Source organism: Leptosomus discolor, chromosome 10 (assembly GCF_034619465.1).
Source record: "Leptosomus discolor isolate bLepDis1 chromosome 10, bLepDis1.hap2, whole genome shotgun sequence".
In the NCBI taxonomy this organism is placed as follows: domain Eukaryota; kingdom Metazoa; phylum Chordata; class Aves; order Leptosomiformes; family Leptosomidae; genus Leptosomus; species Leptosomus discolor.
The window spans coordinates 21,120,437-21,381,782 of record NC_141400.1 but is presented as its reverse complement, the minus strand read 5'-3'; the positions used below and the strand labels follow the sequence as shown (position 1 = coordinate 21,381,782).

General features: G+C 50.7%; 6 protein-coding genes across 12 annotated transcripts; 3 read left to right on the top strand and 3 right to left on the bottom strand.

Moving 5' to 3' along the window:
- Positions 1 to 14,334: 14,334 nt before the first annotated feature.
- Positions 14,335 to 15,636, bottom strand: POU4F3 (POU class 4 homeobox 3). Its single transcript, XM_086471252.1, has 2 exons — positions 15,517 to 15,636; positions 14,335 to 15,234 (listed from the first exon to the last, which is right to left on the bottom strand). The coding sequence occupies exons 1-2, from the start codon at positions 15,634 to 15,636 to the stop codon at positions 14,335 to 14,337; spliced, it is 1,020 nt and encodes a 339-aa protein (XP_086327378.1).
- Positions 15,637 to 29,735: 14,099 nt separating this feature from the next.
- Positions 29,736 to 52,907, bottom strand: RBM27 (RNA binding motif protein 27). 6 transcript variants are annotated; one of them, XM_086471246.1, is made up of 22 exons: positions 52,836 to 52,907; positions 49,999 to 50,117; positions 49,023 to 49,147; positions 46,535 to 46,641; positions 45,775 to 45,968; positions 45,259 to 45,345; positions 44,682 to 44,939; positions 43,899 to 44,132; positions 42,570 to 42,704; positions 40,350 to 40,499; positions 38,366 to 38,513; positions 37,935 to 38,088; positions 36,476 to 36,733; positions 36,235 to 36,363; positions 35,252 to 35,374; positions 34,677 to 34,751; positions 34,402 to 34,566; positions 33,881 to 33,985; positions 33,587 to 33,778; positions 31,573 to 31,659; positions 31,010 to 31,120; positions 29,736 to 30,389 (listed from the first exon to the last, which is right to left on the bottom strand). In XM_086471246.1, exons 1-22 carry the CDS (start codon positions 52,892 to 52,894, stop codon positions 30,303 to 30,305), a joined length of 3,102 nt encoding a protein of 1,033 aa, XP_086327372.1. In that variant the 5' UTR covers positions 52,895 to 52,907; the 3' UTR covers positions 29,736 to 30,302. The 6 variants fall into 6 exon arrangements, with proteins under 6 accessions (XP_086327372.1, XP_086327373.1, XP_086327374.1 ...); XM_086471247.1 differs by lacking the exon at positions 45,259 to 45,345; XM_086471248.1 differs by lacking the exon at positions 45,259 to 45,345 and having other exon boundaries at positions 46,535 to 46,626.
- A 952-nt stretch (positions 52,908 to 53,859) lies between these two features.
- LARS1 (leucyl-tRNA synthetase 1) lies at positions 53,860 to 84,674 on the top strand. The gene is made up of 32 exons (XM_086470777.1): positions 53,860 to 53,877; positions 55,296 to 55,414; positions 58,567 to 58,654; positions 59,300 to 59,380; positions 59,823 to 59,963; positions 61,094 to 61,255; positions 61,921 to 62,033; positions 62,431 to 62,494; positions 63,031 to 63,098; positions 64,197 to 64,422; positions 65,522 to 65,609; positions 65,717 to 65,793; positions 66,458 to 66,511; positions 67,493 to 67,633; positions 68,311 to 68,388; positions 69,285 to 69,370; positions 69,451 to 69,516; positions 69,613 to 69,695; positions 70,324 to 70,462; positions 70,754 to 70,966; positions 72,358 to 72,415; positions 73,332 to 73,395; positions 73,984 to 74,167; positions 74,396 to 74,486; positions 75,328 to 75,468; positions 75,997 to 76,137; positions 76,236 to 76,346; positions 77,258 to 77,368; positions 79,480 to 79,584; positions 81,413 to 81,508; positions 82,487 to 82,619; positions 84,274 to 84,674. Exons 1-32 carry the CDS (start codon positions 53,872 to 53,874, stop codon positions 84,477 to 84,479), a joined length of 3,534 nt encoding a protein of 1,177 aa, XP_086326903.1. The 5' UTR covers positions 53,860 to 53,871; the 3' UTR covers positions 84,480 to 84,674.
- A 15,536-nt stretch (positions 84,675 to 100,210) lies between these two features.
- Positions 100,211 to 138,785, bottom strand: SH3RF2 (SH3 domain containing ring finger 2). The gene is made up of 8 exons (XM_086471107.1): positions 138,414 to 138,785; positions 121,567 to 121,836; positions 116,554 to 116,877; positions 108,638 to 108,732; positions 106,419 to 106,589; positions 104,070 to 104,287; positions 101,443 to 101,810; positions 100,211 to 100,504 (listed from the first exon to the last, which is right to left on the bottom strand). The coding sequence occupies exons 1-8, from the start codon at positions 138,783 to 138,785 to the stop codon at positions 100,211 to 100,213; spliced, it is 2,112 nt and encodes a 703-aa protein (XP_086327233.1).
- Positions 138,786 to 154,017: 15,232 nt separating this feature from the next.
- On the top strand, positions 154,018 to 159,191 carry GRXCR2 (glutaredoxin and cysteine rich domain containing 2). The gene is made up of 3 exons (XM_009950734.2): positions 154,018 to 154,362; positions 156,941 to 157,156; positions 159,012 to 159,191. Exons 1-3 carry the CDS (start codon positions 154,018 to 154,020, stop codon positions 159,189 to 159,191), a joined length of 741 nt encoding a protein of 246 aa, XP_009949036.2.
- A 2,457-nt stretch (positions 159,192 to 161,648) lies between these two features.
- Positions 161,649 to 184,917, top strand: PRELID2 (PRELI domain containing 2). Of its 2 annotated transcripts, XM_086470951.1 has the most exons (7): positions 161,649 to 161,729; positions 169,597 to 169,654; positions 171,781 to 171,854; positions 173,330 to 173,490; positions 178,045 to 178,150; positions 183,537 to 183,602; positions 184,058 to 184,917. In XM_086470951.1, the coding sequence occupies exons 1-6, from the start codon at positions 161,655 to 161,657 to the stop codon at positions 183,579 to 183,581; spliced, it is 519 nt and encodes a 172-aa protein (XP_086327077.1). In that variant the 5' UTR covers positions 161,649 to 161,654; the 3' UTR covers positions 183,582 to 183,602; positions 184,058 to 184,917. The 2 variants fall into 2 exon arrangements, with proteins under 2 accessions (XP_086327077.1, XP_086327079.1); XM_086470953.1 differs by lacking the exons at positions 178,045 to 178,150; positions 184,058 to 184,917 and having other exon boundaries at positions 183,537 to 183,581.
- The last annotated feature ends 76,429 nt before the right edge of the window (positions 184,918 to 261,346 follow it).

Here is a 261,346-nt window from a genome sequence, read left to right as displayed (position 1 = left end):
CAGAGGAGGCGGCTGTGCGCCCCCTCCCCGCAGCAGGGTCCCGTCCCCGGCCGTGCTGGGGTCCTCGGGGCCGGGCCCCGCAGCGCCGGCCGGGAGCGGGGCCGCAGCGGGGGGTGCGGGGCTGCCGCTGGGTCCCGCCGTCCCCCTTCGCCCCCGCTTGATCACGAGGCGCAGCGGCCGCAACCGCGCTCCGCCGCCCCCGAGTCCCCCCCCCCGAGCCCGCTGCTGGCGGGGATCACGGCACCGCCCGGCCGGAGCAGACCGCGGGGGTCACCGAGCCCAGCCGACAGCCCAGCTCCGCCGTCACCGCTAAACCGTGTCCCCAAGCACCACATCCTCCGGGGACGGTGACCCCACCGCTTCCCCGGGCAGCCTGTTCCAGCACCTAGCAGCCCTTGTGGTGAAGAAATTCTTCCCAACGCCCAACCCGGGACCCCCAACGTGGAGGCGGCGACGCCAGCAGCAACTCCTCAGAGATGGGGCTGCACCCGCGAGGCCGGGCTTTGGCCCGCGGGGCTTTTTTCTCCTGCTGGGGTCTGATCTACCGTGGTGGCCCTTGGCTGCATGTGCTGGCCTGGGCCACCTCCCCCCGGCAGCCGGGCGAGGTGCTGCCGAGGCTGTGGCGAAGCGAGCCGTGGGGGTTTGGCAGGGAACGTGGGCCGGGCGGGGATGGATCAGGAGCGGTGCGAAGCACACAGCTGGTCCTCGCTGGTGGAGCGCCCCGAGGTACCCCATGGGCTTGGCCACAGCGAGGTCTAGTGTGGGGCTCGTGGAGATACGAGTGGGTTCCTGCTGCCCTGGGGAGATGGGGAGGACCCCTGGGGGGGGTGGCAGCAGAGGGGCCAGGTCTGCAGCCCTCACTGGGAGCCTGGCAGGCAGGCGACAAGCTGAGGGCTCGTTACATCCACGCAATACCCATGAGCAGTGGTGCTGTTGGCCAAGGAAACGTACTTGCCATTTGGACGCCCAGCCCTGTGTTTGTTTTATGGCCCGTGTAACCGAAACACCCAACACACGTGGGAGAACAGTTACTCCTGTGAAACCCTTGCCAGCCCCAACCCATTAGGTGAGGACTGAGAGAACCCTAAGCTGATGGGTAAAGCCTGCCATACCCCGCTGCAGAAGCTGGGAGCTCAGCTGTGGCGCTGGCGTTACGTTTGGGACGTAACGAGACATAACAAATTCAGTTGAAAAGCCTCCTGCAGCTGAACTACACGTTTCAAATGAAAAAAAACAGAACAACAGGGAAGCAGATCTGTCCACCTGCAAAGCCACGTTTCGTGTACTGGGGGACATCCATTGCCACCCCTCCCGCTGCGGGGGGGACGCCAAGGCCTCACTGAGCCGTCACGTCTTTCCATCTCTAACTGCTTTGATTTTGTGATCCCGCTTTTCCCATTCCTCTCTTTCTGTCAAGAAAAAGAGCTGTCTTTTCTTAAATAATAAAAAGAACGGGAATTACTAAGGGACCTTTTGGTGGTGCTGTGCTAAAGAGGCTCTTACGTACTTTGATTTCGCTGCTCGGATTCTTTATTGATGTGTTTGGCTTGAAGTCGCTGCTGCCGTGAGGATTTTTGACAGCTCGGCGGGTGGCTGGAGGTCCCCGGGTGCCTGCGTGCCCCGCTCCATCCCAGCCCGATCCGAGGTGACAGCAGCTCGGGGGCTGGGGTCCTCCCCATTGCCTTGGCCCCTCCAAGGAGCTGCGGGAAGGAGCTGGGGATAACCTCCGCTGGCTTGGCCCGAACGGCGAGGAGCAGAGCGCGAGGGGAGAGGAGCCGGAGCCGGGAGTCCCCACCCCACGTCCCCCCTCGCCAGCACTGTGAGTGATAGTCGCTTTCTGACGGCAGGAGATTAAAACGGCTTTTGGACATGATAGCTTCGATCCTCCCCGAACAGCGGGGCTGTCTGTCTTCCACCAGCGTCTTTCATCCCCCTCCTCATCTGCTTGTTTCAGGATTGTCTCAATAATTCATTAATTACGGGCTGGCAGATCGGAGCATCTGCAAGGCCCTTTCCCGTGCTCAGGCAGAGCTGGCCCCGTTCCACGCAGAGCCCCGTGCTGCTGTGCCACGGCCTCCCCCCCCACTCAGCTTTATTTTCTCAAAACATTTCGGCTGGCCAGTCCTGGGCTGCAGCTCTTGCCAGAGCGATTCATCGTGAGCTGCAAAACCCCAGTCATTTTGGCAGGTTTGATGGCAGCTACCTGTGCAGCAGGGTGTGGTTTTTGGAAATGGTACGATTTATTGCACTTAATCCCCTAGATTTCGTTAAAAATCTGAATTCTAATAACGCAATTTGCTGTTTGCAGGACACCCTCACTAATTAACCAGCAGAGCAGGCTCCAGGAGCACAGCTAGGAGAAGGGACCCATGAGCTGCAGCCCCTGGACGTGCTCAGGCCGGTACCAAGGCTGCTGCAGACCGGGGCCTCGCCGGCACCAGCTCACTCCTCTCCCCAGAAAGCCTTGCCACTGCTCTCCGGGCTGGGAAGGCTCCGCTGGCTGTGCCCCTCGGGAGGAGCGGGGCTGCGGCGGGCTCTTGGGGTGGGGGGCTAGATCCCTCTGGGGGAAACCCAAACCTAAACCAACAGCAGCGCTTCTTCATCTGCCGGCGGGATGGTGCAAATGTGGCGTCTTTGTGGCCAGCTGGGTACCCAGTTTCGCAGAAAAGCCCATGGCAAGGGTGCCTGCAGCAGCCGGGGTCCCCTCTCCTCCTCACCGATCCGCCCCCAGGCTCATCGCTCCAGGGTGGCTCTGGAGCTGCTGCTGCTGCTCAGGGAAGAGTGTTCTCTGCCGGGATTTTTAAACTGTAAACCTTTTCAAATGTTTAGATTTCTGATTTTTAAAGGACAATTTCTTATGTGGTCCAACTTCTCTGCCAGATGTACAGGAAGGACGCCTGGGAATTTGCGTTCGGGATGCTCCCTCTCAAACCTGCCCAAGTTCTCAAGCTCCTGAAGTCCAACGAGCGGGGCCTTTTGCTTCCTCGTCGCAGCTGTGTGACACGAGCTGATTTCCAGCACTTGGGATTCCTCCAGCAGCGAGTGCCGCAGCCCTGGAGCCGTGGTGGGCTCCCACGCGGGCAGGCACCGCCGCTGGGCGCTGCCCCCGGCCCATGAGCTGCAATGAGCCCTTCGGTTCTGCGGGCTCGGAGACACTGACATCTTGTCATTCTTCTTAAAGTTTTTTTTCAGATTTCAGCTTGAAGTGTGATGCTGAATTAAAAATTTTGCCCTGGGCTGTCTGCAGGGCCTCTCGGCTGCTGCAGTGCCAGCATCTGCCGGGGAGACCCCCAAGTCCCGTGTCGGAGGGCGGCAGCCCCGAGCTGGCAGCGGGCGGCGGAGCGGGGGTGGCTCCCACCAGCTTGCTCACCCAGCTCCCCCCTCGCCCAGCTCCCCCCTTGCCCAGCTCCCCCCTTCCCACCTCCCCGCTCGCCCCCGCGTTTCCCCATGCAAGGGTGCGTGGGGTCCCGGGGAGGGAAGAGCCCTGCAGGGCCCTGGCCCAGGGATCAGCCTGGCTCCAGCCCGACCCGAGTGCCAGCCGTCAGCTTGCAGAACCACAGCTTTGGCCAAGGGGACGCCACAGCCGGGCCTGGGCATCCCTTGAAGACGTGTATCCCCGGCAAGGGCAGCTCTGGCAAGGCCGCGGGCGAGGCAGCTGCAGCACGACCCTTGGCTGGCACCATCGGCAAATGAGACCCTGTGCGTGTGCCCCTCCTCAGCGGGGCTGGGGGTCGGCGCGCTCACGGGGATGGAGAAGGCAGCAGCCCCCCGCACGCCCCCCAGCCGCCCCCGGGGCTTGTCCCGCAGCCCTGTGGAGGTCAGTGGGGGCTCCCCGGGGCGCCCGGCGCAGCAGGTGCTTGCTGCCACCGGGGAGATGAACAGTAAGGTCTTGGGCCGTGGTTCTGACTGGGTCCGGTCCTCGCTGTTCTGGTAACGGATCCACTTTTTCTCCTACGGTACTTTTTTAGGCAGAATAGTGATGATTAAAATGGGAATCGGCTTCGCTCTGGCTAATTGCATTTCATGGCCAACCTGTCTGTAGAACAGCCCTTTCGTATTTTCTGACCGCGAGGCCATTGAACTAAGGGCGGAAAAAGGAATTTATGGTTGTGCTTTTCTGTGAGGTTTAAATAATTATTGGTTTTGGAAACTGTACCTTGGAAATGCAGAGGAAGGAGCAGTCTGAAGGAAGCCTGGGGAGGCAGCGATGGGGAGTGCAGCCCCTCGGCGTGCGTGCCACAGCAGTGGTACCCACCATGCCATGCGGCACTGCATGGCACCGCACGGCACCACATGGCACCACACGGCACCACTCGCCACCCACCCCTGTTTCTGCAGCCCTGAAAGGGGATAACATTATTTAAACCCCTCAGTAACCCTGGATGGGGCTCCAGAGGTGGATTTTGGGGCTGAAATCATGGGGCTGGCCCACCCCTGCCCCATGCGCAGCACGTGCTCATTGCACCCCTCCACCGGCCATGGGCGCCGTGCATGTGCTGTGCTGGCGTGTGCCTGTGCCGGCCTGTGCCGACAGCCGCGGTGCCGTGGTGGGTCTGGTCTGGGTGGTGTTAAACCTCAGCAGCGCACATCCCCACCGGGCACATCAGCGGCCGCACAGCACACAGAGGCCCCGGGCACGGAGCTCCCTGATCTGGCCTAATGATTTCCCTGTATTTATTAGAAAAAATCCTGCTTTTTCTGTACATGGGGTGCCATAGATTCCCCCCTGACACAGGGGAAGGGGCTGTGGGGCTCAGCCATGGCGAGGGCTGCAGAGACAGGCATGAGGTCCATGGAGGTGCCCAGGGTCAGCCAGAGCAGAGGGTTTCGCTCAAAATCGAGCTCGTTTGGAGGTTATAGATGGAGAACAGCCAACAGAGCCGAGCCCAGCCTCTCTGCAGCACCACCATCTCTTGCAGCTCCTCGGACAGCAGGGACTGTTCTGGGCCGTGCCACCCCACCCTGTGAGTCCTTCTGGAAGCATGAGGGAGCTGCGACTGCCAAGGAGGGCACGCTTGGCCCTTGTCCCAAAATTCTGGGAGCGTCCAGGGAAACTTCTCAAGCTTGAAACACAGCTACCGAGCTGACACTAATAGAAAAAGACCATTAAAGAGCTCTGTGATATTCTGTTCTGCTGCTTCTGGTCCCTCTCTCCCTTTGTTGCTGCTGGCATTTTATGAATTATGGATGTGCCTAGGTGCTGCTGCTCTCCCGTTTCCTCCGCTGCTGCTCCTACTGCCGCAGCCGTGCCGGACCCACACTGTCCCAGGGACAGGCTGCCATCAGTCCCCCGTGTGTCCCCACGGCAGAGCTGAGCGCAGCCCCCGCCGCCAAGCAGCTCGGTCCCATGATGGGGGGCAAAGCCGGGCTCCTGGCTGACGTGGGCGGGGGCTTTGCACGGGCATGGGGGGCCTGTGTGCTTCCCCGCTCGTGCGAGGGTCTTCTCCTCCAGCTCCTGACCATGGCTTCTGCTCGCCCTTGTGTCCCTTCTCCAGCTCACGCTGTCGGGAGCTTCTCTGGGCTGTCTCGGCTTCCCCCCTCAGAGCACAGGGTGCGTGGTGCAGGGCCCATGGTGCAGGAGGAATGGGGCAGGGCAAATGGGGCAGAGCCCATGGTCCAGGGCACAAGGTGCAGGGTGTGTGGTGCAGACAGGATTCGGCAGAGAGCGCTGACCAGGGGCGTCCCCAGCCCAGAATTGCCCCCACGAGGCCCCGCAGCAACACTGCCCCAGGAGAGCGGGGTCGGGCATCGCAGCAGGGTCAGCTGAGGGGACAGCCCAGTGGTGGCTCTGCATCCCTTCCCGGTGGGAGATGTGGGCTGGGGCGGCCACGTGCCAGCCTTCTGCAAGTACGCGTGACAGGGTATCAGGGAAGGGAGGTCTTCCAGGGAGCATTGAAAACATGCCTGTCTCCCGGAGAGACCAGAAATGCTCCATCTCTGGGGTTAATATTTAATGAGGCAGTTTTAGGATAGAAACTGTCTGCTGAGGGACGGGACGGACGTGCTCTCCCGCTCATGCAGTGGCACAGGAGGGTCTCAGCACCACTGGGACAGTGTCCGTGGGGCTGCACCCGGGAGGACGTGGCCGGTGGAGGCAGCAGGGTGGGAGCTGCAGCGGCCGTGGGACCGAGGCATCTGCAGCCCCCCACAGCAGCCCCCACTCGGGCGCTGTGGTGCAGGGTTGTGGGGGCTGCAGCTGGGTGCCGGGGTGTGTTCGGATCGAGGGGTGCTCCTGATCCAGTGCTCGTTGGGCTGCCTGGGACTGCGGCGAACTGGAGCAAACCCGCTCCTCGGGCCCCACCGCCGCGGCATCCTGAAGAATGCATCGATGTTGAATCTCAGGACGCCGCGTCTCATGGCCAGTTCGCTCAGGTTTCCTCGGTGGGGGCTAATGTGTTTTCCATGTTACCGTGCCGGCACGTGGCACCCAGCCCGACTGCAACGTGGAGCCGCTCATGCTGCGTGACGGGCTCACGTGCCCGTTTGCAGGGGGACGGGGGCTGCGCGCGTCGCCCCCGCTCTGCTCCTCCAAACAACTCTGGCCTGGGCCGACCCCCGATTTACAATATTTCGTGTTTCCTCATTAAAGGAGGAAGCGAATGGCTCTTCCCACCCCAGTGTCTCTGACAAGAATAACACTTGCTCTACCCAAAATACTTCAGGTTCCTTCACTGCTGCCCCTGCCCCCCACCAAAAAGCTACTGAAAAAACCCACAAAACCTCTCTTCTGAAAGTCCAGTGTTTACAGAAATATCAAAATTATTCCTAACTATTTCATTCTCTTTTTAGACTAGAGTTCTTTTGGGTGGTAAGGCGTTTCAAACCTGTTGGCAGCATCAGTGCTTGGTCAAACCATCCCCCTGGTGCTCCCCATAGAGCTGGGCTCCGGCTCCCCCTCCATCTCCATCCCCTTTGCAAGTGCCTCTGAGGTTCCTCTCCCAGCAAAGGGCCCCAGGTAAGCCCATCCTTGTTGCCTACCCAAAATCACCGTCCCTAAGCCTCCTGTCCCTTTGTGATCCCAAGGAGACCCACAGGCTCGTTCCTCTGCTCACAGGAACACGAGGTCCATCAGTAGGAGAGCCCAGCCAGGCCAGGAACGGGCAGCACATGGCACAACGAAGGGCGGGGAGACGGGAGCAGGCCAGCAGCAGTCGCCCCAGCGGCAGGAAGGAGATCCTCCCTGCAGGCATGTTTCAGCCACAGCTGGAGCAGGCTGGACACGTGCTGCAAAAAACGCCCCTGGGTGCTGCCTGTCCCTTTGAGAGCCCCTGGAGCCACGGCCATCAGCCGGCTGGGGACTCGCTGAGCATAAAACCAACCAAGCAATAAATAGAGGTTCAGATGTTTTTTCAGATGCTTTTATATGTTCTCCCCGCATCACTTAAAGAAGGATCTCTGAGTTTTGCTTTTCTTTAATAGACAGAAAACCCACACTCAGGCCATAACGTGGCAATGGCTGTAGACTAATCTGTTCTGGCATTTGGGGAAAAACAGACACATTCTGAAACAACCGAGATATCAAACTTTAACCATCATCCCTGACTCAGATCCCTGACACGTTTGATCCTGCTCGGGGAGCTGCTGAAGGGACACGTAAGCACCAGGCTCTGTTGGAGCAGCGCGGCGCAGGGACCAGCTCAGCCCCAGGCTCGGGGTGGCACAGCTGGCACCCACAGGCGCAGGGGATGCTCTGGGGGAGATGAGCTGGCCACCTCCGTCCTGGGCTGCGACGTGTGGGGTCCTCCCAGCAGAAGCCAGCGCTGACCCCAGCAGACGCAGGGCGCAGGCTCCAGCCCCGGGGTGTGTTGGTGCCAGCCCCGGGGTGCTCTGGGGGAGCCCGTCTGGTGGCAGCAGGCTTGCGGGGAGCTGTAGGAGCACCGCGCGCAAAGGAGAGACCTGCCAGGTGACTTGCAAAAGTACCTCAGGCTCTGGCAAGTGACGGGTGGCCACGGGGTGCTCGGCTGAAGCTTCTTTTGCAGAGATCTTGAAAGTGTAATCCTTCTCCCAACGTAATGTGCTGATTTTTTAGCGGGTTTGTCTTCTAGGCCTAACGTCCTCTTACGGGTGTTTTGTGGGGTGAGTTCTACAGCATGTTCGGGCGTGCTCTGTGCAGTCCCCAGGCAGCTCTGGAGGAGGGTCTCAAAGAGGGGAGATGAAGGGGACGTTCTCTGCCTGCCATAAACACCGCAGCTTCCGTGCGCGGCCCTGCTCGCCGCGTGGCTGAAGAGCATGATCGGCTACGATCCCTCCGTGTACCTTCATCCCAGGACAGACAAGCCCGAAGGCATCGGAGCCTCTGCAGTGTCCAGCTGCCTTTCAGGCTGTGTGGGGCAGGGCAGCCCTGGGGAGCGGGCATTCGCTGGAAGGGCAGACCTGACCTGACCAGGCGCTCCCTGTGCCAGCCCTCTCCTTGGCTGCAGAACGGCTCTGGCTGCTGTTTGGAAGAGACCTCAAACGGGAAGGTGGCGGGACCCCTTGCTGCAAAGCCAAGGGGTCTGTACCAGAGGAGACCAAGGAGCGTCACCCCCAGGGGCACCAGACCTGGCTCCCCCAGAGCCCTCCTGCGGGCGCAGAGCATCACGCGATGGTTCGGTGCAGTAGGGCTGGGTGCCAGGTCTGTTTGTGGTGCTTGTGCCCCCGTCTTGTTCCAGGAAACACCTTATTCTCCATGCACACTGTTCAGCAGAAGCCTGTTTAGGGGGGTGCCAGCTCTCACTTTTGCACAGGCAAAGGCAGCCGGGAGGGTGATGGTGATGGGGGCCCTCCGAGGTGGCCACTGCTGTCACCCGCTGTGGCACCCCTCCGGTTTGGGGCTGCCAGGGCACGAGGGTGGCTCTCAATTGAGCCAAGCGGCAGCAGCCCTGGAGGGTGCTTCTGCCCCAGGCAGCCCAGGGCGCTGCCTCTCCCAGAGGGGCACCCGGGAGGGGTTAACCCCTGTGCCGCAGCCCTCCCTGGCAACGTCCCCAGTGCTCCAGGGATCCAGTGGCAGGGCTCACCCTGCATAAACAAGGGCCCCGGTGAGCTCTTGGAAGGCACGCGTGAGACACACCAGCCTCAGGAGGAGAAAAATCAAAGGTTTCCCTGCAAATCTGTCTGCCCTACATCTCCTCCGCATTTTGATCTCCAAACTCATGCAAGTTTAAAAAGCAAGTAAATGCTGACAGTGTGATTAACCTCCCCACCTGCTCCCTGCTTCTTTCTCTCCTGGAGAGAGAAGCTCGGCTCACCTGCGTGGTGGGAGCATCTCCTTCAAGTGCGAGGATGCAGGGAGTCAAAACAAGATGGTTCCACAAAACGCTACGCTCTTAAATAGCTGCTGAATTATTTAGTGCCCTCTCACTACCCAACCGCTGTGCTCTTTTGGCGGATGATGGCTTGGTTTCCCTCCCAGCTTTTCTGTTACAGCAGTGAGTAGATGGAGAGATACTGTGCTCCTCAAACATTCATAAACGATAACCCACGTCAGGATCCGGCTCTGCCCCTGTGAACCAGGCAGGGTGAGGCGGTGCGGGGGGTACCTGGTGCCCAGAGCAGTGCAGCCGGATGCCACCCCAGCGCTGGCCCCCCGCCCCCGCGGGGTCCCCCCGCAGCCACCGATGAGGCTGGGTGACACGGCTCCTGCAGGCAGCTGGGTCCCGGTTCCCCTCGCGGGCCTGGGGAGAACAAAAACACACCAATGCTTTAAACCTCAAGCGCACGGACTAAAGGCAAGGAGGAATGAAGGACCCAGATGGGGGGGGTCAGAGCCCAGGTGTCCCCACTGCAGCCCCGTCGCTGCCGGCGAGGGTTTGGCCCCTTCAGCCCTCGGCATCCAGTGACTCGGCATTTCCTTCGGCACACGCGGCTGCGGAGACCCTCGCTCATCCCGGTGTGACACACCAGGGCACGAGGTAACTGTCAGCTATTCCTGAAGGGACTGCTGTCACACTTGTGCCCCAGAACCATTTTGTTAATCCTCAGCAAGCCCCTGGCAGAAAAGGCAGCGAATCTGCAGATGAGGTGATTTTCCGCGCAGCCTGTTCCGTTTTGACAGCACGCTGCGGCCAGGAGTCCCCGCTCTGACCCCAGCACCGGCCTTCCCCATCCACCTACCGTGGAAACCAGCGTCAGGCACTGAGCCTACCCCGAGCTCCCACAAACTCCACTGCCTGCGAGGGGGATGTGGGGCTCAGTAGTCTTGAGACCACCTCTACTTCACACGCTGCATTTAGGAGCTTCACTTTCACCAGGCAGGTTGAAGACATTTACCATGTGTCAGTACTACTTTACAATAGCTGATCTAGGTTAATGTAGCATTATTGTACATTTTTAATTCTCTTTGGATTTTAAAACAGTCAAGGCCTTTCATTTTCCTCTGTGTATTGTTTTGTTCTTCCATATAAAATTCTATTGAAAATGTTGTGACATGTATCTCCACATACAGTGCTAAATTTTCTTCAAGAAACACAGTCTAAACCATGTCTTGGTGATGGAATAAATTTGTATCTAACATTTCCAAGCAAACTGCAAAGCACAGTTACTACAGACAAATTTGTTTAATTGCTTTTGAACACTCCGTTCTGAAAATAACTAGCGAAGCCGTACGGCTGCAGCGGATTCCTTCTGCTTTATGCTGGTGTAAAGCAGCGTTTTCTCTCGGTTCAGGGAGTCTCCACGGAGCTCCTGTCTCCTTGCCGCGAATGCCCACCTGTAGCCCACGGCCACTCGCTCTCAGCATCCCCGTGCTGGCCCGGCGGGGCCGGCGGGTGACGGAGGGCGCAGTCCCGTCTCTGTGCCGGGCCGAGCGCCGGGCTGGTTTGGGTGGCGAGGGGCCGGCCGTGGTACGGGCTGCTGGGGACCTGCCAGGCTGCCCCCGAGGGCTCAGGAGCAGCCAGGAGCCGAGCTGCCTCGCCCCCGCACACCCCAACCACCCACCCCAAACCCCTGCACCCCACAGCCCCAAACCCACCATCGGTGGGCGTCCCCGCGTGCCCCGTCCCAAAGTCCTGTCCCCCCTCTGCCCACTGTCCCCCCTTCTGTCCCCTCTGCCCCCTCTGCCCCCTCTCTCCCGCTGCCCCCTCCCCTCCCACACATGCTTCTGTACGTCTGGGGGCTGCCCCTCCCCCAGCTCCCGTGATATCAGATGTGCTTCTATTGATTTCCTCCCTGCATTTGTTTTTGTTATTCATTATTAATGGGATCATTTTTCCATCCTTCGTGCATGAAGGCAAATTTTGTGTAAAAATCAATTGAGTGAGCACCGCCAATGGCTTGTTTGGTTTTCTGTGCTTTCATCTCTGGTGCTCAGTCCCCGGGAGACAGAGAGCAGGATATTGAGGAACAAGCACGGAATGGGGAAAAAAATAATAAATCAATTGTTAGTGGTTCAGAAACCATAGACAGGGGTTTGCCTGCTGAGCCTTTGTCTCCTACATGGCCCTGCTGGGCAATTCCCTGCCGGGCATTTCCCTGCCGTCTCCAGTCCAGCAGGTTTCACTTTCCCCTTCAGCCGGGCTGTCAATAAAAGGGAATTCCTTTTCGCAGCAGGTCTGGCCTGCGGTTGTTGTTTTGCCTGTGGGAGGTGGGACTGGGGGTGGTGGTGTTGAGGAATTCAGTGTCCCAGGGTAGGTCCCACAGACCTGCTGACCAGGACGAGGAGCCCCAGCCCTCCAGGAACACTGAGCGCCCTGATCCCCGTTGCACCTGAGGAGACCCACAGGGCACAAGGGAGCAGGGGTTTGCGTTTTGGTGGCAGCTCTTCACAAAACCGATACCCTGGGAGGGGGAAGGTGACCCCGGCACAGCCCCTGCCCAGTCTGCCCACGGTTGGCAGAGCCGTCCAGGGGTCCTGGGGACGGCAGGCAGCCCCTGGCCCTGAGGCAGGAGTGGAGGCCCCGGTGTGCAGGGAGGGGTGGAGGCCAGGCGGCATGGAGGCCAGGCAGGCTGCCCCCCACTACCGGGCTTCTCCCAGTGGTGCTTCTCACTGGATTTGTTGGGCAGCTTGGCAGGACACAGCTTCCCATGGGGCCCAACTCTGCTCCGCTGAGCACTGACTCCTCTGGCCTCCTTGCTTCAGGCCACTGCGTGTTAGACCGAGAAGAAAGTGTAGGCTGCTGCTCTGAGCCCCCTCAGCAGTAAAAACCGGTTCTGAGCTATTTCCACGGAAGTGGAAGGAACTTAATCCCCAGCTCCAGGACGATCAGCTGAGTTTCCTGCATCACACTGGATTTACCTGGTGCCAGAGCTTCGGGAGCTGGACCCAGGCTGAAGCATCAACAGTGACTAAACCAGCATGTACCTGACCTCCAAAATAAAATTCCGAATGAAGTGATCAGGTCCTGTAGTTGGTACCTGGGCAGAGCAAGGCACAAACCTGCACGTGCAGAGTGAAAATAAACCCAGCATTTGCACAGAGTGCAACCTGAGGAAAGAGCCCCTGCAGCGCTGCCTCTGTGTAGAGAGGAACCGGGAATGAAGGCGGGCGAGCAAGAGGGACTGGGCACTTCAGATCTCCCTGGTCAGCATATCTGAGGGAGATAAGGAGCACACAAGAGCTCATTTCTGGGACAGTAACTGCAGGTTTGTGAAAGTTCGTTTAGGACTTGTTTTACACTTTTCAGCCTGGACCTACGCAAAAGGGCTGAATGCACAAAAACATAGCAGATCCAGGAAAAACCACAACAGCCACAAAAAGCAAAACTGCAGTGACGCCTTTGCCATCGCAAGAACGAGCACGGTCCGATTTCCCTTGCAGAAGAGAACAGGCAGAAGGTACGGCCACCGAGAAGATACGGCCACCGCAGCCGCAAGGTCGGCTTGCACTGGTCGGGATGAAGACACGGGCTCAGTGAGGCCCAGGCTGGGCGCAGTGGGGCTCCAGCCAGGTTTGACGGCAGTCGGTGGGGGACAGCGGTCCAGCCTGCTGACAGCTCTGGGACGTGGCGGTAGCTCCGCTCCGCTCTGGCGGACGGGCGGGTGGTGGAACGCCTTGAGCTGGCGGCGCCGCCCGCGGCCGCGCTGCGGGGTCTCGGCCGGGCTCCCCCGTCCCGTGCGGGGCTGCCCCTCGCCCGGCGGCCGGGCCCTTGGCCGGGCACCCCTGGGCCGAGCCCCCCCGGGCCGAGTCCCGCTCACGCCCTCGCCCCCGCCCCGCTCGCCCGGAGCCCCGACGGCCGCCGGGGCCGGTCCGAGCGGCGGCGGCCGCGACCCCCAGAGGAGGCGGAGGGGGATGCTCGGAGCCACGCACGGGGAAGAGGGAAGAGATGAAAACGCCTCTTACCTGCCCGGTTTGTGTAACCCCCCCGAGCCCCGCGGCACCGGGAGCCGTGCGGAGGAGAGCATCTGCCGGAGCCCGGCCGGGCAGCGGGGAAAGGATGTCGTCTGGGTCGCCTCCTGCCCCTTTTATATACTGTGGTGGGCGATTAATATTGCATCGCCCTTATTTTAAATTTTCAGAACCCACAATATAATGCAATGGCATGAAGGCATTCATTATTAAAGGACATTTGATTGGGGAGAAATCATCGGGGCCGATTGGAAGAAGGGGGAGCGGGGGAGCGTTCCGGCTTCCCGGCCACCTGCAATTCAAAGGGAGAATTTGTGAGGTCCTTCCCTGACGGAGGAGGGGGGTGAGACCCGGTTCTTGGGTCTGATGTTTGTCACTCATTGAAATGCTAAAGTGAAATATTCAGAGGAAGCTCGCGCTTCGATCATTAATTTTTAATCGTTAAGGTGCTTCTGGGAATCGTAAATAAAAGCCTTTTCGCCTTCCAAACAGCATTAGAAATGAATCCGCGACGGGTTTTGTTGGGGGTGGGGGGGGTTCGGTTTCCGCCTCACGGGCGGGACGCGCCCCGGGACCCGCGGCTGCCAGCTCAGCCTCCGCGGCGGTCCGCGGGCGCGGAGCTGGGCCGGGGCCGACGGCACTACGGGGGCCCGGCGGGGCGAAGCCCCGTCGCGTTCCCCCGGTGAGGACGCCCTGCCGAAGGGCGTTCGTTGGTTTTGCGCTCGCAAGTATTTTCTCCGGCGGTGGCGGCGCGGGGCGGCGAGGAAAGACGCGTCCCTTCGGGTTGAAAAATAGAGATTTATTCCTGGGGGGCGACGATACGGGGATGGCGCTGGCTCGCCGGGACGGGGCGGGGGAGCCCGGCGGAGCGGGGCGCGGCGGCTCTGCGGGGAGCGGCTCGTCCTTCCCGTCGCGGAACGGAGTCCGGGAATCCGCGGAAATCCCGCGGCCCGCCGCGCTGGGCTCCGGTGCTGGGGGCGTGGGCGGCGGGAGGGGTCATCCGGGGGGGGGGGGGGGAGGGCGGTGTCCGGGGCCGTCCCGTCCCGCCGGGGTCGCGCCGTCGGGGCGGCGGGTCAGTGCACGGCCGAGTACTTCATGCGCTTCTGCTTCTGGCGCTGGTTGCAGAACCAGACGCGCACCACGTTCTTCTTGAGGTCCAGCTTCTCGGCGATGGCGGCGATCTTCTCGGAGGAGGGCCGGGGCTGGAGCGCGAAGTACGCCTCCAGCGAGCGCTTCTCGGGGGCGGCGATCGAGGTCCGCTTGCGCTTCCGCTCCGCGCCGGCCAGCAGCAGCTCCGGCCCGGCGGCGCGGTCGCGGTGGGCGGCCTCGGCGCCCTCCAGCCAGGCCTGCAGCACCGGCCGCAGGGCCGTCATGTTGTTGTGCGACAGCGTCAGCGACTCGAAGCGGCAGATCGTGCTCTGGCTGAGCGAGCCCACCCCCGGCAGCTTCAGCGCCGCCAGCGCCGCCCCCACGTCGGCCTGGGTCACCCCCAGCCGCACCCGCCGCTGCTTGAACCGCTCGGCGAAGGCCTCCAGCTCCCGCGGGTCCGACTCGGCCTCGGGGGCGGCGGGCGGCGGCGGCGGCCCCCCCGGGGGACCCACGCCCACGGGCAGGGGGCCCGCGGCGGCCAGCGGGTGCGGCGGCAGCGGCGGGGCGGGCAGGGCGGGGGGCTCGGCCAGCCCTCCGACGGCCAGCGAGGGCGAGAGGTGCTCCAGCAGGTCACCGCCGTCCAGCGCCGGGTGCGGGAGCGGGTGCGGGTGGGCGGTGAGGGCGGCGGGGTGCGGGAGGACGGCGGCGGCGGCGCAGGGGACGCCGCTCATGGCGGGGTAGGCGGCGTCCGGCTTGAAGGGGTGGTGGTGGTGGTGGTGGTGGTGGTGGTGGCCCTTGGCGTGGGGGACGATGTCGACGGCGGCCAGAGCCTCGGCGCGGGCCAGCAGGCTCTCATCAAAGCTCCCGAATATATTGCCCTGCAGCTGCGGGCAAGAACGCGCATGGCGGAGTCAGTGGGGAATACTGTCATCGCCGGATGAAAAACCTGCCCCGGCACCGCGGTTCCTCCTCGGAGCTCAGGTCATAAAAATTAATATGACGGCAGCAGCCCCGCGCGCGCAGACGTGCGGATCAGAGACGGGAGCGGGAGAGGGGGGGAGAGAGGTTCCGAGGCGCGCCGGCGTTCTGGCGACATGAAAAAAACATGAAGCCGGTGCCTGTCAGAAAATGTGCCTTAAAGCGGTAATTAGGCTTCATCTACATACCTGCGGGGCCGGGAGGCAAACCCTGCGCATCGCCTCCGCGCTGGAGTGCAGGCTGGAGAACTTGGGCTCCTGGAGGGCGGCGTGCATGGCGAACGGCTGCTTGGCGTTCGTGGCCATCATCCTGGCGCACCTCGCAGGTAGGCAGCCCCTGCCACCGGCTCGGGGTTGTCTCTCTGCCTGGCCGCTGCCCAAGTGAGCGATGTTCGACGGCAGCGCTTCCCCTGCGCCCCCCCGCCCCGCACCCGCTTCTTCACTCATCTTACACGCTGCCTGCCAGGAGCGGGCCCCGCGCAGGCGTGCTGGGGGGGGGGGGGGGGGCGCGGGCAGCGGACGGGCAGCGGACGGGCAGCGGGACGGCCCAGCCCCCCCTCGGCCCCTCGGCCCCCGCGCCGCCCTCCAGCACCGCGCTCGGGGCGGCGGGACGCGCCGTCGGGGCCGGGCATCGCCTGGACAGGCCCGGGCAGCCCCGGCTGCGCCCCCCGCTCGCGTGTCCCTGGCCCTGCCCTGCCCGGCGGGGGGGCGTCGGGGGAGGCGAGGGCGGCAGGTCCCGGGGGGGGGGGGGGGGGGGGGGCGGAGGAGGGGACGTTTCTCCGTGGGTAAAGCCCACGGGCTGAAGTTTGGAGCAGAGGGACCGTCCTCGCCCAGGGGCGTCCGCTGTGGCTGCGCCCAGCCGCTGCCGGCACCGGCCGCTAGCCCGCCCCCAAATCCCCCCGCCGCCCGAGCACCCCGCGGCCCAGAGCCTGGATGCCCGCCGTCCATCACCCCTCCTCGGGCACCCGGACCCCCCAGGTGCCCACACTGGTCGTGGCTCGGGGGTCCATTCCGCACTGGGCGCTCAGGCGGACCCCCGCCGAGGGCGGAGCGGCGGGGCCAGGCCGGCAGCGCCCGGGGGGGGCGGGGGGTGTTTCCAGCGAGGAGTTTGTTTCGTGGGACACGGTGAGAAATCCGCCCGGGTGGCGCACGGGGCTTCTTCAGTGTCTGCGGCGCGGCCTCGGGTTCAGAGAGGCGCCGGGGTCCCTCGACGGGTGCAAACACCCGCACCCCCCCCCCCCCCCCCCCCAAACCCCGCACCCCCCCGGCTACGACCCTCCGTGAATCCGGTAGAACACATCCTCGGGCGCAGGAGAGCGAGGTGTCAGGAGCGCTGTGGGTGCGCTGCGCCGCGCTCCCGCGTGTCACGGGCTGGAAGCCCCTGGCCCTGGGCTCAGGACGAGACAACCGCCCCCCTACCCCCGCGAGAAAAACAGTCCCGAATTGGCAAAATTCTACCACTGAGCAGTCGTTTTATTTTTACTTTCTCCCGCTTTTCAGGCACCTTCAGACACCACCAGACTTTGACAGTCCGGGGACTTTAAGTGTTTTGCAAGTGTGAAATTTTAATTTCTTAAACTAAAATTTGCTCCTGGATTTAAAGTTTCCAAGAGTTTGATGAGCCTCAATAAAAACAGAGCAAGAGCCGGAGGAGTCGCTGCCTTCGTCTCTCGGTTCGGCCGGGATGCGGCTGTGCCAACGCGCCCGGCGCTCGGAAAACCCCCACGCACCGGAGACGCGACGTCCCGCCTCCGCACCGCACAGGGGGCGAAAATGCGGGAGGTGGCGAGCGGTGCCCGGGTCTGCAACGCCCTGCGGGCGTCCAGAGCTGTCCTCGCCCCGAAGAGATGCGGGAGCGCCGCGGGGCCGGTGGGACCGGGAGCTGCGGGGCGCTGCGGGGCGTGTCGGTGCGGCGAGCGGGGCCGAGCCGGGGGGGCTGCTGCCCCCGGCCCGGCGCGGCAGGTCGCGGCCTTTAGGCGGGGTTTCGCCCGCCGGTCCCGCACCCCGGCGCGGAGCCGGCACCCCCTGCCCGGGGCCTCCCCTGCATCGGGGCTGGGCCCGGCTCGAGGCGGCGGCGCCGGCGGGCACCGGGCGGGGTGGGGGGCGTCAGCACCGCGGACAGCGCCCGCCGCCGGGCGGGGCGGGGGGGGTGGGTGAGCAGGGGCGCAGGGGAGTGCGGGGGGTGCATTCGGTGGATGCGGGGGGCGTAGGGTGGGTCAGGGGGCGCAGGGTGCCCGGTGATCCGCGGCCGAGGGGCGCAGCTGGGGAAGGGGCGCAGGGGCCGGGCTGGCAGTGGCACGGGGCGAACTGGCCAAGCAGCTTCCTCCTGTCAGGGGGAGCCAGCGCATCGCCGCGAGCTCCATGCCCTGATTTACGATAAAAAATTTAAAGGAAATCATTTATATTTCAGAGGGCCTAAATAGGTGCATGAAAGTTTTATCTAAAGCAGCACCATATTTGTAGGCAGTCCTGCTGTGTTGGAAGTAATTAATAGAGGGATAAATTTCAGGCCTTTGTTTTGTTTTCACTCCTCCCATCATTTAGTGCCGTCTGGTTAATGCAAATAAACAAGGGGACACAAATGGGAAGCTGAGGACAAAGCCCACGGTGGTGCCTGTTATCAGAGCGCAGGTTCCCGGCCCCGAGAGCGCTTACACCGGGCTGGTGTTTCTTCCATCTCTCTCTGCTGTTGCTTCCTTCCTTCCCTCTCAGCCAGGGGCTTCACACACCTCCTGCCCCCCTGCCCCTGCGCACGCTGTTCGGGGGACGAGCTGCAGCCAAGAGTCACCGTTGGGGTGCGGAGTTGGGTGCGGGTCCTGTGTCCCAGCTCAGGCCTGTCCTCTGTCCCAGCCCGCCCCAGGAACGCCTTTCCTGGCCGCCTGCACTGAGCACTGTCTCTTCCTTCCCTCCCAAAGGCAGCTGCTTTGAAAGGAATTGGGCTGGGTAATGTAGCTGCTGTGCTCCCTTTAATTAAAGCTGTAAAATATTGATGTTCCTGGCCCTGTCTACTGATGTTACACCTTGCAAACAGAGGAGAGAAGTCCAAAGGATAAACAATAACGAGTTAAAAGAGCCCAGATGGTTTGCCACCAGAAACTATCTGCAGGCTCAAAGGTGTCACTGCAATAGATTTCAGAGATCATTCACCTACTGGTAAATAATTAATGGTATTTCTGGAAGAAAAAACCCCACCAAGCCCATACCCTGATGAAACATCACGAGTCACTCACTGAAAATCTGAAGGTAAAAGTCAGGTTAAAAGCATGTCCCATTTTATTCTTTGTCACAGTTCAGAGGTTGCTATCCATTTTCCTAGTGTATCAAAATATTCTGTTCTTATTTAGAATTTAATTCAAAGCCCATCGCAGTCAGGACGTTGTCGATAAGCTCTTGGTTCCACTGTATTAATTCAAATTAGTTTATACAGTAAATGCTGACCCAGGACTGATGGGAAGTTTGAAGTGTAAATGTGCAATCCAACAGACCCTCCATGCTAACACCCCCCTGCCGCGGCCGGTCGGCAGCACTGTCGCTTACGGGCACCAAGCTGACAGAACCCGCCCCGTTACACTTTCTTCAGTTGCTATTTAAAACCACCACATAAATCCCACAAATCCGGCTCTCCTGGCACTGACCACTACGGCACCTTCCTGCCGAGGCCCTCAGCAAGCTGCAGCACGCCTGGCTCGCCCCCGGCCGCTGCCCTGGTCCTCGCTGGGGACCGCAGCCGTGCGCCCTCCGCTCTGCCTCTGGCTGCGGGGCCTTTGCTCCCCTCCCCAGCCTACCCCGCGCCCAGGGGTTGCGCTGTTAGGCCCTCACGTTTGGCTTCACTGTGCGGCTGGGAAAGACATCGTGGTTTTCAGACCTGACTCAAGATTCGTGTGATGAAACAAGCCCTGCTGCTGAGACGGAGGCTGTCACCAGAGAACGCCTGACCCGGGGGAAGGTGGGGACCGGTGCCGACTTCGGGAGGTTCCTGCAGATCCCGGAGCGGCACAGCACGTTTCTAGTTCCTTCGAAGCACGAGCCAGGCTGCAGCCGGTATGATACGGCTGTTCCACTGCACAATCTGATCGAGGAAATATCTAGGGTTACCCAGACAGTCAATTATTCATCAGCTAAACGGCCCAGCATCAATTACCTGGCTTGATTCTCTTATTCATTAAGGAGATTGAAGAGCCGAACTTAACAAAGCCGAAAGAAAGTTGCTAAGTTACAGGAGCTGCCTGGCTCGGCGGCGGGGCCACACCGTGTCAGGCTGCCCAAGGGAAGGGGCCTGGCAGCGAGGAAGGCTCCAAGCCAGAGCACTCGGGTTTGAGAGAAGCCCGTTGCCCCGCAGGGCTGCGAGGAACAGGGAGAAACAGAGAGGCTGGGCTGCGGTGCGGTACGGGGAGAGGTCGGCTGGGCCCCGACAAGGAGGGAGGGCTGGAGAGTGACAGCACTGTAAGGGCGCCCGGAAGAAGAACTTGAAGGGTTAAAGCGAGGGGCCAGGGAAGGACCATCATCATTCTGGGAGGTTTTTAAGACAGATGGGGGTGGGATGGAAACTATTGCCACCAAGGAGCCGCTCGGCAGAGACCCTCGTCCAGGTCCTGCGCCAGGGAGGCCTTGAGGCGGCTCAAGGCAAGAGCACGTTCCCACCGCTCCTGGGCCACATCCCCGTGCCAAGGGGCCGGGTGCTGAGGGGCTGTCCCTGGGTGTCCCGGGCTGTCCCTGGGTGTCCTGGATCTCCCCGCCAGTCCCTGGAGGTGACCGTGCTGTTTCCGCACTGGTTGTGGATCTCGGCACCGACCCGTGAACCACAGCGTGAGCAGCTGGTTGGCTCCACACGCGGGTTTGGCAACGTGCGTTTTTGTCCCATGTCCTCCTCTTCCGTGGTTTGTCCTCCGCTGTCCCTGCCCGGTGCCCACCGGCGCGGCTGAGGCCTGGCACAGGCCTGGGAGGGCGACATGTGAGTGTGGGAGGGGTCGTGGGAAGCATGATAACCCCACGCAGGTCCTGTGGCTCACGGTGCTGCAAGCGGCAGCGGTGTTTTCCTACCGGGACTCCATCCCTCTCAGCTCTTCATCCCGGCGAGGACAGGCTACTCGGCGGGCAGGGAATGGCACGGGCCAGCCCACCCGAGCGTGCCCCCGCAGGGCTGGGTGGCCGGGCGGCTGCTGAACGTCCTTCCGAGGTGAAGAACCCGGGGTCTGGGTGTTGCTTCAGACCAAGTTACAGGCGCTTACTCCCATCTTCTGTAACGAACGAACAGAGCGGAGCTCTGCTGGCTGCGTGCAGAGGAGCCCTCGGGGAGGAAGGTCTTGAGCATGTCACTGGCCACAGGCTGTGGGCAGCTCCAGAGGGCTGAGCGGGGGTTTGTGAGTGCCAATCCCAGACCCAAACCCAGACCTGGCATCGTGGCTGTATCAGAAAATTGGAAGTGCCAAAGCTGCTCTGAAACGCTCATTTAACAGTGGCAGAGCAAACAGCCTGTCTTCCAGCAGCAGCATTTGGAGAGCTGATGCAATCTTGGTTTTGAATTTTTCAGTAAACAAGGTTTTGATTTGAGGTCCCAGGAATGCAAGATGCCAGAGAGTTCACGCTAACTGGGAGGTCTTCCTTGTCCTCATTTGTAATGGGCATGAATTATAGAACTTGTTTCCTGTATCATTCCCTGAAATTAAAATTGTAACAAAGGACACATCGGCGCTTGTTAAAAATAAACCCTCTCTGTTCCTGCTGGGGATAGCGGGAGCAACACAACAATATTTTCTGGGGTGTGGGGGGGGGGCATAGAGCACTTGTCTGTCAGGTGTCTCTTTCTTGTTGTATTTGCTCCTGATTCTAGAAATACATCTAAATGCAGCCTAACAGGACTCTGTTCCACAAGAAATTAATGAGGAACAGCCATTAATTATTCATGTCCTGAAACAGTAGGTCTGCTAATGTTTTTGCTAATCAACAAGTCGAACAGCTGTATCTTTGTCAGGGCAGTCCTGGGGAGAAGGAGAAAGAACAACCTTGACTTGTTTTACCCAACATTGGTCTGTTTTAGCCAACATTGGTCTGTTTAACCGATGGCCCCCAAAGTCTTGCCCTTAGTTTGCACTTTGCTCTGTCAGGAGTCCGGGATTCCTGCTGCTTTTTAACACCGCCCGCTGTCACCAGACTGACCTGAGAGACTCTCCATCACGAGCTGCAGCTGCACCAAACTCCAGTGAAGAAGCCCCGGGAGGTCGCCGGCTGCTTCCAGGGCAGGATTCAGCCCTTCGTGGGAAAATAAGGGAACGAGACAAGGAAAAGAAAAAGGAAGAAGCGGGATTCAGCTGCTCAGGCCTAAACCAGAGAACCAATATTTGAACAAAACCTGCATTTGGCACTTGTGGCCCTTTGTGCCGTGGCCAGAGGTGAGCAGGCCACGGCTGGGGCTGGGGACAGGGCCACGGCTGGGACATTGACAGCAGGACAAATGGAAACTGGAGATGGGTTTTAGGGCTCTCCTTTCATGCTGGGCCTTTATCTGTGTGACTGTCATGAACTGAACCTACAAAAACATTGCTGTCTAGGCATTTGCTTAGCAGAACATGAATGGCTTTGTCTAGAAAAAAAATATTTTAAAAAACCCCAGAACATAATTAGAGAACAAGTTGTTTTCAAACAAGAGCTTGAAATGTTGAAGGAAATGAAAAATGTATTTCCTTCAAAGGGGCAAAGATTACGTAGCCAAAAAAGGACTTAGAATCCTCTTGTTTTGCTAAAATTCAGTGGCCTGAAGCTATTTTTCCAGTTGCTGTGAAATAGCATATTGCCTGGGCAAGAGCAGAGTGAGGACGGCTCAGCCTTCATTTACAGGGGCCATTAAAGAACCTCTGGCTGATGCAGCCAGGGCCGTTTGTGGCCGCATGGACCGCAGGAGCGCAGAGCGTGGGGTGCAGGAGCAGCCGCGGCCCTGCACCCCCGCAGAGCCCAGCAGCGGTGCCAGAGAAACCCGGCCCGTGGCCTCGTGCACCGCTACCGGCACAGCTGGTGGTCTCACGTTCACCCTACTGCGGCCATCATCCAGGAACCAGTAAGAGTAAATACAGCTATTTTTCCACTTTCAAACTGGAAAAAAAAAATATTTTTTTTTGGACAAAGACTTTTCGAAAATTTTTTCCAAACCAAAGGAATTTTAAGACTCACCCATAGAACAAAATCTCCCCTTTACCTGTCCAACATGGTTCAAAAATCCCATTAGAGCTGCTGCGTCTTAAAACTAGCCCAGGAAGAAGGTCAAGCTGCTCAGGTCCTGGAGCTGCAGCAGATACAGTCCTTTCCCCCAGGATCCCCAGAGAAGCCGATCACCAGTTTAACAACCAAACCCAGGATTTTCCTCCTCCGGATGCTCTAACAAACACTTTTCCATTGCATCTGCTTTGGGATCCGTTTTGAATCTGTTCCAGTTCAACGAGGCACCGTGGGACCCCACACCGAGGGTCTGGGATCTCCCCAGGAGAGGAGCTCTGTGGGGTCTGCGCCCCTGGAGCGCCTCAGGGGCTGAGCGCTGCGGGGAGCCGGGAGCTGCTGGGCACCGCCAGCCCGGTGGCTCTGCAAGATTATCCAGCCTGGTGCTGCCTTCACCTCCCTGTTACGTTAACGCTACCTGAAATCCTCATTAAAATTTGAAATGAAAATGTAACGATCAAAGCAGGTGGGGAGGAGCCCTGTCGCCTGATGTTAAACTCATCTCTTCCACCGCCACGTTTCGTGGGGTTTGATCCAGAAGCCACACGGGCGGCTGCATCCAAGCTCGGGGAGAACAACCGGTCACCGGCCACAGCGCACGTGTGGCCAGTGACTGCCCCTGCCGAGGGGCTGCCGGTTGCTCCCGGTGCCACTGTACGGATGGGGCTGCAGGGCGCAGGGCCGGGTGTCCGCACATCTCCGAGTGCCCTTGGCACAGCAGGTGCTCGCCGGCTGCACGGCAGGAGGAGCATCAGCAGCTCGGCGTATCCCCAGTGTTGTTTCGGCAGCTCGGTGTGTCCCCAGTGCGATGTCTCTCTGCTGCTCGTGCAGTTTTTCAACTGCCAGACACACCAAGTCGCCTCGCTATGATCAGGAGAAGAAAATCTCAAGTTCCCAACCTGCTTTACATTTAGACACATCCCACCTAGAAAGTCCTGTAGGCAAGAAACGTTGCCAAAGTACCAAAAGTTTTCTGTATTCAAAGCATTACAGTTCCCTGAAGGAACGCCCCGCTTGGCTCCTAACCCTGCGGTCAGCCGCGTCCCAGGACCTGGTGGCAACGCGGTTCTACCCAGCACCAGCCGCTGTCCGTGGGACTTGGCACAGGCTCCCGCTGCGGTGGTGGCACCGCGCTGCTGCTGTGGAAGGGTTTCATCACCTGCACAAAACCGTGAGGCGTCCAGGGCTGCCGCTGGCTGGGTTTTGCTGGAGAGGGGAGACCCAGGGAGCTGCGGGGAAGGTGCTGCTGCTCCCAGAGCCGATGAGAGCGTGGACAATGGGGGGAACCGCCTAAAGTCAGTCCCCGAGCAGGAGCAGTGCGAGGAGCTGGCCTGGGGTGACGTGCAGCCGTGTTCGGATGCGGGCAGGGACAGGAGCTCGGCCCCCGCCTGAGAGCAGATTCAGCACAGCAACAGCAACAGCATCACCTGCCCGCGGCCCCGCCGCCAGCCCCGCTCCCCTGAGGGGCTGCCTGCCAAGGGCCACAGGGCCCTGCTCCTCACGGCCTCCCAAAAGTTGCCACGCCAAGAGCTACAGCGGAATTTGCGATGAAATGAGGCTTCCTCAGGAAGGGGCCTTGGAGGTTGCACCTTCATGCGTGGAGGCCACCGGCAGCGGTTCTGCCCGGGTCAGAGCGGTGCCCGTGGCTGATGCGTCCCAGGCGTTGCACGGGCTCTTTCGCCGGGGCAGAGGGGGGTCCCTCCCACCCGGAACTCTGCAGGCTTCGAGAGGAGCTGGAAAACGGCACAGCCATTTGTGAGGGTTTGCGGCAGGAGCATCGCCTGGCTGAGGAAGGGGGAGAGTCTCCGCTCCACAAGACGGCCTGTGGCGGTGCGAGGCTGCTTGGCTGCGGCAGGAGGGCTCGGGCTCGGACAGAGCAGGGCTCTGCGTGCAGCCCTGCACAGCTTTGCAGATTTTGCTGTTTGAAGTCACACGCCGAGTTCTGGAGGTCTTTCCTCCCCTGGTTTAGGAAAGCACAGTGCCCTAAAGCTCGTTGCATCAAGTTTTACGGCCCTTTATTAGGCTTCTACCCAAATGAGCAATCAAAGAGTTTTGGGACAGCGTAAACCTATATGACTCCATTCCTTCCACCACAGGCAAACCCCAGACATTAAAGTGTTCTGTCATTAGATTAACAAGTCTCATTACTTTTCTCCCTGTCACATCAACCTCTGCATGCTGATATTAAAGCATCCACTGTGTACAAATACAGCCTGAAAATACTTCCTTACAGGCCTAGGTACACCGGCAGTCGCGTGTACTTTTACCCTGATTTAGACTTAACCCTCCCTCACAGCAGAGATGGCAACAGTTGGAAGTGTGCTTGTCCGAGGAGCCCTCCCCACTCTTCTTTGACCCACAGATAACCCAAAGACACGGTAAAAAGTGAAAAGGAAGGGCGGGTGAAACTGTTGTCTGACATATCTTTAGCCACCAGAGAGCACACAGAGGTATGTTATGTTGAGTTGACTCCAAATAATTTTCACATGAATTACTAAAGTGCCAGAAATGTATAATTTACTAGCATTTGAATAAATCACGGAGCAGAAGTGTTTTAAGGTTATCGGTGCAAGATGCGCACGCTGGGCTATAAATAACTCAACAACGTCACTGGGTGCAGCGGGCTCAGCGGTGCCGCACCGACACCATTGAGGCGCAGCGAGACCAAGTACAAAAGGGGATCGACTCCTGAAAAATGGGATGAAAAACAACCCAGCAGTCAGACCCCTGGGCTGGGGGGTGCTGGGCTGGTGCCTCGCTGGACCTGGGGCTCCTCCCTGCACCTCCCCATTGCTGGTAGGGGTTTTCCCTGGGGTCCGGACACTCGCTGTCCCCTCTCGGGCACTTGCTGCCTGCGTGGGGGGAGGGCTGGTGCGGCGCCCCACGGACTCGACCTCTCCCGGAGGACACACAACCTCAATAGGCGCATGGGTCCCCGGATCGCCCGCTGCCCCGGGGCTGGCATGGGGGTCCCTGCTGTCGTCTGTGCTGGGGGGTTGGGCTGGGGGGTCCCCTCTGGCCTTTGTCACTTGCCTCCACCACAGCTGGATGCACCAAGAGCGGTGACACCAACTCTGCTACACAGAGTGACATCGGAAGCTTACAGACTTACCCAGCTGCGTTCTGTGGCTTTCGTGTGACCTGAAAATCGTGTAAACAGAAAAACCTGATGATGTGTGTTTTAGATTGCACAAACACTGCCCGCGTAAGGCAGGATCGTCTTGGCACCCTGCAAGGAAAGATCATTTCCACCCTGGCCGCGGCTTAAAAGCAGCATCCATTTACTGCGCCTGGGTCCCTCGCGTGGCGACAGGCAGGGCTGGGCTCGCTTCAGTTCAGCAACTTCTGCGCCGCAGGAGAAATTCCACGTGGGTACACCAGCCAGAGCTGGGTCCCCCACCTCCAAAAACAGGTTAAAACTGTATTTCCGTCCCTGGGAAACCCCTCTGTGTACAGTTGTTGTATTTCATACTGCTAGGGCTGCAGCTGCTGAAGAGATCCTTGGCCTAATAACAACAGCGACAGTTTAGCTTCATGTATTTGTTTAGCAAAACCAGTTACTTAACATATCTTGCATTCTTCGAAGCACCTTTTATCAAGATTCTCATCTATTGCCGTAGGAAGAGCTGTCACCCCACTAAACTTCTTTAATAGGGGAACTTTAGATGGTATTTGAAACAGCTGTGGGGAAATAAATCCAAAGGCACACACTCACAGAGAAAAATGCTAGCCCCCTTTACAGTTCTTTTCGTTCCCTTTTGTCATTAAAACAAATTTTGACCATCGAGGAAGAACAGAGTTTGGACGGAACGCCAAACGTTCCTACTCACTGCCAGACTCCGTCTCCTCAAAGGACTTTACTGCATCTCGCAGAATGAGGATTACTCGGTGGTCACTGCCAGGAAAGGGCACTGTGGAAAGGTTCTGAAGTCTGACTACCGTAAATGAGGGAATGCCCAGGAGTCCCAGGTTTGTCACAAAAAGCCAGCTCATGGTTCAAACCGCGTCTGGCGCAGGAGCACACAGGGGCGCGTGGGCCACGGTGACACGCACGGCTGTTAAACAGACCGGCAAGTGCCCCCGTCTCCTCCCCTCCCTCAGAACAAGAGCGTGGTGAAGAAAGGGAAAACCCCTCCTTGTGAAATTTCCTGTCCGTTTTCAGAAGAGCCCTACGGCCGAGGGCCAGTGGCGCAGGGAAGAATGGGGAGGGCGAGGGAAAAGGCTTCTAAAGAACTGGGGTCACAACCAAACGTCTGCGCTCACCACAGCAACACGGGCGCGAGCAGGGAGCGACGGGAGGCAGCGAAGGCAGCAAAGACCAGAACAAAGCGAGGAACAGCCTAAATAAACGAGTCCAGACCAAACTGCACAGGGGCGAGACTGCGCCCGTGGGGGACCCGGCCCTCTGCACCAACCTGGCAGCGCTGCAGAGCTGCAACCGCGACCACGCAGCCACCCCGTCTAGAAAACCTTTTCCCTTTTCTCTTAAATCGTGAACCGTCCCCAAAATGTGAACCAGCCTTTGCTGGAATCCCTCCCCCTGTACCCCCGGCAGCTCAGCTGTCTCCCTCAGTGCTGTTCTGGAGCACTGATACACATGGGGATTTTCCCCCTAGCTCGCCCTTAAGGAAAAGAAACATGCACCCACCTTCCGTACCAACGAACCCTGCTTTGCGCACACACTTCCCCCCCCAAAAGTGATAACGCTGTTCTTGTGACAGTTGTAATGTTTTTTGGAATGGTTCTGCTGTCCAATTTATTTAAGTTAGAGTTTTCTTTGTCTTTTCTAAGTCTTGAACCATTCCATAGCATCTCTTTATTGCAAAAAAGTCAACATGCATCTTAGAAATTCAGATTGTAATCAGTAAAACAAACATTACATATATGAATTTAAATGTATAAACAGTTAGAAATTCAACAATATCTCCTATTATACTATTACACAAGTTCACAATTTGTAAAAACTATAGTACAAGTTTACTATACACCAAGAGGAACTTTATTCCTTTCCACATGATTTTGTTAAAAAATCAAAAGAAGTGTTTTACATTAAGCGGGCAACTCTTATCAGATTTAGCTTTTCAGCTCTCGAGTTCGTTTCGTTCTTTTTGCTCGGGTCAGTTCCACAACGAGGGGGGGGTAAATCTTCGTAACCGTTCTCTCGTCTCTGGTCCTGCACTCTGCCCCACGGCATTAACTACACCTCACACCCGAGCAGTGCTGGCTGCACCCGTCGGTGCCGACCACAGGGCTTGTCTAAGGCATCTCCGAATCCCACACACAGCCTTGCCCTACATCAAGGGGGGCTGTGCTGTCCCCCACCTACCAGAACGAGCCAGCCAACCCCCCAACAGCCTAACGCAGCCCAGCCTGCCCTGAGCCGGGAGCCCTGGGGGCTTCGGCCAAACGAAGGTCACTCGCGCAGCTTTGCTCCTCCTGCCACCACGGCAGCGCCTGCCGCCCCACGCCAGCGAGGCCACTGCCTGCCGCCCGCCCCAGCCAGGCCCGAGACGCAGCCCCTCGGTGCCTCGGCGCTTGGGTGAGGGCTGCTGGAAGCCTGCCAATGCGGGCTGCCAAGGGGGAAGAAAGGAATCGTGCCAAGCCCTCCAAAAGGCTCCCAAACCGAGCCCCTGCGCTCGCCCCTCCTGCCTCACCCAGCTCCAACAGCCGGCCCGGCTGAGCCAGCCCGTGTCACTTCAGAGCTAAAACCATATGAAAAGGAATCCCATTCCACCGGTGTCAAAGGCTACTGCAATTTTTCTTACAGCTTCATTCATTCACTGTAATTTTCTTTTTCCAAATACAAAAATACAACAATTCTTATTGAAATCTATACGCTGGTAGTTTTAGTACACAAAAAAGCAAGGTATTTACAGAATTATACAGTTTAAGAAAAAACTCTGTACAAAAAATATATAAATCCTTTTGTTCCCTCTTATCATTTCTTTTAGACTGTCAGGACTCAAATGTTTGCTGCAATGGATTTCTCAAAATATACACTGACTGAGCCACAGACATCAGAAGAAACGTTAGAGATGATGGGAGAAAAGCAAGACATTCTTCTACGTACACAGGACTGGCCTCCCTTTGCGCCTGGAATTTAGCCTCAGTATTTGCAGGAAAGTCCTAATGGTACAAAGAGCCAGAACACTGAGAGACAAGGAGTTAGAAAATTAGACTGGTTTGACTTTTGATGCACGGCCAGGGGATAAGGGAGTCAGGGGAAGCGTTAGCCCGAAGGCACGCTCAGCTGCACGTCACTAGCCAAGTTCAGAGCCATCAGCACGTAAAGGTTTTCCTTCAGCCTGGAACTCGTTGGGAAATCCACTGGCAAGCTAACTCTGCAGCGGAGGTGAGCGTTTCCACACAAACACCCTGCTTCCTTCCAACAGGAGCGCACCCAAAAGGGACTCGAGCGCATGGCAGGGCGGCCCGAGCGGAGCGCGGACCTTGCCAGAGCGGGGGCATGGACCGCAGGGGCTGCCCCAGTCATGATACACGGCTCAAGCGTCTGGACTGGTTGTCCCCGTTTCTGTTGTAACACACACCGTGTCTGGGGGGCGGGGGCGGGTTTTTCATGGTATGACAATAAGGCAGCGGAGAAGGGGGTGGTGTTCACCTCACACGTGCCTGAGCAGAACCACGCCAGGAGATAAACTCCCCCAGCGGCTCCGACGCCCCTCTGCCCCGGTAAAGCGCTGGTTCATCGCCAGCCGTGGGGCAGGGCAGCGACACGCTGCGGGCTGAGAAGTGCTTTGCTCCGGACGCTCGATGGATGTGGCTGGCACATATGCCAATGGCCTGTGACGGGGAGAGGAGGAGGAGGAGGAGGAGGAGGAGGAGGAGGGAGGAGGGAGGAGGGAGGAGGGAGGAGGGAGGAGGGAGGAGGGAGGAGGGAGGAGGAGGAGTTCCTCCTGGCCGGCAGGCGGCTGCTGGCACAGCTGGCTTGCTTTCGGAGGAAGCACGACCCTCCCTGCGTTCACGCTCACAACTACTGAGGCGCAGGGAAGTGTCAGTCCGACTCCAACTGGAACTAGGGAAGGGGCTCCACAGCGAGTGGGAATTCACCCCAATGGGTGTCATCGCTGATGTTTCTGTGAAGCAGAATTTGAAGAAACGGAGGGAACTGGACCGTGTCATAACAATACCCTGTTAAATTGCTTCTTCCATCTCCTCTCACAAAAGCAGAACATGAAACCATGTGGCTTTCAAACATATCGAAAGAAATGCTTTATGAATCTAGCCACAAATAATTCCTACAGTAAGTGATTCCATATGAAATAAAATGCTACCCTTTTTCAATTAGCAAATGAGGCAATTTTTTCTTTCATAACATTTAATGAAAGGTCACGTCTTTCCCCTAACCCATAATATTGCTAAATAAAACCTGTAATATCTTTTCAATTATAAACTAACAAATCAACCACATTATAAAAAACCCAAAACAAGGTAATACAGGTGACACAAAAAGAGGACAAGAAAATACTAGGTTGTTGTTTTCTCCCTCTCTCTTTTTATCCTTCTTAAATAGAAAAAAAATCACCACCCTGGTGAGCTTGACAGCTATGTAAAAAGTTACCGGGCCTTTGGCTACCTTAGTATCTCAGCTCGAGATCCGAAATGTTTTCATGACAAACGTTGCTCACTTTAAATCTTGTGGTTTGAAAAGAAAGTAAAGCTATTTTTGGCTCATCAACTTCCTTAAATAAAGGTTTAAAAGGTGGAGCTTGAACTATATTCCTAAAATTATACATTTCCAACGTCAAGTTTCATCTTCTCCAGGAACGGGATTCATCCTCATCTTCGTCATCGTCATCATCATCCTCGTGCAAAAATAAATCTGAGGTTTCAGTCTCCTAGGTGAAGAAAAAACGCGTTTTTGAACACAGAAGCTCCAGGCTGCCTCCCAGGAGCCGCGTCCCGCGACAGCACCAGCTGCACTCCGCACCGGTTCTCCTTTCCTGCACGTCTCACTGAAACGCTCCCAGTTACCTCCACATGGCCCAGGGAACGAGCGGCAGCCGCGCACATCAGGAAAGGAAAAGCAACCCAAACTGCAGAGGGAGCAGGAATGAACCACCACCCACTCTCTCCGAGACAGCTGTTTTCTGTTCAATGCCCAGGCATTGATGTGCTTGATGTGCTCCTAATTACAGGGCAGCATACACCTAACTGGTCTGGTGGAGCCTTAATACTGGGAAGTGAAAAGACTGGCAGCCTGCCTACAGGAACGTCAGGTTTATTTTCACAGTTGATGAATCAATGGCCCATCCAGAAAGTGTTACTTTTTTTTTCCCCCCTTTTCCCCATTTTAAAATGTGGAAAACATACCTGACTACTCAAAACCAGTGCAGTTTCTGGTTTGCAAAATCATCTTTTATGACATTTCTCCAGTACACAGAAAACCATATCCTAAAGGAGCTCTCTGCTATCAGATTCCTAGAAGAGCCATTAGGTCATTAACATATTTCTGTACCTCTTCCTTAGACTCCTCTTCCTCGATTTCTGTGGACACGGAAGGTACCTTCGGTTTGTACCACGATATCTGTAGCCTCCGGTCCTTGAAGCGCGACCCCTGGTTAGCAGCCTGGGTGGTGTTCAAAGGGAAAGGTTTTCAGGAGGAGGATCAAGTACCGAATCTTGGAGATTGCCAGCCACGAGCTGGACCCGGTGACAGTCACACGGCCGCAGCCTGGAGATCTCAGGCACAGGAGCCACAGCCGCCCTCAGGCTGCCGAGAGCAGTGTCACCCCGACCCCCACCCGCCGCACCCCGTCACCCGCAGCAAGCTGGGGAGATCCCAGAGCTCCCAGCGACCGCGACAGCGAGCCGTTACCAGCAAAGGCCCTACGCTACGGCCCAGGTAACCAGGGGTGCTTCCCCTCCAGGGGCACTACAGGCAGTGGCCACAGACACCCCCACTGTCTATGGAAAACTAGTGGAAGCAAAGCCTGCTAAATCTTACAACAAAGGCAAACACAAGAAGTTACAAACTCTTATTTTAGAGCCACAAACCCCCACATCCGTTACTCTACTTACATTCTCAGCTTCTGAGCGAGATTTAAAAGTTACAACAACACTTAATGGGGAATCCTCTTCTTGAAGGTCTTCGATATCTCCAAATTTCTAGAAGAGAAAAATCAATCAACAGCGGTGGTAATATCCTCCAAAAACATGACCATCACGTGCTGCAACGTCGGGGTACTGAAGCACCATTTATTTTTTGGACAGAAAAGCGAAAGCCAGAGAAATCTCAGCCGCATCATTCAGCAATACTGCAGCTTTTGTACTGGCATTTTTGGGCAAAAGCTCAGATTTATTGTTATTCTACTGAGTGGAGCTTAGTTTTGCAGGCGGAAAGGAAGTAAGTATTAATTTATAGCCCAGCAGTGAATTATTTGAATTTGCTATTTCCCTTATTCTCTTCCACCCTTCATCGTTGTACTTCTTTAGACCTGCCAGGCAAGTCCTTCAGAGCTCATTAATCTGCAAAAGAGATTCCAGCAACAGGAATCAAACTTTGCTGTAGTGTTCCTGAACACGTTCTGTAAGGATACTGCTGGGAGGAGGGAAAAAATAATCTAGTATGTCCAGATTAAGAAGTTTGCATTTTTAGAATTTATATACTGCATAATGGCAAAAATTGGAATGACCACAGCAATGACAGTTTAATAGTAAAAAAAACCCTCCCCAAAATAAATAAATAAATAATAAAAAAGGGGATTTACGCACAGTGTACAAGAAGCACAAAAGGAAATTGGAGGCAACTCCAGATTTAATATGAGTAACAGAAGAAAAGTAGTTTAACAGGCAGCAAGACAGCAGCCTGAGTAACAGCACTAGTTGTCTGTAAAAACTTCTGCTGGTTTTAGCAGCTAAGGATGGCTAGAACTTCCAAAACCTGAAGTCTCTCAGAAGCAGAATCAAAACAAAGATCTCGGCACTCGGGTCCCCTCTCGGGACTTCTCCCGGGCCCACGGTGCTGCTGTCACCCTGGGAAGCAGGCTGGCTTTTGGTCAGACCACACCACCCATTTCACAGCGCTGCCCCAGCAGCAGTAGCAGCCTCTAACCCGCCGATGAGCAGGGCGGGAGTGGAGGGGAACAGCTCCCCGAACTGCAGGGTTCTCTGTTCCCACTCAAACCAGACACGAGCAGGCTTCGCTCACCAGCTCTTTCGAGAACTCTACTGCTTTTCTGTCCCCAGCTCTCCAGGCTGGGACGCTGCAGAATTAGGTTTCCCTGTCAGCCACGTGCCTTGCAAAGAGCAGCCAGAAATGCCAGGCTGACTGGGTCAAGCTCAGATTTCATGCTGGGCCTGTTTAAGAAGTACTACATGATCTGTCTGAGAAGTTCACCAGCTTTGCCCATGAAAACATCTCATTCTGCAAACAGTAACTGAGGGAAATGCAAAATCAGTTTTTCCTTTATTACATTAACTTAGTTATGATGTCAACACATCTGTTAACCTTGCTTGTGAACTAGCAAGCTGCTTGTTCTACCACGAGTTTGTAAACAAATTCAACTACTTCGACCTTGATGGCTCGTTTAGCACAACAGGGCTTTGCTGGTGGAGCTAGAGGGAAGCAAGACAACTGGTACGAACTGCTAATCTGAAAAATAACCTGTAAACAGAGAGAGGCTGACAGGTATTTTCCAGCCTTCCAGTGCCTGTTGCAACCCCCTTTACGCAGAACGAGTCACAGTGAGCTCTTTAGCTTTGCCCACTAACGGAATGCACTGGGCACTACCGTAAAGCAGCTCTAAGAGGCATCACATTTACACCCTTGGTAACTCTTGAAAAGGTTTGCTCACCCACAGCCCGCTCCATGAGTTGAGGATGAAGCCTTTGATTTGTTTGTGCTAACAGAAACAAAAAGACTGGCATCTTCGAGAATCTGACAATGAACCAGTCATTTACAAGGTTCCCAGCGTGACCCTCTGCAAGTGAGGACACACCCAGGGCACTGGTCACCTGCTTAATCTCAGGTTTACAGTTCGGCCACAGCTCCCCTCTGCAGGTCTGTCTTTCTTTAACGTGACCTCGTACTTACAGAGAAGTGCTGTAACAATTCATCCTTTTCCTCTTCAATAAAGCCTCCAACTGTGAGTGCTTTGGGACGATGATCCACCACCATATGGTTCAACATGCCCCTTCCTCTCCCACCACGACCCCGTCCTCGTCCTCGTCCTTGGGCGGGCACTGTCTTCCCTCGACCAACGGGCAGAATGCCCAAACGGGCAGCCTGTTCAGAGAAGACACGTGATGTACAGAGCCATCCTCCCTTTGAAAGGATTTAAAACACTCACGTCAAATACGTTAAAAGCGCCAACCCAGACAAACTCACCTCTACTTGCAACTGATTTAGCTTTTTTCGCAATTCAGTCGTGTCTTCCCCAGAAGAGAGTCTCTTGTGAAAGTCCAGCTCCGCATCTAGAAGTTCCTTTTGGGCCTTTGAGGAAAAGGTGCAGAAAGAGTAAGTGGAAGGGAAAAGCAGAACCGTAATGCCTGCTTTTAGTGCTTTATTCCATTTCTTCAGCAATACATTCATGTAAATGATACAGTACACAACATCCACACTTTCCTCTAAATTCAGTTTATTTCAGCTGCCTCCATGCCCCTTCCCTAACCCATTTTTTCAAGGACCCAGCATTCCCTGCTTTAGAACTGGAACAAGCCTGAATGAGCTACATGCAAAACTGGGTCACGCGAGTTCCTTAAAACCATAGCTTGCTCGTCCATGGCTGTCACTCTCAAATTCAAAACACTGCTTGAAAGTGTTTTGATCTCATGGTGCTGCATTTTTAGGACGTAATATCAGAAACAGTTACAAGAGACAGGCAGGCAGGTGTCTTGGGCAATAAATACCTCTGTCTTGGACTTTAATTTTGATGGTGTAGAGGTTGTAGATGACGTTTTTAATTCATCCTTTAACTGAGATATTTTCCCTGCTAGTTCTTTTAAGGTCTTCATTATTTCTGCTCTCTCTTCTGGTTTCATGGCCTTATTTTTCTCCAGCTTGGATATCAACATCTGTGTATTAACAAAAGAGTGGGAACATAAAATTCCAGGAAAAAACAACACTGAACAGACAGGTATCTACAAAATCAGAGTGTATTTACTAGAAGACATGCCAGACTTACCTTCTGGCATTCTATTTGTTTTTCTAACATCTCCTGTTTCTTTTTCCTCATGTCTTGTTGGAGTTTCATTGCCTCCTATATGAGAAGAAAATTATTTCAGTCAGTAAAAAGCAGTCTAGCAGTATATGTCCTCATATATAGCATATTTTCTTTTTCAAGCTACAGAAGCGAAGGCCACAATGAAAACTACTAGTCTGCAAAACGCACAAGTATAAAGCAATAAAAAGTTGATAACTTCCTGCTATGAAGTACTCTACTAAGTTTCTGCCCCCCTCAGACACCTCTTAAGAAACATCCTAGGTTGTCAGTTAAGCAACTCATACCTGCAGAGATTAAAATCAGAGAAATGCCTCAAGAACACTCAGAAAACCCACACGTGACCAAGTGTGCCAAGTGAGACACCCCAAAAGGAATACTCCCTTACCCATGATTAACCTCAATGGGCATTTCCAAGACAGCCTGATAATGACACAAACCCTAAAGCTACCCAGCAATATCTGAGGTTTCTCTGAGATCTTTCTTGATAAAGCACTTTGATGGCTTCATGGTCAGCCAGCCAACAAGCAGTGACGTACCTGCTTTTTTTTAAGGGCTTCTTGCACATCGTGAGGTTTAGACCCTGCACCAGGCTTCATAGATGTCTTTAAGTTCGAAGAACTGTAAACCATTTTTGAGTGGCTTGTAGAAGTAGGAAATGTCTGAAATAGTAAAAACACCACCCCCCCCAAATACGTAACAGCTCAAAAGGAGTGTGCTGCACCACCCGTGAGTGAGAAAGGAACGTACGCCGTGAAACAGGAACAAACTCCCGGGTTTGTGCAAGGAGACAAAAAGACCAAGGCAATTAACACACAAGCATGAAGGCATCAGTCTAACAGTCAGCATGCTGGGAAGCCATCAGCTGAAACGCTTGTCACAAGGATTTCTGCAAAAGACACTTTCTCTCTTTCTTCATCCCAAACTCCCTCTGTATTCCCATACCCACCAAAAGACCACTGAAGCTGATCTGCATCTGCATGACATTCAGCTTCACATTCATAGTCCACCATCACACTTTCTGATCAAAGTAGGCAGCAAAAGCCACCTGCATACCTCCCTTCTGAAAGGAGGACCTCTCTGTGGCCAAGAACACATGCTGCACTGTATCGGTGTGACTCAAACTGCATCAGCTTGACCTCTGCGCAGAAGCATTCTCTAAGCTTCCAGCACTACTGTTAAGCACAGCGTAAGCTCAAAAATCACTGTGAAAGCAATTAGATTCGCCAACAAAAAGCTGACGTCACAGATAGGCTGCCAGATTTGCTTACCATGAAGCACCGCCAAAAAGATTTTGTGCTACTTAAAATACCGGTACTTGGTTTCTGAAGCCACTGCCCCGACTGCACACAAACAGCTACTGCAGCTAGGAAGGAGCGACTGACCACGGTCACACGGAACATTGGTGGAAAGAAACAGCAGGAGCTGGGAACAACTCACAAGCTCTACTTGCTAGTTCCTTCTTAGCTAACGGGTCAAAGCTCTGAGCAGAAGCGCGAGCGGTCAGCCTCCAGAAACACACCTGGGGATCCTCGGCCACAGCCCCGGGCTGACCCAAGTCAGGCTGGCTGCCACCCGCTGCTCCAAGGCGACGCTTCACCGGGACTTTGTTAAGGACGTAGGCGCCAGATGCCAGTGGTTTATTCATCACCTGAGTGTCAACAGATACGAAAAAAATGAGAGATTATACCCCGCTTTTGTGAATTAGCAGGCATCCAGGAAGACCTTCGCTGCCCAAGCACCAGCCTGCAACAGCACAGTACCTTTGACAGGCTGCTGTGCACCGTCACGGCTGGAGCCGGGGCCAGGGCTTGCTGCTGGAGGTGAAGCTGGTGATGGAGAGACTGCGCGGGCGCCTGCTGCTGCTGCAGCAACGGGGGCTGCTGTTCGCTTTCTCTGTGCCACAGCACCCTTATAAATCGATTGTTCAGAACTGCCTCTGTGCTGGAAATCGCCTTCCTAGCCTCGTCGTTGGTCAAGTACTGAATCAGAGCAGCTTCCGGATCATTCTGGAAAGCGACCTAAATCACAAGTTCAATAGAACGCATTACTGCCCAAGGAAGAAAACATCTCAGCCAGCAGCAAACCAATCTACAAGTGACCTGCAATACCGAGGGGGATATCCAGCGATATTAACAGCTCAAAATACAGGTACAACATTCTGTGTAATTAAAGCCAATTTGGCAAATACTACACATACTTGCAGCAAAGCCTATATACAAGTGGAAAAAGAAAAAACAAAAAGGAAAAAAAAAAAAAAAAAAAAAGACTCCTCCCTCCTCCACCAAATAGCATCATATATTCAGAGCACTGTGAACTGCCACGGGGGCACGGCTGAAGAGACCCTAGTGCTGATGCAAAAGATCTTTATTCCAAACTCCTGAAAGAAGACTGCTCTCCAAGGATGTACAACGCAAAGGTCCACCACATTCTCAAAGCAGTGCTCTCTACCAGTCTTGAATAAGACTATTTTTCTGTAAAAATTAGTCACAGGAGAAAAACTGTATCTTGGGCTTTCTAGTCTAATGACTCGGACAGCGTGACAGACAGCACCGCAGTATCTTTTGGGCTAAGACATAAAATTATCAATTCAAGAAACACAGGGGCTTCCTGGGTATCTGGCTTTTATTTAGACCTCTAACTGAGGACTTAAGAAACAACTGTTTTGTCTAGAAAAATAAACGGAAATTTAAATGCTATTTTAACCATGTAATTACCTGTGTTTTGCTTATATAGTGCCTTTCCCCTTCCTACCGTGCAAGGCACAGCACTGAACTGGAGCCAGTTGTAGGATGCTGTAATAAACTGCAGTATAAAGCAATAATAAACTGATGCATATATAGACTTTCCTGCAGCGTCTTTGCCAAAATCCTGACTACGAAATACTGTAGGACTATCACGCAAGGACAAAATTGTTAGATCTCTTTCAAAAATTACATAGAAGTTGATCAAAAACCTGGGCTGGTTTAGATACTGTTAAACCTGCAAGCCTTCCCGATTCAGTAAGACCTCATGAAGGCAGAAGCCAACATCCTTTTATAGAATTAAGGTAATAATACAGAGGAGGCCAAGAAAAGGTTTCTTTGAATTTGTTTACCTACTCTCCCAGTCAGCCTCCATTAAGATGTCTCAAGGAATGAAGTTCAGCTGCAATACTCAACAAGGCTTCAGGGAAAATAAAATACTCACGCAGAGGCATAAACTTGAACTTTGTTTTTTTACCTGAATGTTTACAATAGTCCCAAATTTGCTGAAGTGTTCGTTGAGCTGTGTAATATTGTTCAATTCTGGTGGAATTTTTCGAACTTCTAATTTTGTATTCGTATACTGATTCTTTTTCAAAAATCCTGGCTTATTCTGGTTGTTATTTGCTTGCCTAGAGAAAACAAGAACAAGACAGTAATTTCAGCAAGTGTATGTAGAGTTAAGCAGGCCAGCAAACGTTCATTTAACTTTTATTTTTCTTATAACAAGTATACGCTCTAGGCATGAGCAAAACCGAGCTCCTCCCGCCACCAAATACTTCGTTTCCATGAGGTGGACACAGACTTTCTGACCCAATGGCTCCCGTCACAGGCACCGGGGAGCAGCACCACTCGCAGCAGAGCCACAATGGGTGCTCCAGGCGGGCAGCGGCAGTTGGCAGCTCTTACTTTCCCAGCCACGGTTTCTTTAACGGGGGACATTCCAGGCTGCTCGGAGATCTCTTCCTGCTGTCCGGTTCCAGGACAACTCTAGTCACGTTGCTGCTGTTGTTCGTAATGGGGATGGGAGGTTCAGTCTGGATGATGATATTGGCAGCTGGAGGAAAGGGAAACGGCCTCTCTTATTCACCGTACAGCAACGGAGACATCAGAAAAGCTTTCAGGTAAGCAGCAAAATAGGATTGGGTTTAAAAACGTAAACATCAGGAAGACTTTATCAAGTTGGTCAGTTTTGTTCAAGAAGTCACTTCAGAGATCACTTGCTAGCAGAACAATCTGAGAAACTAAACACTCAGTCCAGCCAGCAGGGATGAGATTTTGACCTTTAAGATCAGTATTAGCTTGAAGAAACAAAACTAAAACTCCATCTTTCAGGTACTGAAAATTCAGACTCTGCATGAAAAGGGGCGGGGAGCAGGAAAAGAAACCAGGCACAAGGCCAGGACAAGGCTAGGTTCCGGCCCGCAGGTTGGAGCTCTGCAAGGTGGTGTGGGCTGAACAACCCACCTGCCCTGTATTAACCCTCAACAGTGAAGAAGCAACGAAGAACCCCTTCCTCCCACCGCTCTCCCCTTGTCATCCCTCCATCCTGTTTTCAGCAACAAACTGTTAACCAAGCACAACTATGGCATGAAATTATGCTCTTGGAGACATGAAAGTTTGAAGCAACCTCTGCAAACACAAAGCCAAAGCACTAGATCACAGTTTGCCAAGTATTTATTTACAGCCTTTTTAAGATTATGCTATTGCTGTTAGTCTCCTGCGTATGCCAAATATTCAACTCCTAAAAAGAAGTCTGAGTTATAAGTCAATTTTCTACGGCTTTTATATATGCCAGAGCTCTGCTGATTACACTGGTGAGAACAAAGACTGGGCATTTTGGGGCACAGTTTTAATCTTACTTTGGAGGATGATTTTAGAGAAACCTTCCACACATGTAACAAAGACAGTAAAGCAAGTGGCCTGAAGCAGCGCTGCCGAACACTCACCATGCCTCACAAGCGGAATGGGTTCTTAGAGAGAATCTAAGGGCCAGCAATAAAGCCCCAACCCTGCTTTTATGATACTCACTAAGATGAAAACAGCAACAGCAATTTCTGCAACAATATTTAATCATTCTTTATAGGATGAGCCACTGGAAAGAACTCTCTTATCTGCTGAATCAGAAACACCGACGTGTAACAGTGAATGCTGAAATTTAACATCTTTTCTTGTAAGGATCGGGGCGTGGAAAGCAGGAGGGAAAAAGAAAGTTATGCTAAGAGAACAAAAATTTCTTTAGAGAGTCTTGACTTGTTCTCTCCCCTAAAAGATACTTCGTACATGTTACCACCAAGAGACTACGTCCACATCCATCCCGTTAAGGATTCAGAGTTACGTAAATGCAGACTGGGATTTCCGTGGGCTGGGAGAATCAGAATGCATCTGCACTGGTCATTTTGGAGAGAACACCTGGCTGCCAGAGTCAGAGTATCAAGTACAAAACCATGCCACGACAGTTCCCCTCCTCACTACCAGCACAACCGCCGAGGCAAGTATTGTAGATCATCACCTCTGTGCCCCGGGCCCTTGGCAAATCAAAAGCAGTTCTTCAGACTGTACTGCTTAAAGTCATCTTTCTGCACCCTTTTTCTTTCTAGAAGCACCCCAGCACCTGGGAAGTGCCTTCACAGGCTAAAGAGGAATAAAACCCCAACGAACCAACCAAAAAACCCTTGTAACATTCCCAAGCAAGAGGTTATTTTTAATCAAAAAGGCTGCTTTGACTTTAGTATGGTCGTATCAGCATTGTAAAAAAGGTAGATGTCTGAAAATTGCTCCGACATACTAGATCAGTGAGAACAACTACTGCTTTCAGGCTGAAAAGGGGGAAAATAAGCGTTGACAGTCTCGGACAAAAATAGCAACAGCAACGACTAGAAACCCTTCCTACCTCTTGGATTTGTATCCATCTCCCCAGATGTTAGGCCAATTAGATTTGGACGTTGCGTTTGTGCTCTTGTAAAGAACTGCCGATACTGAGATCTACCAGCACTGGTAATACTAGGAGCTTCAGGGTTATAGCCATCTGGCTCATATGTATCTATAAAAAAAGGAGAGAAATGAAAGAATTTTTCAAATGAGTTTAAGACTCAGGGTTAATTTTCCTTTAAGGAAATGCACGGACGTCCAAGAATCAGAAATGGTTTTGGACGAAGAGAGAAGAGAGGTTGTACAGCCAACGTGCACAGCCATCAAAACCCTCAACTGAACTTCATGCCCGTCTGTTTGGGCGTATTCTCTTCTGTTTCAATCCAACTGCTACTGTTTGTCGAAAGCACACAGGTCACAACCCCCGAGCACTGCTGATGAGCTGCCTGAAAAGGACCGAGGTGTCCGTCTGACAGCCTTCATAGGGTCTGACGGTGTTTCAAGGGGAGCAACAAGAGGTTTAGTTTGAGCATTTACTCTGCACGGTCTAAGATGCAAAGCGATTTTCAGTCTTTGCTGCCCAACAGTCTAGTTTACTTCAGAAACAGATTTTTGGGAAGAACATACTTAAATGTTTCTAATCAAAGAAAGCTCAGAAATCAGGTAATTTGACCAATACTTACCTATTAAATTCTCTTAACTTAGGTAAGAGTGAGACCAGTTGCCTAGCTCCAGTAAGGTACTGATGACTATTTTAATTAAAAAGGGTAACCACTAGAACACAAGATGACGGACTTGACTCCTATTGTTCCTCCAGCCCAAGGTCCAAATCAAGGATGTTGCATTTTTCCAACCGTGAAAAGGAAAAGCTACAAGAACTAGAATGAATAAAGTCCATGAAAAGCCTCCACAGAAACACAGTCCACCCTGGAACAGAAGCGAATGCCTACACAAGGGGACTCGACAGACTTGAAGCACTCTAAATTTCAGCCTCTTATTCCGCAGGCAACAGTGAAGACTCTACATCTTAAAACAGATGCCCCAGAATTTCAATACTGATGTTTCTAGTTTCAGGCTCTGCCAAGAGCCTTCATTAACCTTGCACGAGCTGGACCACAAGCTCCTCCTCCACAATCTGGCATAGGGTTGATTGCAAGAGGGCAACCAGCAGCTGTTACCGTAGCAGTCCAAGACCAGGACATGAGAATCTCCACGGATGTTCTGGAGAACAGAATCCTGCCATGCAGCTGAAGCCAGTGATGCTCCGCGAGCACAGACAGACAGAATCACCCAGCAGAAGAAGTTCTGAAGCTGAGAGAATCAGATGGCAAGACCGAATGCCTGACAGCACTTGGAGATGATTGAACAGGTTATTTAAGAAGACACTCGAGTGACTGAAGTTCTGAAAAGCATGGAAGTCACAAAGGACAGGACATGGAAGATGAACTAGAGCCCTCCTTTGAATAAAATTCAGAATGTTTATGTAAAAAAAAAAAAAACCTAGACAGGAATATGATAAAACATTGAGATTTAATTAACTTATTTTGCTCACGTAAACCATGGAAATGCCATTACTCTTCCTTATCAAAGAAATATAAGCTTTGTTGGATTTAAACTGGGCAACCTAGGGCTCTCCACATATGCTATTTCCTCTCATAAAAACCCACTTTTTAAAAATCCGAGCTCTGTTAAGGAAGACAGACATGTCCATTGAAAGTCATTCCTGTTTTTTTTTAAAGATAGAAAGCTAGAACGAAGTCGACTGGAAAAAAAGATAGGAAGTACTAACGTACATGAAGACGGTGGAGACTATTGTGATATACAGCTGGGACAAAAATCATAACAAAACTCTCTCTGATCTGTAGTAGCCCAGGCCGGACAGGAATAAAGAGCCAGTTAAACAGTAATTGCAGGTTGGCAGATCCACCTTCTGCCTGCCAACGTTCTGCTAAACAGCTTGAAGACGAAGGGATCCCTTTCCTATGCACCGACCTTACGGCTCTGAGCACGCGAAACCCAAGCGAAGGTCCCCACCACTGCTCCTCCCTCAGACAGCGACAGAGCACTACTGCTGTGTCACCCGGAGCAGCCGCCACGGACTGCCCCCAGGGAAAGCCATCAGACTTCTTTTTAGATTTGTATGCGCTGGAGGAAGACAGAGGTAATAATTCCTAATCAAACATCGACAGAGGAACTTTAAAATGTATATCTCAAGCAGATTTTAAAAAAGGTGTTTGCTTACGTTCCGATACTGTATACAGAAGGTTCTGGGGCAAAGGAGGAGGTAGCCTTGCTCCTACGGGCGCAAGACTGGGCACTGCACTTGTCCCAGGCTGGTCACGATTATTTATCAAACTTGACTGTGTTAAAGCTGGTCCTACAATGACACCACAGAACAGATCACTGAGACTTGTAACTCCACAGACAATGAGCAAACAATTCCATGCAATTTGTTTATGCCTTGCTTTGAGCCAGGCCAGGATCGTAAATATGGACAATCCCACTACAGTAAGCGTAAATTGAGAACCCCTCTTCAGGTAAGTTACTCTGATTCCAACACCTCTTCTCTTTCCCAGAAAGGACAAAGCTTTAAGAAAAAAAAACCCAAACCAAACCCCAAAACGAATGTGCCTTTTCTTCCCCAGAGGTTTATTGTTGTTAGAGCTTGCATCAACTAAAGCAGCTCCTCCCTCAGCTCTGCCGTGAAGAATCGAGGCTTGCTCAGAGCAAGAGATCATATCAGCAGCATTTACAGTTCTAAAACAAGTACTACAGGGCAAAACGCATCCACAGACAAGGAATTTACTCATTTCTCCTCGCTTTGCACCACACACGATACATACGTTTCTACTCGCTATATGCCTCAAAAGGACAAGGAGTAACAGCACACAGCCCATGGAGACTCAACTGCACTCAGAGCTGTCAGCTCACCAAATAGCAAGGCAATTCCACCCACTGAGAGGCTCATGCAAAGTTGAGGGTTAATCCTATATCAAATTATTTCTCGTCCCATAGCTGCTGCCATCTGATACAGCAGTCACAGCACGTGCTGCGTTACTGGAACAGAATCACCACCTATCTGATATTCTGTTCCTTCACAGAATTCGTATTATAAGATGCGGTAAGATAACAAAAAAGGCTAAAAGGTCACTGTGGAGCTAAAACAGGTCTTTGATGTATCAATTATATCTTGCATTTTAGTAGCAGATAATATACCACAAACGCAGAAATTTATTAGAACTTTTAGGAGATTAAATCTCAACATTGTTGCACGAGGAAGAAAAAAAGCCAGTAATCCAATTGTCAATGATCAATCAAACACCATCAGGGTTATGAGACGATCTGAAAGATCTACCTCCACTTCCCCACCCAATTTATCTCGTTCAGTCTGGAGTGCCAGGAACATCATCATTTGCAAGCTGATTTTTCAGAATTATTTTGGCAATATTTTGATCAGCACATGGCCAGCAAAGAACCTCGAACTCATTACGTCAAATACACACAGATCTTACAGCAAGAGCCATCACTTTCACTCGGTGACAAAGCAACCCAGAACAACGTTTTGACCTACTTGGTACGGGAAGCACAACAGGAGGCGGTGCCTGTGGATGCGCTTGCGGAACTGGCAGCCTCATGTTGCGAGCGGGACCTGGCAAAGGGGGCAGAAGCATACCAGGAGGAGGAGGAAGTCCCGGAGGTGGCGGAGGAAAAGGAATCATACTTGGCAAGGAAACTTCATCTACTACTAAAGGATCATTTCCATGATCAAACTGGCAAAGATCACCAAGTACACAAAATCCTCGCTCTGCAAAACAAGACATTTAATCATGGTTTTAGAAAAAAGAAATTCATTGTCAACGATTTGTAGCATCTCAGTTTTTGCTGGAATTTCTTACTAAAGAAAACACAGATCCAATGTTACATTACCAGATGAGGTTTCAAAATAATTCAAATCAGAATAATCTTCCATAAAAGCATACAAACATACATGAATCCATCACAAAAGCTGTGGAAAAACCCAAGTCAGAAGTGCCACCTGGTTTATATTAAACACATATACCAGAACCTTTATCAGAACTGCCAGAGGTTCAAACATTTGCCAGGCTTATACAGAATTGTGAACAAACTCTGTATGCTCTTATCCATCAACTGTCAGATTTTAAGTAAAGTGCTTCCAGTAAGACTAGTTATCTCCCCAGTCAAATACAGGTCATATACGCATCTTTTACACACAAGCTGTACTCCACAGGCTACTGCATTTTGAATTGCTGCCCACGTCTAGTGAACACCTAAAAAAAAGGGTCACAGAATAATTGAAACAAGGTATGAAACTGAAAACTACGAAACTGTTTACCATCATAATCTCGACATCTTCTTTTAGGAGGAGGGTTTCTGCCAAACGAGCTGGGATTGCTATGGTTGTTATAGTAATTTGACCAGCTCTCTGTTGTGTTTTCAAGATGGTGCGCAGGTGCAATCACAGTAACAGCACTGGGAATAGACTGTGCAGAGGAATACTGTTCAGAAGATTTACTGGGAGACACGGAGACCGGATTATACGAGCCTTCAACATCGTTTCTTTCACTCTTGAATTTCGATCTCTCTCGGTGCTCTGTTCAGAAAAAATAACAGTTAGGGAAACTCTTCATGCTTTGTTCTGTGTATCAGACCCTTGAGAAAAAGCTAACACAGAACAGTATAAACACTTCCTTAAACATGCAGTATTCTGCACGTTAAACTGTTCTTCAAGGAGCTTAGTTTTACCAATGGAATAAGAACTAAATATAATGCAGACAAGGTTTTAACTTCAGAAATCGAAACGTTTTCTTTGCAAAAGGCACGTTCATTCCTTTAGTCCTTATTCCATTCTGGATTACAGCTTTCTCTTTTAAAGTAGAAAGAGGGGGAAAAGCCTGAATGAACAAACCTACCCCCACCCTTAACTAATGTGGTCTCAACACATGTTGAAATCTGTTGTACTCTGCGCCTCTTATTTTTCCAACAGACCTGAATTAGCCCTAAAAGAACACTGGATCACATGGTAACCACCTTCAGTTACAAGAAACCTCTAAAAACCCACAGGAAAAAAGTGAAAAAAGAGGGAAACACTATTTTGCAAAAAGATCAATCTTTGAGGAAAAAAGAAAAAAAAAAAAGAAAAAAATCAAGAGCTGTGTCCTCGCACACAGCGCCAAAGTATCAGCTGCCAATACCCACTGGTGTACACCTGTGGATAAATAAAGAGGTGAGCGAAGGAGAAACAATCCCCTCAGTTGTTCTACTCTGAAGAACAGCATCTTAATTAATAATTTCAGGAACACAAAGCTCTCAAAATTCGTTCCAGCTACTCAAGGACACCTGCAGCCTGCCAGACCACGCAGTATGCAGGGGTCACCACACATCACTGGCGTTAGACGGTCTCCTACAGCAGCACCTCGGGTACTCACCGACACTTCTGCTTGTATCACGGTCTTTGCTTCTACCCCTACTGCGGCTACGACTTCGACTCAACCCTCTGCTTTTACTACGGCTTTTGCTCCTTCCCCGGCGCCAGCCAGACTTCTCTCTGTACAGGTCACTCCTGTCATAGTATCGGTCATAGTCCCTCCATTTCCCATCATCTCTCTTTTTTTCTCTGGTTCTAGAAAACACACATGCAGACGACGTTTATGAAAAGCGAACGCAAACGAAGACACAAGCTTGCAGCAAGTTACGACACTGTTCGTCCTTCCCAACCAATCTGGCAGCAGAACATTCAAGTCGGAATTCCCAGTACAGAATCTCGAAGCTGAATCGCTAATTCACAGAGACCAGCAAGGGGGGAACTAGGAAGAACCGGAAAGGTGAAAAAGTCAGACGAGCAAAACTGAACACGTTTTAAAAGCAACAATGATACTGTGAACAGCCCCCTGCAACCCCCAGAGACCCCCAACAACGCTTTTCATCCATACAACAAGGGAAAGAATGCAATCGCTGCCATTCCTAGGTACTAACATTTGAAAAACACTGTCAGGTCTTCAGGAGAGACCAACTTCTGTGAAGGGTTCTCACGCACGTGATTGACATACAGATAATACATTGCAGACAGAGAAACGTAGGGGGGAAATCACTATTTTTTATGAGAAATCACTACCTACAAGGTAAAAATCCACAGTTAAAGATTGCCAAATACAGAAGAATATATTAATATTTTGGTTCAAAACTAACCTTTGTTCACTGGAATCCGCACGGCTTCTCTGCGGACTGGAATACTTCTTCTTCCTGCTATCCCGCTCCTCTTCCACTGATTCTTGAAAATTCTGTTTAACAGACAACTACCAATCAAGAATGAGTATCACTTTTTTGTCCACGAAGAAAATAAGACCAAGATCTAGTTCAAGTTACAGTCAGCATCCTGGATAAAACCAATATTTATTCCTTGTACAGAATACTTCAGCACTACAAGTAATCAAGCACTACAGGTTGCTGGACTTGTTGTTTCAAATCTTTCGGGTTTTTCTGCAGAGGGAATGCCCCAAAATAAAACTTTGATATCTTGTTTTTAAACAGGATTCATGAAAGACAAGTTCTCAATCCAGTCTCTATCCTGTTAGGCAGAGTAAGCAATTCTACAAATGAGGTATCTTCTGAGTCTCCTAACTGGAACAACTCAGGAGAGTCACTGCTCCAAGCAGATACGTCACTAGTTTAGGCTTTGAAATAAATGCTTTAAAGCAAAACCCTGTTCACATGGTTGCAGCGGTCACACTTCTTGCTGGCCCTGTCAGAAGCAGTTTCAGAAGCACACCAGCCATCCCCCTACTGCAAATCCCTCTGAACCCAGTTTGTACTTTTGCCGCCTTTGCTGCCGTTTCACACTGCGTAGAAGCTACCGTAACCTTGGTGGTAATCATCTCTAAATTATGTTTTCCAACTAGAACAAATCGAAAAGGCAGGCTTCCTGCATCCTTGTTCAGGGCTGTCTGAGGAGAGTTGGCAGAAACATTCAAGGCTTGGCTCGGCAGGGCCCTGGACAGCCTAACCTAAGGCCCTGCTTCCAACCCAAGCCGCACCACAGGACTCCCAGGGTCCCTTCCAACCCAGACTCAGCTGCGATCCCACACCTGCTTTGTGTCCTCCATTTGCAGCAACCACATAATGCACCGAGCTGTACGACAAATCATCAAGGTCTTACCGATGCTGAAACAACTAATTAACGTCCTGATCCCGTAAAGTTGTCCCACAAAGCTGTCCTAGATATCTTCTTTTGCCTTATTCCTGCCCCCCACTCCCTAAACCCTCCCCCTTTCCCCTAGAAGAGCACTGGTTAAGTCAACTGAAGGTAGCTCTAAAACACTTTCTATAAGTTACGACAGGACTTTGAGAACTGATCAGAAAACTATTAAAGTGGAAGTCCTGTATAGCTGCAAATTATGAACTTCCATCACCAACGCTACTTCCGTAAGTTGTCATGATTCTGGGTCTCATCCTCAGGTGAAAAAAGGACAGCAGAAAAGAGGGGGAAAAAACCTAAAGAGCAACTTCAATTTAAATCAACTGATGAATCACGTTCTGTCAAATAAGGACCTGCATTCCACGTCATAATGCAATAGAGCTTTGGTTTGGCTGACTGACAGATTTCGATCTGCAATTACTTGTCACCTTCATGACCATTAGCCAGTTTTAACTCTGGAGACAGAACAAGCAACTCCAGCAAGGTCTTCCCTTCACCTTGGTTTAGGCTCACAACAAAAGCGCAAATCTGAACACCCATTCAGAGCACCGGTCAGAAAAAACCACTCCCCACGGTCCATTTATACCAACACTTACAACAGCAACAGTTTTTGCTCGTAACACTGCATGACAGGCACCCCGGGAGGGAGAAGGACTAAATTTCATATATAGTCTCTGACTGTATTTGTATCTTTCCTACAGTAATTAAAACACACGTTCAGCCTAAAGTACCTTTGCAAACTGGGATCAGAGTACATGGCAATAAAGAATGCTTACTTCTATAGCAACATTTTCCTCAGCTTTCTCTCCAAGTGTACACTAGACGAAGACGCTACAAACACAGAGAAGAGGTCTCTTCCCTTGGAAGACCACCAATTTAGAAGAAAAACTCATCTATCTTAGACAAGGGAGAGCAGAGGATTATACAATACAGAGAGATTTAGACAACTATGGAAATATTACTTTGCTTTTCTCAAAAACTTGATTGTTTTCAACTTTGTCAATAAAACATAAAAACAAGATAAAAAGAAATCACTGTTGGCAGATGAACACTACCTCACTTTTAAAGTAATTATCCCTCAGTATAGAGGCCACCATATCTCACTGATTTTTATGTACTACAGAAAATATTTAAAATCATTTCTATTTCTCACAGAATATATATAATTGAAAAAAGAAATGGTTTGGAATGTTTTTGCTTCTTCCCCCTTTCTTAAATCCTTCCAAATCATTACCAGCTTGTATTGCTAGGGACGTGTGAACAGCATTTCTGAACGCTCCTACTCTAGGTCAAGCGCAGACCCCATAAAAAGATTTTAAAATGCTCTTGTCTGAAGGGTCATTTCCCATTTTTCTTCAGAGGCACAGAGACCTGTGCATTAGTCACAAAAAAGTGGATTTTTCATCCACGTTTTGGCTCACAAATGTATGGGATGGCTAATTTGAAACTCAGAGGCACATAGACAGAACAAAATAATGTTACCTCCTCCTTGACGACTTCTTTTTCCTGACCTGCAGGCTTTGCTTCTACTTTCGTGGGTTCGAGGGAAGGAAGATAACTCTTTGTGTACAGACTTTCAAAAAGTTTATCTACAAAACCTGAAGTTTCTGAGAACACAGAACACAAGAAAACATTGTTATATATTGATTTAAGGGCACTGTTGGATTTACCAGAGAAGCCTCTGAAAAGAGTCATGCAGGTGGGCTGCTCGCAGCTGCACTGCCACCTTAGGTTAACAAACAGCAGTGCCACTGAAGGAGCTGGAATTACATTTGTGGAACTTGAGGGCGTTTACTTAGACAAAGAAGTCCATCAGGTATCTCCAAGACAGCAACTGAGATTTTTTCCTTCAGTCACATTTACAACTCTGAAACGTTCTAAGGGGCAAGTGTGAGCGAACTTATGTTCCAGGAGTAAGCCCACAGCTAGTCCACTAGCTGCAGTCATCTGCCTCTTCGTGGCAGTTTTTAATCAGTAAACCATTCCCAGGAGGCTAACGGGCAGTTTAACGTCAGATCCCAAAAAAATGCACAATACCTTCCCCGTGAGTGTCAGCATTTCAAGTGTTTAAAACGTGGAATTTGAACCAAATTGCTATGAGAAGCTCACCAGAAGCCTGAAAGATTAATACGGATCAGGTTTTCAAATGTTATCAAACATCTGTCAGAGATGCTTCTGGCAGCACAACAGAGACTTCAAAGTTAAATTGTTCACTTTTGTTTCACAGGATTTCCTCCCACCCACCATGAACAAGACCAAGCTACACAACTTCATCTTAGGACTTTTTTTTTTTTTTTTTTTTTAATCACAAGATATTTATTCCTTTTCACTCTGTAAGAAATACTCAATTCAGGGATAACAAGACCTATTTTGAAGGCAACAATGGTACGTCCTCCTCCCTCCTGCCCTCAGTGAAATGAAAACCATGGAACAGATGAAGCAGTGGAGAGCACAGTACCTTTTTGCAGAAAGACATCCAGCTGATCAGCACAGAAAGCTTTCAGCTCTTTCTCGGGTTTGTCTTTCTTGACTAATGCCACAACATAGTTGGCTAGGGCTGAAGGGTCTGCATCACATCTATGGAGAGAAAGAGCCACTCTTGATTCTGCTGAAGACGCCAAACCCCGCGTCGAGCGGTCGCGGGCACAGAGGAGCCACCAAAGAGACCTGGCAACATGTCAGGCGCTCGCTGACACCCACCACTGGCATGGCCGCACTGGGGCAGCGGCATCTGCAAAGGGCTGTTGGCTTCTTTTTTTTGTTTCCTTTCCAGCACAATATTTTAGTTGCCCTGTGACCATCCCCCTCCCTACCACATCTGACAACATTCTCACTCTTCTGCTCCCTCCTCAGCTTCGCTCAGGAAAAGCCACCTTTCTCCTTTTTTACAGAGGGTCCCAGTTCCAGGGCAAGCGAGCAGATGCCATCGTTTGTTAACCTCCTCTATGCACAGCAGCCACCACCAAGTATGGATCTGTACAACAGCAGAGCGAGCACCAGGGAAGTCACTGCGCAACCACTGTGAAGCGTTACAGTGGTTTTAAAGTATTAAAACATTCTTACCATGAAAAGCAGCTCAGAAAGACATCCCGCAAAAGCAATTTTAAACAGGCACAGCGATGCGTTCTGTACAGCTGAAGTCACTGTGCCCAGCACCCTGGGGTCTTCCTGCCCCAAGGACTATCTCCATGCCTACCAATGTTACCATAATCCTTTACCACTGGCAAAGGGTCCAAAGGGGTGCAATTATTGACACAGATTCACTGTCTGCACCACCTCCGCCCTTATCTAGCTTCATGAAGGCCAGCAACAGCCGACTTTGTACAGCCACACTCTGCCACTAATCTGTAAACTGGATATTGCTCTGGATGCCATTACTCAGCCACTAGAAAAACACTTGAAGTATGAACGAGATTGTTAGATGATTAAGCAACAGCTCATCATTCTGCCTCTCTAAAAAGATGCAGATGCAAGCCATCAGATGGCAGGTAGGAACCTAAAATGGTTTGATGATGTAAAGAGTTTTTTCTCCTTAAGAGAAATATTTAGAGAGGGCATTGTGTATTTTCTAAGTATTTTAACTACGAAAATAGAAGGAAATCGTATAGAGTATACAGACCTGAAAATAATCTCAAGTAAAAACAAAAATCCAGAAAACAAAAAACAAAAGGCAAAAGCTGTGCAGATGACAAGTAGTTAGAGAAAATAAAAATCCTTAACTAGCAGCCAACCAAGCAGCTCTACCCCAAATTAGTTTGCTCGCCGTTTCCACCATCCGATGAAAGCAGTGTTGAATGCAGCAATTAACAACAAAGAAACCACAAATTCACACTTTCTACAGATCCTACACCCAGGCACACTCACAGAAAGAAACAAACTGTACATCATGCATTCGGCACTAGTGCCCACGTGGAGCTGGCGACGAACCTTCGGTTCACAGCGAAGGAGACAGGCGGTCCGGCACTTCGTGGCCATTCCCGCTCCATCCCCCACCCGTCAGCTTCTCTTGGGCACTACATTACACTGTGTGTTACAGGAGCTGGCATGAGGTCCGTACGCCTCTCCAGGTTAAATATTTGGTATTTTCACCCCTGAATCCTCGACCACCAGGACCGACTGGCAAATTCTACGACTCTCTGCTACGAACCTTCGTCTCCAACTCACACCCCTACAGTGCAGCTCAGGCCCCAATGGAACGCTGGACAGCAAGGCAGAGGGTCGACTGGAACTGCAGCGAAGAAGGCGCAGGAGCAGCAGCTATGGTCCAGCCTAGACAGGCTGGCTGAGGGGTTTGACCAAGTCTCGGAGAGACCCATGATGTTAAAAAAGAAAGTTGGCAAGAATTTTCAAAGGCCTGCTGATTAACGACTACAATTGAGCAGCCCTAATGCCCACCTAAAATCCAGAAACAGAAGAACTACACGTTGTAAACGCACATCCCGCAGCTGCAAACGGGTCTTGGTTTCACTCTGCGGAGGCTGCAAGGCTGGTGGTTACTGACACGTCCGCGTCCTCCAGAAGACCCTTGCTGCAGCCAGAGCTCCGCTGCGCCCCCGGCAGCGGGCGAGCTGCTCCGCAAGCCTCGCGGCTCCTCTCCGGCGCGAAACCCCTCCAAGCAATCTCCTCCTGTCAGTCCCGAACCAGGACACGCCGCCCTCCCGGGCCCCTCTGTCCAGAGCCCGCCGGGGCTCCCGCGCCCCTCCCGCAGCCAGGCTGGACCGTGCACCCCAGTTAACGGGCTCACGGCTCGGTCCAGCGGCCGGACAACGCCTTGGCACCGCAGCAGCCCCCGCCGCGGAGCACCCGCGGGCCCGGCGGGCTCCGAGCGCCTTTCACACCGAGACCGAGCCCGACACGCAGACGTCGGGACAAAAGGCCACGCTCGGGCACCAGTGCTCAGTAAACCCCAACCCTTTCAAACCGGCGTCTGCCGCCAGCCGAGCGTGTCTCGGAAGCGCCAACCACCGCGCGAGCCACCGGCGCGGCGCCGGGCCCTGGCACCCCGCGGTCCCTCGGGGCTGCCCCGGGCCCGGGGAGCCACAGCGGCGGGGCTCGGGCGGACGGGCGAGCGGAGGGAGGCAAGGCCCGCCACCGCACCGCCTCTCCCGCGCCCCAGCCCCGCACACAGCCCCGTTCCGCGGGGAAAGCGCCGCCCGCCCCGGCCTCCGCATTCACCTTCGCCGTCCCGTCCCGTCCCGTCGGTGCCCACCCTCCGGCGCGGAGCCACCTCCCCTCACGGCGGGGACCAGCCCCTGCCCCGCCGGCCGGGCCGGCCCTGCCCCCGCCCGCACTCACATCGGCTCCAGCAACTTAGCCAGCCAGGACTTGAGGGCGTCCACGTTGTCTATGATCATGGTGGCCCCGCTGCTCCGCCCGGCTCCGCTCTACACCGCCGCCGCCGCCATCGCCGCCGCCCGGCCCGCTCCCCGCAGCAGCAGCTCGCCCCAGCCCCTTCCCCCCACCGAGGCCTAGTACAGGAACTAGCCGCCAGCCCGCAACGCAACCTGCTGCGCGTAGCCGGGGCGGGACCAGGCCACCGCTCACCAATCAGACGGCGGCGCTCGTAGGCTGCGAGCCAATAGCAACCACGAAGAGCCCGTCCCGAAGGTCAGCGCAGAACCAGCGGGCTAGGTCGCGCAAGCACATGAACCCCAGTACGACATCTTTGGGGGTGCTCTTAAAGGGGCAGCGCGCCTCGGCGCTCGGGCAGCCCGCCGAGGTGGCGCCCCCCAGCGACCCGGCGGGAGCTCCGCGGCGCAGGGCAGCGCGGCCCGGCCGGGGCCGGTGGGTTTATTTTGGTTTATTATTTTTCCATTTTTCAACGTTTCCGCAGGGGGAGCCCCGCCCGGCCGCACCCAGCCCTGCAGGCTCCGGCCCTTGCGCTTGCACACCCGGCCGCGGGTCGGTGCCGGCACCCGGCTCCCGTACCGGCGAGGCCCCGCCGCACCCCGCCCGCTTGCTGTGGGGCTGTGGCTGCGCACCAGGACGGTCCCGCTCCCGCCGGGCCCGGGAAGGGAGCGGGGCCGCGGGAGGCTGCCAGGCCGCGCTCCCTCCGCCCTGGCTGCCATAGGCGGCCTGAACACTATGAAAGGCCCGCGCCCGCAGCGCCCTCCCGGCCGCCTTAGTACGGCTCGGCTCGGCTCGGCTCGGCTCGGCCCGGCCCGGCCCGGCCCGCCCCTCCGCCTTGGTACGGCCCGGCCCCGCCCCGCCCCCCCGCCCCTCCGCCTTGGTACGGCCCGGCCCCGCCCCGCCCCCCGCCCCGCCGCCTTGTCACGGCGCGGCGGGCGCGGCGGCTCTGCCCCTCTCCCGTCAGGCGCGGCGGCCCAGCAGCATGGCGGTGAGTGCGGGCGGGCCGCGGCTCAGCCCCTCTGCTCTGCTCTGCGCGGCCGTGTGGGAGCGCCGGGCCCGCCTCGGCCGTCGGGGTCCCGCTCCGGGGCCGCGGTTGGCGGCGGGGCGTGCGCGGGGTGTCAGCGGCCCCTTGGCGCGGGGCCGGCCGCCTCCCGGGGCCACTGGCCGGACTGCCCGCGGCCCCCTCGGTGCCAGCGTGGCCGTCCCGTTCCGCAACGCGGCTCTGCGGTGTGCGGAGGTGCCGGAGCACGGTCTCGCGGGGCGGGTCTGCCCGCGGAGCGGTGCCGGTGGGAGCCGGGCGGCCTCTGCAACGGTCTGCAGAGGTGCCCGGATCCTTTCCGCCGCCGCGGTCGGGAGGCAGCCGCTGAGGGGGACCCGTAGGGGCGGTGGGCGCTTTGGCAGCCCGGACTGCTCTGTGCGGCCGTCGTGGGTTTGCAGGTGCCGTGATCGCGGGTGAAGCGGCAGAGCCGCGCTGAGGGGGTGACTCGGTACCGGGGGGAGCGAGGGGCAGGTAGTTAAAGGGCTTGGCGCGGGTTGGACCCTTGTGTTAAGCTGCTATAGCAGCTTTGCTTTGCGTTTTAACTTATTTCGGGGTTCGCTCTAGTACTTTTGTTGTTAATCGGGTCTCTGCTTGCTTGTACGAGCTGAGGTAGGCGCGACTCCTGCCCCAGGGTCTTGGGAGTGCCTTGACCTTGGGGGAGAAAACCCAAATCCTCAAACTTTGTGTTCGTCCTGGAGTGCTGGCGTCCTTTCACACTTGCAGCATGTTGTACGGTGACAGAATAAGGAGGAGGAATATTTAACACTTACTGGTTGTGTTTAAATGCTGATGGAATTTAAAAAAAAAAATGGTTTACCTGAAGAGCTCTTTTTGTGAGCTGCACTGGAGTGGACTTGTATGCCAGCCTCTTCTCCTGGCATAGGGAGTGCTGCTCCCACCTGATGCATAGTGAGATGAAGAAACGTTGCTTGAGGATCGTGAGCAGTCTGGAAGAACAACAGCAGGTTTTCATGTTGTTTTTTTTTGCTTACGGTTTATATCCCCTCCTGTCTCCTCACTTCAGACGCTTCTGAGTTTGTTAGTTACTGTTAAGATGATCAGTTTGTCAGGGAGTGTGTGTTCCCTTGGCTACTGTGGAGTCCTTTGCCTTGGGAAAAGGTTGTTAACTCTTTCCTTACAGGTTTTAGATCTTGTTTCATAAGGCTGCATCTCAGGGGTACAGCTTTACACGGTCTGATCATTGATCACGTTAGCGATGCTCTGTTTAAGGTTACACTGTGGTGTTATGGGGTCCAGAGAAATGCTTCTCCGTAAGGAAAGGAGTTCAGGAGTGGTCTGTAGTAGATTACAGTTCTGTGTGTGTTAACCCATTCAGCCAGGCTTTTCTTCCTCTTTCTGTTCAACAGGAACGTAAAGGGACAGCAAAAGTCGATTTCCTGAAGAAAATTGAAAAGGAGATCCAGCAGAAGTGGGATGATGAGCGAGTCTTCGAGATTAATGCTGCCGACAGGCAGAACGGAGAGAGGTATCGTAACCTTTTTTTACAGGTTTTGTCTTCAACTGCTTGAAATGTCTTTTCAAGGGAACTTTTTTCCTTCAAAATGCAGGGGAAAAAAACAGAAAAAAACATTTCTGAGTGAGTAGGGAGTGTTCTTGGATCATCCCAAGGTACTTACCTACGCATCAAGTTGGCCTTTGCGTGGCTGCCAACACAAGCAGGGGTGTGCGTGTGGGTGCACTCCAGCAGGATGAAGAAAGCCTTCTCCTCACTCCTTGGCAGGGTCAGAACTCTCTGGGGTTTCAAAATGGCTTCTCTGGTGGCTTCTCCTTGTGGATGTGGAGGACGCTTCTCAAGGTGGTGCCTGGAGTTCACCCTCCCAGTCAGAGGGACTGCCGCTTTCCCTGCAGGGAGGCGTGACCTGCTCTGCTTCGCTGGGAAGGGGAGTCGTGAAGCCAATCCCTCGGGTCCTGGGGCAGGCCAGCCTGCTCACTGTGCACGGGACGGGGCAGAGGCCTGGCCTGTGCTTGGTGCTGTCCCTCAGGCGAGGTGCTGTGACCTCTTTCAGTGCGGGAACTGTATCGCTGAGGTTGTATCACCGCCCTCGTAGTCGCAGAGCTTCAGTTTGCCCTTCTGTTGTCCTGTGCAGCGCCGGCGAAGTGACTCCCAGGGCTGAGTAAAGGTGAAGGACCCAAACGGGTCAGAAGGTTGGAATGCCAGGTTAGAGGTGTGGTGAACACTCTTGTCTGGGGGTGTGTTGCTCAGGCTGTAGAACGCTCTTACTTAAAATAAATGCAGCCTGTGCTTTAAGTATTCACTGTCTTACAGGTCAATGCTTAGTTTCTGACCAAAAATGAAAGCAGTAGGTCAGGTTTACAGTGTGGAGAAATTTAACGTGACGTTTCAGTGTTCGTTGTGGTAACGTGCAACCACCTTATAAATACAGAAAAAGCTGCTTTGCTAAACTGATGTTCATACACTGCTAGTTAAAGTGCCATGTATTGATTTCAGGGTTTTGTCTTAAACTTCTGTCTATTTTTGTGAAATAGCTGATACTACTAAAAGCTGCCCTAGAGGATAGAAGGGTGGTGCTGGCAGAACGTTTCTGTGGTCAGTCCTTACATGGTCACAGTGGGATTTTGTCCTGTGCCGGGAAAAGGCTTTGCTTACGTTGTTTTCTCTTGGGTTGGGCTAGTGAAGCTCTGCTGTGATGCAGGTGGGACTGCTGTAAGAGGTCTGTGGCTGTTCATGCAAATCTCAGTCCTGGGGAGTGAAGGCAGGAGTATCTGTGTCCTTATTAAAAGTCAGTCATAGAAAATGGACCAGGAGAGATGGCTTGTAATGGGGTTGGCCTTTTCCAAAGCTCAAACTTAATAAATCCTTTGATTTCAGCTAGAGGAGATTCCCTAGGAGCAAATCCAACCTCTATCTGAAAAGAATGGAATTCCTCCACAGATCTTCTTGGGTTGTTTCAATGGCTAGCAGTGTTCCTGGTTTATTTTATTATTATTATTTGAAGTTTTTTATTAACTATGAAGTTCTCTAACTTCAGTTCCAGTTGTGTTTCTAGAGAGTCCATGTCTGAACCATCACTTACTTTCTGCTCTCTCCATGTCACAATTCCATTGGTAGCATTACCTTTGTTCTTCCAGTTGTTAAAATAAAAGAGAAAGCTCTCTTGTTGATGTCATCACCGTGTGTAAATCTGTACTGAGGCTTATCTGGGTTTTTTCTTTCCTTTTTGGAATTTGCCTCTTCTAGTTCATTTGAACTGCCGTGAATTTTACCTCGTTTTTTCTTAGCTGTTAGTTAAGGTTGGTTTTTTGTTTTGTTTTTGGTTTTTTTTTTTTAATAGAGCATTTTACTTTTGATCTGTGCTGGTTTTGGTCACCATAACATTTGCTTTGGTAATGGCTTTTGGGTCCAGTGGTAGGATGCTGCTGAGCTGCTGTCTGTTGGCTGTGGAAGGAGCCTGTTGCTCTGTCTGAGTGTCCTCCCGCCCGGCTCCCTGGGCGGTGGCTCTCGGCTCCCTGGGGTGCTGTCCGAAACCGGCCAGCGCGGGCAGCGCCAGTTCAGGCTCTGCAGCCCACGCAGCAGATGCTCCATCCCCGTGCCTGTCCCGACGGGCTCCCTGGTGGCAGGGACGGCCACGCAGGGGCTTTGGCTCTCTCGGGAAGGGACGAGCCCGAGGGAGGGAGGGAGCGGAGCCGCTGGGAGGAGGCTGCTTCTGGCGAAGGGAGCGTGCTGGGGGTGGAGAAAGCCCGCTGACCTCTCGGTTCTGTGCCTGCCCCAGAGTAGCCCTGAGCAGCCTGTTTGAGAGACCCTCTGGAAACGCTCAGCGTGCGTGGGCGCGCCGTGCCCCGCGGATCCCTGGGGTCGAAGCTCCTGACAGTGCAGAGAGGGGCCTGCTGGTGGGACAGCGTTAGTTGCTTGGATGGGCCTGGGGCTGAAAAGCAGCGACCTCGGCGATGTGAGCGGGTTGTTCCTTGTGCAGGAAAGTCAGATTAAACCGAGGTGATAACTGAAGCGGTGTCACAGGTGGAAGCTGCTTCAATTGTAGTATTTTGCAAGCAAACAAGTGACTTGGCCTTTATTTATGCATGTTTGTACGTCGGTGGCAGTGTCTGAACGGAAAGACACAGCACGAAGTGGAGTGCAAAGGTGGAGGTGGAAAATCAGTGTCCTGAAGAGCTGGGAATTATCTTAGGTGCTCTGAGAGGTCAGGTTACAACAACAGAACATGTAGTCAAAACACCGTGCAACCACATATCCCTGTGAAACGAGTAATTATTTACAGTGTGCCACTGAAAAATCTGAACTCGGACAGTGGGAGATTAAATAAATTGCTTTAAGCCTTTGCAGTAATTAATTTACAGAGGCAGGATTAGAATTTGGTACCTTTGGGGAGACGTTATCTCTATTTCAAAGTTTCCTTGTGATGTCAGTCCTATGTGGGTTTTTTCTTTTGTCCTTTTTTTTTTTTTGTTTGAGATGATAAAACCTGTTGGCTTATCAGTTCTGTAAAATCAAAGACTCATGTTACTGGTAGGGAAAATACTATTTTACTGTCACTGTAGGCTGATAGTAGCTGAACCTGTCAGTTAACTGTTCTACTTGCATCTTCTGATGGTCATTTTAAAAGCTAATTATGTGTTCTAATTCTTTGAATTTCTTCTCAGCAAAGGGAAGTACTTCGTCACCTTTCCTTATCCCTACATGAACGGCCGCCTTCACCTGGGACACACATTTTCTTTATCTAAATGTGAGGTAAAAATTTTCCTTTGCTAATACCTTTAAATACTACTCTAGAACAAATGCTAATTTTGTAGTTAATCTTTGAGCTAACAGGATGACTTGTTAATTACTTTATAGAGTCAATAATGACCTGCTCAAACTTTCCTTTTTTTTCCCCCATATTTTCAGTGGAAATATTGCTGGCTGAAGAGAAATGCCACTGGTCACTCTTTAATTCTAGGAGACTAGGCTACAGGTGTTCCCTCTATCATTCTTTCAGATTTGCCGAGATTTTTGGGAGGCGCTAAATGGCGCAAAATTCACACGAAACCTTGTCTCTTGTTTGTGCCCACTGTGCTATTACCCGCGTGTGGAAGGTTCTGGGCACTAGTGGGTCGGATTCCATGCAGTCGGTCTCTCCTTTGTACCCACTCGTCTCTGCTCAGAAACAGCCCCTGAGGCTTGGGGCAGCTCGGAGTCACGCAGCCGGGTGTCGGCAGACCCGATGGCAAAGCCTGGCTTCGCCTTCTTTTCCGTTAAGAGCTTCCTAGGTGCTGGTGGCCATGCTCTCTGTCTGTCAGTGGTTTTGGGTGGAACAGGAGGTGCACTGATTTCTTGAGAAGGGTTTGGCCTTGTGCCCTTCTTGTTCCATCTGTTCCGTTTTTCCACTTCATGTAGTTCGCAGTTGGGTACCAGAGGCTGAAGGGGAAGAACTGCTTGTTTCCATTTGGTCTGCACTGCACTGGGATGCCCATAAAGGTAAGAAGTTTTGAGTTACTGAGGCTTCTTCTGATGTCTTTGTACTCAGGACTGCTTAAAGTACTGCTTGCTGCCCATCCTGAACAGCATGTTAATTTGTTCAAAAATGCGTCAGGACAGTGCGATTTGGAACCTGAATTTGTGATAAAGGTGGGTTGTGCTTGAACTATACGTAATCACTTTCTAGAGAATAAAATGCTTTAAAACTGAGTTTACCTATTATTTTTTTTTCATTTGTAAGAAAATTCTCACTGTAACGCTCTTCCTGCCACGGCAGGCATTCTGAAGTGGCCAGACCTCCTAGAAGTTATGTCCAGAATGTCCAGGAAAAGTTGAAAGCGTTGTAATGAAATGCAAGGTGTTGTCAGTAAAACACTCCTTAGCTTTGATGGAAGCAATTGCCACAGGGAAGTGCTGATGGACTGCCACTAACTCTCTTTAGGCTTGTGCAGATAAGCTAAAGAGAGAAATGGAATTATATGGCTGCCCACCTGAACTTCCTGACGAGGAGGAAGAAGAGGAAGAAAACTCTGCTAAAAAAGAAGATGAAATCATCATCAAAGACAAAGCGAAAGGCAAAAAGGTAAACTTTAAACAAAGACCTGGATTGGTGGCTGTGCTCTGCAAGCTGCAGAGTGCCTGTTGTGGGTTTGTCCTCCTTTGCACCCGGAGAAACCTGCGATATGAATGTGTTGGTTGGTCTTTCCAGGATAGCTGGGTACTTCTAAGGTAGACTTGAAAAAAAGGCATTAACTGCATGGTTCCAGAGATACCATTTTAATGCATGAAATCTTACTGACAAGCTGGTGCGCTGTTTAATGGCTTCCTGAGAAAAATGAGATCACCCAGAGTAATACTCTGACTTCTTTCTTTTTCTTTTTTTTTCTGCACAAAGCATTCACAAACAAGTTGTAGGAAATAACCCTGCTTTCTCAGAGGTAGGGGATATGTATACCTACTGTTCTGACTGTTCTTTTGTGAATTGGTGTCTCACCTGTTCTGGCTAGATACGCTAAGTGAAATCATCCGAACCGTTTTGGCTTATCAGATGTTTAAGTGAGACTGATGATGTGGGAGCATCATAAATCAAGGAAAAGAATCAACTCTAGGAAAAATTTAATGCTGTTCTTATGTATATTGTTTATGTTTGCTAAAGAGATCGTCACACTGGAAGCATTAAATTTGGGCTTCTGCCTGCTCTGCATCCACAGAAGCCGTGGCTTTGCCTGCTCCTACAGATAGTACGTTGCTGTTGGGTAGAGATGTGAGATACTCAAGGGACAATCGCTGGAAAAAGCGATCTGAGCCATGTGACAGCGGGAAAGGTTTTTGATAGAAGGATCTAGTGCAGGAGTGCTCCACCTTTTTGTGGAGAAAACACCCGTTTGTTTGACCAGGATCTCGGTGAGCTGACCCTTTCTTGCCAGTTTGTCGCGGCGCACCCTTTCTGCGGATGTGTCGGAGCCGAGCCTGCAGCCAGTGAAAAGAGCGGGGTGACGTACGTGCAGGTGAATACAAGCGAGGGAATAGTGTAGAGCAGAGGCTCTAAGTGTTAGTCTTCACTGCTAGAGGAAGGATGCCAGAACATCTGTATGAGCTTGTGTATCTGGAAATAGAGACCATGATGTTAGTGGAGAAGAACACTGCCGTGCGTATAAAGCTGTCGTGCGTACAGGGGCGTGAGCTTCTTCCCAACTGTGCTTGTCCCTCCAGAGCAAGGCTGCTGCCAAGACTGGCTCTTCCAAATACCAGTGGGGAATCATGAAGTCTCTGGGTCTTTCTGACGAAGAAGTAGTCAGTTTTTCTGAAGCTGAGCATTGGCTGGATTATTTCCCTCCCCTCGCTGTCCAGGACCTGAAGAGAATGGGATTGAAGGTAGCTGCTGAAATCCAGAGCTCAGTGACACGAGCAGCCCTGCTCGTAGGGTTGTTACGTTTATGAATGTGCTGTTTCTCCTTCGAGAAGATTTTCTGCATAATGCCCACATGACTCTAGAAATGTTCATTTAGCCTTTTAATAGTCTTGGTGATAATTAAGTGCTTTCTTGTCTAGTGCTGCTACTCTATGCGATGGCCATAACTGGAAACAAGTCGAATAAAGGCATCATGACTTTCACTTCTTGTTTCCACGTTAGATGGCTGTTCTGCAGTCAGTGTGGCGGCAGTTTTAGGAAGGGTAGTAATGTGATATTAAATAAAATACTTGTCCTACTGACCACAGATTTTTAAAAGCCTTTAGTCAGGTGGAGATTATGAAACAAGGTAGTGCTGAAGTTTAGCTTGAGTGGTTGGTTAAAACTACTACAAAATTCACAGTCAGCAGATGGGGCCTTGAGTCTTTGACAGCTCAGCTCTGAGAGGCCATGGATGTACAGACTGCATAGTTCTGTTTTTGAGCATGCACCCTTTGTGTGATAGGTACTTGCATTATCTTTTTGGAGAGAGACTTCTTTTTATTTTTAAAATAATAGTTTTGCTGTTGTGAGATTCCTTGAATTTCTTTATTGTGTTGACTTACTGGAGACTCTTACGTGTTTCCAGGTGGACTGGAGGCGTTCCTTCGTCACTACAGATGTTAATCCCTATTATGATTCCTTCGTACGGTGGCAGTTTCTTACGCTAAAGGAAAGAAATAAGATTAAGTTTGGGAAACGGTAAGCCTGCTGCTCAGCTCGGTGTGTTTTGTGTGTATGGGTGAGCTCAGCTTTACCAAAGACCGAACCCTGTGATGGGTCTCTAGAACATACTTGCGATGCACGTTAAACGAGAATCCTTTCATTTCAAATGCCCCACTAGACATGGTAAGTGCTGGATTTATTGGGGAGCAAAGTGCCTGAGACTGTTCTTGGTTTAGTTTTTCCGTGGGTACCAACTCGGAGCAGAATAGGGCCGATACTGAGAGCTGTTGTGAAAACCAAACATTTGACAATGGTGGAAACAGATTTATGCAAAATTCCATTAAGAGGGCTCTCCTTCATAAAGATCTTTTTTTTTCCTTTTGGTCTACACATTACTGTATTTCCTGCTAAATGAAAACGTACCTTTTTCTAGGTACACAATTTATTCTCCAAAAGATGGACAGCCTTGCTTGGATCATGACAGGCAAACGGGAGAGGTAATATTTTTAATTGACATTTTTATGTATTGCTCATGATCTTAAATACTGAATGGAAAGATGAGTGGTATCTTGGAGCAAAATGTATTTTGTATGCAGGGAGTTACCGGTTCTCAGTTGTCAGTACATGTGAAAATGGAATTAACTCCTCTGTTGAGAATATTTGTCTCGAACTATGGATTGTATTTTACATTGTAGCTGTTTGCTGTGATTATTTGGCGATTTGTGCCAGCAGCATCACTGCATCACGTCACTATCTATCTGTTAAAACAAGACAAATAAGCTGTTACCTTACCTGTTGCTGGGATAGTGGTTGTGATGAGTAGATGTTTGGACATAAGAATAAAGTATAACCTCTCTCCAGTCTGTGTTTTAGTAAACAGCCATTTGTATCAATGGGAATACGATCTACATTGAAGAAAGCATCGATACCTTAGATAGCGTTTGGGTTTGGTTACTACAGAAGAGGATTTATTTTCTTTACTGCTTGAGTCGATGTCATGTATCGATTGCCGCTTTGTTTATGTGAATTGTAGGGTGTCGGGCCTCAAGAATATACGATAATAAAAATGAAGGTGTTGGATCCCTATCCTGCAAAATTAAGGTAGGTCTTGAATTTGTAGTGGCAAATAGGTTCTATCTTATGGCCAGAAGTGACCATTAAGTTAGACAGTCTGTTTTGCCTAATGCAGAGTTGAATTTTGCCCCATTACTTCTGTCACGTCAAAGGCTTGGTCTCTGATTTGAGTGGCTGTATTCGCTAGTCTGTGCGGAACTCAAATTTGAGTTCAAAAAAAACAAGAAAGGAAAGGTCCTGCCCCTGGGTCAGGGCAATCCCCAGCACAGACACAGGCTGGGCGACGAGTGGATGGAGAGCAGCCCTGGGGAGAAGGACTTGGGGGTGCTGGGCAATGAAAACCCAAACATGAGCCAGCAACGTGCGCTCACAGCCCAGAAAGCCAATGGCACCCTGGGCTGCACCAGGAGCAGCGTGGCCAGCGGGTCGAGGGAGGGCGTTCTCCCGCTCTGGTGAGACCACCCCCTGCAGGGCTGCATCCAGCTCTGGGGCCCCCAGCACAAGACAGACACAGACCTGCTCGAGTGGGTCCAGAGGAGGCCACAAGGATGCTCAGGGGGCTGGAGCAGCTCCCTTGTGAGGACAGGCTGGGAGAGGTAGGGTTGTTCAGCCTGGGGAAGGGAAGGCTCTGGGGGGACCTTACAGCGGCCTTCCAGTACCTGAAGGGGGCCTGCAGGAGAGGTGGGGAGGGACTCTTCATTGGGGGGGATAGTGATAGGACGAGGGGTAGCTGTTTCAAGCTGAAAGAGGGGAGATTTAGATGAGATCTTAGGAAGAAACTCTTCCCTGTGAGGGCAGTGAGGCCCTGGCACAGTTTGCCCAGAGAAGCTGCCCCCTCCCTGGCAGTGCTCAAGGCCAGGCTGGATGGGGCTGGGAGCAACCTGGTCTGGTGGGAGGTGTCCCTGCCCAGGGCAGGGGGGTGGGACTGGATGATTCTTAACAACCCTTCCAAACCAAACCAGTCTGTGATTCTATGAAAACAAAAAACCCACAAAGAACTTAATGACCCACTTTCATCCTTTAGGAAATGTTACTTAAAAGTTCATATCAGGTTAAAAGCACATTCTGCATTACTCTGAACGTTTTTATTTTGGTGACTTACACAATACTTTTTTTGCCCCTCAGTGGCCTCAGAGGAAAAAATATCTTCTTGGTGGCTGCTACGCTCAGACCAGAGACCATGTTTGGACAGACTAACTGCTGGGTTTGCCCAGATATGAAGTACATCGGCTTTGAAACTGTGAATGGGGATATTTTCATCTGTACCCAAAGAGCTGCCAGGAATATGTCCTATCAGGGCTTTACGAAGGATAATGGTGTTGTACCTGTTGTCAAGGAGCTGATGGGAGAAGTAAGCATTCTGCAGCTTGCTGGTCAGGCTTAGCTGTTCCTGTGATGCTTATACTTACAAAGGTGGTGGTAGAATCTTACTTATAAAGAAAATGTAGGAACTAGTACAAAACTTTTAGTGTTTAGCGACTAAAAAAGCAAGCAGAAGACAGCTTACTTGGCAGCCAAGCTACACTACTTCTGGGAGATTAGCCTGATGTACTTACTTGTGGACAAATGCGTTATTTGATGGGTGAATGGTTTTAAGCAACACTTTTCTGTGTGCTGGGATGAGCAATGCCTTCTCTTTGAGGAATGACAAGGGGTGGACAAAAGTAATAGCTAGGAAAGGTTATGTGAAGAAGGCTTTTTGTTGGTGCTGAAATTTCCAGTACATCTTTGTGAATGACGCTTTCGTAGCTTAGTTAAATGTTAGTGGTTTTGGTTTACTGCCCTTAACTTCTGTGCTTTGAGTAGGTGTTGTTAGTGGGATTTGTTCATCCTGATACAAAGCACCTTCATGCTGTTCACATCACTCGATCTCCATTCACTAAAACATGTCACCTTCTCTCTTGATCCTCCTTGGAAGGATGAAGTAGAATATCCGGGTTTTGTTTCTTTGCTAGTAGACATGATGTGAATTCAAGCAAATTAGGTAGAAGGCAACTGCAGCGTCTAGGCTGCCTCCTGTCAGTGTGCAAAGGGTCTTGATGATACGCTTTTCCTGCCTTTGTTTAGTCTGGCATTTGACACCAGCTTCCTAATCCATTCCTGTCTTGATGCTGATGTGCTTCAGATATTTGGAGGCAAACTGTTCTCCTGCTTACTAACTTTTTCCAACTCTGCACTTCAGTAGTTTTGCTTTCCCTGAATTACTTTGTCTATATTATCTGGTATTTGACTCTTCTACCAGTAAATAGTCCATATACTGCCTCAAATAGTACACACTTGCTTTTCATGTGTACTTCCTCCTTTTCTGTCTGTCTCTAATTTGTTTTCAATTTATTTGTTTGCAATATGTAAGGAATGCCAGCAAATTTCAACAATGTCAGGCAGGAGAGCTTATCCAGCCAGGCTGGAAAAGTGCTGTTATTGTGATGCTATTCCTTTGTCCTGCGTAGGAGATCCTTGGCACTGCGCTTTCGGCACCTCTCAGCGTCTACAAGGTCATCTACACCCTTCCCATGCTCACGATCAGGGAAGACAAAGGTAACCTCGCACAGCCGCTGGCCAAAGCCCGTTGGATGCACGTGCCCACGTGCCTTCAGTATGTGTTGACTGGTCTTTTTATCTGATTTATCTTTTTGTTTGTCAAGGCACTGGAGTGGTAACAAGTGTTCCCTCTGATTCTCCGGATGACATTGCAGCCCTGAGAGATTTGAAAAAAAAACAGGTCAGTCTGTTAATTGAGTTGTTCCTGTTCCCTTTCCATGGTGTGGAGGGTCAAAAGTGGATATCCAGTGGGTAAAATGAAACTCCCTTTAATTGGAGTTTTGCCATCTCTTAACTTGAAATCAAAGTAGTTAAAAATAAATGAGATTACAACCAGATGGGCTGGGGCAGATGTTTATTCTCAGACTTCAAGAAGAGTTTTGGGTGAGAATCGTGTAACTTCTGCTGCCTGTTAAGGTAGAGAAGAGTACCTGTGAACTAGAGATGAATTCCTGTTGTGGAAATGACTTCCAGAGATGAGATGAAGACCTGTCAGTGAATTTCAAATGGGACTTAAAGTAGCTGTTGCTATTGCAGCTTCGAGAGTACTTTGGCATCTAAATAGCTGTCCCTGGCCATTGAATTTTTCTCCCACTTGTTTTCAGGGTAGAGCAATATTGGGTTTTCCACTCTTAAAAATGTAGACAGTTATGACAAAGAATCACCTGGAAACGAGATGGGGATGAAACTCAGGTATGACAGGTGGTGGGAAGTCAGGGAAGTGGCCTTGTCTGCTTTATAATAAAGTATGTACAAAAAAGACCCTATGAATGGATAAAAACCTTTAAACCTAGAAGATTTTGCTTCTATCCATATTGCATTGTTTTTTCTTTTAACTTTCAAAGGCTTTGAGAGTGAAGTACGGCATCAAAGATGAAATGGTCCTGCCGTTTGAACCGGTAAGTACACCCAAATGTGTTCTATCTGCAGCACGTGTGACTTTGTATTCAGTGATGAGAAACACACCAAGAACTGTGCCTGCTTTTCCAGAATTCCCATTTAAAGTCCTCCTCAGCTGAAAGAGCTGAAAAGTTTAGAGTGAAGTTCCAATGTTTTGCTGTAGTCGTAATATTTGGTCTGTCAGGTGTTGCAACCAAGAGTGGTTATTCTATGCTATACTGCAGAGAGGAAAGTATTAGTTTTTGTGGGAATTACTGTTCTGGAGAATGGGTTGCATCATTGTACTGATAACCTGTTGGTTGATTAAAACTTACAGCCTTAATGGCCAGATTATTCTTGTATCTCTTCTATGCCAAGACCTGAAGTCCCTTACTGCTAATGCAGACTCATAGGTGAGTCGGTTTTCGTTAGAAAACCCAGGTGACAGATAAAGCCATCCCAGTGTTCTGCATCACCCTTGCTTACACCCGCAAGCTCCAGTACTGGTGTCCTGTCAGGAGACAGAACTGGGTTATCGCTTGTAGGGGGACAGATCAGGAGTCACACTGGGGATGCCCGGAGCTTTTGATTCAATGAGGGTAATTGCACTAATACCCTGTGAGTCCCCTGTAACTTGTTAGTAGTAGATGCTCCAAAGTCACAGGCAGAGCAGCACAATACAGTAGAGGTTTGACGCAGCCCTAGCGCTGGCTTCTGCAGCCATGGGGATTCTCTGGTGAACGCTGCTTTTGGCCAAGATGCCATGCAGCACAGACTTCTCTGGGTAACCGGTAGTGGCTGCCTTTGCCCCTCCATGATCTCTGGTTCAGACTCCCATGTCAGCCTAGGGACTGCAAACCGAGCGAAATACACGTGTCTGTTTCATTCGATGCATCTCGTCTAGTGAAGCTTGTGAAATGTGGGAAACAAATCTTTGTGTAGATTTTATGACATTGAGAAAATTTGAACTGAGTATCTGACGCTGTTTTGTTAATTCTCAGGTGCCCATCATTGAAATCCCAGGCTATGGCAGCCTTTGTGCTCCGTTCATCTGTGATGAGCTCAAGATCCAGAGCCAGAATGACAGAGAGAAGCTTGCTGAGGCCAAGGAGAGAGTTTACCTGAAAGCATTTTATGAGGGAGTAAGTAATAAAAGGTTTTCTTAAGTGTTTTCTTGCTGAGTTTGATTAGGAGGAAAAAAAGTGGGTAAAGATAAAGAATAATAGAAAAAAAAACAAAGACTACAAGAAAGAAGGAGATTTTTCTTTTTTTCCCCAGATCACTTTTTGTCTGGACTTTTCCCACAGTCAGGTTCTGCAGCTGCAGGAGTTATGGAGAATGGAAGGGAGAGTGGAGGAATGTGTGACTGCAAACTGATATTTGTAATAGGGTTTCCTGGCAGGCGGTCACCTTCTGGAAAGTGGATCAGTTTTGTTACAAGTTTTGATTTGGAAACGGATAAGAAAAGGGAAATGCGTTAGTGTGGGGTTTTTTGTTGTTTGGTTGGTTTTATTGCCTTCTGCCTTTACTTGTGTAGTGGCTTGCTATGATGTGTTCCTCAGCTGTTTTCTTGTAAGCTGGCAATAATTTTTATTTCTGACTATCCGTGTTCGATTGCCTGTGCATGCTGACACGTGGGCAAACTCATTTTGGGTAAAGATGACTGTATTTAATGAAAAAAGACCCTTAGTGTGAAATCTTTGCCATGCAAAAAATAGAAACAAACTGCTACTTCTTTACGTTGATCTAAAGAGCTATTGCACCTATTTCTTGTGAAGTTTTGGAAAAAAAATTTACGCCTGTGATCCGTCTTTTACAGGTAATGTTGGTGGATGGATTCAAAGGACAAAAAGTTCAAGATGTCAAGAAACGTATTCAGAAGATGATGGTGGATAATGTACGTGGTAGTGCGCACACAGCTGCTTCTGAATGATCCATATTGTGCTTTTGGCAGTAGCTGAGTCGCTAAAGAAACCTCTGTTTTGATTCTGCCATCCCTTAGCGGTGCTTTGGGTCGCTGCAAAATGCTGCTGCAAGAAGGACCTTGTGTTCTGGGACTAAGTGGGATGAATGGCTTAGAGACCTCTTACACCCTGCTTCATCCTGTCACTTTGTCTAGGAAGTATTTTGGTGGTCTGGTCTAATCTTTGATACAGTTGGGAAGATACTGAAAGCATAGGATCCGGATTGTCAGTCTTTTCCAAGCCTGCCCATAAAGGAGACCCATTTCTGGGGTTCATCAAGCAGAGAAGGGAGAGTAGTAAATGACCAGTGATCATGTCATCTCTCTAAGATTTTCCTGATGAGGACTGGGAGAGGCGTTGGTTACTTAGTCAGTATTCCCTTGTTGCAGCGTTGTTATGTTCAGGTTGTAACATAACACTTCGTCCTGCATCAGAATACACAGTTTATGAGGGCAGAATTAAAGCTCACTGTTCTATTTCTCTTTGCCTTCCCCCCTCCCTCTGTCCCCCAGGGTTTTCTAGTAGCTGGTTTAATCAGCAGGGTCATAGTCAGTGAGTAATGTTTTGTGTTTCCGTCCTTCTTTTCGTCGTGCGTGGAAACATTCTTTACAAAACTATGTGGACTGATACCTCGAGAAGATGCCTCAGTCGAGTGTGGCCCTTGTTTGACTGAAGTGAATACTGAGGCAGAGAGCCTGTGCCGTGATGAAAGCCGTGCAATAAACACTGTAAACCAGATTAGAATGGAGAGGATGCTTTTCAGTAAGATGGGAGGATTTTGAGGACTTTGCTAAATACTCAAAGCTTTGATTGCCCTTTCGACTCTTAGGATGAAGCCATGATTTATATGGAACCTGAGAAACAAGTTATATCGAGGTCTGCTGATGAGTGTGTTGTGGCCCTTTGTGATCAGTGGTAAGTGAAGTAAAGCTGTAGTTATAAAGTATATCCTACTTGTGGATTGCTTTATTACCGTAACCTTTTCCTGACTGCAGGTATTTAGATTACGGTGAAGTGAACTGGAAGAAACAGACGTCAGAGTGCTTGAAACATCTAGAGACGTAAGTTGTGGAAGCAGGTGTAAAGGGGAATGATCGTTTGCTGCTGCTGCTGGGGGTCCGAGAGGGCAGAGAGGAGTAATAGCTTATTTCTTACAGGTTTTGTGAAGAGACTAGGAGAAATTTTGAAGCTACCTTAGCTTGGCTACAAGAACATGCATGCTCCAGGACGTATGGCTTAGGTAGGCAAAACACTCCTTTTCTCACTCAGTGCTTCATGAGGGTGGTACTCATCGCTTCAGGTGGCTAGAACCCAAAATGGCACAGGTAAGCATAGAACAGACTTACCCAGCTTCCATCTCAACCCAGCATCTCAGAGAAGGCCCTTTCTTGAAAACTCACGTGGCCAGGGGTAGTTTGATTTTTGCATTACCACAGTGATTCTGTGCAGCATCTCTGTAGCTTTTGGCTTGGGCCGTTGGTTTGGAAGGGACCTTATAAGAAGGAACTAGAACCATTTCTTGGGCTTTCTCCTTAAAGTCCGACTAGCCTTCATCTTGTGTAGCCTCTGGCATGGGACAGCTGTTAGAACTGCACTGTAATACACAGCAAATGGTCACGAGCTGAAGTTTGTTTGACAGTTGTGTTAAGCTGACTACAAAGTATTTTCTCTTCAGTAAAATTTTCAAATGCTAAGTTGAATTTATAAAAAAGGATTTTTTTAAAAGCACAAGCGTGAGCACTTGCATGTATGTACGTGTGAGAGATGTGTTCCACTGAAGGTCATGAACTCTCCTGCACGCCTGAGTGCCGTCCTGGTTAGCAGGGCTGGCGCTGCAGTGTGGGATAGCTGGCTACCCTCTCTTCCAGGGACCCGCTTGCCTTGGGATGAGCAGTGGCTGATAGAGTCTCTCTCTGACTCCACGATCTACATGGCCTATTACACGGTGGCTCACCTCTTACAGGGAGGCAACCTGCGGGGCCAAGGGGAGTCTCCTTTGGGCATCAGGTAAGGAGAGCGGGTCGTGGCGGTTCCTCGTTTAATTTGCTGTGCTTCTCTCCTGTGGTGTTCTTGCCAAAGGCTGGCCAGCAGTTCTGAGCTCTGATTTTGTTTCTGATGTTGGCCTCGCTGGCCTGATCTCAGACAAAGTACCTGTGCACTCTGTCCGTGTTTGCTCTGCTTATCCAAGGGAGTATGTTGTGAGAGTGAATCAACAGTTTTAAGGGGTCTTATACAAGATGCTGTGAGGTATAAGAGGAACTTTTACTGACATCTTAATATGGGACTAATTCTGTGCAGGGCACATCAAATGAGCAAAGAAGTTTGGGATTACATCTTCTTCAAGGCAGCTCCATTTCCTAAAACAGAGATTCCAAAAGAAAAGTTGGACAAGCTAAAGGAGGAGTTTGAATTTTGGTATCCTGTGGATCTCAGAGTTTCTGGCAAAGACCTTGTTCCCAATCATCTGTCGTACTACCTCTATAATCATGTGGCCATGTGGCCAGATCAAAGGTGAGTTCGGAGAGAATGCGAAACAGGTGTGCAGGAGATAAAGCTGGAGAGTTTGTGACTCAAATCTGTCACATTTGCTAAGGGCTTTTTTGGACTGTACGACTTTGGGAGTTGGGTTGAAAATGCATTATTTGATGTTGCAGCTTTGTTACAGTTGGTTGTAGTAGAAGTTACTGACTGAGGGCTCTTTACCATTATTTCCCCTGGTTTTTCTAGAATCCTTTAAAGATTTTAAGATGTGAGATTCTCACATACAAATTCTAAAACATTTAAACAAAACAAATCTAACTGCCTAGCATGTTGTTGACTTGCTGAAATCCTGCTGGTTCTAAACACTGGAATTCTAGCACGTAGCATGATTGCCTTGGCAGTTTCAGTCAGCTCTAGAGCAAACCTGAGGACTTGCATATCCTACCTAAAGTGTACCTGGCTTGGTGGTGCTTTGGAGGATATGTGCAAAAACGTACCGCAGCAGTGTTGCTGTATCTTCAGGGCTTTTTCCACCTTTGGGAGTGGAGGGAAACTAAGCAGCAGCAGCATCTAGAGCTAAATCCAAATGTAGCTGCTGCTGAAATTGTGGTGTTTGATGTTTTTTCTCGTTTGCTTTAGCTGTCTATGGAGGCATGAAATGCTCAGTTAGGTAGCCACCTGAAAAAGCAAATGTGTAAGAGTGAAGAACAAATTGTAAGTTTAGCTTTCATTAGCCTGTTTTATAAAAGTCAGATGTCTGCCGTAAGCATCTGCTGCTACGGATTTTCCAGTGTTGAATTGTATTCCTGCACTGGGATTTTAAGTGACTATTGTCATTAAGCTTTCTTAATTACTTCTCAAGGATCGTTAAAACGATGTACATGTGTTCCCATGGACTATGCATGGAGTTGAGAGTCTTTGCTGGTCACGTGGTGCTTTTGGAAGGACGCAGTTCTGTGCAGGGCAATGCTGTGTTTGCACCCGTGAGCCTCTATTTACGAGCTGTATAAAACTGCGTAGGAAAAGCTGTTTTCTGATGTATAGCAAAGATGCTCGCGGGGAACTTGATGTCTGCTTCCTCCATTGGTAGACAATACATGGGACTGAGCTCTGCTGTGGGGCGATGCCGATCACTGGCCTTTAAATTAAATGTAGCTGAATGGAGGAGGCGGGGTCAATGAGGTGTGGTTGTAGGGGCAGTGCTCCCTGCTTTGCATGGCAGCAGTGACGATCCCCAGCCCTCATACTGTAGTTCTTTTCATTTTCACAGACATGCCGTAATTTTTTTAAGACACACCCCCTAGGTATTTTTGAAGATTCCACTTAAGGTGTTCATCCCAAACTGGGAGATAAAATGTTTGTTCTTTTTTTAAAAGAGAAAATGTATTTACTTTGCCAAATGCTTTGTATCTTGTCTTCAGACAAAAATGGCCGGTAGCTGTGAGAGCGAATGGACATCTCCTCCTCAATTCTGAAAAGGTACAGTGAGGTGTCGTGTACGAGATAGCTTTTGTGGTTGTCAGACTGGGCACTTGCCAGCCAGACTGGAAAAGTCCTGCTTGGAATTCAGTGAAATAGTGAAAATTCTAGTTTCTTTATTGATGCCCTCTTTTTTTTTTTTTTTTATTCATCAGAGGTAAGGACCTGCTTTTCCTCCAGTTCTATCTAGCACTTTTTTTTAGTTAGCTCTTGTATAGTTTCACCAGTTTGGTAAAGATTTTGGTGTATTTCTGTTACGTTTTAGGGTAATATAGTATGTGGAATGATTTTTTTTTTTTGACTAACTTTTAGCTTTGTTAAGCATTGGAGTAAGTGCAGTGAGAGGAACAAGTTTGTGCCAGTAATTTGCTAATGTGTGCAAGTTCTGAAAGTGAACTTAATTAAAAGTGCCTGAACCTAGGAATTGGGCCTTGGAGACTGTCTAATATGAAGCAAAAAATCCCGCATCAGAGTCCTGCTGGAAAAATCAGTGCAGGATGAGCTGAGAACGCCAGGTTTGAAGTAGTATTTAAGTTTAACTTGGGTCATTTCTGGGATCAAGTTTTGGTACCGGCCGTCCCGTTTTTCAAAGCCTAACGAAGCCTGGGCTGGAACCTGAATGATGCGAGAGGCAGCTGCCGCCTCCCTTCCCTGCAGCGGTGGTGAAAGTGGACCTCAGCAGTAACAACCTGTGCAAGTCTCAAGACAAGCCCAATGTTCAGGAGTTAGACAAGTGCTTGCAGCATTTGGTCTGCTTTTGCCGTGAGACCTAGTTCGGGTTCACCAAATCGCTTTCACTATGATTCATGAGAAAATACTTTCTGGAGGGTTCGCCCAAACCCTGGTTGTGTCTATTTGGCTTATCCAACCACAAAACGGGTATGTGAGGAAACAAAGACTCTTCCATTCCTTTCAGATGTCTAAATCTACAGGCAACTTCCTTACCCTAACTCAGGCTGTTGACAAGTTTTCTGCAGATGGTGAGTGTGTTCTGACCTGCATCTGGTTTTCAATTATGCCAAAATTAGGACTAAAATGAGTGTTTTGCTCTCAAGGGAGCAGTAGGTTTGGTTTATTGGAGTATTGAATTGCAATAAATCCACTGTTTACCACCTGCTCCTGTTTAAGAAGTGAACTCTGTTTAGAAAATTGGACGCCTGTCAGCGCAAGACCTCCCTCAGCCAAGAGCTGCCGGTGGTGTTGGGACCTCCTAGAGGTCCCTGTTCCATTCTTAGATCCTTCAAACACAGGCATGTGCTGTTGATGCACACGGTGTGTGGATGTGCATGCCCATGCTCCTTCCTGCATGCCCTTGGTTTTTGGACAGTGGTTGTGCTGGTCTCCTGGTCCCGGGTGTCTGCCTGCTTTCCTTCCTGAGGAGGGCAGCATACCTCTGCCAAATAGAGTGTGTTCTCTGAGGCACCTCTCTCGAGTTGGCCAGTCAGGATGTAAAGTCACTTGGTGTTTTATTAACTCGTAGTGAAGAGTTAGTTGTGATTCGTTTTGGGTCCCGTGCTTCCTGCGTCTGATCGCATGCCGGCCGTGGCTGGTGGTCCCCTTTCTTTCAGCCATGCGTTTAGCCTTGGCTGATGCTGGAGACACTGTTGAAGATGCCAACTTTGTGGAAGCCGTGGCAGATGCTGGTATTCTTCGTCTCTACACATGGATGGAGTGGGTAAAGGAGATGATTGCGAACAGAGACAGTCTAAGAAGCGGTCCTGCCAACAGCTTCAATGACAGAGTCTTTGCCAGGTACTGTACAAAGGCTAAAAATACACTTTGGTCCATTTTTTTTCTTGCAGGGAGCATCTCTGTAGTTGTTTTTTTCCTACAAATTAATGAATTCCATAAACCAAAACACGTTACAGAACAGGTTCTGGGATTGTGCTGCACAGGTGGCCTCGATAGTGTTGTTTAACACAGCGTCACCATTGTGTGGGGCAGACTATGCAATATTGATATTTTCACTTCCCTCCCTAGTGAGATGAGTGCAGGCATAATGAAGACTGACCAAAATTATGAGAAGATGATGTTTAAGGAAGCGCTGAAAACTGGCTTCTTTGAATTTCAGGTAGGAGGGCTCTCTTTAGGTGTAAGAAACTAACACTTGGTTATTTGTTACTTTGTGGATTTCTTTTGATCCTGATGCCTCTGATCCTTAATTGTACATCTGAATTGGCATCAGAATTGTGCCAAGAAACAAGAGTGCTTTAATGGAGTGAAAAGATATACTTGTGTCATTTTACAAAGGTCCAGAGGAAGACAACTGTGATGCTGCAAATAGTCCTGATATCCAATACGAGCAAAAAGCTGCTTAAAAAAAGACACTGTTAAAAAGAGCGTTTCCTCCCTTTAGCTCCTTTGTAACAAGGAGCTCTGCTCAAGAAATCCAGTCGATGTGTCAACAAAATCATTTGGAAGTGGAGTGCTTTTTGATATACTCCAGAAGCCATGTCTCCAGAGTGTCTGCTTGAACCATGCCACTTCCCTTAATGAATTACAGAGAATCCTTTATGTGGCTCCTTTATGGTAGTCAGGGATGTGCCTAAGGCAGCTGAATTACACGTCTAACGATAGATCGTATTCATTGCCTTTTTCTTAGTGCTTACTAGTGTCTTTATGCACGCTGATCCAGGTGATAGTACCTGATACACAGTTGTGGGTATTTTTGTCTTTTATGTCTGTGCCAATAAACACTTATTAAAAATTAATGCAGAAATCAAGCGGCCAACCAACAGATTCACGCTCAGGTGCGGCAGGAAAATGCAGTTCTTGTAGTAATCCGTGATGGAGCTCTAAGGTGCTTACGTTCTGAAGGCATGTTAGTGCAAAGGGTTGTGTGCCTCTTCCTCGGAGCGTTTCTCTGTGGCAGTTGGAGTGTGCTAATGGTGCTTGCGCTGGCTGTGTTTCAGGCGGCAAAAGATAAATACCGTGAGCTGGCAATAGAAGGAATGCACAGAGAGCTGGTGTTCCAGTTTATTGAAGTTCAGACTCTGCTGCTGGCTCCTGTCTGTCCCCACTTATGTGAGCACATCTGGTCGCTGCTGGGAAAGGTACTAGTTGCAGTTTTGTCATGTGATTTGGATCTACGCTTTTACTGATTTTGATCAGGCTCATACCGGGCTTGTGGATGTCTTTCATGTGCCGGTAGAAGGCACTTAAGTCTTCTGAAGGGCCGTAATAGCTTATTGTCTATAGGGCAGTGAACAGAATTAGCCTCTTACTGTGACCGTCTACGCAGCTTTAATACAAGTCACTCTGGTTGTCTGCTCAAAAAGAGGTGATCTAAAGTTAACCCAAATAATGCAATACTCCTCCACTTAGGCATTAAACTTGGGGGTTTTTAGAAGTGCCTCGTGCTAGCAGATGAAGTCATGTAGCTGTGCATAGTCCTCAGCACACTTGCATATACACACGTGTTGGCTGAATGCTTGTTCCTTTACAACCTAGTCACGGGCGGGTGCTCATGGAGGGTCAGACCCTCTCAGCTCCAGCTCCCAGTCAAGCTATTGTGGGCTGAAAGACCACCAGATACTAATGGGTTTTCATCTCGGTGCCTGTCCTTCTTACTTTCTTTGAAGCCTGATTCCATCATGAGGGCCGCTTGGCCGACAGCGGGTCCTGTGGACGAGGTGTTAATTCGCTCTTCTCAGTACCTCATGGAAGCAGCTCATGACCTCCGCCTCCGTCTCAAGAGCTACATGGCGCCTGCGAAGGGAAAGGTGAAGCCTGCTGGGTCAGCTTCTTGAGCCTGTGCCTGCCTGGTAATTCTCTGTTGCCTCAGGACTCCTTCCTCATTTTTTTTGCTTTGTTTCCTTAGAAAAGTACTAAAGAACCTTCCCAGAAGCCTTCTCACTGTACCATCTACGTAGCAAAGAACTACCCACCATGGCAGCACACCACCTTGTCGTTTCTGCGCAAGCACTATCAGGTGGTCATCCTCTTGTGTTCCCTTGGGCTGCTTACCTGCTTTTTTGTGGGCTCTTCTTTCTGTCTGTAAAAAGCTTGTAAGCTGTAATTTGTGACCAGATTATTTAGATATAAGGCAAGATAGTTTTAATTTTCTTCATGCTTTTACAACTGTCAGATAAATTTTGATGCTTAATGAAAATGTCCCAAGGAACGTCATTGATTTGACAGTGTGATTTCATTGGGTTTTGACAATCTGAGTAAAAAGTGGCCCATCTTCTGTTATTTTTTCATTTGTAAGTGCTTTAACTTACATGGGGCGACTGCTGAGAGTGGCTTTTGGCATCTTGGTGAACTAGCCCCAGCTTGAACAAATGGGTATTGTAGCTGATAGGTTAGGGAGTCATGACCGTGTGGTGTTGGGGTAAACCAGTGGTCCTTGTGTGAAACTTGATTGGGGGTATTAAACTTTGGGCATTCTGTAGTCTTTTCTCTGCATCAGCGTTAAAATCTGCTGTTTGGTCTGATGCACTAAATAGGGTTGTTGCAATTATCTAAATTTTGAATGTGACCCCCAAGTCGTTCAGGAAGCTAGCACTTAAAATGTGGGTGTGATAAGGCTTAAGTGTGGATTTAAGTTGCATTCTGGTCAAAAATGTAATTATATTAATATATAGTCACCAGAAAGAACAAAGGAAATGCAGAATAATACTGAGTTGCCTGAATGGCAGTAGTTACCCCTTTTTTTGTCAAAGTTTTAAAATTTTAATTTTGAAATGTTTCAAAGGGATGAGAAAAATGATTATTTGTGGAATCAATGATGACAACAAACCTTGCTGGTGTTTATGGGAAAACATGAAGGGTGTAGGATGTTAGAGGGCAAGTTTTTTTAATTATACCTGGCCTTTTTAATGGCTATTCATCAATGTTTAGGTTGGTGGAGGTCAGCTGCCAGATAATAAAGTAATTGCCAGTGAGCTTAACACCTTGCCAGAGCTGAAGAAGTACATGAAGAAGGTCATGCCTTTTGTTGCCATGGTTAAGGTAAGTGTCAGAGGGACAGCCCTTGTATGGAACGGGCTTTTGTGCCTGAAAGGTCGGACAAAGGCAACGATAATCTGTAACTTGGTGCATGGGTATCGTTGTTCCTTTATTTTGTCCCTGGATCTCCTGCTTACATTTGACTTCAGTCTCTGTTCTGCCCCAAGCTTATTTGGCATCTTCATGTTTTTGTTCATAAACTGCTTTGACATCTCTGGGAGAAAGATAAAATACAAATGTCTCTACGTGAGCTCTGGGTGAGCTAATGGTCTAGTTGGGGCTTGGTGGTGTGTGTGTTTTGCAGGTGATGGCATCTGTGCTTCAAATACATGCAGATTCCTTGATATTTGAAATGCATCATATCTGACTTTTCCAGTTTTCCATGCTGAAATGAGAATAAGGGGTTGCTCTGGAGACATAAAAATGCTGAATGCTTGGAAGTTAAGAGCAAGGCTAGAGGTTACAGATGGCAGTATGTTTGAGGGAGGGGAAAAAGGGATGTTCCGAGCCCCAAATGGAATTTTGTGTATCGTTCTTGTGTTTTTATCACTAATATGCTGATATTTCATTAGGATTATTTTCCCAGAGTCCTGCAAACCTATGAAATCTTGGTTTGCATTTTTTTAAAATAAGCTTTTCCTTCTGCTTATTCTTTGCTTCTTGGACCTTCCTAGTTGCTAAATTGAATTTTTAGCTGCAAAGAATAGGCAAAATTTTAAATAAAAAAGGGAGGGCAGAGTAGGATTTAAAACCTTTTTGACTACTTCCTATGATCTGTAGAAGTTGAGAGGGATTAGTAATGGAAAAAATCTCCATGAGCGTAAAGCTCCTTCTGCTTCAGCTTTAGCTTGGTTTTTAAAATGCATGTAATGATGTCTTCTATCAGTGAGCTTTGTCGTGTCTTGTAAATGGAGGTGCTCTCTTGCCCTCTCTAGGGTTGTTCTAGCCATTCCTTTCCATGGCAGCTCAGGAGCCTTCAGAGGGACAGAGCATACAGAGCAGCTCCAGGGCGTCCCGTGTAGTTTGTAAAGAGCCGTAGTGATGTGTTAGATCAACTGGTGCGGCTGGGAAAAGCCAGGCAAGCTTTCCATCCTGCAAGTGTCAGGTCTGAAATGCCCTGGGTTTTGATGGCCTTAGTCTGGCGATAGGTAGCCATCCTGGTGTGCAGGGGGGTGGGTTGGCACGTGGGGGCTTGCCCGATCATTGATCCTTTCGCTTTTAAAGAGCAGCCAGCAGTTTCACATAGATGTGGAAAGATCTGAGCCCAGACTCCCTAGATCAGTATGTTTGTCTTTGAAAGCAGAGTACAAGGAGCGGTTCTGCTTGTGCTTCCTACTCGTCAAAGGAGGGCTTAAAAGTTGAAGAAACTTTGTGATTTACAAGGGGAAGCAATTGAGTGTTAATGTAGGGAATCTGTCCCATTAAACTGACAAGGAAACCACAGCCATGCTGAGTCTGACAAAGCAGAGCTTCAAAGGAGGCAGCTGGCTCAGCATATGAGAGCAAGAAAGGGACAGATTAAATTCCAAAGAGGAAGTTCTGTTTCAGTTAAAAAAAAAAAAATTCACTTGGTATTTGTATTGCCTTTAATACTTTGCCTCTTGTGACTGTTGCTGTTGGCTTTCTGGACTAATTAAGTTGCTTTTATGTTAACATATAAAGTAGTTGTTATTTCCCTGCAGAGAACTTGTTTTACAACTGCTGTGAACATGTCCAGTTGTTGTAGGCTTGTCCTTTATTTTAAACTAGGTCATCAGGCTGCATTTCCTGCTGTGAAATACCACTGAAATGCTGACTGACTTTGTGAATTCTCAACCTGCACATTAAGTAGGGATTATAAATAACTGTGAATGTCAAACACCTTTTCAATTCTATATTAAAAATGTGTTCTAATTGCTCTTACTCCTCCCATCAGTGTCACTAACTCCCTGTAGAAGAAGCCCTGTTACAAGAAAATTATTGCTCCTACGTTAGCATGTTGTGCCAGCAGAGAGCTCTCGTATTTAACAGCCTGTTCTTTTTATGACTAATGTAGATAGTGTGCCCGTTTGAAGCATCGTTCTGCTTGCAGCGTTCAGAGGGTTTTAATGCCTTTTTTTTTACCTCTCTGGCAGGAAAATCTGGAGAAGAATGGTTCACGTGTTCTTGATCTGGAGCTGGAATTTGATGAACGGGCAGTGCTCATGGAGAACATTGTCTATTTGACAAATTCCCTGGAGGTTGGTACATATTTGGCGTATTTATTGCTTGGTTTTTACTGGGGTGGCTGCAGGACCAGCCTTTCCTAAGGCGCTCTACGCCTGTTTACATCCACTTCTGGGTGGGCATTGCTCAAGTAATAGTTTATCAACATTCTGTATGTTGATCTTGCTGTTTAAATTTGTCTGATACAGGTGTATAAATCTGTTAAATATAGGCATGAGACACAGTGGTAGGTGTGTGGTATACAAACTGTGAACTGTTCCCACCAGACAGAGGTGGGTTTTACTGCGGTACTGCTTGTGTCTGCGACAGTGAAGTCCAGTGACACTTCTGAAGAGACATTTTTCTCTGAGCCAACCAGTATCTTACATTTTTTTCAGCTGAAAATTACAAAGAAGGTGTTTCAAGGCATTGGTAGCAGTAATGGTCAGAGTCTTTAGCCTTGTGTCCTTGGACTCCTACAGTGCCACGTTTACTGTAGCAGATTACCTTGCCCTCCTCATGGAGCAGGTTCTGGGCAGGCCTTTCCAAATCCTGCTGTGTAGTGAGATGGATGCCAGTCTAGTAGCAGTGATGCTGCTTCGTACGTTAACCAGGTTTAGTTCAACAGACTTTGTGTTAATGTGGGCACGGCTCGGGCAGGTTGCGTTTGAAAAAAAACAATGAACCAAAAATCCACAAACAAAAAACCCCTCCCAAACAAACCAAAACAAGACCAAAAGCAACTGTTTCAAGAATTAGAAAATATATATGTTGCAAAACTTCATTCTGTAACCTGTACAGCATGAAACAAATGTGGCTTTGTTGGGCTTGTCCCGTATCAGAGTGAAGACAAGAGCAAGCAACAGCTTTTATTTAAAATATCTGTAAAGCTGCAAAACCCACTGAACGGGGGGAGGGAGCAGTTAAACAGCAGATCTTTCATGTGGGAGAATCTGGAGAAACTCGGGAACTGGGCTGTCAAGTCTCCTGAAGTTTAAGAGGGGCTGTCAGATGCTGTACCAGGGCAGAGCTGTGTGAGGTGGGGCTGGCTGGCCGTCGCCTCTGCTGCGCAGGACGCTGGGGCTCCTGCGGGGCTGTCAGGATTAATGTCGGCTTCAGGGGATGGGCTGTCACTGCGAGCGAGCGGTGTTGGGTGCTGACCTGCCCGGAAGGAGTCGCCCATATGGGACGTGATTTGGCAAGCAGGGGGAAGCCGTCCCTCTCAGCTCAGCTCTGCTGCGTGTCGGTGTTGTCCCCCCTCGCATCCTCCCCCACGCTGCAGCCCCAGTTTAAAAGGCTTTGAGGACGGGTGGCTGCTGGGCAGAGGACCCTCGAGATGGCTGGGGGGAGCCTGGAGCGAGGGACCTGCGGCGGGAGGCTGAGGGGAAGGTCTTGAGGAAATCTTCCACTCCTTGGAGAGCTACGGGCGATAAAGCCAGTCTCTTCCTCGGGGCTGGGCTGGCGTCAGGCAGGGACAGGAACCGGGGGCTGCTGCCGTGAGGCTGGGGTGGGACGTGCCGGGAGGGCAGTGGTGTAGCCTTGGACCAGGCTGTCCACAGGGGCTGGGGCTCTCTGTCCTCGGAGCCTGGCTGGGGGGCACTAGTGACTGGTGGGCACTAGAGATGGGCAGTAGTGACAGGTGGGCACTACTCTGCTTCGAGCAGGGGGTAGGTGACCCTCAGAGGTCCCTTCCAAACAGCATTTTGTGGTTTTGGGTGTGCTGTTGTTGCCTTGTGTCAGTGCACGATTGCTTCCCGCTTTACTACGTAGACAGTTGTTTGACAGGTGTGTAACTGCTCTTGATCCCTCCAAAATGGTTCAACTCCTCTTTATTCCCCCCTCCCCCTGTTTTCTTTTTTACAGCTGGATCACATTGAAGTAAAGTTTGCTTCTGAAGCAGAAGATAAAATAAAAGACGACTGCTGTCCTGGAAAACCATTTTCCACATTCAGGACGGAGGTAAAATCAGAAATTCAGATATGGGAAGTCTGAAAACTTACTTTTAAAAAAACGCACACAGGAGCGAATATGCCACTTAAACTTTCGTCAGACATGAACATGGGATTTATTTTGCCTGTGACCCAACACCCCTTCAAAACAAGAAACATTTCCTGAAGCAACTGTGATTTTTTTTTTTCCTTCCTCTGTATAGAGCCCTGAATGTGACTCTGATTTTGCCTCAACTTAAAGGTTCTTCCAGTCAGCACAATTTAATGATTTGACCTGGAGACTGTTAAAAACAAGCGAGAATTTGCATACTCTGATTTGTTTCTTTCAGCCATCTGCCTGAGCTGCTGCTGTTTAGATAAAGTCGATTTTATCCTGGTTAAAACAGACCAAAACCAGAGAATTGGGACGGTCTCGTACAAGTATGGCTGAATCTCACTTCACCGCTGTTATTTAGAAACTGCGGTGCTGCTTATTGTACTTGTTTTAAAGCATCACAAACTTCCCAGTGAAACTTTGTGTTACGTGTTTGCTGAATCCTAAAGTGGTTTTTAATACTCTTGTTGTTTATCTGTTAGTTTATAGTGGGCTAATAATTTCCGTTCAGTTGCGTAAAAAGAAAACCTTTCAGGAGTATTGACAGCTGTCGTGGAATTGTGAAGAATTAGGCAGTAATATGTAGGAGATTAGTGAGACTACAACAGTGCTGTCACGTATGAATATTTCTAGCTCTAATGCTTTTCAACAGTAAAAAATGCATTGAATTCCCTAAATATGTCCTGAAAACTTGTGCACCCTCTGGCTTGTACTTTAAGGAGTTAAGGGCGTGCTTGCATCCCGCCGCGGGGAAGGCAGTATGTGTGAATGAAGTTTATTCCCCCAGAATCTTTGTTGATAGAAGATGTTTGTTTGGTTTAGTCTCCTGTTTCCTCTGAGGCTGGGATCATGAACACAGGTTCTCCTTTAACACTTGTGTTCACTGTCTTATAGCCCAGCGTGTCTGTGTTTTTGGTGAACCCTCAGCCATCAAACGGCCACTTCTCCACAAAAATTGAAATCCGGCAAGGAGACAACAGAGAGACGGTGATCAGACGCTTGATGAAGATGGACAGAGGGATCAAAGGTGAGGTGCCAGCGCAGGTGTACAGCTGTCATACACCGATCAGCTTCACGTTTCCAGGAGAGAAGGAAACAGAAAGCTGCTGAGGTTGGTGCTTACAAAGGAGCAAGAAGTTTTGTGTTTGAATCCACAAGAGAAGAGAGAACATGCGAATAAGCAGGCTTTTCTGGGGGTTTTCCTCACTAGTCTGCTCTGCCACTGGCACACGGAAACCTGGTTTCAGCCAGAGGTGGATCTCGGTGGTATTTCCCCTTGTGAGTTTCCAAGAAAAGGAGTTAGTCCTGTAGCCGGTCATGCACAGCTTCTGCCACTTCTTTTTTGGAGCCCAGGGCTGAAAAAAAAAAATTTACCAGATTTCTTTTTCTATTTAGCCTAAGGTAAATTAATGTAACAGCTGCTGTGTTGGCTTCTCATAATTTCAGTTTAAATGTTTGAGATGTCTTGGCAGTCTAAAGGTGGTCTTTGTAAGTAGCAGTATTTCGGGGCAGCTGCTTTTCCTTGATTGTTCTTGGAAATAAGCAATGTTTTTTTAGCCTCCTTGTTGATAATTTTAATATTCCTCACTTTTCCACCTGCTTGGAGAGGTGTTTCAGGAAAACACAGAACAGCATGATGAAATTCCATGTCGGGCATTGTGGAAAGAAGCATTAAGTTTCTGGGCAGTGCAATGAATGAAAATAGCTCTCTTAAAGCAGCAGCAGCTGTGTTTTTGTTGGAGAGTGCAGGAATTAAGAATCAAACAAATCTGAAGCACTGTGAGCTGGGAGTAAAAGGAAAACTGGACCTCATCCAGCAGCTTGTGACGGCAGAGTAGGTTTTTTCTTCCTGTATCTTTTGACAGCTTGTGTTTATATTAGTGTTTATCTGTGGAACGAAGGCAGCTACGCGCTGATGGTGGTGTGCGCAGGGGGGACATATCGCAGAGCACGTGGGACACTGTGGGCGGGGGAGATGTGCTGTGCACATAGCAGATGTGTGTGCCTTGGGCTGGGTGGGTAGTTTGAAATGCTTGAAAACAAGCAAGGTGAAACAGGGACTGACTTCCTGCTGTCGTTTCCAGAAGGTGTCACTGTTCCGTTGGTGCACCGGGGCTGGAAGGTTGTGCTGTGAGCAAGGCTTGGCCGAGCGATCCCAGGCTTCCTGGAGACTTTGCTTGGGCTGCTTCGCAGTCTTTCATCAGTGTGCATTTTAATAGGGAGCTGTATTTAAGGCAACCTTTACTTTCCACTTCCTCCCAGTCTCTGACATTCATTCCTCAGAAAATGGCTATTCTTGCTCCTTTCTAAGCACAGACTTCAGCAGCTTTCTGTCTCCACTTCTCTCCTGGAAACGTTAAGCTGATCAGCGTAAGTAACTGTTCAGTTACTCGTAGCTGTCCCAGAGCCAGATAAGGCAAATCCAGTGCTCAGAGTGTGGTTCTGGGAGTTGGTATTTCTCAGTGGTTTATCCCCATTTCTCCTGGTAGCTTGCTGTGTAACCACTGAACGACACCTTTGCAGTGGGTGTAAATCCTAACGTGAGTGTTATTCCCGAGAGCATGTATTTCCCTGGAGAGCTACAGACATACCAAGGATCGAGCGTTGCTTCAGTTAGTTCAGCTGATGCCGCAGCTTGCGCGTAGCTCCCGTAGCCTGACTGACCAGGCTCTTTACTGCAGATCTCTCTAAAGTGAAGCTGATGAGGTTTGATGATCCTGTGCTTGGGCCCCGCCGCGTTCCAGTCCTTGGCAAAGAAGAAGCAGAGAAAACCCCAATTCTGGAGCAAGCCACCTTCCACATCGACCTGGAGGAGAAACGTGTTTGCGTTACCGAGAATGGCCTGACGAAGGACGTTGGTGACACACTTGTTTATCTGGTTTATTGAACTGGCGCATACCTGGCTTGATCCCTGGCAGCGGGAAAGGTCATAGAGGGACTTTGAAAGCACCTGTAATGAACAGAGATGGGAATTGGTTCTTTTTTAAAAAAAAAAAAAGCCCACCCAAACCAACCTGATTTTGCATGCGAGCTCACCCCTCCTCGTCTAAATGCGGATATAATAAAATTATTTTCCTCTGGCCCTTTGGCTCTTCTTGAACAGAAACAGTTATCCTGAATGTTAACGTGGCAAATCTTCCTTTCCAGAAGCAAACTGGAGTACCACACTGAGCATTCCTCTCCCCGCTAAGTAGGCAAGGGTCTGGGTAGAGCAGCTGGTTGTCGATCTCCTGCTGTGGAGGGGAAGAAGTTACTTGCACACCTCTGTGTTTTACTGTCCAGTAGCCCAGGCGGCTCAACACCATCAGGGCACTTTTACACAGACTGGCCCCTCGGGAGTGACTCGGTGCCAGAGAACTCTTAGGCAAGAGTTAAACACGAAGGTTTCCGTGCTTCTTGGCTCGCAACGGGAGCGCCTGTAGTGATCGCTGTTCAGGACTGACTTTTCCTTCCTTTCTCTTTCATAAAACTATTCCTAAATCTATTTTAAATAGAAAGGTTAGGTGTTCTTTTCATAGATTTTAAAGTGTGATGTTTTTGGTAATGCCAGGGCTATTGCAGGCTGCTTTTGTCCTGTTTTGAGTGATGAATTGTCACGTACAGCTTCAGGACTTCTGCCTGTGAATTCGTGCAGGTGGCTGGTGACACACAGGGTACCTTGTTCTGCGCCATTGCTCTTCGGCAGTTTCGCGGTTCTCGGTGCTCCGTATGCCTTAACAGTTGAACTTGCTCTGATAACGTTATGGTGTGGGGGGAAGGAGCAGTGCAGGAGCCCAAGACTGCTGTTCCGAGAGCGCCAGGCACTGCTGAGGGTGCCGCTCTCTGCCCCTCCCTTTATCGGCCCTGTGGAAAGGCCGGTTTCGTGTGTGGTTATGCAGCTTCCCTTTGCTATTGCTGCTCCCCAGTCCCGCTGAGCAAATACTCGTGCGGGTCTCTCAAAAGGTTTGCTTGTCAAGAGAAAAAAACGTGATTCCGTAGTCAAAGTGAGTCCCTGGGCGCTGGGGATTGGCTGGTGGAGGGGTCAAAGCTGAATGCTCCTGCTGCTGCAGGGTCTGGGGAGAAAAACTTTGCCAGCCCTGACCCTGGTGGGTCCTTTACAGTGCTGGAATACCGATGGGCAAGAGGAGTGTCTGTGGTGGGCAGAGGTGTCTGCTTGCTGGCCCAGGTGAGCTTGTCCCTCGGTGCACCGGACCGCTGGGCAGCTGGTGGTGCCTCCTTGGTGTGGCTCTGGGGGAGCAGAGCCCTGGCCGCAGCACCGCGGGGGCAGCCGGAGCCACGGGGACCTGGCCGCAGCGGTGCGCTGGCCGCATCCCCTCCCCGCTGCTGCCAGGGCTCGGCTCTCTGCTGAAGGTTTGCTCTCGTGTAGTCTGAGCGAGTTCCCTTCCAAGCTGGAAAATCGAACCCCGCGCACGTATCCAGCGCTGCTCGTCATGTGTGGCTGTTGGCAGGGCGTGCGGTGAGGGGCCTGTGCTGGCGCTGCTCTGGTGCGTCCCCGAGAGCCCCGTGTCTCGGTGCAGTACGGGGCTGTTCCACACCCAGGTACCGTCTGGATTTCCTGCTCTAACAGCTGCTTTCCCGCGCAAGGGGTTGGAAGGGAGAGAAGTGCCCTCGTGCTTCCTCCAGAGCTGGGCCCCCTCTCCCTCCAGCCAGCCGGACTGCCCCAGCATCTCCCCAGCGGCGGCGGGGAGAGGAGGTATGTCCTGTGTCCGCGCTGCGACTGTTGTGCCAGGAACAGGAGCTGCTCTGAACCCTGCACTTGCTGGAGGAGGAATTGCGGCCACCAGGGTGGGAAGTTTAAATATCCTCTGTGCCTGGAGACTGCCGTACCCCACTGGGTGAGCTCCATGACAGCGTGGTGCTGCGCTCGGGTTGGCGCGGGGTGAGGGCTCTGAGGAAGCCTGACAGATTACAAGTGGTGAGGGGTCGCTGCACTCATGAAAACGGGGGTCTCGAGCATCGCCCTTGTTCGGCCAGCTCCTTTGGGCAAATTGGCTCGAAGGCTGCGGGCAGAAGTCCCTTAGGGGAGACAAGGAGGATTTGGGGGTTCCAAATAGGTGGAGGCGGATGTGAGATTTGCTCTGTTGTCTCCAGACAAGAAGGCTGACACTGGACACGTGAGGCAATGCCTTGTGGAACGGGAACCCCTGTGCTGCCCCTTGACACTGGTCAATGGATGTTCTTCCCATGTACGAGCGTTTCCATCACCACCAGTGCTCCACAGAGAGCAGCCGAGGGTCAGATGAAGTGAGCTGATCAGAAAGGTTTCCTTAATTTCCTTGCACAAAATCACCTTTATTTCCAAGCAGCAGGGATTACAGCAATAAAAATTGAATATATTAACAAAGAAGCAGCCAGATAATCTGAGTAGATAAACATTAGATCAGAGTTTTAGAACAATAAATATTGTTTCCTTACTCTTTCATAGTATGTTGGTTTTTTCCCTTTCAGCAGCTGCCCCGAGAGCAAAGACTTCCCCACAGACATTTGGGAGAGCTGGTTCGTACAGTGAGGGCGGGTGGGTGCTGTTCGGTTGCTTGGTTGGTGGTTGGTTTTGGTTTGGGTTTGGTTTTCCCCCCGCCCCCCCCCGCCATGAGGGGCAAGCTAAACAAAGGTGCTATTTCTTATAGTCTCAGTGTTCAAGTGAATCAGCCAAACTGATTGTTGATGAGCAAGATAGAGCTAAAAAGCTGGGATTTTTTTCTGTGATGGTTTGTTGGCTTCCAGGAGATGTCACTGCTATGCTGGTTCTTGTGCGTGTTTCCCCAGTAGAAACTAGTAACAGGGTAAAGAGGCTTCCTTGGTGTTAAATTTCCCACCTTATTAACAAAATTCTGGCCTTACTTAGTAGTTTTCATGTTATGATTTTACTTGGAGAAATCTGGAGAGGAAACCTTTTTTCTCCTTTTTGACTGAGCTGGTTTTTGAAGTAGGTCAATTCACAGCCATAAGGAACAGGGCTGTTGCTCTCATTTCCCAGCTGCTCCACTTCCCTGCTGCAGCACATGGGATGTTTCCGTGGCTTTCTGTGCCCTTCGGCCCTCCTCTCTTCAGGAGAGCGCACGGATGCTTTTCTCTGAAATGTTGTGAGGCATAAATAAGGATTCCTGCAGAGGGAAGTTAAAATAATTTGGAAAAGTTTGGAGGAACAGTGAGTGCCAGCAGCTGCACTGCCTGACGCCGGGCTGGACGGAGCCTGGCGCAGCACAGCGATGCCAGCGGTGGACAACCCGCTCAGGACAGCGCAGACTTATTTCTTCCCGCAGATGTTTTCCAGAGCAGCGGGAGCTCATCTCCGTGGTGCCGTTCTGCCCATCGGCACGTGCCGGAGCAGCGACAGGTTTGGGTCGAGCCGCCTCCTGCGTGTGTCCAGCCAGGAGCCGCTCACGCCATGGAGGCGGCAGCGACTGAGGTGCCATGAGGCCTGTTCCTTCCCTGGGCCTCTTCTGCGGGTACTTGATCAGTTCGCCTTGTTTTGAAGATGAAATGCAGCCCCTGGGTGAGTCAAATCTCTGCGGGCCCTAGCGAGGTGCTGGGCCTGGGTCGGGCTGTCCCAGCCAGGAAGGTGCCCTCAGCCGCCCCGCGGGCAGGCCGAGGCCGCGCTCCGCTTCCCCTCAGCCGGGCTTGGCTCCGGCCTTCGGGCGTCGAACGTGGGAGCCTCCCGCTGCCGGGGCGGGGGAAGAGGGGGGTGAGGAGCGGTCCTGGTGGTGGGGAGCTGGTGTGACGTCAGCGTGGTGATGTCAGCGTGGTGATGTCACCTGTCCGTGTGCAGGGGCTGCTCCTGGGCCTGGCTGGAGGCCGCTGCGCTGCGGGCAGGGTGGGTGTCACCGAGGTCCCGGTGCTGTTTATTCCTCATCACCTGAGGACGGGGCTTCTCCTCCCTGGTCTGTAGGAAGGAGCCGGGTCAGGAGCCCCATCCTCGGCTGACGTTATAAATAATCTGGCCCATAAAAAAAAATAAATCTACATGGCAACCATATAGCTGGTGAGGAATGGGTGCTCACTGGTGTGTATTGCACTGTAAAATACCTCTGTGGCGAGACTTGGGTAGGGCTCCTCTTACTCAGGAATTCAGTTCAAAGCAGTTTATTAATCTCTCCAGGCTTTGCAGGCAGAAGAGAGAGAATTATTGACTCTGTGGCACCAGCAAAGTGTCCAGAATCTATTATTTTGTTTAAAGCAGAAACAGTTATTCTTCAGCAGTGCCTTATTGTGTCAGAAGGATTGCGTGACCTCTGGTGAATTATTTTCCACTGAAGTGGGGAGCAGCAGAAATCATCATGCAAGAGCTGTAGATGCACGTGGCTGCCGAGCTGGGGAGAGCTGCCCGGGAACAGCGACCAGTCAGGTGGGTCGAAAATGGCCTCTTTTAGATATTTGCACCTTGCTGTTGAGGATCATCATTGCGATCGATCGGTTCTTGAACTGTCTGTGTCGGGTAAACCTGTCCTGTCACATGGGCAGTGCCCTGGACTGCTGGGGATGGGGAGCACAGCGAGAGACCAGAACCTTCCACCCCAGAAAATCCGCTATCAGCCCTTGAAGCCCTGTCCAGCGAAATCGTAGCTGGTGTGCTACGTTCCCAGAAGGACTGGGGAGCCGGAGACCTGACCGCCGCACTCCCTCTGGCATCCAGGAGGTAATTTGTGGTGACACGGCTGTGAGGTGCTGAAGGCCTTCTGGGTATCGTGATTTGCTCTGGAAGCCCTCGTGCCTCGCCATTGATGTGGAGGTCGGTGGTAGAGGTGAGCGTGGAGCTCAGTGGCGAGGAGGCGCAGGAGCAAGCAAATCCTTGAAAGGGAATGGGTATGAAGTAAAGCAAAACGGTAGCACTAATCCCATGAATCTTCTTTCCTCCTCCCCAAGGTCACTCCAAATACGTAGCGTGTGTGTGATTGAAAATAGGTGGGAGCTTTTAGTTTTACGTGTTAGTGTTCCTGTCCCCAACGCCCCGCAAAGCGCCAGGGGAGCCCGTGGTGAGCCGGTGCGGCTGCCGCTGCGGGGGCTAGATCACTGGCCTCTTTGCTGTCTGCACCAACAAGGCAGTTTGCGTGCGTTTGCGTGGCCACTGCTCACCCTGAACCCCTCCGTGCTTCCTGCAGCAAAGAAACGCTGAGGTAACAGCGAGCTTGCACCCGTTCCTGCTGCCTGTCCCACCCGTGGTGCCCTGTCACCAGCTGCTGTGACCCAGGAGGGCTGGGCAGTGTCCGCCGCAGCCTCTCCGCAAGCCATAGCGTGGCCCCATGTGCTCCAGGGGTCTGCAATGCCCCCGCCGTAGGCAGGCCTCCGTCAGCGAAGCCAAAACCCCCAGCACGGCCAAAAGCTGCCAGCAGGTAAATCTGCATTTATCTGTGGCGCAAAAGGGATTCGGTTGCTCCTCTGATCTTTAAGCAGCGGCTGCTGGAGTAATTTCTGATCCATTAAGTGGAGGTATGTGTCTGATAGGAAGAATTTTTATTTCTTTTGATGTTTTATTTCTTTAGTAGCAGATTGGGTTTTCACGTCCTTTTTCTCCTCTTTGGCGCGGGCGTCACATCACTTTCCTCCAGGTTTCTTTTCTGTCTTTCATAATGTGTGAGGAGGAGAAAGCCGTCGCCGCTAATTTGCATTGTGGACGCGAGTTGGATTCAAAGGCTCGGAGCACTTCGGCAGCGCTTTCCGAAAATAGTTCTTGGGGTTTTGTCCTGACACCACTCTAAAAGCCGGGCTGCTTATTAGATGTGTATAATGCTCCTTGGCTGAACACTGGGAGATGGGGTTTGCAGGCGCCTGTTGGACCTGAACCAACCGAGGGGGCGAGGCAGCCTGGGCTGGGGCGGTGGCAGTGCCGGGGCCGGAGGGTCTGCGGGAGCCTGGTGGTGCTGGGGGCCTCGGACCCGGCTCTGGGCAGCAGGTCCTGCCTCGCACCTTTCCCCGCTCCGGGACCTCGTGCGGAGGAGCAAACCTGGGCTTTTGATCCGCTTTCCCAGCTGATGCTGTTTTGTTTCTGTTTTGGCTGGGTCAGCTGCATGGTGAGAGCTGCTGTGGGTATGGGGGGCACAGCGCTGACCTCCAAACCTCCGCCCAGCCTGGAGTACCCTTGGACGGCCCCGAGGACCCTCCTTCGGGGGGTTTCGGTCCCCTTGCCATGCCAGCTGCTCTCGCAGCACAATCCAGATGGTCTCCTCGTCACAGCGGCGGGGGGCTGAGGGCCACTTATTTCCCAGCTTTGGCGTTTTTAAAGAACTCGCTGAAACGCTGCAGGGGTTTTGCAAACAGGGACTCACCGATGGGCTTAACAGAACGGGAAGCATCACGTTGTTATAACAGTACAGCGTTTAAAGCGCTGCTGCTGCTGTTGTAAAACAGATTTAAACCACATGATTCTGTTACAAAGATCCGACAGCTTTGGTTCTGCTGGAGACGGTGTATGTGCTGGATGGATTTGCCCCCAGCTGCAAAGAAAAGGCAATGCGGATGGATTGCAACAGACTGCGATGGCAAAGCGCCGCTGAATTTTCTTCAGGCGAGAGAGAGAAAGCTGAATGCCCCAGTGGGAGCCGCTGCCCTCCTGGGCGCTCCAGGCGGGATGTGGCTCGGACTTGTGCCTCCTTTCTTTCTGCTGGAACAGCGTTCCGCAGGCTTGGAAGTCTCGCTGCCGTTGGGGATACAGCTGGCAAAGGCTTTTCGTTCCTCCAGGTAACAGCACCAGTTCAGCTGGCGGAGGAGGTGACACCTGTCCCCACGTGTGGTGGGACTCAGTCCAGTGCTGGAGGGAGCGTTTGCCGTAAATACAGGGGATTTGTTGGAATCAAAGCGAGGTTTTGAAGTACAGACACGCAGAGCAGTTAGAAAACGTCCCTCTTTTCCTCAGGTGCGAATCTGCTGGGCATCTGAGAACTTCAGCTCAGTTTTTCCTCTCTAGCAGCCTTAAGAATTTTGGGACATGGTTTGTTGCCCAAACGCACTCACCCTGCTGCTGGAGCTTGGCTGGGGGTGCTGACGTGCCCTCGGTGGCCTGTGCCTGGGGTGCAGCTGGGCTGGGTGCTGTGGACAGTGCCGGTGCCTCCGCTGCGGGCTGAGCCGGGGAGAGGCGCCAAATGTGGGCTGGTCTCTGCGGGAGAGAGCTCTGCCCTCGTGGGGGACTTGGTTGGGCACCCCCTGCCCCAGCACGGAGCTGCAGCAGTGCCCAACCCCTGGGAGTGCGGCCCTGGGTCTTGTCAGGATGACGTGAAAAGTGCATTTGGGGCTCAGTCCTGGAGAAGGTGGATCCTACCCACCGCCCCCACACGCTGTTTGCACTAGCATGTGCAGGATCCTGCGGCCAAATTCCTTTTTGATCTGAAAATCAGTTTTGTTTCCTTGATCTGCTTTTAAAGCAGAACTAACGCGTTCTAGGTGAGGAGCTGCCCTGCGTGGATGCAAAAGCAGCGTTTGTTTTATAATGGAACGGCAACTCCAAGCACCAACTCGCGTTTTTAAAGTGCTTTGTAAGAGCAGGGCCGTGTGTGTCTGTGCAGCTGCAGTAGTCGCAGAGCCCGGAGCAGAAGCTGTACGAGGTACGTCGCCGTGTAATTGGGCGGCAGGGGACAGGGAGCCCTTTCCAGTCAAGGGGGAGACGCAGCCAAGGGCTTGAGCATCCTCACCTCCCGCTTCTAGTGAAACATGTGGCTGGCCAGCACCCCTCGGATTCTGCCTTCCCTGTGGAAGGTGTACCAGGCAGAGGATTCCTGGTCCCAGGCTGAAATGAGCTACCCCAGCACCCAGGCACAGGGTGATTTACTGGATCGGGTCTGGATCTGGCCCGTGGGTTCCCTCTTGCCGTGGAGCGATCTCGGCAGCACGTGCAGGGTGAGGTGGAGAGGCTGGACCTTGGTTGTGCTGCTTGTGTAAACCCTGCTCGCCGTTCCCAGGGGACCCTCGGCGGTGCCTGGGCAGCGTTCCCGGCTGCTGCCAGTCGAGTAGCCTGAGAGCCGGAGCCCTGGGCTGCCACCAGACCCTGCGGGAGCGCTGCTGCTTAGCTGAGGGTGTCCTAGTTAACAAACCTCCCAGCGAGGGGGCCTGAGTCATGATTCCTTCTACCCATCCAGCCCTTCTCCCTCACCACCCACTGTGCAAAATGCCTTGTTTTTAAAAATAAAATGCAGGAGTATTTTACAGCAGTCTGTCTCTGCTGCTTCTCGTCCCCCTCGGTATGTTAAACCTGGGTACGATGCGCCATAACCTGGTCAGTTCAACCTGGGTACGATGCGCCATAACCTGCTCCTTCTGCCGGGTGGTCATGCCAGAGCAGTTTCCCGATCCAGCAGTGGCTTTGAGAGAGTGAACCTCAATTGCCAGCTTCAGCTGGGACTTGTGACCTGGCAGCTGGAGAGCAAAGCCCTTGTCCCCAGTACCAGGCGACCCTCCCCTCCCTTGGTGTTTGCTCCTGACTGGCGAAACAGCCACCCGAAATGAGACAGTGAAACTAAACGTCCCTGGGTTTTTTCATGCAAAAAGTTTTAATGGTGACAGAGTAGCTTCCACGGAGGCGTCCCGCACGCATCGGGCGCTGGGAGCTCTGCCCAGCCCCGTGTCTCCCCTGGGCGACCCCCCGCGCGCTGGCCGGCCGGTCTGGTGGGGCCCGGGTGCTGCAGGCGTTCCACCACCCACGCCGCCAGCGTGCCAGGGGCCGTGGTCCGTTCAGCCCCAATTTAATTAATTAGTCTGCTGGCCTAAACATTAGTGCTATAAACTTAGATGAATAAAATTCTGAAAACTCAGTGTCTTTAAACCTTTGTTTTCCAGGTACAGAGATACAAAATAAATATCTTGAAGATTAATACAAAACAGAAAGCTAGTGTCTTTTTGTTTATTGACTTCTCTCTTCTCCCTAAGAGTATGTTAAATTGAAAAAACCCTTTTAAAAAATGAACTTCACGTCGTGGAAAAAATATTAAGCGTCACTGGATTTGTACAAACCTGAACAATAAGCTAAATGCATGTATTTTATTTATTCTTCCTACCCATCACCAAATAAGAGCAGATTATATATATCTTACTGTTTCTAAGCATATACATGTAAAAATAGTCATTTCTGTTTTCTCCTTTATAGTGACATGGCTGTAACATTTCATTACAACGTTTGTGGGCTCAGTGCAGAGAGAAGACGACAAAACCCCCTGGGCTGTTAACACCGGGGATCAAGGTGAGCCACCCATCAGTGGTCGCCACTGCCTTTAACATTTATTTTGGTTGGAACTTTGGTATAAATAGACCTTTTTTCCCCACTTCCATTACACGTGTGGTCTTTGCCAGCCTGACCCACGGGCGGGACCTCATGTGCCAGCCCGCAGGGTGGTGTCTGATCCCTTCACAAGGGATCAGCTTGCGCAGGCTCCCACCAACCTCACTGGTAAGTCCCCATTGCTTCACCTGGGTGGTTTTGGGTTCCAAACACCGATTTTTATGAATATTTTGAAATGTTACTTTTTAAATGGGGGAGATACTGAGACTTACGGCAAAACCCCTGAAAAACTTAAAGCCTTACAGCTATTGCTACACTCAAAACATGCAGTTGCACAAATGAACTGCAGTAACTATAGGGCGATGAATAAACCTGAAATGACAGTAAATGTGCACGTTCCTGGGCTGCTCTGGTGTTCCCAGCATAAGTGCTTTGGGGCCAATGTTTGTGTTCCTCTTCCCTAGAGCTCAGGACGGAGCTGAGACGGGGTGATGGGCTGTCCCTGGGCTGGGGGCGCAACGGTGGGCTCGGAGGCGGCGAAGCCGGCCGGCTGCAGGCAGGGGGAGCTGCAGGGGTGGGGGGCTCTCTGTAAAGGCTGCCTGTTCTCTCAGGGTTTTTTTCCTCAAGCTCATTTCTTGAGTTTTCGGGGTCTAGAGGAGATGCTCGATGTTTCAACAGTTCTTGTCTTGCTTTGGTGGCTTATGAAAAACTGAACGGGATGAAGTCAGGCGATGGAATGCTGGGAAGCAGGTGTTCCTTGAAACCCTTGGTGGCTGAGATGTAGCGTGGATTGGAAGTCTGAATGCACTGCAGCCTTAAAGGTGTTCTTCTAATGAGTTAGAAAATGGACCTTTACCGGGGGAGAGCAGGGCTGCTGGGAGAGTGAGAGAAACACACAGCTGGTGTCCTGCACACCGTGGGCTCTCAGTAGCCTGTCAGGACCGGGATACCCTTTTCTTCTTTTCCTAAAGCCCCAGGTTCTTGGAATCATGTGGTTGTGTTAAAAAAACCAAACAAAAACAAAAAAAAACCCACAAAAAACCAAAACCCAAATCTCCTTGACTTCCATGTAGAAAGAGGAACCCTCGTGGCTGTAGGAGAAACTCTTGAGAGTGACTGTCAAAGGCTCAGTGACTGGAAGACGAACAGGAGTCAGAGCCAGGCAGGGTCTCTCTCACAGTCACGGAGCTTCCCCTGGCACTGCTCCTCCCTGGAGCTGCCTGTGCCCGAATCCAGCCTATGAAGCCTCCAGGCCGGCCGTCCCCTGCTCGGGCAGTGCAGTTGCTGGCCATGCCCGACCAGACGTGATGCTAAACGCTTCGCGTGACCACGGCGTCCTCTTGCATGACTCGCGTTTTCCAACGCGGGGCAGTCAGATCCCCTTTGTCACAGCCAGGACTGATCCCAGGGGACTTTCCATGGACCCAGCCGCGCTGGGGGAGAGCAGTCCTGAGGAGACCAGTCTGCCAGCGATGCAGCAGCCTGTTGCCAGCTGGAACAGCCTTGCAGAATTCCCTCCAGAGACTGAACATCGTCACTTCGACCTTCCTTGGGGCAGGTGGCGGGAGAGTCCCTTTGGGCCCAGCGCTCTGGAGTGGACTGGAGTGGAGGTTGCTCTGCGGTGAGTCGCTTCTGGCTGGGGCAGGGAGGCGCCCTTGGCACCAGGGATGTGGAGAGGGTTAGTTAACGTTATGTTTTCTTACCTCTGCTGTCTCTGCTCGTAATTTATCAGGAAACACGACTGCAGTTCAAGCTCGGGGGGAAGGTTACTTACTGAAGCACTCCAAGGTTTCTGCCAGGCAAGGCAGGCAATTAAAGCTGAGCTGATGAATGATCTGATTCGGGCTCCAATTCATTAACTAATCATAAGAAACGAGCAGACAGAAAATAAGCCAAATTCAAGAACTTGTGAGAGGTTCATTAATGGTCCCTCTGTCCCCGTGTGCTGCCGTGTGTGCTTTTCCAGAGCTCCTTTCCTGCTGACGTGATGCTCGGGGTGACCAGGGCCCGGTCAGCCTGCCTGCATCTCCAGCCAGGTGGGCAGAACAGCCTGGTTTCCTTACAGAGCTGCATTACGCTGCAGTGTGCCGCAGTTGCCTTTTGCCTTTCCTAATGTTGTTTTCTTTGCACTCTGTGTTTCAGGTGATGGGTTGTGGTAAACCAGAAGAGTGCAGGCTTGGGAGTCAGCAGGGCCAGGGCTTGGACCAGCCTGTCCGTACTGCTGAGAGTGCAGAGGGCAGACGTCCCTGGGGGGGAAAGGGGTGGCCTTCCCCCATGGGCCCTCCTGGCCAACTCAGGAATGACAAAACAGGGTCCTAGTGCTGATGTCTAACCTCTCTCCACTGGAGAAATGGGCTGAAGAGAGTCTGGAGGGTGGGAAGACAGGAGGGAAGTTAAATATATATATATATATATATAAAAAGAACAGAAACCCTTGAAGAGCTCGCCCACCTCCATGTAAAGCTACCACCCTCCTGCCACCATGTGATGCCTCCCTTTTCATTGCTATGCAATTAAAAAAAATAAAAATGGGATGGCAGCAGCCAGAGAAGGTCAGGGGTTCGGAACAGATCCTCCTGGGAGATGTGGTGAGCTGCAGGTCAGCAGCCCAGAGCTGAAACACAAAACGCAAAGCTCGCTCGTGCTCCAAGAGCCCGGGGCGGCGATGCTGCCTGTGGGTACAGGGGGTTGGAGTGGTTGTTCCAGAACAGTCGTTCTTCGTCTGGCGCACTTGGAGAGGTGCTCCCAGACAGACCAGTCGATGTCTTCCCCACCGTGATTGGCTTCTCTGTGTAGACAGGGGCCACTTGTGGGCATTGCCTCGCTCGGGGCTTGTGACAAAGCTCCAGGTGGTTCTGCCTTAGCCTGGGCTTTGGAAGGAAAAGGTCTGAGCTCTTGTCCTTCCTCCTTGGGGTGTTCCTTGGTGAAATAACGCAGTCCAGATGCTTCCTCCCAGGTGTTGCCAGGGGAGGAGATGAGGAGGCCTTGGCAGTTTTGCTCAGTGGGCTGTACCATGAAGCCAGTGGGCAGGTATGTCTGTGGGAACAAGACGCTTATTAGAGCTGTTGCTTTAAAATAGGTCTTTTTTTCAGTTCTCTCTCCCTACATATTTTGCATATATTTAGGGCACTTATCACCATAGCATCAAAGCACTGAAATACCCTGTGCAAGAAACTGAGACATCTGTCCCAAAATAGCTGCCTGCTCTTTTACCAAAGCACCTATTTCGCTGTCAGTCCTCCCTTTCCCTGCCAGTGCCCGTGACTCCGCCTGCGTGTGCACGAGTGTCAGAGCTTTCTCTGTCCCCACCAGCCTGATGCTGTCACTTGTCATGAGGCGGTGGGTTAAGGACCAAGTCCATGAGAGATTAATGGTGCTTCTTGGTCTATTTTGTGTCTTAAGACTTCAGGATTGTGTAATGGGCTTGAACGGTTTTGCAGGCTTCCCTGTGTGCATGGGTGCTGTGAAACCTTATCCTCTCACACAAGAAACAGCAATAAGAGGGTGGTTTTGTCCCACGGAAGGCAATATTCTGAACTGATGATGTGAGCGGTAGCTGGCTGTTGTGAGCCCAGAAAGACTTTATGGCTTGTTAAGTCTTAAGGCATGTTGAGCACCTTTTGGCTTTTCCTGATGCTCCTGGTGTCCCCTGAAGCTCCGCTCACCTGGTAAATCGGGCCAAAGGAGGTCCCGTCTTTCCTTGTGTCTGGGCTTGGTGGCAGGACCGAGGTGTGAGGAATGAAGCTGCAGCCGCTTCTCTCTGTTGCCGCCCGAGCTTTTTACTTTGCAGCCCCAAATCAAGCTCCAAGTTCTGCCTTGCTGCCTGCCCTCGCACGCCTGCCTCTCGTGAGAAAACCTGCCCCACTTGGAGATCAAATTATCAAGGTAATTTATTCAACGTGCATCTGTCTGAAGCCCCTGGCAAGTTATGGTTTGTGGTTTTCCTTTTGCCCCTCATCTCCAACTGCCTCTCTGCACGCAGATTGCACCGAGCTCCCTCTGGGCATCAGCGGGTGCTGCCGTGCTCCCTGGTCTCAGGGAACGCTCCGTCGGCGCTCCTGATGAAGCGGGCACCGGGGCTTGCAGGGCAGGGGTCGGCAATGCCGCGGTGCCTGCGCAGGGATCGGCCCGTGCCCCTCCCCAGGGCACAGCCAGCCTGCTCCCGCTCATCGCCCTGCTCGGCAGGGTACAACCGAGGCAGCCCCGACAGACCTCGGCTCTGCTACATTGGCCTGAGATGAGGACACTGGGTTTTGGGGATGGTGAAACGCAGAAGTTCCCCTTCCTTCCCTACACAACAGTCCCTGCCAGGTGTTCAACTGGGCTTCGCGTTTGCTACTGCTCCCTCTTTGCCGGCGTTTCCATCTGAATAACTAATTCTCACGTAGCTCCACCACCGGTGCCGCCGCCCTCCGCCAGTCTCGTGGGAGGTCGCTGGAGAATGCCTTAGGTACCTCGTCCGTGGCTCGCGGCTGGGGCACCCCAAGCTGTTTGGCCTCTTGTTAGCGTGCAGTAAGTGATCACATCTGGAGCTGGGTGTCAGCAGGCAGCCCTTCCTTCCCCTCCCAACCAACGCAGTGAATTACTGCCCGAGCTCGTCCTGGACGTACCCACTGCAATTCTGTTTGTTTCTGAATGTGCTTGGGAGAAGCAGAGGCTCTTGGTTATAGAGCCAGCTTGTGAGGTTTTCTGGTGTCATTTGAAAGGGATGAGAGGAGTCTTGAGCAAAGCACCGACACATCCTCTTCGAGATGCTCAGCTGTCTTTGAGGTGGTATTGCTGAGTCATGTTCACCCTCTTATTTGCAGCTTGCGCCGCCCTTTATACCTGGGCAAATGGCACATGTTCAGTTTGTCAGGATTCTTCTGCAGGAGCTTAAACAGTGACAGAGAGCACAAGGCGAAGAACTCATCTGTGCCATTGCTGGTTTCTGTGCTACCAACAGTCCCTGCAGGCAGACTCCAGCTTCCTGCTCCGCAAACAGAAAAAGTCTGAAAGAGGAAAAGAACAGGGGCTGTAGACTAGTGAATTATTTTATCCATTCCCTTTTCTTAGTTCCGGAAGAAAACGTCCTTCTCTGAGGCTGTGCCAGTGCCTCAGAGTTTCTGTTGACCAGTGGGGTTAATTGCAGGGGGTTTGTAGGCAGTTAACCGAGGATGTGATTTTGCAGAGTTCTGGATGAAGCACAGCTACTGCTGTTAGGAGATCTAGTGGTTGGTGGTTGTAGCTGGGATGGGAATTGCTGGTCTATAAACTGGCAATAAAAACAAAGTCTGAAAACCAAAAGCTGTTGTGCACGGGTTTGCTGGAGAGCAGCCCGAGCTGGCGAGCTGGGCACAGCTCTGACTCTGCCAGGCTTCCCGCAGATTCACAGGAGGAAGCTTGAAATGGGGTCAGCTGGAAACCGGAGCTGGTGCTGCCAGGGCAGGGGGGCGGTCTGTGGCATGGCGAATGCTGAATTCTGCTTTCTGTTACGTAGACTGTTTCATGCGTCTCAATGTAAACTGAAACCCGTGAGTTCCACTGAGGATATTTACAAAGGCAGTATCTGAACAGGTGGGCGGTGGGAGGGAGTTGGAGTGAGCTCATGGACTGCTAGGAGGTAGCTGACAGGTAATTAGGGGAAACCAAGCAATGAGGAAAAGCAAGATTCAATACCCCTGTCTGCAGAGTGTAAGTGACTGTGGTAATGGCACGTCCCTTTCCATTGTCTCTTTCCTCTCCAAATCGCCTTTTAAATGAATTCTGTGCTTAAACTCCTGGACTAAAACCAAACTGAAAAGCAAGCAAGCAACCAACCTAACAAAGAATCTGAGTGAACCCCTCTCAAAAGGCAACGCAAGCTGTCAGCTCGGAACCGGCTGATTTTGATTTATAGTTTCTTTATCCTGCAGGAGCAGGAAGGTAATGAACCAGTGTTTTGATCTCCATGGGCTTTCCTGCAGCAGCCGGGAGATCAAAACAAGCTTAACTATTTCTGATACCTCCATGCTTTCTTCCCCCTCCAGCTCCTCCTCTGACACCTCACGGGCAGCCTTACACGACACCAGAGAACTTTGGTTTTGTGGATGCCCCAAACCCGCTTCAGGCCTCCCTGGCGCTTGCAGCAGCCCGGGGGCAGTGGGGCTCCCCGAGCTGCGCTCAGCACTGCAGGGGCCAGGCAAGGACTGTCCTGTGCAGGGACAGATGCTGCTGCCCTGTCCCGCTCCTGTGGGAGCTCCCCCAGTTCTCTGCAAGCCTCGGACTCGCAGGTCCTGCAGGTGCTGGAGGTGTGGGGACGGGGGGGCTACCCGCCCCTTGCCACAGGATGGGGAGCAGCGGAGGCGGCAGGCTGGCGCGGGGCCCGGGGTGCTCGCCCCTTGCAGGAGGGAGAAGGGGGGCAGGCGCAAGGGAAAGTGAGCAGAGGGGTTACCCCGTCAGTTTGCAGAAATGCTGCTGTAGCTCTTCTTGACGGGGAAGGTCAGCTGCCCGGAGAGGTCCAGTGACAGTGCCTTCGGGTGCAGCGCCCGGCGCTGGTGCAGGGGGCTGGAGCTGGTCCTGGGCGAGTAGAGCACGGCCAGCTCGGGGCCCAGCAGGCTGGCTTCTGGCAGGAGAGCCTCCGCCGCGGCCATCGGCTCTGTCCGGCCGCGCGGCAGGCTCGGGGAGGGCTGCAGGCTGTGCCGCTTGGGTGGCGGCGGGCTGTGGTTCTGGAACCTCACTGTCTTCACTTGCTGCAACGAGAGGGCGACCAGAGTCACGGCGGGGAAAGCAGCCACCCGCCCTCCTCGCTGTGACCTGCCCTGGAGAACCGCGGGGTGAGCTGAGGGAGCGGCTGGCTCCCTGCTGGGGGCAGAGGATGCCAGCGGAGAAGCCCGGTGGGGCTGGTGGCAGGTGGGAGAGAGCACCAGGGCACGGCGCAGCAGAGCCAGCGCTGCTGGGGGACCTGGGAGAGCCGCTCCAGAGCCATCACGCGAGTTGGGGGAGAGCGATTGGCAGCACGACACGAGGAGGGGGGGTGGCCTGGCCTGCCGTGCCCCTCAAGGAGAGGCCCCGGTTTCTCTCCAACTGATGATGTTCTTTCCGGGAGCTCCGAGGTCGGTTGGGCTTTTAGGGGCTTGTGGAGCTGTTTGCTCTTTGGGTGGCACGGTAAGGGAAAGCTGTCACTAGGGCAATTTACAAAATTATTTTTTTCTTTATGAAATTTCCCTCTGGCTGCCAGAAGGGAAAGAAATTTCTGTTCCAAATGGTTCAGCCAAAGTGACGGAGGGAGATAGGGGGAGCTCTGTAGAGACCAGCCTGACTTAAGGTCTAGCACCCACGTCTGTGGCGTTTGCTCATTCACTCCCAGACTCTCAGGGACCTCGGTGGGTTTCTTGCCCAATTTGAGACCTCAGAAAATTCTCAAGATTTGATTGTGACTGAACATTGGTTTATATGGAAAGAGACCCTGCAGCATCTTGCCTTACTAAAGAGCTTCATCTGAACAGCAGCGTCAGCAGCACAAACGCCTGATTTCTCAGTGCAGGTACCGAGCCCAGTGATTTCTATCAGAAGAAAACCAGGTGGGAATGGAGTGAAGCCCGTGAGGGATTTGGCCCTGGTCGGTACTGGCTGACACTGGATGCCAGTCCCAAGAAGACTGGGGGCCCTAGCCAGTTGCTGGCCATACCTTTTCGGCGCTGTTGCGGGAGGTGTCTGGCTTCACCAGGATGGACGGCGGGGCTGACGCAGGCGGCTTTGGAGCTGCCTCACTCTTTGCTGGAGGGTCTTTGGCATCCAGGATCACCGAGCTGCACACGGAGGGAGTTCTGCTTTCCCCTCCTCTGACCACAAGCGCCGGTGAAGCATCGTGGGAGAAGTTTGGTCTCGTTCCTGCCTCGGCCATGCCAGCTCCAGGAGGGATGCTGTGCGGCTGGGGGCTGACGTGCTGATAAAGCTGAAACTGCTGAGGCCGCACCGCAGCCGTGGGAGGACGCCTGAGGGAGCCGGCAAGCTGCACGGGGGTCGCTGCCTGCCCTGGCCTCTGCAGGGATCCGTCTGGGGAGCAAGAACCGTTAGAGAAGTCAGTCAGCAGGAACCCAAGATGGTACAGACAAAGCGAAGGGCAGAAGCGAGCAGCGGTTACAGCCCTGCGCCAACGGGCACCTACCCCCGAGCACCGGGACCGGTGTGCAGTAATGCCGTCTGCCTCCGCAGCCCCTCCTCGGCAGGCAGCTCAGCGCTGGCAAGGCCAACACACCGAAACCCTCAATCCCCCTGCATTTGACCACAGCTCATGCCACAGAAATTCTTCTGTCTTGAGCAGGGCCGCTCTGGTCCCAGAGAGCTTGCCCTGCCTTCTCCCGGGCTGCAGACGCCCTCGGTGCAAACGCTGGAACGCATCAACCCTGGACACTGGGTTGCACGGCCTCAGCACCACGGGGCTGGATGTTCCTGCCCGGCTCCTGAGCTGAGGCACCGCAGCTGCGTGGGGGAAGCGCCGTGATGAGCGCAACAGAAACAGCTCAATTGGTCTGAACCTAAACCTACTTTTCTTTTTGCAAGTGGCCCTTGCAAACGTGCGTCCCCCTGCCAGGGGCTCTGCCTGCCTCCAGCTCCGCCTGCAAGCGCTGGACAAGGAGCCACTTAGTTGCCCAAATACACTTGGAAATGTGTTGGGAAACAGCATGTATGGTCTGAGGAGAAACCTCGCCAGCCTCCTTGGAGAGAACATAACCAACTGAGCTCCGTGCCAGCCTTCGCAAAGAGGCTTTTGACTCGGCACAGAATTCCCAGGCTAACCCCAGCTGGGTGAGCAGGGGTGCGGGACCTCGGGCTCGACCACCGGCCTCGGAGGACAGCCCACGCAGGTCCCTCTCCTGCCCGCCGTCCTTGGGAGGGGCGTTTCCTACAGCCCCAGGCACATATTGAATCTTTGTGGAGGAGGAGAAGAAAAATAGAGCTGATATGGAGGTGTTTTCCCTCTGGCTTTCTGCTACATCAAGGCTTTTGGCTTCACAGTTTCACTGGGTAACTTTTCCTGTGAAGTACCCTTTCTCACCTTCAGGCTATTCATGATTTTATGTATCTTGGATATTTCCAAGCTGAAATTTTTTTTCTCCTGAAACAGAAGTTATTCTATTCTCTTGATCATCCTCCTGCATACTTTTCCTGATTTATTATATTATTTTTGAGCTGCCAGAAAAGCATGAAGTGTGCAGGATACGAGTTCACCAGAACTCCCCCAATGGCACATCTGAGTTTTACTCTTGTTCTGAGTTCCTTTCTTAATAATTCCTAACAATACTCTAAATTAACCTTTTTAAATATTGCTTCTGAGCGTGGAGTTGGAGCTTTCAAAGAGCTGTCCGTGGCAATTCCAAAACCTCTCCAGAGCAACAAAAGCTAATTTAGGGCCTAAGGTCATGTGTGTACAATTAGGGGTTATTTCTCCCCGTATCTGTGTAGTGACGTTTCAGCTGCTGTTTTAGTGCCCTGTGGCTGGATGGTCTGGATTTCAAAGGCTGGGTTTGCTGGGTTACATTTTCTAAGGTCGCCGCACAAGTCCCTTTGAGATGGATGATAGCGTCTTGGCGCAGCTCATGTTTACCTTGCTGGAGTTGGTATTTCATTTGCTTTGTTTGCCCCATAAGGCTATTTTATGTCTAATGGCCTCCCTCGCGCTGTTGTTGATCGCCTTTGGTTAACCAGAGCATTCTGAGCCAGGTTCCCGTGCCTCTTGAGGACACGGTCATCAGCTGCTCCCCCAGAAGCGAGCCGTGCCATGCTCCGGCACGGTGCTGGTCGGTATGGGGGAGCTGGCTGGCATCACCCCCCGCCCTGCATTTCTGCCTTTGCAGGGGACAACCCCCCCAGGCATGTCACCCCCCTCCCCTGCCAGCCTGGAGGGTTAACCCACAGAGCTTGGGGCAGGCCTTGCTGCGCTCAGCGTTTTCCTTCCCTGCAGCCCCAGGGTAACGCTGCCCGTCCTCGGCTCTGGGGCCCGGCTGCAGCCGGACCCCTTGGAAAGACCTTGCCCAAGAGCTGGTTTCACGAGGGGATGCAGCTGGGCGACAGCGTGTCACCCCGGGGGTGAGCGGAGATGCTGCGAGTGCCCGGGGAACAGCCGGTCCCTGTGGCGTCCTGCTCGGCCTGGCATAGGAGCCCAGTGCTGGCGGGGACTGCTTGGGAGAGCTGCTGCTCTCCTGGCAACGTTCCCTCCTTCTTTACGGCTCCGGTGCTAATTGCAGGCAGCCAGCGTGGTTTGGGGGCAGCGTGTTTGGCTTCTCACTCCCAGAGACCCGCCGAAGCACTTACTCTTCCTTGTGCTGCCGCGGCCGCGCCGCAGCGATGCTTGTCCCACAGCCGCGCTCCTCCCGGGCGAGGTGACGGGCACGGGCAGCAGCGCCGGTTTCAAGGGTCTGGTCTGCCTCGGGCCGTTTTCTGAGATGCTCCCTTGGGAGGAGAGCGAGGCGGTTGATAGTGTCCACGAGGCGTACAGGGAAGGCATCTTCGAGTCACAGGGATTAGATTTCCTGTTTGAAAAGGAAAAGAAAATAAGATGAGACTGGATTTGCAGTTTTGTAAGGAAAGCAGGAGTTTGCCCAAGAGGGGACTCGATGGTTTTGATGTGCCGGCACTGCTCCCAAGTCGAGGATCTGGAGGGAAATGCTATGAATGATACAGTTTTAGTTTCTGATTCCATTATGACAAGGGCTTTCATCTTTCTGCGCCTGATTTATAAGAAGTTCTTCCCAAATAGGGTTAGGATTCGTTACACTAACCCCATGGCTTTTCAAAAGGGACCCCCAGGCACCAGCCCTTCCTCCATCCTACCCCTTCCCCACACAGGAGCGTGCTGGACGGCGCCTTCAGCCGGAGCTGTAGGAGGCAGCTCTGGGGCTGGGCAGGTCCGTAAGGACCGGGCAGAGGCAGTTGTTGTGCTCCTGCCGTCTGGCTCTGGCTCCCCCTCCACTGTTTGGGTAGCTCTCCGGAGCACAGCAGCTATTTTGGATTATCCTCCTCCCCTGCCTTCCCTAGAGAGGTCACCTTCATGTTTTCACCTGAAGCCTCTAAATTGCCAAAACCCTGCCAACCTTCCCACTAGCACCAAATTCCTTCAGAGAGTGCAGTCCTTTAGCTAACTCCTTAAAGGAAGGAAAACCCACTCCTCTGATTCCTCTTTTCCTTTTTGGGAGGTGGAGGAATGATTTATGCTTTAATAACTGAGCAGTGATTCATCAAATAACTTGGGCATCAGTTTATGATGAAGATATTTCCTAAGGAGGATAGAATAGCAGTTCCAAAACAGGCCCTTATGGTTGAGGGGCTTTATGAGGCTGTTTAGGGTGACTGGGCTGCGCTCTCAGTTATTTGTTTGCTCTGTTTATCGGCGAGGTGGGGCCACAGTGTTATCAGAGGCAATACGGTGAAGAAATGAGCTGGAGAGATGAAGACTAATCACCAGTGCTCCTGAGTGTGGGGAGGTTGCAGGGGGGCCAGGCTGGGACTAAAGCAGCCCGGGGACCTCCAGCCTGAACCGAGCGATCTGGCAGGATAAAATAGAAGCAGGGAAAGAGGAGCAAGGGGGAGAGGGACTGAAAGGCGGCAGGGGGATGCAGGAGCACAAGGTGGATTTTGATGTGTCGCTAGAAGGCTTCCAGGGAGGCCGAGATGCCCTGCTGGTCCCTCGGTGCAGCCCTTTAACCCTCGCAGGGGCGGGGGGTGTGCGTGGAGGTGATCCCCTGCGAGCAGGGCTCCCTGTGCCCATCCGTCCCCTCTCCCGCAGACGGGGCTGCACCGTCGCAGCAAGTTCCAGACCTGGAAACCTGCTCCAAATAACGAAATCACTGTCCTGGGAAAGGTGTCCTGACTTGTCCCCACTTTCTCTTCGCAGAAGCTGGGCACTACATATCTAAGCTGTTCTTTGTCTCTCTGCCTGACCTGAGCGTATCTCAGGGGAACTGAGGGTATGGGCAGGTTTTTTTTCCCTCTCCTAAACTGTATATTTTAACTATTGCTCTTTCTAATGCATGTTTGTTCAGTTAGATCAATGGCATCCAGTGCTTAAATGCCTGCTTTAAAGGCAGTATTTTGACTCTAAAAGAGCCTTCAGCTTGTGGTTTCTCTTCTGGCAGGCAAAAAACCCCAGTCATCCAAAAGGAATACAGGCGAGTCCGAGCACAGACACACTGCCGTCCGTCCTGGCTCCCAGACTAACTCGTCAAAAAGTGCCGGGTGGGTCACCTCCCTGCCAGAGCTCCTGGACTGAATTAAACAGTCATGGGAGCACCGGCTGATGTCTCTGTCGACATCCCGGGTTTACAACAAGGGGACGAAGGCCGATGTCGTGCTGTTCGCTCATCCGGACCGTGAGCCCCCTCCGAGGGGAACACCGCCCGCTCCCTGACTTCTCCCTGCCACGGCACCTGGCTGCTGGAGGGAGATGCGATTCCCACGTGGTGCATGTGGCCAAGCCGGTACACGGAGAAATAAAAGGAGAGAGACCTGCCCGGCATCATCCCGCCGGAGCGAGGACTCCCTGGCCCTTGTTAGTGCTGCAGGAATCCCTTGCAGTGATTTCTCTGCGGGAACGAGACGACCCCAAATCCTACGTGTCACCCCCTGCCCTCTCCACGTGTTTGTTTCACGTAATTAAAACCAGACCTGAAGAGGGGAGCGACATAGTTGCTGGGGAAGATGCCCACTCTCCCCGTGACGAGGGACATGCCCCGCAGCCAGCCGTCGTGGTCCTTCCCGAAGACGCGGACCCCTTCTCCCTTCTGCAGCTCCAGCTCGTCTGGTCCGTGAGCGGCGTAGGAATGGAGAGCCACGCACCTGGGGAGAGCAGGGGTGAGGGGAGGGAAGGCAGGGGCTGACCCTGCGCATCCTGGAGCTCCTGGCTTTAACTCTGCCAAAGAACTGGTGCTGCTGGCTTTGGGGGAGCAGAGGCTGTTTGCCTGAAGCCTCTTCCACCAGCACTCGCATCAAACGTTTGGGTGCTGTTATTGTGGAGGGAACTTGCAGGGAATGAGCTGCCCATAACTTCAGGCCAAAGGGGATGCCAATAAAAGCAGAGCAAACAGGAGTGGAGAACAAAGCAGATCCTGCCAGTGGTTCCTGTCCTAGAAGGGCTAGCCAAGGGCAACCAGTGTTGGGGAGGAGAAAGCTGCTGTTCTGCACCTTGCACAGTGAGTGCTGTGCTGAAGGACCTGGCTGAGGGCTTATGGTTCCTGTCCTGAGGCAAAGCAGCATGAAAGAGGCAGGTACCAGGCTCTGTCCCAGCGATAGCATCAGGATTCCACTCTGCCTTTGAAGTACCTGGTGAGCCAGAGGCCTTGCATCTGCTTTCCTTGAGCATCATCTGGAGGTGCTGGTGGGGAGGAGCACTGCTTGTACAGCAGTGCGCGTTAACCACGTCCTCTCCCCTTTCCTCCTCCTCCTGCTGCGACCAGACCCCTGCAGAGACTAACACAGGGACTTCAGTCGCTGCCACGGGGGCCCTAGAGAATAAGGTGGGCAAAGCAGGAGGTACATGGCTCTGCTCTGGGCTAGCGAGGAACCCGGACGAGAAATTAATTTGTGATCCCCTCTAGACCTCTCTCTCATGATTCTGGGACTACAACTAGGTGAGGAAGATTTGTTCTCCGCAGTGAACCATGTGTGACCACACAGCACAACAGGAGAAAGAGAAAATGGCATATTTCTCAAAACTTTCCCCTATTTGTTCTTTAAAGAACTTTGTCCCCAGTGTAATGCTTTTAATTTAATTGCATTGTTGTTGTTTTTCAAGGGGAACGTGATCTATCTAATGTAACAAATATTAACAAGGTACAGACTAGTGCTGCAATTGTCAGATATTACTTAAAAAATAGAAACAACAGACTGGTTGTCTCAATAGTCAGGGACTATCACATAACTTTTAAAAAGGTTCCTCTCTCCCTGTGGTTCAGAACAATCACTCGAAAGTGTGACTTGAAACACTCGTCTCTATGCAGTGACTTCTGTCACTTGCATGGATCAGGCGAGGTTCAGCGTAAGGGCGTTGTGGTTCCGCAGCGCTTTATCACCTCACGCACAATGTGTCCTGAAGAGCAGGACGTGCAGATGCTGGTTTGATATTGTGGGGTGGAAAAAGGAGGTGTGCAAAATAGGCAGCTGATCCCACACTTTGCTACAATCCTCATTCTGTAAATTATTTTAATGTCTTAGGAGTTTTCTTGTGCTTGGGATTAAGTCTGTGCCATAGTCTTGGAAGACTTAATCCTGGCTAATGCAGGAAGATAGCAAACATCACGAGCGCAGTATGGATTTACAGATACTGCTCCTGTGTGCTCGTGTTTCCCCAGGTCTGGCTCGACACTGTGGAGGTGCTGACTGCCGTGTAGACAGCTCGTTGGTGTTAGGTAGGTTACTACAGTGCCAGGCTGGGGAATCTCATCTAGAGGAAAACAAATCATCCCAATGTATTGTCTGCAAATGTTAACTGGCAAAGTTTTAAAAGATTGGATGATTCAAAACACCAGTGACCTTTGCTGTTTTAAAATAAATAACTAGAGGCACTTAAGGAGCAATTAGTTTTTCTATATTTAAAAAAATGTAAAATGTACCATTGACAAATAGGCAGAACTATGCATCTATAAACACTGAAGGCAGGTAGTGAGGTGCAAGGACGGTTCACCTGCTGGGAATACAATAATTCACCTGTGATTCTAAGTCTCTGTGACCCCCTGCTCAGAGCAGCCAAGCACATCCCTGCGTGGATCTGCACGTGGATCCCAGCACCCGGGAGCTGCGCTCCGGTCTGCCTTTGGCTGGGTGAACCAAGGGCAACAGTACAGAAAATTACACCCCCCTCCCCACCGCATTGTGGTTTCCTTACGTACATGTAGGCTGATAGGTGGTGCTGCAGATGGGGAAGAGTGACAATGGCTGCCGAGTGCCCCACTGGTCCTGGCGCAGGATAGTAAGATGCACTGACCTACAGGGAGAAAGCAAGCAAAGAAAACAATATATTGATCTGAATGTAGGCTTATTTTAGCCACTGGAAGAGCAGCTGAAAACATTTGACAGGCTTCACCCACCTTTCAACAACAACAAAAAACCAAAACCAAAACAAAAACCAAACCAAACCAAAAAAAAAAACCCCACAAAAAAACAAACCCAAAGAGGTTTGAGGAGAAAGAAGAGTTTGGAGCATTTGACAAAAAAAAAAAAAAAAAGACCAGGCAGTAAGAGGAAGACTCATGGTCTTTCCACTTCCATGGCAAGAGACTTTCCAGGGTACAGCTCGGTTGGACTGATGGTGCTTATCCCGTCCTGTAAATAAGGAACTTGGGACAGCTAACGTGGTGTGTGAGGAGGTGCTCCAAACAATGGAACAGGATCAACTTAGCCTAACAGCCGTGTTCCAGGAGTTCAGCTTGAGCCCTAAACCTGTAATTGCTGCTAATCTCCTGCGTGTGAGGTGCCCTCCCTGGCCTCTCTCCTTGCGCTTGGTGTTTTCTCATCCCTTTCTGCCTGGCTCTGAACAAGTCGAGGCCCTTTGATGCGCTTGCTGTCTCTGGTGCCTGCTTCGGGAAGGAAAAGGAGTTTGGGAAAACAGCATTTTGAGCCCAGACTTTGCTAACCAGGAGGAGACCGTTGCGTCTGCCAGGTGAGGACTCCTGTAATCATTGCTGTTGCTCTTGTAATTTATTTAACTCCAGCTGGGAGTATTGGTATTGTCTAAACCCTAAATAATACAGTCCTTGCCCCAGTGATCTTCTAATAACTATTATTAAAGCTATTTACCATGGCTGTGGCGTCCCGGGGAGCAGCGCAGACTGTGCCGGGCACAGGGAGTCGCCGTCTGCCGCACCGCCGGCATGTGAGAGCACGGGCAGGAACACCTCGCTCGGGTTTGCTTTTGCTTGGGGTGGCCCTTTCCCCACTGTCATTTTGCATCTATGGAGAGGTACCAGCCACCCTAATGCCCCCTCTGTCCTCTTGTAGGGGTCTCTCATGTCCGGGGAGGAACCTCAGCCCAGTTTCTGCTGTCAAGGTAACGGCGTGCCTTGAACGCGCTGTGCCAGGCCTGCCGCAGTGGGCAAGTGCCTGTCCCTGCTGCTGCCCGCCGAAGGCAAGAAGATGAGGCCTTGGACCTCCGTGTCATCCCGGGGAGGACAGGGGCAGCGTGCTGGGCTGTTCCCCTTCCCCTGTCCCTGCATGTCTCGCAGGTCGGCTGACATCCACCCGGGTTTCTGAGGTGAGGCGTGTGCTGTTGGGCGTCCTCTGGCCAGTGTCCGGCTGAGCATCTGCCGTTACCACCAAACCTGCCTGCGGGGTGTTTCTGTTCTGAGTTTGGTTCCAGCTACATGTCCATGGTGCTCACTAGAGCCATTAGATATGGGAAACGTTAATCCTTTTCCAAAAACATCTGAAAAACATGCAGATGACCCCCCTTAAAGTATATTTGCCAATATACAAGGTACTTCCACTGAGAAATGCTACTGAAGTGCTTGGTGGGGAAATAGGTCTAAGTGCCTCCTCCGCTCTTTTCCCCTCTGCTGGGTCCACGTCTCCTGCACCATGTATTGGCATCTTCCCCCCCTGGTCAGGAGACCTGCAGTGCGGGAGGGTTGTCTGCTGAGGGAATGCTTGCCATGCCAGCGAAGGCCGGCGCTGGGCTCGATCCTGCTGGGAGCTGCACGACAGCAGGCCTTAAGGGAGATGCTTCCCTTGCTGGTCACAAACTTATGCAGCATTTAGGGGGCAAGGGCTTTCAATGAACGTTTTCTAGGCATTTTCTAGGGAAGGCAGACCCTTCCCTAGCTATTTTTCGAAGGTTGTTTACATGCCCAGCAGTGAGGCAGAGGATTAGCTGGAACAAGGACAATGACATCTCTCTGCTCCAGAGCAGGGAGCTGGGAGGGGGCCGGAGCCACAGCAGCAATGCCCTGCGCTGCTGTGCCGCCTTGCTCTGGAGGCTCTCCAGGGGCTCTGCAGGCATTAGCAGATTAGTGAGGGCTCTCTGGCCGCACGGAGGCGGGGGGGTTTGTTATCTCCACTACGCAGGCGGGAGGGCCGAGGTCCATCGTAGGGGATGGAGGGGGCAGCGCTGCCCCACCTGGTGCTGGGGGACGGTGGCCCCGGGGTACCCACCCACCACCTCTCACCAGCACCATTTGTTCCTGAAAATGGGGCGAACAAGCCGCGGTGCTGAGCCCGGCCCGGGGGCCGAGGGAGCGTGGTGGGCAGCGTGGTGGGGGCTGCGTGGCTGGGCCCGCGGGGTGGCAGGAGGGGAGGGCAGAGGGCAGCGTGGTGTCCCTAGGTCGATCCCTTTAAAGCACAGGACCGAACCCATCCCGGGGTGAAATGCACAGGCCGGCCGGCCCCGTTTGACACTCGGCACTGTGTGCGCTGGGAGGCGTTGGCCGTGCCGTGCCGTGCCATCGCCACAGCACAGCTGCTGCTGGGAGGGGAACACGATGTCCCCAGCGATGTCCCCAGCAAGGCGGGGTGGCTGCAGCAGCCTCCCTGGGGAATCTCAGGCCAGCGTAAAGTTGCCGGGCTGGGCAGCAGCTGGCAGTTACGCTCTCCAGCAAAGACCGCAGGATCTTTAGTGATGCAAGCTGTCAGGGCTTTAATCTCGTGTTCATTTAGAATCTAATTTCTAGTGGTCATGGCTGTAACATGGTGCTGGGGCACGGGCTTAGCAAGGACCTAGGGAAAAGAAAAAAGTGACTCACCAGCTCTGTTGCTCTTCAGTAAATTACGTTAATTAAAACCCCCAGCAACTATAGCTTCTGTCTCTGGACCTGGAGTGGCAGGTCAGCTTCAAACCATCTTTGCATTCCTCGTTTTCCAGTCCAGGTGGGGTCAGACCAGGCTCTCATATAAATAAATTTGATTGGAAATTATTCCTCTGTGACCTACCCTAGGTGGTCCTGCTCTGGCAGGGGGCTTGGACTAGATGATCTTTCAAGGTCCCTTCCAAGCCCTGACATTCTGTGATTCTGGGAAATTGTAATTCTGTTTTAATAATTTTCATAATCAAAACCTTTTAAAATTAAGGATTTGGAGTTTCATTTCTCCTGCATTAGAGCAATATGACAACCTTTTGCTGGTTTTCCTGATGGAACTGTGTTGAAATCTCTGCTTCTGGGTGGAAAGCTTAATGTTTTTCGTGCCTCTCTATTCCCCCTCTGCATGGAAGCAGCGATCCTTTCAGAGCCTGTGTCAAAGCTGGTTTTGTATTTTCAACAGAGAGGAAGAAAGATTGAATGAAATATTTTCCAGCCATGTATAATTGATTTCAGCATTCAGTTGTGCTGATCTCCTGTGAGAGCCTTGTAAGTACAGAGAGTTTAATTTCCTGCCTCTCCTGAAGCCCCCCTCTCCCTCCATCTCCCCATCGTGGTTTCTGGCCGGGCTCCTCTCTACGGTGCCCTGCTGGCACAGGCAGCTCCCTGGCCAGAGTGTTTGTGTGGGGAGGGAGATCTTCCCCGTTCCAGTGCGGGGAGCTCGTGCTACCGAAAGTTGTGTCCTGCGAGTCCCAGGCCGCTGATAACACAGAAAAGCCCATCGTGCGAGATGGCCGATGCCGGGTTTAATGAGCGGCACAGGGCGGCAGCAGCTCTTAGCCAGATGTTTGCCAACCCGGGTGCCGCCAGGCCCAGGGGAATAAGCTCAGGTGTGACTGGGAGGAGATGCCCGCCGCTGCTGGAGGCGGGGAAGGAGGGCTCTGCCTGGCTCCGCTCCGCTCGGCTGTGCTGCCCGCGCCCCGGCCGCCGGCCCGTTTGCACAACAGGCACATGCACAGACACGGCGCGCCACAAGCCCTGCAAACTGGTTCTGGCTCCCACCCGAGCCTGGCGTGGCACCGCAGAGGGGCAGGCAGAGCAGGAGAAGGGCCGGCAGCAGGGCCGGCTGCTGCCGGTTGTTCCCTTTTATGGGCCGAAAGGAGCCTGACCCGGTCCTCGCTGGTGGGAAGGCCAGGCAGGCACAGGGGTGTTGGAAAGCCCTACAGCCACCCAGCGCAGCCTCTTTGGCTTCGCTGCTCAGGCTGGGCTTTGCTGCTGCGCGTCCCCACGGTGCAACCCCTCCTGCACCCTCTCCCCCACAAGCACCAGCATCGCTGGGGCCGTGGCTCAGCTGGGGGACATGCTTTGCGGGGGGTGTGCTAATGATCTCCTTTGTCTCCCTCAAACATCTGTAGTCTCATAGCTTAGGGGAAGTGTCAGGGAGTTACAAGCTACTGGAGAATTCCCACTTTTTTTGACCAACGCCCCGAAGAATGCAACAAGTGTGTATTCAGCATCTGTCTGGAAGCTGTCCCTGCCGAGGAGATGGGTTTAAAGGCTTGGGTAAGTGGCAGAGTCACTTGGTTTCCAGTTTGATCAGTTAGGTTGCTCTGCTGCCCTCTCCCCAAGCGACGGCTGATGCCAGGGCCCCCTTCCTGTGATCCTAACCCTTGCTAGTGTCTTGACCCGAACCCGCTGGCAGCGCTGCTCCTTTCCTTTCAGTTGGTCTCACAGGGCCTTACAGTCTTATCTCGGACAGGGAACGGAACTGGGTTGCTGTCTGAAAGGACAGAAGCACCTTGAGGAGAGCGAGCGAGGGGCTGGGGTGCTGCTGATGGCCCGTTCCCTTCACAGGGGGAGAAAAGCTGGGGTGCCTGGGTGTGGAGCCTGGGGGCTGTGGCTGCTCTCGGGCCTCTCTGGGCGTCACGTGGAGCCCCGGCTGGGGCCGGGCTGTCCCTTGCTCCCAGGGAGGGCGGATGCTGCGGCGCATGTTCCTCCTGCCGGTGATTCACCCTCGCCTCGCGCGGCCACTGCGGCTTCGCTAGCCGCTCGCCATCTTAGGCAGAGCCCGTTCCCTCCCCGCACCATCCCTCTGCTTGGAGGAGGAGGGCATCAGCGCTGGTGGCCAGGGGCTGGGCAGGGGGGCACCTTCCGCCCACCACCCCCTTGCCCAGCCTGCCCCCCACACCTCCCTCGGGCTGGCCAGCTGAGGTTATCCATCACTGGGCTTGGTCTCCTGGGTCAGTTCCCACTTAACCAGTTACATCCTCGCCTGCTTCATTCTAAGAAATTTTCTGGTCTTGCCCACCAGGTCTCAGAAGCGCCTCTGGAGAGGCTGTGCTGCTTGGGGCAGCTCCCGGGGGGTGTCGAGAGCCGCTGTGGCCGCTCCGTAGGCAGCAGAGCCGTGCGTGAGTGCAGGCTCAGCACCCGGGCGAGCCCTGGTGGGGATTTCAGCCCGCAGTTGGGAAGGCTGAGCTGAGCTGTAGGCTCAGCTCCATCTGCTGCACCATATTTGTGACCACCCACAAAGATCCAGGCTACTCAACCCCTGCAGACTTACTAGGGAGCATGAAAACGCACAGAAGCAATTAAGGATGTGATTCAACCCACTCTTTTCTTTACTATATTGCTAATGGGGGAAGACCCCAGCTTGATACTTGTACTCCGGGGCTGAGTTTTCAGGGCTGACAGTAGGCACACGCCTGTTCATCGTTTCTGTTTTATCTGGAGTAGTTTAAACCCAAGAAACACGGATATTTGCCTTCCAGGTTATGTGGTGTATACAAAATTAATTGCTATGGAACAACTGCACTTTTGGAGAGGTGCTGCTGTTTTTCCAAAGTCTCAGCACTTGCTATTGAAGCTGGACTTCTACCAGAAGCTGCTGAGCAGGGTAGACCAACCCTTGGGATCAGCATCAGCTCTTATCTCTCCCATTACTCCTCAGTCCTGCAACTTGGTTCTGATCTGAGAGCTGCCTTGCCAACAGATTCGCCCCCGCAGCTTTTCCATCCTATTAATACTAGGAAGAAGGACGAGCAACCTCAGTGGGATAAGGCCAGCATGGTCCAGCTTGGCAGTGCGTATCTGGGCTTGCAAATGGGTCTCAGCTTTGCAGGTCAGTCACTGCATCCCAAACCCAGAGGTGGAAAAAGGAACAGCTGCAGCCTGCCTGGCCCTGTGAACATGGCAGATCCTCCTGCAAACCTCTGGGGCCAAGACTTGTGTAGAAGAAATGAGATTCCAACTCTTCTAAGGCAAAACGTTAACATGTTCGCTGTATTGCTTCTGCTGTTGACAATAGTTCATGCTGAGGCATTTTTGGTAAAATTATATTGGGTTTGCGAGACACGATACCATTTCAATTGAATTATGGTTCTATTGTAAGGCTTCATTTCCTCTCACATAAACCAGGATCTAGCATCCAAGGCTCTTTGCAGGCTATTGCGAAGTACAAAATGCCTGCTGGGTTTTATTGCACAGACACTGAACTACCAGGGGCTGGCTTATTGCTTTATAAAATGACAGAGCAACCTTGAATATGAAGCATGTCATATAAATCTAAACAAACCCTTTTTTCTCCCATTTCAGATGATCTGTGAAGATTCTGTATTGAGATCTTTAGTCAGAGCGTGAAGAAGGAATGAGACCTTTTTGCCTCCTAAAATAAAGAGTGGATATAGTCCAAAAGGTCAGTCTATGTTTATGATCTCAGCCCCAAATTCAGCTTCTCTCAGCATAGTCCCAGATTGAGACTGCAGACCGGCAAGGACTCCTGGTAATTGCCCTCCCCTGGCAGAAGCCATTCATCTGGACGTGGATGGGTGTGGGCAGAGGACTGATTTAGGGTAGGGCAAAGACCCCAATTGCTTTTCAGAAGGGCTGACAGCTCCAGTTAGAAGAAGCAGGAGGCTGCTTCGTTATCTCTGTAGACATTCTAACGTGGCTGAACTGGCGTTTGGTGAGGAAGCCTGCCCTGCAGGCAGCTGGCCTTCGGAGAAAACTTTGGGGATTGGGGTACAACGATGGAGCTCTACGCTTCCACGATACAGGCGTGTGCTCCGGTGGGCAGAGCAGAGGTGGTGGTTAGAGGTACCCAAACGTGCCATCTCCTGCGCTGAGACTTTGGGCTGAGTCAACTTTTTTCAATTAAGCCCGATGCTGATTACTGAGGGTGAGCGCTGGGGATGCCGGGGACTCCTTGTGTGCTGGAGGCTTACCAGGAAAACTGGAATACCCGTTAGTAAAAAGCACAGGGTTGGATGGGGAGGCCGTTAAAGCACTCACTGGCGGGGCAGACCTGCTCAGTACAATGCCGCTTCCTCGCTGATCTCACTGGCTTTTATCTGCTCGTAATTCAGGGCCTGATTCTGCAGGTCCTGCCATGTCAGTGCAACTTAATTCTGTGAGAGGAGCTCTGAAGGCTCATTGGCAAAGTAACGCAGGTGAATGTGGCCAAGGGCTGGTTTTAGCTTTAATTTTAAAATGCTGAGAACTGCCTGGTTTTGATCTACACCATTATATGGCTAACTGGGTGTTTGCTCAGAGTGTGAATCCAGGCACACACACACGTGTCTGTGAGCAAGCTGAGGCTCAGTCAGCCCCCTTGGGAATCCCCATTCCTGACTACTTTCTAAAATGAAAAATAGTTTATTTTGCAAGTTGAGCTCTCTGCTTTCTCCCACCCTGCACCTGGAGCTCATTGCAGTAGGGCAGAAATCAGAATGGGGACGTGCTTTGTCCACGTTTAGTTACTCTGATAATCGAATTTCTCTTTTTATGAATTCCCTGGGGCCCCTGGACTCTGAAGACAGGCCTTTCCCATTCAAAAAGAGCGGAACAATTCCCAGGCAGCCCGATGTGGATGACGTACCATAGCGCTGCTATTAGCACGGTTTGTCTTTGCACGTTTGCACTCCAGCTTTTCCAATGGCTGCCCGCGCATTGGGTGTTGCCGCCCAGGGTTTGCCTTTTGGACTTGGGCCGCTCCCGCAGCACCCCCACCGCCACCTCCTTACCTGGAGAGGGGTGCCATAGGGAAACTCCGCTTTCTCGCTGCTCTGGGTGGCCACGGTGGGGTTGCTGGAGCTGATGAGCACGGGGGAGCTGATCTCCAGTGCCTGCCGCTCGGCGGGCGCGTGGACCATCCGGTTGAGGGTGTTCAGGGCAGTGGTGATGGAGAACTGCCGCAGGCTCTTCCGCCTGGAGTCGGGCACCTTGGGGAAGGCTGGCGAGTCCGCGCCCTTCGCCTTGGGAGACGCCGTTCGCAGGGACGTGCACTTAAACTGGGGGGACCAGTGGCTTTTGCTGGTCTGTAGGAGTTGCCTTGCGGTCGTGTTTGGCTGGAAGAGACAAAGGGAGAGGTGATGGCGCATTTCGGAAGCCACGCCTGGCACAGTCTGGCACCTGCTCCCTTTTCCCTTTTCCCTCTCTTTTCCTAGCTGGCAGCAGGGCTGTGGGCAGACTTCAGAGGACATTACAGGTGACCTGTAAAAACTTGCGGCTCGGTCATTTCCCTGGTACGCTTTCAGTGACAAATCCCGGATGCAACGTCACTGATGCAAAGCTGACAGCAGGGTTAAAATTGGTTTGAAAAACGTGTTGCTCAGACAACACGTTACTGGGGCTGGGTGCTGCTGCCCAGTACTTACAGAAAGCTTCGTTCGTCAAAGCCTTTGGCTCGCAGAGGTGTGAGGAGAGCTGGCTGGCTCGCCAGTGGCGCTACAACAAATTTAACTCTAAATCAGAAGGGATGTTTGGGCACATCTTCCTTTCCCACTTTGTGCTGGCACACTTGGGTGCATCTCACAGTGGGACCTCAAAGCCCTGCAGCTGACTGCAAGGCGTGAGCTCGGAGAAGCCCCTAGTGATGGGGCTTTCCCAGCAGAATTAGATCCGCCCAGTTACATCTCTGTGGGCCCAGGCATTCATGGCTTGATCCTGCTTCCACTGAAAAAAGCTCGGCTTGTTCACGTCGGGCCTGACGGGGGAAGAATCAGGCCCTGAGTTTGCATACGGGCAGTGTTCAAACAGTCTTTCTTGGAAACTGCTGATCACACAGTGTTAATAGCAAAGGGCATGTGGTGACAGAGTTTTTCACCACGATGGCTGCCAGAGGAATTAATCATGATTTACTGCTGACATTAACGAATTGCAAAACTTTGAGATTCTCACCCACTCATGTGAGGCAACGTGCCTGACTCCCGGGATGAACAAGGATGACTCTAACTTAGGAGAGGCACAGGGGTGTCTCAAGCATTACCATTTTAAAGCAGGGATTGTTTTCACGTTTCCCTCCTCCTCACTCCTTAAAGCAAGGTTTAAAAGCCATGGTGTGTGCATAGGTACACAAGTAAGATGGCAATACCATCATTTCTGTATGTAATTAAACTTTAGCCTAAACTGGAAACATTTTTCTGCCTTTTCTAAACTTCAGGAGACGTGATAAAATGGGGCATGGACTGAAGCGTCACAGCCAAGACAAGCCTTGCATCTCCCAAAACAGACCTACCTTTGCCTTCTCCATAATTAATGTCTAATTCCTTGGTGGCTTTGTGTGGCCCTAACTAACTTATTCCTGTTAATGCCAGACTTAAGTAATTACTGAAGCTAAAATGATTTCATTAAATGAAAAGACACATTTTCAAAATGTATTAGAGCTTCAAATAAGCTGTTTTACTAGTGCCCTTTTATAAAACAGCCACAAAGAAGTGCTTGCTGTAATTATGATGATTACAAGTATTAATTTTATTTCTAGGAATTCTTGTTGGGGCCATATACACCCTGCATCTCAGCTAAACTGCAGGAATACAAATAACATCTAGACCAGGGCTAACCAAGTACTGTCAGGGAGCGGGCGGCTTGAAGGGCTCGGCAGCCCAGGAGCGCCGGGAACGCCAGGAATGCCGCCTGCAAGGCACTGAGCTGGCGCTGGGGGTGGCCGGGGGCCACCGTGACCAGCCAGCCCCAGGAAGGCAGCTGGAGGGCTCGCAGGGTAGATCCCCCGCAAACAGGGGCACGTGAGAGCCGATGGCAACGGAACCCATTAAAAATGCAATTTTGATATTTCGCCTGAATTTTGCATTTTTGGCCCCAATTTTTTTTCTGGTTGCGGAGGCTTCATTCTGGAGAGGGAGGGGGAAAGCTGCTCACTGTCTGCAGGGCTGAGAGGCAGCGGTGAGCTGGGAGGAAGGCTGTGCCCCGATGCCGGCACGCACTGCTGCCCGGTGTGGCGTTGGGTGGGCCCGGTGGCGAACGGGCTGGCCCCCGGCCACGCGCAGGGCGCGGAAGGTCCCCGCTTCCTCACCCAACTCGCCCCCTGTTCTCATCAGCCCTGCCGAGGAGGGCGATGCCGGGGGGGCCATAGGGGGAGGGTGGGCTCGCCCTGATGCTTCGGGGAGCAGCCTCGTTTGGCCGCTGGGGCGGCGCGGCCCCGCCGCGGCTCTGGGACAGCTTTGGTGCGTTTGTGTTCGAACCGCCAGCTCGCCTGGCCTCACTCGGCACAACGCTCAGACTTGTCTTTAATTTAAAGGTGCGAGCGTGGCTGAGCTGGGACCGTGGATGCGAGTCTGGCGGCCAGGACATGAAAAGCCTTTGCCTTGCTGGATGGTTTCCATCGCGTGGAAATGCCTCTGTAATTGCCATACACCCAACTAATAATGGAAATGGCATTTTAGTTACGGACCGAGAGGAAAAACCCTGATGGAAGTGTCGAGGCGATTGGTGTCACGCTGCCCAGAAGCTCAGCTTGCTATTTCAGGAGCTGAAATAACCTGGCGTTGCTGGAGTGCCGGTATTCGAAATACTCCAGAGGAAAAAAGCTAGTTTGTGTTGACTGACAGCTACATCTCTTTGGAAAGACCTACATTTCCGGCAGCCCAGCAGAATTAAATTTTGTTAACTTTTAAGGTGTTTTGACTTCATCTTGTTAAGGATATCTGCCTTGGGGGGGGGGGGGGGTAAAGAAACTTTTACAGGAACAAATTTATGTTTTTCTCCCTTCTGAACTAATGTGCAAAGTTTGGGGCTAAAATTTTGTTGACTCCAAGGCTGGAGGGACCTGAGAAGGCTGGTTCCCACTGGCCAAAACGTTTACACCTGTGCAGAATGCGTGCACAACTTTCCGTCTGAACTGGTGGAAATTTTGTATTAATCTGGCAGCGAGGTAAGTGACTCTTGAGCTTTCATCTGCGCGTCTGGACGTTATCTGCTGGCTACTGCCTTGAGGAGTAAGAGTAGCCTGCTGGGTGGTATCGCACTTGCACCTCTGCACAGCTTCCCAGGTGGGGTTGTTGCCAAATTGCCATCACCTTCTGCTGAGGGAGGGCGAGGGCACGGGGAGGTGGGGTGAGGCAGAAGGGTGGGGGTGTCCCGTCCCGATGGGAGGGCCGGCAGGGAGAGAAGCTGCTCATGAAGCCAGCTGCAGCGGGCAGCGCTACTGCGGGAGCGGGCAGCCGTGGGGTTTCGTTTGGTTGGTTTGTTGGTTTTTTTATGGCCAGCTCTTACTTTTGAAAAAACAAGATCAGGCTGCCTGCAGCAGAGCTCTGGTCTAAAGCCAGGCTGTGCTGGACAAATGCAGCTCCTGTGTCACCCGCCCAAGGCTCCAGCACCCCTGTATTGAGGTTCCCCTGCCTGCTGGGCTCCTGGAGGAACAGATCTTCTCTTTACAGTGGCTTGCAGAGAGATGGCACTCTCCGGTCACCCGCCTTGGCTGGCCCGTCACCCGTGCTGTGCCCAGCGGGGGAGGACACGGCCCTGGCACCACCTGGAAGTCACTGCAGAGGGGAGGCACTGAGGGACTGCTCCAGTCTTTGGCATTTCATCGGTAACAACCCACCGCTGTCAGGATGGTGAGGGCAGGAGCATCCTCCTGCTCTTTGCAGAAGCAGCTGCTTGTTTAGGTGTGTGCTGGCTCCCCGTGTGCGAACTTTGCTGTGGGAGCAGAGATGAGCGCAGCCTCCGAACACAAATAAACAGAATGAGGAAGCCGAGAAACAAAGGCAAACAGAGTGAAAGGACGCAAACAAGCGCAGGCAGATGGCAGAAACCCGAGGAAGGCACCTCCTGCTAATAAGGGAATCCGAATGACAAAGGGCGGCCGCTGGCTGCCTGGTTCTCTGTACCTGCCCCAGCGAGCTGAGCGCCCACGTTTTGTGGAGCTGCTGGTGGTGTGTGATGCTGCTCGGAACCCATTTTTCTCTTTGAGTTCCTCCCTTTAGAAGGTGCAGCTGCCTCTCGGCCGCTTGATTTCTCTTGCCCCCTGCTAGCCACCCCACATCCAGCTCTGACTCCCCGGAGACACCTGGCCTGGACCACAGCCTCCTCTCCTGCCTCCCCTTCCCGTCCCTAAGAGGGAGAAGTGTCGCAGCTGTGCTGCCAGCTGGACAGAGAAAGAGGTGACTTCTCTGCGAGGACACCGATGCCTCCGGGCAGCGCTTTCTGTTCCGCCCTGCCATGCCTCACCTCATTTTGACTCTACAGGGACAGTTGACTTTGCTGGGAGGTGCAGTTACCCAGAAGAGCATGTCCTCTAACAGAGTAAACGCAAGCCCTGGAGCCTTTGGGGAACAAAGGGAAATACAGTAAAAGTTCGTGTATTGCTCTGCAGCCCTCCAGTAGGTTGGGTGTGTTCAAGCTGCATAAACCACGTATCCCCAGACCCGGAAGCAATTCTCTTTACCACGTCAGATAGGTGTCTTTTAGAGATTGCCTTGGAGCGTTTTGGTCCTGAGAGCGATCTACCACCATCAGCCACTCTTTAACAGCAGCAGCACGGGCGAGAAGCTGAGCCGAGGGGCTGCAGTCGCCGCTGGGGCGGGCACTTGCCTCTCTCTCTGGATGCTCCTCGCCCTGCATGTACCCCTGTGTGCCCAGGGGGGAGTTGTGGGGGGTTTAGCTGCTGGCAGCAGGGTCTGAGGGGGCTTGGGAACCTTACCGGTTTCCAAAAGGGAGCTCCTGTGGAGCCGGGGAGTAGCAGGACACCGTACGGTCTAAAGAAGAAAACAGCCCCTGGTGCTGCGGGGTGGGGTTACCTTGTGGAACGTCAGGCAGTCCTTGTTGTCGGTCTTATCCCGGCTCCTCAGGTCGAAGCTGTAGAGTGCTCTGCTGAGGGGCACGGGCAGGGGCAGGTGCTTGATGACTTGCACGGAGCTGGCTGGGAAAACGCCGCTGATCCCATCGACCTCCCCCAGATACCAGTTCTCGTCCAGCTGTCGGAGCAGCACGATGATGTCCCCCTTATTGAATCTCAGCTCCCCGGGATTGTGCCCTCGGTAGGTGTACAGGGCCTTGGCTCGCGGGACCTGTGGGATGAGAAACAGCTCTTGCAGTTCACCTGTGACAGTGACACTTAACGTAGACAGAATTCCCCAAAATCGTTTGTAATTGCTGGGAAAAAATTTAGAGGTCTAAGGCTTAAGCATGCATTTATTTGGATTAACTACCCACATCCTTTCTTGATGTCCTTGTCTAATGAAGACAAGCTCCAAAATACTTATGCTAGATTTGTATCAAGACGTGAAGCAGGCTGAACTTGTTTAAGAATATTAAGAAACAATTAATGTCTTAAGCTAGTTTTCCCATGGGATCTTACTGCCTGCTCTAAGGTCTCTTCTAATACAATGTCTATTTTAATGAACCCAGGTATTTCTATTTCAGAATGACCAGAGGTCGCAGCCGTCATCCTGGTGACTGTCACCTGCAGTGGCCAGCTGTGCATATCTAGGAGAACACAAGAGCAAGGTGAGTGCAGGTTACTGCTCTCCTGTGGTTATCTCCCTGCTTTTACACCATGTGACCGTGACTTTATTTCAGTCTTTAATCTGGGTTACAGGAAGAGAGGCTTCTTAATGTTATTGTTGTTGCAGTATAATATGAGAAAGAGGAGATACGCCAAAAGCAGAAGAGATGAGGGAACTTTGCCATCTTGACTCCCATCAAAATGAAACTGCAAAATTCACTTAAAATAACCGCTTTACTGACCCTTATCTGTACTGGAAAACTCAATTTACCACACAATGCCGCAGATCATTTAGACGACTGAATAAACCCGGAGCCGTCCCTGGCCTCGGTGCTGTGAACCCATGAGGTACAACATGGGGGCAGCCCCAGAGGTGTTTTTCCTGGGAAGGGTGCAGAGACGCCGACGTTTTCTGCGCTCTGCATAGCTGTGCTGGGTGTGCGCTGGGGGTCCCCGTGCTGGACGTCAGCAGCACGGACAGGCTCGGTCCCTACGTGCTTGTGTTAAAGACAAGATGGAGATCCCTGCTGCACGTCCGCTGGACGGGAGCGCTGCCTCCCTGGATCAAATGAGCAACCTGTGTGTGTTTATGTTTATTGCCATTTGCAACACCAGAGTTGTGTGTGAACCTCAAAACACCAGGTGTTCAGCTCTGTCCTTCTGCTGGCCCTTTGGCTGGAAATGAACGCTGCTCCTTTAGCTTCTGGTCAGCCCTGATGTGGTCAGGCAGTTGAACCATGGGATCACTGTGGGGCCCTTCCAACAGAGCTGCTCCATTCTGTTCCCTGCGTCTGAACGCAGTGGGAAGGTCTGAACGCAGTGGGAAGGTGTGCTGCCTTCAGGACGGGCTGCCAGCAGACCCCTCATCCATCGTCTCTGCAGACAAGTTAGTAGTAAAAGTAAGAACAAATACCCTCACGTGTGTCTGTGAAGCCTCGGTCACTTGACCGAGCTCTTGTCAGCACACAGTGCTTCCATCCTGTGCCGGATGAGTGGTCCGTCCAGTCTCACATCCAACTGGAAACAGCGACCAAGACGAAGTGCTCAGCTCTGGTGCCACAGCGCGCCTCTGGGAGAGATTTCTTCTTTGCCTGATTGTTTTTGGCATGAAGACAGGTGGCTGTATATATTCTAAACTATTTTCTGAACTGTTAGAGCTGCAGATACTGCTCTGTCCTTGAATTGTACCAGATTCTCGGCTTCAATAGTATCTTGCATTGTGGTTCATTTTCTTTGATCCCTTTTGATTAACTGTTCTGCTGTTTCTTCACTGCACTTTGGTAGGGATCTGGAAATAAGGAACAGATCCATTTTCTGGTTTCTGTCTGCTTTCCAAGACATGGCAGTGCCTCCTTCAAAGGATTCCTCGGACCAAGAGAGGCATCTTTGATTTTGGGATGAGAAAGTAGTTTAAGGATCCTGCCTGCCCCTCCTGTGCTGGTAGATGAGATGAAACCCCAATGAGGGACTCCTGGGCACCTCCAATGGAGGCAGCCACAGCTCTGCACCTCTGCAGCATGGCAGCCTGTGCCCTGCTGTAGGGCTGCCTGTCCTCACCCGCCGTGATGTTTCCCAGACACAATGAAGCCCTAAATTTTAAGGGGAAAACCCCCAAATGCTGAGCTCTACTGCTAGCCTCTTAGCTGTTAGCACAGCTGCTGAGAAAAGGGGAAGCCAGGACTGTCCCCAGGTCTAGAGCCTTGATCAGTTTTAAGCAGAGGTGCCAGTGCCCAGGACAGCAAGGGACAGGAGGCTTTTCAGCACCTTCTGCAGATCTAGATTTTCCTTCTCCACCTTTTAGGGTTTGTACCATCATGTGTGAGGACTGCAGGGAAAGCCTTTGCGGCTGGCAGAGGAGCTTCATCCACCGCCAAGTGCTTTGAACCCAGCACGTCTTCAGCTCTGGTCAGCCGGCTGAGACACATGGACCACCACGGGGAGCAGGGTCCCATCGCACGGGAGCCCGGCTGCGCAGGGAAGCGCGCTGGTGGGGCAGCGGGGGTCAGGGCCGCTGGCTCTGCACCTCCCATGGACAAAATGTAGATTTTTGTCTGTTGGCTCCCAAGCTCTGTGGCCTTGTGAGCAGGACCCTGCACTGCAGTTTTTCCAAGCCATAGTCACCAACCCCCTGCTGACCTCATGGGAGGCGGCACTTCTGTACCACTGACCCATTCAGGCTTTTCCTGCCTTTTCCCATGGAAGGAGATAAACCCATTTCCCCAGATCCATCCGCATCAGCACCCAGGGCTTGGGCAGGATTTCTGCAGGGTTCACGCTCCATCAGCCACTTTTGGGAGGTCAGGAAGGTGGGAGAGAGAAACTCCACATTAGTTTCCTGAAGTGTGGAAAGATCAAATTTTCCATGGAAATGATTTAGGTTTTGGGAACAGAATGTCTTCCAGCACTCCCAAACACTGATGCTTGGTAGGAAAACGGAACCAAGAAGAGAAAAGTTTTACGTACTGTGTTTACTTCAAAGCATTTGAACCAAGACACAATTAGTTTAATGTTTAGTTCTAATTAACTCATTTTGTCTCTTAATTTGTGCTAATAGAAAACACATGCACTTGGCTTAGTGACACTGAAAGTACATTGCTGGAAAAAAAAGAAAATGCTGAAAGTGAGACTCAGGTCGGCTTCACTCTCCACCAGCTCCCGGAGCTCGTATGGGAAACAGGGACCATGCCAGTGCCAGCCCACAGAAACCCTCGCTGCAAAGGCGTGCCTGGACGGACGCGATTTCTCGCACAGAAAACCAGATTGTGGGAACAGAGGATTACAGGAGGGCCAGTTCTTCAGAAAGACTCTGTGACAGACTCTCTTGTGTTAAACGAGGACCAGGAGCACAGAATGAGACCTTGGATTGCCCCAGGAGCGACCAGAAAACAAACAGGATTCATGCAAACTGCAAAACCAGGGCTTGTGAAGGGGGAGCACAAACGTACGGGGACGATGAGAGAATGGTTGTAGAGCAAAATAAAGGGAAACATAAAAGGCATCGAGAATGAGTTATGGAAATATATTAAAAATAAGAGAAACTCAAATGAAATGCATGCCTGTTACTAGCTGGGAAAAGTGAACAAGCAGTGGGGTGCTGACAGTCTGGAATATTCTTTCTTCAGCAAGAAAACGGATGAGGCAGGAGGGCAGGCTGGAATAAATAAGTGGAAACTAGGTAGGATGGGGTGTTCGTGACATTAGGGCTGGATGAAATTCACCCCTCCGCGCTTGGATGGATGGGCTGTTTCTTCCTCTAACCCTGCTCACAACCTTCATTTCTTCACCTCCTCTTTAACCCTTTCCTCCTACTTCCAGGCTGGGGGTCAGCACAGGACCCCCATGGCTCCCGCCTGCCCCGGGAAGGGACGAGGGCAAGGGGAGCGGTCCTTGTTTTCCACGAGCCTCAACTAAAACCTCCTCAGGATTAAATGCTTCAAGGGGACGGGTTGTGTTAGGAAGAGATGTTGGACTGGATGCGCGTTTGTGGTTGTATAAAAAGGAAAAATGGGAATCACGCTGGGCTGTTCCAGCACTTGATGACTGACATTTTCAAAATCATATGTTCTTTGTAACTGCCAAAATATTTTTTCCAATATTTTAATACTTTGTTAGTAGCAAAAATCAATGTAATTTAAACAAAGAGGGATTTAAAAAAGCCATAGCAATACAAAGCAATTTGTTTTGGAACCAGCTGAAATGAACTTGAAATTGTTTTTCAAGATCTTCACTTCATCAGAAAAAATAATTCAATTCAAGTAACATTTTAAGGCCCAAGTCAGTTTTTTTCCAAAGTCTGTCCTTGTTGCTTTTTTAAAAATTTTGTTTGTCTGTTCAGATACTGAGCCAAAAATATCCCAGTGACTTCCCAACTTTATTTAGGACATAGACCAAACCTTTATCTACCCACAGGGAGCAATCACTGTGGTTTTTACTGTACAGGGGCTTTCCCGCTTCACAGGCCTTCCACAAAATAAATCTTTGAGCTGAAGTTTTCAGAGAGACGTACATCAGGGTCAGTGCTTTTTAATGTGTTCATAAGATGTAGGGAAGACAAAGAAAAGCCACTAAAGCACCCAGAGCAAAGCACCAGCTGAGGCAGGGAGGGCAGCAGAAACCCTCTGCGGGCAGCTGATCGCGTTGCTTATCGTTCCTCCTGGGGTGAGAACAGAGGTGGCTGCGGCCACGTCGCAAATCTGATTTCTTTCTTGGGCTTTGGCTGGTTTCTGTCCACTCTGGGATGCGTAAGATCCTCTGCAAGGCACCTGCTTCGCTTTATTTAAAGTAGGTTAATTGCAATGGCAGAAACTGGGCTGCTAATTAAACCTGGCGATAACAACGAGGTGTGCCTGGAGGTAGCTGGCTCTGGGCTGCGGGCAGAGGGAGAGGCTTTCCCAGGCAAGGACGTGGTCCCGGGTGCCGGGTGAGGAGGGACCTGGTTTGTTTGGATGGGTTTTCCTCCCGTTAGCGTGTCCAGTTGCTTTTTGATAATCCAAGGCAGCATTTTATTTTAGTGGGGTGGTAGTGGCAGCAAAATGTTCAGCCAAATACTGGCATGCTCCCTAGCTGCAGGGTTCAGCGTCTGTGTTTAAATTCAGTTGGGAAAACACTGTGAGAAGCTATGTGAAAATCTCAGCTAAAGGTTGTTGAAAATTTGTGTAGACTATTTGCTGCTACAGAGGGGCAGCGACTACAAAGAAGAAACATCACGGGTGAACGGAAAAGGCTTTTTTCCCCATGATGCCACCCAACACTGCAGCTACAGCAGTAATGCTAAATTAAATAAATAACAGAGAGAGGAGAGCCTTTCATGTTCTCCTGTGTGAAAGCCTCTCCACTCAGTGGGGAGGAAGGAGTGCCACAGCAAACCAAATTGCCCGCTGATAGTTCTCAGGCTGTCAAGCAGACAGGGACCGACGGGCTATTTTGCCCAGACCCTGGGGCCCAGGGCAGTCGGTGCTCGTGAACCCAAACTTGTGCTGAGGAAACGCTTTTCATCTGCCTGCAGCGCCTTTGACGGACGCGGGGAGCCTTGCCTCTCCCACAGAAGCCTTTACTTCTCTCTGTTTTCTGGGTGGTTGTAACGTTTTTTCAACACTGCCTCATTTTTTCTGACTTTTCCCCTCTGTTTTCTTCTCTGTCATGCCCGAGTGAGGCACGACCCTGCTATTTACTGTGCCCCCCAGGAGTAGTTTCAGGCTCTCCAAGCGGGTAGTGACCCACAGTGCCCCCTGGACGTGGGGCCACCTGCAGAGCTGCTGATAGAGCCCAGGTGAGAAAATGCAGCAGGAAAACTCCGGGGTGTGGAACCAGAAACTCCCTCTTGCCTCAGTGCGACCCGGTGCGCGGTCTCTAGGTAAGAGACTGTTCTCTCCTTCGCCACTCCGCCAACAGGGCTGGTCGTGGCAGATGCACCTCAATGCCTTGGCCCCATTCTCAGTGGATTTGAGGCTGATAAGGGAGAACAGATTTTTTTTCTTTTTACTATTTTTGGCATTTGGCATCAGCTGTGCTAGGGCAGCCATCCAATACATCTGAGCCTCCCTCCACACAACACAAAGCAGCAAATTAAAAATATGTATGTGTGTGTGAGGAAGCGATTCAAAGCAGCTCTTCATAGCTGGGAGAAATGCACACTATAATTATCTTAAATGAGCTAGTTATAACTTCCTCATTGGCAGTGAATTACTGTAAGACCACACACTCATAGCACTGGTATCAAACAACAAAAAAGAGAAAAAAAAAAAGCAGCATGTGAGGCCGGCTGGGGTGGGGGTCACCAGGGCGAGACATTAAAAGTTATCAGGAAAGATGACAGCGAAGCCAGGGAGCACAGCGGAGAGGAGAGATTTCTGACAGAGGCTGTGAACACCTGTAAACCTTGTCCCATTTGAAACCACCCCGAGCAGCAGCATGCCCCGTGGTGACACCATCTCTGCACGAGCAGACCTGTCATACCTGGGGGTGACTGTGAGGATGAGGCCATAAATGTCCCTGCACCTGGGATTCGTTTACTCCTTCACCCGTTCCCAAGCAAGGCTCACTGCCAACGGCTTCAGCGAGACACAGCTGACACATCAGATGGGATCCTCCTGTTTCCCAGGTGCTCTGACTTCACCAACCTCCACGACCGTGTAGATGAACACAGGGGATGAGTGATAAATTAATTCTTGGAATAACTTACTGCTGCTGATGTCCAGGGGTGCTTCCTCTGATTTACTGCATGCCAAAGGGCGGGCAGCGGGAGCTGTTTCGGCAGGAGCCAGCCCCAGGAGCGCTGCCTGCTGCAGGCATCCCCGTTCCTGCACTGCTGCCCAACAGCAGCATTGGACCTGGCCCCCCAAAACCTGAGCGGGCACCCTGCTGACTCTGGAGGTGGAGGCAGAGCCATGGGGCTGAGGAGGCTGCTGGCAGATGGACCAGGAATGGCCTCAGACGGGTTTGGACCTGCACCCAGGTGGTTTCCCAGCTCTGATTTTCATAACTCGGCACAGGGAATGCCCTGGAGTTGCTCTTCGCTGCGCCTCGTCCCTCGAAGGCAGCCAGCCACCGCAGGCATGTGCTCTCCTCCCCCACTGGCCGATGTCTTTACAGTAAATACCGAGGGCCTGATCCTGATCTGGGTTTCATGGGTGTTGCCCCACGTGCAGAGAGGCCGTCGCTCCCCTCGCGCAGGAGAACCGGCTCAGGCGCGGGACGTCTGGGGAGCCCCGGCCCCCCGAGCTGCAGCTGCCGCGGCACGGCCGGGGCTGGCCCACCCTGGAAGGAGCTGGCTGACCAGAAACAAACCCGGGACGCTGCAAATGAGCTGCGCCAAGCCAGGCCAGCCTCAGCGGTGTCCCCTGGAAAGTCAGAGGGGACGGAGATGCTGCGGAGGGGAGGTGCGGTCACTCTTGGTGCACGGTCCACAGGGCCCACGTGGGAGGCGGCGCAGCCCCGTGCTCTGCGCGAGCTCTGCCTTCCCCTCCTACCCCCGGCACTGTGTTATTTATGCAGAAGAGCCAAATCTCCGTGCTGTGCAGAGGCAGTTATATTCCTATAGATACATGATTTCTGTAACACCTAACAGCCTCCATGAGAAGAACAATTTATTTCTAGGATAGTGCCAGGAAGAAAAGAAATCCAGTCCTGGATGTCTTCCAGTTTGTTTTTTCTCCCATGAGGTACTGTAGGTTCAGTTTGCAAGTGTTTTTTGATTGCTTTATATTTTGGAGCTGTTTGGAGCAGGACTGGTGTTGGCTGGAGGGGACTGGCACACGACTCTGTTGCACGGGACAGCGCCAGGGGTGCTGGGGCCAGGGTTCATCAGGACTTGTTCTTCAGGAAACTGTGTTGAATTGGATCCTGTGAGCCCCTCAACTCCATCGTGCTGGCCCTACACCTGGGTAGCAGGAGTCCAGCCTATATATTAAACTATACTGAGGTGCTTGAAAGAACCTCCCACACAGAAAGCTGCCACTGAGGAGCAAAGAAGGTTCAAGGCCAGGCTGGATGGGGCTTTGAGCAACCTGATCCAATGGGAGGTGTCCATGCCCATGGCAGGGGGGTTAGAACCAGATGATCTTTAAGGTCCCTTCCAACCCAGACTATTCTGTGATTCTATGAAAAAAAGGGTCAATACCAAGGGATGGAGGAAGCTCTTCCTACCAATCCCGTCTCCTTTTCTTTAGAGAACTGCACGGTGTGAAGAGGTGGCATGCAATGGGTGAGGGCATGTTTCATTGCCCAAGGTCGACAAGTGAGCACTAGAGGTGTACCAGGATGGCTGAAGAAATGTCAGCGTATCTTGGCTCTTGACTGTGGCCCAGGGTGACCCATCCATCTCTGCACAGAGATGCCTGCATCTTCAGTGCAGGGACCCCTACAGCGCAGGGACAGGCTGTTCCACAGCACACATGGAAGTATCCAGAGTACCCAATTTCTGTAGGAAACGGAAAACTTGTGTCCTGACCCCACCATGCAGGTGGGGAGAGTGGTGAGTGCAGATGGCCAGCGAGACGGCCTCTCTCGGGGATGATACGTGTAGCCAGAGGCCACTGCTGTGCCGGGCACTGTACAAGCACAGCAGCGATTCCTGCGCTGGAGGGCGGGTGATCTGAGGAGACGGTGCAGATGAAGAGTGGGGCGACAGTGGCAGTACTGTCCCTGCTTTACCTGTGGGCATAGCACCAGGGGGAGTGTGAATGGCTCACCGGGAGGCTGACAGCGACTCCAGGACAGATCTGAAAGGAGCCAGGCCATGCTCCTAATGAGCAGTGATTTACACACCGTGACTGGAGAGCTGGTTATTATCTACATATTACGGATGCCAAAGGACACGCTGGCTTTTCACAGAGATAATCAATAACAACTGCTGTCCATTTTGATTACTGACTTTCTGCAAGCCGCCTTCAGCATCCTGCCGCTGACTGCCTGCATTTCGATGGGATGAATGAGCCCCACATCATCTCCTTTGTGTGCTCAGCTAGGGTGGTTTCAGGGCTCTTTAGGATCCAGTTGGATGAAAAGAGCTATTTGAATGTAAATTAATTGCCATTACAATTCTGTTTTTCTGCTTTTCGGCAGAGGAGATAACTTCAGCCTTGTCACAGAGAACAAAGCCATCAAAAGTGAACTTGTCAATTCAATCTCTTCATATAATTATATTCTGAGGATTCAGACAGTTGGGTGTTTCTGCATTATTTCTCCCCAAGGAGGACTGCTACCTCCCATCTTCCAAGCACAAGTGGGCTGTGTGCACCAAGGAGAAGCAAGTGAGTTCCCCCCCTGCACAGGTCAGCACTGGAGCTCACCAGATCTGCCCAATTCCCTGTTGGGTTCACAGGGATGGAAGGCCTGGTCGTGGCTAAAGCGGCACCGTGAGCCAGCAGGCCTTCACGGGGGGAGCTGTTGTTGTAAATTGTACAGATTTAGCCGGGTATGGAAAACATCGTCTTAAGTTACAGGTGTAAGTGGGTGTGATTTACAGAGAGAAGAGATGAAAAGCAACCGAAGGAACCTGCAGAAGCAGGTGTCGCAGCCTGTCACTGAGACTGCTGGGTCTCCTTTCTGTGCTGCTGTGTTTGTGCGTCCGTGGCTGCCAGAGGGGCAATGGCAGCGGTGAACGGGAGCGCTTACACCGGCTGCTAACTAATGCCCTTTGGTACGCCCAGGCAGGGAGGCTTACGTCACTTCTGAACTTTGCCTGTTGTAATTCTGGCTTTGTACTGCAGAGGTGAGATGGAAAAGGGGGAAAATGATTAACGAAAACAGAGCAGCTCCTACCATGGAGGGGCTGAGCGGGTGCAGCACCAGCGATGGCTGAGGCACCACCGCAGGCGCCTGGTCCCGAGGGGAGCACCCGGCTGCGTGTCGGTAGTGGCCCCGTTGCTCAGAGAACCGCGCTGGATCAGGCCTTGCTTTCCCTGCGTGAAGCCACCAGCGAGATTTAGGCGGGCGGGAGGAGTGCCACGGCGCACGCAAGGCAGGGGCTGGAGCTGAGCATGGCTGCGCTTCGTAGGCGCCTGCTCCTCGGCGCAGGCAGAGCCGTGTGGGCACAGGCAGAGCAGGGATGGGCCTGGAAAGCTGTCCTGTGAGAGGGGAGGCTGGCAGCGGCTGGCCAGGCACAGCAGGGTGACGCCGGGGACTGGGGACCAGCACGTTCGAGCTGCGGTGTCTGCACGAAACCTTTTCACGGCTCTTCCACTCCAGGTTGCGGCTATCAGATGTTTTTGTCTCTGCTGCAGTCAGCAGTCTCGGGCAGTGGTTAGGTTGTGTGTCATGGTTTTAAGCCGCACGGAAAACAAACTGTGTCAGCCCTCGGCATGCCCGGTCATGATGCTCTGCCTCAGCACCACAGTTCTCAGAAGTGGCTGTTTACCGTGCAGGGAGGAAACCTGAGTCCTGCTCCCTCCTCCTGTGGCTCCTGAGCCCCCTCCCTGCCGATTTAGTGCCCTCCCTGTGCTGGGACAGGGAGTGTGCTGACACCGCCATCGCCCAGCGCTGCCAGGCCTGGGTGGGCAGCAGGGCCACCACCCCCCGGGCATGGGGGACGGGCACAGGCTGCGACAGCGCTGGTGGCAGAGTGGGGGTTGAGGGATGGCGCTGGTGGCAAGGAGGGGGTTGAGGGACGGCGCTGGCCACCCCCGCGGGCAGCAGGCCTGCAGAAGGCGGGTGTCTGTGCTGCGTCCCTGCCACCATTGAAAGCTGCCAGGGCCCTGCGCCTTCTGATTGCCCAACCACCCGGGGTTTGGTTTTCACATAATTTCAGGGAAGTGCTTAATTAACAACGGTACATCTCTCCATTAGCCTGCCACCTCCGCTTAGCAGCCATTTTGATGGTAAATTAATGACTGTCATGAAGTGATGGCCACCAGCTGGGCCTTGCCAAGATGGGGGAGGACACCGCCTGCCTGGCCTTGGGCGTCCTCATCCTGCCCAGACCTGGGGCTGGACAAAGGAGCTGCTCTCCCCTTTATTTCCATTTCCTAGGGGAGACCGACCAACTCCGCAGCCCAGTTACGCAAGGTGCAGGCCAATGCAGGCTGACATGGCTTCCCAACAGGTGAGGCTGGTTCTTCCCTCCCTGCAAAGCCAGGGAGGAATTCTGGGCCCATCAGTTGTTCATGGCCCAAAGGAAACCCTCTGAAAGGCGTCAGATTGCAAAGCACACATCTATCCCTTAAAAACAGCATCTTAAACTGTGTCTGTCCTGGCATTGAAACAAAATGGAGGTTCCCCAAATCAGAGTAAGCTCAAATATTCACGTACAAGCTCCTAGAGAAAGGGTGTTCTCAAAAAAAAAAAGGTGATGGTTCTTTATTCATTTGCCCAGTGCCTTGTACAGTGGGGTCCTGATGCTAAACAGAGTTTGAATACTTGAGAACTAACAAGAGCGGAACAAAGTCCAGAGTTTCAGTGCAAGCACTGCAGTCTTCCCACGGTGAAGGAAGGGAGAGCAAGACAAGGTTTAGATGGCAGCAGTGAACGGGTCTTCTCCCTGCCAAGGTCCAGCCTCACCTCTCTCAGGACACCTTGTAGATCCAGCCCTGGCACACCAGCAGAGCTGCACATGAACGTGCCTCCTCCTCTCCCTTCCCTCTGGAGGGGAAAATTACAAACTCGGGCCAATGACCAACTTCGTGGACCTGGGGACGGTGGCCAGCCACCAGTGGGAAAACTGTGAGGAGGACTTTCAGACTTTCAGCCTCCTTGCTGGCCACAGCAGTCAGCAGGTGAACACGCACGCTGCTGTTCTATTCCTGACTTGCCATCTGAGCCTGACTCATTGCCTTGGTAACAAATTAAAACACTTTTATGTGTTTGCAGCTCGGTACCTAATTTTGTAAAACCAGGGAAACTGGCTCCTGGTGCTGGCCATGGAGGTCCTTTGGCTTTCCCCCACCCCGCGGTATCACCCGGGAGCGGCCCTGTGCCCTGTCTCGAGCAGCGCCAGAGCTGCCGGTGCTCGGCATCACGGTTTGCAGGGGTGCTTTGGGCAAGTGGCCGGCGACAGGAGCCAGCACCGGTGCGGCCTGCTGGGAGACATCTGGGAGCCCCTCTGCGGCAACAGACCGGTAAGTATCACTTACCAACAACGGGGTCAGCCAGGAATTGCCATGCCCGTTGCCCTTCGCTGGGTTCCCTAGCAAGGAGCCTTGCTCTCCTGTTGAAGCGCAGAGGAGAGTTTGCCAGCGACCGAAACGGATTCGAACGTAAGCACCCACCCCAGCCCTCTGCAAAGCGCCCATCGCGCCATCCTGTCCTGACCTGAGTACACCACTGCCACCACCTCGCATTTCCAGTGCAACTGGGTGTTTTGTCCTTCATCCCATCAAAACGGTATCTTCGTTTTAACCTTTCCGTAGGGAACCCGACATAACCCTCATCCCCTAACTCCGAGGCTGTGGATCTGCCTTATGCCCCTCCCCAACAGAGAGGAATGCGTGGCTCCGGCTCCTGCTGGGGTAGCACCAACTCTGCCTCACGCCTGCAGCAACGTCTACAGCTACTGCAAAGCTTCCTGCTTCTGCGCTCTTGAACTCGTGGTCCCACATACGTCTTTTGGGGTGCGTACTGTCAGGCAACTGATATTGAGGTGACTTCACTCACTCTTCTGCGGTAAATACAAGTGCTAAAACTACATGCAAAGGAGCAAAAAGGCATACGAGGGTATCCTGTACAAGGTGCAAGCCAGCACTGCGGGAACAACTCCTCAGGCCACACTCAGCATTTTTTAAATGAGAGAAGCCCTGATGGGCTGTGGCTGTGGAGGAGAATTGGGGCAAGCCCCTTGTCCCAGAAGGTCATGAGGCCACATAGAATTTTTAGCCAAATACAGCAGCGGTTTCCAGCTGATGGACCCTGTGGCAAAAGCAGCCATCACCCACAGCAGCTGCTGGGTGAGAGGATGCTCGCCCTCTCTGGCAGAAGAGGAGCCATTGCCACCTCCTCTGGCAGAGCCGATGCGCCTGTGCAGAGACCCCAGGTTTGTAACGGCTGGTCAGTGCTTGTCCAGCCCAAGGTGATATGATGTGTGTTCTGAGGTCATTACTGCGACTGCACAGGAACTGTTGGGGGTTCTTTGGGGGGTGGGGAGGGTGGCTTGCACAGTGAGCGGGTCAGAAAACGTGTTCGCCTCCACTGGGTGCCAACATGAAGGTTCCTTTGAGTAAGGTTTCAAAAAGATCCAGCAATCCAAGCCCCGTCTGTCAAACCCAGCGTGGAGTTGGAAATGTTTCTGGAGGAGAAGAAAATACCAAGACAGAGGCACTATATATAGACGTCCGTGTGAAGGTGGCGACGTTGGAGTGCAGTGTATTTTTATCCCAATAGAGGTGTTATCTGTCTATCTCCCATGAAATGCTGGAGGGGGGTGTTACAGCACTCAGTTCATGTGAAGAGAAAGTAGCCGAAGTCACAGTCAAATTTGTGTGGTCTGTGCTTTCCAAAGGCAAGCTGTCATACTCGGAATTTTTCTCCTCTGGCTCACCGTCCTGTATTTGTTGCATGACAAAGTTCATCATCCAAGTAACTGTTTAGTGGCCTTCTAAATCAGTGGATTTCTGCTGTGTGTAGGGCATAGCTTAGGTCTGCTGCTCATCAGAGAATTACGGGAGTTTTGTGTGTACCTCAGCACACATGATCTTTCTGTTCTCTCACCAGCAGCAAAGCCGTGTTTAGCTTACGTTGGGGCTGAAGCCAGATAAGAGGGATGCTTCAGCACAAGATGTAACCACATCTGGCACATGCCAGGGGCGGCTCCTAAGAGTTCAAAGGCTTCAGCGTGGATTATTTACGCATTCACCTCCTAGCAAATCCTTTTATTCTTAAATTCCAGACAGTTTATTATGTGGAGATCCTGAAAATCCAAAGTCTTGTCCTCTCTGCATAGATGTTAAAGATCTTAAAACCTGGCCAGACGTCTCGGGAGCAGCTACTGGGCAGTGCCACGGCCTCAGTGCAGCACTGCCCGAGCGGCTGCTCCCACGGCCGCTGCTTGGGGCCTCTCCGCTCCCTGCAGAGGCACAGCCTGGGTCTGGATACACACTTAGGTGTCCATGGGCACAAACCCGGAATGTGCCCACCTTGAGTCAGCACGTAGGAAGTGGAGTCAAGAGTGATTTAACGCTAGCAAATAAGAAATAGTTTGGGGTAGGCTGTAACGAGAATATTCCCTGGTTTTTAAGGACTGGCTCTGTGAAATTCCTGACTGAAAACTGTGTAACGTCTTACTGCTAATTCAGCAGCTCTGCTGGGGCCTGCCCATGTCTCCCTCTTGGAATATATGAGTTCTTGGCTTGCTTGGTGGTGAGCGGATTTATTTTACTTTATTGTCTTCATGGATGCTCATGAGGACGAAGAGCAAAAAGCTGGCAAGGAAACACCTCGGCTGAGAAGAGAAACTTTGATCAAACTTGTGATTTTCTCCGCTCCATGGAGTAAAGGAAGTTTATTTATAGAACAGCTTCTTTGGTAAAACAAAACCTGTCCTGTATCCTGCTTTTGATGGCGCACCTGGCTGCAGTGCAGCATGGTGCACGTCAATTTTATTTGCTTTGTAGCATGAAGTGGTGCACAGGATCAGTGGTAATTAGCAGACAATGCAGATTGGGGCGGTCTTTCTTCGGAGAGCACACGACCTTCCACTGCAGTTGCAAATGAAGACTGCATTTGAGAGTACCCAACTGCGGTGGGACTAACTGTGGCGGAGCAGGTTGCACGGCAGCTGTTCTCACTGTGCTTCCTGACAAAAAGCATCTGCTCTGCGGCTCCAACCGTGGGAGGCCTCTGCTCACCCTGTGACTTCAGATGGAGACCCTGAAACTTGAGTGCTCCGTGCTGTGGGGAGACAATAAGTGACCCTTATTGCTGCCTCGTCTCTGCCCCGCACAGGCACTTCCAAACGAGTCCTGGCTACGGCCGGGTGAAGCGCTGCTATTGCCGGGTGCCAGGGCCGGGGAGGGTCCGCACGCACCAATGTCCCACCACAGCACCTAAAGTGACGTGTGGTCCTGTCTGCGTGTAACTAAAACCACCAAGCCCAAAATGCGACTGACACGTTGCATTCTTCACCTTGCAGCTGAGGATCCCAAAGTGTTTTGTAACAATTAACTAATTAAGTCTAAGAGCATTTCAGTGTAACGCATTTTTCTGTCCCTTTGTCAAGAGGCGCAGGAAGCCAGAGGGCTACCGCAGCGCTGTGGGGAGCCGGTCCGCAGCCACAGCCCTCTCGCCCAGCGCTCCCTGGCTCCGCTGATTCCCAGGGGCTTGGTCTTAAAATGCTTTTGGGACCCGCAAACTGACGGACGTGGCCATGATAGAGTAGCAACAGCAAGTTTCTGCCTGTCCTGAGAACTAGAAATGTGAAACGGGTGGGAGAGAAGGAGAACAGACGAGCGTATTTGTGGTTTTTTGTGGGGCTAGAGGAGTCCAGTTGGAGAAACTACAAAGCTGCTCATTTTCAGCAGGGTTTCTCACATTGCCCACCCAGCCCAGGCATTGCCTCCAGGCGCGGGCCTGCCTGCCTGTCTGCCTCCTGGTAAGCTGCCGGGCCAGGCACGGCGCCCAGGAAAGGGACCCAGTTGCAGGGCCACACTGCCACACTTCCTAGTGGGAAAACCTGAGAGAGGAGCTCCTGAGAGATGTCTGGTTTTGATGTGCGATCCATCCAAGACGACTTATCGATGCCACAAAGATTCCCTGCGATATGCACACCAGCTTGTACCCACAGGACACGGGGGTCCTCTGCAGCTCCACGGCAGTACCCACACATATGCACCTCTACAGCACGCAGGGGAGAAAACCTGCCCTGTGTCTGCCTGGAAGCTTACAGCTCTGCAGTTCTGAAAAATGCTCTGAGATTTAACAGCCGACTGAGCCAAGATTTTGAATGTTATGAAAAGGTTTGTAGACATTGTACACAAGAATAGTTCAGGTGGGAGAAATGGAAATCCAGGAACATAATGCAGGAAAGGTGAAGCCACAAGTCAGTCTCTACCCAAATTCAGTCTGAGCCAAGCTCCTTTAACAGGTCTAATATCATGTCCTCATTATTTAAGAAAAGCTTTTGTACTGTTAAACAAAATGACAGAAACAACTTAGAATTCTAAAATTAGGCTAGTAAACCATCCCTAGATAAAGTTAGTAAATCGAGTTTAATATTTTTCATTAGTGAACCTCCAAGTATGTTGCCAGGGACATAAGCACCCTGAGGCGCTCTCCTTCCTTTTCAATGGCTGGGGAAACTGAGGTGCAGCGATCGGAAATACCTTTCTCCACCTCTAACAGTTACAGAAATCACTGATTTAATTGCTATCCATCAAAAATCAGTATATCACCTGAAAGTCAAAAGAGCCTGAAATGCGCCCCAAAAGTCAGGAAGCACCTGAAAACTCCTGGAGAAACCAGCTGCTGTGAAGTTTTTGTAAGGAGAAGGGCAAGCTGTTTTGTTCTCAGCCTGAGAGTCAATGCAATTGCTGTTGTGATGAACTCGAAATAGTCAAATACCACAAGGAAACAGCAGCCAGATTTGCAAACAAAACGATCTCTCTTACTTCAAACAATTCTGCAGTACTGCTAACAGGAAAGTTTCACAGCTCTTGGCACACAAGAGGAAAGCTTTCTATGCTCACAGACAGAGTAAAGAACGTGGACCCTCCTTACCCCTTCCATGTGGATCCTGGGATTTGTCGCCAGCCGGTGCTGATGGAGTTGCAGCCCCCTGGGGACTCTCCTGATGGAGGCAGGGGAGGACAGGACCCCCGACCTCTGGATTGAGCCAAACTTGGTAACGTTTTGTCCACACCTGACTCCATCCAGGAGGCGAATGAGGAGCAGGTTGGAGGGCAGCTGCTCGATGCTGCAGAGGACGAGGGTCCTGCACTCGGGGCACCTGAGCTCCTTCTGGGATTTCAGGATCCTCTGCAGACAGGGCTTGCAGAAAGTGTGCTGGCACGGCAGCACCTTCGCTGTGGCATCGAGCTTTTCAAAGCACACAGGGCACTCCAACAGGTCAAGGAGAGCTAAATCATCCATCTTCAGCGCAGAGCTCCGTCACAATTGGAGCCAGAGCCATCCGCATGCCACATCCACTGGAGCGGGCTGAGACGCCTTCCTGCGCCCGCGGGAATCGCACCACGATCCTGGGCTCAGACAGCCATCCTGCACGGAGGGAGAGGGAGGAGGGAGAAAAGAGCAGAACTTGACTGCTGGAGTATGTAATACATCCCACCTACATTGCAAAGCAGTGCCTCACCAGCCAATTTGCAAATGTATACTTTGCGCTCGCATCCAAGTTTGGAGTGAGTCACTTGTGACTCAGTAGGGGCGAGGGGACGGGGACGGCGCTTGGGCTGATGCCAGCAGCAGGAGCCCCAGGTCCTGCTCGCGGGACAGACAGACCCGCAGCTGGGACGGGGCGAGCTGGCTCCAGGGCAGGCATGCTCAGCCCTGCTCGGCCGTACGCAGAGTCGTCTTTAATGCTCCCCCATCTGCGGATCATAACCGACACCACGGTAAAAAATTTACCAGCTCAGAAGGTGAGAGTCCCTGATAAACATCAGACCGGACCTGTTTACACTTGGCTCTGCCTGAAAGCAGCCGCTCGCTGCGCACATCCCTCGCACACCTACATGCCGCCTCGTTTTTCAGATCAGTCCCAATTACGCTCACTCTCTCCCCGTTTTGACAGCAGCTCTATAAAAAAGTCCTCCAAACACAAACAGTCTCTGGAGGTACCTGGCAGAGACGCGAGGCGCTCCGCAGTGCCATCCTTGCCCGGTGTGGCTGCCTCAGCTCTCTGAAGCAACCCAAGACGATTATTCCTCCCACAGCCTGAAGTCACTCAACCTGTTCAGCTCCCCTGGCGCTGCACGCTGGCTGAGGCTGAGGCGCACACCATGGCGGGATTCGAGTCTGGGCTTGTGGCAGCTGCGCGGCCCCGCAGCGCAGCCGGGACGCCCCGCGCCCGCCATGGGCCGGAGGGGCCGGAGGAGCCTTCATGCGGGGAGCTGGTGCAGTGGCTGCTGGGGCAGGCAGTGGGTGCCAGGCCCGACCCGGCCTCAGTTTTCCGCACCCAGCGCTCAACCCGGGGAGCAGCCGCTCCAGCCGCTCGTTCCTGCGGATGCTCAGCTCAATGGCAGCCGCTCCATGGGAACAAAAAAACGAGAAGCGCGTGTTCCTTAGCGGGGCCGGGGCTGACTCCCCGTGCGACCTTCAGCGCCGTCACCACAGGCTCCAGCAGCTCCCGGCTGTTCCCGCTCCCAGGCTGGTGGGGCGATGGGTTCTGGGCTGGGGTGAGATGGCCACCAGCACCCACCACTGCTCCCTGTGGGAAGCGTGCCTGTGCCGTGATGAGACCCAAGCCCAACAGCAGCAGCGTGGGGTTTGACATGGGCACCTTCTCACCCCAGTGAGGCACTGGACGTGGCACTGGAAGGCCAGGGGGCATTTCATGGTATCTGCAATTTGCATTCACGTTATCGGCTGAATTCCCATCTCAAGGTCTGCCTTGCTCACACATACCGATGTGTTGCCTAACGAGAGCAGTAGAAGTAGCAAAGATCCAAGATATTTTTCCTTAAAACCCCTGCCGCATCTCAGTCATGTGTTTACAACCTACAAGCAGTACAGATGTTGTAGAAGACCGTAAATCTGCTGAAACGATTTCTACTTGGTCCTCTTGCAGATAATGCCATCAGACTGCACGCATGTCCCTTCCCTTTTCTCAGGAGGACTTCTTCAGAAGTACAGAGGGGAAATGGTTAATGTGTTTTTTCAAAAGTTCTCCCCCTCAGATCATGATTTTGTCAAAACAAAGTTTTTTACTCTTTTTTTTTTTTTTTTTTAAAATGGTGGACATTTGGCTAAATTAAAATGTTGACAAACATCTTCAGGATAGTGCAAGAAACCAATGACCTCACTCTGTTTCATCTCAAGTTTCCTTTTGCTTTGGTATTTCTTTGTAGCCTGTCATATGTTGATTTGAGCTTGGCTGGCTGAGTGCACACTTTTAAATGAATGATGTTGCAAATAACATCATCTCATCTGCCGGTGTTTTTGAATGTGCTGCGTGACATAAAGTATATTGAAAACAAAGGGTTTGAAGGTTGTTTGTCTTTTTTACATATTCTTCCCTATTTGTGCTCTGTGATTAACACTCACGTTGTATTTTCTTCTGATTAGAAAGGAAACAGAATTATGAAGTGTCTTGCAGTGGGCAAGCGGTGGAAATGAAGCTGACCGGCTGGTTTTGTGCCCGCCAGTTAATACTTATCTCCGATCAAATCTGTTTTGTGACTACTTCTGCAGTTTTTCCTAAACTTTAAGGCCAGTCTTCAGTAGTACTATCAAAAAACCGGGTGAGACTGACACTCTGCCGGGGAGAAGTGCGAGCATTTTGCACGGTGAATTCCTGGTGAATTCCCAAGGGAATCATCAGCTGCTGCCCAAGCGCCCGGTTGCCCTGTGGGGCACCTCAGGAAAGCCCAGGATGGGGGATCCAGTTTTGCTGAACGCACTCAAGGGGTCCAGGGGTATCTGGGGGGAGCCGGTGGTCCAGAGAACACCGTGCCTGCAGGGCGGCTGGTCCAAGGCAGCAGTTTCCCTCTGGGCTCCAGGAGGGGCTGAGTCTTGCCCCCCTTCCATGGAACTCGTGCCTGCGGGAAGCATGCCGTGCCCGTTGTCTTCTGAGAAAGGCGCCAGGTGCTAAAGCTCTGGGCAACCCTTCTGCCTGAAGCTGACAGCGATTCCAGCCGGGAATGGGGCACGCAGGCTGCAGATCGCCGAGGCAGGGACAGGTGCTTTTTCCATCCAGGAGTTTCCAAATAGCCTGGCACAGCGAGACTCTGACCTTGATTGTAGTCCCTGGGTTCTGCTGCAATACCAAAGCTGATGATGCTACTCTTGGCATTTATATAACACTTTAAATCTTCAAAGCACTTTTCAAATGCTAATTCACCTGTGGAACGCCCCTCGGGCTAAGCATCACCCCCAATTTACATGGAGAAAACCAGGAGACAAGGCAACACAGCATATCAATGTCCGATTTGGGATCAGGGTGTGAGGCTTTCCTGGCTCTCCTCTTAACACTGAGACCATCCCATCGAACTTTATGATCTGCCACTGCCTCTCCCTTCCAACATGTCTCGTAATTGGCAGAGCTAGAAAGCTGCTAGTCCTTCCCTTTCATTTAAAAAGACTCTGTTTGATGCCAAAGTTGTAATTAACTCCAGGCTGGCTGCAGCGGGGGTGCCTGCTGTGGAGGCCACTGCTCCTTGGGCAGCAGGCAGCGCTGGCGCTGCAGAGGGCTCCTGCCTGGGCATGGCCACACGTCGCCTGCTGCCACCCTGGTCCCGCTACTCATCTGCAGGAGCCCTCCTCGGCTCACCAGCGGAGCGATGCCTCGTGCCGAAGGGGTGAAACTGCTGAAATACACATTGCGAGAGTCTTTTGATCAGAGTGGTTTATCAGGAAGCTGGAAGCTGGGAAACAACAGTGAGAGCGGAAATAGTTGTTCTGCTCCGATGAGCCCGTCCTCGCTTCAGCGCTGAGCGGCTGCGCGCATGTGTCTCCCCAGGGAGCTGCGTCCTTCGGCTGCCCCCATCTCTAAAGTCGACTCAGAAAAGAGCTCAAATGGATCCCAAGCCGAACAGCAAATACACGTTGGCCCCATTGTCCCGCAGGAGCTGTGCTGTCAAGTGAGTTCTTCTGTCCACCAGGACAACACCAACGCCGGGGACAGGCTGAGGGTGCCCAGCCTCGCAGGGACTCGTCCATGTGCTCCTTCCTCCAAGGAGAAGGCTTGCTGGTACAGCACACAACGCACCATCAGAAGTGAATGCTGTCACTCCTGAGAGCATGGGGGCTTTACGGCGGCGTTTCTTGCTGCCAACTCCTGGGGCTTGGTAAGATGTGCTATGTCGAGAGGCGTGAGGTTTGTTTTCTCCAGGCTGCCACGGAACGTGCCGTGTGAGAGCCTCAGTCTCTCCCACCACCTCACTCCAAACATTTTTCCACTTGGTTTCTCTGGGAGAGAGAAAATCGGGCAGATTTCTGTGTTTACCTGAGTGCGTGCAGCTCCTCCCGCTTTAACCACCAGCTCATGGCTGTGAGTTTACAACACGTAAAGACACTGGTGAAAAAAGTATTGCCTTTTACCAGCCTTGAATTTCACATATTTTGACATTGTTGGCGGTTGCCAGTTCTGGTGGTTATGAGACACTAGCATATAAACAACCTTTGCATTTCGTACCTATAGATCACAAAGATCTCCCTGAAGTTGGATATAATTACTCCTCTTTAAAGATGGGGAAAAACAGAGGTGGGGTGACTCTTCAAGGTCATAAAAGCGATCAGTGGCAGAGTAGGGGAGGGTGCCTACATCAAACAACCTCTGTGACCAGCTCTGCCTCGTGGCCTGACGTACTGGGACGCACCCTCACAATGTGAAAACCGATTGCCTCGCTCTTCCTATGGCTGCCTGGCCAGAAGACAAGGCATTGCTACAAGAAACAGGAAACTCCACTTGTTTCACACGTGTCGTACAGTTTCTCTACTGAAGGGCAATAAAACACGGGAAAACAGCTCGTGAAAACCCTGCTGTTGTGAAGAAAACAGTTGGTCCGTACAGCCAAGGTCATTTTTAAGCGTCTGCTCTGCCAAACCAAACAGGTTTTCTTTGGCCCACCAGAAGGACAACTCATGGAGCTCTGTGACCTCCAGGCTTCTGGCTGAAACCACGGAGACGTCAGAGCGTCAGTGTCTCCACTCTTTCCGGGGTCACTCCAGCGGGAGCATCGCACCTCCAGGACGTCATGTCCTCCTTCGCGCTGGCTGCCCGTGCGCAGCCCACGCGAGATGGCTCTCCTGCAGGACCGACATCCCGCGCTGGCCTTGCGACGGGCTCCGAGGAGTCCCCTTTGGCAGCGGTGGTGGGGTGGTTCTCATTTCTGGATCCCTCTGGGCTCTCCGCTCGAAATAACAATGGGGAATAGCGTGAGCAAGTGACGAGCTTCTCTCTGTTACCCTTCGCTTTGTGTGCTCTGGACCATCCTCCTTGGCCTGTCCTTCATCCCACCACGCAACCAGCGCCCGGGAGGCCAATCCCATGGGAGCCAGGGACCCTGTGCCCAACACGAGCGCCGCAGGGGCACGGGGCTGTGGTTAAACCAATGCTGCAGCACTGCTGCAGATGGGGAGTGTGTGCGCTAGGAGAGGGCACGGACACGGCAGTGCTTCCTGGGGGGGTTATTAAAAGCCTCTGCTACTCTGCATCTCGCGAGTGGATGCCACACGCCTCTTCCTCCAGGGAAGAGGGATCTTTCAGGCTGTTTTTAGCTCCTGGAGGGCAGGGAGAGGGGGTGCCACTTACAAGCTGCTACAAATTATAGATCTGGAGCTAACAGCTTGTCCTCCTACCCACCCACAAACACAACGCCCAGTGTTGCTGCTGAAGGGGAGGGGGGGGCGAATGGCAGGACCTGCCTGTGCCTCCGGACCCGAGGGCCAGGAGGGGGTGTGGTGCCCCCCCCCCCGATGGCACAGGGTCACTGGCTCTGCCGCCCAGCTCCCCGGGGACAGATGCCATCGGCCGCGGCAGGCGGCTGCGCGCAGCTGCAGCGGTGGGTTTTGTACACACGGCCTGATGCTAATTTGGAGAAGCCTGCACATTTAGTAAATACACTGCGTCTGCTTGAAGACATAATTAGGCCAGCGCGAATCTGCAGGGATGTGCACAGCACAGGGACCAGCAGCCAGCAGAGCAAAAGCCTCCCTAAAATTTTCCATCTCTGAAACCAATGCCTGGTCCCCTCCGCTACATCCCTGTTGGGTAGGCAGCCAGTGGCCACCACTTCCCTGCTCCCAACACCCCTCTCCTCAACCTCTGGAGGGGCACACAGCAGGGATGAACCTGCTGGCAGATGGATATTAAATCTTTCCCCTTTTCTGAGGTGGCTAAAAGCCAAACACTGAGAAGCCATCTACACTTATATAAGAAGAGTGGTTGAGAGAGCTGTTTATTAATCTTACGGAGAGCTGAATGTTGTATTTTGCCCATAACAGCCTTGTGCAGTCTTGCTGTTGGGTCACGTGAAGGCTTCAGCCGATTCTGAAGTAGCTGGAGCAGAGTGGTGCCTATCCAGAAATAGAGAAGTATTTTTAAATGAAATTTATTCACCGATTTTCCTTCAGACAGATTGTTATATGTTTGTTGAAGTGTCATTAGAAGTAGCTGGCGGTGGAGTCGGGCCAAGCAGCAGCGAGTGGATGGACACTGTCCTCTCTGCGCCCAGGGAGGTCACCCAGACCACCTCCTCCTCCTCCTCCTCCTTCTGCCGCCTGGTCTCTGCACCGAGGGCTGCGGCGGCACCTCACCAACCAAGGATTGTGAGATTTTGGGCCAGACCCAGAACAGACTTTGGCATCTCTGAGTTAGCACCTGCGAGGTCTGAGCTCAGGCACCGGGTCCCAAGTGGGTGCCACTGGCCGGCGACGGGGTGACGCTGCCAGACCTCCCCAGAACAGGCACCCTGAATGCCGCCTGCATGGGTGACGGGGCTTCAGCAGGAGGAGACCAGAGCCATTCGGCGGGCTGCTGCACGGCCTGGTGCGGGAGCTTCCTTCTGGGGAGGGAAGGGCACTGGGCAGCCCCTGCTCCAGTAACCCCAGTTTGGACCTTAGGCTGCGTGTGAGACCACAGCCACTCCAGCAGGCAGTGCCCCGGGTGCCCCAGCACCAAAGCCGGGCCGGGCTGGCATTCCTGCCGCGGCTTTGTCTCTCTCTGCTGCCTGGTACCTTCATCCTTTCTTCCCTTCAGCGCAGTGAAGAACCACAGATCACCAGGCACTAAATCCTGCTCCACTGGGATTTGCCTGATAAGGGCTGAATCTCCAGGGATGCAATTTTCATTTCGTAAAACAAGAATAAGGGTTTCCAAGTAGCGACAGACCTGAGCAGCACCTTGCAGGCCTTTGAAAGCTGCTTTGAGCACTTCTCAGCTGCTCTTTGCATGGTCCGACCACAGAAAATACCAGGTTTCTGTTACCTAATTAAGCACAGATGCAAATAACAACAGTGCTTGCAACGATGCATCACCTTTTAGTGTTCCCAGGTGTTCTGGCCAACAGTGAGTGCTGCAGCCCAGAGCAGGGCCCGCAGCTCAGTCAGCAAAGCCGACCAGGTTATAAATACTGCTGCTCGGAGAGCTCTGCTCTGGGTGTGGAGGGACAGTTGTGGTGGAGGAGGGGGAAGCATGGAGGGGTGAGCAATTAACTGGCTGCTGTGAATGTACCTCTGCTTTATGGAGCAGCTGAATTGGTTCAGCTCTTTGCCACTGCTCTGAGGACATGGCGATGCCTTTGAGGACGCAGCTTGTGTTTGCTTCTCCAACAGCTCCTGCTTGCAGAGCAGTGCTGCTCGTGGAGGGAGGTCTGGAGAGCAGGATCCAGAAGAGGCACGTAGCAGAATGGCACGGGGGGCCGGAGTCTTTGTGGCAGAGTCACTCCAGGCTGGCAGACGAGTCTTTGTGGCAGAGTCACTCCAGGCCGGCAGACCAGTTTCTGTGTCTGCAGGCATCTGGGAGCTGTGGCTCAGCCATGGCACAGACCAGCGTTCCTGATGCGCCTGCCTCTGACCAGGGGTGGTGTTTACCCACGAACTGTCCGTTGCCCTTCCTGGCTCCTGTTGGTCGCTGGGACCCCCGTGTTTCTGGAGGTGCTCGCTGGGTAGCGCCGCCCTCACGCCGTGCCCGTCCTTGCTCCCTGTTCGCTGCCCAGTGCACATGTGTTCTCTGCACTCCAGTTCCAGGCCGTGCTGCTGCTCTCGGGAGGAGCCCAGGGAGGTTTGCCTCCGCAGGTAAAACTCAGCCCTTGGGAATTTCCCTCTTTGAAGCGCTTTTTCCTGGTTTTTGTTTCTTTGTGACTTCAAGATTTTTATGCTTACTTAGGACTCTTACCTGCCCATGTAAGAGTCTCTAGGGCTAAGGTGGGTGCTAGGTAAGCTGGCTTTCATCAAGGAGCCTGCACGCCGCTCCTGGAGGTGCTGGGCGTCCTCCACTCCCACTGACCTCAGCCTCCAGGAATGCACAGCGGGCCCTGCCTTGTGTGTGAGATGAGACAGCAGCCAGCAAAAGGAGACCTTCTCAGCTTGGTTTCTTAGAAAAACGCAGTCTTACGGACTTGCAGTGTATGTGAAGGTGTGTACGTGTAGCTCTGTGTCTCTATGCTCCCTCACCACTTGTGAATCCCGTTCAGTGGAGAGTAAAAGCACCCAGAATTTTAAATATCCTGTGACTTTTGTGAAAACAAGAGGCAGAGCACAAAAGAAGGAAACCCTGTTAGCCCCTTAGTGAAGGGAGGTGATGCAATATGACTTCACACCTTATTTCAGATCTAGTTAGATGTTCACAGGAGGTGTTAAGTGTGCTCCACAAAAGAGAGGCTGTTTGCATCTTAACAGACATCAGAGAATCCAGCCATGAGCTAAATCCTTATGAAGCCAGGCTTTCTTTAGCTGCTACGGGTCTGCTTGTTTTTACCTTAATACCAATGGCTTCATTCCTGCTGTGTCCCAACCCCTTAGCCTACATGGGGTGTATTGACGAAAGATTTCAGCCCTCTTTGTAACAAGAAGTTTGGATGCAGGATGAGATGCTTAAACCCCATGGTGGGGGGTGCTCACCGAGGGCTGGTGGCGCAGGATAAGCATCCGATTGCCCATCGGTGGTCGTTAGCAAGCGGATGGATGCCTTTGGGGGAGCAGGCTGGCACTGAGCACCCCCAGCCCAGAGGGGAGTGGGAGCAGCACAGGTCCCTTGGCTGTGGGAGCCAGGGGTGTGCTCTGGCTGCGAGGGAAACCCCTGCTTCAGCCCCTTGGAATTTCAGCAGGATCAGTGCTTCCCCCTGTGCTTCACAGCAGGAACAAGCTGCCTACTCGCTGCTTCCAGGGTTTTTATGTAAAGCCCTGGCAGAGGATGAGGATGGCAGTGGACTTCAGCGATGCTCAGTGCAGGTCAGACTGCCTGCCACCACCAAATGGAGACAAAGCTTAGCGCCTCCTGATATGAACATTAGACCTTACACTCACGTCCAAGGCTGAGCAAATCTCGCAATGTTTTCCGTCATTTTGAAATCATGTTCTTAGGGTGATTAGTTTCAGTGCTGCTTGCAGTGGTACCACCCGTTTCAGTTCATGTGTGTTGCTCTTTTGTGCCTATTTTCTGCTAATGATAGTAAACAAATTCAGTGCTATGCATATCTGCAGGAACAGAGAATACTGAACAGACTGCTTTGGGCAGGAGGTTGGATGTGACACCTCTGGAGGTCGCTTCCACCCTGGAGACCCTCAAGTAAGGAATGCTGTATAGCTAGCACTGAGCCCCATGTGACCTGTGTGTTCAGTCAGATCTGGCTGGGGAACCTCATATTTAGAAAATTCTTCAGACTTTTAAAATTGGTCATTTAAAAAGTTGTGATGTTTAATGTCAGATAAGATTACAAATGTTTTGAGCTGCTTGCAGAGATAACTGGCAGACAGCTAGAAGCAGACCTTTGCCTGTGTTTTCTCGTGCAGACTGGTTTGTAAGGCCCCCAGCACAAAACAGTTTCAGCTAAGCCTTTCTTGATGCTGCTGAGTAGGGAAACATAGAGCAGCAATTTGTGGAATATTTTTATTTACTAAGGTATACTTCTAGCTGCGGATGCCAGTATCTCCTGATGCTGTGGGTAAGCAGAGGCATGAGGCTATAGTCTTGCAGACCTCGTCTCCATGCCCCCATCTGCCTGCATCCTTCTGCGGTGTATTTGCACTGCGTCACCGTCCCCTCCCCAGTGCAGAGGTGGCCACGCTGAACTGGTACACTCTGCTGCTGCCTGGGGACAAAACAATGCAGCCTGGTGTGCTGTGCTGCTGTCTGCATGATGGTGAGTCTTGTATCAACTGATCCGGAGGCAAAAACCTGGGTCTAAGGAGTGTTTTGGGCAACTCTTTCAAGTGCAAACCTTGTCTGATCAAGGTGGAGATCCAGCCCCAGCACTGGAAAGAAGTTCAGCACTTGAAGAGACGGCAACCTCCCTGCTCAACGGGCTGTGTATTGCGTTATTTCTCTTACATGGGAACATAGGACTTTATTTCTGGAACAGGTTTAAGGCATGGTGAATGGGAGCATTCTTTTGTGACACACAAAAAGACTGGTCCTGTCCTTTTTGCCACCTTTCCGGGGAACTGCTGTACTTCACTATTACTATAATTTTCTTCAATACAAATACATGTGTCCTGGTAGCACTTAATGGAACGAGGAGTGGTGAAATAGCTTCTTTAAATTGCTGGCACAGTCCCATTCACTGGAATGGGAGCCTGGCTGGGGCAGGCTGGCGTTTCACAGCTTCAGCTACAAGTACAGATGCGTGTCTGACACTCGGGTGCAGTCAGGGGAGCCAGCAACAGCGAAGGCCCCTGGCTTGAGAGCTTTGAGACTGTGCACCGGACAAATGCAGCACGTGCTCCTTCCAGGCCCCAGTCTCATCCCACACACTGTACTGGGAGGCTTTCTCTGCAGATAAAGAAACAAGGGCTGCATTCAGGCAACAGCCTTATTGGTGTCTTCTGCAGGCTGGTGGGTGAAGGAGTCTGGTCTCAGTCACTCCATCAGGCATCTGCTGTGGCACTACATAGGGTACAAGACTCCTGTAACCAGCATAACTTCCTAGGCAGCCTTACATCAGTGGGTAAAACATCTCACCCCATGCGCAGATCAAGTCACCTCTCCCTGCTCCAGGTGCTGTCAGCCTGGTCACCCATCCTGTCACACCTGGTCCTCCACAGCTGGCCCCACCATGAGGGAGTGTGGCTGCTGTATGAACGTCTGTGCTGGCAGCAAGCTTGTTCAAAAGGTAAGTCACTTTTTTTTTCTGCTTTACTTTGAGATCAGGAATATGGGGATTTTTTTCTTCTTGGTTTTCTGCTCTCACAGTGACTTGTCTCATCACCTGAGCCATTAGCTAACGGGCTTGCTAAACCCAGCAGGCTAAAGGCTGAGAGGGAATATGATTGCTCTCTCTAAATACATCAGGAGGTAAAAACTATGAGCAGAGAAGAGGTATTAAACTAAAGGACAGGACTGGCACAAGCACAAATGAGTACCAATTGGCTGTGAACAGATTTAGGTTGGAAACTAGAATATTTCTCATCATGCAAGGAACTAGCCCTTCAGATAAAGCAGCAAGGGCCAACACGTCAGGATACTCCTGACTGCCCAATTAGCTGGTGAAGCGGGTGATGCAGTATCGCAGCAGCACACAGCCGTGGCGAGCTTGGAGCCAGACCCCTGTGCTTCAGGGGTTCAGTTACTCACCCCAGAAGAGACGGCTGGTGCCAGCCCTGCCCATGCTGGGGGGTGCTCTGACTGTGCTCCTCGGGAGGGACACGTTGTCCCTGGCTGCAGGGAAACCCGGAAGAACAGTGGAAAAAGAGGGAAGTTTCCTCCTTTTGCCAATAGCCAGTTGTGGTTAATGTGGCATGCCTGAGAGTTCCTCGCATGCACCACCGCGCTGACCGCGGCAATGCCACTATCTTCCCCGCCATTAAGTCTCGCAACTAGCAAATGACTCCTTCCCTTCTCCATGCATCCAAGAGGTGTCTAAATGCTGCTGAGTTTTTCCTAGTATGTATCCAAAACGCAGCGTTAGCAGCAAGCAGCTCTGTCTGTGACTCCACACAGACTCTTTTATCTCCTGCTTTTACTTGCTGGCTTCTTCAGCACGCAGAGCCTGCTCCAACTCCTTTAAATTATCAGCTAAAATTATCTTCTTGACCTGCTGATCTGAAACTTTCTGCTTGCTACTCCCACACTGAAGCAAGTTTAACACTTGCTTCAAGTCTGTACCTTGCTCCTTTCCCACTTGCCCTCTTATCCATGACCTCTAGCCCTCCTTTGTGGCCCCTAAGGCGGCTCAGGCCCCTTTCCTCTCTCTTCTCCAGCAGTCAGCCACAGACCTTACTTTAAGAGACTGTGTGTGCTCAGAATAATGTGAGCCGTGGGGCAGGACTGAAGGGTTCGGGCACTGCTGCAGCTGAAACCATAATGCTCTTCCCCATCCCGATTCACTGCCTGCCCTGTGCGTTCATGAGAAGGAGGGTTGTTACTTGCTCTAAGGAAGTGAAACACACAAAAAAAAAAAAAACCCAAACATTTTTCAGCAAGACTTGCAGGTGGAAACATGCCTTCAAAGCGTTACAGTCCAGTTTGCTACGGCTCTTCTTTCTGTCCTTCTTTGTACGTATCCTTCTTTGTTGCAATAGATCTAAACCAACGTGTTACGCTCCTTAGGGCAAGGACTGTCTCTCTTTGTTCTCCTCCAGCGCACTTCCAACGATCGCTTCATGTTTCCTGATGTGGGGAGGAAGGTGAAGAGAGGCCCCATGCTAGAAAGGCAGGAGTCACTAAATTACAGAGGAACAGGGTCTGAAGTAAAACACAGTGCAGTGATGATCTAGACCATGGAACTTAATGATTTCACTGTGGAACACGAAATGATTACTGTATTTTTAGGAAGACTTGTGCTAGCTGCAGGAGACAAACCCGCGCTGACACTCGAGAGCGGCATGAGTGCAGCTGTGCTGGCAGGGCTGTAGCAGGCGGCATCAGGCTGCGTTACAGCCCGTCCATCCGTCACCCACCGCTCCCCAGCTCCCGCTCACAGCGGTGCCGCCGGCCCCAGCGTGCTGTAACGCTCCTCGGCCGGAGCGAGACAGGCACGGCTTTGGAGATGGCCTCGTAAAACACCACCGGGAAAATCCCTGCTGGGATATTTAATGTGGAAAGTTTGGCCCGAGCTGTTCAGAACAGTGAAGAAATGCAGAAAGGCTGTTCAGAAATCTTTTCTTTGCAAGATTTATCTGTACGGGGACAGCAAAAGAAGTGCATACAACAGTTGGACCTGATGATCTTGGAGGTCTATTCCAACCCAATGATTCGATGAATGATTCTGTATCCAAGTGAGCAATCCCTCTGCAGCCAGCCTGAACAGCAGCCTGTGTGTGCTGGCCTTGGGTTTACACGGGGAACGTGAGGCTGCAGGACTTGGCACCACTGCGGGAGGCTGGGTTTCACCCCGACCGTAGCCCCCGGGCAGCAGCCACGGGCTGTTCGCACGAACAGCAAATCCAGCCGATAGCACTGCAGAGGAGGGGCTGTGCTGATGGGAAAATTGCAGGGCCAGGGGAGAGCTGCTGTGTTCCGACAGCACCTGTAGGTGACTGTGAATCGCTTCCCTCGTCTCACCAGCATGGATCCTGGCACCGGCGCTCGCACTGTCCTCTCTCATTGCTGCTTTGAACTCCCCTTCATGTCTGATTGTCCCCTGAACCAAAAGAAAATGAACCCCAATTCAGGCATCTTACAAAGTATGATTTCTGTCAAATTCAGACTGCTGGGGTACCTTTGAAGAAGCAGGAGTGCTGAGGCCTGACTCACGCAGGGCTTAAACAGAAAGGAGTGGATCAAGCTCCTCAAGTAAATGCAGTAAGATCTGAGTTCGATTCATGCAAATCAGAGTTTTCATATAATGTGAGATCCCCCTGTGGAGATAGGATGGGAGATGGACACGGACAGTGTAATGGTGTTTTGGAAATGCAAAGGGTGTACCCATGGCTGTGTGTTTACCCAGGTGTGTTCACGTGTGTTCTCTGGGTGGGTTACACCTCTCTCACGTGTACTCACGATGGGGCTTCCAGCAGCCCAAGGAACCTGCAAGAGCAACGTCTGTCACAACAGAAACAGCTTTTGGCACGTGAAGGCTGCTCGGTTGGGCGGAAGGTCTGTTACTGTATGTTATTAGTACACAGCCTTCTAAGCTGCCACCCTAGTATTTCATGATCAAAGTTTTAATAAACATCATAAATTAATGTATTGAGAATATCAAACTTTAAAAGCACTGGTTTTGAATTAAAAGCAGATAGCCTTGGCAGGATGTAGGCAGAAAGCTTAGTTTAAGTCCCACTCAGTGAAACTGCAAGATCCAGTAATAGTGGAAATTTACTGGATCTTGGAACTTGAAAGAAGGGAGATTTTAACTCCTGTTGCGTGTACTTGACACAAGCAGGTATCAGGAGATGTCCAGTCAGACAGCAGTTACCCTGTCGATGCATTTTGCACTAAACATACTCTTCACTTTTTTCCCTCAAAAGGCAAGGCAAGCCCTGAGTGCCCAGCTGGGATGGGTGCGGTGAACAAAGCTCTGCTTTCACAGCCTGACAAAGCCCACGCTGGTAAGGTGCCCGGCAGGGATCTCCAATGACGGGCTGTCGTGGAATGGTGACTTGGGTCGTTGCTCGCTGCCATCGGGCTGGAGGTTTGTGTGAGCACTGAGGCATTAAAGCCCCTCAGCTCACAGAGCTGCTGCTGTGCAAAGCAGAGACCTGCCTAACCTGACGTCTCCTCCTTTCCAGGGTAACCCGGGGCCCCGTCCCCTTCTGCTCTGCACCTCTGCAAACCTCTGCTGTGCCCACTGGGAGGGAAAAGGACCACACTGGAATCGCTGCACTCTCTGTGCTCCTGGAGTGTGTGCCAGGGGCTGCAGCTGAGCAGGAGACTGGATCTCTGCTGGCTCTCAGTAGGTGACTGTCTCTTAAAAATGAAAACCAAACCCAGAATGGTCAAAGGGCTGTGAAAGGCAGCAAGAATTACAAATAGGGATAGAAAGCTAAAGAGAAAATCTTAATTAGATCTCCACCAACCTGTAGAGGAACATATTTGGATTAAAATGAAATGGAGCTTTGTACTCTCAGAGTTTCAGTGCAAGAATGGAAGAGGAATTATTCACATTTGCTATTTGTGAAGCTGGATTGCTTTTTCTGTGAACTTGTCTTTTTAACTTCTCACCTTGTCAGAAAATTGTGAAAAGCTGCCGGCATGGTGTATTTGGGGTAGTTCTTATCACAGCACATAGCAGAAACATTTCCATGGTTTCAGAACATGGGCAGAGTTTCCTATTTAATCCTATCCTCCCCAAGTTAACTCCTTTCCTCTTGCGGTAAGCCAGCCTGTCCACCATTCACCAACCTGCCTTATATTTCACTACCATCGATGTTTTCTCTTTGTGACTATCTATCAATATTTAATACAGTGGTGTCGGTTTTGCTGTAATATGAGAGGAACTACTAGAAACGTTGAATTATACATTGTGTGGCCAGGGGAAACTGGGGAGCGTTTTCTTTTGGACCCAAAGCTCTTGGAGTTGATCTCCAGGACCTGCAGCTGGAAATCCTAACAATGGACGAGCACCAGAAGAAACTCGGTCAGTGGCATGAGGGAAGGCCCCGCAAAGTGAGGTTCAAAATATCGTCAGCTTACAGTGGTCGAGTGCTAAAACAAGTCTATGAAGATGGGCAGGAACTCGAGCCCCCAGCCAAAGAGCACTCTCGGCGTTTTCTCCGCCACTGCTTCGAGCCAGGGGACCATTTCTGCGGGGCTGGGGAAACGCCAGAAAACAGGTTTTACTCGCCAGCCCAGCTGACTGCCCAGCGGATCAGCATATTCAAAGAGGACAAGAAATACAGTCTCACCAGTAGCTCGCCTCTCCTCAGCGACTCCCAGGCAAGCAACAGTCCTTGCAGGGTAAGTGATGTCCAGCCTGGGGCTGCCAAACTGTTTGGAAGCCAACTTCAGACTCAACCTTTTTTTACAGTAATATGGTAACAGGATTCTCAGACTGGAACCTCATTCAGCTAAAACTCAGTCCAGGATTTTAAAAGGGTAAATCTTCAGCTTTTATCCCACAAATTCTGTGCTCTGCTTACTCTGCACATGGCAGGATCCGCATGTTTTGCAGCAGCACAGTCAGCAAGTGAGCAGCATCTGCTAGCTGTGCTCCATCTTCTCACTGGGTTGATTTGCATCTGTCCTTTTTGTAGACTAAGATACAACATTTCCATATATATCAGTATCTGCGTGTAGGAATCAGAATGCATCTAAAGCAGTCAGATGTCAGGTGGATATTATCTTAATTAGTGATATTTAAAACACTAAAGTAGCATGACTTCAGCTGGCAAAAGGTTAGTGCCACCGGCGTCTACCAGCGAGCCTCTGAGCAAGGCATCTGCATCCTCTGGCAAGTCAGAACTCCCCTTCAGCTACTTTGGAAATCCCAGCTTAGTTTCACTGGGTATTTTATTAACATATAATTAATGCCATTGATGTAGAAGGGTCTCTTTAGTCCTAATAAAAGCCAGTACATATGTAATATATATGTTAAGTTGATTAACGTGCAGGGATTATGTTCATTTTCTTACCCTGCTGAATTAGATTTATGTATCTTTTGCTGCTATTTGGTTTTATCAAATCTAGATGCACAATTGCTGTAACAGTGATGGCATAGGGGCGCTATTGATAACAGCCACGTCACAGACAGGCAGGCTCTGAATGGAGTGCGTTACGCTGATACAATCAGCAGACTTGTAAAACTCGAGGTGAGTCTGCTCAGGGAAAAGATGATAAAAAGGAAGATGGTGTGAGGTGAGCTGGCTTGCTGAGTCACTATCAGGCCTGTCCCTGGGGGACGGCTCATTCCCACCCTGTTCAGGCCGAACAACGAGCGGTTAGTGTCAGCGAACGGGCCAGCCCGGTGTCTGGCCGCTTCGCACGCCGCCCCGGCCCGCCCTGGTGCTGCCCCAGCTGCTTGCAGAAGGGCCAAGGATTGAGCGTGTTCCCAGAGAGGTCACTCAAGTACACCCACCGCTGCCATGTGAAGAAAGTTGTTTTGTCATCTGTTGTGGTCTTTGGTCAGTAAGGAATGTCACGCTGCACTGACACAGCTGAAGAGACCGAAGTGCTTTAAAACGCATCAAATGCTTCATATGGCCTTGATTCGAGTACATTAAAGGTCTGTTAGTTCTTGGTGCTGATCAAAGTTGCATGTAGGAAACCCAGATGGCTGATATTTGAACTCTATTTAGGCGATAGACCGGACATCTATTTTAACTGAAAGTATCAAACCACAATGAATCTCTCCTGCCTGAAGACAGAGCACTAACGTGATCTTATCCATGCCATTAATTTGTTCTGCATTCTTGGGTAACGCTCATCTCTATTCCTCTGTTTCCCTCACCATAAATACCTTGAGTCATCACGCTATCCAGTACCAGCTTTGTTTTGTATCAACATGCATCTGGTGTTTGGAGGCACCGTGTCTGTGTAACACATACAAGGCTTCTAAAGCCCTCTGCAAATGGTGAGGGTTTGTGCTCCCCTGCCTCCCCCTCCACGCTTCTCCCCATGGAGAAGGAGATGCCTGATTGCCAGGAGAGCAGCCAGCCACCTCACGTCAGCTGATGAGACTCTGGCAGGGCGTTTTCTCAGGAGAACATCTCCTTTAGCATCACTTCTCGACACAGATTCAAACAGAGTGAAATATGAAAAGTGTGTAAAACAACAGGCTGTGGTGACTGCCGTGTGGTACCTAGTGCAGAGGGAAAAAGGGGCCAGGTAAGCGAAAAGCTCCTTTCAGAGGTGTTTCACCATACTGAGTTTAGCTCTAAAGTCATCAGAAAACAATACAAATTCAAGTGTGCCCAGACACAGTTATTTAGACGGGCTCCTTGCTGTTAGGAACAAAATTTAGCATTAGATAATGAGTTTTTTTAATCTGACCTTTTGCCAGCATTAATAATCTACAAAGAGCTTTCTTTCAAATCTGAAAAACCCCATCAAAGGCAACAGAACAGGTCACCATCATGGGGAATGTCTACTTCTGGCCAAACCCACAAAACCCCCCTCTTCACACCCCCCACCCTCCAACTACTCAACTTTCAGAGAAATGCAGGTCAGTCCCCAGTGCAGAAGTCGTTTTGCCATATATGTCCACACCACTGCTCTTAGAGTTGGGCCTTTGTTTTTCTTGCATGTGCGTTGGAAGGAGAATTTACATCCCAGAAAGCCTCCCCCATCCAGAACAGGACATCAAAGTGAGGCTGCTAAGATCTGACCCAAAGTCTTGGTCTGATCCCATGGCCCGTGAGGACCGTCCCTTCACTGCCGTTCTGCTCGGTGCTCGGGCGGTGGTGGGGGCCTGGCTTGTGCTGCAGAGCCAGCCGCGCGGATGACTGCTTGGAGGAGATGTTCTCCTGGGAGCCCAGGGATCACCAGTGTGTGTGGAGTGTGTTTATTTGGGTGAGACACTGATAAGATCCTTCTGCAGGCTTCCCCCATTCTAGATTTTGGCAAGATCATCATCTACACTAATAACCTGAAAATCATCCGTGCGCCAATGGACCAGAAAGAGCTCATGAGAAGAATCATCCAGACCGAGGGAATAAATGACTGGGCCTTCGTATACCGGGAAGGGAAGGAAAGATTTGGTGGTGAACATAAAAAAGATGTGGAAAAAAAGGCTGCCTGCAACCAGTATGTGCAGGTAAGAGAAAACTGAAAATGCTTTTATTTTTTCTGCTAAGGCTTTTGGGTCTTACAGCCCTGGTCAGACCACCGAGTATTCCTGCCCCAGCCCCACCTGTGTCTGTATCTGGCACTTCACTAAATTTGGGCAAAACGCATCGCTTTGTTCCTCTTCCCACTCGGGAAGTAACCGATCAATGTCGCACTGCAGTTTGCGCGATGGGGGCAGCTGTTCTGTTTCCAGATGCTCACGTCTCCCACTGGATTCCTCCCCTGGAGATCGCTGGCGTTCACGTAGCTTGGCGTAGGTCCATCCCTCGTCACTGTCTCCCACTGGAGTAAGAGCAGGCCAGAGTTTCTCCAGGCTGACAAGGCTAAACACAGCTGCTCTGCGGCTGAGACTGCCGGAGGCTAAAATTTTAATACTGGCTGAAATAAGATGGTGTCTTCCACTTGTTTTCTCACGGGTTAGCCTTTGTTTGTCAGAATCCCAATTAGTCTGACCACAGTTTGATCCCGCAAAACACAACGTTGTCATGCAGGGCAGATGACGACGCACGACAGTTTTGCAGATCTGAGACTGACCTGTTGAGTGCAGGTTACCTTGGTCCTCCTGCGACCACGAGCCTTGCTTACGGCTCACTGGCACAAGGACCCCATGAAAGCTGAGAACAGCCCTGAGAGACTAAGTAGGAGTTTTGGCCTTTGTCAGTTTTGAAATAAACTCGATTTTCAGAAAGTGGGCTTTAACATCAAAGCCAAGGTTCATCCCATCTACTGGCAGATACCTATCTGAGTCATCAAAAAATAATTTCTGGCCTTTGGGGGCATGTATGTCGAAAAGGACCTCCATAAGGTAATGGACTGCCTTCCTCCAGTCGCCCTCACTGGAGGAGCAGCTTTGGAGAAGGACAACAGCATTTGTTGGCTGTAAGGCATTGTTCCAGAGAAATTTTTTAACCTTGGAAGAACTCAGCAAAGCACTTCTGTTCTCCTTGATGTTTGGCAACAAAAAGTAAAACCTGAAGGTTCCAAACCTATGATTTTTATTTTTTTTAAGAATAATTTTGGACTTGCTATACACTGGTATTATGAACACGCAGTTAAAGATGACCAAACCATAGGAAGGTTATTTTTCTGATGAGTCAATTAATTTGGACTATCAAATTCATAAGCAGGCACCAATATGAAGCATATCTGGCACCAGCTCCCTCTATCTTAGTTAAAGCCTCATTCCACAGTGCCACGTAAAACAGAACCGCTGCACGGGAACGATGTGGGATTCAGAACCCGGCATCAAAAACCGATCCTGTGCCATGCTGCATTCTTCCTGATGCAGATATTCAATCACTGCTGGGCTCTGTGGAAGCACTGAATTTTAAGACTGGATATGAAAGAGGCTGTCTGGCACCCTGGGAGAGAGTTGCAGGCACAAGGGACAGCTTGAAAGATGCTGTGCCTGTCTGTGATGAGGGACTCGCTGGGGAGAGGGCGAGGAGAAATGCTTGAAGAAATGAAGCGTGGCTCAAAACCAAGGATACAGAGCTGAGAAGATGGATGTGTTAAGAAACGACAGGAAGATGGGTGGAGCTGTGCAGACCCTTGCAGGAGAAGAAAGACAAATTTGCAAGTATTGTGTTAGAAGCCAAATCACATTAACTTCTCATTTTCTAGAATTATCCACAAATTGTCCTCAAATATACATGAGCCTTTTTCTTGAAGATCTTGCCGTAGAGGACCGGCTATTATTGGCAGAGTGACACGTCAGGAGCAAGAATTGCTTAAAGGACCAGAAGACAGAATTTCCTCTTTCAAGTATGGCTTTGGTGTCTGATATCCCCTAATAGATTTTTTTCATGGTTTGTCTCTTTCAGGAAGGAGATGCTGAACGTGGCTGTTCCCAGTGCAAAGGTTCAGGCTCTGCTCCCTGCTCGCTGTGCCACGGAAGCAAGTTCTCAATGCTGGCAAACAGATTCAGAGAGTCCTACAGGGCTCTGCGGTGTCCGGCTTGCAACGAAAGCGGCCTGCAGCCCTGCCAGGTCTGTGCTGCCTGAGCAGGACCGACACCCCTGCAGCAGGCACTTCGAATCCTGTCACCGTCAGGCAGCCTCGCCGTCAGGACAAGTTTTGAACAGAGGGGAAAGGCACGTTGTGCACATCTCGCTGTAAATGTGAACACCACACCGCTGCTGCCAGCCGCTCCCCGCGCCTGCTGCCTTCACCCGCCTGACTCCGAATCAGCCCCGGAGTCTGCAGGGGGAACACATCCCCTGACGCTGGAGGAAATCACCAGCGTTCGGAAGCTAAGCGCCTGCCTAAATGTCTCTGGAACTCAGCCTGAATCTGCTGGCACGGTCCTTCTGTTCGGTAGGTGCTGCCCAGCACCGCCAGGTCCCGACCCACCAGGAACTCCAGGAGCACCATGAAAAGCAGCAGAAGCGGGTGCAGTCTGGGCACGTTGGTAACTGCAAAGTCTGTTTGTAGGGCTACAGCAGAGCGGTGCCTCCCCTCGGTTTTAACTTCCCGAACGCTTTAAAATGAACACAGTTTTTTGTAGTGAACTCTATACTTGCCCTGCAGCGTCACGAGCATTTCATGAAGATTTTGCCGATTCTGACACCTGCTTTATCTTTAGGGAATGCAATGATTCTTTTGGGGTCTGATTTATGGGAAGAAATTGAAAACCCTTCCCAAACCTGGAGCTATAAAACCCGTACAATAATTTATTATTATAAATAGAAGTTATTAAGTTTTTAGCCAACTTATGAGGAAGTGCTGAACTAAAATCCCCTGTACGATGCTCAGCACTTTTCAGGATCAGGCTGGTGGTGAGCAGGACTCCTGTTGCTTAATATTAAACCCATGTGGTAATCTGCAGAAGGTAAACTCTAATTAGCTGAGGTGAAGCAACGATGTGGGATACTTTGCAGGCTGCCACTGGCAGCACAGAACACGGGGGCTTCAAGAGGTCGAGGCAAACAGGGGAAATGGTATTTTTTCTCCAAAGCATTAACTTATTACATTTTATATTCACGAGTAATGTTAATGCAGCCTTAACTTGCATATTACCCCTGCGACTCTGATGAGTTAAGAGACTGCTCACACATACTTCATGCTGAGGTTGCAAGCCTAGACAGGGTAATTTATGGCCAAGTTTCTATTTTCCTATGGCAGGTTTTAAGATTTCTCTGCAACACTTGAATGATTAGAAATCATGCTGGTTTAGCTCTTTGACTTCCATATCTCCTGCCAAAATTGTTCAGTGGATGCTGAGGGTTTATTTTTCAAAAAAAGTGCGTTGATCTGTAGCAGACACTTGGCTGGCTTCATTTATCCTATCAGGATCTGCAATATGAAAAGACGTAGTCTTTGGGCTATTCACTGAGGGCAGGTGAGACCTCACAAGTCAGAAACTGTTGTCAAGAGCATCTCTTCCCTCCAATTTGACCCGTTTGATCTCATAGCTGGGCTCGTTTAAAAGTTTGCCAGCTTAAGATGAAAAAAGCAACCAGGCAAAATTATTGCCCGATAGTTTAATGTTTACAATAGAACTAGATGCGAATATGCATTTATAAAATCAGTATTTATTGTTCTTTGGTAATTAAGGTGTTTCTCAACCACTGTTCCTCCTCCTGGTTGCGTCAGCTATTCCCGTTCATCCCAACACGTCCCTGGGGCGATGCTGGCGGCAGAGCCGTGTTCTTCCCTGACTTAGTCCAGTCCCGCGGGCCCTGGCGGGGCCCAGCCCTGGAGCACTGGGGACCGCAGGGCTTGTCCGTGCACAGCGTCAGGGCCCGGCTGTGGGCGACACGGCCAGCGCCACGCTGGGTGCCTTCACTCCCCCCCCCGCCTCCTCGGATGGGCTCACTTTAGTTTTGGTAACACGCTGACTTGATTTACCCACTAACCGCTTTCTTATTTCACATGGAAAAGAGGTCTGAGCTTTCCTAAAACATCACAGTGAAGGTACCGGTGAGGCAATGCGTTCCTTTCAACACGTTGCTAGTTTTATTTCTCTGCCAGGCAGAGGCTCCTGCCTGTCCCTGCTAGGCCTGGGGTGCGAAGGCGTGAGGTGTGCAGCCAGCGCTGCCCCGTCCCCTCCCGTTATCAGCTTCGGGAGGAACAGACCTGCCCAGAGCCATCGCCCAGCGCCGGCGGCCGGGCCTAGCCCTGCCGTTCACCGGGCCCAGGGCTGCGGGGCTGGGGGCTGCGGGTGAACTGCTCCCTGCCTTCGCGTCCCTGGTGGTGCCGCACAACGGGGAACCCCCCCCCGAGCCTCCGCCCGGGGGCCCGGCCCGGCCCGGCCCGGCCCGGCCGCTCCCGCCGCCCGCAGCACCCCTCCTCCGCCCCGCGGCCTCCCCCAGCGGGTCTGGCCCCGGCCCAGCCCGGCTCTGCGGGCCCGCTGGGGCGGCGACCGCCGCCGCACACAAGATGGAGGCGGGGCGGGGCAGGCCCGCGGCGGGCCCGCGGGGCGGGGCGGGCAGGAAGCGGGGCCGGGCCGCGGGCCGGAGCCCGCCATGGGGGTGACGGTGGAGGTGCACCGCCTGTATCGGTACCCCTTCGAGCAGGTGGTGGCCAGCTACCTCCGCAAGGTAACCGGGCCGGCCCGCCCCTCTCCCCGCCTTCTCGGGGCGCCGCCGGCCGGGGCAGGGGCAGGAGCGCCTCGCGGCGGCGGCAGGGCCCGGCCGCGGGGTGTGCCCGCCCCGCAGCCGCTCTGCCGAACTCCGGTGCCTGCGTGAGCCGCTGGCTCTGCCCCCGTTCCCTCCGCAGCAGCCTTTCTCCGGGCCTGCTTGCGCGGGGGCTGCGTGGAAAACCACGAATTTTGTCTGTGGGAGAGAAAACCGGCGGCGGTAACGCGCCGGAGCGGGGCCCCGGAGCAGAACCCGCCCGGCTGCGGGAGGAGCGGGGCTGGCCGTGCCTCCGCGCTGGGGCGTGCGGGCCCCTCCCGCAGCGACAGCCTGGCTCTCCGCGGGACCGCGGCTTTTCTCATGCTTAGCTGAAACCTGGCGTTTCTGAGCGCCGCCCGAGGTGCTGGTTGCGGGTCGGTTGCGTGCGGTTCTGCGGGGCAGGGCGGTCTCCCTCGGGCTGCCCGGCACCCCGGTGTGCCGGGGCTGGGTCTGGCGGCCTCGCCCGTGGTGGCTTCCAGCAGCGATGGTGGCGGCCCCAGTGCGGAGGACCGGGTGGCCAGCGCTATGGCCGTGGTGGAAAGCAGGTGGTCGTTGTTCTTGGCCAGAACCAGCCCCACTGCCGCTCGCAGGTGTCATGGGAACGCGCGAGAGGGTCTTTGGTGCAGTAAACAAAGCCACCAAGTCGTGCCGGCTGCCACAGGCACGTTGTGTGCCGGTGCGTGAGCCGAGGTGGGCTCGGCGGGGGTATGGCACAGCTGCCCCGTGGCACAGGGGGTGCGTGCAGCCGGGATGGCAGCACCTGCCCGTCCAGGGGCTCTGCCGCGGTGGCTGGGAGCTGTTCGAAAGAAGGATCCGATCGGTAGACATGGATTCTGGTCCTTGCAGAATGCCAGCTCCCGTGTCGCTGCTTGGTGCAGTACGGCTTGTGGCCTAGTAGTGCGACGATCATTAGGCTTTTGAGTAGGCTTTGACATGGAAATGTTTTGCAGCGGCGGAAGGCTGTGTTAGCAGCAGGTAAACAGCACTTCTGTGTTGCATCTGCTCCTTGCAAAACAGCATCCTGCTAAATTCTCCTTCCGAGCACTGTTGTCTCTCAGACCCAAGCTCCAAGCTGTGCATCAAAACTGTCCTTTTTGTTGGTGTTTTCCTTTGAAACAGGGATGAATTCTAATCTTTATTACAAGCCGATGCCGGGCTTTTGCCCTCTAGCTGTGGCTGGGTTTTGTGAACACCGAGGTGAAGAACAGAGCAGGCTCCATTGTATTTGTTTTGGCCACGTGTATTTAAACATTAACGATAGCAGTGAGCAGCTGTATAGCGCAGGGCACTTCCTTGGCACAAAACCCCGTGGATTCAGGGATGTTCTCAGCAGGACAAAATGTTTAAACAAATGTTGACTTTGGGCTAGATTCATCCTTGATTCAGCCAACCTAAAACACAAGGAAAGATTTTTTTTTTTTTTTTTTTTTTTGCCTCAGCCAGCTGCTAGCTCTCCATCCCCCGTTAGCAGAGGTCTGACTGGGACAAAGGCAGTGCCAAGAGGAACCCCGAGCATCCCCGCAGGCAAGACGCGCAGCCAGCACTGGCACCTGGGCGCTCTGCGGCTGATGCGCAGCAGAACCGGGTCGAACGCAGGGCCCTGTCCCGTGGCTGAGCCTGCCCGGGGTTCTGCTGTGGTGTGGATGGCCAGGGCAGCCCAGGCCGGCATGGTGGCGGTGCAGAGCAGAGCCCTGCGTGCTCACTCGCAGCCCAGCAGCCCCAACTGCTGCGGTGGCATGAGGACCTGCGGTGTGCAGCCTTGCTGCCGTCCGGGGCGCTGGGAGGCAGAGAATGCCTCGTGCTAAGTAACCTTTTGTTAAAAATTGTCAGATCCTTAAAAACTGAGTTGGTTTTATGGGTTAGGGTAGGAGTGGAAGACGATATGTTGCGCTTCTACTGAGAAATAACGAGTTTTTCCTGTTTGCTGAAGCCTGTAAGTATGACATTGGGCTTGCTGAAGTCACCAGGCTTCTGCAGACAGTCTCGGCGGGGCCAGCTTCTTGTCTTCGGTGTCCATCTCCTGAGGAAATGCCTGATGAGATACATCAGTTTCTAAAAGATGTGGTGGTGTGTTCCTGTTTTAATTGACCACTTGTTTTTCTTCTGCTGTTTGATGGCTTAGCACAAAATGAAGTTGAATCCCTGTAGTGTGTCATGCCCTGTACTGAAAATCAAACTATCGTGTATGTGAAATTCTTCTACAAAGGAAAACCCCCAAATTTCCTCATAAGCCGAAGCACCAGAACTCTGAACAGTAAATACAGGCAAAGATGCTTGGTCTGGAGTCTTTCTGTTAACCATCTACAGGTATTTTTTTTTTTTTGTCCTGCAATAGCACTGTGCAAAGATGCATTTAAGGTTTTCATTAAAAAAAAAAAAAAGTCAAAAAAGCAAACATTTTTTTCTCGCCCTGCTGCAGAAACCCTGAGCTGTACCTTTGGCAAGCTCGGACAGTCAAATTCGCGAAGCACGTGGTTTAGACTGCCACACTATGGCTAACCGTGGATGTGCTCCGAAGCACTCACTGCAAAACTCTGCACAAACTTGGGAAAGAGAAGGCTGGGCCACCTTTTGCTGATTTCTTGAGTGTTTGGCAGTTAGAGGTGAGAGGAGAAGCATAGTTAGTGCTTTTCATTGTGAAAGATTTGAACCAGAGTAGAAATGCAAGTGGAAATTGTCTTCTCTAGTACACTTGCATGTGACTGGAGAAGGGCGGTTGGAGGTGAATAGCGAGGCTAATTACGACAGCCAGAAGCGCAGAGCAGAAAGGTTAAAATAATCCTCGTTTGTATGTGGCAGCAAAGTGCATCACATGCTTTTAACCAGGAATTTGATACGATTGAAAAAATAATTGCCATAGTTACTGGTAGCTGCCACAGTTCAGGTTGACTTCAGGGCTCCTGCTCTTGTTCTTTCTGTCGCGACTGTGCAGGCTGAACCTCGGAATGTTGTGACGTTGCCAGACAGGGTGGGGAGGTGCCACCAGACGTGCTCTCCGAGGAGACCAAAGCCAAAGTGGTCGGGGTTCTTTAAGGGCGCGTTTGTGTGAAGGCATCTCCTGGCTCACAGAAATCCCACGCATTGCCTCGACTGGGGCATCTTGAGTGTCGGCTGCAGTTCGTGATCTCTGGGTGGAGCACAGAAGTCCCTTGGACTGTGGAAGGCATCAGCGTGGGCTTTTTTTTGTTTTGTTGGCCCTCTCTCCTGTGCATCTCTCAGGTTAGGTTTCAAACCCCGCTGCCCTCTGCAGCAGAACTGTACCCAGCTTCTCTAGAAACGTACTCTTACCGCAGAGACATGTCCTCTGCTTTCGTTTTGCAGGATCAGTAAGGAATAGGTGGTCATCAGTGGACGGCCTGCCACCTCAGATGCTGGGGTGTACGTTCTTGTGTGTCGGTTCAGAGGTGTATCCTGCCTGTGCCCTGTGTTTCTAGGGAAAACGGCCCCTCCGTGACTGGGGCAGGAGGACAGGTGCTGGCACAGCACGATCTTGAGGGACCTGTTGGGTGGGTCCGATGGACGGTGGTCTGCAAGGGCTGTTCCTTTCCGCCAAGTGCACCTTTGAGACAGCTGCGATGCCGGTGAGGAAGAATCCTGCTGGAAGCAGGGCTGTTAGCTTCTGTCCTGCCCGTCTGATGTGCCTGGCTGGCGTGGCCGGTCCCCAGGCAGAGCTGTGGCCTTGCTGAGGCTGCAGGAAAGCCGGGCTTGTCCGGGCTTCGTGGGGTCGAGGGGAGTCTGGCCCTGTGCCTGGGGGCCCAAGCCTGCTAGAACAGAGCAGTTTCTGCTGGGCTGGCCTTCAGGTTAGTGCAGGTGCCGATTTAAAGTGAGCCCCTGAACTGTAAATCAGACGTTTGGTTCAAGTATGACAAATTGGTTTTACTTGAAATAGGTGTTATCTGTACGTGAAAGGCTTTTGTATTTATTGATCTTTATCACAGCAAGTAGTCTGTGCGCTGGGTTTGCTAGACTTTTTTAAAATCTACGTTTATTCGCAACCACCACCTTTCCAAACCAGTAACAAAGTGGAGGACTCTGGAAAGGTTTAGCTGATTTTGCAGCGTCGCTGCTTCATTGCCTTGCAGTTAAAAAAGAAAGAATATTTATGAATTTAAATATTTTTTTTTGCAAGTCTTTGAAGCTGTCATTTTGATTTATGTGGGCTCCATTTGATCTTGCATGTAAAACCAGCCCCTCATTACTTTGAAATATTTCATTTTTATAGAAATCGTTACGTGTAACCTGCAGTGATTTCTCTCTGCTGCTAAACACAGTGCCGCTTTTAGAGGCTGCTGTTTCTCTCCGGTAACTTCTGAGAAACATCGCTGTGGTCGGGAACGGCTGCTTTTGATAAATGGTCGTACACATTCCAGTTAGGAAAGGTGCGTGGGGTCTTAATTCCCTGGATTCGGAATCATGACTAATGCAACCAATTCTGCTTCTTGTTATTTGTGGAAAACAATCGATACAGTGCAGGAAGACCGAATGGGAGCGCAGGAATTCTGTATCTAGGTTTAATTCTTCTTGCAAGTGGAGAATGGAGTGCTTCAGTTGCAGTGGGTGTGCAGCGAGAGGTGACCCCATAACCCCTTGGGTCCCCCCATGCTGGGGTGCTGAGGGGTTTCTGGGTGTGGAGGTCTCAGGGCTTCCGAAGAGCTGTTTGGTGGTACCGCGCTTGCGGCTCGGCATCTGTCAGACGGGCTCTGACGCCTTCAGGAAATGCTCAGGACCAGCAGCCAGGGGAGAAAAAAGTCATCTCAAAGCTGTAGAGAGCTTAAAGGCGAAGTCAGCTTCATGGCTTCTGCTGTCGCTGATTTGTTTGGGGTCCTCTTGGTGTGATGGAGGAGAAGTGTCTTTAAAATAGGAAGGTTAATCTGTAAAGAAATTTACTACAGGAACTCACTGGAACTGTTTAATCTTGTAAAAAAAAGTGTGCCTACTTTGAATAACATTCTTTTTCATGAAAATACAGCATTCTGGTTACAGCTTTTGGAGTTTCCCTTCCCCGGGTGCAGTCTGGGATGCAGGGCGCGGGTCGGCTCTGCTCTGGAAAGGGTTTAACGAAGGCCAGCGTGTAGGTTGCGCCCAAGCAGGGAGCGGGATGGGATCTGCTCCTGCATCAAGTAAGTGGGTGAGCGCCGGGGCTCTCCTCCGCTCGGGTGTTGGCAGAAGGAGGAGAGGGTCGTGTTAGTCCCTTCCTGGTGGGACTCTTGGGCAGCGCGGCACACGCTGGGTCAGGGGCTGTGTCTGAGGAGCGGTGCCCATGCTCTGCTCTGCCTTGGCTGGGGGTCAGGCAGAGCGCCCCGCTGCCCGCCCCGCTGCCCACCCGAGGCCGGTGCCCTGCGCTTGCAGGCAGGACCACGAGGTGGCATTCCCTCCTTGCCAGGTGCCACCAGAACGGCCTTGGGCGCTCGGGGCACGTCGCTTCTGCCCCAGCAGCTCAGATGGAGGCTCCTCGGCCTGCCTGTCCTGCTGCCCTCCCAGCGAGCGGGAGAGCTGCCCCTTGACACCTTGTCCTTCCCGCTGGCAGCCTTGCGCTCCCGCCCAGCCCCAGCATCCTCGCTGCCCCCTTCAAGGGGGCGGTGGCCGTGCCTCGAGAGCTCCCAGGGCCGCATGGCGAGAGCAGGTCCCCGGCCCGTCCCTGTCTCGGCACCCCGAGTCCTCTCTCCTGGCGCAGGGTGCCCTTGGTGGCGCGGCCGGCAGTTGGCTTCTCGGGAACGGCGCGTGGGGGGAGCGGCGACGTTTGGGCACGACTGCGGGTTGGCAGCACAGTAGTAGCCACCTCTCACTCTTCAGGCCATTCCAAATTTTGGAAGCCCTTACTCTCTCCATGGGCCAACACAAGGAGTTGGGGATGAGGACGGTGGAGCCGGTGTCGTGGGTGCCTGCTGGCAGGGATGGCAGCGCCTGCCCCGTGCTCTTGCTGAGCAAGAGAGGTGTCCCAGGGTGGGTGGCTTTTGTGCCCCCGAGCCAGGGGACCGCAGGGCAGGGCTGAAGTCCTTGGACTAGTGGGAGCCCTTCAGACAGGGATGGGACTCCTGTGCCTCTGGTGCTGGGAGGAGGGTTCGGGGGTTGAGTTACTGCGGGGCTGAAATAACAGCCAGGCTGAGATCTCTTTGTTCTCTGCTGCTGTTGGCTTTGGCGTCCCTGGGGAATGGAAACCTGGCAGGGAGGCTGTGGCTGGCTGGAAACACTATTTTTTGTGGCTGTTAGACTCTCCTAGCTGTTACGTCTGCTTGCAGATTGGTAATGTTATTTTTTACTGTGCTGTGTAGGAAATCGAGTCTATTTCTGTTTAAATACTGGGGTAATAGAGCCTGCTATTTAGTAAAAGATTTATGTAAATGGCTCTTTGTTTCACACGATTGGGCCTTACAGAGAGTAAGTTACATCGATAATGTAATTATGCCACTACTGCTATTTCAAAGCAGCGCGTGGTGGAGAAGCCTCCAATTTCTGTATTGACAGGACTTGAAAACCTTGCACTTTTAAAATCAACTTTTATTCTGCAGTAGGAAATAATAGTAAAGCTGGATTATTGCACAGCCTGTTCTGGAGTTGCTGACTTTTTTTAGCTTAGAAACCAAGATTTCTTCTATGTCAGAACTGTGGAGCACCTATTACTGCACATCCTAATTGCATTACCTAAACTGAGTTAGCCTTAAAATGCAATTTCCCCACCTTTCCTAAAGCTTTGTGTTTTGTTTAATGTCAGTCTGGTGGTCAGTATTTCTTCAGCCTGGCGTTTGTGTTAGCTTGGAGGTTACGGTAACTTTTCAATGTTATTCGAGTTCGATGAATTATCTTGCACTTTACTGTTTAGACTTCGTGATTCAGGTGAATGTTGATTGCTTTTTGCAGTGGAGGGTGAGGTTCTTGTAGCCTTCTGTGTCTCATTTCTAGCCAGAGGAGTTTCCTAAGTTTCAAAATAGGCTCTTCATCCTTGAAAGTCCTGTTCTTGTGCACGTGTTTCTTACATAGGGTGTTGCCCTGCAGGCAACCTGTACACTTTTGGCATAATTCCTTTCCAGTGGGGGTCTTGGAGCGAGAGTCTTTTTCTCCCAGCCTTGAAGTGACTCCTCTGTACAGCCTAAGGAGAAGGAGGTGACCCTGAGCAGGAACAGGCAGTGACAATCGCTTGCCCTTGCTGCAGGCCAGCCCCTGAGCAGAAGAGCCTCTTGCCAGGGTGGACCCACGCTGCGATCCGAAGTGACGTCCCGCTGCCACGCTCTTCTAGCGGCTTTTGCAGGGCAGTGGAGTGTTATGTCCCAGAGCCCCCACTCGGGTGACGCTGTGCTGAACCTTCCCGGCCTTTGCTGGAAGAAGTGGATTGTGTGGCTGAATGGGCTTGGCAGCAGCGAGGAGGAGTGAGCTTGCTGCAGCAGCAGGGGATGCTGCTGTTCTCTGCAGGGGGCTTTGGCTCACGGAGCTGCCACGGGGCGAGGGCTCTGTGTAGCCCTCCTTTGAAAAGCGGCATGCGGGTCAAGAGCTCACGGCTTGGTTTCTGTGGCACGGAGGGTGCTGCAGCACAAGCTAGCATCTCCCCTTCAAGCCGTTTTTCCCATAGCAGTATTGTGGGTTGTCTGGTTGTTTTCTAGTCTCACTTACTAAGCTAATCTTACTAAACTCTTCCTTTTTGCTAACTTGAATGGAGACTGCAGATTGTTAGTGTCAGGCGGCTTGTACCTGTTGAGAGAAGCTGCGGAACCGCTTCTGACTTGACAAGTGACAGCTAGGGGTTTTCTTTCACCCGTGTGAGAAGTGGTAATCTTTACCCTATGCATTTTTATCCCAGTATCCCAGTCCCATGGAGAAACACGTCATGGCTGTAGAAACAGTGGAAGAGAAAACAGGTAAGCTCCCTGACTTTTCTTACAGAGCTAATTAAACTTTTTCATTACCTTTACAATTAATGATGTAATAGCTATATTTCCATAGAAGCTGGGCGCTGCACACATGCCTGGGCTTCCTGCATGCTGGCCGTTGTGTTAGCAAGGCCAGGAAAGTACTGCATCCCTGCCAAAGCCTGAGTTTTAACTGCATTAGGTATTTGAATTTTCAGCTTATTCTGGGGCCATGAGACACATTCCACCTGGTTTCTCTGCAGAAGGGTGTTCTGTTGTACGGTTCCTTGGCGTTTCTGAGAGGATTGCCACCTGCAGTGCTCTGCAGGTCAGGTGTGAGGCCACTGGAAGGAAGCACAGTGAGCTGTGTGGATCGAGCCTCGGGCGCTCCACAGGCATCGCCCTACTTGGCTTGCATGGTCCGTGCCTTCGGAGGGTCGCTGCTGTTTCACTTCCCGCATGAGGAGTGGTTCCAGGAGTCGGAGACCTGCGCGGTGGCCTAGTGGGATGCTGACAGTCAGAAAGCGGTCACAGATCCTCAGTCTCTCACTTTGTCACTCAGAATTCCTGAAACACCAAAAATCGGATGTTACCATTTCCCAGTCGTGTTGATGGGAAAATAAATCCGCAGTTGTTGAATCAGGTCTGCTGATACCAGGTGGATTTTTGTTCTCCAGTTGCTGAGCTGGCAGGACGTGCCTGCGATGAGGCACTTAAGGTAACGCGCCTGGGCGGCGGATGTGTGAAACAGTTGTGCCACCACATGGGAAACGAGTACGATAGGACTTTGCGTGGAAATAACCACCGTTCTTCCTAGTGTGGGAACTGGGATCAAACGCTCGTTTGGGATGAAATAAGATTATTTCATTTAAATCTTACAGATTTAAAACTTTTATTACCAAATACTGTTATCCCTAAAGTTATAGTCCCTAAAGCCTTTGTCAGACGTTTAGAGATGTCTTCTGTCTTGCAGCTCAGGTTTGACGGTGGATCTTAATTCCAGACTCATGCTCTCTTTCTAAGCAAGTTGTCAGTGAGGTTGCCCAGAGAGCCAGGAAAGCCGAGCAGTAGTGCTGCCATTGCTGTTTTCTCCGAGTGCAGTAAACCACTCTTTCTGGAGAATGCTTTTCTGCTCTACGTTGCATGGAGATGCTTCGTATTATTAGTGTGATGTGTTTGTTAGAGTTCTGAAAACCAAACCCCGTGAAGTTTTCATTTCGCCGATCCCACCAATGCAACTGTTCGAGAAGGTACTCTTTTATCCTGGAGAAGTCTTTAACCTGGGCCGCCTGCCAGTTGGCTTCTTGCTCGGTAGCGTTCTGTTCTTGATCTGGGTCATTAAATATTAAAAGGCAAAGGGATTCTAAAAGCCAGCCATTTTTTGGAGATGCTAAATAACTGTAATTTGTTTCCTAATAGATAGTTTTGCCCTTGTCACTGGGTCCAACTCAATACAAAAATAAATGTGTGATGAGACAGGACTGTTCTGTAAATCTCGTGCACAGTGTGTTTGCCCAGAGAATGAGCCTGAGAATATAAATTGGGGTGGGGACAGGAATAAACTAAAGCTTCACTCTGTATGCTGGTCTGGCAGCTCGGCTGCCCGAGCTTTTCTCTCCCCGCCAGGCATCGTCCAGCTCGCAGCAGGGCTCTCCGGTGGGTCCTGCCAGACCCTGCCCGGGCAGTGGGAGGGAGCCCTGGGCGCACCCACGCCTGGCACTGGCACTGCCTGCGGGGCTTTGCTGCCCAGGAGCACCGCGGTGAATGCCAGGAAAATGTTTGTCCCGCACGCTGGGTGCGGGGGGCTGGGTTGCAGTGGTGGGTGCAGGTGCCCCCCTCCTGAGGCAGGGCGCAGGATGCCCGTAGCAACCTTACGTACGGCCCTCTGCCTGGCAGAGCAGCACAAGTACTGAGTTATACTTTAAAAAACAAACAAACCACCACCACCACCAAAAAAAAACAAACCTGCAAAAAACCCTGAACGAAACCCACCCCTCCAGTGCTCTTGTTAGTTTGCTGGCATTTCTGCTCGCATATTTGCTGTGCTGTGAAGTCTTCCAACTACTTTGTTTTTATTAAAAAAATGGTAATATTTGCTGCTGTAACTCTTCCCTTTGATTTTCTTTCATCACCAGATTTGTCTACGGGGATTATTTACCGGAGGAGAATTGCAAGGTGCCAGAATGTAATTCCTGAAATTTTAAGAAAGGTAACGGCGTAGAGAAATGTAGTCAAGTTGTAAAACCTTAATGCTTCGCTGTGGTTTATCTTGTTTAAAAGGATGACATTTCCCAATGTTTTTTTTTTCTTTTTTAAATTAGTAAAGTTACTTTTAAAGAGAAGTTGAGAGAAAAAAATTCTCTAGGAACTGATTTTACTTTTAACTTGAATGGATGAAATTGTAGCATTGAGCACCCTAAGATGTAACTGGTGGTGGTGGTTGGGCTTTTAACTTTTGGACCTGGAAAAAACAAAGCTGTTTAAAATGTTGCGTGGGCCACAGTTAAAGTACAGCCATTCCCCACACCCCAATATAAACATCTTGTTGCTGACAATGCTCGTGATTTTTGTGTGGTAGATGATATTTTTAAAAAAGTCCAGTCTCAGAGGTCTCAGGAAGAAGGCAGCAGCTAGTAATGAACACTGGGTAATTACTTCTAAGCTGAGCTCAGGTATTTTGGATGTCTGATCCATGGCTCCTGCACACATGGGGTTGTAATCTCTCACAAAGCCATTTGGTAAGTGAATTCAGAGGGAATTAAAACAATGCTTAATGTGCCTGTAGCATGTTGCAAGTTAAACATGGCATCACAGGGTCCCTATAAAGAAGATAAGATGAGGCTGTAGACAGTGTAAGGTCCTGGGTTGTGCAGTCCCTTAGTGTTTCTCTCCTGTCTCTCTTTTAGTGACAGTCCTTTCTTCACGGAGTGTTCTGGGAGGAGAATTAGCCTTGGTTTTTTGCAGCGTATCTTGCAGCAGATAGTCTGTATGCAGAAAAGTCCACGTATATTCCTGCGTGAGGGCATAGCTGTGCTGTTTCACAGCCTGCGTGCTGAAAAGGGTGTGTGTCCTCTTTTGCTGGTGCTGACGTTTTTGCCTCTAAACGTGTGTTTGACTCCTCCAAGCCTCACCTGCCAAGGAGAACATGTCATTGCCCCATACAGGCAGAGTGTAAATAAACCAGTGGTGAGATTCTCATCCCTTCTTTGGCCCACGCTCGCTAGATCCAGGTCCCTCAGGTTGGCAGGTGGGCTCTCAGAGGAGGAGGCCTCCTGGGAGAAAGGAACTGGAGCAGAGCTGCCAGCCCTGCTCCTGCCCTCGTGTTTATCCGGCAGGTTTGGCTGCCTCACATGTGACTGTCTGGAAATGGCTTCTCTTGCCCTTCGTCGTCATGAATTAGCTGTCAGCAGTAAGACAGGGTGATGGAGGTGAGTTGGCCTGCAGTGGTCTTGGAAGTCTGGCTGGGGACCGGGCAACTTCCTTAAACCTTGGAGCACTTGCATGGCCTTTAGTAGCTGCTGAGGACGTTGGGTGTTCTCATTTGGGCTAACCACAGCTGTTGTGCCCTCCTCCTGAATCCTCAGTCTTATCTTCTGAGGCTAGTAATACTTTCAAAATACTGAGAAGTAATTCTACCCTTTGGTTTATTTTTTTTGAAAAAGCTATGATTCTTCTATTTCCCAGGTCAGCATCTTGAAAGTGCCTGACATCTACTTGGAAGAGGAATCTTGGCTTAATATGCAGAAAAGAAATATGGCGATGAGGACTCATTGTCTTACGTGGACACAGTATGCGTCTCTGAGCGAGGAGTCTGTCTTCAGAGAGAGCCTGGAGAATCCGAACTGGTGAGTGCTGGGCTCTGGGTGTAGCAGTGCCCCTGTGCCGGCTCAGGGCTGCTGCTGCCGGCCTGTGGCCCTGAAAATGGGTTTTCTGTTGCTTTGTGAATGCTTGGAATGAGAGGGGTCTGAATAATAATCTCTTTGGTATGTCTTGAATGCATTTGAAGCAGCAGCTGCAGATATCCTGTAGCTTTCCTCTGGCCTGTTCAGATGCGAGGTTAGCTTCTCTGGCCAGAGCACAAGTAATTGCTGAAAATTAATTTTCTGTGTGCTGCTCTGCAGCCGTAGAAGGCTGCCCCGCTGTTCCCGCACAGCAGGCATAGCCAGAGTGTTCGCTTTGCTCTCATGTCTACCAACAGATGCTTGGACAGCAGTTCAAAAATTATCAGCTCCCTCCTGCTTGCCAGCCGTTGGCGTGGAGCATACTTGTTCCCAAACAGTTTTCTTTCTCCGGTTTGGCCCGCGGTGCCCCAGCGATGTAAGCTGCCGTGGGACTTTGCCTGGGAGAGCCCACACTTGTGGTTGTGCAGAGTGGAGCCTAGGAACGTCTTAGGCGTGTTTACAGCAGGATCAGGGTGGAATTTCTAATTTCTGTAGCATTGAAATGAGCAGGTATGTGATACATGTCACTGTCTTTAAAAAAAGAGTTATTTTCAGCTGATGTCAGCCACATTAATTCTTTCTTTGTTCTGGTGTCACTTGTACTTAGTTTTTACTTTTGCCTGGGAGGCGTGGCAGGGTTGTCCGGTGACGTCCGTGGGACTTCGGAAAGCTCTAAGGATGTTTAAGGAAAAAACCCCACCAGCTTCAGATGAAATTAAATTCCTTGTGGCTCAGGCATTTTGAAAGCTCCTGTGCTGGGACGTTGCTGTCTGGGGACACGTTCCTCTGGGTTCTTAAGCTGTTTTGTTTCAAAATTTTGCTAGGACCCTCTGTCCTTACTGAGGCTTCCTCCGCATCGGAGTTGTGTTGCTACTGTAGGTGCTGGTCCTGTTGGTGTAGAAACTCTTAACTACTGCAACCGGTCACTCGTGCCCTTTTCAAGGCTTTTCAGTTCCAGTTTAGGAAGGACGCTCTCCTCAGCCCGCTGCCTCTGCTCCTGCAGGCGTGGGCAGGGGAGTTGTCCCAGCTCGGCGTCACCGCTGCTCACTCCTACCTCAGAGCGTCCTGTGGCGGTCGGTGCAGCACAGCGTAGCTGCGCTGCCGAGGTGAGGCTGCAGCCTCGGCAGGTTCACTTGCAGGGCCTCTGGGTGCCTGCCGGGGTGGGTCAGCAGCGGCAGGGGCCCGCGGGCCTCAGCTGTGCTGCCCTGGCCAGGCAGGTTCACGGATACCTGGGTGTGCCAGCGCACGCCTCTGTCACCCCTTCGGGAGTCGATGGAGGCAGCCGGATCTGACAAACGCTGGTGGCAAAATGGGCGTGAAATTTCAGCTGCACGTGGAATACGTACGGTGACATTTGTGTGTGAATAGGTGAAGGGATGACGCAAAGGGCAGAATGTTAGCAGCATTCTGTTGTGCTGGAGAGAAGTAAGAAAACACACAATGAGGAGACTCAAGCGATCCTGATTAGTGGGAAAATTGTACATTATGCCTCTAAAGAGAGAACGACATTACAAGAGCGATGGTGACCTGAGCACAGGCAGAAACTTGGCTTTCTCCCCTACTAAGCACCGCTGGGCAGATTTCAATAGCAACCTCCTGAAACTCTGCAGGGCACTAAAAAGGTGAAGAGAATGAGAAAATCCTGCACCTCAGCCAGGTGCTGTGCGTGCGTTGTAGCAGGCTGTTCGTTTGTTTAATCAGGGCGCAGGTCCACAAAAGCAGAGGCTGGTTTGCAGTCTGGCATCTCCATCAGCCGCCCGAGCAGGTCGACTGCCTTCATCCCTCCCCGCGCTCTTGGTGTGCAATGGGCTCCACGTCGGGCACTGCCCGCTCCTGGCCCGGCAGGGAGCCGGTGGCTCGGGAGGCGCCAGGGCAGTGGCCAAAGGCGATCACCGGGGTGCGTTACAGCCGTGGCACCCGCAGCCCTGCCCTGTGCCTCTGCCAGGAGATCTCCTGACAGGGGGTTGGTGACAGAGCTGCTGCCTGGTCCCAGGCACGCGTGGTGGGGTGATGCTGGTGGGAATTCAGAATATTTCTGCCCCTGTCAGATGAAGTGACAACTGTCTGTGCTGACTTCAGCCCAGGTGCTTTGAGACCAGTATGCTGTAGGAAATCAGATGACAAATCCAGTCCCTGCAGGGACCGGTGGCTTAGACGTTTAGCAGGATCTTGTCCATAGGATGTAGGTTAGTTTACCCAGTCTGAGATGGGCAGTTACGTCCTTTATTATTTTCAGCTAGAGAACCATGAGTCAGGGAAGGGAGGCTGTGACCTTCCCGATGTCCCTAATGGAACTGGGGGAATTGAAGCGGTGCTTGCTTAGTCCCAAACAGTCAATTGAACCACAGCGTAGTTCTTCCCCGTAATGTCAGGTAGTTTTGCTGTCCTAAATACACATGGATGCAGTGGTGCCAGCTGCTCCATGTTCTTGTGAAATTAATTGTTGTGGGCGCTTCTAAGCAGAGCGTATAAATGTCTGAAAAGGTGTAGTAGCAAACAAGCATTACCATAAATAAAGTATAAACTGCTGAAAGAGGCATGATGAGGCATATCTGTATATTCAGAGGCCAGAAAGCACCTGTGTTACCCTCTTGGCTGAACTCCTTCCTCGCACTTTTTATTTGGTTTCTGTGATTTAATTGCTGTTACAGACAAGCATCTCATCTTGGTGTCTAAAGTCCAGAGAGCCACTTAGTCCCCGCGGGCCAGGCCTGGCCGCAGGCACAGCTGCAGGCAGGGTGGGACCAGACCGAGCGGTGTTTGCCTGCAGGGGTGCGGGGCGGCTGGCCGGTGCTGCCCCAGCGTTCACCGGCACAGCTGTGGCTCTGGAGGGCTCCGGGGCTTTCACTGCTGCTGTATCAAACCAGCCCAAATCTTGTGAGCTGCTCCCCTCCACTCGCATGCATATGGGTTTGCGTTAGGGACAATTTCTAGAGTAATTCTCTCGTGCTTACCCTAAAAGTGTGCGTTCTGTACGGTGGGTACGAGCTTGCTTTCTGCCCGGCTGAGCTGGGCCGTGTCCATGTTGACAGGGAGGGCTCTGGGAAGAGCTGTCTGTGCACAGGGCCAAACCAAGGGGGAAAGTCAGTGGCAGAACTCCCCTGTAACTGCCTGGACTGATGTTGAAGTTGTGTACTGGCGAATGTCCATGTGTCTGGAAGGTTGTACTGTCTTTCCACAGTGGAGAGCCCCTGTGTAGCTTGAATTTTGTCTCCAGTGTCCTTCTGTGTTTTCGTTTGACTTCTTTCCCCCTCCCCAGCAGGAGCAGTTCTTTGCTTTTTCCTTTTGCATCCCTCAGTTGCCATCGGGTTCCCTTTATTACCCAGCATTATTCCCTGTATTACCTATCCCTCATTTCGTACAGCCCGAGGGAGCCGCAGTCTCTCGCGGCGCAGTGGGCGCAGGGTGAGAAGATGTCTCCCTGGTGTGGAGAGATGCACATGATGCACGAGCAGCGCTCGTCAGCTGCAGATGGGAATTGAAAAGATCTCCCGTACAAAAGCTTCCTCCTTTGAAGAGCCTTGTGTTTGATGTAACTTTTAATTTAGTTTTGAAAGCCATGCAGGCTTTGGAAACTCTCCCTGACACTATCTGAACAAGAATTGTTAGACTTTTTATGCTAAAGACACTTTAATTAAACTCCCATCGTGAAAACAATTAGACCAAATTTGCCGTACTGAACTAGTCAATAATTTAGTAGTTGGATCTCATTAATAGACTTCTCCCCGTGACAGTGTTGTAGCGATGCAGCATTGCCAGCTGCGTGCTACAGAAATCAGAGATCAATATTTATCTTGTGCCTCCCTTTTCTGTCCCCTGCAATGGTGAAGCTGCAAAATGAATAAAGAAATCCCCGACTTGGAGCAGCTGAGTTCAGCGGGAGATTTTCACTGCTGACGTCCATCCCGTGGTGGGGGATGCTCCTCATGTTCTCCAGCTCCTTCACTTGAACTCCACGTGTTTGTTGTCTTACTGAACTGCGCAGAAGTAGTAAATGGCTGTGGCCCATCGCTGCGGGGGTGGGAGCGGGGTCCTCTCCTCGCCGTTACCGCTGCCTCTGGCTCGCTTGGGCGGGATGATGTCCTGAGGACTCGACAGAGTCGTACACGCGGGTTTTTCTGTGTCTGCCGTTGACTTCCCTGATTCTGGAGGCGGCTGTTGTGTCCCCTCCAGACCTCTCTGTGTTGCTGCTCTTTGGGTTTCTCCGGGCAGCGCATGGGGCAGAGTCCAGCTGCACCTTCAGCAGCGCTGGCCGTGGGAGACGGCCGTGACAAACCTCTCGTTACACTGACGCTCCTGTGTCTCGTTCTGTTGGCCTTTGAGACTGACATGCAAAATAGGAGAATGTACGAGAGGAGTCCCTTGCTCGAGTGTCGACCCCGACTCTAACGCAGAGCTTGCACTGAGCCGTCTCGAAGCGCACAGAACAGTAAGAAGGTGTTCTGTTCTGTTCCTTAGGACAGACTTCACACAAAAAGGCAGAATTTCAGTTACGGGGGCAGGTTTGCTCAACTGGGTGTTGGAAGCTTTTGCTCAATCGTTTTTAAAACAAGGTGTGAAGAAGGTAAGTGATTTATTACTTGAATTTCTTCCCAAGTTACAGTCTAAATATTTTGAAATCACCAGATCATCTGAGCTCAAAATTAAATTGATGTTTTAAGTCTGGATTCTTTACATCTTTTAATTGTTGAAAAAATGTTTGACCTTTTCTTTTGTCTACAGAGAATGAGCAGAACAAAAATGGATTTAGTTTTATTGTGGTAATGGTTTTATTTCAAATACATTTTAAAACATGGCGTGTATGACTGTATCAGTTTCTGTAATTCATTCTTATTCCAGATTTCCCCCAGGCTTTGAAACAGTTCTTCCTAATGCCTCATTGTCCCACTGATACTGTAATAATAATTTGTGGTTCTATAGCACCTTTACACTGAAATAATCAAAAGTAGTCAACATGAATTTGTATCACGTCACGCATTTTTCTCCAGTAATGTTAGATTTTTATTTTTTTTTCTGGCAGCTTGATGTATTTACAATAGCCACAGTCAGTCTCCCTGTAGCAGTTCTGTACACTCCAATCGCTCTGTCTTTCAGTAAGAATTACGAAAGAGGGTAAAAGCTATCCGGCTATCCCGCAGAGCATCCCGAGGGAGCTGGTGTTCAAAGGCCTTTGGTTTTGGGGAGTCATGTCATATTGATAAACCAGGTTTAGCAGCAGCGTCTCCTGAAGTGTTCCCTGGGAAATGAAGTTCCATGGAAGTCTTGTTCTCTGGAAGTTTGTGCCTTGAAGAGATCTGGGGGTTCAGGTTGTGCTGTGCAGACTGTTTAATAAAAATATACCCCTGCTGAAAAAGGAGCAAGAAGGAGAAGGAAGGAATATTTAGTTAAACCTTTTTAAGGAGAAAATAAGAGAGGTTCTTTGCCTTTTTCTTTTCATTTCCTTTTTCCCCCTTCCAGTTTATATCTTGTTTCAGATGAGTGAAAGCGTGTGTATGTGCCTGAAAACCTGGCATTTTCATGGCTGAGCTAATGATGCACTACAAGACTATGATAAACCTGTGTTTACCATTATTTATCATTTTTTAGTTGTCTAATGGAGAAATTTCTTTTTCAGATGAACTTGGATGTCCACGGTTCAGATCATGCCTTATGCCATTCTGTAATTAATCTATGGGGACCAAGTGGTTGCTACTGTTGAAATTTTCTTTGGGTTTGGTTTGGTTTTTAAGTGGCCTTAGCAGTGTCCTGTCTCTTCTCCTGCTGAGGGCGGCGGGTGTTGGAGCGTGGAGCCTGGGCAGCACCTGTAGCCCCTTCGGACACTCCTCCCCGCTGGCGCCGGGGCCAACAGCCCTGACCTCTCCTTCGTGCTTCAGAAGCTGACTGGGGAATCAGGAGATGGAGATGGACGTGTATTTCGGATGGCACGGCCATTTATTGGTTTGCTTATTCTGGGTAGCTGTAAGATCTTTTTGTTGTGGCTTTAAAAGAAAGAAAAAAAAGAGAGAAGCTGACAGCTGTGCTCGTGTAAGCAGTGGCCGAGGGCAGTGAAACGCGTCCTGCCGGCTTAGGACAGTGCAGCGCCCGCGGGTAAAACAAACTGGCTCGCAGGATCTCTACAGTGCTGCAGTAGAAATCCTTTAGTGATTTTGGCCGCGTCTGCAGATCTGTGAGAAATAAAAATACAAGCGCACCAGATCTGGTATAAACATACAGTCTGGGTGGTTTTTCCTCCTGCCTCCGAAACGTCCGTCTCCCCAAGGCAGCAGCTGTATCTGTGCATCTCATTTCTGCTGAGCTGTTAGACAGGGATCCGGCTGTGGCTTGGCCATGGAGTAGTTTTGAGGGACATTTTACCCAACTGTAATAAATGGCAGTACAGAGGCGGTATTTAAACTTCTGAGTGTATGTGGCGTGAATGGCGATGCTTGATAAATGCTTCCTGGGCTTCTGTTTACTTCTTACCTTGCAGTACCTGATCTGCACCCTTCCTGTGGCCCGACCAAAGGGCATGGCTTTCCTGGCATCTGGTATAAGTGGCTGGGATACATAAGGATGGTGCTTTCAAAGCTAAAGTGCGATTCTGGCTTTATCTCCTCGATCCTGACAGTAGCGCTGCTCCGTCCGTCTGGTGGGAGAGGCTCAGACGAGACAGGGGAGCGAGGCAGCGGCGGGAGGGGGCAGAAGAGGTAGAGGAGGGGATGAGCCACATGGAGAGCAGGAGGAAATACTGCCTGAATATTAGATTTTGTGAATGGCTACAGTAAGGCTGATGTATTCACACAGTCAGTATTAAATATTTTATAGAAAGAGGGGGAAAAGTTACTGTTCACAAAACTGCTCACGGACACCAAGGGCACCGATCTTTTTAATCACTATTTTTGTAACTGTGATATGAGCCTTTTCTGTGGGCGGCTTTTTTAATGCCTAACAGAATGACAGTGACATTTTATGGCTCCTTGTATTTGTCACATTTCCCTTATTTTATTCCAGCTCTGAAGAAAAATATAAGAGATAAAGTTGTTCTGCCCTGCTTCTGTTTGTAGAAGTCATAGTGCATTTGGGTGGAAATTACAGCATTCATGATTATTTTTTTTCTTACCTCTTCAGAAAAGGTCTTAATGAAAGATGTATGCCCATGTTACTGCCAAGAAAACTTTCCTCCTGAATGACTCAAAGTCTGAGCAGGTGTGCTGGTAAATCCCAGCTCCCAGCACAGCCCATTCTGGGTCTGTTGGTGCGAACCTGGCATCCTTCGGAGAGGGGAGGGGGTGCTCCGTGGTCTGCAAGCAAAGCCTGACAGAAGTTCCAGCCTAGGAGGGGTAGTGATGGCCCTGACATTAGCCTTTGGGGGCGTGTGAGTTTTTCAAATTTGTTTAAAGAGGGGCCTAATGAGTTGTACGTGTCTAAGTTACGATGATCCCTGCCCGTGTGAAGCAGTGCTGGTGACGGAGTTCTGAGGAATTTTAAGGCTACATGATAAAGGAGCATTTGTAGAAACTTCTGTTGTGTTGGTAGAGGTTTTATCCGTTGCCTCTGAAATGTTGCAGCGTTTCTGTCCTTCTCACTCGTTGGCTTCTTTTCTAGATTCCTGTTGCTCGACTTGACTGTATAAGGAGATGGAAAGCGAAGGCACGATGTAGTGTTTGTTAAATGCTGGAGCTGAGCTCAAATAACAAGTATTTAACTGGAAAAGGTTTTGTCACGGTTACAAAAAGAATGAAAGGTGTCAGGTGCTCTTCCCAGAGACAGCATAACATTTTCTGCTGGTCTGTTAAAACGCTACCCTGCTCTTGCACTGGTGATGGAGGTGGGGTGTGCACAGCAGTGTGTGTTCCCGTTACCAAACAGGCCCTTTATACTCTCCTGTCCGTCACTTCTCTTCTCGTTTAAAACTGACAGTGTTGGCGAAGATGCGGAGCGCGTTACAGCGCGATGGGTCCCTGTCCCCGGCAGCCAGCCGGGCTCCTGGCAGGCACTCTGGCTGCAAACCTTGGCCGTCCAACAAGTCGATGGTGCTGGGAGCTCCTTGGACTCCTGTTTCGCTGTCACCCCGCGGCCGGGTCACTGTGCCCCCTGTGGCCTCAGCCTACAGGCTGCGGTGACAAAGCGGCGCTGGCTGGAGGAGTCGCCCGTGGCTGTTCTGAGCTGGGAACGTGCTGGGCTCCTGTCCCTTCGGGCGCCTTGGGTGTGGCACCGGTGAGGGCTGTGTGTGACATGGCGGGCAGGACGGCAGAGTCCCTCCACCGCTGAGAAATAAACGGTTCTGTGGCTTGTCCGTCAGAGGAGCTTTTGAGCTGCAGCTGTCGAGGTGCAGAGTTTAATGGGCAGCAGTGTTTGTTCTGCATTTCAAGTGCATCACTGCACTCGAGGCAGTGTAAATTTAGCTCCTTCAAGCCTGATCTCCTGGGGCTGAGATTTAAGTGTTTGAACTTTAGTTGAAAGGAATATATTGATTAGGCTTTGATTTAGTCGTTCCTTGCTGAAAAGATACTGGGTAATGACTTATACCTGCCCTTTTGTATTTTATTCACTTAATGGAGTCCCCTCGCATTCCCCTTTTCTTCCTCAGCACCACTTTGCCTAAAAGTCTGTAGTGCTCCAGGGAGGAGTACAAGAAAAAGCAGCAGTCACACTGTGCAAATAATTGGTTCAATAAGGAACGTTTTTCAATTCCCTAGGCGATCCTCTGAGTCTTCACTTATGTCAATTAGTGCTTCATTCTGTAAACAGTGGCATGTCCAATTTAGACAGATAGACTAAGGTAGACAGCTTATTGCCTCTACAGGGCAACGTAGGTGGCATGGAAGATGAACTGGTTTTTATAGATACTTTATATTTTGTTATTTTGTCTTTTTTTTTTTTTTTTTTTTTTAGAGATATGAAAAGCAATTCTCTTGACCTATTTGTTAATTGTCTTTTTTTACCTCCTCTCACAGTGACCCAAACTGAGAAATCCTTTTTCTTTTGTCTTGACAGACAGAGAGCACACCAGGGTAAGCCCTGGCCCCACGCAGGCTGTAGCTAAGCTCCAGGCTTGCCTCTGCCCAAGATCTGACCAAATGTTGGAGGCAGGGGTGGTGAATCACCAGTTTCAGTACACAGAGCCGAGAAGGGGGAGAGGGAGGGATGTGTGAGTCCTCCTGTCTGAAGCGAGTGGGTTTTGCCTTTCACCAAATAGGAACCTGCTTCTGTCTCGCTTTGTGCTGAACCTCGAGCTTCGTTGCAGAGTGCCTGGGGGTGGAGCAGTCTGTAGCCCTGACGTGGGAAGAGCGGCCGAAAGCTTCCCTCCATTTTCCCACTGGGTGCCCTGCTCTGGGTAGCTCAGTGGTTGGCGAGCCCCGCGGGCTCGGCTGCAGGGAGACCCCCGACAAATGGAACCCCTGGATTCAACCTACATTTTGCTTTAATGAATAGTTCATTGTTTGGTGCTTCCTGCTTCCTTCACAGATCAGTCCTGGAGAAGAAATACCGTCGTGCTCCTCTGAGGGCATTCTTTACTTCTTTTCAGCATTGCTTTTGTTCGTTACAGAAATAACTGGGCTGGCTTTTATGGGGAGGTTTCACCCTCGCACGCCCGGTTGCTTCTGAAGATCACAAGGGATGGTGTTCCCATTTGAAAGAGGGATATACCACGGTGCAGGGATGAGAAGTGGCTTTGTCCAAGCAGAGCAGTGGCAGAACTGGAATGAAATGTGTGACCTGATCAGGTGCCCTGGCTTCGTGCCGCCTTGACCTGGCGGAGCTTGCACGCTGCGGAGGGTCCTTTGTCCTGCCCAGGCCCCCCGAGCAGCCTCCTGGGCGGTGGGGAGAACCGCGCTGACTTAGTGCGGGATGTAAAATGCGATTGCTTTTTCTGAAAGCTTTACTGGTGTGTTGTGGGGTGCCCTTTCTGATGTGCGAAATCCTTAAGTTGTGTGTGAAACTGGCATTTTTTTGTGCTTTTTTTCCAGGGTATTAAAATAATGGAGACACTTCTTCAGGAGCAGCGTGGGTGATGGTGCTCTTACTGAGCAGTTGTAAGTGCAACCTCTGTCTACAGACAAGCAAGAGTTGTCCAGAGTTTGTGATACCTATTGCACATTGTGCTCCTTGTAGAGCTACAAATGAATGGGGGTTTTGTCCATTATAAATAGCATCTGACTTTTGAGGAATTTTTGAGAAGAATAATGGTCTACTGCAGTGTTAGGCTTAATACTGTTGCAGGGTTTCTGGATGGTATGTTGGTTAAGAGGGCTGCTGTGTCTTGTGTTTCATCCTCTCCTCTCTGTTAATGTATCACGAGTGCGATAGTCTTAGTAAAATAAGACATTGGCTCTATCTAAGGATTTTTACTCAAAAGTAGTATCTTCAAGGGTTGTCTGTGGAGGGAAGATTGGGTCAAGTCTTAAATTAGCTTCAGAACAAGAGCAAATGGCTATTGATTACTTCCTAATGAATGTTCTTCTAAAACGTCTTTTCTCTGCTTTTGCAGGAGAAGATGTATTTGTGCAGAGTTTCCTCGGCACCACGACCCTTTATTGCCTTTGGAATTCCGTGGCTGTTGGCTGAACCTCACTGGTACCATGGTATTGAGCAAAGACCATTTGATGTGCGCGGCTGGAAGAAAAGACCCCCACAGACTGCAGATCTTCTACAAAAGGTTAAGAAATTGTGTGACTTGCAGGAACGTTGATTGTGAAAATCACGGAGGATGAGTGTAAGCGTGGAAACAGGGTCTTCCTGTGGATCGGTGCTGTAGCCTCAAGAGGCTGAGAGCTCGGTAAGGGGACACAGAATAGCAAAACCAGACCAGCCCTTGTGGCCACGAGGAGCCCCTTGCCTAGCCGGGCCCTTGCTTTGTGCCTTGCCATGGGAGGCGCGAGCACGCCCTGCCTGCCCTTCGATCCGCGCCTTCATTCGGCAGGGTGGGGGCTTCGCTCTGCAGCGATGAAGCTCAGCGGGGTTGCTGCTCCCCCTTGGAGCCTCGCGTTACTTCAGTTCTGATTGCTGTGTTGGGAATATTTCGTTATTACACCCCTGAAAATGTGATTATTTTCAGCTGCCTCATGCCTCAGTAGAAGTTTTGCATATATTTGGTTTCTTTCAGTGAGTATTTCTCTCCTTCTGAATAGAAGAAGAAACCTGGAGGGGAATTACCTAGTGCAAGTAAAGTTCCCGACAAAGAGCATCTCATACTCTTGTCCTCCTTTCGTTCCACGCCCCCATCAGGATAGTTTTATTTTAAATTTTCATTTAAAATTCAGATAAGCACAAACCATCTTTGATACTGAGTTCGGGTAATACTGCGCTTTACAAATGGCCCCATTAAAGTTGGCGTTTGTTCTTTGTGGAGATTTGAACCCATTATTTGGTTGCCCTAAAGCGAAACAGTTGGCTTTGTGTAGGTTTTTCAGGGTGGGTTTTGTTTTATTGTCTCAAATGTGGTGTGAACTCTCGGTGGGCTCTTCCTTGTACTATGCCTGAGTGCTGCGGGCCTGCTTATTTCAGTATTGGGTGGTCTCAGCCAGCCTGCTCGAAGCTCAACAGCCCAGCTCAGCTGCGGCCACGCGCCAGCTCGCTGGCAGCGTGACCCCACGAGCCTTTGCTGCCGGGGCTGGTGCTGCCGGTGAGCGCTGTGGAGGTGCCAGCCCGGGCTCGGTGATGAACGAGCCGTGCCTCAGTCCTTAGGAGGTGGCTGTGTTGTGTGGGCACAGCGGAACAGAACAATTCCCTCCATCCTTCTTATTTCAGTTAGCTGACTCTTGTGAATTTGGGCTCTGAATACTGAGCAGAAAATGTTTATGAAATGTAATGGCCAAGACTAAAGACGCTCATTAGCGTATTTATTTATGTTGAGTTGCTGCTTTGGGTGCCTGAGGAAATTATCAAATTACTTCTCTTTGAACTGCTGTGTCAGTTTTAGGACCAGCATTTTTACTCTTACATCACTCTGGATTTAGGAATCGGAATGGAAAGTGTTTGCGTCCCCCCCACCCCCGAAGCAGAAGCAGTCCATGAACGATGAAAGTCCGATAGAACCCGGTCTCTTCTTCAAAGCCTGAGCTGCTGCTGACTGCTGGGTGCCAGAGAGAGATGGGTTAAGACTTCTCCTGGGCACATTTTGTGACCCAGGGCGGTGGGATGGCCTGGCTCTCACTGGAGGTGGCAGGACCCTCTGGGCTGGTCCCCAGGGCTGCTGGAGAACAGCCCCGCTGGGCAGGGCAGAGCCCTGCTCCGGCTGCAGACCGGTGCGAGCAGCTCTGGCTTTGGAGGCCTTCAGTGCCGTGTCCCGTGGGGGTCATTCCCTGGTTGTCCTGCTGCTAACGGGGGTCCCTGCCTTTCCCCTGGGAGCAGCCGCCGATCGCAGGGAGGTCCGAGTAACTGTGGTCCCTCAGGACGGCCTGAAGCGAGGGACTGGGACACGGGGATGGGATGGGACTGTTCCCCGGGCAGCGTGGGCAGTGTCACGGTACCGAACGTACGGGACAATCCCAGGGGCAATTAACTTCACCCATCGAGTTTTTTTCAGAAATAACTTGCCTTTTTTTTTCTCTCTGTGTCTGCATGTTTCTTCCTGATGTGTATTGACACACCAAGACAAACATTTTCAGATACAGACAATGAACTGACTGGGTCTGATGTCCCTTCTCAGACCACCTGTAAGACAGTGTGTCTGTTCACTGCTCTCCAGGCATAAAGACAATCCCCTAATCGCTCAAAAAAGTGAGAAAACTCCCTGTTCATAAGCTTTATGTAATTGTTCAAATGTTTAAACTTTCACTGACTGCAATCACAGTGGTTTGAATGATTTAACTTACTCGTAGTATTCTTCTTGAGACCTGGACAGGGGGAGCTTTGGCGGCGTTGGCCTTCAGAAAGGGCTGGGCAGGGGGAGATGCTGAAGAGGGGACACAGGGGCTTGGTCACCCCTCGGCCACTGGGCACGGCTGCACCTGCGACAGGAGTTGGCAAAACCCAGCAAGTGCAGTGTGTGGGAGCTGAAGGGAGAGGAGAGGGGCTGGGAGCCAGGCGCTGGCTTTAGGAGGCAGGGAGGTGTCTGAGGAGGTGATGGATGTACAGGACAAATCCCCGAGGGCAGCAGGGCTGAGCTGAGATGGTGCCCACGCACCTGAGCAGCGCGAAGGCACCTCCAGTCCCCTCTGCTTGAGGTGCTGGGGCACGTTCTCGGGGCTGAGCTGTCGTACGCTCAAAACTGACAAAGCTCTTCATCCCGTGCTGCCTTTTCTGTCGGCTGTCTGCTTCCCTCCTCCAGCAGCCGACGAGCTCTTGTTTCCCATCTATTTACTGTAAATCCCCACTGGTGTCTCAAACTCCCACCCTGGCTCCTGGCTGAGGTTGGGGTGTCTCGGCATAGATGCTGAAAAGGGTCTGTGAGCTCCCCCACCCCTCCTTGCCGTGATACGCACGGTGCTGCTCACCTGGCACCGTGGCACAGGTTCCACTGGAGCAGGAGCTCCCGCAGTTGGCGCCAAGGAAACGCATCTCGCTTGGAACAGGTTTCTGCCATAGGTGAGTAACTGCAACAAAACCGGCATCGGAATTTACCGAGACCTTCAGTTTGGGTTTGAGCCTGGAGCCCGGGGTGTGTGTGGCAGATGTGAGCCCAAGGGACCGGTGTGCCGTGGGGCCGGGCACCCAGCAGCCTCCCCACCGCCCCGGGGCGGCAGCAGGACGGAGCAAACGCCTTGGCGGCCGGGTGAGCACACGGACGGGCTGGGCTTGCTGTGCCTTCTGAGGGCGCGGCGTGCTGGGGGTGGTCGAACACCTATATCCATCTGTTTCTAAGAAGTGACTTTTTTTTTTGATAGCAGGGAGTTCGTTTTCTCCCTCCTGCCAATAAAAAAATAACATTCCTGAACAAAACCCTCACTTTATTTGGCCAAAAAGCGAAAAAGTCGCATGGTGAGCCATAAAGCAGTAACGCCGTGCGCCCTGCCTGCAGGGAAACTTGGTAAATGAAAAGCAAAAAAGGGAAAAATCCACCTGGTAAAACCTGAAAAAAAAATGGAGGCTGGGGCGTGCTGTGGGGTGACGCAGCCAGTGGGGGCTGAGCAGCTGGAGGGCTGGGGGCAGCAGCTGGGGGAAGCACTGGGACCCCGAGCTGCCTGGGCGGAGGTCTGGGGGCGGCAGCGGAGGGGAGCTGTGCCGGTGCGAAAGCAAAGCTTCACCCAGGATCGCCCCGCAAGGAGCCGGGTCATGCATTGGGGCCAGGAGTGGGGGGTAAACCCGGGAGGGAGGAACCAGCAGCAGGGGGCAAGGGCTGGGCGCGGTGAGGGTGAGGGGCTGCGGGGCGCTTGCCATGCCGAGCGAAGCGCTCCTGGAGCTCGGCTCTCCCTGGACCTGCTGCTCATTTCCATCCTGACAAGCTGATGGCTCCAACTACAATGTTCATTAAACTCATGATGGCTTTGCCATGATCGCAACCCACCGTTTGGAACTCTTTGTTCCCAGCGCTCAGGCCTGCGTTATTTTTTTGCTGTGTTTGTTTCTTTTTTGTGAATGCCGTTTTGCGTTTATCTCGCTAATAGCACACACGCTTCAGGAAGAGTGGCAAGATTTAGAGCACTTACCTGCTTTAATATTAATCAGCTGCCTCATTCGGAGCGATAACGGGGCCTTGGGGAAAACTGCATTTGCCGCTCCCTCTGCAGCTCCCCTACCTCCAGGGAGAGGAGCCAGAGCCCAGGCTGGCGGTTTGGGCCTTGCACAGCCCCTCTGCTCGCGGGCAGCGATGGAGGAACCCCCAGCGCCCTGTCGCAGCCCCTGCGCTGCTCCTGCCGGGCACGGCGCTCCCGTCGCTCCGCAGCACGAGGGACGTTCTCCTGGGCGAACTCTTGGTCCCGGCTGCAGGCCTGACCCCCTCCTGCTCTGCAGCTGAGCAGCGCCCGGGCGCACGGCGGGGCTCGGGAGGCGGTGGGTCGTTATGGCTCTTTTTGGGAACCCTGCTTAGGAGAAAAGGCAAAACGTGTGAGGAAAACAACGAGGGAATTTGGTCAGGGGAGGGAGAGCCTGCTCCGGGTCGGGGTGCGGGAGCCTGGCTGCAGCAGCGGTGCTGCCCGCGGTGGGAAGGGGCAGAGGAAGGGCTGTGGGGCGGTGCGGGGCACTCGCCCACGGGGCTGCAGGCCCTGCTCTGCACGGAGCAGCGCGGGTGCAGGAGGGCAGTGGGACGCCAAAGCGCCTGGGTGGTCATAGGGCACCCCAGGGCCGCCAGGTTTGGGTCAGACCCTCCTGCTCCCCCGAGCATGGAGCCGCGGGCACCTAGTGCATCTCCCGCTGCTCCAGGACACCTGCGGGTGGTCATCTGCGGTCACGCTCCCAGGTTTCTTAAACAACCCTGTATGCTCATCTGCTCTTCCTCAGTGCCTTGCCTTGTGGTTGTTTATGCAGTCAAAATCTTTTTGCTGAATCTGACTGAAGCTCTGGGTTTGTTTTTTTTGTGGGTTTTGTTTGTTTGTTCGTTTGTTTGGTTTTTTTCCCCAGTGAATACACTGCTCACCTCAGCGACCAGCTGGAAACCTGGTTTGGCCGAGAGCCTAAACCAGCTGACACTGGCAGGCAGGAGCCAGGCACAGCCAAGAGGCCAACTGGACCCAGAGCACCCTAAATCCATCTGATGCTGTTATGCTTTCCTTTGCATCAGCTGAAGAAACAAAGTGCCCAGGTAGTCGGGCTTGGCAGGCTGGCACTGATCTTTGGCACTCTTTAGAAATCACGTTTTACAAGTGCTGGGTATGTGCTGGACAGTATTTTCCTTCTAAAAAAAAAAGCCCCATTATATTTTTGGAGGAGATAAAGAATATCCACTTCAAAGAGAAAATAATTTCATTTGCTTCCACGATCAATTAGGAAAGGCTTGTGGAAAGGGACGTTGCCATCGGGAGGCAGGATGCAGTTCAGAGTGGAGCATTGAAAAAACTGCCACATTTGCTGCTGCCTTGTAAACAGAAAGTGCTGTAAATGTTTCTAACATTTGAAAGGACAGCACTGTAATCTGAGGTCACTAACACTGTCTTTGGGGGAAGAGACAGTACATTTCCACTGGTTGTGGTTGTAGGGTTTTTTTAAGTGCTAGACGACAGTCGTGTGAAATACAAATTGTTCCAAACGTCAGGAACCGGCTCTGCTTTGTGCAGGAACCAAGGGTTTCATTCTTCAAAGCCGCAGGCACGTTTCCAGGAGCTACTGGCTCTTCCCCAGGATCAGCCCCACTGCCCGGGTGCTCCGGGGTGCCCAGCGCAGGGAGGCCGGAGGAGTCGCCTTCCTCGCTTGGGCATCTCTGTCCACGCGCTGCTGCTGCTGCCCGAACACAGGTTTGAGAAGGTGCTTACGGACCTGAAGGCTGCAGCTGGGTTTCCAGGAGCAGGGGTTGGCTTTCAGTGAGGGAGGGTGGCACGTGGGAGGCCACCAGTGCTGGGAACCCACTGGGCTGCTGGCTCCCGGGACACCAGCAGCCTGCAGAGCATCCCCACCTCCTCCTCCTCCTCCTCCTGCCTGGGGTGGCAGTTCCTCGGGTGGGAAGCAGATGCTCGAGAGCATCCGTAAAGTTGCAGAGGTTTAGTTTTGGGGTTCTGTTACCAACTGAGCCCCAGGGACAGCAGGGCTCTGCATCACCCTGCCCTCGCCCCGGCAGGCGAACCGTCTGTCCCTGGCCCGTCCCTTGCCGGGGACCGTGGCCGGACCCGGCGCTCTGCCCGCTTCCGAGGCCGGAGGACACACGGCCGCCGCAGCCCCTCGCCCCTTGCCGCCCGCTCGCTGCAGCGAGGCTGCCCTGGGGCTTTCAGGCTCCCATCCCCGCAAAAGCTTTCCCAGCTTCTGCATCGGCCCTTGGCCACGGTTCCTGCCCAAGTCCCTCCTGCCCAAGTCCCTCCTGCTCCGTCCCGCGTGGCGGGAGGTCTGTGCCCGGCACAAACTTTCTATTTCGACAGCGTATCCTCTGATCCCTCTGTAGAATTCCTTCACACCTACTTTTCACTTACTTTTGCTTCAATTCTCGTTTGTTTTAAACACCAGCGAGTCTCCAGCCAGAGGAGCAGCCTGGGCTCCCTTTGGCAGCCTCGGTCTTTTGCAAACAAGGCAGAGAGGCCGTTAAAGTGCCAGAGTTTTATGTGCTTTTACCACCGATACCGCTCAGAAAGACCTTGCAATCCAATTGCTCTGCCTTGATTGATTCCTTCTCATTATCCGCCCTGAATTATTTGCAGAGGTAAATGACAAGGCTTGATTTTCTCATAGTGCTTTATCTTTTTACAAAATGCATCCAACAAAGTTGCTAATGGAAAAGCTTTTAACCTCCGGAGGCAGAGGGTGATCCTTGTCCGTTCGGGTGAGCGTGTGACACGTGGAGCTGACGAATGCCACAGGCTGCAGAAGACCACGCTGCCGCCGTTGCAGCCCTCCCCCGGGTTACTGGGAGATTTAATAGACATCCCAAGGTGACTGGCACAGCGGCAGGGATGAATTGTCTGCTTTGAAAATTAAAGAGAACAGAAAGGACAAATCTATTCCCCTGCTCCGGAGGCAGGGACGCTCAGCCCGCATGTCCTGGCTTCACTGTTGGCTTTCCAGGGAGCCCGGGCAGCTGGAAGGATGGTGCTGGTTGTGCTCCATGGTGAGATGGAAAACAAATGGATTCCCAGGGACACGGGAGTAAATATCGCTGCAGGGCACAGGCAAAGCGAGCTGCTGTGGGCTGGCACCCCCGGCGCGGTGTCACCCCGTCTGTCCCTGCACTGCGGCGTGACCGACGGCGGGGGCTGCAAGGGACCTGGGGGCCGGGGAGCACCAGCTGCCTCAGCGGGAGGAAAACCAGCCCGGTGTGTTGGAAGCAGGGTGGGCAGAGCAGCGTGTGTGCAAAGCAGAGACGATTGCCAGGCCTGTGGCATATGTACTTAAAATTAAAAATTTTAAAAAAGGCAAAGATCTCCCAAGTCTTGAAAAATACATTTTGCTCGTCCCCAGCTCTGGGCCTTGCGGCGGCCGCGGCCAAGGCAACAAAGCATGTGGGGGCATTGGGTCGCACCCTCCTGGTGCCACGGGCTGGCACCTCCCTGGGCGAGTCCCCGCTGCAAGGGCAGGCTGGGCTGGAGAGCAGATTTTTAGGAAAAATGTATGATTTAAAACGTCTGGAGATGAGGAAAGCACCCTGCTCACCCCGCTGCTCCGGCACCGAGTTCCCTCGCTGCTGTAAGGGCTTCACCTCCGCTTCTGGATCTCTGCCGCTGTCAGACCTTTGGGGGGCTCGGCGGCCCCAGGCTCACTATGGCCATGGCGCGGCTTCAGCCTCTTCTGGTCGTTAACCAGATCAATGGCCTTGAGTACGGGTGGCCTTTCCCAACTCTTCCCGAACGCTGCCAGCCCGTCCCAGCCCCGCAGCCCTCCCCGATGTGCCCACACCAGCCTGCCTGGGGACACGTCCCCCAGGGACTGCGGCCGCCCAGCTCACGTGATCTGCGAAAGAACTCCTCAATCCAGGCTGGTGGTGGAGCAGGTCTGTTTATTACAGCTCTGCAGCGCTGGGTGCAGCGAGGGTCCGGTGCCCTAAGGTTGCTGCACCCCGAGCCGCGGTAATTGCGTCCTATTTAAAGCAACAAAACTTACATATTTACATATTTATCACTCTGTCCCACTTCAGATGTAAATTAGATCTCCTCCCCCTTGTGCAGGCGCAGTCTCACCTTCGGGGGTCTTTTGGTGGTCTTGAGGAGGAAGTAAGAGTTCCTTGATAGTCTTCATCATGATTGTCCTTTTGAACCCATCCTCCAGGGTGCGCAGTTCAGGGGCAGCTGGGCAGTGTCTCCCTCTGCGACCACAGCTCAAGGCAACATCCCCCTCTGCGGTCGTGGTTTGTGGCACAAATACAATTCCTCCCCCATCCCCATCTCACCTAAAACAATGAAGCAGGCCTTCAAGTGATAAAGACCCTACTTAAGCCCTGCCAAGGGCAGGGGGTTACACTCTTGTTTACCAAAGACAAGGCTAGCTAGCCAATATTGCAGAGACTAAAGCATATCATATATTTCAAAAAGAATATTTTCAGATATTTTCTACTTTCCCATATCACCTGGACCAGCACGACGACGGCCAGTGGTGCAGTGGCCGTTCACCTCCCAGCTGCCCAAACACCCCTGGAGCGATTCCTGCTGCCTGATCTTCTCCAGGGACAGGACTGAACCGGAGCGGCCGTGGCTGCGGTGGAGCTGGGTCCCATGGCTGGACCCCCGCGCTGGGGGCAGGCAAAGTCCCTGGGTGTCCTCAGCCCCTGCGTGGGGCTGCCCTGGGGTTCCTCACCCACAGGGCTTCCGCGGTTCCAGAGCTGCTGCTGGTTCTTCCCCGCGCTCAGCCATCGCGCCGCTGGCCCTTCTGCTGGCCATTGCGTCCTGGGGCTGGCTGCTGCACTGAGGTACAAGATGAACTTTGAGTTTAAATTACAGTAATCTGGACCTGCGGCATTTCTTTTTGTGCTTCGCTCTCGGGGTGGGAATTTATCCTGAAGGGCTGGAACAGATGTGGGGGGGGAATATTGGGAAAATTAGACCAAATGATGGTGTAATGCCATGAGATGACTCAGTTCTATTGTAGCATAGTCTTACAACAACAGGGCATTGAACAAACTGTACGTTTATAGAAAAGGGTTTTTTTTTCATGTTGTTGTTTCTTTTTAAAAGCTGAACAAACACTCTTCCTGATTTGTATGTTTATGTGATGTTGGGTTTTTTTACTTGGGCTCCTGATGCTATCTGTAACGATCTGGCTGGCAGGATGCTGCCGGTGCCGGTGTCCTGGAGCACGGGTCTCCAGCAGCGCATCCAGGGTCCTGCCCCGGGGCTGTTTCAGCTGTCGCCAGGAGCATCCCTTGCGGGTACACGGCATCTTTCCCGGTTGAAGTGGTGTTATCCCCATATTACTCTACACCGTGCAGTCGGCTCCCTGCTACCCTTGTTTGTCCCAGGTGGGGGGAAGCACGTACGGGGACGTGGAGAGCCGTCTGACCTTCGTTTCTTCCTGTTGCCAACAGAAAGGGTTTTGAGGTTGAGGACAGGCAGCCGGGAGCTGGGTGCAGCCCAAACACCAGTAACGTGCATGGGGCGACGCTGGGGAGGCTTCTCGGCAGCAGCTCTGCTGCGTCCTCAGGCGAGCCGAGCACCGGGCAAGCTGGTGGGGGGGGAAGTCTACACATTCCTCAGGTTTTGCCCTGGAAATAGCACTCTTCCAGAAACCCTGCCTATTCCCAACTTAGTTCCCAGCAACGTGGCCGTGTGTTGCAGCTTTGAAGTGTTATGTTTGCTGCGAGCCCAAGCCCTGACACAAACGAAGGGTTTAATGACCCAGCTGCTGATTTCTCTGGGCCAAATGGAGCCGTAATGTGGCATCTCATGTGAAACTTTTCCTCCCCTGCCGGGCAGAGCACAGAGAGCCCTTAATGAGGCACTGCCAGGTGTGCCTGCAGTGCTAATAACACTTTGCACCTTGTTACACTTGGTTGGTTTTTTTTTTTTTTTTTATTTTTTAAGCCTACAGCGTTTTCTTCATGGTTAATATGAGAAGATCTGTCTGAGCATGTGGAGAGAAAGATGCAGCCTGAGAAAGAAGATAAAGAGCTTCTGCAAATATTTATGCACAAGAAATTGTTCACAGAAAACGATAACGAATCTCATTTACGAGAGAGTTGTCTGTACTTGTGTGGTTGCAGCCCCTGCAGCTGGGTCAAGAAGGGGCAGCTGTTTATCGCAGACAGAGTGGGTTTTGGGGTTACCCACCGATGCGCTCGTCCAGAGCCTGGAGGAGAGGATTTTGTGCCGTCCCCCCATCCCCCCGGTACGCAGCCCCGGGGAAGCTCTCGGTGCTGGGTGGGCTCAGGGCGGTGCTGGTGGCCACAACAGCAGCACCTGGGAGCATCGCCCCCGCCCACCCACTGCATTTGACCCTCTAAACTACCCGGTGGGCTGCTGCTGGCTCCTGGGGAGGGGGTGCCCCTTCTTGGGTGCTGTCGGTGGGGCTCGGCTGTCACCGGCTCAGGTAGGGGTCTCTGCTTTTAGGCTTTTTCAGCGGTGGGGATGGCTGAGCCCTGTGCTGGGAGCGGGGACATTGGACCTGGGGGTGGGAGGGCTGTGCCCCCTCCCCGTCCTGCTGACTCGATGGCAGAAGTCAGCGGCGCGGTGGAAGCAGACGATGCCGGTGCCGAGGGGTGACCCTTCGCGCCAGCCTGCGGGGGTGGCCGCGCTCCCTGCGTGCGTGCTCCAGTCCTGGAAGCCTTTCCTTAGGGGGTGGTTTGTAGCTGGGGGGACTGGCTTTAGGGAAGATGAACGTGTGTCCCCGGCGTGTTCGTGCTAATGCATGTTATAAAGGAGAGGGTTGCTCTGGAGGTGAGAAAACCTGAACAGCCTCATTCCTGTTTGAAAGAAAGTTGACTTAAACCAACTCTCTGTATGAGGCCTATAGGCAAACTTCACTTCCCTTCCCATGTGGTTTCTGCTGCCTTAACACATCTGAAAAGGGTTTTTAAATATTTAAAACTGGTCAGATAAAAACTGTTGCGTAAAGGCTGTCAAGGCTCTGAGTCAGTGCACTATAAAGAAAACAAAATACTAGAATAAATCTTGTTAACACATAGATGGTAGCCAGTACCTGCCCCTTGGCTTGCCTGGAGCGAGATACGCGCCCCCCAGCTCCGCTGGGAGAGCGAGAGGTGCCAGCTCGTTACCGAATGGTCCCCAAGTGCCGCCCCTGGGGAGCTGAGGAGGGTGGCTACGCCTGGGAGTGTTACAGGGGGCTGAGCCTCCCAGGATGTGCTGTGGTGGGATGCCCCAGGACCGGGAAGGGCTCCCCAAGCATGCTGGTACCTAGGAGCTGCATTTCATGTTTGAAGGCAGCCCTGAGCCCATTCTCCACCCACAGGGTGAATTCGTCCCTTCCAGTGTTTGGCTTTCTACTAGAAGGTGCCAATACCGGGGAAATTCCGTGCTGTACAGTGCTGTACTTTACAGCAGTGGGTTTTTTTTTAAATACTGGGAAAACTGCCAAAAAGTGAGGTCTTAATTTTTCTGAGGCTGGCCTGTTAGCTCCTGCCTGTCCTTACAAGAAAGGAAGCAGGTGGTGAGTTTGCAGCTGAAGCTTTTCTTCCCCAGGTGAGCTCAGACGGGCACTGGCTGGTGCCAGCGTGGTGCTGGGGGTGCTGGTGGAGGAAGTTTTGGTTAAGGAACTGCAATTTTAAAATTCACCTCTCTTTCCTGAGCTGGTCCAGCCTGGACTGACTGAGAGCTGGAGGTGAGGATATTGGGTCACTCTTTCTGCGAGGAGGTGATTCATAGGGACACGCTTTTATTTGGAAAGGATCCTGGGTTTGAAATTGGCTAAAAAATACCCAGGAGCGTACGTGAAATCCTTGTTTTCCTCTGCAAGAGCAGCTCCACGCATACATTCACACAGTGGATGTGATCATTGTAGCTACAGAGTCTGTCGCTTTATTCCCAACAGCTCTGGGGGAGAGCTGTGAGCCGAAGGCAGCGCAGGTACTGCCTTGTCTCAGGCAAAGCCCTTTGGGGAGGAGCTCAGACCTCTTTCACCTCCGAGGGTCTCTATTACAGTGGTCATGAGAGTGCAGGCCTGAAGGGAGATGGACTTCTCTGGGATCCCAGGCAGTGACTCTTGAAATCTGGAACTACTTTAATGAAGATGATGCGTCTTTTATATACTTATAAAAATGTATTTATTTTTTTCCCTCTCTGTGCCTGGCTGTCACAGTGTGCTTCAAACTTTCTCGGGCTCACTGGGATGCTGAGGTTTTCTGTGTCCCCAGTGGGAAGGTTTCAGTTAGAGACTAAAAAAAAAAAGAGGGCTTGAGTCCCTATTTTCTGGCTGATAGAAGTGATGCACTTTGGAAAATTTTCAGTCAGCCAAAGAAATGAAGAGTTCTTCTTGGTACATAAAAAACCTAGAAGCAAACTGAACACCAAACCTGTTATGACCTACTTCAGTATCCTCAGGGAGCCAAGTGTCCTGTAAGTGGCTTTTAGGAGTGAAACAGCAATGCTGATGACACTGGTTGGTCTGACATGAATTCCCAAGCGGGTAACAGATGCCTGGGGGAAAGAAGTTTGAGCGTTTTCACTGTTGCCTTTGTTTCGCTGTGGAAAATCGTATCCCAGCTTCTGCTGGAGGAGTTGGGAAACTTCCCATCACTTTTGGTGGGAATGGCCAGAAGAGATGCTGCAGTCTTTTACAACATGAAAATGCTGTGGGGCTCTACCAGGTTTTCCACCTGTTGGTTTTGACCAACTTCTGGTGACAGAAGTCTGAGCTCTCAACTAAGGGCTCCTTAAAATCACTGTTTGGCACCTGGGTGCCAGCGACCCTCTGGGCGCTGAGGAGGCTGCGGCAGAGCCCGGTGGGCCCCGCTGGATGTCTGCCCCGAAGGCGGCTGCTGGGCGCTGGCTGGCGGGTCCTGGCTGGTTTTCCTCGTGGTTTGCTCAAGCCTCTTTGACCATTTTAAAGTAGAAATGAGTTGGGCTTATCAGTCAAACTAATTTTTCCTAGGTGCGCTTCGTTATTTGGCTTTAAAAGGAAGGAAAAGGATTATACCGAACACTGTAGTTAATCTGAGTTGTTTTCTGTGGCCATCTTTGAATCCTGCTGGAAACATAAATGAGCAGTAGGCAAGAGGTTGCAGCACTGTAGTTCCAATTAGAGTGCCTTCTGTTCAAGTTCGTAGGCTGCAGGTAATTTATACAAAGTGCTTGTGGTGCTTTGGATGCTTTAGCTTGATGGGGAAGAAAAGGAGGTCAGCGTTCACCTGAAATATGCCTGTTATTAGCTGCACTTCTTGGTGTTTCTGCAAGGCATAATTTAAAAACAATTTTTCTGAATTGCACCATCTGGAGGAAGAAAAAAAATCGTTAATGTATTTACATGAGGTTCAGTAGCTCTGCCCACCTCGATGGCGTCAGTGGACACTGCTTCTGTTGCTTTGCCACTTTCGGATTAAGGCTCCAGATAATGCACCGCCGGGCACAGCCGCCAGAGCGGCGATCTCTGCCTGGGGAGGGATGCGTGGGGGGCGGCGATGCCCTGGGGTGAGGGGTGAGGTCCGCTCCCTTCTGCAGCAGCCCCGCGGGCTCGCAGGCGTTTCTCAGCCGGGAGGGCAGCGCGTTGGTCAGCGGGGTGAGGGCCTGGGGCTGGGGGTGACCTAGAAGCTCTCGTCCTGTGGGAGAAACGCTCCTTGCAAGCGCCGTGGCTGGCCGCCTCCGCTCTGCTCCCGCGTTATGTCTGGGGTTTGAGCCAGACTCGGAGCTGCCCCTTGCTGGAGAGACCGCGGGTGCAGGTGGCTCACTGCTCTGGGTCTCCCTGGACTCGCAAGGCGGTGCTCATGGCCCCCCCTGCAAGCTTTGCCTGACACCTGCCAAGTCCACCAAATTCTTTTCCTTCAACCACTTGATTTCTGGCTGGTTTTGTGCGCAGGCCAACGTATGTCTGCCGCAGAGAGCACGCTGATGACTGTACTGGACTCATGTAGCCATAGAACTGTGGGCATGTGTCACCGCTGGAGCTGGGACAATCCCCCCATCCATTCAGCTCATGCTTGCAGCGACAGCTCTCTGTTCCAGCCCCCCAGCACCGGCACGGGACCCCCGGTGTGGGGCTGCCCTGGCACCCACCTCCGGGGGCAGAAGTGCCATCGCCGCCTGGTTTGTGTCATGGGGTCTGTCCTACCGGTGCTTTATTGGGCATTAACCTCCTGGATGAGGCTTTTGCCCTGTGGGCTGTAATGAGGAGTTGCTCTTTCTTCACTTCCTAAGGCAGGTTCCACCGTCCTCCGTAACCAGGATCGCTGGGGCAGTCTGTGGGCGAAGGGACACTGACCTCCTGGGGGGGCTGGTTGTGCTCAGGGGCTCTTGGGCCGGGCTGAGGCTTCAGCTGCGCGTTGCTGGTTGGCATTTTGGAAAATACTGTGAAATTTGGAGCTGCATCCCCTTCTAAGCTAAGGCTGCAAGAAAGAAAATCCGGATTGCTGAGTCTTACCTGCCAGATCTCAGTTACACACGTTGGTGAAGAAGGCGTGGGTTGGATAAAGGCTTTGCCAGGCAAGTATCTACTGTAACTCAAGGCTGTTGCATCCCTGGTTTCTCATCAGTGTTTCATTCATAATCCAAGGTTCATTAACTCCCTAATATAAAAAGCATAAACAAAATATCGTGTTAATTAAAGCAGTAGTATTTCATGTGTCCTGGGTGCCTTTCCTGACCCTGGAGAAAGGTGTGATCGTACAGCTTGTGCTGGTGCCAATGCGGTAGTGATACTGTGATGTCCCAAGAGATCAAAAGAGGGTTTATCATTTTTATTGTCTTACTGCAGTGAGAGTCTTCTCTTGGAGTTTAAAACGGCACAAACAGAAAAACCCAGAGTGTAGTTGCCTGGTAATGAAATTCTGCTTCATTTACAGTGACGGTCGAAGTGGCAGGGTCCCTTCCTCTGCCATGGGGCTGCAGCTGCCTGGCTGCAGAGAGCAGGGCAGGGTTTTGACAAGTAGAGGAGAGCAGTGTCCAGTTCAAACTGGAAGGGTGAATTTGACAGGAAGGGTGTAAATCTGCAACAGGGAGTAATGCAACAGGACACTAAGCTGGTATTCCGCACTGACAGATAGGGAGGGGTATAAGTTGTGCAGCTGATGTTTTTAATATGTAAGTATCAATAAGATGGTGTCCCACATTTGTTTTAATGAAATTTAATTTTAAGGCAGAGGGAACTGTTGCTAACTCTGGGCAGGTGGCTCATGGCTGGTCCCCATGGTACTGACGCCTTCCTACAGCACAGGTTCTTGCAGGACTCTGTGTGGGTTGTACCATCCGAGCTGTTAAAAGTAAAGTGGTGCCTTTGGGTCAAAAATGACTTTGCAGAAAAGCTGTGTGTGGTGACGAGTGCTGGAGAGTTTTAAATTCAGTCTTGGAGTAGTCTGATACTGCTGACACTGAGACGTGGGGGTTTTGTTGGTGGTTTTTAATGGGAGAAGATCCAGACCTCTCAGGAGAGCCAGCGTTTGCCTCTGGCTGCCCGGCGCTGCTGGCAGGGGCTGCCTCTGCGGCTGGAGGCTGAGCCAGGGGAGCTGGGGGATCCATCTGACCCAGTGCAGAAGCAAAGGACCTTACAGGGGACATCAGGAAAAGAAGAAAAGAGGGGATAAAGTTGTTTAAAGCTGCACTCTTTTATTCCTGAGCAAGGATGTGCAAATGCTGGATTGACCTCGGGAAGCAGGATGCCCGTCCCAGGCTGAGGAATCAGTGATGGGGGGTGTAGTCTGAGAACTCGCGCAGAAATAAGGCTGATGAGTAAACGTGACCCGTGCTGGGCTTGGTTGTACCAACTGCTCTGAGCTTTGGTGCCGAGCAAGTCCCTGAGCGTCAGTGTCTTGGTTTCTTCCAGTTGTGCAACGGATAATTGCGTGCCCCCTTCTCAGCTTGCTGTGAGAAGTAATTAGTTAACGCCGTGACAGTGCTCGGAATGCAGCACTTGCTGTTTAGGGCTTTTTTTCCAGACAAATGAGGTTTGAGAACTTCCTCTTCTGATCACATTGATAGGAAGAAGAAGCACTCATCGCTTAATGAAATGAGGCCAAACCCCAGTCACATTAGTTGCTCAGACAGGGCTAAGCCTTGATTTGATGGCAATGGAGAGCACTTGTGCATGGGCTTTTTTCACCGAGAAATCAGGAGCCTGAGCAGCGCAGGTCTCCGATGGTCCCGATGGCAGCTCCCCAGTTACGTGGGAGCTATCGCCTTCGTTAGCTGGAGAAGGCTGTGGGATTTGCTGGGTGATTTGAAATGCCTTTTTCAGATGTCACCAAAATATCACTTTTGCTGTGTTGTTTGAGATTTCAGTTTTGCTGGAACTGTAGATAAACTAAAGGTGAACAAAGGAAGGATTTCAAAAAGGCCAAACCCAGCTTTACCTTTTGCTGCCTCCCAGCACGGTACCTAACACCCAGCTGGCAAACAGGTAAATATGAAACCTACAGCCATAATTATCCTCCTGAGAGCAAGTCTCTAAGCTGTTAAGTTGGTGGTGAATTGCGCCTTAAAAGCAAGCCAGGACAAAATAGCTTATTTTTCCTCCGCCATCCCCCCAACCTGAAAACAACAACAAACCTCTCCTGCAGTGCCAGTAAATTAATTCATTTTTTGTATGGTGCTCACATAAACGTATTATAAATTGCTGGTGTTTTGTACTGCCAGTGAGAAGGAGGAAAATGCAGCTGTTTTCCTTAGCAAGTGGATTCCTTCCTTTGGTTGAAAAAATAAAATATGCACGTTTCTTGAAGTTATTTGTTGCTGTGATTTCTGATCAGAATAAGCGTGTCCGGAGAAGGGTGACAGAGCTGGTGAAGGATCTGGAGAACAAGTCTGATGGGGAGTGGCTGAGGGAACTGGGGGTGTTCAGCCTGGAAAAGAGGAGGCTGAGGGGAGACCTCATCGCTCTTTGCAGCTGCCTGAGAGGAGGTGGTAGCGAGGTGGGGGTCAATCTCTTCTGCCAAGGAACAAGCGATGGGACGAGAGGAAATGGCCTCAGTTTGTGCCGGGGAGGTTTAGATGGACATGAGGAAAAATTTCTTCACCGAAAGGGTTGTCAAGGCCTGGAACGGGCTGCCCAGGGAAGCGGTGGAGTCACCATCCCTGGAGGGCTTTGAAAGACGTGTAGACGTGGTGCTGAGGGAAATGGTTGACTGGGGACTTGGCAGGGCTGGGTTAACGGTTGGACTCGATCTTAAAGGTCTTTTCCAGCCAAAATGATTCTGTGACGGATTATTTTGCTTTTTAATATAACTGTAACTGAGGGCCCAAAGACCATGAATTCTTCTATCTTCAGTTTACCTCCACAAAGTCTCTTGTTAATGACAAGTGACCACAGCTGGCCCTGTAAGAACAGGCTTTGCAAATGCAAGGCTGTGAGCTGGGGGTTATTTCCAGCAGTAGCGGGTGATCGTTCAAAATCCCATTAAGCATACAATTTCAGAGCGCTCCAAGTGCGTGAGCAAGGAATGAGTGTGGCATAAATGCTCCTTTGTTTCACTCACAGGAGAATGTCCCCGAGAAAGAATGACCCGTCCTGTTCGGTGTTACCTGTGATGATCAGCTGATTGAATTTCATTGACCGGGTTAATATTGAGCCCTTGTGCAATTACCAGGAAAGAACAGAATATGATTTCTTTTTGCCTTGCTTTTGTGATGTGCAAGAAAGGTTTATATTTCAAATGATCTTTTAATTCATGCAAGCAGTCTCTTGAAAAAGACCCTTTAATGTAGGGCAGGCTGGAAGAGTGCAATTCTTGAGGTTATTCTCGAAGTAAGACTTTGATTATTTTTTTAATTTTTCTTTTAAATGCTGAGTTATAACTAAAGAAGCCATTAATCTTCATTACAGAATAAGCTTGATTTAAATCTGTGTGGGCGTTCTGTGACCAAAGTGATCTACCTGCATAGCTCAGGGAGCAGGATCAGTGTAGCTGGTAGCAGTATAGGTCTGAGGTGTTGGTTTTGTGGTGGGTTTTTTTTTTTTTTTTTCATTCTTGGTTTTATGACTGTTCAAAATCTAACCCTACAGGTCCAGGTTTGCTTTTAAAATGGGACTAATCCCTGCCTTCAGGTCTCCGTTGCTACAAAATGGTCTACGGGCAGTCTTGGGGGGGTCTGGACTCTGCACAAGGCAAGGATTTGTCATGTGGGTCAGGTCGTGGCAAGGACAGATGGTACCGAGCAGGGAAGGGGGAAGGTGTTATTGAAAGTCCAGTTTCTGGTTACTTCTAGCTCATGTACACTTCCAAAAAGGGTCTCAAACAGGATCAGAATCCTGATTATTTTGGCATTAAATTTAAATGCTGAATTTAAATGAAATTTTGAAAATCTAAGATAAATCAAAATGTTTTCTGTGTTGAAACTGTGTCATTAAAAATAACAAATATGGAAACAGAAAACTAATACTAAAATGCCTTGTTTTGACACTTTTGACAGTGTTTAGTGAAATGTTGTCAATTGGTTATTTAAAAGTGGTTTTAATACAGTGACATTTTTCCAGTGGAAAACAGGTTTGGTGTCTGCGATTGTTTTCCCTCAGCCAGGCGGGCAGGGAGCTGGGGGTGCTGCGCTGGATCCTGGCAGCTGTGTCTGCATTGGCCCTGCCTGGGTGAAGAGGGAGCGTTTGTTTCCCTTGGAGATGAAGCAAAACAAGTTGATGACTTCTTTTGTGCTCATTAAGCAAACACAAAGTACTAATTAGAATATCCTATACAAATGAAATCGGGTTTTCATTCCTTTTTGCTGTCAGCTTCTGCCGTTTGGTCTATCCCTTTGCTCCTCCTGCCCACATTTCCAAGGGGCTCTGGTGTCCCTGGGCAGATTCTTCCCACTTTGGTCCCATCTCCAGATGGTCTCCTGCCCTTCTAGGAATGGATAAACCTCTACCCGTATCTCCTGCCATGGGGTCCGCCAATACCGATTTTCAAAGTCTTGGTTTTCTGCTCCAGTCCTCATTATGGTGTATCTGCAAGTGCCACGCTGCTGACACGGAGCCGCCTCCTGGCCCTTGGGGTGGACCAGGACCGAGCAGATGAGGCACAAGCCGGGGTTTCTGCACCGGCGTGGAGGTGCTCGCATCGGCTGGTCGGAGGTGCTGGAGCCGCCGTCCTGCCGTGCCATGGGGGATGTCTCAGGGACGGCTGGGCAAGGAGAGGGCAACATGACACTTTCTTCTGGCGTGGGAAATCTGTGGTTTCGGGAGCTCCTGAGCTGGAACCTCTCCCTGAGTTGTCGTGTTGGTTAGCCTTTCCTTAGGCATTATTTCCATACATTTATTTCATCGCTTCTGTGCAGTTTATCTATGTGCAGTGTTGAAAGGATCTTCACCTGGTGGTTCCTACTTGTCACTTCATTTCATGCCTCCTTATTCCTGTACATGAGAAACAGCAATCAGTGAACTCCCTGTTCGCTGCCTCTGACACTTGTGGTTTGATGTAGCTGCGTCGTATCTGTCCGTCTACAGTTCCCTGGGAGGGAAGCCCAGGGGATCCTGGGCTTCATTAAGCTCTGGCTGGAGCTCTGCTGCTGCTGTGCTCATGCTTGTCATCCCTGTCTGCATCTCTCCAGGTCCCCCTGGAACTTTATTCAGAAACAGCAGCCAAAAAAACCCAAAGCACCAAGCCCAGCTGTTAACAGTTTGGATTAATTTTCTTTTTTTAACTATATACAGGAATGTGGTGGTGGTGTGTTGGGGTGTTTAGGTTTATTTTTCCCTGTGGTCCATACCTGACACTTTAGAAGCAGGGCATGGGCTGGCTGTTTTATGCTGTAGTATGCAAGTGGCAGGAGCATGATTTTGACTTTCTTGTGCATGGATTAGTGCGTGCACAGGCTTTAGCTGAGCTTCTAATCTCTTGGTGTGCTGTGGTACATGGTTACTCTGAGTGGGGAGGGAAGATTGCTCAAGCGAGCTGGGCGTTTCCCTGTTGGACAGCTTAATACAAACTTCATCCCACTGACAAGCGAGCGTTTCTGGAGCTGGGTGCTGGACAGCACGCATGGCAGCAGCTGCTTGCTGTGTCTCTGACTGTGCCGTGGCTCCTGACGAGGCGTGGGGCGAGGGTTTGGGGAGCAGGGGGGAAGGAGCTGTGCCTGGGATCCGTATGGCGAGAGAGGAGGTGTCTTTGTTTGCAAAGTGTCACAATTGCTGAGGAGCTGTAGGGGGTCAAGATGCTGCTTTTGGCCCCATGTGTTCTGTGGTGTGTGTGTGTTTTGATGGAGCTTCCTCATTGTGTAGATTTAGAAACAAAAACTGTTTGTCGGGTGAGACTTCCATCCTGCCCCACAGCCCATAGTATGATCTCCCTGCAGTGTACTGCTAGGCTTGGTGTGTCTTGTAAAAGCAACAGCATGTGACAGCTGGTTTAGCTTAACTGGGTCTTTATGAGTGAGCGATGGGCTGGTGAAGAAGCAGGAGAGGCCCCAGAGCCTCCCGGAGCATGGGGGTGGTGAGCAGGACCGGCTCTGCCCCCACCTTCCTGTGCGCTGCTTTGGTCTTGCTCCTGTTTTTCAAACGGGACCTGGTGTAGAGAAGTGAAAAATACCCGTTGAGATATAATGCAGAACCCTGCCAGATCTGTGTGGGTATTAATTTCTTTTCACTCAAATCAAGAAACCTGAGCTTGAATTTTCCTATATGGTAGACAACACAGCCTTTGTGTGTATGGTATACACCACCACCGCCACAGACTGGCATATCATAGTTCCCCTGCAACGTATGGTACAAGCTGTGTTCTCCAGACAGTTTTGGTGTCAGCTTTGCTCTGTTGGTGTTTCTGGTCTGTTGCTTGCAGAAAAAGCCTTGTCTTGGGATGCCGTCCACACTGCACAAATTGATATACCTCTGAGAATATGTCAGCAGCTCTCCAGAATATGTGCTTTTGAGGCAAAATGCCAGTTGTTCAGATGGAGAACATCAGGAGGGTATCTCTTTGTTTCAACTAAGCAGCCCACATGAACATTTTCCCAGTAGAAATTGGGCTGGTTTCCTCCTTGGAAGCCAGTCTTGGTTCCTCTTGTTCTTGTGTACTGTTTTAGATGTGAATTTCTCCATGTCTGCAGGACCTGGTACAGCTATGGGCCTTCTCACATCTCTTCTTCTGGGGGCAAACAGGTGGAGGTCATGGGGGTGGGGTTCGTTGTGTAAATACTGTGTTTTGAGTACGAGCCAGCCTACCGTCTCTTGCTGAATGTGACCCAGTGCAGTCATGGCACAAAAGCACTCGCAGTGTTTACACAAGCAGTGAAAGAGTATCTCAGCCTGTTACTTGTCTGAGTTTCTCCAAATTGCTTCTGCTGGCTGTCCTTTGTGGCTATCTGTTGGTTACCTTCTTGTGGACTGAACTCCCAGTTTAATACGTCAGAGTCCTGACACTGTGCTCTTGAGCTGCTGGTGGCCACTTTAATCAGCTGCTCTGTTCCAGAAAGGGCGGTTCACCTCACCTTGGTTGAGTGACCCAGGATACTTCTGAACTGACTTCCCTGGTCTCTCTGCAAGCTGCTGGCTTGTTTGGCGCAGACGAAGCCAAGCAATCAGTCAATCGCATCTGAAATCACAACTGCATGTGTCAAGTAAGGATTAAACATGTGGTTTTGCTCTGCTTGGTGTTGCTCGGCAAGTGTCGTGACCCAACATTTTTGTTCTTGAAAGAATGTGAAGGACTTCAGAGAACAGATTCTTTCTAAAAATTTTTTTTCAAGTAGCTGCACTTACAAAATCTCTTACATTTTTGAGTAGCTGGCAGGCCATGAGCTCCTATTAGCATTTTTCTTGCAAGCATTTCTCTTCCTTGGGAACTTGAACACCAATATCATTAAGGCAGCTCCTGGTATAAGGCTTACCTGTCATCCAGTTGCCAGGCTTGAAGTAAGTTACACATCTGAGTAGGTGTAGAAGAATGATTCCCCAGGGATGGCCTTTCCCACTGGACAAAGAACCTGGATATCTAGTAATGCACTTGAAGTGTTTCAGGTCTGTTTTATGTTTGGAAATGCAGTCTCCAATTTAGGTGATTTTTTTTTTTTTTTTTTTGAATGAATGTGGCAGCATGGAAATTTCAAGACTATCTTGTAGAGCTTTACTGTTTTAATAGTATTGGGCCTGACAGTTTTAATGTGCAGCAATGATGATGAATCTAAAAATCTGTGATGCTTCTTGTTGCAGTGTGGTTGCTGCATCTTCTGTGGGCAGCGGTATCCTATCACCGCATGACTATCAGCAGTGAAGTTTCTCTGATGTAGGTGCAATGAAACACACCTTTAACTACTGACACAATTAGTTCTGCTGATGTTCATGGTACACTGTACAGTTCATTGAATGCTTCATGAATATTTATGCCATCATCCACAAACCAGAGGTATAAAACAATATTGTTGGAGTCCGTTATTTCATCTACCATAAACTTATGCCACTCTTCAGAGCACTCAAGGAAAAAAAAAACAACATACAAAACCCCATTTGACTTGAAGACCTGCAGTTTCTGTTCTTTCCATTTGGATGGATTTCTCTGGATTTGTGAATACGTCTGGACAATTTTTGAGTAATTTTGAAACATCAGGATAACACTCTGCCTTCAGACAAAGCAGTTGAATGAAGTTATGATCAGTCTTTCAGTTTAAGAGCACAGTTTCTGCTTTTCAGTATGATTGCCCTTCAGTACAAGCTTTTCTCTGGCAATGTAATCTCTTACAAGAAAACGGCTGCAAAAAGCAGCCTGGAAGCTCTGGGAGTAAACTGCATGGCATCACCGAGAACCGGCTGGGATATTGTGAGTGCAGGCTGAAGCACCCGGGTGGTAGGACAGGAAGACTGATTCCCACCTGGCTTTGTCCCCAAAGCAGGTCAGAGCCGACTGAGGTGATGGAGCTATGTCTGGGATGTGTGCTGCAGAAAGCCATGCAGTGTCACTAGGAAGGAAGAGAGCCGTTCTAGAGACAAGGGTGCAAAGGCTGTATGAAAGAGAACTGCCCAAAGTTTCCCTGAGGATATTGTAACTTTGCCAGGCAGAACTTGTGCTGTGGCCGTATAGCGATGGGCAATGCAGTGACTTTCAGAGGAAAAACCTGTGGTGGGGACCTCGGGGTTTGCAGACCCTGAGATAAGGCTGCTGTTCCCTCTTACACTATTCCTTACAGCTTTCATTTTCTTGGAAAGTGGCGATGTAGACCCAGTTACACAGGCAGGCTGTGAGTACGAGATGCACATGGCTCAAACCAGGTAGTCCACCAGTCAATGTACCACCCTGTTCAGGACTGCAGGACCCAGCCCTTGGCTGTGACTGCTGCATCCTCTGCTCCTGGAGATGGTTAGCATCCATTCAGTGCCAAATACGCTAAGCACCTGTTGGAAGGGGACTATCAGGCTGTGTATAGACAACCTGGAAGGCATCTTCCCTTGGACACTAATGGTCTTGTTAACCGGAAGCCCCTGAAAACTGATTTTGAAGGTAATCAAACCATGTGCTCAGAAGACTGAAAGCGCCTAAGTGCATCAATGAATAGTGCTAGAGACCCCAAGCCAGTCATTTGGAAGTGAAGACAATCAGTCCAATGGTACCACAGCTCCTTATAGCATGATGTTTTTGAAGGATTCTAGAAACAACATCAAACCAAAGCCACCAACCCTTGTCAGCCAGTAATGCCAGAAGGGGATCTGCCCACCCCAGGGACTGCAATGATGGTATCAGCTTGCCAAAAAACCGCGCAAACTCCAAATACCTTTTGCACTCACACTGCTTGTGGTGTATTTCCATTTGAGTAATGGAAAGAGCTGTCACACCTTACACACTGCGTCCTGCCAAGACTTTGCAGCGTGCTGCAGTACCCTTGCACACTCATGCATGCTTGGCACTGAGGGAACAAACAAATGAATTTGGCCTTTCTGTGGCAGCAACAGCCTCTTAATTCCGTTGTACAATGATCTGTCTCCATATGCAGCCTTCTGAAAGGAGGAAAGCTTGGTAGAGCTATTAAAATGGAAGCCCTTCCTTGGGACTGTCCATATTTCAGCAGAGACGGGTGCGCGAGGGTGGAAAACACATTAGTGTGATGTATGTCTCTCTCTTCCAGGCTCAAAACAGAGAAGAGGAAGCCCATTCAGCTGCATGGCTATTTACCCTAATGGTCGGTACAGCTTCCCTAGGGTACGGTTTTTCTTTTTGCTGTAATTAGTTCCTTATCGCTGGCTATTCGCTGTCTGTCTCCATGCAGCCTCCCCTGTAAGGTCTGAAATGGCGAATTAACCAAGTTAAACAAGAATCTCAATGCACTTTGTCATATATAATCACACTTCAGAGACTGAGCAAAAGCTCTGTGAATATCAAATGTTGGTTATTAGAGGGAAGCCAAAGCCCAGACAAATTTGAGGCCTTGTAACAGAAAAAGCAGGCTGCTTTGGCTGTAATTACCAGGTTTTGGCACTCTCCTTTTAAGTGCGTAAGTGTGTTTCTCTTCCGGGTGAGTGGGCTGGTTTGCAGGTGTTGGTGCAGGAGCTTAACATAGACCAATTCTTGATCGAAGGTTGTGTGCCTCTTTTACTCATACAGCTGTAGTTCTTCAGATGGTTGCTGTCATGGCTGAGTTTTAGAGACGAGCTGAAGCAGGAGGGATTTCTCCATCGCTGAGCTCCTGCAAGGCCCTTGGCTCCAGGGAGGTGGCGTCGATGCCAGGGCAGTGTCAGTCTGGGGGCTGCCCCCTGCCCCAGCTGCCTGGCCCGTGGTCCCTGGTCACTCTGGACGTGAGCAGATGAGGCTGTGCAACCCAGGCCTGCTTGTCCTCACAGGGCAGAAACCTTAAGCACTTAAAACCCCACAAACAAACAAAAAAAACCCCAAACCCAAACTGCACACAAGTGTTTCCAAACGGTAAACGGCAATTCCCTTTATTAACAAACTGCGATAAGACAGGTTGTAGGTGACGCAGCTTCGGGAAGCCAGCCTCGTCTGCAGCACAGGGCTTGGAACAGGGGCTGCCGCTGCTCTTCAGCAGCTTTGTGCTGTGGCGTCCCCCTCCTCCCCCCCATTACTCACCCGTGCTGTGATTCACAGCATGGAGCGATGCTGTTTGATGCCAGCCCAGCAGTGCAGCTTGCCTCCCCTGGAGAGAGCTTCTGCCCCACCGGACAAGCTGGCGAGGATCGGTGCCTGGGTGGTGTGGCACGTTGCCCCCCTGCTGTCCCATGGACCCTGGTGCCCCCTCGTAGTGATGGGCTTGTTTCGGTGCGCGCACAGCGACTGGTGCTGGAATCGTTCATAAATAAAACCAGCCGCCTGCTGCAGAAGTTGGTGTTCCCAAGGCTTCGTAATGATGTGTGAGTCAGAGCAGTGAGGCGAGCGCTCCGACGCAGAGGGTAGTAAACAGGATCCTATGCTCTCTGAGAACTGCTGACTTACAAAATGCAACACCTCCACCTCCCCCCAAAAGCCTCGCTAATACATTTATTTTCACACTGTTGTCTTTATATGGTTATGGAGGATAAATCACGGCATCGTTCAGCCCTTGCAAAATCTAGTCAAACCAATGTAGTCATCGCAATCTGGCAATTTTAGTTATTCTGTCTGCCTAAGTTTTGTTCCTTGTGTTTTAACAATAATTTGTGTTTGTCTGAGGGAGGCTTGGGTAGCCCAATAATTGAGTAAACAGGGGGGTTAAAATTCCATCGCTGTTAATATCACTGGTATTTGTAATTGCAAATACAAACGGTCAACAGCAGACCTTACCCGGGGAGTGCTGCCGCTTCAATTCGTGTTTCACGGAAGACCTTTCCTTTCTTTGTGATGCATGTCTTACTTCTGCTTCTGCAATATTTGTTTAATTTTAGCTGTCACTAGTTACATAACATTTCACTCTTGCCTGCAGTTTTCAAGGTCAGATTCAGGTTCTACTTGAACAAACAGTAAGTGCCTGCGTGGGGAATAGGAGAGCTACAGACAGAATGTGTGCACAGTCGAATGTGAAGATCTCAAACCTGGCTGCTAAAATGGGTTGCATAGTTGTCTGCCTTGCATTTTTTGGGAGGATTACTTCAGAGCTGGGTTTTTTGCTTATGAAAAGTATCTTAAAAAGCTTCCTTAATTCCGAGGTGCAATTCATTGATTTGTCTCTGGGTCTGTGTGCTTCCTTACGCAAGCGCATCTTTAGTTGCTTGATTTGCTCACTGGCCTCATGGACAGGACAATCGGTTTCCTTTACATGCAGGGAAACGAATGAAACCTGTGTTGCAGGTTATTTGCCTTGGCAACATTGACTTGTGAAACTGGGGTGGGGTTGAATTTACCAGCACCAAGTCATCTTCTGTGAGTTCTACATGACGCTTTGATGAACTGTGGAGTGGATCAAATCTGTCCCTGTTTTCCAGCTAATTCCTGCAATGTTTGAAAGCTATTGTGGCATGGAACGCTTTGGACACCAGAGCTCCAGCACCATTCCCATTTCTCTTTCCTGACTTAATGGTCCTGTTTGTTTGCCTCCTGTGCAAGGTCTTCCCAAAAGTAAAGTCAAAGCCAGAGAAGGCCAAGTTACTCAGAGCAATTTCTCGGTGTTTTCCAACCATGGTGGTGCAGGATGCTGTGCCAGGCTTAAGAGATGGTAAGCACAAAATGGTCAGTTTTGGTCCTGTCTCAGAAATGGGAATAGGGTGGAAAGTTGGGTTGGGCCAGCTAGGTGGGTAAGCTGGGCTCAACACAGACTGTAAATTAAGCGTGGACGTACCCCTAAAAACAATCAATTATTGCAAAATATGCCTGTAAATGCAGCTGTAGCAGGACCTTTGGTTGTCCTGGTCCCCTGCTGCACCAGAGGGGTCCTGGTGGTGAACACTGAGGGAGACCTTGTCCCGCGGATCTGTGAGACTGCGGCACAGCGAGGCTTTCCCCGGCGCTGGGGAGGAGGGTTTCGTATTAGTCATAATTGGCAGTGGGTATTTAAAAGGTGTATGTGAGTTCACATATCTGACAACATCACTTCATTTTTCCAGCTGCATGGCTACTTGGCCAGCTTGCTGGAAGCTGATTGACTGCCTAGCTTGAGGGAAGACGACGATAAGCCTGTCTCCCACCCGTCAGCCCTAAAGGAAGAGTGTGATAGATGGAAGCTGAGTTATTTCCAATAGTGAAATCTTGATTTCTCTGTGTGAGGAGCCTGCAAAATATCTTCCCTTACAAAGTGGGGTCCCTGTCACTAGAGCTGCTCCTTGCCTTTGGGAGCAGCAGGGCCTGAGTCCTGAAATGACTCGATGCAAGAGTTGTGATCAGAGGCGGGGTCAGGTCTCCGTGTTCACAGTTGTTTAAGGAGAACTAATACCACATGTTTTAAATCTATGTGAACTTCAGATAGCTTGGAAACATGACAAAATGTATTGCTGCCATCTCTACTTTCTGACAGATAATTTTGTTCTGTTATAGTTGACTGGGTAGAAGTAAGGACTTGATGTAGTATGGATGAATATTTTGAGTGTACTGGCAGTTTTGGAGGGAGAGGGAGAAGAGCCGCGGAAATGGAACGTGAGATGAAATATTATATAGTAATCAAATTGTGGCTGATTGACTTCTCTTCATATCTCAGATGAAAACTTGTCAACCACTTGTAATCTAAGTAACACAGCAAATGAGAGCTCTAGCCTTTTGTATTTAATTTGCTGTTTCTGTAGGTCCTTGCCCTGGCCTTCCTGGAGGCTCCCATAATATGCCCGGGGAGGGTGGATTTGTTATCTCCGTCTTATAGATGGAAAACTGAGGGGCAAAGTGACTTGCACAGGCTTGTGAAAGGCTGCGGGAGGGCTAAAACTTGACCACAGCTTTCCCAGATCCTAGGCTGATGCCTTAACATAGTCTCTTTTGGAGTTTGTGTTACAAAATATTGGTTATTTTTTTCACTACATTGTGACTAGTGATTTCCTAACTGAAATTAGTTGGAGGAACAAAAATCCATGCTGCAGCTGGAAACTTAAACAAATTTCACTTACACGTTTTCAGCTGTGGAAGCTCAGGCTCTCTGATTAGTCCTCAGGAACAAGACCAGGTTTGCACTGAAAGTACATTAAAATGAAGTTAATGAACAATGAGGCATTTTCAACTATAGGCAAAACCACATATTGAGGTTTGCAATCCTGGCTGTAAGGACAGAAAAAGTTCACAGGAAAATCAAATCCTTTAATTGAAGTTTGAAAGTGTTGGCTCTTTGTTATTAATGGTGTATGGCTTGGAGCGGGCAGGGAGTGGAGCTTTGAGGGTAACAAGAGGGGCAGTGAGTAGAGGTGGATGATGACACCAGTCAGAATTTTTTGTCTCATGTATAATGAATAGGCTTGGCAAGTACGATAACATCTGTAGGGCCTGAATGCCCCAGACGTCCATAGTTTCCCCTCCGTAGTTTTAATTTTGAAGAAAATCAAGTTGAAGTGAAATGCGGTGAGGTTGGTTCTGTTGGAGGGTGAGACAGCTCTGCAGGGATGGCTTTGTGTGTGTGTGCTCATGTGAGCTCTGTCCGTGGAACCACCTCCTGCATAAATATGAAGGGATAAAAATGCACAATAAATAATAGCAGGAGAATACTGCGCTCTAATATGTCCTGCCAGGGTACTGTGCTCTGTTCTGTACTATGCCACTGACAGCTTTCTGTTTTCAATAACCTAAAAAGTGGAGCCACAGAATTTCAATCACCTTCGATCTTACCAAGAGCCTGACTCCTCCAGAATAACTCAGAGGAATTGACTCAACCATATTTTTCATGTTTCCCAAATGAGCAGTGCAATGCCACAGACATCAGAACAGGACAGGAAATGGACAGCTGTGCCATCTTCATCCTTCTGAGAAGATGAAGGTCAAAGACACCTTCATTCTTCTCAACATTTTTCCTCCCAACTGGGTTGTAAATATAAGCACAGCCCAGTGCAATTAATTGTGAAGAAAAGCAGTTCTTAAAGGATGAAGAGCAAGTTCTTTGGATTGTATTAAGCAGCACCCTCTTCTTACCTTATCTTGGACCTTGAATTGATCTACATTAAGAGAGCAAAATCAAAATAGTTTCTTGTGTGCTTGACTCTAATTGTGTAACCTCCACTTTTTTCCCTCTGTTGTATATTCTGCATCATGCACAAACCCCCAGTGTTTCTTAGGTAGTCAGACTGGAAGAAACCCTTTGCTCCCATGGTATAGAGACCTGTCACAGATTCGTCTGTCTTCAGTTCCCAGTGCTATATGGCAAAGTTGGAAACCACCTGAACTATCTGTCATTCTCCCCTTTCCTTCTAGATATAACTGGCTTTCATTCTTTTGTACATGACTCAGGCAAACAATACTTAGATTGAAGAGAACTCTCAAACTTGAGTATGTACAACTTAAGATCAAGTGAGGGAATCGCTGCATGCGTCAGCCAGAGAAAACAGCTCCCTCTTTGTATTGAGGGCAAGTGCTATAAAGTCTTGACCTTGTCTACATTTGATAAGTCACTGATACGCTTTTTTTTTTTCCCCTGAAACCTTCATCTTCTGCTGGTTCCTTATATGGAACAGCCCCTTTGCTTCTGGTATCACTTTGCTTTCTACAGTCACTAACTAGAGAGGTTCTTATTTCACGTGTAGAATTTCATCCTTTTTTGTCTGAAAGAGTACGAATGGATTTCCCAGAAAACAAAATGAAAACCTACCTTCACCTCTTGTGTAACAACCTTCCAGTTTAGATCTAGACTATGACCGGTTTCTGTATCTTTAGTCAACGGTATTTTGTCTTTGCTTGGTTCTCCCCAACCCTTCAATACGTGCTAAATAACACACAGTGTCCCTGTTTCTTGGTGCTGAATCCCAAGGCTCAAGTCTGGTCCCCTGTTTTCAGTCCAAGTAATAATTATCATGAAAAACAATGAAAACCCATTACAAAAGATGTATGCTAGAGGCTATTTCCTAAATAAACTGGATTTTGAAGTTCTCATGAGTCAGCTTGCAGATCTCTGAAAGAATGGCCATGTTCCCTGTTGCAGTTCACGGTGCGTGAAGCCTTCAGACATCGCTGCCTCAAGTTTTCTTCATTTGCTTGAAAAGGGAGATCTGGTAACTGTACCCTAAATGTATTTGAAACATAAGCTATCAAGCACCTTTTGCTTAACGGTACGTTTGTGACTCTGGAAGTCACGTTAGCTCAGTGTACAAATTCAGACACCTACATAAATACCCTATATTGGTATTTTTAATGTGCAATGCTCACCTGTGTGCCATCGAGGACATCACAGTGACTGTACCCGTTGTCAGCAGTGAGAAGGTTAAGTCTGAGCTCACTAAAACCTTTTTTAAGCCTGTGCTTGTAAAGCAAAGGAGGATTTCTAAGTAATATACTACTTGAGCTCATTTTAGCCCTGAGCCTTTCTTAAGGCAAAACCCATCAGCTGCATTAGAAAGTGTACATACTGGTCATTATTGAAGGATTTTAGACTTCCCCAAGGAGATGTTTAACTAATAAGAAGGTTAACTGTGCATATATACTTGTCAGTCAAGCGAATAGTAGTCTACAAAATCCTCCCATAAAGGAGAACAAATAAGGAAAAAAAAATAGATGGAGCATGCAGTTTCCCACATCCGTAAGGCACAATTTCTTCTCTCGCTGGATCATTCTGTTTCGTGTCAAGTATTCCACGACTCTTATGAAAGAAATGGATGCCGTTAGTATGACCGTAACTGCTTAATGCAGCGTGATGTGATCTGCATTATTCCTATGCTCCTATGCCATAATAATGTAATAAGAATTTTGAGTTTAATTTAAGCGTGTTCCTAGTTACATGTTATACGTAACTGGAAGTTATTGAGAGGCAACCGGTCACCATGTTTGTTAGCCTGTAATCACGCACGATAGCATTTAATCATTTTTTTAAACCAAAGAAGCTGCATCTCTCTTAAAGGCCGCAGCACACAGAATGTGAAGTCAAAACACTCGCAATGAAATTTATGACTGAAGTCTCTTGAACTTAGTGTATACTAAAGCTTGGAAACAGTCCAAATAAGTATTTTGAAAGCATACACTTGTTTAACAGGAAAAATTGCAAGTGACTTTACAATATGACATTTCATCTGTATTAATTTTCTATGTATGAACACTTAATCAGAGCTCCAAACTCTTAATGTGGGCCAGCAGTTCGAGTGAAGAACATGTAACCGCCAGCACGTTTTTTTGTGTAGTTACTAGTGATATGCATGAGCTGCTGACACGGTTCAGCAAGGCTCACACTTAATGGGCTGTACAAAGCACCCGTGTATGCTTTGTGCTGCAAAACTTTGCTGCACGATGTGCGTTTTCTCTTTGTGTCTTTGGGAGAGAAGGAAAATGTAGAACTGCAGTGCCAGGATAACATTTTGGCTTCTAAAATTATCTGTGAATAAGCTTAGTTAAATACTGAAGTGCTGAGATTGCAGAATTCCTGGCCATATTTATACTTTAACTACCCCCAGTTTTGAGCCGTTTTCAATATTGTTTTGAATTCTTCAGACTTGATATCTCCCGGCCTTCAGCAATCTTGTCACGAAACGGAATGAGGGAGTCACAGAAAAAAGCCCCTTGGGCAGATCTCCTCACAGCCCAGTTCTTAATCTTTTAAACTGGAAATTTACTGTTGCAGAAAGCCCGGGGTCAATGGCACCACCTGATGAGCAGAGCTGCTCGAGTTGGTCCCCTGAGACGCTTCTCGGGGAGCTGGGCTTTCCTGGGTGCAGACTCTGCTCCTCCCGTGGCCGGACAGAGAGCCCCTGGGGTCCCTGCGGGGCGGGTGCTGGCAGGGTGTGCCGTGGGGGCGTCCTGCGTGAGCAGCTCAAACCGTGCCTTGGGCAATATAAAATCTTCCTTGTGGCACTGAAAGCTGGTTCTGTTTCATCACGGGCTGCAGGTGGAGCTGGCCCTTGGCTTGACAACCCTGGTTGAGAAGCGTGTCCAAGGAGGGGGTCCGGCCCTGAGGAATGACTGACCCTCTCTGCCCACGTGTGAAAAACCCTTCTGGACATGGGGTCTGTCCTCATCGGGCTATGCAAGCAGGAAAAATTTTGAAGAGAAAGGAAAAATACCTTGGTCCCCGCCTGTGGTACCGGATAGCTTTTACTTGTGCCGGAGTTTAGAGATGCTGAGCGTACAAGGCATTTTTCACAGAGACACAACAACCTTTCTTTCCTTGCTGACAGACCATTTGATATCGAAATGATATCATCCACCCTGCTGGGTATGCTGGAGTAACGGAGCCTGTGTGGCTCAAACAAAACACATCCCAATCACTGGAGCACTCAAAAGGCATTCGCTCCCCCAGATTGTTATCTCGATGTGACTTTGTCCATGGATATTGCTGAGTGATGGCATTCCTGGGGAAACAATTTGTCTGTGTGACAAAGAGAGCACAAAATGGAGATGCAGACCACTGCAGCTGGATCCTCTCTCAAAACAGAGTTAGAAAACCCTGAGCCCTGTCCTTTCAGCTGGGTGTGTAATGCGATAGACACAAAATGCAGCCTGTAGTGGGATGTACGTGATGAAACACCAGTGAGATTCAAGACTTCCTTATGCAAAGCTGTACCAGGAGGGAACAGGCACACAACCCTTCAATTTAACGAAGCCGTCGGGTTGGTGGATGCGCTTTTGGTTTCTTATTGCTGTATTTGTATAAAAGTTGCACTACTTCCTTTTAATCAAGCAATTTTAAGAAGATGCCTCACGGCGCTGTAACTGGTGCTCGCTGCTGGCCTGGAGCCCTGCGCATTTGTGAAGCGAAGGGGCGAACCCCTCCGCAAAGCATTCCCTGTCCCCGCTGCCGTGATGTATCGTCGGTGTAAAATCATCAGTTACACAGAGCGTTTTCGATCCCTGTAACGTCTTGTTGCCAAACTACTTAATAATGGCATTAGCAAACCGGAATTGAATTTCTCATAGATGGCTTGAGCCAAGTTGGTGACAGTTGATTTACAGTGTCTCTGATTCACTGCCATTCCCCGCTTCCTAGACCTTTGATAAATCAAACCCTTTACAGACATTTAGTTGTTTTTAATTTGCATCTGTGTTACGAAAAGTGGGAGGAATTCAGTTCCTCAAGGGATGGCAGCACTTCCCAAGAGATTGATTTGTCTATTTTTCAGAATTCAGCCTCCCATCCTTAGCTCTAACGCTTCCCCCCCTTTTTTTCCCCCCCTCAAATATCGCCTTGTGAGGAGCCCTGGTGCTACTTGAGTTGTGCCAGGGAGTTATTACACTGATGGCTTTTAAATTTTTTTTTTTCTTGTAACTCCTTAATGGTTCTGGTAGTTATTCCTTAAATGTTTCCCACTTCCCAGCCAGAAACCAGGCTCCAGATCCTTCCCTTTTGACCTCAGTGCCCCCGTCTAACGTTTTTAGTGGCACAGTTGGTATCGGCTTCCTCAGAGCATTAGCTGAGTTATACAGGCAGTTTTGGGGTAAAAGCCACTAGATTGTTTCTGCTGTTATTTTCTTAGCAAAACAAACAACTCCTAACTGATGTGAATCTCCTAATTCATCTGTAACATCACAGGCAGGTAAAATCCCAGCTGTTTTTGTGCCACGCTGCAGTAGTTTGGGAAAGTGGTGCTGGAGCCCAGGATTTTGAAAGGTACTGTTTTATCGGGCCTTAGGAACCTTTGTTTTTTGAGGGAGGAATTTGAATGAACAGTTCAATGGGATGCAACGACACACAACCAGTTTAGGACAGGTTCCCCTGCATGCCGTGTAGCCTCCTTAATTTACATTTTCTTCAGTTAGCGAGCCATGTAAGCAGGATCGCCTGTGAAATGATTTGTTTCTTTTGATGCATATTGGTTTGTTTTGCCTAATTTATCTTGGCAAAGTGAATCTGGAGAAGCAACTGGTCTTTGGGATGCTCCCGCTTCTCTTGCCCTGCGTCACCTCCACCCCCTCATTGTCACCTTCACAACCGAGGGCTTCTCTTAACCCAGGTCGTTGGCATTGGCTCATGTCGTGCCCATGGGGTTTATATCCCTGAGGGACTGCTTGTGGCCAGGGCGTGGGAAGGAAAACAGGAACGATCTTTGTGCTTGCAGGGCTGAGATCACTGCATGCTGGAGCAGGACACTGCTGCACACAGAGCTTCTGGTCCATCACTGGGGCAGGTTTCTCTCACCCTGGTGCTGGCATCCGAGTTTTTGAACAGCTGCTTGGACCGTGTTTGTGCAAAGGGAGTGCTGGAATCCTCTAGAAAAGATTGATGCTTTCCTTGCATGAGACTTTCTTGCTTATAGTTACTGAGGGGTATCTTAAGATGCTCAAATGACAGAAAAACATTACACGTGTTGATATCTAAACATAGAGTAAAAAGCTGCTGCTGGCTGGTAAATGTGTCAACCTTCAGGACCATGAAACAGCACAGCTTACTCTTGCATGTCTTGTAACTTTTGATATGGCTTTTTCCTGCCTGGCTACCGTGCTGAGGTTTGCTTTACTGCACAATAAGTCTAAATTCAGCAATTTACATTTCTCTTAGCTTGACCAACTCTTTCCACTGCTTGTTACTCTGCAGACACCACGTATCACTACATACAGACAGCTGTCGCTGAGGGAGCCTATTGTGATGGTATTTCCTTGATTACACTGTCCTCTGAACGTCCCAAAAAGCCCTTTGTGTGTCAAATGCAGCCAGGTCAGCCTCTTGCCTTTGGTACGGAAAGCACACTTAATGCTCGGAAGGAGAAGCTGCAGCAAAAAGGAGAGAGAAAAGAATAGCTTTTTGTTTTCACCTAATTCCAGAATAGATTTTCTCCACCTCCTGTGAGCCGGGACGTGGTGGGAAAGCCTCAGGCAGCCGATGGTGGGTGTGTTTTCGGCCCCTTTGCACCATCCATGTCTGTTTGCTCTGTAAATGTGCACCATGAGACAGCTGGTATTCGGTAAATCACAGCTCTCCTTTGAGGGGACCTTGGCAGCTGTTGAGCGAGGAGACAGAGCTGGTCCCTTCTCCCAGGCAGCACTGAGCGTGCCCCTCCTCACCATCATGGCTGGGCTGGGGCCAGCAGACGTTTCTGTTGGTCTTGGATGTCAGTTGAGCGTGGAGAGTCTTTGAGGCTTTAGGAGGCTTTGCCATGCTGTTGTGGTCTGAATTGCGGAAGGGCAACGAGGGAGCATAAAATCTAAACTAAATGAATAAGACTTTGAAGTGATCTTTGGTAAACGCAGATGCGTGGAAGATAAAGGATCCATCAGTCTCGGATGCAGGTACGAGGTGACCACATGAGGTTATGGAAAGGCCAAAGCAAGAATAAGACTTCTGAGAAAAGTGATTTGGCAATACCTGTGACCGAGTCAGGGCTGGAGGAAGGAAAACCTCAGTCAACAAATGTTTGGGGAGTTGTCTGATGACCTACAGATTCAGGTGCCATCACAGGAGTGGGGCCGATGTCCACTGCAGTGGTCTGAGCTGTGGGGGTGAAACGTCGCCCATTTTCTGCCTGGGTGCTGAGCACCGCTCGGTTGGGAAGCAGGGATGGGCACAGTGCTGGGCACGGCAGGAGGCAGCCAATGGGAGAGTTGTTTTTCAGGGCTAATGAAAAGTTCCTGAAGCTTGATGGCCTGGACAAAACCTGTCCAGATTTTCAAGGGAACAGAATTGCTTGTTTCCAGAGGGATATCTTTTAATTTCAGCTTTTTGGCCCCCAATGAAGTAACAGTAATGTTCTGTCTAAAGAACATATGGTGATGCTGTACAGAGATGCATGAGCTCATTCAAATGCTGAAAAGTTGGTAGCTTAATTAGCTGCTGAGATACCTCCGAGGGGATACAGCTGGAAGATGACCAAGGTCCCTGTTTCTCAGGGGCCCGTTTCCTGGCTGTGAAAATCCCTGCTATGCACTTTGGTGCCTGCCCATGGTGGAGCTGCCTACAAGCAGCATGGGACCTGGTGATATCGAAGAAAGGCCTCCTGGGAAGATTCCTCTTGATGAAAACTTCTAGGAAAATAACGGCCTTCAGCTACGTGAGCTGTGTTTCGTAAAGCAATGGCTAGGTACGGCCAGGTCCTTTCCCACCAGGATTTAACAGTGTCTCCTAGAGCAACTTGGTTAGACGTCAACGATGTACTTCCAAAAGCAGCATGATGGACCCTGCTCTTACAGTGGTTTTTATTCTTCCTTTTGGCTGCTTTCAACATGATGGGCACCTCCTTTGATCTTGTTCTATGGTTTATTAGTGTTTGCCATAATATTTCTACAGCTTTTAACTTCAGAGACCCTAATTACTTTATTGAATTTCTTTCAGTGGGTACCTGCCTCTCAATTACCTTTTTTCTCTGCTCTCTGTTCTCTGTTAATGCAGCAGTACAGGGCTCTGGGTGCAGATTAAAATACCCAAGCTCCGCTCAAGCTGAGTGGCCCAGGATAATGTTCAGTGATGTTTTGGCGCAACCTGAATTGTGTCTCAGGTTGCGTAAGTGGTACTGAACCATCTTGAAGAAATGGCCTGTATGAAAGGTTTTCTTTATCAAGAGCTTCAAAGAAGCTTTTTAGTTGAGGTTTCAGGTCAGATCTTCAGATTTATTATTCTGAGAGGTTAAAAACCAGATGATTTGTAATATTCTTTCTTCTCAGGTCATTATGCAGTACTGTCTCTGCTTGGTAAGGGGAGAGATGCTTTTTTATCTTTTCTGAGGCTAGAGCCGAAGGCCTTTTTTGTAGTAGAAAAATAGTCAGAATAGCATTGCAGTGAATTTTATTAAAGCCCATACAAATATATTTACATATGGTAAATATGTTCTACCTGCTCCACGTATTACCGTTTCTGCTGAGCTGCCCTTATTAAAAGTGGGCATAACTGTATAAGGTCTAATATGTTAGCTAGTTTAAAGCACGGCAAAAAGCAGCTTAAGTTTAATTTAAAGTTGGGTTTTTTTTAACTGTAGTTGGTGGAAACTGTTTACTGAGTTTTGTTTGAAAACATTTAACCTGCAAATTCCAATTTCATAGCTCATTTGTACGTGGGAACTTAATTTGAGATCTGAGCAGTTTTGATCTGATTAGCAGGTCTCTGCCATTTCTGGATGGAGAAGCCGAGATCTCTGTGCTGGGTTTCAGTATGTATGAAGGCTCAGGCGGCACCTGGCGCCGGTTTCTGTAGGTAATTCGTGGCAAATATTTTTCTTCAACAGGCAATGTGCTGTTCAATGGAGTATGCAGGGGAGGGAATGTACAAATGCACGGAAACATCCTAGGAGTGAACTGGACTCATTTAAAAGGATATTAACAAAAGCTTTCTTTTTGCTGCCATATCAAATACAGAACGTGGGGCAACAGCTCTGTGGTGGCGGCTGATGCAGCTGAGGTGATCACTCACCACGGCCTTATCTCTTCAGGGCCCTGCGTGGTCACCGCTGGGAATGCACCTCCAGCTCTGGCGGTGCTGGAGTTAAACGGCATCTTTCCAAATGCCACGAGTCTGCTGCGCTGCGCAACTTTCAGCCCCGTTCCTGCGAACGTCGGGCGAGCTGCCCTCACCCTTTCAGTCTGTCTTCCAGCGAGCCGTTCTGTGATGTGGAGGGTACAAATGTCTCCCACGCCTGCTGGACACGTCGTATGCGGTGCGAGGCCCCTCGGGCTGCCCCCTCTCCTCTCATATCTGAATCGGGGAAATCAGACCTTGGTTTTAGGGTTTCTGCCAGGAGCGCTCAGTTTGAGATTCTCTGCACCTCGTACAAAATGGAGAGCACCTTTTTGCATTTATTACCCAGACCATTGCCTGAGCACTCCCAAGATTTTATCCAATGTGACTTTTTCTAACCTTGTGGAAATTGCGGCGATGGAAGACGCATCAGCAATTTTCAGTCTTATTTCTTTTCCAGTGGTGCCCATCGACTTGCTTAACGGCATAATGAATGAGTTCACAGGTGCTTCTCTTTTACTGCCTTTCGGTTGTGTGAGACGAGCTGTGTTTTGGTCAGAGACAGATGGTAGAGAGGCAAGGTGAACTAAAGTTTAGCTTTTTTCATAGGTGTCTAACAGAATATGATTAAACATTAAAACTATGCAGTTAATTCTGCTGTATTTACCAAAAGAAAATTTTCTGAGGAGCGGTTGTTATGGAAACAGTAGCCCTCTGTCCTTCCAATTGGAAAAGATTTATTTCAAGGGAGCTAAAGACCTTTAAATATTCAGCAAGTATAAAAAGGTGAGATCGTAACATTCGTCTTGCATATCCTCTACGAAGCTTCAAAAACTTGCATGATGATGAGAAGAGAGCGCAGCGTGTCAAGCAGGACAGGCTGGAGAGCCCGTCTTTAACGGGGAAAAGTGAAGGGGCTTGTGAATAAGGGAAGTGGGACGTTCATGGAGGGAAATGAGTCTGCTCGAGGGGAAACACCCACCACGTGCAAATCCTGTCTAGGAGAACAAGCCTCCAGCCCCGGGAGCTGCCTGACCTGCAGGCGTCGACCTCCGCCCAGGGAGCCCAGGACGCCCCTTCTCGCGACGCCGCTGCCAGCGGGACGCAGGCGCGGGGCTGGTGCCAGGACGCCCTGCCTGGACGGTCTGATGGAGGGGCTCTGCAGGCCTGGTGGCTGCAAGTCATCTTAACCTCACAGCAGCATGTCACTTGGGCTGTAGGTGGCTCCAGAACAGGTCTCTGCGGTGTGTGAAAGGGATTTTAGACTCAGCGTGCCAGAAAGGCGCACACCGGCAGCTGCGGATGGCAACTTAAAATACTGCACTTTGCTGAACAATCATATGAGTAAAAAAAAAAAAAAAAAAGCAGTTCCTGGACTAATAACAAAATAACATGCCCAAAGCTGCAGTAGATAGCAGGAAAATTGTTCCCTGAAGTACTTTCAGACTGAAAACCAAGCTTCAGCTTCACTGTATTCCTGTTCCATTTGTGCTGTCTTTCAGAAAACACTTAGGGCTCAACTATAGATTAAAGAATTATTATTTTTTCCTATTGAAAATGAATGATAAATATATCTTGAATTGGAATTTTTTATTTTTTAATGTTTCTTTAGCTACAGCACACATTTAGGTATGCATTGTGTTTCTGATACTTTCCTGATAGGGGATTTCTTTCTACAGTACTTGCTTTCAGGTTGCAACTAAAATACGGCTGAATCTGGGCATTACGATGAGGTATAAACCTTAAATTCGTTTTTTATTTTGGAATGGATCTGTAATGATTAATTGCACTGATAAATCTTAAGGGCTTTTGGTGGTGACGTGGAGAGCGGGAGAAGGAAGCGAAGGAGCTGGCAGTGAGGGAGCGCGCACTGCCCTCTCAGGCCCACTGTTGTCAGCCCCTGACAGAAAAGGTGAAAACGGGGGAGTCTCAGATGAAAAGAGAGGCCTTGTCTTAGGAGGCAGCTGGTTAAACGCAGAACTTCACCTTTTTTATGGGCCCCGTGCAGTGATGGCATTTCCACACGAGTGCAGAATCACTGACAGGCGAGCAGGTTGGCAAACTTGTAGCCAGGGTGGCTGCTCTTACTTCCGCGAACTCTTCGCTAATGCTGAAATTATATGCTGAATCTAGGATTTTCCTATGTAATCATTTTGATCATAATTAAGAAGGAAACTGCTTGCAAACCCTCATCTGAATTTAACTCACAATATTTCATTTTATGCCAGAAATCGTTTATTAAGCTTTCAGATCATAAGGAGCTAACACAGGAAATGGAAAAATCAATGCTGCTTTAATTAATCTTTTGTTTTTGAGAAGGGGAGGAGGGGAATGTGACTTTCAATGGGAAAAAGTGAAATTAACCCCCTTCCAAACTCCTGCAAAAACACAGCTTTTGGTAAAAGTCCAAATATTGCAGGTGCGATGGAGGAAGAACGAATCATGGCACACCAATATCCAGGCTTTCAATGTCATGAACGCGTTTGCTCCCTGCAGACATAACTAATAGTTAGCAGATAATCATGTGGAGCCATTGTACCAACCTATGGCTGTGTTTTGTTTGCGATTTCTTTGCTGAGTGAAAATTAAGGGTCTGCAGAAATGATTAACGTTGCTCCATGCCACTTATCCTCTATTTTGCCGGTCCTTTGCAGAGTGTGAATGTCACCTTCTGTGAACAAACTTGCAGCTGTCTGGAGAAGAAAGTGAATTTCAGTTCTACCTGAAGTGCATCATGTTCTGTTCCTTGGGAGTTTTTATAATGATACGATATTTTCCTGTTAGATTTTACACTAGAGAAAATGGCATTTGCGTAACTTTGAGGATCTCTGTCCTGTCAAATCCATTCTCTACTTTACATCTGTTAAACCATCTTTAAACACTGTCTTTTACTTTCCAGGCTGTATTTTAAGAGTTCGGGTACAGGAAGCGTTAGCAGCGTGCGACCGCTGAGTCCCAGATTCTTCCACTTAGGACAATTCCCATGCTGGGGTAGGGAGGAGCGCCCCATCCCACTGGGTTTCCCGCCCCGCCGCTGGTGCCGGGGTTCAACCCTGATGCCATTTCCCCTCGAGGGCCAGGGCTGAGACTCTCCAGGCGGCTGCAGAGGGAGGTGGACTCCTCTAGGCACGAGGAAGACACCGGTGCCTTCCTGGGGGTGGCACCGGCTGCCCCATCCTCACCAGAGCTGTTTGTTTCCTTTTCTGTGCGTGCGTAAGCGAAAGGCTTTAGACGACAGCCATCCTTGGAGAATAGCGTGGTCTTGTTCATACACCTCCTTACCATCTGTTCTCGATGGATGCAGACCTTCAGCTGAAACCCATGGGTGGTGTTTCTCTTGTCACAATTTTAGCACTCTCGTTTACCCTTGGCCGTGGCTTGTGTATTGGTGACACCGTGGCAGTTAAGCTGCTTGAGAGCGGCTCTTGTTTCTTCCAGAGATGAGAGATGAACTCTCTTGTCGTAAACTCCACTGCTCCTCCTCTGCTGATGCGGGTACCCGAGATGCCCTGGCTGCTGTGGTCTCTGCAGCTGAGGGTCTATCCTGGCCCTCGAGTGCCCCCAGCTCCTGGCCAGCGGCTGCGGGGTGACAGTGATTTCCGACTGGTGCAGTGTGCCTGTAAAGGCTTTGTGGAAGGAGAGAGTGAAAAGCAGCCTTGCAATTAGCTTGGGTTGTTAGTCTGGACTGGGTCCAGAATAGATCCATCCAAGAGGGGAGCTGTGTGCTGTAAGAAGGAGAAAAATCATCCTTTGCAGAACTTCTCATGGATTTAATTGACAATTAGGCAAATAAATTTCCAAGGAGACTGTGAAGACCTCACAAATGATAAGGCCAGGCTTTTTTAAAGAAGCATGTGACTCTGAAACCCTAATAAACCTGGGGGCAGGGATGATCCCCCAGGGTACACCCAGCTTCGAGTGATGCGCAGGTCTGTTACGGGGGCTGTTGGAGGCACGTGGTCCATGCAGGCGGCTGGTCTGGATGTTAAACACCCGTGCACGTGGTGCCAATGCACGACAGCCCTGTGGGACGGGAATGCTCCAGGCTGGGGGGAAAGGATCTGGTGAGTGGCTGGTGGAGAGCGGAGGCGAGTGGGTGCCGAGCACCCTGACCTTGCTCCGGGGATGGTATCGCGGGCGCTGCCTCAGCATGTTGTATCACCTCTGATGGGGCAGCGGAAGGTGGAGACCTGGTCGGTGGGTTCCCTCTGATGGCTTGAGGTGGAGCATCAAAGGTGTTTGCACCCACTGCCACAGCGTGTCTACGTTGCGGGGCGTGTCTGCGTGCTCCCAGCCTCTCCTGGCCAGCTGCACATCCTACAGCTCATAGAATCACAGGGTACCAGGTTGTAAGGGGCCTCAAGGATCATCTAGCCCAACCTGTCAAGGTAAGAATACAGTTTAAACGACATGGCCCAGCACCCTGTCAAGATGAGTCTTAAAACTGTCCAACGTAGGGGAATCCACCACTTCCCTTGGGAGATTATTCCAGTGTCTAATTATCCTCATCCTGCCTGGAAAGCCTGACATCATCTTAAAAAAGACAAGGGGCATTTAACCTCTTTTGAGCTCGTCTGTTGAGTTCTGGCGGAAGGTAAATCACAATGAAAGGGGTCGCGGTGGGAAGCTCTGTCTCAAAGAGGTGGCAAATCACGTTTATGCCTTGGACCATGCTTAGCCTGAGGCTGTGTGATGCCTCCTGCAAGCTGAGTTTTGGGGTTTGGAGGCTTTTGATGATCCTACTGTCTTTGGGGAGGGAATTTGCCATCACAGACAAACCCAGAAGCCCTCCTGGTGCAGCTAAGCCCTGAAGCAGCAAAAGGCCCGCTTGCACACTTAGTCGTATGCATTCCGTAGTGCCCCAGACACTGTTCTGCCCCTCTGCTTGCCTGCCCTCCTCTCCCTGCCCAGGACTGCTCCTCTGGCAGTATTCCCTTCCAGTTTGCCCCAGGTTTTGCCTTTTGTTAGTGGTTGAGCCTTTCTGTAACGGAGCTGCAACAGTGCTCAGAGGTCAGTTCCTGAACTTCTCCCAGTGCTGGTGAGGAATGCAGAGCTGCTTGGGAGGGAGCAACAATAATATCCAGATCTTGACCTCTGAACCTTCTCCACTCTAATGAGTGTTTCTGGGGAATCGTGCCCTTAACAAACCAGCACTTTCCAAAGGGAAGCGATCCTGAACACATCAATGGATGCATGCGGGAGCCCTGGAGGAGAGTATTTGAGCAAAGGACTGAAAGTCTCTCTGCTCTTTTTTCTTTCCGTGTCTGAAACGCCGGTGCGGATATCTGAAGCACCTGCCCTCCCGCTGCTTGCTTTCTGTGTCGTTGAGCTGCATGCATAAGTGCCACATTTAAACGACCCTTGCAGTGCTACTTTCTAAAATGTTTGAAATACATGAAATCTCCTGAGTCCAGGAAAGAACACTAATGATACACAATGAAGCGTTTATGTAAGATGGGTCTTTAGTGGAATGTTTTGGATCAGGCAAAGGAGCTTCCGAATGAGCTAAAAAGGTGAATTTATTGCCTAGATGTTAGGGCCTGCTCTCTCTTCTGCTGTGGTCTGGTGACAAATGACTTGCTCTGAAAACAAAGATAACTGCATTGGCTACTGCTGGGCTAATCTTCACAGGGGGTCACCATTGAAAAACCAAATTCCACCTCTAGATGCTGATTCCGCAGCATACTGTGGAAGTTTTACAGTCCATTTGTTAAAGTCCATTTTAGAAACTCCAGAACAAATGTATTTTGCTTTTCTGCTTTGATTTATTTTCATGAGGAGTAACACCACCCCCCCACCCCCATAAAGAGGTGCTTAGAGAGAAGCTATTTTAACCAGGATAAAAAGTTTTAAATACAGCATTTTTAAAAAGAAAAGTTTTTTTTTGTGCTGCTCTTAAGAAGAATGCAGCAGAGAACAGAGAAGGCTGGCTATCACAAAGTAAATCAAACTCCTCCAGATCAGTACACCCAAACTTTTAATTGCTGCTGTCTGCATTCTTTTCAAAACTATTTCATGTTAAATTTTTAGGCGTGTGAGGTTGATAGTAAATGGTAAAAATAATTTCATTCCGTATGTTTTCAGAGTAATTTTTTTTTTTTTTTTTTAAATGTATGGCTAGGTCATTCCAGGCTGGTTGTTTTTATGTATATTTAAGTATGAAATGAATTCATCATGAAATGGTTCAGCACTTCCAATTAATTTTAATGGGATACTAGTTTCAACCTCATTGGATCAGAGCCTGGGAATTGAAAAGTAGCTGAGCTTTTTAATAAACCCTTACAAATCTTGTTCTAAGTGTTGCACGTGATTTATCAGACTCAGGCTAAAGAAGAGCTCACTGTATCAATTTGTCTTGACAGCATTTGTCTCTGATGTTTAATTTCATTAATAAAGAAACATTTGCACAGAGCATTCAGAATTGTATGGGGCTGCTGCCGTGGCAGGAAGTTAATCATCTTGAAATAAATGATTGCCTCAGGGCAACCGGGGAGAGTGACAGGAGGAGGAGGAGGGCGTTTGGATTTTGAGAACCTGCCTTCATCTAGCTCCTTGGTGCACCACGGGTGAACATTGGGCTGGGGCTGCGGTGCAGCGTTTCGTGTGGAAGTGGCAAGGGGCTGTAGGTTTTCCCTGAGCACACCAACATAAAGGAACGGGGCAAAGTCTATCAATTTTATCAAGCTTGGTGGTTGTCTTCTTTCTCTTTCTTTTGGTTTCCCTTCCCTATTCTGTCTACAAACGAAACAGAAGCTCATGGAGAGGCTGGATGCCTGGCCGTGTCTTGCATCTGCGCTACCTGCTGTGGGAGGGCTGGTGCGCAGCGCCTTTCTGAAGGGGACGGCTGCTGCTGGGGCATTGGGGAAAGGAGGGGAAAGATGCTGCTGGGTATTCTGGTTTGCATATGAATCCCTCTTTGGTAGTGTTCTTACTGGGGGCTGTACACAATAACCTGGAGTCATCATTAAGGCACTTCAGCTAGGAGGTTTTTGTATGAATTCTCTCTCCAACATACATAAAAAGCACAGAACAGTGTGTCTGCTACTGAAATCTGGCCGTTTCTGAGTGCAAAAGCATCTCGGGATGGGAATGTAGGTAGGAAGGATGAAACCAGCAGGGAATTGGAATTTTGGTAGACAGCAAAAATAAGCACCCCAATGGAAAAAAAAAATGAGGAAAAACCAACAGCCTTATTGTGGGATCTGTGAAGACAAGGAGTGGGCAGTATCAGAGGCAGACTCAGCTGAGAGCTCGCCGCTGTTCTGCCCGTTTAGAAGGAAGAGTTGCAACTGATTCCTTTATTTTAGCACAGGGTGTATCGTAAGGAGGCTTTTCATCCAAGCGTCTGATCCAGCCCTGTTTGGTTTATGAGATCTGACAGGAACCCTGCATAAAATCTGATGGCTTCAGGCAGGTGATTAGTGTGAGTACAGTGTATAATTAGTGAAGATGTTTATCGTGCAAATTAATGGAAATGAAAGCTTTACTTGTGCACATTAAATTGAAGTGTTCACGTGGGTAGCTATGTGCAATGAATTCCAGCGTGTTTTCATGCCTGCCCTTCAGCACAAATGCGCATCCTTCGCATGCTGCTGTGGCTTTGGATCTGGTCGTTGCTGCGCTGAAATGGCATTAGAATTTCCAGCATCTGTTTTCTGGTGATATTTTTATTACTACACCCCTGCTGTGCATCCCACGAGGCTTGTTCGCATCTCCCCCTGCTCCTCCCAGCTTCTGCTCTAACCTTACTTCCCGCCTGCCCCAGCGTTCCCCAGGAAAGGTGCATCCCAGCGGAGCAGACGACGGCACCGTGATAATGCGCCCACCAGCCAAGGAGGAGCGAGCTTCTCCTAATCTGTGCTGCAGCTGGCTAAAACGCGAGGAGAGCAGCACTCTTCAGCTCTCCCATTACTAGATTAAACTTTCAAGTATGCTTAGAGCTATTTTTGTATTTTCTTATTTGGTGTTAAAAAGTGGGTGGGGTGAGGGAAGGGAATCTGGAGAAACTTGATGCATGGTGTGTATTTATAATCCATTCAGGGGGTGACCCTTATCTTGCACATGCTTTGCCTTGGGGAGTCTAGAATATTTTATTAGTTCTTAGGGTTTTACACCCTTCCAAATAAAGTCCCTGTACTGGAAAGCTCTTGTCCAAGCACCCTGCTTATACCACCTCTGCAAATGGTTGCTCCAGAAAAAGAATGTATTGGAAAAAATTAAATTCAGAATGAAATATAAGAGAAACATCAATAAACTCCTTGAGCAGAAAAGAAGTTATTTTTTTTAATTGTATCGTTCCCTGGTGATAAAGTTGTACCCAAAATAACTGCTCCCAACAGAATTTTGTCTGAGACTCAGAATTGCAGGGAACTCTGTGAAAAGTTTTTCGGATGTAGCTGTTTCCGTTGATTTTAGGGGGAATGGATTTGGAAGAAAACATGATGGTAGAGTTAGACAAATAACTCTAAAAAAAAACATTGTGCAGAGTTAGGAATAGGATTCTAAAATTGTTAATCAAGTCTACTTCCTATGGATCTGTTTTCTTTCTTCCCTCTCCTCCCAAGATGCCTCAGTCATCCTCCATGTGCATCTTCATTTCCTTTCTTTTTCCACCTTCCTTTGTTTCACGGTAACTGCTGTGCTGAGCACCCAGCAGTCGCTCATAAATCTGAATTTGTAGACAGGGCCCCTCTTTCAAAACGATCTTAGTAAGCAGAACAAGGGCCGCTTAGTCTTGGTGCCACAGATTTGTTTCCTGAAGAGGCCGTGGAAGGCTCACGGCGCCGGTTGGTGAATTAACTCTCACGTGCTTTCCGCACACCTGAGGCTGGGGAATCTGAACTCATCCTGCGGAAAACTGACTGAAAATCGATCAGCTCAGATAGATGTAAAGAGCTCGCTGGGGAAATGCAGGCAGGCAACTCCATCCTGAGCTACTTACGGTATGACAACAGAGCCTTCATTTCCACTAACTCAGCTGTCTCCGGGGCATTCGTGGTAAGCAGGTCCAGGACAGACATTTTTGTGATACTGCAGCTGCACAAGTGACTGCTGTAGGAGGCACGGCACAAGGTGACAGCTAACTGTGTGCTGTAGGCACGTTGGTTCACTGGTGCCCATCCATGTGTTTTTTACAAAAACACTGAGTGGGGCTGTCGATGCCTTGCAGAAAACCGGGTCTATTTATCAGTTTTCCGGTCTAAGATGTCTTTCCTTGCATGATTCCCAAGGGAACGGAAATTTTTTTAATACAAAAATGGGAAGCAGCAGATCCAGTTGGGTCCATCCCTCATCTGCAGAAGGGGCTAATTTCAGCGGTGGGTTATGTGATCACACACACTCTCTCCCCTGCCCTGTGTTCTCTAAAACTATAAATATAGTTTCCCTGTCTTACAGGAGATGTTTTGTTACTATGTCTGCTCTACCCATCTACCCCTCAGCAGGCCCCCCCTCAGGGCCCTGCTTTCGTTCCTGTTTGTGTTGGCTCTTCACTACTGGAGTGTGTTGTCCACGTCGCGCTGCTTGGTTTTCTTTACCAGGAGAGTTTTCTATTAAGAAAATCAATGACCCAAGTTTATGAATACTGTGTGATCTACGACAGGGAAGATACTCTGCTGCCAAGTCAGAAGTGGGATGAGGTCTTGATCTGCTGAGTGCAGTTCTGAGGAAACTCCCCCTCCCTCCATCATCCCTGAGCCACCGCCCCGGCACAAAACCTAGGAACGAGGAAAGCGGCCTTGGGGCGCGTTGTGTGCTTGAGGGGTGCAACGCATGACATGGGAGGAAATGCAAGAAATACCCATGGAGTTGTCCTGAGTCTCCAACAACCTCACGAAAAGAACAATTTGGTGTTGCAAATTTCCTACTCTTTGGTAAAACAGCCAAACAACTCCCAAGAAGCACATTAACATCATCCAACAGCAAGTAGCTACTCAAGACATGGAGTCAATGGATTTCATCTCCTTCTGGTGACACCTCGTCCTCCGCGTGAGGAGCATCACTGCCTGGCTGCCGAGGGAAAGGCTGCAAGTGTGAATGAAGGCACCTTCCAGGTGCTGAAAGCCATCAAATACTGCCTCCCAAGTAGTGTCATTTTTTGGTGACTTGCACAATGGATTATTTTATATCGATTTTTCAGCAGAAAAAAAAGCACAACAAACCATAGTGAACGTGAGGGACTCTGCCCTTTTTGAGTGATTTTTCTGGCCACATTGAAGTGAAAAATATTGACTTGCAAGAGGGTTTTTGTTGTTTTGTTTTTATTGGCTTCTAGGTGGAGGTTTACGATGAGGACTGAAATTGCTGTCTGGAGAACCCGGGTCCAATAGCAAGCCCTCCTTACCCAGGGAACATGCTGGTGCTGTATACCCAGGAAGGCTTACTCACCCCAAGACAATCCTGAACTGACCCAGATTTCTCTCAAAAAATTAATGAATTTGGTGACCTGTGATCACTAATCAGACAAGGTGATTCTGTGCTCCAGGGAATCTGCTTCTGTTTCTTGGTCCCTCCCCAGCTATCCTCAAATTATTTTAAGCAGTGAGAGGTGAACGGTACAGGACTCTGGAGTTGCATTGGCAGCAGAAGGAAAAGTGTTGATTTTTTTTTTCTCTAAATATGTGGATGTCTGTACGTGCTTTCTCCCTGCTCCTCGCTGTGCCTTCAGGAGGGTAAAAGGTTTAAGTTGATCCCATTAGTGCAGTGTATGTAGATATAAACCCTTTCCACGCTGAGTGTTGAGCGATAGGAAGGAAAATATTACGGCAGGTCACTGGATCTGTAGGTAATGTGGGCATGGGTCTTAGCGAAATAACATGGGAACAACAGTTCTTCGCTTTCACCTTCCACATGTCACTGAGGAATGTTTCCTATGTGTCCGTTTTCCCCTGGGTTTGGCAGGGTCTCTAGCAGGATGGGGCAGATGCTGATGGCGGGGAGGTGCCTCTCCCTGTTAGGGGAACTGAGGGCTGCTCTTGTCACCGTTGGCGCATGGCTAATTAGCAGGGCTGAGGCACTGCAGGAAAAGGTGTTCAAGCCTGAGTGTTTGGAAGTGGAAAGGGTTTTAGCGAGATACTTTTGAAAGAGTACGTTCACTGAAAGCCTGCCTGAGAACCCCTGAGAACCACTCGGTGTGAAAGCTTTTGCCTCAAAGTCATCTTTAAAGGCTGGGCAAGCACTCAAGCTGGCTCTGCCATCCTTCAAAAGTTCTTCAGAAAGGCCATCAAAGTTTATAGCTCTGATATTTTATAGGTTGTCTTATCCTTTGTTCTTTAGTTTGTCCCTGGCTTCTGGCACGAGAGACAGGCCCAGCCAATGTTTTGCTCCAAAGACAGTGTTTCAGTTCCTATGTGGTTTTAAATGCTTTATATATTTCCTCTTTCCTGGTAACTCTCATAATTATGTATTATCACCTGAGTTCGTGAATGGCTTGGCTAGACCATAGGTAGTATATGGAAAACAAGCCATCTTTTCTTCTACTTTATGCTTTTCAAAGGAACGCTTTATAATAGCTTCTTAGTTTTTCTTACTTGACTTGGTTTTGTTTCCTGATTTTTTATTTATTTATTTAGGCTAATCTACCTTGAAATATGGAATAAGGATGCTTTGGGGTGAAAGAGCATAAAGGTGTCTTGTTGCACACTTCAAACGAACTCTACCATGAGTAAATCCATATCAAATTCACATAAAATTGGGTTGGCTAGCATGCTTTTGATGTTCTTGAATTTCTGCACAAAAAATGCTCAACAGAGTTTATTTATTAAGATTTTCAGTTCAGTCAGGCATTTCTTTAAACAAACAAAAATGTTTCATCTTCAGTGAGCCCTAGCTAATAGCAGTTATCTATTCCTTCTGACATAAAATGCATCGATGGGTGCCTTTCTTGTCAATAACATTCGGATCACCTTCAGCTTTCCGATAAAGCGTTGTCCTCAGGTCTTCCCAAATATTGGTGGGGAAAGTGGCTTGGCTTTTGTCAGGTTCACCACCTCTCATGGAGCCAAGGACACACAGATTCAGCAGATGGGGCTGCAAAAGTCGCTGAATTAGTTTTTTACTTTCCAGCAGGCAGGTGTGGAGGTGCTGCTGGAGAGGACTTCTTCATGGGGCGAGATGAAGGCACTATGCAGGTATTTGTATTCTGACCGCTTTTGCTTATCATTTTATTGAAGTAAAGAGGAGTAAGAGAGTGGGTTTGCTTTTCTTTTTCTGTATTTTGAAGGGAAAATTGAGTCAGTCTAGTATTTTGACCATTTTGCTGGTGTGTCATGGGGACCGTGGGTTTCCTGCTCCACTGGCTACTCCTGGTCCTACTGTCTTTGCTGTTGATAACACTGGGGAAGAGTCTAGTGAAAGCACACAGGGAACTGGGAATCCCTTGATTTTAAGAGCCTTTATGCCCATATTCAATATATAACGTCCACCACTGGGCATGGTCTCCTACATTAAGTATTGCCCTAACTGGGTGCATGCCAGCACAAAGCTGTGCTGAGCTCTTGGTATCTCTGACCACCGGGGAGCTTCAGCAGTGCCTCCACACCTCTGGGACCTGCACCTGCAGAAAGGAGATGCTCTGTACTGCGAACCACAGATGAAGCTGGCAGGAATTTAGTTTCCCAGGTCCTCAGTCCTGGTCAGCCAGCCCGCTGGGTGGTGCCCCTATGGCAACATGAGCTGTGCGTGACCGTGCTGGCTGGGGGCCTCTGAAACTCCAGTGACAGGGTGATGAACAGCTCCCCGCGCAGCAAACCTCAGCGGGGCTGTGCAGGAGATGTCCCTGGGGAGCTGGTGCCTGGCTGCTGCTGGTCTCCTGGCTCCCGCTGGTCTCCTGGCTCCCGCGGGCTCTGGGGTGGCTTGTTTTCCACTCGACTGTGCTGCTCTTGCTCTATTACATGGTCCCTTGCTTCTGAGCTTGAGTTATTGCCTACATGCATGGGTAGAGCCTTTGGAAAAAAACTAAGCATGTAATTAAGAGAGTCAGTATATTTTACGGGGATAGTGACTAAAGGAAACAGCTTTTCACTTTAGTAATTGTGAGTGTCTGTCAAAAGAGATTTGTGGCAAAGGGAGGTCAGTTGGGAAGAGAGCTGCTGCTAGAGGAACACTGTCGTCCTTCTCCAACGGATATGGTTGTGTTCATCAGAATTGCGACTTTTTACAGATGCCATGCATATGGATGGGCTTGGCGCTCTCAGGGCATGCACTGCCTGTGCTGCAATCCGAGACCAAAAAACCCCTAAAACCAAACCCTGCAGACCTTTCTGAAGAGAGTCAGAGCGTCAGCTGGTCATGCGGAGCCAGACGTTTCGCTACCAGCTCTCACACTTTGTAACCTCTTGGAAGCGCGGGCAGAGAAGCCTGTGGCCTGAAGGAAAGCAAGGTTTACCGCAGTATTAAGAGCCTGAGGCACGGCAGCATGGTCCACCCAGGTCAGAAAGAGCAAATGGGGACATCAAAGCATCTTTGGTGCTGTCTCAGTTAAGCTCATGGCTGACAGTAAACAGCAACACATGTGGAAAGCCCTACTCCATTCTCTGCTCCTCTCCTTGGATAAAGGGCTCCATCATTAGTCTTGCTTCAATGCTTGTGTTTCTGTTTCTGCTGCTATTTTTCTCTGAAGTGCCCCGAGGTGTATTTAGTAAGGCTGATTCTGGTGCTGTTTTCATAGGGGAATGTCGTGCCAAAGGATGGCTGGAGAGCAGAGCGCCTGGTATCTGCCAGCTGCTCTCAGTAGCCTGTCACAGTTTAAGATCTGGAACAACTCCTGGGTCTCAAGTTGGATTTTCGGTGTCCTGCAGTGTTTTTCTCTACTTCCATGTACATTAACAAGTGCTTTATAGTCATAAGGCCTTTGCATTTGTCTTTAAACAAACAAACAAACAAATGAGCTAATTTAGCAATGAAAGAGGTGAAGGTACTTTTAGGTCTTCTTGTGTAAGCCACGTGTAAATGAGCAGCAGTGATCTGCTTAAGCCAAAAAAGTGTTTGTTTTTGAGCTGGTTTGCTGACATCCATGTGCAATGGCAATGGTAGATACGCAGATAAATAAAGACAGAGTAAAATAAGGGGTTTACTGAAATATTTGCATTGCTATGCTCTGCAGATACTTAGAGAAGTGGCATATTAATGTATCTTACTTGTTTTCCAGTAAGTCATTAGTCGCTTAAGTGAAGTTGCTCATGCCAGTTTTCCCTTTCATTAAATATTCATGTTTACTAATGGAAATTGTCTTGACAAATTGGTCAAACTGAGCAACTTATGAATTTATGCCATAGACTAAAAAAAGTAGTTTTGGAACTCCCAGTGAGCTGAAGCAATGCTTAAAATCATTAACACTTCATTGATTCTATAATTAAAAAGTCCCTAGAATAAATAGAACATAGTTTTAAATGTAGCATAGCCGTTTATCTCAATGCTTAATATTAATATTCATAATTTTTCCCTGAAAATATCCATGAACTTCTAAAGATGCTTTTTGTTGCCCAGCCTTAGGATTCACTCCCTTCCCCGTTGGCTTTAACTGGTGCCAGTTACAGTCATTATCTTCAAGGGGCAATTCATTTTTGTATGTCGCCCACCCAAGCGCCAGGGAAATGCCGTTAATTTTGGCGGCAGACGGGGGTGCCCTCAGGCTGCCGGTACAGCCGTGCCCATCCCGGGGAACTTCTCTGGCACGGCATGAAGGAGATGATCGGGTGCCCAGGGAGGCAGGGGCTGACCTGGTGCTGTGAGCTGCTGGCTCGGGGCCGGGGGGCTTTCGTGGCAGGGTGAGGTGGGGAAGGGGGAAATGTGAACCCGTACACTCGTGTTGCTGTGCCTCGTCACTGCGTGAGGGGAGGGGGGACGGGGTAATGAGAGGCCGGGATGGGACCTGACAAGCCAAACTGATGGGAGAGGGGTGCGACTGGCACAGAGCCTGTGTGAGATGGGCAATGGGGCTGCGGGGAAAGGGAAGGATCCTGCCCTAAAAAGGCCCAAACTGGCCATTAATGACTATGGGGTGATGGCAGAAAATCTGCCTGGGGACGCAGGTGGCTCTGAGTGCCCCTGGGCGTGGGTGTGTGCCTGTTCCATGTGGAACAGTGACACTGGAAAGCCAACGCCTGAGCTCAGGCAAGATTAACGCCACCTGAGGCAACGATAGGAAGTATTAATTAATAGATCTGTATCTGCTCTAAGCATGCTTAGGTGGCCAAAGGCTTACGATAAAGTCAAATGGGGGTAATTTTTCATGGGGACTAATTTAGCCCATTAACCAATAACTAACAGCCCATAACTAGTTTAACGGACACTAATATTTCAATTCTCTGCCCCAAACATGGCTGTTAGAATGTCTCAAAGAAAGATAAGATCTTTTCAATGCAGACACCACTTTTTTTTTCTTATTTTCTTTCTCTCTAGCCTAAACTCATCTTGGTGATAACCACGCTGCTCCTTAAAACGAATCCAAAAAACCCCTTTAACCATAAGCACTATGGTGGGCTTGTGTGAACGCACAGGCAGACTTTACAGCTGTGCCCCCTGCGCCTTTCCCTTGCAGAAGGTGAGGACGTCCTGCTCCTGCGGAGGGCCTCTGTGGGAAGGGGAAGGAGAATGATGCAGGTGGTTTGTGCTGGGGGCTGAGGAGGGGGACGGGGGCTGCCAGCTCAGCTCCGCCGAGCAGCAGCTGCTGGAGCTCCTGTTGTATCAAGTCCTGAATGACAAATTATTTGTTTTCCAGCCATCCGGAGCAAGTGTGCTGCACTTGTCCGCCTTGCTTTCTGCCCCCTCGGCAGCTCGGACCCAGGAGCTCACACTAGTTGGTGAAGCACAAAGAGCGGGAGGACAGAACGTGTTTAACTCACCGACTTCAAATTTCTTGGGATAATGAGAGCCTTCTGTTGCCTCAATATCAATCTATTTTCTCTTCTAATTAGTTTTCATCTGCCTATAAAGTATATTCTAGTGGCAAAGAGCAGCAGCAAAGCCCAGCTTGCAGAAGGTTGTCACAAACCATCACAGAAGCTCTGGAACAGACCATCAGCTTTTAGGAGTCCGGGACTCGTTGGCCAATATCACACACATGAAAGCTGGCTGCACCTGCTACCACAGGACGACACGTAACTCCAGGCTCTCGGATAGAGAAGCGCTGTTTTTAGCATCCTCAGCCATCCCAGATGGGAGCAGAAGTGTCTGATTTAAAAAGTGAATGATGTAGCAGAGTGTTATCCACTTCCATGAGAAGAGCAGCTCTTTAGTTCTCTCCCCTGGCAAGCCGTGTGTGCAGCTCTGTGCACGGCGGTGCCACGGGCGGGTTGCAGGCTGCACGCCGTGTTTCGGGGATGACCCACCAGCCTGGAGCCCGCGTGTCTGTCAGCGGCATCACGCGTGGCTCTGCCGCTGCAAAATGAGACCGTTGGACAAGGGGGAGCCGTGGATCCAGACTCCATGCAGCACTTGGCAGTTTACTGTGGGTGATCTGCAACTTGCAATAGCAGTTCAAGGACTTCACGTATTCGCAGAAACGACAGGCACTGTGTTACAGCGGTAGCGGCTGGCTGCACGTCCACGAACCCCAGTTGCCCATGTGGCCACAAGATTAATATTCTAAACAGGCATGAAATTGGTTTTGGAAGAATTTACTTTGCTTCTATGTAACATATGATTAGAGGGCAAAGCATTTAGCAGTAGAGATGGATGAATATTGTTTAAAATGTGATCACAGTTATTTGATCAAATTGAAAACATAAATCTGTTTTACTGGCATATGGATCCTTTCTGGGTTTTTTCCCATGTGAATTATGTTTTCTTTCAAATACTTTGAAGCACAGCTGTCATGCTTTTGTAACATTGCTATTTTACTCCTTTTACTTGTAAAAGCTTGACTCCTCCAGTCCTGGAATAGAAATACTCTGAGGTGGTATTTTGAGTGGCCACACGCCACAAATAATTTACAGTTAAGGTGAATAGGCTGTGAACAACCTACCTGAGAAGAAATCTCATGAAATGATCACTAAAAAGTTAGCCACATGCACCCATAGCAATCAAATTCTATTGCTGAGTAATTAAAAAAGGAAAAGAGGTTAAAATTAGTTGAATAAATGGTTCGCCGAGTAATTTGCCTAAGATCTAATTGCCTCAGTAATCTCTTGTAACGGACAAAATTCACAGGATAATACGTCAGAAATACAAAGCTGGGTGGATAACGATTAAAATATCCACTTTACACTTCCACTGTGCTTCGTGGCTGCGGGTTGGCCCCGTGGGTGGGATGGGCAGAGGCGGCTGCCTTGCTGCTGTGCTCCCTTCCTTGCCTCACCCTGCGCCCACGCCCTGGGCGAGCACCAGCTCCTGCGGCTTGGGCTCTGGACTGCGCCAGCTGGCGGCAGCGGTTCTGCCGAGGGGAGGAGGTGGAGGGTCAGCGTACGTAGGTGTTCTCTGTTAAACAAGTAGTATTGCTCAAGAAACCCAAGGAAGTTGTTTGGAATGATTTGTTCAGAGGCCTCAATTTCGACTGAGTCCCCTCTGCACCAGGCAGGTATTGCCACGAATCTGCCAACATCGGGGTATTGCTCCAGCAAACAACTCAAGGTTTAGTATCTTCTGTAACATGATTGATGTCCGTAGCTTTGATTTCTCATGGGTGTGCAGATTAGCTCATGTATTTCTTTATTATTTTGAATAACGGGGAGGGGTAGAAATTGTAAAATATGCTATTTGTTGAAAAATGTGAGTTTTTAGGGGAAAAACCTTCTGCAAACATTCACTCATTTGTTTTTCTTTTACATCTGAGATCTCCAGAAACTCGTCAGCGGTGCAGTTCTCTGAGGACAAACATTGGCTGAAAACCTGTTTTAAAGGGTATGTGCGTGTATTCATAGAAACAGAACTTCACATCCGAACAGGGAGCAGCTGTGGTGGGGGTTGTCCTCCCTGCAGCTACCCAGCAGAAACTGGGCCTTGCTTCTTATTTTATCAGTTGCGAATAAGCAAGGTAACGTGGAATTCACAGCCTATGGCATGGGAAAAAAATAGTTAGAGAGGTTTCTTTTTAGTTGAAAATCATCAAGGAGATACAACCAACCGGCATGTATCTGCAGAGAGAAAGCGAGGAGTTAGTTATCCTACCGCAGAGCGGTACTTAAAACACCCATAAAGAATTTTTCTTCCATTCCCTCTAATGATTTGAGAGACTTCTCCGTCTAGATTTGTTGACAAAGGTCTAATGGAGATTCACAACTTCTCTGAGGCTGTTGGCTCTGGCTATGCAATGTGTGTGGGAAGATTTCCAAGATAAAAATGTCAAAATTAAGCACAGCATTAAGCTTTCATTTCTGATACTGTATAACTGGGTTCATCAGGATTTAGTCTTTTTGATCAAGCCAGGAGGCTCAAGGTCCCACAAGACTCAATACGATATCACTAACTGAATACTTGTCTGTGTCCTATTCCTACACATCATGCTTGACCCCATGATTTGTCTGCTTCTGTCTTTCTACAGCTTCTGTCAATTTTTAGAGAAGGTACTTGGCTAAGCTTAGTTTAAGTAGAACAGTTTTTAAATAATATTTGTTCTGGGTAGAAGTGTGTCCTGGTCAAAATTTCCAAGAAGATTTTATCCAGATTTTCTCCTCTTTGATGATTTTTTCCTTTCAAAAGGTGGAAATCTTTCCTGGGAAGAGGCTGGCTAATCAGAGCAGAGATTCCACACCTTGGAGGAGTCTGTGGTAGGAAGCTGATGAGGTTAAAGCAGATGGCTGCTTAAAGCTGGGTGATGTGACCAAGTTAGAGTGCTAATTGTCTGGGGTGTCCTATTGAGGTTCTCTAACTTATGGTGATTTCCATTACCTAAATTAGGCATCTGCTCCCTCTCTACTGACCCTACTGATACCCACCTCCTACTTTAAGCAATTAAGGGTAAAATCTTGACCCTAGTGATGCTGAGTTTTACCATTTGTGTTATCTAAAGCAAGGAGCTGGAGAGCTGCCAGATTGGTAGAGAATAAATCAGGGCTATTCAGAGATAATGACGGTGGGAGATACTTGCCTGCTAAAACTCACCTCACTGAGGGCTGTGTTAACTCTCTCACAAAGCCCTGTTGGGAAGGGGCTGGGGGCCGGGCTCTGCTGGCACAGCTGTAGGCCAGCAGTGAGGCTTCCGAGGGCACGGAGGTTCCTGGGCTTGCACACTCAGTTTTGAACAGCGTCCCAAGAAACGTCACTTTTCGTGCTTCACTCTAAGCCTGAGCTCTTTTGTGAGTTCCTTTGTAGTTCTTACCTCATAAACAAAATTTGGTCCGAGCTTGGTGTGGCCGTGGTTTGTGTGTGGGTGCAGAGCAGTCTGCCCACGCGTTCAGCTGGTCGTACCTGAGTGAAGTCTGACCCGGGAACTAGGTAGGGTCACGTACTATACACATATATTACATCCAGTCTCATACTCTGACTCACAGTAGATTTTTATTTTGTATGAAATGATGGAAATTTCACTGTCACACAATTAGTTTGGTGTGATTTCTGGACTAGAGCAAGCACATCAGCTGCTGTTTGGCTCTGTAGTGTCGTGGCTCTGGCTGCCCCTCAAGACTCCAACTCCCTTACCTGCATGATTACAGAAGGCATCGAGGGAGGGAGGGAGGGAGGAAGGGAGGTAAATAAAAGGCCAAACAGCCTATGAAAGTCAAAACTGAGCAAGCAACACCCGTGATCAATCTAAATGCCAAAAAAACCCTGTGGAGGGTAGGCAGTTTGTCCAAATCCCAGGTCTCCTGGAGCTGAAAGGCGTTTTGGAGATGGCTAATGACTTGGTTTGTATTGCTTGGCTGGGAGAACTTCCCCTGCCAGTCCCCAGCTGCCCCAGGCCTGTCCTTGGCTTGGTGCTAACAAACGCACGCTCAACCAGAACGGCAGAACTTGCCGCTCGACGGCCTCCCCTCCAGGAGGTGCTTTGCTGCTTCGGAGCTGGGTCTGAACTGAGGGGAGATTGTCTGACGGCTCCCATCATGCTCCATTGATTGCTTCCCCTGGATGACTAGAAGAGTTAATCTATTTCAACAGTAAAAGACCAACATTTAACTTTAAATCTTAAAAAAGAAGGGAGAAAGAGAGAGAATACAGGATAAGGAATGCAAAGTTTCTCCCTAGATTAAACCACTAAATGTCAAAGTTATGTAAGAACTTTATCTGGAGTAAAGATGAAAACCATGTGAAATTTCCCAAATGCCATCTGCTTTAAATTCAGTCAGTGCTTACAGTCATCCAAAGCTGCTAATATTCTGGGCAGCGCAGGTGCTCAAGATACGTTGGTTTGTTGTTAAGTAGAGCTGGAGATCAGCCTGGAAAGGGTGGGCTGGAGTTCAGTAAGTCCTGCTCAGCCACTGGGCACCCTGTGCAGGCATGGGATATAAATTACCTAGTTAGCCTCAAAATTTTGGAAATTGTCACTCAAATCTGGCTTCACTTCAGTGTTTTTAGTGTCAAAAGTGGGATGAGATGCTGTCTCCAACTTTTGTTGAATCTTCCCTTAGTCCTGTGCCCGTCTCTGTCCCGGCGCGAGTTGGCACGTGTGTGCTGACACAGGCATCCGATGTGCCTGCTGTGCATTTAGATTTCCATCTTCTCAAAACTCCAGAACACAAATAAATGTGAAAAATAACGCCACATCTGAAGGCTGCTTCGAGTGTGACTCACAAAACTGACAGCCTCTTGCTGCAAGTTATCGCTTTCAGATTATTGTACGTTCCCCAGGATGGAAATAGGCATTGGTTTGGGGAGCTGCGTGACTGTTGGCTGATTTCCTGTGATTTGGGGATTTCCCATAGCTCCGTTGTTAGCTTTTAAGAGTCTTAATTTAGCAGTTTACTTGCAGTGCAAGTCCTCGGTGTGCCAGACTGTGTCCTTAAATACGCATATATGCTGAGGAAAACAGTGGGTTTGTGTGTGTTTTGAGACTGTAAGTGCCAAGTTAGGGAATAAGGTTAAGGCTGTGGCTGAAGAGGGTCTGGGGACGTGGTGGCCTCTGCGAGGCTCAGCCTGATGACCTCATAGGCTCGGACAACCCAAACGCACTTGCGAGTCCTCCTCCAGACTGCAGCTGCACTGCGCTCGGCATTGGTACGGCTGGAGGAGCCCGAAGGGACGGCGGGGCTCACTCCATGACAGTGGGATATGTCAGGGTTTTACATGAAAGGTGAAAATTAACTTTTTACCTTGACTGGTCATTAAAAAAATTCCCAGAATTTTCCTGTCTGAGGAACTCTTTTATTTTACTTCATCGATTTGTTCGATTTTGTGCTGAGCCCAGCTCTATATTTCAAATTTGGTGGAACAGATATTCTATAATATTCCCAGATATGGGTTTAGCACTGTATCCCCTACATTAGATTCTCCTTGGGGTTTATTTTGTTTTATTTTGGTTTATTTTATGTTTTATTTTGTTTCATGTAATTTTGGGGGCTTTTGTCTTTTAAGATGATAAGATGGTCTTTTGTTTCCAAACTTTCCTCACCCTGGCCAGGACCAGCCAGATACATCACCTTGGCGAAATGAACAGCGCTGTGTCAGACATCACTAATAATGGACTAAAATCTTCCTTTTGCCATCCCTGTTTGTGGGGTTATTGTGGACCCTCGGCTCTGATGGGCACCGCTAGCTGCCATGGCCACGGCACCCACCTCCTCCTCGGCCCCGGGGCACAGGGGTTCGCACTGGTACAGGGGTGACTCAGCCAGCCCCATGCGGCTGGCAGTGTGGTGACTGATGATTTATGCACCTACAGCCTCTGCAGAATGAGTAGTGCTGTTTATCAGAAAGCGTTATCTAAATTCGGGGCAGAAATGCTCCTCGCCGCAGGGCATTTGCTTTACGGCTTGAGAAGAGCGACGCATGTTTCAGTGCCTATAGTAACGGCTGTCTCTTCCCTCCGCTTGAAGATCGTTATGCAGTGCTCTTTCATTCCGTGTAACTTTTATGTCTAGCAAATTAAATTCCTGGGCAAAATAATTACATGTAAATGCTGCTGGGCTGTTATTCACAAGGGGCCAATTTTGTAGCCATTTGTTGGCATTTGAAATATCGAATTCATTGCCCTGTAACAAGGGCAACATATAGTTCAAAAATAGAACATGAAAGGCTCCAGTCAAGTCTGAGGATGTAAATTTTGAAGATAGCTGGACACCACAGAAGCAAAATAAATTATCGAAGTGAAGCCAAATGAGTGCTTTATTTCAAACATACTTTGTGTCCCCCAAATGTTGCTGGGTTCCTGGTGGCGTGTGCTGCAGTCCCCGAGTCTCATGCTCCACTCTGAGCAAGTGTTTTTCTGAGTGTATTTTTCAGCTGGAAACCTGCCCATGCCTCCAGTTAAACGGGTTTGGTGTTCCCGTTACCTGCCTGAGCTGGAGGAGCAGTGTGACACTTGTTATTGCTGTCCTGATGTGCAACTGGCTGCTGCTGTTGATGGTCTAATGAATGGTTTTACACACAATTTTGCACCCACCACCTAGCACAAGGAACACAACTTGAAATAATGCTGCATTAAAAGCAACAGTGCCATTGTTTGGGGAACCTAGGTCAAATGTCTCTGAAGTTTCATGGGTACGTATTCAGTTTTCTGATCAAAATCGTATCTGGATCAGTATTTTGAACCCCCACTTCAAGGAAAGTCAACATCTTTTACTCAGGTGAATACAGTTTAACCTCTGCTGTTCTTGTAGTTGTGTGTACGCCCAGAAAAGGCTAACTGCTGCCTGATTCGGGTTTCATTTAAACTATTCCCCCCTGCTCTTATGGAAATCAAATCTTGAGAGATATGCAGGGAGCTGGCGAAACTTGTCGGTGTTAACGCTATGTAATTCTGTATAGTGTGTGTTATGCTGCTGTCAGCACACGTGTGTATCATACACGTAGTGTGACAATACTGCATGATATTAGCAGTTTTACCTGTATGAATGCAGAGCCTTACTGGGCCATCGCCCTACAGGTGACCTGCAGAGCAGCCGGCAGCAGGACCCGCTGGTGGAGCTCTGCTCCTGGGGCAGCCAGCTGTAGCCTTCACAGGCCCCCCAAGGCTTTTGTTGAGTTTCCCGAGGAAACTCAGCGGTTACTTTGCTCCTGCAAACTCCTCAGTAGACGCCAGGTGCCGGGATGCTCACCTGCCGTTGTGGTGACCGTTACCTCGCTGGTGATGGCGGCTATTCCTGCCATCGGGACGCGCAGGAACTTTAGCCGCTGCTGGTATGTGGGATCAAAAGGATGCCATGGGGTCCCCTGACCTGCGGGGTTAGGGGGGACCTGCCTTTGGTGCTGGCTGGGGGGCAGCTCCCCAGCCTGCCTGCCCCGAGGGGACGACAGCAGCTGCACCAGCGGCAGGCTACTCGTCTGCTCCTGCGCGGGAGGGAGGGTTTGCCTGCTGTAAATGAAGATTGAAGAGCTGTGGCTGTTCTCGTACATGAAGCATCTCACTTGATGCTCTCTCCCCACAAAATTTTTGTTAACACGGACACCCACGCACTCTTGCTTTCTCTCATGGTGCTCCTGGAAAAACAATCAGTATAAACCTCTGTCATCTCCTCGTACGACAGATGACTAATGAGTTGTAATTGCTCTCCAACCCTACAGGAAACTACCTTCATGAGGAGTTAAGGATTATCTGGCTGTATGTCCCTGGGAGGTTATTATTCTGGGAAATTAATTTAATTAGTTTAGACCTATCTATAGGGAATGCTGAAGACTGGCAGGGCAGAGACAGAGCAATATGCTTTTTAAAAAATTGTAGTCTCGGAGTGAAAGGGGTAATTTTATGTTAACAAAATTGCTTCTTTCCCCTTTGGGGCTTTATTGTTCTGAAAATAAAATTCTATGTTGAAGTTTTTTAAGGCAAACAGCTTTATTCTCCTCACCTCCTGAGCAAGGAGAGTGTACAGGGAGATGCAGGCAACTCGTGTGCTGTCCTGCTGACTCCTTCTGGGATGGGCACCGTCCTCTCCTGTCTCCAGCAGTGGCTGTGAGCAGAAGCAGAGAGGAGAAACAAGGCAGATCTCTCTGACATCTCCCCAGTCACTCACCCACCTCTGACTGGTTTCAGCTCTTGAAATTTGCAGGGCAAGACAAATGTTTTGTGGTTAGTGTGTCTTAAGGGATTTTCCCTCTTTGTATTTGTCCAGTCTCCTTTACTTTTTATTAACATAAAATCTAACTGCGTTTAGATGGCTGTACTGGAATAAAGCGATTTGTTGCGGTGTTAGATAACGAACTTAGTGTCTGAATGAGTATGGTTTCTCATCCAGGCAGGAGCAGCAGTACTCCCACCGGGTAGCCAGCAATGCTTGTCGATGATAGAGAAATTTTACCAATATTTGTTAAATTTGCTTCAGCCTTGAAGACTGCAACTTTGGAGGGCCAGAAGCACTTATGGCTGTGTGCGGTCCTGCAGGTTTCACGGGGGAGGCTGCTCTCGTCGTCTGCTGCTGGAGGTGACCACAGAAACGGTGGTGGCCGCAGAAGTCGCTGGTGTGAGACCCTTGCCCTAAGGCAGCTGCACCCTTGTTTCTCCATCTGTAAACCAGAATGTATTCTCTGCTCTCAGGTGGAAGTACAGTCACTCAGCAGGACACTTCAGTGTCAACGCTGACCCGTCAGTGCTTTGCTGACCAGGGCCGTACCAGCCATGTCTGAACCCGTCTGCAGCAAACGCGCGGGGCTCGGCAGAGCGAGGCCGTCAGCATGGTGGTCTGAGCTGGGGGCAGCAGCCGGGGCAGATGCTGCTGGTCGCTCCCTGGGGGAAATGATGGATGCTGGGTTTTGGGCTCAGGCGAGAGTGGAGTGAGACAAAGCAGGGCCCAGCATGCTGGGTGCCAGGAACTCATGCGCTTCCTGCTGCCCTGGGGTGCCGGCTCGCACCCACCTGAGATGTGCAGCAGCTGAGCAGCGGTGTCTGCAAGGTGGCCGTGGCATGGTGGGTGTTAGTCCTGTGTGGCCACACTGCAGAAACCCCACTGTTGCGGGCACCGCTGCCGAGCTCCTTAGAGCCACGTGGTGCCTTGGGGTGGTCACCGTGGGGTGGTGGCAGGGGTGGCAGCACGGTCACTCCACTCTCTGGGATGCCTATTGCAGGGCCTTTGCAAGTCCTGACCCCGTGTAGCTGAATGCTGATTCAAAAGAAAAGGGAGAAGAAATCTAAACTTTGTTCTGAAAAGGCAGAAGCGTTTCACGGGACAACAGGGTGCAGTGACAAAGCTGGGTGACGGGACCACCGTGTGAGTTGCGCTTTCCCTTCTGCAGCCTTTGCACAAAAGCTGTTTCTCCACGTGGCAGTGATGCAAACGTCCCCTGTGGAAGACGTGTTCTACAGCCATCCCAGTCGCCTGGCGTTTAATGAAATCTCTTTGTCCTTAGAGAGGAACATGTCGGATATTCGGTGATTAATTAAGAGACAAAAAAAGCTTGAAAATGGAAAGCCTTAGTGAGGAGCATGGTTCAGACTCTGGCTGCAGGATAAAAGTGTTAGTGGGCGTTTGGGTCCCACCTCTGAGCAGGTGATGCTTCAGTGAGGCACGTCAGCCCCTCACCAGCAATTGGGTTGGCACCCATGTCACTCCTGAGACACAAGGGTTGATGGTGCACGGCTCCGGGGATGCTCCTGATGGCTCGGTGCCGTGGGGGGGTCTGCCCCGCTCAGGGCCATGATTTTGCCGACAGCAGGAAGCATTGTCCCTGGTTTGCCTGCCTGGGAAACACCAAGGGTTCTGTAAAGCTGACGGAACACCCCTGGGTCTCTTTGGTCAGAAGCGGGGCTGGACGTGGGGCTGGGGCACAGGCTCACCCTCCTGCAGCCGCTTCTTATTAAAACAAATTTTAGTACCAAGTGGGCAGTGGTGTGGCAAATAAGTGCTATTCCACATGCTTTGGGTTGTATGCGAGCTTCGTGGGGCTGACAGCAGGCTGAACCACGGCTCACTTCTGTGGGGAGGAGAAGGAGGGCAGATGAAGCCCAGCAACGGAGCAGCTGTGGAGGCTGGCACGGTCTGTGTGCACTGGGCTCTGGCTCCCCAGGAAAACAGCACCTGTCTTTGGAATAAGGATGGATGATGTGTACTGTTTCCTCATTCCATTTTCTTTCTTAGAGAGCGGGGGGGTGCTGAGCACCCGGGAGCAGTCTGCCCAGGATGCGCAGGATACGTCGTGTTCGATAAGGGTGAAATGTAACAGCGGTTGCTATGAAGCATCCCGTAAGGAAGCGTGCTGTGTTTTTGTTGGTGTAAATCCCATCACAGCGGTGTCTATTAGAAATGAAACTTGTCCTGTGTGCAGTTGGGGAGGGAGATAACCACTGTGCGGCTCAGCAAGCCCTGGAAGCCAGCGGTTCACTCGGATATCATTACTGCCCGTGCTTCTCACTCAGTGGCTAATGCAAAGGTACCTCCCATCCGAGGCAGCAGTGGGTGAAGAATGTGTCTTTCCAGGGTCACGGAAGATGCAATTTGGAGTAGTTTTAGATGCACAGAAGAAATTTTGCCTTGCTAATGAAGGAGTGTGGTGCTTCTGCTCTTCCACGAAGAGTGTTGGGAAAATAGTGAAAAATATTATTTGTAATTATTTTTAAAGCATATGTATCTGTGACATAGCTTATGTTCCCAAGTAACAAAGTATTAAAAAATGCTGCTGGTAGTGAATTTCCCATCAGCATCGATCAGTGAAAAATCTGCTCTCTGATAGAAGTGGTCGTGATGGGTTTCCACTCTCCCCTGCCCTGAGGAAAAACCCACCCCCTGAGAAATGGCAGAGCTTTGCCAAACTATGTCCGCTTGTGACACAGTTTTTCATTTTGGCTGAAATTAAGGCCAGCATCATTGCATCAGGTGTCCAGGCCGAGCAGTAAGGTGGGCTCTCTGTCCTGCCCTGTGTCGAGCCCCAGCCCTGGCTCCACACTATGCCCCCCTGCAGCCGGTGGCGTGTGAGGGGGCTGGTCCCCATCCCGTGGGACCCTCAGCCCAGGCCGGTGCTGACCCCAGCCTCAGCACGCCCTGCCCACTGGAAAAGGTTTCCTTTGAAGTGGTGCAAAAGAAGAGGATGGGAGTGGGATCCCCTCGGGCCGTCCTGCTGGGGACAGGTGGTTGATGGAACCCGCTCGGTGTTGGCCACGTCCATTTTCATCCTCTTTCATGTATGAGGAGGAGAATTTGTGCAAATGCACACTGCAGATGGCCGGGGTGCTCAGCTCCCATGCGCTGAGTGCTAATTGTGCCAAGAAAATAACAAGTTTTGGGGTTGTTTATGTCTCTGGTAGGAGATTTATGCAGCACGCTCTGGAGGGGTTTATCTCGGTGAGTGGGGAGATAGGCCCTGAAATGGATTTTCATGCTCAGAGCTTCCAAACACAAGCACTCTGCAGCTTTCTGTTTGTTTTGCAAATCCTTATCATCCCACAGTTATTGCTTGTGAAGTGGAGCAAAAAATGAAACCCACTGAGGACTGGGCGGCAGGACTTGGGCATCTCTCCTGGCTTTGCTGTTTTGTTGTTCTGGAAGGACACACGTGTGGCGAACAAAAGCCTCCAAAACAGGTATCTACATGTAGTAATTAGTTTACAAGTGTAGCCTTCCAGGAGCTAAGCATATTGCATTTCTGCTCTGTGTGAGTTGTTGACTGATAACTTGTTTCCTGGGGTCTTCAGAATTATTCCATGTCTCTGTAATTTATTTATTTGGTAGCAGAATTATGATTCGCTTTGACTTATTTAAGACAGAAGACTAAAAAGCCTATAAAAGCTCCATAACTTTTTAAATGTCATAACAAATCTCACCTGTTAAAATTGAAGCAGGGGGTGGGGAGGAGAGGGGAGGGGTGATGTGTGAGTGAATCTAACCTGCTGTTGAACCACCTTATCTAATTGCTGCCAAAGAGCTCCAGCTGCTGTAAGGCAGGTTTTTGAGTTTAAGCATAAAAGGGAGTTCCCTAGGTACCCTGATGAAGCAGGCAATGACTGTGGGCTGCTGCAGGGGGTCATGCTGCTTGTTGCAGACCCCGGTCTGGCTCTGCAGGCTGGTGCTGCTGTGGCTCTGGCAGTGCCTGGCCGGGCTCCCACAGACCTCTTGTCCTGTGGCACAGTCTGTTCATGCCACTGCGCTTGGGCACATCAATGAGGGAGGTATGAACTGTGCCCCTTTCCTCTCCCTGCTCAGACAGTGGGGGAGATCAGAGAACATTTGCAGCATCTGGCTGGGATACGCTGGTGGAGGGCTCTGGGCTTGAAACTGGGCACTCTACAATGATAAAGGTAATATAAAAGTGGAAATAAGAAAATACACATTCAAGGTGCATATTTCACTTGGAAGATGTTGAGGTTTTTTTGTTTTTCCCAGAATGTGTGTTTCCTTCAGTTTTTCTTAGATGTGTTGGGTGGATTTCTTTTTGTGGGTAGTTGAATCAAAACAATACAGTTTCAGAAGCAGTTTAAGTTTCATCGTAGTGCCATTCTTGTATGGAAATCTGCTGGAATGTTTTCTTCCTGGCTCTGTTTATTGTATCTTGCCCTGTTATACAGGCTTACGCCTGCTTGAAGTGGCTGTGTCCTTCCTTCAGCCTGCTACTGCCCTTCTCCCTGGCCATGAGGAAACGCAGCATCACCATGTTATGTTATTCAAATACCGTGTATCAGGCTTTCAAAATTAGGACATTCACACATGTACACACCATGGATGTTTTGAAAAGAATGTGTTCAGCAGGGGGGAGAAGGTGGCTGTCTGCTCCTTCAGCTGTCAAGGCTGCATCCTTCCAGAGGAAAAAGAACCTGATGTTCAGGCGCGATTCCAAAGCTCTGGCATTTCGGGCGGAAGAGAAAACACTAAATATTACCAGGAAAGCTTGCCCAGCTCTGGTGATGAAGAGCTGAAGGCCAGTTAGGGATGTGTTTTTAGGAGGCTGTGGCTGACACTGGTGGGAAGGTGGCGCAGAGTGGCCTTTTGGCTGTGGCCCCTCGTGCTGCTGGGGCGCGGGTCCCGCCGCTCATCGCTCACGGGGAGGATCGGGTGTCGGAGGTGAACACCATGGTGGCTCTGCTTCCTGCAGCCTGTCGCCTGGGTGCTGCTGCAATGAAAAAAACGACAAGTGCTATGTACATAGTAACAACAAATGATTAATGTTAATGTGGAAATGTAAGATAACTTCTTGTAAGTAGACCTTGTGCAATATTTCTCAGTGGAAGGACTCTGTAGCAGGACCAGAGGGATTTCTGATCTTGCCAATAAAGGTTACATTTTTCTAAGACAGAAAAGGTACTTTGTTTACAAAGTGACTTAAAGCATTCATGGAGTACATATAAATTGGCTTGAAAGTAGGTCAGCTTTGTGGCTTCTTGCATAGCGCGATTGTGATGCATTTGTATGTGAATTCAATTACAGAACTGTAAAAGCTTACAGGGAAAGCTACGTGGTACACAAGTTCTTTGGTGTGATCTCTCTTGCTTTAATCTCCCCAAGCTGGTGAGTCTGGGGAGAGCTTAATTAAAGCCAGTGAAAGTAATTCTGGAAAACGCAGGCCCAGGGAGCGCCTGGATCTGCTCCTCGTACTCTGGCCTGTGAGCCTGCCTCCTCCTCACCGTGCGCTTTCCTTGGCTTCCCTCACCTGGTTCTCAGAGGACAACAGAATCAAAAAACTAATTAACTCTTAGACATGTCTCTGTGCAGATTAAGCTGAGCCTCTGCTCTCCTGGCCACCGGTTTGGGGGCTTGCTCATGGCGCTGGCTGGCGAGGAGCTCCGCAGGGCTGCGCGGCCCTCCTGGAGGGACCTGGAGCTGGGCACCCCCGTGGCTCCCCGCTATCGCTCCCCTGAGCACCCGCGCCGGCAGCCCTCTGACTGCTGCGGCGTGGGTGCAGACCTCCCTGGCGAAGGCTCTGCCCACCAAAGCGCTCTCCCGGCAAGCAGCAGGCTGCAGCTGGTCCCATTCCTCAGTGAAGTCCTTTCCAGGGCCAAGTCAATTATTTTTCACCAGTGGCTTATTGCGGTTCTGGGCGGCAGGACTGAACGAAGACCATCTGCAGCCCTGTGCTCTCCGGTGTTGCACGTGGCTGCCCAGCACCCCAGCCTTGCTGGTTTTGGAGACGGCGCTCAGCCCGCGTGCTGGTCGGACCGGAGGCAGACACGGAGGGTACGGCTGAGCCCCCTCCTGGGGAGCTCTGCGTGTCCCCAGCCTTTCGGGCGTCTCACTTACCTTGGCGTTGGCAAAGCCGGGCTGCGGAGGGTCGGGTTGGTGCTGGGGTGGGCAGAGTGTGCTGCTCCGAGGCTGCGGCCCCAAATGCTCGCTCGAGCGAGCAAAGCACCCGGCCGGGCTTCCCTGGGCACCGGGCAGGAGCCGAGGCTGCCAGCTTCCACAACGCACGCTGCTGACAGTGCTGGTTTCTGATCCGGCGTGTTCTCTCTGGGTGGTGGCAAAGTCCTTGAGCAAGGCACGAGCTGTCAGGTGGGGTTTGAACTCGGGAGGAGACGCTGGTTAATGAGTGAACAGACAAGGGGAGGGGAATGCTGATACGGAAGGCAGGGAGCTGGGAACAGCAGCATGGGGGCAAGTGGGTGCTCATGTTCAGAAGGCTTTTCTTTCTCTCAGAAATGGAAAAGATTAGAGGTGCTCGGTGATAAAAGACTGGGAAGTGAGGCTCCTCCAGCAGCAGCACTGTTCACACAAAGTGCCTTAGACACAAAAGCAGCATCATCTTTCCTTTCCCCCTGCCCCTTCTCCCCTTTCCTCTGCCAACACCAGCCAGTAAATTATCCTTTTTCTTTCCTGTTGTTGAGTGTTTGGATAAGAGAGAGTCAAATGATTTGCATGTTCAAAGAGAGAAGATAAAACTAGACTGCAGCATATTTTATGGCTTTTATAAAATTTTGATGTATGTTGTTGGAGCAGCTGGAAAGCCACCATCAGAGCTTGAGGGCAGAGCTTCTCTGAGAACCTTGCTGCTGAATTAATGCAAGCAAATAGTTGGTAGAAAGCAAGAATGCACAGTTAAACTTGGAAATAGAAATGCTTTATTTTTGTATTTGAACTGTCAAGGAAAAGAAACACTTGCTTTAAAAAATTCTGATTTTGGTGCAGCCCTATGGTGGTATATTTAACACTTATAACTCAAATTCGAACAGTTTCTCATTAGAAACTGGAAGGACAGAGTATCAGAAAAATGGGAAGGGTAGGAAAGGGTAGCAAACCAAACACAGTTCAAACAGGATGGGGTTTTGAGTGTGCATGTGGATTTTTAAGCTCAAGTTTTAAAGGTGTTTTTCAAAGTACAGGGTTTTTCTATGGGACTGACACCTTCTTGGTCTTGCTGTCAGTTGTAATTATTTTATCTGTTCATCTGCTCCAGAGGTTCCTTGGTGCACCAGGTTAGGACGGCTGTTCCTATGCAGGAACAGATTTGCACTTTCAGCCCAGTTACTTATGACCTAGGATTTTTTTAAGTGAAGAAACCCAGGCATTGATCAACAGACAAATATCCCAATTTCCTTTGTATTAAGCACCCTAACTAAACTCCAGGCAAGGATTAAGGTTGCTTGTTGCTACCTCTGTAGCAGGAGGGGTGCTCCTGCTGCTGCTGCTGCCCAAGTCTGTGTGTGTGGGGCTTGTCCTGTGCCACCCGCAGTTAGTGGAAAAGTCCTGCTGAGCCCCAGCTCGGGTGCGGTGCTGCGGGTAACCGTGACTCATTACGGAGAGGTTAAACGACACAAAGGTCAGCGGTGTCCTGCAAGGTCAGTCCTGCAGCTCGCCGCAATCCCTCTGTGCATTGGTTTGGTCCGAAGGTGATGTTCCCAGTGTTTGTCCACAGCTGCATGTTAAAAGCCTCTGGACGAGACTGATTTCTTTTCCGCATTCAGCATGAATCTGTCAGTATTGTTTACATATCTGTTTGATGTGACATGGCTTTGAGTCTAGCATGACTCCTTTCATTAAAAGCCTACAATTACCTCAGGATAGCCTTTTTTTTTTTTCCCCCTCATTTTATTCCTGACTTTGACATTTCTGGTTGATGTGCTTCAAGCTTCGCTTGGGTTTTGCGGAAGCAAATTTTTGTGTGTCTGTATAGTGATTGCATCACATTAGTATTCCACATACACGTGCTGGGTTGCAGCTGGATAGTTAAGGTAACGTCATGTAAGAGCTGTTTGACACGCTGCCAACCTTGCAGGCATTTTGTGCTTCAGAACTGATCTCCTGTCTTTAAAAGCTTCACTTCAGGAACACTTTTTTCAAGGTTGTGGTCTGTAATATTTATTTGTGTTTTGACAGGCAGGTACCAGCCAGATTCTTGGGTCTCGGGGAGCTCACAGAGTCCCAAGTTCTCTGGACCTATAAACTTGTGTTGCCTGGATGGGTCCCTAATCACTCTTTCATTGTGCCTCTTTCTCCAGCACATCACAGAGCAAGCTTTTTGCACCTATTAAGATGTCTATGTTAAATATTCAGTATATCTGAATATCATCGTATTTAACCCGCTGTAGGCACCATGAAGAATAAAATTGTATCATTTTGCAGTTTTACTGCAAATTTATTCAGGACATCATACCTAGAAATAAACGGTCATTAACTGAGCGTGTTGTCTTTATACGTGCGCTTACTCCTGTACACCTCAATCAGTTGTTCGGTTGTACGTACAAATTGGTTGTATGGTTATGTGTGCGTGCAGATTTGTGACAGCTACAGCACGCTTGTTTCTGGAAAGAAAAACTGGAAATTAAATGCTTGAGAAAGTATGCAAATGCCTGAAAACCAGTAAGAGCTCACAACGCTTTGCAGTCTGAAAACAGCTGAGGAGCTCATCTGTGCTTTCTCTTACACAGGCGCACCTATACAAGCCACCTAGTCAGCTCTGTGAGAGTTAAGATAAATATCTCTTGGTTTCATTTTCAGTTCTAAGCTGACAATCTCACCGTTTGCATAGTTTAAATTCTCCATTGCTTTAGCAGGAATGCGGCTGGGTGAGGTTAGTGTGAATTGCTGAAGATCTGCCACATTGCATTATGCTGCTGTTGTTGTGGCTGTTTTAATGAATGAATTCCAGAGAAGGCCATTATTAATTAAGCTACAATATGGCATAGTCAGCTAGCAGTGAGGAGATGCTAAATGGATCTGAAGGACCCATCTGTAGAACTTTCTTTTTCAGAACCACAGCCCAGTCCTCACCATGCACTGGAGGGAATTATTAGCAGCGTTTCAGTGTGTTACTATGCCAAAAAGGTGCTTTTGGAAGATACAAATAAATTGGAAGCGTGGAGATTCATTGTGATGTGCCTGCCACAGGTAGGATTCGTGGGGACAAGCAGCAGTTCAATATATGAGAGTCTTGGATTCGAATAGATGAAAAAAATTGCAAGCATGTGCTAAACTATTCTCAACATGAATAACAGTTTCTAATTTGCTCGACACATCTCTAATAATCCCAGCAGCTTCTCTCTTCCTAATTAACATCTTCATTTTGTTGCTTTCTGCAGGTGTAATGTGTATTCCGGCTCAGAGGAATTCAGCCTCTTGGTTTCAGCCGAGGGAAGCAGAGGTGTGCAGGGGAGGTGGGAGGATGCTCCAGGGGACCAAGAGAGCATCCTGCCAGCAGGGTGAGCTGAGCCAGCCGGCAAGCTCAGCTCCTCTAGGGCACTCGCCCTGAGGTAGGTGACCTCTCCAGCCTGCCATGTGCAGGGTGTGTGCTTTCACGTGCAGTCAGCAACAGAGGGGTAGTGTAATCATGTTTGTTAACCAAGATGAAAAACGAAGCTCTGATTAGAAAACATGTAGATAAATAGAGGCGATGCCCTTTACAGGTGTGTGTTACTGCCTGGGTGTGTATCAGTTACTGGTTGATGGGTCTTATAAGACTACCCCGTCTCATCACCCTGGCACACTAACACAAATCGCAGTATTTGGGCTGTTATGGTGGGGTGGTGAGGGACCAGATATTGTAGCACTTTGGCAGTGAGCAATCCCTCGAGAGAGAGGCATTTCTGCGTACAGACTGCCTACACACGGTCAGCTCTGACAGATACGTGCAGGTGTACGAATGCAGACACACCTCTCGTGAAAGCATTTGTAAGTACATCATGACTATCCCGGGTAACCTGTTCCAAACCTCATTTTCAGAAAGCGCAGTGTTCTGAGGTGTCTGTTGCTTGTCCCTGGCAGCTTCACCAGCTGAGAGGTGAAGCCCTGGGTTGATGGGCTGGTGTGACCGGCCATGTCTGTAGGCAGTGAGCCAGGCTGGACCCGCAGCACTGCCCGGTGCCCTGGGACGCCAGCCTGGCCCCAGCCTGCTGCGGGCAGCACGCTTGGGTGGCCGGGGACCTTCCCCAGCTTTGAGGGTGGCTACACACAACTTCACGCACGCACCTTTCATGGATGGTCTAGAGGCTGTTTAGCCGACAAATAGTTCAGCAAATGGAAAACCAACTTGCCTGAAGTGGTTGGTTACCCTGCTCTCCGCTGGGTGTGCAGAGCAATACTTCAGTTTAGGCTATAGAGCGTATCTGCCCCATCTCCTGCCCGTCGCCTGCTGTTGGAAGCCTGACACAGGAGACGAGCGGTGCATCCTATGGGAACACGAGCGGGCGGTGATGCTCTGGTTGGAGCTCCCCTGGCAGACGTTGCTTCCCGACGGGCACAGCCACGACCCACCTTGTTGGAGGCTGCGGCCACCAAGGGCAGAACGAGAGCGATGGCGCCTGGAGGGTGGATGCAGCGCAGGGGGTAGTTCTGGGTGGGAGTTGCTCCTCTGAGAGCATTTGGCTTCAGTGCATGCCAGCCAACACCCAGGCAGCTGCAGCCAGCACCAGCTGCCGGCACACCTTGCCGATAGAGGAACCTTCGGGCTCACAGTCCCCCACCCCATACTGCCTCGCAGCAGGGAAGCTGGCTGTATGAATTATCCTCAGAACACAAAAGTTATTTTCCTCCCACGGCTTCTCCTGTCTCTGTGACCTAGTTACTGACTCAGAGTACATGCAGAAAGCCACAGGAGTGAAAACCAGATATCTGAGTAAGAAAAGTTGATTACTATTTTAAGCCCGTTACGTAGCAGCATTTCAAGCTCAAACACCCTACTCATCTACAACAGTGAGATAATGATAAAGGCTTCTCCCTCCCTGTCCTACAGTTTCACAGTAGTGGAGTTTCATTTCAGGCAATTAAAATCCCTTCACATGTCTCTAGTGTACCTGTTGTAGTCGCTCAGGCCAACATAACTCAGACTTGAAACAGCAAATTATCTTGTTTGGAGGAGGTTTTATAGGTTATTTTACCTAATTGGTGCAAGGTGAGTATTTCAGATGGATTAATTTAATTAAATGACACCTGATTTAATGTATTGCTTTGGGAGAGAGGCAAGGAAAAGCCCCTGTGCCAGTAATGGATGCAGATAAAATGCTTGCTCTTTTTCCTGTCCTTCAGAAGAAGGCTACAGCCTTTCTCTGAGCACTCCCTGAGCAGATTGAGAAGGTGCTGGAGATGCCAATCCTCAGCTTCAGAGGTTCGGGATGTGCATCTCTTGAATGCTTGGTCTCGGAGTGGGTGTGCAGCGCTGCCGTGGCCCTGTGGGCACCCCGGTGCTGCCGGGGGGATGTGGGGGCTCTGCCACCCGCTCTCTGGGCAGCAGCTTTCAGGCTGCTCTGAGGAGCGCAGGGAACGAGCTGAGATGAGGGCTGGAGTACTTTAGGACTGAGGGAATAAACTTTTACAGGTCTTGGTTAGGCAGAACTCCTGACCTGCCCCGGTTCCAGCCCTTCTCTGAAAAGCACATAAATTGAGGTCAGGCTTTGGTTAAAGGTGAGTGCAAAGTTCTCCCTCCCCTGGGACTTCGGCACATACGTAAAATGTGAGCAGTGTTCAATTCTTGACTAAAAAGATATATCTCATATTTAAGTTTCCCAAATAGCAATGCCTGGGTCACCTGGATTTGGGTATGTGCTCAGGTTTGAGTAAAACTTCAGACCCGGGTGCAAGCCTGAGCATAGCGGTGACCTGTGCCGTACAAACCAATGCCACCAGCTCGGGGGGCCTCCGAGAGCGGCTCTGACACTGAGCAGCCCAGGGCTGTCTCCACTGCTGCGTTAGTGCTGTCTTTGAGCGGCACATCAGATCTAGAGGAGAGGAAGGGGCGCATCATTGTTTCTTTTTCTTCTCCTCAAGTACTTAACTGAAGCTCCTTGGGTGATGGCTGTACGGCCACGGGACAAACGGAGTGTGTGGTCACTCGTCTCAAAGTTTGTCTCCTCTGAAAGGTGAGAGCTGAGGCTTCAGCTGAGCTCAGCATCCTCCCGAGGCGCAGCCCCTCCATGGCACACTGAGCGGGCAGCTGCCAGGCACCCGGCAGCAGAGCTGCAGGACCATGAATCCTGAGTGAGTGGCTCGCTCCTCTTGAGAGGCAATGTCACTGTGAGGATGACTGATCGGGCGGCAGCCAGGTGACCCAGAGATGCTGTCTCAAAAAGACAGACTGCAGCCTGTGACTGACAGTGCAGGAAACCCAAATGACAGGCAGGATGCAATTTGAAGAAGAGAACTTGTGCAAAGAAAATGGGGGGGGGGGGGGGGGGGGGGGGGAAAGTCCCTCAGTCCCACAGCGCTACACAGCTCCAGTTGCCTTCCATTTTTCCCAGAGAAGCAAAGTGATTTTCAATTGTTCTTGCTTTCTCCAGGGTGCTGCTGGGGATATTTATGACTGAATAAACATACTCTCCCCTACACCTTCTATTTGTTTGTTGTTCTGTCCAGCGAGTGCACATCTGTTTCTGAGCAATTGCTTGAGTGCGAAGCAGAAAGCAGCGGAGTGACTTCACTGTGTCCAGCCAGAGCGAGAGATGGGAAGAGCAAGCCCCTGCAAGCTGGAGAAGGTAGCCTACAGTTTTTGGCATAATGATGCTGATACGGAAGGCTTGGGAACTAGAATACAATTTACAAAATATGTCGAGGTATGAAATGTTTTTGTTTGTTTTGCAGTGCTCCCCACCCCTTTAACCTGAGTGAAATCTCTCCAGAGCTCCCCTCCACACAACGATGGAGGGGGCAACCCCGTTAGCCCTGTCAGCACGCCCCATGGAGGGCTCTTGTTTGGGAGCAGGACACGGCAGGAATCCCTGCGGCAGAGCTGAACGCGGGGGGTTACCCGGTGTCTGCCCCAGGGACAGCCCGTCCTGCGTATGGAGTCACACAGCTAGATCCCAGATCCACCGCCTAGCACACCCAAACCTGGCGTAAGGTGCTGCTGGCGTACAGATGCATTTCCATGTGACTTCACTGGTTCTGAAAACCCTTTTGTGTGGGAGAAGCACAGCTTCTCTCCAAACCCTTCATCTGAGGTCTTTGGCTTTTGTACTTACTGGACTTTTTTAACCAAAGATCAAAATGCAGCTGTTGGGTGATGGCTTTGGGAAGGTGCCCCATCTTTTTTGGTGGGTTTCATCAGCAAAGGCATGCCCAATGTGGTGTGTACCCAGATACCAAGGGTTAAAGAGAACCAGGGTGCTGCTTGTGCTTCCTCTTCCGCCTGCACAAAAAAGGCAGGCTCTGTTCATCTGATGGTGTTTGAGACGTTCAGCAAGTGATAGCAGGGAAGTTCAGGGTGCATTTGGCGTTTCTTTATTTGGCTTCGAAAGCTGCATGAAGATTCAAAACAGAGAAAGCAACAGGCCCAGCTGCATAATGGTAATTTCATGTTGCAATTTCATTTAGATAAATTACTCCTGTGAGTTCCTAATAAAAACAGATGTTGACTTGTGTCAAAATTAGTGAACAATTCTGATAACAGGGGCAGCTATTTTTAGTTTTATGTTAACTCAGTTCAGCCTTACATCAAGCTGTATTAAACTTAGAAGATACAAATAGGATCCATGCTGATTATTCATTTGCTTCAAAACATGCCAAAAACATCTCTTCTGCTTTGCGTGGTAGGTGGGATAAGGGAGTAGCTGGAAGGCAAGTTATTTGTCAAGTCTCAAGCAGCACTTGTCACCCGGTGTACTTGTAGCTGGTGTGGAGTCATTAATTAGGTAGCGAGCTCAAGCCTAGTAACGAGCACAGCAAAGGGCCACCAAAGGTGCGGACCAAGGATCCTGCCCTATGGAACCATCTTCTGCAGCTGGAGCGAGTGGGCTGGGTTGGCAGCCCCAGCACAGGAGAAGCTGCCTCTGCGGGAAGAGGTTTGCTGGTCGCCAGCATCTTCCCTCGCTGCAGGCGCTGAAGCGGGAGGAGGAAAGCTCACCTGAGAGGTGAAGTGACTGGTCCTGCACCAGGAGTGATGGATAGCCAGGGGCACAGCACTGCCCATCCCTTGTCCTTCCCAGTCCTCTTTGTCCTTCCAATATATTCAACGTATTTTTGAATTTATTCCTATGCGATTTGAAGCGTACGGCTTGCTTTTCAAATGGGGAGTTATCTTTGGGTGGTGGGTACGCTGCGTGAGAGGCACAGCTTACCAACCGAAGGCTTGAGCCGTGCCAGACTACAGCAGCTGTTTGGAAACTTCATTTGATCATCTCAACGGTTACCATTTAGAATTGTGTTACATGAAGTCTCATTTTCTCCCAGAGCAACTTAAGTAAGGAGAGATGCCACATAAACACAACAAAAGCCAGCCCTGGCTTTTTTTCCAGTTTAGTTTAGCTTAGATCAGAGCATAGAGAATAAGCTTTATAATGATTCTCAAGTTTTGTATGTTTTTTGTTTTCGCTGACTCCCTTTTCCAAATTTTAGATTTTATCGACCAGCAGTTGCTTTGACATTAAGTGCACTGCTACAAACAATTAGTATGCACAATCAAATCTCTATTCATACCAAGTTTTCTCTTCATGGGAGAAGTTTTATTTCAGCTCCTCATTATTTTACAGCAATTTGCAGAAAAAAGTACTATTAGGAAAATTAGGCTGATGGCATTTGGGGTGAGCTGAACGGGCTGTTAAGCAAATCAGAAATTAGTGTAAATTTCTTTCGTTTGACTTCATTTGCTGTGGATCAAGTTTGATACTAATGATAAAAAATAGGTCAAGCTTTTAAAAATATTGAGGTCTTTCTCTGAGATGAAACAGAACAAAAGTAACAAGAGAAAAACATGGAGTTCTTTTTCTGATATGAATTGGAATAATTTTAATAATTCTATTGTCTCTTGAAACTAGGGAGCAGTCTTGTCTCGGAGCACATCACACATACATGAAGAGCTTTTCTGTGTTGTGGAGACAGGGCACGGTGGTCTTTGTGAGCCCCAGCAGAAGGCAGAGGCACCTTGGGGTGCATCTCCTCCACTGCCCAGTGCCGCGAAGGTCGGCTTTTAGCCCACCTTTTCTTTGGAAAGGTGGAAGGACAAGTGGACGCGTTTAGTCTAGCATGACTGATAATACATGGGGTTGTTCTAGGGGTTTGTATTCTGCCGCTTCACGCGGAGCTCAGATGTTACTGCGTTGTGGGGCGCTCGCTGAGCCTTTGCTTTTGTGCCGTACCGCTTCTGCTGGGCACAGCTGGGCTTGGCCCTTGTCAAGAGCAGGACTGGTGCGTGTTGGAAAGGCACGGTACCCGGATTGTGTCCTGTGAGGTGATGAACACATACAGGTAGGGGAGAAAGGAGATGCAAGTGAATATCCTGATTTTACAGTTACTTACAGACCTTCCGAATAGCAGTTGGAGTACCCAAATTAGTAAATTAGATGTAATTGGTACATTTGACTGAAGTGTGGAAATGTACCTTGTGGATATCGTAACACCAAGAAATATGGAGAAGCTGCTGCTGAGTAGCAAAATAGTAATAAATAGCTAATGCAGAAGGAGAAGGAGAAAAAAAATTCAGAAAAATGTGAGACACCCCCCCCCCCCCCCCCCCCCCCCCCAAGAATATTCCTGAAATGTGGCTACTTGGAG

What these genes read in the sequence shown, in the direction of transcription:
- POU4F3 (XM_086471252.1), bottom strand. Translation starts at nt 15,636, where the DNA reads ATGATGGCCACGAACGCCAAGCAGCCGTTCGCCATGCACGCCGCCCTC. An exon ending in TTTGCCTCCCGGCCCCGCAG is followed by an intron (nt 15,235 to 15,516) that starts GTATGTAGATGA and finishes TCTTGCCCGCAG; the next exon opens with CTGCAGGGCAATATATTCGG.
- RBM27 (XM_086471246.1), bottom strand. Translation starts at nt 52,894, where the DNA reads ATGATCATAGACAACGTGGACGCCCTCAAGTCCTGGCTGGCTAAGTTG. An exon ending in GCGGATTCCAGTGAACAAAG is followed by an intron (nt 45,969 to 46,534) that starts GTTAGTTTTGAA and finishes TGTGTTTTCTAG; the next exon opens with AACCAGAGAAAAAAAGAGAG. An exon ending in AAGATGTCGAGATTATGATG is followed by an intron (nt 44,133 to 44,681) that starts GTAAACAGTTTC and finishes CTTGTTTTGCAG; the next exon opens with AGCGAGGATTTTGTGTACTT.
- LARS1 (XM_086470777.1), top strand. An exon ending in TTTCTTTATCTAAATGTGAG is followed by an intron (nt 58,655 to 59,299) that starts GTAAAAATTTTC and finishes CACTTCATGTAG; the next exon opens with TTCGCAGTTGGGTACCAGAG. An exon ending in TGCTTGAAACATCTAGAGAC is followed by an intron (nt 69,517 to 69,612) that starts GTAAGTTGTGGA and finishes TATTTCTTACAG; the next exon opens with GTTTTGTGAAGAGACTAGGA.
- SH3RF2 (XM_086471107.1), bottom strand. Translation starts at nt 138,785, where the DNA reads ATGGATGATTTAGCTCTCCTTGACCTGTTGGAGTGCCCTGTGTGCTTT. An exon ending in CCAGGATCCACATGGAAGGG is followed by an intron (nt 121,837 to 138,413) that starts GTAAGGAGGGTC and finishes CTCATCCCACAG; the next exon opens with GTCCCGCGAGCCAAGGCCCT. An exon ending in CCTATGGCACCCCTCTCCAG is followed by an intron (nt 108,733 to 116,553) that starts GTAAGGAGGTGG and finishes TTCTCCCTGTAG; the next exon opens with GTCAGTGCATCTTACTATCC.
- GRXCR2 (XM_009950734.2), top strand. Translation starts at nt 154,018, where the DNA reads ATGGACGAGCACCAGAAGAAACTCGGTCAGTGGCATGAGGGAAGGCCC. An exon ending in CAAGCAACAGTCCTTGCAGG is followed by an intron (nt 154,363 to 156,940) that starts GTAAGTGATGTC and finishes ATCCTTCTGCAG; the next exon opens with GCTTCCCCCATTCTAGATTT. An exon ending in CCTGCAACCAGTATGTGCAG is followed by an intron (nt 157,157 to 159,011) that starts GTAAGAGAAAAC and finishes TGTCTCTTTCAG; the next exon opens with GAAGGAGATGCTGAACGTGG.
- PRELID2 (XM_086470951.1), top strand. Translation starts at nt 161,655, where the DNA reads ATGGGGGTGACGGTGGAGGTGCACCGCCTGTATCGGTACCCCTTCGAG. An exon ending in TGGCCAGCTACCTCCGCAAG is followed by an intron (nt 161,730 to 169,596) that starts GTAACCGGGCCG and finishes TTTTTATCCCAG; the next exon opens with TATCCCAGTCCCATGGAGAA. An exon ending in TTCCTGAAATTTTAAGAAAG is followed by an intron (nt 171,855 to 173,329) that starts GTAACGGCGTAG and finishes TCTATTTCCCAG; the next exon opens with GTCAGCATCTTGAAAGTGCC.